The following is a 288,358-nucleotide window of genomic DNA, read 5'->3' as shown; positions in this document are numbered from 1 at the left end:
ATGTATCAGACTTGCTCTGTCCCTACGCTCCGATCAAAATCTTTTAAAGATTTTTAGGACCAAATATAAAACCAGAGGTGAGCGGTCGTCCCAGACTCTGGAATGCCCTCCCTCTGTCCCTTCGTGTGTCCGACACCATCGATTTTTTTAAAAGTCAACTGAAGACACTTTTATTCATAAATACTTTTAGCTGACTGGTTTCATTATTTTTATTCTACGTTTATTCTTCTTTAATTTAGTTTTGCTCTACATCATATTTAATTGATTGTTTTTCTGCTTTTACTGTATTGCATGTTTTTTATAAACTATTATAAACTACTAAAATATTTATTATATTTAATTTATGTATTGTATGTTTTTTTTATGGGCGGCCGTGGAGCAGCGGTAGGGCGGTCGACCCATGATCGTAAGATTGCAGGTTCGATTCCCACCTTGCATGCCCATGTGTCGAAGTGTCCTTGGGCAAGACACTGAGCCCCACCTTGCCTCTGGTGGGAGGCTGGCGCCAGTGTTTGACAGCGGAGCCGCCATCAGTGTGTGACTGTGTGTGTGCATGGGTGAATGGGACTGACTGTAAAGCGCTTTGGGCCTTCAATTAAGGTATCTTAAGGTACCATCTACCATTTACGCCATTTTATTGTTCAGGGCTTTGTGATTTTATGTGAAAGGCGCTATATACGGTAAATGAAACTTATTTAATAAAGTCATGTGACCATCCAGTGTCTAGAATGTTCTAAGAATGTTCCCTTTGGATTCTTTGGATGTGGAAAAACAACAGTGGTGAACTTTAGGAAACTAACATGTGAATGGATTTGACATTCATTCTAGTTTACTTGTTGGTTTGGACACAGATTTCATTTAACTTGATGATCTGGAAGAAATCCAAGAATCTGGAAAACTGTTCAGTAGCAGGAATTTCTGTCTGGAAGTTTGGATGAAGAGGATCTGGATCCACTTTAGGGCAGAGGATCTGGATCCACTTCAGGGCAGAGGATCTGGATCCACTTCAGGGCAGAGGATCTGGATCCACTTTAGGGCAGAGGATCTGGATCCACTTCAGGGCAGAGGATCTGGATCCACTTCAGGGCAGAGGATCTGGATCCAATCGGATCGTTCAAATGAAGTTACAGCCATAAAATCAGGGAACACTGGTTCTGCGTTCACCACTGGGACGGTTCCGTGTGACGTCCAGCTTTCTATCCTGTCAGAGCTTTGATTCTGCTTTGAAATATTTAGATTTAGAATTCTGCAGAGTAAAACCTGTTGCTGAGATCCAACAGTCCAATCCCATCTTTTCCCTAAAATGACATTTGTCTGAACCTACATGTCAGTGTTTAGTTCACAGCTATGAGAAAGCCAAACACATTTGAGCTGCTTTACAGAAGAACACGGTTGATGAAGACCGGGCTGGGAGAAAGGGCAGGTCATCTGGAAGAAGCCGTGCGCATCCGTGTGCCGTGCGCATCCGTGTGCCGTGCGCATCCGTGTGCCGTGCGCATCCGTGTGCCGTGCACATCCGTGTGCCGTGCACATCCGTGTGCCGTGCACATCCGGTTGGAGCCAGAATGACGTTTTTCTTTGACCCAAAATCTTAGAAATCAAAGGTTTTCAGAGCAAAAAGGTAAGAAAAGACAAAAGCGGTGAACAGTACAGCAGTTTACTTCATTCTGAGATTGAAATCAAATGGACGATGAACACTCTGGTCAGTCTGGCCTTCTGTTCCAGTGACATGTTCTATATACTGTATATATTCTGCATATGTACATAGGTACACTCATAAAGTACACACTACTCAGGTTTTAACACACACAAACATGTAATGGCTGGACTTTGTTCAGTTGTGACGGGAGAACAGAGGCTTCAATATTCAAATGCATAGATTGGAACAACATGCCACAAACTGCTACTACACACTACACACACAGCATTTGGAGTTTTGCTGGAGTTTGGTCCTCAGAGAACAAGAACACAACTTTGGACAGCTTTTTAAAGAAGGTAAACCGGACAGGTGTGTGAAGGACAGGCAGATGACCGTTTCTGGACCCCCCCCTCCGGCTGGCTCTGACATCACCACACATAAAAAACACTTTGGGGGCTTTTGCTGTTAGAAGTGTAGCACAAACAAACAGGAACCTTCCCTTTTAGTGTCCCAACACCAAATCTACAGTGAAACCACAGAACCGGGCCGAACGGGTTCTTCATACAAGCTTTAAAGTGTGTGTGTGTGTGTGTGTGTGTGTGTGGGGGGGGGGGGGGGGGGGGGGGGCAGGACCGTTCTCTTGATGTTAGCAGATGAATGGATGTGTGGAGGGAGGAGGGTGGAAGACGGCCTAGCGGACCAGGGGGGACTGCTTCAGGGAGATGAGCACGGAGCGCATGCGGGACACGTCCTTGGCCTGCTTACTGGACTTGGGGTTGAAGTCGCAGAGCCGGGCCACCCGCTCCCACTCGGTGCCGGGGTTGTTCTCGTCCAGGTCTGAAATCATGGCTTCCTCGGCCGCCCTGAAGGTCACACGGGGGAGAAAAGCCGTCAGCGGAGGGACAGATGGAGGACGGACATAGAACGGCCAAAAGAAAACCTCTGCTGAGCACCAACGCAGGTTCTGAACTCAACGGTCCGGTCAGAACCAACACCACGGCTTCTCTTCTGCAAATGAGATGAAATGTTGGTTCAGCGCCAGGACGACGTCAGTCTGGGCTTTGAACTCAGCAGAGACCCCTCAGGCCGGCAAACCCCGTCACCACGGAGACCTCGCTCAACAGCCGCCACGGCCACAGCCTACGACCTGCAGCACCCGACTCCGCCCCCACCCTGACGTACACACACCACTACACAAACAACACTTTGAACATCAATCAAAGGTAAAGCTTTCTTTGCTTGGTAGAAATGGGATTCCGTCTGGCCCTGAGGGTCTGGACCCGACCCGACCCGACCGCTGCTGCCTGGTCTGGATCTCGTCGACAAAGAACCAAGTATTGACATGATGAGCTCATCTCGTTTTTGTGTTTTTAAACCAAATGAGCAGGAAGCATTGCTGGACCTGAGCCATGCATGCTGTGGCAAAAGAGCGCAGCGAGAAAAAAAAAAAAAACAGGTCTCAGCGAGTCACCGATCTACTTCTCTGACAAGGGGATCAAACCAGCGACACCGGGAACCGCAGGTCAGCGCCCACAACAGCCCACCCACAAACCCAAACCTCCGCCTTCCTGCATCTCTATTTTCTTTTTAGAATTTCCCAGCCTGCTTCTGAATAAAACCAACTACAAACTAAGACAGGGCACACACAACAACGAGCCAACCCACAACAAATACACAAGGAACTGAGGGGGGACAACAAACATCTACTGACACAAGATTTACCCCACAGGGAGGCAAACCAGGAGAAACACACCAACACACTCACCAAACTCCATCTATACTGGATAAGAATGACAGAATCAAACCAGAATGGGGAGGTTCTGGGTTTCTTTGGTTACTTAACTGGTCTAGGCGGTAGCAAGGATGGTTTATGTGTGTGCTTAAGGTGCAGAGGGAGAAACAAGGAGAAACAGTTTCACCATCAGAGTTCAGATCAACAGAGAAGATGGGAAAGAAAAGTCAGAAGAGACAAACAAATGTGCCGAAGACGACATGCAAGTGCAGCTGGAGCTCCGCCCCTCTGGAAGAGTGGGCGGCGTGCAGCCTTTGCTTTGGAACGTCATTGAAGCTTGAAGCTTCTGCAGCTTCAGCAGTTAATGCAAAGCTGAGAGAGAAGGGAGGGTTCCACAGACCCACGTGGGGGTCAGAGGTCGCATGGAGAAGAATGGGGGACACTGACCGTCACTCCACCACCAGAACCACATCCCTGCATGTGGTTCTGCATAAAGGTCAGAACGGACCGGATGGAAGTTCACCACAAAGGCTGCACCCTTCCAGCTGACGTCACCTCAGCACGTTAGCATGCCACGCCCCCAAACTGACCAGCTGTCAGCTCAGCACGTTAGCATACCACGCCCCAAACTGACCAGCTGTCAGCTCAGCACGTTAGCATGCCACGCCCCCAAACTGACCAGCTGTCAGCTCAGCACGTTAGCATGCCACGCCCCCAAAATGACCAGCTCCAGGCGTTACGACGCCCACTAAGCTAAGCAGCAGTTTGAAGCAGTTGTGTTTTCACAGCCAGCACACCCCCCCCCCCCCCCCCCCCCCACACACACACTATCCCGCTGTGTTCTGCAGGGATGGCAGCAGACACGCCCACATCTGCGTCTCAAAGCGGCGTCTGAATGTTCGACCAGTTGAACCCAAACAGAAAAACGTCCTACAGATTCAGGAAAACGTTCCTCCTGCAGAAAGGAAGCGGGAATGTTGGACACAACTGCTCCAAAGCCGTGTAAACGTCATGCAGGAGGTTTCAGCCGCTTCAGACTGCCTGACATCTTTAAATGCATTTGGAGGGTTTGGAGCATCAACACCAGAAAACAAGGATGCATGGGGAAGCGTGAGAGTGAAGGACTAGCATGGAAACGAGGGGGAAGTAGACCGACGGGGGACAACAGACCGTCATCTGGCCCAGGATTATAACCCTGATCTCAGATCAGATCTGGTTTTGTTTTGCTTTCTAATAATTTGCTGCAAGATGGATAAATGAGCAACCTGAACACGAAACAGAGAATTTCCCTTTAAATTAGAACTCCAGCGTCTTAATGCTCCTCTTTGCTATTCCTGCTCTTTATTTGCTGTTTTTAAGCGTTTCCACAAATTAGACATAGTCATCGTTTGCATTGGAGCTCGACGAGTGGCTGTGTGATCACTGAGAAAAACAGAAGAATTTACAGAAACGCTCAGCACAAAGGAGAAAATCCTAAATATTTATTCACTGCAGTTTGAAAAAAAAAAAAAAAGAGGCCAATTAGTTTCTGCAGTCAGATTAGCTGCAGAATCCCACCAAAGCCCTGAATTCAGTCTCAACCACAGCAGGCCTGTGCTAGAATATCACTGAAACGCCTCTGCAAGCCTCCAAAAGGATCGGTCTACCTCTGGGGAAGCTGGTCCATGCAGACGCGGGGCTGAAGCTAAGGTCCACACTGTTCACACCGACCAGCACGCACAGGATTCTGACTAATGAAGGACTGATGGCGTGAAGCAAACAGAAGCAGAAAGGATGGGAATGAAGGGAGGATGCTAGTGGAGCCACATACACATAACCAATGAGCTCAGAGAAGGGCTGCTTGTAGAAGTCTTCATCCAGAACCCTGGACAGACATCAGGAAGCAGAGCAGCAGGTAAAGGGAGAAGATTGGAACACAGCATTGTCAGTCAGCACACAGTGAAACATTTGATCATCAAGAAGGACTTTTACACCTGCCACCAGCTCAGAGGAGAGGAAAAAGGCAGAACCAGAGTCTGAGCTGAGAACATGTGTCTTTACACACGGCTAACACTACATGCAGACACGCCTGGAAGAAGACATTTCTGTTCTGGAAAAGCGGCACATTTCAATCACTGTGCAGCCTCACCCCCACGGATCATTATTTAAGCTTAGTTTATGCTGTCCTGCACGTGCGCCCCCCAACCTGTTGTTGGTCTTGGTCTTCTCCAGCTGCTCGTTCTGCCTGGCGTGCCACTCCTCCAGCTCCAGCTTGGCCTTCTCCTTCCACTCAGACTCCTGCTTACGCGAGTTAGCATCTGTGGAGACGCGGCAAAGCCGAGAACGGTGGAAAGGTGAAGACGACGAACGGAAGGAGCAATGCAGACGAGGGTTAGCGGGAGACTTCTCAAAACCTTAAAGCCCCCCCCCATGAAAGCACTGCTTTAACTGCTTCTTGTAGCATTTTTATGAGCCAGAAAATAAAGCTCAAATTTATATTTCAGAGTATTTATTCAAATCGTTGTGAATCAGGAGCAGACGAAAAAACGCCCTTTTAAAAAGATCAAATTAGTGAGGTAGAAAATTCACTGGGCGGGGCCAAAGTCTCCCTGCTCCGCCCCTTTCTGATGCAAACTAACAGATCTATGAACGTCTTTGTTTGGGAGCCGCCCATTTCCTGACGTCATCCTCGGCAGCAGGTCTGCGTTTCTCCCAAAGATGGATGTTTATGGAGAGAAATTAGACTCAGTCGGATTTGTGCGTGCGTAATTCTTGATTTGTGCGTAAATTAGGATTAAATTAGGATAGGAAAATTCTAATGACCGAGCATTCCACTGGTATTTAAACGCAGCACTTACGGACGAATTTGTGAGACGTGAAAACAGTCTCACGGTAGATCCGTGCGTAACTTCGTAAATTGCATTTTGTATTTTTTTCATTTTATATTTTTTTAACTTATACACAAAACGTATTATGTGAGTAACAAATCACGCAAAAATCCAAATTTATGCACAAATCCTAATTTACGCACAAATCAAGAATTACGCACGCACAAATCCGACTGAGTCTAATTTCTCTCCATAGATGTTCATATTGTTCATGACAGCGTTTAGCTCCACGGAGCAACAATGAACAGATGTTTGGGGCGGGGCTTTAACAGTAAAGGGGTTGGATGGGTTAGAGGTGACAGGATAACAGTGGTGGATGACCTGCTCCTAAAATGAGACGTACCTAGTACCTCCAGCCTCTCTCTTTGCTCCTCCCTCCATTTGCGCAGACTCTCAGGCTCAGCCTGCAGCCGGTCTGCAGTAGAAATGGCTGCATACGCATCAGATGGACCGTTGCTTTCCTGCCAAACAAAAACTGTCACATCACAGCCGTTTGCAGCTTTGCTCCAGCAGTTATAGACCAGCCATGACATCCTCTATCCTCAGCTTTTCCACTTTCTGCTGTGAAAACTTGGCTTTTCCGGTTTTCAGAAGACTAGCAGGATATTCACTTCAGAAGTTAAACCTTGTTGTTGTGAGAAGTCCTGACTGTGCAGAGAGAAACTGTTGCAACAGCGGCACAGGAAAAGGAAGCTGAAGTCATCAGCAGCCGGCTGCAAACATGCAGCTCAGCAGAACTCTGGACTTTACCACATAAAAGCCTGGAGAGACACAGCAGCAGCACAACTACACACCTCAGTTTATGACTAGAGGAAAACTGTCCTCATGCAGTTTGAGGAACCCAACAGATCAGCTTCCAGTTCTGTGAGGATTCAGCTGAAGCCCACTCACACCACCAGAAACCTTCTTTAGGGGTTCGTTTGTTTTATGTGAGCAGACAATGATTCTCTAATCCAGGCAGCGGCTCTCATTCTACATGACATATATCTGCACACAGATGCCCTCCTGACTACCAGCAACGGCCTGAATTACCCCACATTTCTCCCAAGCACTGCTTCCTGCTGATAACTGCTTTCGGTGTCTACAGAGGACATTTGGGATTTTCAGTGATGCAAATGTGAAGGGCTGGGGCTCTGGGAAATGTAGTTTCTGGTGGACTGACTGATCCAACAGCAGGAAGTGAGGGGGATGATGGGAAATGAGGCTTTACCCCGTGGATGTCTCCGTTGATAACACCATCTGCGGAGGGACAAAAGAGGACGGTTAAGCGGGAACATCCGACACTAAAGTACAGAAAATTAATGTCCTCTTTGATCAAACTTTCGCGCGATCATCAAAATGCTAGCATTAGCATTAGCCGAGCCTTCCCATCATGAAAGGAGCCGCCAAGGCCAAAGGCTGTGGGTCAGTGTCCTCCAGAACACCACAGAATGAATGACACCGCTCTAGAACGCACCGAACCCGCTAGCAGAGTTAGCATTAGCCACCGGCGGACCGACACGGGTCTCAAATGACCCGGCCGTTGCGCTCACGAGACCGTCACGGAGCTCCGCGCGCCTCTTCGCAGTTGCATCGTCAAATTCCCGCCGACCGAGAGAACATTGCTGTATTTGACCACGGGGGCTCACCGCCGGAGTCTCCCAGGGAGGGGGGCACCTCTCCTCCGTCCAGGATGCTGAAGCCCTCGTCGTTTTCAATCCCCGCGATTTCGCTCTCCTGCTGAGCCAGGAAGGCGGCGGCGGGGTCCTCCTCCGAGCCGACGCCGTTCCCGGCGGCGGGCGCGTTGAGCAAGTCAAAGTCGTCCATTCCGGTTGAGTCTGGGAACGGAGAAACGTCAGAAACGGCGAGCAGGTGTATCCGTACACGAAGACGCAAAGCGGGGCGGACGGCGGGGAGAAGACGTGGGTTTAGCAAAGCGGAAGTCACACTCTGACCAATCACAGAGCAGGAAGGATGACTGACAGTCCTTACAGCCAATAGCGCGACAGATGCCTCAAAATAGGACCAATGGGATTCTCTAGTCTGTCTGCGTGGGTCCCATGACCTGCTACGTAAAATCACAAACTGTTTAAAAACCCTCTGCAGTTCTGATCTACGCTTATCATTCATTTACCGACTATTTTGCTGAGTCCATTAGAAAAGAATCAGAAAAGGTTCCGTAAGAATATTGTCGGTGAATTCTGTCTGTTCAAGGTTCGGGTTTTGTCAATGCAGTTCTGGTGAGGTGTGTCCGGTTCAGGTGAGGCTGGTATTGTGTCCTCATGGTGAATTATTAACACACCAGGCCAGCCTCGGAGGCTCAAATGAAGGAATCAGCAGACGACGAACACAGAGAACAAAGCAACATTCAACCGAACCGTCATCACAGACAGACAGCGTTCCAGACATTAGACAGAGTCCTCAGTTTAAACACGACAGAACTGAAGAAATGAAATAAACAACAGAGCTGGATGAGGTCAACCAATGGAAAACTTTAATGAGGTCAGCTGTTTTACATGCGTAACCATGACATCAGGCAAAACTATCACAAGTTTTCATAACATAATAGCTATAAGGCCAAAATAAAAAGCTGTCGCCTCCACATTTCTTTACTTTAGAAACTAAATTAGCTGCCCCCCCCCCCCCCCCCCCCCCCCCCCCCGTTTTCTCCCTTTTGGGGTCACGGGGCTGCCGGAGCCGATCTCAGGCAGGGCTCACCTGGACAGTTCTCCAGTCTGCCACAGGGTCCATTCTTCAAATTCATATGTAAACCAAAAAACCCCAGGAGAACTCTGTACCTCATAAGACCTCCACATACCAGAATGAATCCTTTATGCCACAAATCATCCTTTACTACACAACACTAACATTGAATGTTTGGTCTCTTTTAAATTGGGATTGTCAAATCCTAGCTTTGGCTGTGAAAAGAAGGAACAGGCCTTCTCTGCATGACAGCAACATCCTCCACTTACAGGTTCACTTGGTGGAAACAGTGGGAAACACAGACTAACACTTGTCAGGCTTGTGGAATGACGGTTTTAAACAGCTGTAAAACACGTATTCTGCATTACATCCAGTCGAGCTGGTCAGGAGGAGGTAGTATGATTGTATGGGATGTTCTGACCAGAAAAACAGGTGATTAAGCATCAGCTCATGTTCAGCTAAACGGAAGAAATTGGCACAAAGCATCATGTGAAGATGACGACATCAGCACCATCAGGCGTCCCACCTTCCCTCAGTTCTGCTGCTAAACGAGGATCTCTGCGGTCGATGACAACGTTGTTTTACAAAGAAGCCCAAATTAAAACAAAAAGGTAAAAAAGGAAAAACATTCCCCACACATTTCTTCATTAAAACATAACAAAAATGTCTTTTCAAACAGCTATGATATCAATAAAACCACTGATTTTGGTCTTCTCCCAGAAACAAACAGACAGGTGTTAATATGTTCTTCTGGTGGCGTAGTCCAACACCATGCTAGCAGCGCCCAGCAGAGCAGGCTCTTCCAAGTGCGACGTGACGACCCTGATGGTCTGAGCAGATGTGAGCGCTCTCTGACTGATGACCTGCTGGACCGGTTCCTGATAGAAGGAACCCAAGACTCCGGACAGAACCACCAGGGAGGGGTTGACGATGTGGAGGATGTTGACGATCCCCACCCCCAGTGCTGTGGATGCTAGGGTGGGAAAAGACACAGACATCAGAGGGTCTTTAATATTTCATGTCTTTTATCTGCAACTTAAAGTCACCTTCTGATCTATTCCAAAGTAATAATAATAATAATTTACTGTATTTATCTCACAATGGGGAAATTCTTCTCTGCATTTTGACCCCTCCCCTGGGGGGGGGGGGGGGGGGGGGGCGGTGAGCTGCAGACTAGCCACGCTCGGGGGGCGACAGCTGGCTGGGGAGAGCGGGGATCGATCCTCCAACCCTTCGGTTGTTGGACGACCTGCTCTACCGCCGAAAAGTGTTCTTTTCACTGTGACGCAGTTTTGAGACAAAATACAAGAACTGACGTCGTTTTCTAGGACATAGTTTCTGCAGAGCGGCAGAGGTTCATCAGAAATTCAGTTCTGGGTTGTGGGCGGGACCGTTGGCACAGATCAACCCCCCAGAAGCAGGGAGATGTGGCCCCACCCAGCGTGATTTCCAAAAGGCATTTTTTCTTCTGCTCCTGATTCACAACGATTTGAATCAAAAATGACTCAGAAATGCAGTTTTCAGTGGAATTTTCTTCATACATGTATTAACATGAGAAAAATGTTACAAAAACATGGTAAAGCACCATTTGCATCAGTGGGTCTCCTAAGTAAACCACTCATCCCTAAATGTTAGAAGAGAAGCCGTCCAGCTGAAAGAGTTTACAATCATTCGTCATGTAATCCTCCACATGCGTCGTCTTCTTCTCTCACCTTTGTGGAGGACGGCTGCAGCTTTGGAGTTTCCCATTCTGGCTGCACTGATCAGATGAGCTGCTGTGATTGGCTCACAGATCTTCATGTCCATCCCCTCCACCTTCAGCAGGTCCTCTGCAAAACAGTTGCACAGGTCAGGGGACTCCCAAAGACACGAAGGATGAACAATCTTCTGATATCATTGCTACTCTATGGACTTTAGCTGAGTTTGGTTTTCACCTCTTTCCCCGCTACAAAGAAAGCGACTCTTGTTTTCTGGACGTTCGCACAAACGTCTTATTTTCTGAGGACAAAGAGCAGGAACCTCTGAAGCAGGTCAGGGCTGCTCACCATCGTGCAGCATCTTGGCCTCTCTCTGCAGAGCCATGCCAGAGGCGTAGGCCTCGATGCAGCCGCGGCTCCCGCAGGAACACTCGGGGCCCTCCAGCGAAACCATGATGTGGCCCAGTTCAGCGGCGCAGAAGGTGCTGCCGTGGATCAGCTCGTGGTGATGGATGATCCCTCCTCCAATCCCTGCAGAGAGACAAGCCTCCCATAAACCATTGCAGCATTGAACTGAGCACAGAACCCCTAAACAGGTGAGGTACAGAAACGGGTTTCATCGCCTGACCCCAACAGAAGGAACAAACGGGGAAACTGGAAAAAGTAAACAGTAAACACTGCTTCCATCTTTATCATCTATGTGAGTAGCTGTACTTAGTTAAAAGACACCAGAAAAAAGGAAAACTTCAGTGTTTACTCACAGCAAAATGTCAAGAATTGTCTAAAATCCGGTTTTTGTTGTTTTTATCATGTTCTTGTAGAATTATTCTGATGATGATCGAAAGAAAATTAAGATTAAACCTGCATTTCGTTTTTCTTTTTCCGATTACTGGGAATCAGAAGCAGACAAAAAATATGGCGTATGAAAAAGATCATTTTTGAGACACAGAAAAGACGCTGGGCGGGGCCACATCCTCCTGACCCCGCCCCTTTCTGATGCAGACCAATAGATCCATGAACGTCTTTGTTTTCCTGCTCTGAGCTGGAATCTGGATCAGAACTGGACAGATGGACGGATCTGACGCTGCTGCCGTTTCTGTTTCACCGCTAACGTTAGGTTGGGGGGGTGAGGGGCGGTAAGCTAGTGGGACGGTGTGTAAATAAAGGAATGATGGGAAATCAAGGCAGGCTCATTATACACCAACAGTCCCGCCCCAAACTCAGAGGCGAACTTCTAACAAACTCCTGCTGCTCTGCAGAAACTATGTCCTAGAAAACGACTCGTTTTTAAATTTTGTGTAAAAACGGTGTCATCATCAAGAAAAGACCACTGGGGAGAGAGACCACTCCCCAAGGTTACAAAACAAGTCCGACCCATTTAGGCAGGAGATGACTCGTCCTGTTGGCTCTGCCATCGTTTGGGTGGAACCCTGAACTCTTACCCGTCCCTGTGATGACGGTGACAAAGTTCTCCACTCCTTTGCCGTGACCAAACTTCTTCTCAGCCAACGCCGCACAGTTTCCATCGTTATCCACCCAAACCGGAAGGTGTAAGGCATCAGAGATGGGCGTCCTCAGGTTGACACAGCTCCACTCCTGGATCAGCTTGGTGGAGTGCAGGACCACGCCTTCCTGTGGGTTTACTCGTCCACCTGTGGAGACTCCTGCAGGTAAATGTAGTAGGAGAGTTTAGAACATATGCTTCTGGATGTGGACCGTCAGTCATGAAGCAACGGTAACTCGGGCTTACCAACACCAAGTATTCTACAGTTGATGGATACGGCATCCTGAACGGCATCCTTACACATCTTTAATATCAGGTCCATCCTGTCCTCAAAGGTTCTCGGATTGTTCTCCGTGTATTTCTTCAGAATCTTTCCCTGGAGACAAAAACGACCCGACGTGTCAGAACGGACCTCCAAAAACAAATCATTGGACCTTTTCCTGTATCAGGCATCTGCGCTCATCCTGAAGACGGAGGGATAACAGTTTTTCCTTGTGTCACATCAATGAGACCTACTCTCATGCAGACGATGGCCACTCTGAGGTTGGTCCCTCCCAGGTCCACGGCCAGAGCACTCTGGGTCTCCAGAATGTGATCGATGTCCTGGGAGATGGACTCCTTCACTGGAGGGAAGCAGAAGGTCTTCTGCAGAGGTTCATCCAGGTCAATACTGCGTAGAAACTTCAGGATCCGAGGAACCGCGCTTCCATCCCCGTAGATCTTAGAGCTGGAAAACGTTTCTCTTTTAAACACACATCCTCATGCAAAGTCATAAATCACATCATTAAACTCAACAATTCTGCAAAATACAACAGAAGCAGAAAAATGCAGTTTAAAGTGTATAAATATTAAAATCTAAAGTCTTTTTTTGTCCTGCGATGATCCAGAGACGTTTTTTAAACCTTTGTCTCTAAAATGTGTGAGTGGTTACCTCACAAAAACACATCACAGAGTTTTAGTCCTTCTAACCCCAAACCCACATTCAAAGCCTGCAAGATCTTAAATGAGAGCCGTGCTGGCAGACGGCGCTTACCAGGGATATCTTTTCCCAAACTGCAGCTCCAGAGCGTGGTAGATCTTATTGTGAGTGTCTGCGTCTCTGACATGCAGAACATTTTCACCTGATGAGGAGAATTATCCCCAACATGAATCACAGCGACAGAAAAAGCCCAGCAATGGAGGAGAATGGCAGGTGTTACCGGTTTCTCTGCCCGTCTGCCTGGTTCCCAGGTTAATGACCGGTGTGCCGAAGGCCCCGGCCTCACGGACCCCACAGCTGCTGTTTCCAATCATGCAGCCAGCGTGGCAGACGAGCTGGATGAACTGCTCAAAAGGAATGTGCTTAACCGCCCGAAAGTTTGGATGCTGCTCGATGCCCTTTTTCCTCATCACGCGCACCATCTCCTTACTTCCTGTTCACAAACCAAAGGCAGAGACACCGTCAGCGCTCATCCAGCATGTCTTCAGGAAATACCATCTCCAGAAACAAACCAGCATCGATGTTAGGAAACAGGATGAGGGTCTTCTTGTTAAAGGAGAGCAGAGCATCGAGCATCAAGCCGTAGATCTTAATGGAATGCTGGATGTCTGTGGTGACGGGGTGCTGCAGAGCCACGATGTAGTCGTGGTCCTGGACCTTATCACCTGCACAGTGAAGAGCAAACGCAGGTTCATCCTGAGCTCAGAGCTGAAGCCTCTCTGTATTCTGGCATCCTTCTAACCCCGTCCCTCCTGAAGCAGTAACGAATACAGGAAACACACCAGAACGCTCTGGCTGAGGACAGACTCCATGTTTGCTGAGAGGAACCCCGACAACCCAAACTGACCGGTGTTGGAGACCGCAGAGGCTAACGAACAAACGAGACTTCTACATAAGTGTGACACTGAGGACAAACCTGTTTGCCTGAAGGAACTACAGCAACGTATGGGAACGTTTCTTTACACTCATTTCAGGTGAACTGTGGAACTTTCTGCAGCACACGCCCTGCCAGGTCTCAGCATTCTTCACATGATGAACATGTCATTATTTCAACGGCCGTGCAATTACTCCTGTCACGCTCAACAAAATCCGGACAGGATGTTCTTGTTTCAACACTCAAAGTTCAAACGGCATTCCTGTGGGTTCATGGGTAATCCTGAAGAACAGCCTCGGGTGTCTGCTGTTCTGACAAAGGAACATACCAAGCCAGCTCTTGATGATGTCCATGTAGTCGTCTTTGTGGTGAGTCAGAAGCAGCTTGTCATATGAAGGACATCCGGCCAGGAGGATGCGAGAGTGGTCCTCACACATGGCGATCAGGTGCTGCTCTGCCATGCGTGTGCAGCACGCGTGATAATGGGCCAGTTTACTTATGGCATGGCGGATTGAATCGTCGATCGTCCCGCTAACCTGGAACAAAAGAACAGTTACAAAATGAATGTGATCACTGATTCAAATTTCACGTTCTGCTCTTCTAAAGTTGGGCGTCTTGTGTCCAAAATCAGGAAGCTGTCCTTTCTTTTGACCAAGAGTTTATCAGTCCACCAAAGTGGATCTGGCAGAAGCTAACCTCTCCCCCCTCCAGGTGAAGGATTCGGATGTTCATCAGGGCTGCGGCGGTTGCCAAAGCAAGGGCGTCAAAACGATCGCCGTGTACAATCAGGATATCTGGGCGCAGTCTCTGCAGGACGTCGGGCAGTTTCACAAGCGCCAAACCAACGCTCTCCACCATGGCCGCCTCGTCTTCTCCTCTGACTATAGTGTGGAGCTTCGAGTCGATGCCAAAGTCATCCTGCTCAATCATCCGGAAGGTGTTCCTGCAGACCATCAAACACCGCGAGAGCGTGGCGTACATATGGCATGTAGGCATTTCTGGCTGCTTTCACTGCAGCCGTAAGGAAAGACGGCTGATCTCACCCGTAGTCATCGATGAGATGAGAACCGAGCACCACCACCTCCAGCTCAAACTCATCAGAGTGGGCTTTGATGCCAAACATGATGGGGGCCAGCTTGGAGTAATCTGCTCGGTTGCATGTTGCCACACAGACCCTCAGCTTCCTCTTGAACTTCAGCAAACACACCAGGACAGGCAGACATGCACAGAAACCACAAGTCCTTGACACAAAGGCACACAAGAAACACAACTCTGCACACAATACTGTTGACTCTTTACTGAATCAATGAGACATTTCCCTGTGAGAGATTATAATCCTCTTCATGTTCACAGCTGAGCCTTCAGTTCCTGCAGATTTCAGCTAAACCGCATGAACTTGACCGACAGACTGTTTCCAGACTGCTGCTGCCACTGTCACTGCAGCAGAGGACGGAGTCCAGACCCGGCTCTGATGGAGTCCAGGCCCGGCTCTGATGAGGTGCATACCTGGCTCAGGTGCAGCTCCGTCTTGTCCCGCTCCATCTTTTCTCTGCTTCGTTGCATCCTCAGAGAGTACAGCTCCTGGAAGCAGCAGAGATCGCTCTCTTTATTGTCGCCAAAGGCTTTGGATGTTTTCAAATCTAAACATACTCACTTGAAGCCTTAAAGTATTCAGAGTCTGAGGCATGAAAACACAACAAAACAACACTAACACTGTTATCAGGTTCACACTGAGAACATGGTACAAACATGTTTGAAGTGGTGGGCATGCAGCAAATAAAGATGCAGGTTCCACATATTTATTAGAGGTCTGATAAAGTCTGTGTTTTGATTCATGTGGCAGATGCTGGCCAAACACGCTCCATCCTGCAGACCAAGCAGCAGCCGCTAACCCCTCCCTCCTAGCAGCCATTAGTGGGATCTGAACCTTCAGGTCTGTTTCTGGCTCGTCAGAATCCAATGACAGAGGAGGAGCCATATCATGTAGAAATGCTGACAAACCCCAAACTTCCAATGACATCAGAGTTGAGACTCGACCCCATCTGTCAAAGTTTAACATTCAAATATGTGAAGCAGCCAAATCCCAAGAGTGTAGCTGAACAAACAGGATGGAGTTCTGTGGGTGGAGCTGTTGCAGCAATCACTGGAGCAGTCTGCAGTTATTGGTGATGGATGGACAGGAAGTGCTCACATAAATCATTTATTCTGGTCACCGCACATTAGTCTGGAAGCAACAGCCTTTCCCAATCTACAGATTAAGATTCTTCCTGCCTTCTCTACCAGCGTGCAACTAAAAAAAAAAAGATTTTTGAAGATCGCTGAAGAAAGAACCTCCGATCTGCCTTTTAGGTAGGGACCATTAAACCCAGAAGCAGAAAAAACTGCACAACTTAAGCAACTCTACAGAAAACCCAGAGTTACAGACTGGTAATACATGTCTGTAGATTATGAATCTGTACTATTGACTGTAAGAGAGAACTGCACCTGGATGCAGGATGCACCTGTAATAAGAACTGGACTGAGTGGCCCCGCCCCCTGTGTTCCAAACAGGAAGTACCTGCTGGTTCCAAGAAGCCAAAATCCCACAGACATCTATAGAGAAATAAACAGCTGTTACTCATTCTATTGGTCAGAAAACCGCTCTGGCTCTGATAATAATTAGGGCTGGCTTCATACTATTGATTAATCAATTTGAATCGATCAAAGCTTAAAAGTCAATAATCCATCTATAAAAGTAGAGATCGATCTTTTATGCCTTTCTTTTCTGGTGACCTAACGCATAACAGCAGTAAAGCCAAAGTCTCCTAGCTTGATGCTAACGTATAATGGAATTTCCCATAGGACGGCTAATGCTAACGCTCGGTCGCGTTTATAGACTCACAGGCAGGAATTTTACAAACTCTGCTGAGGAAACGTGTTTTTAAAGTAACCATTCGTGGTCTAAAGCAGCATTTTGCTCCATTTTCTAGAATAACGTGTAATGTTATAGTGAGAGCTCCACCTAGTGGCCAAACTGAAACGCCTCCAGGAGACGCTGATCATTTATTTTATAATAGTCAGTTTACAGCCTTTACCATGTTTATGATCGGTACATTTTCTCCTTTAGAGAAACCATTCAACACTGTATGGTGTTAACAATCTCACTAGATTGTTATTTCACTGATAATATTTACTGTTTGTGAACTGTGTCAGCTTAACCCTTGGTCTATCCTAGGCACTTTAACATTAGGAGGTGGGTCATCTAGACCCACTAGACAGTGCTCTGAACCTTTTTTCTTCAATGATTTGTGATCTTCACTGGTGTCCATGGATTACATGAAATCTTTCCTCCTTTATCCACCTTTGTCATGGTAGGGAGAACACCTCAATGGAAGGGGGGGGGGGTCATCTGAGATAGCACAAGGGTTAAACTGTTCAAAACATCTATAGATTATTAATGTATTTCTATACAAATATGTCTAAACGTGTACAGCGTTTCCCCGTTTATTGGCGTTTCACTAACAATCCGGTTCATCACAAAAACTCAGCTCAAGACGCTTGTATGAGACTTTTGAGGTGATGCGGGGGAGGAGGGGAGCAGAGATGAAGAGCACGCCGGCCCGTCGGCTTCCTCGCCGGCTGCTAAGGAATATTTCACAGCTGGTTCCACCGGTTCCTGATTGGCTGTAACCAAAGTTTGTGCCCCTGCACAGAGAAACCAGCGGACTCAGAAGAAGCCGGAAAATCTCCTTAAACGCTAAAGAAGATAACGGTGGAGAATAATTATCATCTGGAGCAGGAGTTTAGTATGGAGGAAGAAGATGACCTCTGGCCCTAAACTGATGAGGGAGGAAGAACTCCTGGTTTTAAGGCCCAGAGAGACACAAAGGGCCCTACGGTACAGTCTACTGCTCTGAATAAAAAACTTGATGTTGAGCAATATTCCAAATGCTGAATCCATTCTAACTGTTTCAGAAGGGTTTGTGATGAGTGAGGATCGGTGTCGGACGTTCTTACCCTCACCCCTGTGAACATGGAGGGAATACTGTAAATTCAAAATTTAATTGAATCGAATCAAGTGGATCGAAAGAATTGAAAAAAATTTAGAAATCAAATCGATCCAGGCTCTGCTGAATCAAATCAATTCGAAATGATTGGTGATACTCAGCCATATTGATAATCTTCATTTTTTCATGATATTTTTCTGTAGTTTAAGTTATTGAAATTATAAACTGACCAATCAGATGCCTCAATAAAAGTAGGTGGAGCCTGCTTCAATACTCATAACCTCTGACTAACAGATAGGGGTGTGGCCCTTCAACAAGCGCACTGCTGATTGGTTAGAATGGTTGCTATAGAAACATCAACTCAAACCAACCCGGACCAATCAATTTACTGACAAACCCAGCTCCAACATGGTGGCGTCCGTACGGGAAAAAAATGGCGACTGAATTGACTTCATGTGGTTGGAGCTGGACGTGAATGGTTTTCTGTGGATCCCACTCGGTCCAGCTCTCACATCCAGTCGGTGGTCTAATCTAATCACAGGAGTCTTCCACAACACAGATGATCAATATTTTATGTCTTTTGAAATTTCAGGTGTGTTTGCAGAGAAACATGGACATTGAAAAAAATCCAGTTTTAACGGTTTTCTGCTGTAGAAGCAAAGGAAAGAAACGAGAACGATTCCTCAGCTTCTAAACTCTGGAAATTTGGGGGTTATTTTTGACCTCCAACGCCGACCAATAACGAAAGGTTATTATTACAACTTTAGTATTGACAAAAATTTTGCTAAAAAGAGACGGTCAAAGAAGAAGCAGGTCTCTTCGACACCAACAGAGGGAGGATGAGGGGCAAATGCACATCAATAAATAAGAGCGAGTTCACTTTCACAAGGAAGACAGAAAAGGAAGAACGTGAAGACGAGGCGCCAACGAGAGAGGAGGCCTTTACTTTGTTCAGTTCACGGTGGTCGCTGGACGGAACTCTGCAACGATCCCCCACATCTACCCCTCATCTACCCCTCACATCTACCCCTCACATCTACCCCACTTGTATCTGCAATAACCAGAGAAACTCTGTTACTCCACACAAACCCTCACAGCACCAATGCAACCACACACGTTTATGCAGAAAGATGGGTTTCAAACCCACAACTGTGGCATCCCTACTTCACATGTACACACAACACCCCCACCCCCCTCCACACAAGCATCACAAGACAGCATCAGCAGCCAGCAGTAGGGCATGGGGGGCAGGAGGCAGACAGATGACACAGCAGCCGTGGAAGACGGGGAGAAACAGAACCTCCAAACGGAGGAGAAAGAAGCGAGGAATGGGACTCACGTGAGGATTTCTGAATAGAAAGGCAGATTCCATGGTTCACGTGTGGACTAAAGGCTCTGAGCGGAGAACCTCCAGTCCTTTCATTCCACACACTGGAGGCAGCGCAGAGAGAAAGGCGGGGACACAGACTGGGGAGGAGCTCTGCGTGACCAGAGCTGAAACCATTTAGGAAACAGCTCCTGATTGGCTGAACCGCCAGCAGAAAAACCCGATGACAGAAAGAAAGATGGGTCCCAAAAAACGGATTCTATGGTTGACTTTTGTGCTATGAGGAATTCCTGCTTCACATTCTTTCAATCAAAATGCTCAAGTGACTACTTTGTAAAAAATAAAATATGTCTGGAAAAATGAAATGATGATCAAATCCAGCCTGAAAACAGCCTTTAGACTGTCTTTGTTTGACATGAGGGCATGGCAGCAACTCTGCATATTGACTAAGAAAAGCAAAGCACACTGGGTAAACAGCTCTCACCTGCTCAGACACCTGTGACATCCTGTTGAGGAGAGAATGCAGACCGGCCACCATCGAGCCCAACCAGCGTCATTTAAATGTTAATCTGATCCGATAACAACAAGTGCAAACAAGAATCGGACTATGAACTCTGTAAACAGTCTATCCTGGTTCCACCCAGATGCCTTTAAATGGACAGAAAAGAGGACAAAGACTGCAACTTGAACAATAGTTTGATATCATCATTGTGTGGGGTTTGTGGGCATTTGGCTAATACTGCGGCTGCGACTGTGTCACTAAAGACAAAACAAATAATTTCAGAAAACTTTAGCCAGTCTAAGCCTTAAATCCTAAAATACATCTGTAAGAGCAACACTAAACGGCAAATTCATAAAAGCAAAGAATTCTTTTGGAACGGGTGAAGGAGTTTTCTCCTCTAGACTGTCATTCTGAAAGCGGTTCCTCCTCTGACTCATGTCAAAACCTTGAAGCACAGATGCAAATGGCCCACAAACGGCGTCATAACAAAGCACACGGTGTTCATGCCGACACGCTCTACAAGGTCCCAACAGGACCGGTACTGTCTATGTCCAAAAAATCCCTCATTTAGAGACCACAACAAGGAGCTACAGTCACACCTGGAGATAAACCAACCACCAAGCATGAAAAAGTTACACATGTGAACACGTCAGCTAAATGTGGCATTTCCAGTCTTTATGATAGATGTATCGTCACACACAGAGCAAAATAAAAAGCAAAAGTGCCTCCTTCTAAAAACATGGTAAAAATACAAGTCATGAACATTAGCATACCTGCAGACCATCACACAGACAGACACTCATCCACACCATTCTCTGTCAGGAATCAGCAGAAAGGGCATTTCATAGCAGCTTATGGGGATTGCAGTTGGAGAAACACTGTTTGAGTCTGTGGCGTCCGCCTGAAGGTAACAGCTCACACGCCATCTTCTGCATGAAGCACTCGATGCTACACTTACTACAGATCACATCTGTCGACCAGAAAGGGTCAGATGCAGATGTGCAGCGTTTGTCCAGCAGTGCTAGAAACACTGGTTCCCACAGCCTCAATGAGCCGTGGACCTCCAGGATGTCAGCTCTGAGTCCATCAAATCAAATCAAACTTTATTTATAAAGCACTTATCATATAAAAATATAACACAAAGTGCTTTACATTAAAACACAACAAAATATAAAAACAAGCATTGACGAATTAAAAATAAAAATAAATAAATAAATAGGGCCCCCCTCCCCGTACCCAGCCCCCCACTCCTTTCACACCTCCCACCCCATAAGTGATGGCAAGGACAATGAGAATTAAGACCCGTACACACCGGGACGAATATTCGCCAGGCGTTATTCACCAGCGTTTTTCGCCACGTTTTTTGTGTTCACACCCAGGCGATTTTCGCTGCCGATGAGGCGAGCGAACATGCAATTTCCTTCCCTGACATTAGATGGCGCTTAATGTAAACAGAAATACTCCTGTACACAAGGTGGCGCTGCGCAACTTTACGATTCTTAAAGTCGCTTTTCACTCAGAAGAAGAGAGTAAGTATTTACACGCTTGTCAGAATCATACAAAGAAAACATGAATATTTCAAGCACCAGTAGCTCCAACTGGTACTTGGTTCGGGGATATTTTAGAATGTCCGTCATTATTTCTTCGCGGCAGTGTAGACGCTACTTGGCGTCTAACTTCTTCGCTGGTATGTGTGCTCAGCAAGGCAGTTTTGTGTTTGAGCGCCCCCAAGTTGTATTTTACTGTAACTTCAGAAGCTCCAGACACGTGTGCAAAAGCGCCATTCTCATTGGTCGAATAGATTTCGACGCGACGCGTCGGAAAAAAAAAACGAACCCGAGGCGTTTTTTTTTTTTGACGCTTTGGCGCTTGGCGTTTTTTCGCCTCGGTGTGCACACTCACATTGGTGCCCTTTGTTTAGTCACGAGGCGTTAAACGTCGGCGAAATTCGTCGGCGAAATTCGTCCCGGTGTGAACAGGCCTTCAGGCTGAGCACAAAAACAGGATGCAGGAAACGCTAATAATTGGAACCTCCCCCTCCGTGAACAGCCGCATAGACAGCCAAATGCAGCATCACAAGCGGGGACCGCTCCACCACAGCTAAGCGGTGATGCAGGTCCCCATCTAGAGCCGCTGTGGCTGAACAGCAGCCGACCCAGAGGTCGGCTCCAGCTGAGGAAGCACCCATTCATCCGACCAGGACCCGGCTTCACACAGAACAGTCTGGAATATGACAGATAGTTCTGTTTTGGGAAAAAGTCCAACCCTTAAACCGTCTCTGCCAATCATTCTTGGACGCGTAATCATAAAAGTCACTGATCTAACCAATCAGATGTGGTTAACATCCTCACTTCCTGCTGAAATGGCTAAAAGTTTCAAACACACAAAAAAAACAGCTAAAGATCATGTTTGGCAGTGTAGCTTCCCACAGGATCCGTGTTAGACTGTGTAAACAGTGAATAAAATAAACTTAAAGACGCTAAACGGTCTGTCTCCCATGATTCATTGGGTTAACGTGACAGCATCCCTTACGGCACGTGTCAAACTCAAGGCCCGCGGGCCAAATGTGGCCCGCCATGTCACTTTGTGTGGCCCGCAAGAGCATAAAAATTTTAAATTTCTTAAAATAACTTTTTTTTAGTTGATCACGTATTATTTATGTGTAGCTGCTGTTGTAATTATTCAATGTTTGCAGGCTTTACGTGAGCATGCAGGGAAATTATTGTCATCAAACCATCAGTTGGATAACAAGCAAACATATGTTTTCTATGCAACTGGAATTGTCACTTTAAAAGTCCATAAATAATGAGTAATTTAACATTAAGGAGTAGTTACATTTATTTTTCATTACAAGTTACATCTGGCCCTTTGAGGACAGCCACTATACTGATGTGGCCCTCAGTGAAATGAGTTGGACCCCCCTACCTTACGGCATTGCTGTTAACTGTCAAGAAGAGACTCAAACATCCTTTGTCGGTTCTACAGGTTCTTCCTGATGAAATCTGGTAAACACTTCATTTCTCCTTTAGGGTTGGGGTTGGACAAAGGAATCATGAACAGCCAGAGACTCCAGTTTTTCTGACTCAAACATCTGCTTACAGTCTTTCTAGTACAAACAGAACAAAAAATATTTAAAAATAAATTTGTTTTATAAAAAAGAATACCATTAAGCTTTGTTTTTGTGTGACTGTTATCACAACTTTTAAGAAAACCAGCTGCACCTTCAAGCTTTTTGGGCTCCAACTACAACAAAAAGAACCATGAGATGGTGGAGAGGCTGGGTCATCACTATTCAACGTTTCTCTTGTTTCACTTGCTAGTCTGATTGTGATTTTTGTCAAGGAAAACATGGACTTTAGCTCAAAAAAGGTTCAAAAACACAGTAAATTGGATATTAAAAACCACTGATTCTACAGGAAATAGTCGGACATTTATGTTCAGTGAAAATATAAATATATTTGTTCCAAATAAAGAAACCTGAAGCGTTACAGTAAGGTTCTTTGTGGTTCCTCTCAGAGCACCAAACAAATGAAGATCAGGCTGAAATGAAGATCATGGAGGGTAGCGGCTGTGCCTACAACAGTAATGATCAAGTTACCCCCCCAGCCCTTTTAGGGGCATCTCTGGAAACACTTTGCCCCACAGGAGCTGTCACTACAGTGTCTGTGTTTAGAGGTTTATAAAGTCCAAATCCCATAAGCGTTGGAGAAGTTTGTTCTCCGTGAGCTGCAGCCGCGCTCCACGACCATTTGGTACCTCAACCCCTCCAGTCCAACCCCTTAATACTGAGGCTCTGAGTCTGGAGCAAGGATTAGAACCCACAACCTTCCAGTATCAGGGAGGACACTCCACCCATAGCAGGGCTCCAGACTGCGACCAATTGCTCGCATTTTGCGACCAAAATTTGAGAGTGTGCGACTGAATTTTACATCCAGTCGCACATGTGCGACCAGTAAATTTGCCTCCCCCACCCTTCGTATTTTTTATACATCAAACGTGGAAGGGGCACGTCAATGATCAATGAAATAATCTGAGACGCGAGCGCACACACACGCAGGCAGACACACACTCGCGCACATACTCATGAAACGCGAGCACACACTCTCGCGTGATGCCTGTCTGTGAGGCGGCCACTGCGTGTGAGAAGAGTAAGTCACTGTAAGTGGCTAAAATATGTGGAGGGGCGGGGCCTAGAGATATTCGCGCGCGCGTAAACATCTGTGGGAAGGAAACGGAGACAAATATAGTCACAACCTGATATGTGCGTCTGAGCTATGAGCAAGCGAACCATTGATTCATTCTTCCGACCTGCGGCTAATGTAAAGCAGGGGTCTCAAATTCGTGGCCCGCGGGCTATTTGCGGCCCCCAAGATGATATTTTGCGGCCCCCGACTTAATATGAAAATTTAATGTAACTGCAGCCCGCCAGTTTTAATGAATGACACTTTTTCATTGTCGTGCACGGAGATGACCAACCAATCACAGTGGTGTAAATTACTCTTGGGGGCGGGACAATGACAGGACTTGAAAGCAGGACACCTGACAGCCCCCTCCCTCCCCGGACCACACTAAGGAGTTCCTTACTTTCCTTTCTAGAACGTATTTATTCGCTCGTAATTTTCTAAATACATGCAGTCCGTGCTGAACTTTTCTCTGGGTCTCACAGACCCGGAGGAAGGTTTAGGTTCTGATTACGGTTACGGCGGCGCATCAAACAGTTATGCACGGCCGTTACGGCAGCACACCGCTCCCGCGGGAGTCGGGTCAGCTGAGGAGAATAAATGTCCCTCACGTACATGCGTGACAGCTAACGGGGCTTGAACTTTAAACACGTGCGAGCAACAACAAGATTAGCCTTAGACACACTGAAAATACGTGGGGAAAATGCAACGATAGACGTGTTTGAGATGAACCGGCACCTCGCCTGGATTGTTGGGGAGACCAACGATGATTGACAGTTGATGTTGGAGCAAAAACAAAAATATATGTCTCACACCAGGTGATCTGCGCAGCGTTGAGTTCACCTGGGTGATCTCAAACACGCTTATTGTGCATCAAGGCTGCACCTATTTGGTGTCACAAAGATAAATTTCCATCCGTTTTCTTTACTCATTTGTACTGTCGTGACAGCGATAGTGCTGTCATTTTACCTGTTGTTGCATTTTCAAAAGTGGAGATTAAAATGTGACACTGAATTAGAAACAGCATATTGTAATTTCTGCATCTATTATTAAAGTATTTATTAGTAATACAGTGGAAATTAGTAGATTTGGTTAGATTGTTGATTTACGGTATGCGCCCCTAAATTTTCTGGTTGCGCCCCTAAAATTTTCAGTTAGGGGCCACTGTGCTCCTAGTGAAAAAAGCTAGTCTGGAGCCCTGCATAGGCCACTGATTTGGTGATGAAATCCCAGATGTCCTCATATTGACACACAAAGAGGAGCCAATCAAACACAAAAGAAAACCAGATAACTACACTGTGGTGTAGTGGCTAGCACTCTCACCCCACAGTACGCAGGACCCAGTTCAAATCCCAGCTGGGTTCCTTCTGTGTGGAGTTTGCATGTTCTCTTCATGCATGTGTGGGTTTCTTTCTGGTTTCCTGTTTCTCTGGTTTCAGTCCAAAAAAGCAGGACTCACAGGTTCATTGGTGTCTCTAAATGACCCCTAGGAGTGCATGTGAGTGTGCCAGCTTCCCTGCCACAGACAGGCGACTCGTTTGGGGTCAGGCGACCCGTTTGGCGTCAGGCGACCCGTTTGGGGTCAGGCGACTTGTTTGGGGTCATGCGACCCGTTTGGGGTCAGGCGACTTGTCTGAGGTCAGGCGAACCGTTTGGGGTCAGGCGACTCGTTTGAGGTCAGGAGACCCGTTTGTGGTCAGGCGACTTGTCTGGGGTCAGGCGACTTGTTTGGGGTCAGGCGACTTGTCTGAGGTCAGGCGACCCGTTTGGGGCCAGGAGACCCGTTTGGGGTCAGGAGACCCGTTTGAGGTCAGGCGACCCGCTTGGGGTCAGGCGACCCGTTTGGGGTCAGGAGACCCGTTTGGGGTCAAGCGACTTGTCTGAGGTCAGGCGAACCGTTTGGGGTCAGGCGACTCGTTTGGGGTCAGGAGACCCGTTTGTGGTCAGGCGACTTGTCTGGGGTCAGGCGACTTGTTTGGGGTCAGGCGAACCGTTTGGGGTCAGGCGACTCGTTTGGGGTCAGGAGACCCGTTTGGGGTCAGGAGACCCGTTTGGGGTCAGCAGACCCGTTTGAGGTCAGGAGACCCGCTTGGGGTCATTCGACCCGTTACGGGTCAGGCGACCCGCTTGGGGTCAGGCGACCCGTTTGGGGTCAGGCGACTTGTTTGGGGTCAGGCGACCCGTTTGGGGTCAGGCGACCCGTTTGGGGTCAGGCGACTTGTCTGGGGTCAGGCGACTTGTCTGAGGTCAGGCGAACCTTTTGGGGTCAGGCGACTCGTTTGGGGTCAGGAGACCCGTTTGTGGTCAGGCGACCTGTCTGGGGTCAGGCGACTTGTTTGGGGTCAGGCGACTTGTCTGAGGTCAGGCGACCCGTTTGGGGCCAGGAGACCCGTTTGGGGTCAGGAGACCCGTTTGAGGTCAGGCGACCCGCTTGGGGTCAGGCGACCCGCTTGGGGTCAGGCGACTCGTTTGGGGTCAGGAGACCCGTTTGGGGTCAGGCGACCCGTTTGGGGTCAGGCGACCCGTTTGGGGTCAGCAGACCCGTTTGAGGTCAGGAGACCCGCTTGGGGTCAGGCGACCCGTTACGGGTCAGGCGACCCGCTTGGGGTCAGGTGACCCGTTTGGGGTCAGGAGACCCGTTTGGGGTCAGGAGACCCGTTTGGGGTCAGCAGACCCGTTTGAGGTCAGGAGACCCGCTTGGGGTCAGGCGACCCGTTACGGGTCAGGCGACCCGCTTGGGGTCAGGTGACCCATTTGGGGACAGGCGACCCGTTTGGGGTCAGGCGACCCGTTTGGGGTCAGGCGACCCGCTTGGGGTCAGGCGACCCGTTTGGGGTCAGGAGACCCGTTTGGGGTCAGGCGACTTGTTTGGGGTCAGGCGACCCGTTTGGGGTCAGGCGACTTGTCTGGGGTCAGGCGACTTGTCTGAGGTCAGGCGAACCGTTTGGGGTCAGGCGACTCGTTTGGGGTCAGGAGACCCGTTTGTGGTCAGGCGACTTGTCTGGGGTCAGGCGACTTGTTTGGGGTCAGGCGACTTGTCTGAGGTCAGGCGACCCGTTTGGGGCCAGGAGACCCGTTTGGGGTCAGGAGACCCGTTTGGGGTCAGGAGACCCGTTTGAGGTCAGGCGACCCGCTTGGGGTCAGGCGACTCGTTTGGGGTCAGGAGACCCGTTTGGGGTCAGGAGACCCGTTTGGGGTCAGGCGACTCGTTTGGGGTCAGGAGACCCGTTTGTGGTCAGGCGACTTGTCTGGGGTCAGGCGACTTGTTTGGGGTCAGGCGACTTGTCTGAGGTCAGGCGACCCGTTTGGGGCCAGGAGACCCGTTTGGGGTCAGGAGACCCGTTTTAGGTCAGGCGACCCGCTTGGGGTCAGGCGACCCGTTTGGGGTCAGGCGACCCGCTTGGGGTCAGGAGACCCGCTTGGGGTCAGGAGACCCGTTTGGGGTCAGGTGACTTGTCTGAGGCCAGGCGACCCGTTTGGGGTCAGGCGACTTGTCTGAGGTCAGGCCACCCGTTTGGGGTCAGGCGACCCGTTTGAGGTCAGGAGACCCGCTTGGGGTCAGGCCACCCGTTTGAGGTCAGGCGACCCGCTTGGGGTCAGGCGACCCGTTTGGGGTCAGGCGACCCGTTACGGGTCAGGCGACCCGCTTGGGGTCAGGCGACCCGTTTGGGGTCAGGAGACCCGCTTGGGGTCAGGAGACCCGCTTGGGGTCAGGAGACCCGTTTGGGGTCAGGCGACTTGTCTGAGGCCAGGCGACCCGTTTGGGGTCAGGCGACTTGTCTGAGGTCAGGCCACCCGTTTGGGGTCAGGCGACCCGTTTGAGGTCAGGAGACCCGCTTGGGGTCAGGCCACCCGTTTGAGGTCAGGCGACCCGCTTGGGGTCAGGCGACCCGTTTGGGGTCAGGCGACTTGTCTGAGGTCAGGCAAACCATTTGGGGTCAGGCGACCCGTTTGGGGTCAGGAGACCCGTTACGGGTCAGGCGACCCGCTTGGGGTCAGGTGACCCATTTGGGGTCAGGCCACCCGTTTGGGGTCAGCAGACCCGTTTGAGGTCAGCAGACCCGTTTGAGGTCAGGCGACCCGTTTGGGGTCAGGCGACCCGTTTGGGGTCAGGCGACCCGTTTGGGGTCAGGAGACCCGTTTGGGGTCAGCAGACCCGTTTGGGGTCAGCAGACCCGTTTGAGGTCAGGAGACCCGCTTGGGGTCAGGCGACCCGTTACGGGTCAGGCGACCCGCTTGGGGTCAGGCGACCCGCTTGGGGTCAGGTGACCCATTTGGGGTCAGGAGACCCGTTTGGGGTCAGGCGACCCGCTTGGGGTCAGGCGACCCGTTTGGGGTCAGGAGACCCGTTTGGGGTCAGGCGACCCGTTACGGGTCAGGCGACCCGCTTGGGGTCAGGCGACCCGTTTGGGGTCAGGAGACCCGTTTGGGGTCAGGCGACCCGCTTGGGGTCAGGCGACCCGTTTGGGCTCAGGCCGGCCTTCAGCCAACAGCAGTTGGTAGAAGCTCCAGCAACCCTAAGGGTTCTGAGGGAGGGAGGTGATCTTTAACTTCATGCTTGCTGGATTCATTTACTCTGAGTTGGTAGCAGAAGGAACCAAACCAGATGTTCTGACAATAATGAAACTTGGGCTGGTTCTCCTGAAGTGAACGACCTTTCTAAACGAAGCAGTCTGGTTCCAAACAGGAGCTGGAACCAGACTGAAAACTTAAGGTTAGGGTTAACCCATTTTGTTAAAATGACAGATGAGTTTTTATTTTTCAGGTCAGATCAAAATAGAAAGTTGCTTTGAATGGATCGATCAAAGTCCAGGTCTTCCCACTGGGACCCCCCCACGGTGACGGACTGAGCCGCAGAAGAAGCTGTCTGTCTGCGGATCGAGTGACGTTAGCTTCCAGGTGCAGCTTGCGCCATTTCGCGGTGACGCAGCCGCGACTGTTCTCTTTTCACTCTTTGGTTTTCTTCACGGCGCCGTTTTCGTGGATAAAGTTTCGCTTAAGCCTCGGAATCAGCATAGCGGTAACTGCTAGCATTAGCTGTGATGCTAGCTTTTAGCATCACCGGCGCTAGCATCACCGACCTGCCGTCTTTAACGTTCAGGTCTCCGTGACAAACACAGACTAGTCTCCGGCCTGCTCGCGCGTGCCAGCGGTGGCCTGAAGCCGCCCGCCCCCTGTGCATTGTGTACACGTGTTGTTGTTCGTTAGTGTGGTCCTTTACCGTGCGTGTTCGTGGGTTGTCTTCATCTCAGCCTGAACGGTCTTTGACTGTCGGTTAACAGACAGCAGGAACCGCTGCGGGGCACAGGACTGTCGGAAGGGGAGGCGCACCGCAAACATTCCTCTTGCGGGTCTTCAAAGCGCTTCTCCTTCGTTAACTTTCCCGGGGAAGCACGCGGGAGAAGTAAAGGGAAAACCTTCTGATTAGGACTTTATTTCCAGCTTTGAACTACAACTGATCAAAACGTACCGTGCTGTTTAGTAACTGAGCAGCATAATAATCGCGTTTGAAAACTGTGACACAGGATTTAAACTTAATCACATTGGTAAAAACAATGATAAACCGTTTATTTATCCTCTTGTCACATCCCCTCCGACGCTTTGGTTCGATTAAAAAGATGCTGTTTTCTTTAGGAGTAAAAAACCGCGTCACAATGATTCATTTCCGACAGAAAACAGGGTTACGTGACTTTAATAAAGATGTAAAATGAAACTCGAGCTGTCTTCTTTTGAGAAGTTTTACCACAGTTGGTGTAAAACAGCGACACTAGCGCCCCCTTGTGGTTGTGTCACAGCACTGACTTCTCATCCTGATGTCACACCCTGTTTAGGTGATTTCTTTCTTTCTTCTATCTCAGGTTTAAGTCGAGTTAATATTCTCCTTTTTCCAACTGTTTCTGTCTTGGCAATGACATTTTCTTATTCTCCTTTTGCTCACAGCCTGGCAGAGCCTTAACCTGAGTCTCTAATGTCAGGATGTTCATGCTGACAGATTATCCACAGTACTCAAAGGATACATGCTGGCTTTGGCTTCCCATTGGCTGCTCATCCTAACATGACTTTGTGTGTTTACCCAGACCTAACTGTGATAACACGTCCATACAGGTAAGTATCTCTGTATGGCCTGTCTTCTCTTTTCGTGTGTCTCACATATTTAAGTGATTATCATTACACTTGTTTTACTTTTTTAGCCAACCTTCTCAAAGTTTCCCCTTCTGTGTGTTTTTCGTTGCCTTTCTTTGTTTGTCCTCTAAGTGAGGATTCTTCTGGATTTTTCTCTTCCTTGTCAGGCATTTCCATGCTAAATTCCACCTTCCTCTGCACTGCCTTGCTTACCTGTCATCAATGCTTGGTCCTTATTTCTGCTTCTAAATGCACACTGTCCATCAGCTTCAAAGAACTTTAGTCCCAGAAAAACTCCTTTCTGTTGTAATTTTCACTACAGTCATTATAATAAAAGTGTTATGCAACAAAACCACATTACAGCTGCTTCAAACCAGCCAACGGAGAGCTTCTGAAATGTAGTACATAGACGGATCACTGTGCCCCAATGCAGGGTCATTTCCACGAAACTGAAATCAGATTCTTGGTTTGAAGGGTTGAGAAGAAAGCAGAGGGTGAGGATTCTGACTGTTGGCCTCAGATATCCCAGACTTCCTTCTGTGAGAGTTTATTTATGTGCATCAGCTGCAGGGAACCCAGGACAATACTCTACATTCCATGTTAGGCATGAACCCCAGAATGATGTGTGTTCCATGTCAGGAGGCGTGTCGTGGCTTTGGAGCCAACATTGTGTTGAGATTCTTTGCTACAGTCTACAGTTGGTTTGGTTCCTTTTCCCTGAACTCACAGCAGCTGCTGAGAAGCTGAAATGAGCTGAAAGGTTTTCATGCATGAAATTAGAAGTGGATCAACAAAAACAGCAGAATGCTGCAGACCCAACGCAGCTTTGTGGAAAACCAAGGATAAACCCTTCTGAGGATTCGTTCAGGCCTGATGCCAAGCTTTACCCAGGATATTTATGAAATGTAACTTCATGTATTTAATGCAAAGTACTTTAGTCAATCCTAACTGACATATTTGAATGTCTCTGCAGAGCCTTTGAGTATTAAAAGTAGGTGCTGTAAGAACAGAACATGGCTTTCTGTGGCACATGACGCACAGAACCTCTGATGCGTGTCCTGCTCCTCATGGTGTTGTTCTGAGATGATCCACTCTTCTACAAGTGCTACATGCTGTTCTACCAGGTGACTTGGGTGGGGTACTATCATCCAGTCTCTGCTTCAGCAGGTCCCCCTGCACTTTGGGTTCAGGTCAGGGCTCATTGCTGGTCATACCACATGAGGCCACTCCCACTTCCTGAAGTCCAGCTGTGACAGTTCTGGCACCATGTGGTGGGGTATCATCATCCATGAACAGGAAGTGGAACTGGAGATGATGGCTCTATAACAGCTCTGAGGTCAGAACATGCAGTGACTGGACCGTCTACAATAAACAAATTGGTTTAGTGCTGACTGTTGATGTCTGTTCAGACTGTTGCTCCTCCTCCACCAAAGCTGACCCTGGAGAGCATGTTGACCTCAGCGTATCGCTCACCTCGCCATCTCCAGCAACGCTGATGACCTTCATTTTTGTGTGAGGCGACCTGACACTCATCAGCGAACAGGAAGGTGGACCACTGCTGCATCGTCCAGGTCACATGGTCTTCACTGCAAACTATCATGGCGGTGTCTTGGTGCCGGTGGAGTCACCTGCACCATCTGACTGTCCAACACCAACCTAAAGGCGCTGGGGTCAGGTGGAGCTGCTAGTCCGTTCAACGGCGTGTTCATGACTGCTTGAATGATGAACTTGGAATGACATACTGACTAAATCTGCTTTTTATCCCCACAGAATGTTGACATTGATGAAACATTGAAAAAGTTATGTGTTTATTGAACCACATTGAAAAAATCATGAAAAACATGAAATAATAACATGTGAAGTGATGTGTATCTAAACAGTAATTCTGAAAGAACAGTGGTGCAGTGGTTAGCACTCTTGCCTCACAGCAAGAAGTTCCCCAGTTAAAGTCCCGGTTGGGGGACCTGAACCAGAACATCAATGGGGCCCTTTCTGTGTGGAGTTTGCATGTTCTCACCGTGGATGCGTGGGTTCTCCCCGGGGTCTCCGTCTTCCTCCCACCGTCCAAAAACATGCTTCATAGGTTAATTGGCAACTCTAAATTGTCCCTAAGTGTGAATGTGAGAGTGAATTCATGATTGTGAAGTGCAACAGACTGGCGACCTGTTCAGGATGTCCCATGCCTTCACCCATAAGTGCCTGGGATAGGCTCCAGCAGCCCAGTGACCCCAAAAGGGAACAAACTGAAGAAGATGAATGAATAACAATCCTTAAAAGAAACAAGCTAAAGAAAATTAAACATGGATCCAAAGAGCAGACAGAGATCTGAATTTTAATAGTCTTTTCCTGCACACCAACACTTCTTGCTATCCTAGGCACTTTAACATTGGGAGTGGGGTCATCTAGACCCACTAGACAGTGCTCTGAACCTTTTTTCTTCAATGATTTGTGATCTTCACTGGTGTCCATGGATTACATGAAATCTTTCCACCTTTATCCACCTTTGTCATGGTGGGGAGAACACCTCAATGGAAGGGGGGGGGGGGGTGTCATAGGATAGCACAAGGGTTGAGGGTACAAATTGTTATTATTGTCCACGAGGGGGCAGCAGTGTAACTAGAGAGCCAGCAGCTTCAGTGCAATGCCAGCTGAGGTTCCTTTCAAGGGCACTCATCACATCTGCAAAGTCGAGGAGAAGCTTTGAGGGCGTTTTCATCTGGAGCGTCACAGAGGAGCTCAGAGCCGGAGCTTTGCCTCCACGGCTGCTAGAAATTTAACCTTCACACGTGAGAAAGCTTTGAGGAGGAAGAGGAGAAATCAGGAGCTGATGAAGAAGAAGAAACATGCTTTTCACTGAGCCATGAGGTGACGTCTGGATTCATAAAAAACTGGCTTTAATAAAAGAAACGACAATTACCGGCATCCAGCTGTACCTTTTAGTCATTAAGTATTCATATTCCCTCTGAATGTGCATACGATGAATACACAGACACACAGAGAAAGAGCTGCATCAGCAGTTTGTGTGTGTTTACTGAACAGACACAATCAATACACAATCATGGACGGAGATTTCCAGAAAGAAAAAAAAGGATCCAAGGAGAAGGCAGCTTCTCTGATCTGTTCAATCATGAAGTCAGATTATATACACTGTAAGATTCAAACTAACATCACAAATCAAATATCTGGAAATTTTATCATAAATGATTTAACCTGACGTCCATTTCTCAGGATGGACAGAGACAAATCTTTATTCTTGTTCAGTTTTACTTTACAGTTAACCCTTGTTCTATCCTAGGCACTTTAATGTTGGTAGTGGGGTCATCTAGACCCACTAGACAGTGCTCTGAACCTTTTTTCTTCAATGATTTGTGATCTTCACTGGTGTCCATGGATTACATGAAATCTTTCCACCTTTATCCACCTTTGTCATGGTGGGGAGAACACCTCAATGGAAGGGGGGGGGGGGGGTGTCATAGGATAGCACAAGGGTTGAGGGTACAAATTGTTATTATTGTCCACGAGGGGGCAGCAGTGTAACTAGAGAGCCAGCAGCTTCAGTGCAATGCCAGCTGAGGTTCCTTTCAAGGGCACTCATCACATCTGCAAAGTCGAGGAGAAGCTTTGAGGGCGTTTTCATCTGGAGCGTCACAGAGGAGCTCAGAGCCGGAGCTTTGCCTCCACGGCTGCTAGAAATTTAACCTTCACACGTGAGAAAGCTTTGAGGAGGAAGAGGAGAAATCAGGAGCTGATGAAGAAGAAGAAACATGCTTTTCACTGAGCCATGAGGTGACGTCTGGATTCATAAAAAACTGGCTTTAATAAAAGAAACGACAATTACCGGCATCCAGCTGTACCTTTTAGTCATTAAGTATTCATATTCCCTCTGAATGTGCATACGATGAATACACAGACACACAGAGAAAGAGCTGCATCAGCAGTTTGTGTGTGTTTACTGAACAGACACAATCAATACACAATCATGGACGGAGATTTCCAGAAAGAAAAAAAAGGATCCAAGGAGAAGGCAGCTTCTCTGATCTGTTCAATCATGAAGTCAGATTATATACACTGTAAGATTCAAACTAACATCACAAATCAAATATCTGGAAATTTTATCATAAATGATTTAACCTGACGTCCATTTCTCAGGATGGACAGAGACAAATCTTTATTCTTGTTCAGTTTTACTTTACAGTTAACCCTTGTGCTATCCTAGGCACTTTAATGTTGGTAGTGGGGTCATCTAGACCAGTGTTTTTCAACCAGTGTGCCGCGGCACACTAGTGTGCCGTGGGAGATGGTCAAGTGTGCCGTGGGAAATTGTCCTCATTAACTGATTTAAAAACATTTCCCATCTCCAGGATTTCAGCTCTGTGTTCATCCAAACAGGCCCTGATAAAACACTGAGGAGTTAGGAATATAAAAGATGTAAAATACATTTTCTTTGCGTTTATTTTATTTTATTAAAGACATTTTGATAAGAATGACGTACCGCGATTCAGCTGCACCTTCGGCTGTATTTTGGAAAAGTCCCGTCCCTTTAACTGTCTCCACCAATCATTCTTGGGGAGCTTAATCACATGTCATCAGTCTGACCAATCAGAAGTGGTTAAAGTCTTCACTTCCTTGTCCCAATTTAGCTCGTAAAGTCGCTCAGTTCTAACAAAAATACCAGCTAAAGCTCGTCTTTAGCAGTGTAGCTTTGCACAGAATCCGGTATCAGACCGTGGAACAAGAGAACAAAACAATGAAGCTCCGAAAACCGATCTCCAGCCGTTTTATGCACTACATCTCCCATGATGCATTGGGTCATGAGATTGACAGCGCACAAGGAGATCTGTTGTTAAACGTCTTGAAACAACGAACACACATCAAACTGTTTTTAAATCTTCTAACTTAACTTTTATTGCATTTTTTAGAAAAAAAAACAGCTGCAGTTTCCAGCTTTTTCTGTAACAATTATCTCAAAAATGCATGTGAGATTGTGGAGGGACTGTAGATCAATACAGACTATGAGTTTATCCTTGTTTTTTTTTTTTTTGGATGCTGGTGTGCCGCGGGATTTTTTTTAAGGTTAAAGTGTGCCGTGGCTCAGAAAAGGTTGAAAAACACTGATCTAGACCCACTAGACAGTCCTCTGAACCTTTTTTCTTCAATGATTTGTGATCTTCACTGGTGTCCATGGATTACATGAAATCTTTCCACCTTTATCCACCTTTGTCATGGTAGGGAGAACACGTCAATGGAAGGGGGGGGGGTCATCTAAGATAGCACAAGGGTTAAACTGAGAATTGTGCACATCCTGCTTTAGCTAAATCACTTCAATCCTCAAAGCAAAGACATAGTTTTTTTTCTGTAAATGACACTTTTTAATTTTTTCCATTTTCTTCCAAATCACTTCATGGATTTCTGATTTTCCTACATTTCTGAGATAACTGCAGAACGACAAACTTCCTTCAGTGGAACCACAATTTCAAAGACATCCGACGGATCTGAAGTAGGGAACAGCTTCTGATGGATGTAAACTATAAAAACTCATTTACATAATCAATTGGGGGGGGGGGGGGGGTTCTCTCTTTAACTTAATGGCCTAAAGCAAACTAGAGACCCCCCACCCACACACAATAATGCACAGATGCACACAAAAAGCCACACCCCCTGTGGACACTCACTCCCTGGATGTGAGTTATGGGGGGGGTTCCCCCAAAACTGCTTTGTCGGCACAATCTCCATCACCACTTTGGCTGGACAGAAAACCAGTAACAGAGGACTGGAAACAAACAAAGAACAGGGAAGAGACAAAAGACGACAGGAAACGTGGAACACAGAACAAGAAAGAGAACTGAGAACACAGAACAGGATCTGAGTGACAGGAAACAACAGCAGAGAGAGAAACTACAAAGACCAGAATAGTACTGGGGGGTTTTCCAGAAAGCAGGTTATGCTAGCTCCCACGGTAAGTTTGAGGCTAAGGAAGTTGATAACCTCAGCTTTCAGTTCCAGAAATGGAGGTATGTTTCAGGGTAGGTCAAGTTGCCATAGCAACTCCTGCTCTGAACATAACCTGGTCTGGAGCAGGTTTAGTTGAAGGTTAGTTTGTTTTCAGAGAGGTGAAGCAGCATGGCGTGTCCATTTGAAGATGATTTAGTGGATGAAGAAGCTCAGATAATACTTTTTCCACCATGAGAGGGTGATAAGACCACATATGGATGTTGGAAAAATGTTTTTTTTACTTTGATTTAACTTAATTATTTGTTTCAGTTAAAATAAATCTTTTTTTTTGTAAGTCGGTTTAAAAATTACACGTAGTTTTCAGACATTTATTTTCCTTTCATTCAAATTAAATCAATTAAGTAGGTGTAACTTTGGTGCTGCTGTTAGATCGGCACCGCAAGGGATTGTGGGATGTCTGGACAGATTTGGGTTTAAGTGTGGGTTTTTGACCAAATGTGTTTAGTTGTTTAGCTGTTTTACTGTGTTTTGCCGTGTTTCGCCGAGTTATTTTGCCCAACTGAGCTTACGTCTCTGCACCATGAGTGAGAGTGAAGGAGAGGATGATTAGTTTATATAGCACCCCTGCGGTTTTGAGCTTTAAGGACAATGACTAATGAAGTTTTACACTCCGTGCATTCCCCCCGTCTTTTTTATTGTTATAAAAATGAGTATATCTGCCGGCTCAAAATTAGACATTTGAGAGGTCAAGAAATATAATTAAGATGGAAAAAAGATTAATTGAATTGGAGTAATATGACATTTAGTTAGATAAATACGTGAATTTGAGTTGTATAAACAATTATTGAGTTTTATAGATGTAAAAAATTATGTTGAATAAATTTAACTAAATTTTTTGTTACCAATAGAAGTAATTAATTTAAGTTGGCAAAATTGGATACGTTATATATATATATATATATATATATATATATATGTCACAATGAAAATAGAAATAAGATCAGAAACTCGTGCGTTTACTTTGTCTGTTCTTTTTTTTCAAGCAGAAACTCTTTCTTTTGATGACTATGCAGCAGTATTACTTTTTTGATGGACGTATAATTTTCATACGCCGTCATTAAAATCTCAGACTCCGTCTCACTGAAGTACAGCGTTTTCTTTTTTTTTTACCACGCATTTCCATGGTGACTCCAGAAATCGGCGATCTGTTGAGAATGTCTTTATGTACCTGCTGTGCACGTGCATTAACCCAGGGTTACCAAGTCGAGTGTAATTACGCCAACTCATATCCGGTCTTTTGGAACCGATATACCCCGAGTAAGCAAGTTCAGGCGGATTTCAGCCAGAGTTCAGGCTTAATGTCAGGCTAGTTTAAACATGCTTCCTGGAATACCCCCCTGATCGAAGCAGGAAGGAGGATTTTAACCAGCACTTCTGTCACGTAAACACACAACCACACAACCGGGGGCCTGTTTCAGAAAGGAGGTTAAGTGTAAACTCTGAGTGTGTTAACCCTGAAATCAGGGAAACCCTGGGTTTTCCGTTTCAGAATGGGAGGTTTGTTAAACCAGAGAAAGCAGAGTAAGTCAAACCCGTTTCTGAAAGAGAGGTAACTTCTACTCGGAGTCAGTGTCCATGGTTACTTATGCTGTGAACCTAACCTGGTCGGGAGCAGGTTTTATTCTCCAAACTCAAAGTTTCTGCCGGTCCCCTCCCCTTTTTAAAGACGAAGCGGTATTTTTTGCTTTAACTTTCATTGCCCACATTTCCGTCACACAGAGACAAGTGACAAGAATGGCTTGTCCTTTTTTGGAGGACCCAATAGACGAGGAGGCTGCATTAATTCCTAGAGAATTACATTTACGTCGTACGAGGATTTTGAGACCTAGACTCGATTTTTTGTCATTTCCCCATATGTTTTTGTTTGAGCGTTACCGTTTTTCGTTGCAGTCAATTACATATATACAATGAAAACAACATTAGATATGTATTGCTATGTAGATGTTTCATATGTCAAATATTCTCAACAAAGCCTACATCCATGACATGCTCCCATTTGACCTGATTGAATTATGTTTTTATACTTCATTTTTAGCTGCTGCCATGTTCTTTTAATTCATGCAGGATTGCATCTACATGAAAATGAAATCAGGGACATTGAATTAGATTAATGTAACAATTACTTTTTGGAAACACAATTTGCTAGCACTGCTTACTTTCTTAATCCCATATAAACCTATACCACTTGATCAATACAAGGGTAGACAAAAGTTCACTTTTAAAAACACAATTGCATGTATTAATATTAAACTGACCAAGAGGGGAAGGTTAACAAAAAAGTCCTCTAAACATTACCGACGTTAAATGCATTTCCCCCCAGATTGGTTCTGTACACTATGCAGCATTTCATGCAATTACACCAGGAATGACACTTCAAAAGTACACCTAAATATCGCCATTTTTTATTTCACACCTTACGCTATTTAAAAAGTTATTACAGCCAATATTTCATAACAATGATTTAAATGCAAACTTAGGCATTAACTTGAGCAGCTATGTTTTCCACGCTAACTGTCTCTGTTTTGCAGATGCAGCAGTGTTGCTTTTCTTCTGGAATATGTTCTCATATTCACTGTAACTCTGCAGCAGCACGTCAAGTTCAGCTGGAGAAAAATATGCAGACCTCTGTTTTTCACGGTTACCATGGTGACTCGTAATATCTGCGCTCCATTAAAAATGGCTTCTTATAGTCGCGGTGCGCACGCTTACCTCCGAATCAGTCCACTCAGAATTGATGGACCTAACTCCGATCAGCTGCTCTGAAACAGAAAACTCAGAGTTGTTAAGCTCTCGATTGACCAACTCAGAGTTCAAGTTTAACCTCAGAGTTGGTTGAACCTCCTTTCTGAAACAGGCCCCGGTTCTGATACGTACAGCACCATACTCATGTTTACATGTACTCATGTTTACATGTACTCATATTTACATGTACTCATGTTTACATGTACTCATGTTTACATGTACTCATATTTACATGTACTCATATTTACATGTACGTGTATTTACATGTGCGCATGTTTACATGTACTCATGTTTACATGTACGCATGTTTAAATGTACACGTATTTACATGTTCGCGTTTTTACATGTACACATGTTTATATGTACTCGCGTTTACATGTACTCGTGTTTACATGTACTCGTGTTTACATGTACTACTGCTTACATGTACTCGTGCTTACATGTACGCATGTTTACATGTACTCGTGTTTACATGTACTCGTGCTTACATGTACGCATGTTTACATGTACGCATGTTTACATGTATGCATGTTTACATGTACTCATATTTACATGTACGCGTTTTTACATTTACTCGTGTTTACATGTACACATGTTTATATGTTCTCGCGTTTACATGTACGCATGTTTACATGTACTCGTGTTTACATGTACTCGTGCTTACATGTACGCATGTTTACATGTACACATGTTTACATGTACGCATATTTACATGTACACATATTTACATGTACGCATGTTTACATGTACGCATGTTTACATGTACGCATGTTTACATGTACGCATGTTTACATGTACTCATATTTACATGTACGCGTGTTTACATGTACTCATATTTACATGTACGCATGTTTACATGTATGCATGTTTACATGTACGCATGTTTACATGTACTCATGTTTACATGTACTCATATTTACATGTACGCCTCTTTACATGTATGCATGTTTACATGTACTCATGTTTACATGTACACATGTTTACATGTACGCATGTTTACATGTATGCATGTTTACATGTACTCATATTTACATGTACGCGTGTTTACATGTACTCGTGTTTACATGTACACATGTTTATATGTTCTCGCGTTTACATGTACGCATGTTTACATGTACTCGTGTTTACATGTACGCATATTTACATGTACTCATATTTACATGTACGCGTGTTTACATGTACTCATATTTACATGTACGCCTCTTTACATGTATGCATGTTTACATGTACTCATGTTTACATGTACGCATGTTTACATGTACGCATGTTTACATGTATGCATGTTTACATGTACTCATATTTACATGTACTCGTGTTTACATGTACTCGTGTTTACATGTACACATGTTTATATGTTCTCGCGTTTACATGTACGCATCTTTACATGTACTCGTGTTTACATGTACTCGTGCTTACATGTACGCATGTTTACATGTACGCATGTTTAAATGTACTCGTATTTACATGTTCGCGCTTTTACATGTACTCATATTTACATGTACGTGTGTTAACATGAACGCATGTTTACATGTACGCATGTTTACATGTACGCATGTTTACATGTACTCATATTTACATGTACACATGTTTACATGTACTCATGTTTACATGTACGCATATTTACATTTACTCATATTTACATGTATGCATGTTTACATGTACCTGTTGTTGCTGCTGCTGCTGCTGTTGTTGCTGCTGTTTCTGCTGTTGTTGCTGCATTTTCTGCTGCTGTTTCTGCTGCTGCTGCTGCTTATCTGCTGTTGTTGCTGCTGTTTCTGCTGCTGTTGTTGCTGCTGTTTCTGCTGCTGTTGTTGCTGCTGCTGCTGTTCACTGGTTCACTGTTTTCTTTGCTTTGATCGGCTGTTTTCACATTTTTGTGAGACTTTTCTGTCCTTTTACCTGTAACTGTTTGAATCTCAGATTTGTTTTTTTGAGCTTTTAATGTACGGCGCCCTGTCTGACTGCGGTCATATTAAGGCGCCATAAATAACATCTAAGTTAAAGGAAACTGCCCCCAGTAGGGGCAGGAGTGGTGAGCATTCACCGTCTTTGGGGTGGAAAGCTAACACCCGTGCTTAGGGCAGCCAATGACCAAGCTGAACGCTGGGACGTGAGGACCGGTCCGGTTTCTGGGGGTTTGATGCCACTAAGCAGAGCAAACCCACAGCAACACTCTGCAGTGAGACGTGACTCCACCGAGTGGAGATCCCCAAAGCAACATCAGCTGTGAACGCGCTGAGGAGGACGTGTTTAGCAAAGCTTTCAGCAGTTGCATAAACCTTCCTTCAGTGGGGTTTGGACAAATAACCAGCTGAAAGAGGGGAGCACCTCCGGCCTGCTCCTCCTCTAACTTTCCCGTTCAGACCTCCTCAGTCGGTCCAGGAGTGGATACACCTCCTCCCATCCCTGCAGCCCCCTCTGCCTGCATTGCTCCGTGACCGTTCTACTGCACCGGCTTTCTAGGGCATGATGCACTCCACTCTGGATGCTTTCCAAATGCTTTTGAAGAGGAGAGTCGGGGGGGCAGCCTCCCGCAGTGTCTCAGAGCTTTAGCAGACAGGTGCAGTTAAAGATACTGAAGGGGAGGACGGATACAGAAGGAGGAGCTCTGTTTCTTTCAGTCTGGACCCAAGAAGTGTGAGTAATGCTGGCATTCCGGTGAATGCATAAACTGGATGCAAATCTATGTTATGGCACAACAAGGTCCCCGCTGAGGGAGGGGCTTCTTTTCCTTTGTGATGCTCGGGTGGCGGCTGAACAGCCTGCTTCCTGTTTCAGGTGTGACTCTGGAGAGTTTCCAGGTGTCACGGCGAGTTGCTTCCTTTGTCCTGCTGCTGGGCCTCAGGGAGGGAGTGACCTTTTGACTCCGCAATATGCCGGTGATGATGTCATGTTTGGGTGGAAACCCGTCTCTTCTGTTGGAAACAACAACTTGGAAAGTAAACCATGAAAGGAAAATGGAAAAATAAAGACAGCAATAAAACATTTTTATTTCCCTCCTTTCTGAGACCTTTTTAAAGAATAGTTTAATAAAGATAGAACAAGCTTCAGGTTAACGTGTTTTAGTTCAGCTGTCATGTCATGCTCCTTTTAGGTCTACCCCCCCCCCCCCCCCCCCCCGTTTTTATGTTGTGTACAAAAACAATAAAACATTCATCTACCCGGTCATGATGGCGGATGAAACTCCGCTGTTCAGCACTTCAGTCACTGTGAAGCCTTTACGCATTGCAGCAGTACACACTACTGTGTGTGATGGACACACACTTACACACACACACACACACACACACGGTTACATGTGACTCCTCCTCGCCTTCCCCTTCTTTGCGTGTCTTCGCCTCCTCCTTTCTTTCCCTCCATGTCTCTGGGGCCCTCTGACTGCAGCAACAATGATGGACAGTGAACTAATGTCCACAAAGGAGCCCCCCCAGACGCTGAACCACAGCCTCCGAGGCCAACGTGTCCTTGAAAAAGAGGCACATGACCCACCTCCGTGCACAAGGACATGCTGGCTGCATGGATGCTAGAGCACAGAGAGCCAGGATTTATCTTTGATCTATTTTTGAAATGGAAAGAGATTATTTCTGGATAGTTTTGATTTTATTTTCAGCAAAGGTTCACTGTTTATGATTGGATGTTTGTCGTGAAAAGGTTCAATTTTACAGGAAAAAACACTGAACTTGTTTATTATAATAAAAATCCATGTTTGCTGTTTTTCAGAAGCTTGGCGGGTCAAGTGATGAGGGTTCCCTCGAACGATTCACTAAAAAACAACCCCTCCATTTATCTGCCTTCAAAATCTGTCACGGTTAGGCAAACAGCAGGAAACCAAGGTAGAACACATTTGTAGCAAAAGTCCCAAAATTTACAGTATTTAAACAGACCATAACTGATAACATGGAGTCAGGGGACAGAAAAATACACAAAACAAGCTGACACTGGGGGCTCGGAGAGGCTGGGACTGCTCCAGAGGATCACCAGGGGAATGGGTGGAGTCAAGGTCAAGGAGGTGTGCTGAAAGCAGCTCTCCATTCACCACCCTCCCTCCAACGGGAGGTGCTACAGAGGTCCAGCATTGGGACGGTCTATGCACCTTCAACAAGATCAGAAGCAGTTTGTGACAGAGGGAGGGCGTTGGTGTCACGAATGGTAAAGTTGATCAAACCTCTAACCCCATCACGTTTCCCAACAAGGAAAAACCCACAGAAGAAGAGGGGCAAATGATGGCAATGGACCAATCTCTGCAGACTCCTGCAGGGATTGGTGTCCCAACTGAGGAAGCACTGGAAATAAAAATTAGAATTAAAAAGAAAACCTATCAATAAAAACAATAAAACACAGAAATAAGGTAAATTAAAATAACATTAACAATCTATTGTAAGTTCATAAAACAAGATAAAATGGATAAAATAGATAACTAAAAATAGATAACTAACTAACTAAATAAATAAAGATAGATAAATAAATATAGGTAGTAAAAAATTAGCTGTTAAAAAGATTAGTTTTGAGCCTATTCTTAAAAGCATTAATGCTCTCTGCGGCTCTCAGGTCCTCCAGACTGTTCCATAAATGGGGGCAATAGTGCTGAAATGCAGCCTCTCCATAGGTTTTGTTTTTTGCAATCGGAATGGTTAACAGACCAGAGCCAGAGGATCTCAGGGTCCGCGAAGGTTCATACTATACTAGAAGATTGAATAACTAAGAAGGCGCAAGACCGTTTAGACATTTAAAAACTGTTAAAAGTATCTTCAAATCAATCCTGAAGCATATGGGGAGCCAATGCAGGGATTTTAAAATTGGGGTGATGTGAGCTCGCCGCCTGGTCTTTGTGAGAGCTCTTGCAGCGGAATTTTGGAGAAGCTGAAGGTTCCTAATGTTGGTTTTTGGAAGACCAGCAAGCAGGGCGTTAAAATAATCAACTTTACTCATGATAAAAGCATGCATTAGCATCTCTATATTAGCAAGAGAGAGTAGTGGGCGGACTCTAGCCAGATTTCTAAGATGATAAAAAACAGTTTTTACCACCTGTTTTATATGTGGGATAAAAGTTAGCTTAGAGTAAATAATAACGCCCAGATTTCTGACTGTTTCTGAATCGCTTAATGAAAGTTCTTTTATCTCCAGAAACTGTTTCTCTCTCTTGGCTTCAGGACCGATAACTAAAATTTCATTTTTTTCCTGGTTGAGCTGCAGAAAATTATTTGCCATCCATAATTTCACATCTAAAATACAGTTAAAAAGTGCTTCTATTGGTCTTGTGTCATCAGGAGACATAGCTATGTACAGCTGGGTATCATCAGCATAGCTATGAAAACTGATGTTGTGGCTCCTGATGACATTCCCCAGAGGAAGCATGTAAATGTTAAAAAGCAAGGGGCCAAGGATGGAACCTTGAGGCACACCACAATTAATTTCATGGACCCCAGAAAAGTGTGTCCACGCTTACCATAAAGTTTCTCTCCATGAGGTACGATTCGAACCAGTTGAGAACAGTCCCTGAAAGGCCAAGACTTTTAAGTCTGTTTACAAGGATCAGATGATCAACAGTATCAAAAGCTGCACTTAGATCTAGTAAAACTAGTATTGAGATCTGACCTGAATCCAAGGCACACCTAACATCATTAATGATTTTTAACAATGCTGTCTCTGTGGTTCGTTCATAAAGCCAGACTGGTTCATCTCAAAAATGCTGTTTTGTAAGAGAAACTCATTTAGCTGAATAAAAACAAGTTTTTTTCTGAAACCTTGCTTAAAAATGGCAAGTTGGACACAAGTCTGTAGTTATTATAAAACGGAAGAGTGGGACTTTGATGTTTTTGTGGATCTTTGTGTGTCTGTCTCTGATTGTTTTTAGGTGTGGTGCTGGTGGGCGTGGCTCCCATTGGACCCAAGCTGATGCAGCAGCCTTTAAAAGAACCGTGTGGACCTCCAGCCTGAGAGAGGGGAGCTTTGCTACAACCCGTCCCACTGCAGCTTGGCGCTCTTCTCACCTGGGCTGTAGTTTGTGTTGTACTTCGTAGTCCTTTGTGGTTTTGTGTTCAGGCCCACTCTGTTTAGTCTTTTGTTTGGTTTGGTCAAGTGAAGCTGTGGGGGGAATATATATATATATATATACTATTAGTAAGTAGTGTTTTACTATTTAATAACATTTACTATTAGTGAGTTACATGTTTATTTGTACATTGTTGTTTATGTACTGATGATTAAAAACTACACAGTAAGATTACACAGAGATACTTTAGTATTAACAGATGAGGCGTTTTATTACAGACAGAAAGCAGCGACTATCGTATGTCATGCTCTGTTGTAAACCGTGCAACAGGGGGGTCATCATGGCATTTCAAAGGCGCTGATGGCTGCGTAAGAAGCTTAATGAACTCGTGTTTATCGGGCGAGAACTGCAGAGCTGATAGCAGGAGGACACACAGGTGGCTTCAACAATCACTCCGGTTGTCCAGAGTGGTCTTCTGCCGGGGACTAGACGTGCCACGGGACAGAAAGCGACTTTCAGATGACAGACAGAACTTGCGCTTAGTGAATTTAAACACGCGTGTGCAGTGATGTATTGGGCGTTCTGCAGGTCTATCATGTCCCGTACTTCTCAGTGAGGATTTTGATTGGCCGGTGGATTTTTTAGAGGTACTTTTTTTTGCTTATTTATTTTTGCTGATCTGCGATCTACCCTGATGTTCTGGAAGATCGACCGGTGGATCGCAATCAATGTAATGAGCACCCCTGGTCTAGGGGGGTTTTGTCATTGATTCTGTCACAATAACAGGCAGACGGCTGGATCCAGATGCAGCAGGTTTATGAGCTCAGCTGAACGTCCACTAAGCTAAATCAGGGTCAAGCAGGCAGGAGTCCATAACAGCCCAAGTTCATCAGAGGAGAAAGTCCGGGCGAGGTTCGGGGCAGGCGGCAGGCAAAGGGAGTGAGGAGACAAAAGATCAGGTCCAAAAAAACACTGATGAAGGCAGAATGGCTGCAGAAACGTCCACAAACTAAAACCCACAACAGTCAGTAAAGCTCCACTCTGGTCATCTTCTGATCTGTTTTGAGATCTTCCCAGATCGTCTTTTCATTCTGATGATGTTGTTTTTAGCCAAAATCTAAAAAGCTGTGTCATTTTCTCTGGACTTTTCTGCAGAGCAGCAGTTCTCAAAAAAAAAATCACCTCTGACTTGTGGGCGGGGCTTATGGCGTGGAAGTGATTCTCCACTGATTTCCCATGATCCTCTTGTTAACACTCTCTCCCACTAGCTTACAGCCCCTCACACCTCCAAACTAACATCAGCGGTGCAACAAAAATGGCAGCAACATCAGATCCATCCATCCGTCTAGTTCTGATCCAGATTCCAGCTCAGACCAGGAAAACAAAGACGTTCATGGATCTGTCTGTCTGCATCACAAGGGGCGGAGCAGGAAGCTTTTGGCCCCGCCCATTTCCATTGCTGTCACAAGTTAAATGGGCGTTACAAAAGAGATCTTTTTAAATATAAAGAAATCCTCAGAAATGCAGTTTTATTCTTAATTTTCTTTATAAATCAGAGAAATGCCACAAGAACTTTAAAAACCATTTTCTTTGAAGTGGGTCTTCAAATACCAGGACCCTAATGATTCGTTTTAACGATGTCGTAGTATTTGTGGATGACGATCCGATCTGACCTAAAATGGACCCAGGACATCTTTAGCCCAAACTTCAGTCAGTGTGACTCAGAGAAATGTCTCGTGCTCTCCCCTCTGCGCGCGTGCTCTGCCCTCCTCTGCGCGCGTGCTCTTCCCTCGTCCTGTAGGAACACTCTCTTCCTCCCCTTCCTCCTCCCTCTCCCTCGTACTGCAGCCTGACTTTGACACAGCCGGCATGTCTGCACACAGAGCCGCGCAGTGACGCACAGAAGACGACACGACCCGCTCCTGCACGCGCACAACTCTTGTTTTGCTTCTGTGCGCAGAGACGAGGACACGAGTGGAAAAGCTGCGAGTGGAGGCGTCTGTTCCAGGAAAACTACCAGCAGGTAAAGCAGTTCAGGCAGAATGTGCGGGACAGCTGCGCTTCCGCACACTTAAACCGCATCCATACACTGATGTTTGTGTGAGCTCGTAGGCGTTGAGGGCTGAAGTCCGCACAGGACACACACTGCAGCACAGCCAGAACACTGAAGGACTACCGGAGGGGGTCTGTACCGGGAGACAGTCAGGATGCTGCTGCAGGAGCTCCGCTGCAGCAAAGACAAACGACACAGGACGAAGCACAGGCAGGACTCCTGCTGGACCCCTTCAGCCCTGCAGGAGCCTCTTACATGCAGGGCTCGTAAGAGGCTCCTGCAGGAGTCCAGCAGGAGTCCAGCAGGAGTCCTGCAGGACTCCTGCTGGACTCCTGCTGGACTCCTGCAGGAGTCCAGCAGGAGTCCTGCAGGAGTCTTGACTCCATCTCCATCTCTGAGGACTGATATCCTGGTGACTAAAGAAACTGTCTCAAAATTGAAGTCAGATAAATGTTTACAATTATATAAAGTCAGTCTCTCAAATTAGAACTAAAGCCCAGCGGATGGGGGAGGGGGGGGGGATGCTCCCAAAGGCCCCTGTCCTACAGGAGCTCTGGAGTACCCCCCCCCCATGCTTTTCCTTCGTTTTGCTTTCTTTTCTTTTTCTAAACTCATCTCCACAAGAATGAGAGCATCTGATGATGAGGGTGCAGTCATGGATCAGGATGAAGGTGGCTGTGGATGAAGGGCGCAGCTGCATCAGTGCAACAGCCGTTACTTCAACCCAATTCCAAGTTCCTTCTTACCAAAACAGACAAACTGCAGGAATCTTAGCGGCGTTACTATGTTACTTGTGTTTCTTCATCACACAGAGGCTTTAGGTCTTCATCACCATCCCATCAGACTTACAAAGCCTGTATTGTGTGCATTTACAGCACATGTATTCTGTCCTCTGGCTGCAGGTCTGTCCACAGAAACAGGAGACCCCAGAAGTGCTTCATCATGAATTTTATAATGAAAGCTGCGATGGGAGGTGAGTAGTGTGCCTGGCATGAGGTTGATTTAACAGCACTGCAGTGAAATGGATTCAGAGGGATGTGAGCAGCTGCAGCGCCGCTCTAGTACCTGCTGGGTAGTTCTGGGTGAAGCTGAGCAGAGGTAATCCATCCAGAGCCTCAGCACTGACCTCAGCTGCAGAATACACCATAAATTAGCTGAAGAAAGACAACAATGGATGATTGGAAGGTGGAGTGAAGGTCTTTTTGCTCTGCGTCTGTTTCACGTAGCGTTTCATGTCTTCAGCAGCAGCTCCACACATTTCTGAGGTCTGCTCATGAACTTCTGCCCAACCTTCAAACCGTCCTGTGGGGGCACAGCTTCACCTTAGGAGACCTTCACATTTGGCTTTAATAATCAGGCTGATAGGACTTTATATCAGCGCCGTCTCAGGCAGGAGAGATAAGAGACGATGAGCATTTTTATGATACTTTTGTCCTTTAAAGCCTTTAAGTATTATCCTCATGAATATTATCTCAGCTTTAATAGTCCCTAATTAGTCATGATAATAGGGCTTCATTTCAACATTTATTCCAATAACTGCAGAGGATGCTGGTGGTTACACCCCAGGAATGATCCAGGTTCCGTGGTGGTGGGCCGTTGCTGTTCAGTTGGGCTGGAGGAGTTTAGACCTGACTCCTCATTGGGATGCAGCGGAGGCAAGCACTGCTTTTTACTGCATAGCTGTGACCGCGCCATGAATTCTGCTCCCCATCAGTCAGGCTGTTCACCTGTGTGTGTGCGTGTCTGTGTGTGTGTGTGTACCTGTCTGGGTGCACAAGTCTTGTGAGATAAATGCCATCATTAATGTATGAATGTACTTCAAAGCTGGAAAGAGCTGTGTGCAGACTGTTGGTGCGTGTTGATGTGTGTATGTGAGAACTACTTCATGCAATGTACTTATGACAGTGGTATGTTAGGAGTTTGTAGCATCGACTGCCCCCCCCCCCCATTACCCCCAATCCCCTGTCTAACATCCCACTCTCTCCCTCTCTTTTCCATCCGGTCCAAGTAATGCATAGAAAAATTATTATTATAAATATAGCTTAGCCTCAACTACAAAAGGGGTTTATACAAATATACTCTGTCTGAAAATCATAAACCCCTATCGTTACAGTAAAATCTGTCCAACACTAGAGGCCTTCAGCTCGGATCTCCCTGCTTAGCTGTTGGACAGACAAGTTAAAAAAACAGACCTCACACACCAAACAGAAATGAACTTGATGCTAAAAAATGATGCCAGGAGTCCAGATCTGATAAAATGACACAAAAGCAAAGAAAACAATTATTTGATTTTTTTAGCTGAAAAGCACAAATGTTATTTTCATTTCCAGGCTTTGTTAGTTTTGTTCTGCAGCATCTTCATACTTGTATAATTCTGACAGGATATAGCAAAATACGGAAAGTTAGTTAAGATTTAAGTTGATTTATTCTGGAATAACATTCTTGTCTGTTTTTTATTCATATTTATGTTTTAAAAAGTTAAATTTTAAAGTTTTAAAGTTAAACCTGTTTGGCCGACGACCTTAGGTGTGTTTTGGATTATGGCCCCCTGTGCGATTGAGTTGGACCCCCCTGATCTAAGGTCTTTGAAAAACTGGTAAACAAACAAGTAATTCATCCTCTTGAAACTCCCAATACGCGGACCCCCATACAGCAACTGCCATTTGCTGTTTAAAGTGGACACAGTTGTGATCTCAGTAACTTTGAAAGTGGTGAATGACATCAGGTGTGTCATTGATAAGGAGTATTGTGTGGCTGTGTTTGTCGACTTTGCTAAAGCCTTTGGTTCTGTCTCAGTAGTCCTTAAACATCTCCATCATATAGGTCTCTCAGTGAATTGCGTTGCTTGGTTCAGAAGTTACATCACAGATTGTGTAAAATTTGTGCGTACAGCTGGCCACCAATCTTCTCCACCCCTAGTAACCATGGGGGTCCCTCAGGGGTCCATCTTGGGACCAATTTGGTTTATAATCTATATAAACGAAATTGCTCATGCTGCTGGTAATTCCTTCATTAATTTTTATGCTGATGACACTATTTTGTACACATCCAGCCCTTCCATAGAGACTGCCATATCATCTCTTCAAAATAGTTTCAACGGTTTGCAACAGGCCTTCTCCAGTTTACGAATCCGGATCAATACTAGCAAACTAAATTTATCATTTTCAATAGTCATGCAGTTCTGACGCCTTGTGAGGGCAGTATTTCAACCTTCGGCGATGTAACACTGCAATGTGTCAGCTCATGTAAATACTTTGGTATTTAAAATAAATACTTATGTGGCTGGACAGTTCACTTACCTTTGACTCTCATATGAACACAGTAGTAGCTAGGATTAAACCGAGAATTTCTGTACTGAATAAACCATCTTTCACTCAATCTGCAAAGCATAATCTGGTAAAAATGACAGTCTGTCTTGGACAATGGTGACATTATCTACAGATCAGCTACAAAAACTCTCCTTCATAAATTGGATGTCCTTCATCACACTTGTTTTGTCAAAATGGCTCCCTTGAATACCCAATACAGTGATCCCTTGATTATCGCGGGGGTTACGTTCCAAATAGAACCCGTGATAAGCAAAACCCGTGAAGTAGAAACCTTTATTTTTTTACAATTATTATACAATGAAATACACTATTATACATTGAAAAGAAAGAACAAACCATTTAACAGGATAAATCAATTGTTTTTAACAAATAAAAGTACTTTAGAAAAGTTTTTTCAACAAATAACTTCTGTAGTGTGCTGTCAAATAATAATTTCAATCATCGATAAGAACAGAAGGCTTTAAATTGCGGAGATTAGCCCCGCCCACCGCGACCCGAGTGGATTAAACGGAGGAAAATTTAAAATGATTATGAAAAAAATAAAAAAGTACAGTGGGACAGATAGTGACTCCGGTCTTCTTTTTCACTGCTCTTCATACTGAGCCGCTGCATCCTCTGCAGCGTTTTTTCCTTTTGAAGCCCGCGGTGCAGCTGCAGGTGTGTTTGTTCGGGAGAGGAACATAGTGATAGGCAGTTGTTGTCGCTCTTTTTTCTTCTTTGCTAAAGATCCTTATACACCGACATGCCACCATCGATTATGTTGGAGAACTGTAATGAACGGCTCATCAAAGGGTCCCATTCTTGAGCTACTCGCTGAGTGACTTTTTAGCCAATCAGAATGCAGAACACAATGCACAATCCAAATCCGTGAAGTAGCGAAACCGTGAAAAGTAAACCGTGATATAGCAAGGGATCACTGTACTGCGATTTATGGAATCTTGTCAAATGTCCTTCACTCCACTCTCGAAGGCGGTTGCATTGGTATCAATTACAAGACTCTGATTGGGGAAACTCCATATTACCGTCGTTCCCTCCTTAACATCTCTACCAGTACTAGTAGTTTGCGTTCTAGTGATTTTCTCACTATGGTTGTACCCAGGGTTCATAGCACCGTGGGCCACTCGCATTGTTTTTTTCTGCCCCCCATGACTGGAATTAGTATGAGAGAACATTGAAGTTGTGTACCGTCGTCTCGTTAGCTGCCTTTAAGACATCTTTAATAGATGTGGTTTGTGATTAATAGCCATGTTTTGAAATGAAATTGCAAACATACCTGTTGGCTTCAAAAACCTCCACACGCAAACATTTCAACACATACACAATACAACTACAGCTGGCACACATACTTATGCACACAAACACACACATGTAAAGCACATTCCTCTGTCACTATTAGTGCAAGGTGAGCTGGCACCTGTGCTCAGGTGAGTGTCTGTGTTTTACAGTGATGGTGATAGACTGTAAAAAGAAGGGGGGTGCCCGTTCACCCCCACGCCGAGACCCCCATTGAAAGGGAGGCAGCAGTGGATATGGTTAGAAAAGAATCTTTCTGCAGAGTTTGACTACACATCCCAGTAGTTTGACAACTGGCTTCGCTGGTGTTTAGAAGTCATGTCTCCTCTGTGGTTTTTCCATCAGGATTTTCGTCTGTGTGTTAAATCTTGCTGTTTTTGATGATGAATGTGTGAGCACGAGTCTTTGCAATGTTGAGGATGCTGACGGTTCATTAGGTAATCCTCTGAGGTGCCTCTGGTTACAGAGACATGAAAGAAAAGAAAGTGATGCTGGACTGACTCAGCAAGGCTGCAGTCTAAAATGTGTCCAAAGCTGCTTTTTAATCAGGATTTACTGACATGAATTGGACCAAGCTTTAACAGATCTTCCCCATTTCCCAACTGTAACAAAGAAGTTTGGTTCTTTTCTTTTCCTAAAAGTATTTAAGTTCACAGAGAGCTAACAGCAACATCCATCAGGAAGTGTGTGACTTTTGTCTGGTAGATTTTAATTTGCAATTTTTCTTAATACTTGTAACACTCAAAAAAACCATTTACAAGGTCTTCTGATGGTTACATTACCAAGGGGTTCCTCACCATGTAATGCAAGCCAACACACCCAGATACACACAAACAAAATAAACCAGCCACTACATCTGCTAGTCACAAAACGACGTTTTTATAATGACAGAAAACTGAAATTGTCTTTGACAATCCTTTGACCAAAAAAACCCAGAAGAAACACAAAATACTCCCACAGGAAAACCCCTAATAAATAAACATCCTTTTTCCCGCAACAAACGAACCCGTTGAAACAAGAAGAAAGAAAAAAAAACAGAAAGAGAGATCCACAGTCAATAGTTCTCCGTCCGCTCCTGGAATGATGCAAAACAAAAAAATATTGAATAATCCGGTGGAAAAAAAAAGTTCCTCCAAAACGGAAAAATGAAGTCTCAATCTTCACATGGTACCATGACTAAAAAAAAAAAGTACATCCCAAAAAATGAATATAGGGTCGATCTCACCGCTTCCTAGAGGGAATCCAGAACTGCTCCTTCGGGTGCGCTCCTCCCGTCCAGAACGCCGCTTCCGGGACCCGGTCCTCCCGCAAGTGCTCCGCCAAGATGAGGGTTATATTTAATTACTCTCCCGCTATTCTTCCACTACTGTTGGATGAAAACGAAGGGATGACAAGCTGCGGCTGCAGACTTTCCGCGTCTGGCACCGCCACACCCCCCTCCTTCAGCGTCTGACGTCCCTCTTCCGCGTCTCCCGCTCCTCTTTTTTAAATCACCTCTGGTTTCCGCCTCTTATGAAGGTTCACCCAGTCAAAAGCCCCATAGTCAATGACGCCGATTTTCATATTCATAGACAGTGTACACAGGATTTTTTTTTGTTATAATTCCCACATTTTCTTTTCATATGCATTTTCCCTTTCGTTTCTCCTTATATTTTTCATTTTCATTCATCATACTTTTCATTACTTTTTTCAATGTGACGGTGTCACATATCCCCCCCCCCCAGCCTTGGGTGAGAGAGGCTGCACACCATAATAAGGTTTCAAATTTACCACATTGACAGTATCCACTTTTTTATTTTGGTCTTTCCACTGCACCACATATGTAATGGGTCCTACTTGTCTCAACACCATAGCTGGTCCTGACCATTTAGGCGCAAGCTTAGCTGAGAAATTTTCTGATGCTTTAGACAGGGGATGAGACCGTACCCAGACCAAGTTCCCCGGTAGAAGCTGTACACCTCTCCTACGAGCATTATAATACTTGGCTTGTCTGGCCTGTCTCACTCCTACTCTCCTTCGCACTTGTGCGATCATTTCTGTCTGTCTTTCCATGAGTTTGTAATGAGGTTGGTGAGGGGAAGGGGAAACGCCGATAAGACGTTCAAGGGGCCCTTTCAACCCTCTACCCAACATAAGTTCGGCTGGTGACCGGCCCGTGGTTTCGTGTTGGGCCGCGTTAATGGCGAATCGAAATTCTCTAATCCACAAATCCCAGTTTTTATGTTCAGAACCAACGTAAGACGCTATCATCGTCTTTATAGTCCGGTTGGACCTTTCCGTAAGATTAGCTTGTGGATGGTAACTGGTAGTAAAGCGCTGGATCACTCCCCATGTTTTACAAAGGTTCAGCATCTCGTGGCTAGTGAACTGTGGACCTCTGTCAGATACAAGCTCTCTAGGAACCCCATACCTCGTAAAGATGTCATCTCTCAGGAAAGTTACGATGCGGTGCGCTTTACTGTCTTTAAGTGGAAATACCTCCACCCATTTCGTGAAGTAATCCACCAAGACCACCAAGTAAACATTCCCCTTCTTACTCCTGGGGAGAGGCCCTAGTAAATCAATCCCTAACTTCTCCCATGCAGCCTCGGCCACAGTTGACTGCATAAAACCTGCAGGCTTCTGGTTCTCGGCCTTGTGAGTTTGACACATATGGCAGACTTTGACGTGGTTCCAGACATCTTTCCTCACTGACGGCCACCAGGCTACTTCCAGCACTCGTAAGAGGGTCTTGAGACTTCCTAGATGCCCACCCAGAGGATGATCATGGAAGTATTTCAGGAAAACAGGGATTAGGCTAGATGGTACAACCAACTGAAATTTATCACCACCATCTTTTACTGGAGACCGACGGTAGAGCAGACCCTGCAGTACCACCAAACCTATTCGGTCTGATCTTATGTCACTGGGATTGGTGGTGACCCCCTGAATTATACTAGAGAGGGATGAGTCTCTTTGTTGTGCCTCTTTGATTTCCACCAAAGAGCATGGTAGATCTGCAGAACATGGATGGACCTTGTAAGTTGCACAAGTGGCTATGTCTGAAGGTGAAACCATAGCTCTTGAGAGGGCATCAGGCACCACATTATGCAAGCCCTTTCGATACTGCACTTTGAATTGAAATCGTTGTAACCGTAGGGTCCAACGAGTCAGTCGAGACGAGGTCTTGGGGCAATTAAAAGCCCACGTAAGAGCAGCATGATCTGTGAACACAGTGAATTCTGCTCCTTCCAAATAATGCTGCCACTTTTCAACAGCCCATACCACCGCCAGACATTCCTTCTCAGATGTTGAGTAATTACGTTCTGCCCCCTTGAGCCCTCTAGAGGCATAGGCTATTACCCTTTCTCCTTCGCTGGTCATCTGTGCCAACACTGCGCCCAACCCCAGGTCACTGGCGTCAGTGTGCACCTCGAAAGGCAAAGAAAGGTCAGGCTGTACTAATATGGGAGCTTTAGCGAGAGCCTGTTTCAGCTGATTAAAGCTCCTCTGGCATTCTTCCGTCCATCTCCATTCTACACCCTTCTTCCTTAAATGGTTCAGGGGAGCGGCAAGGTCGGAGAACTGGGGAATAAACTTGTGGTACCAGCCCACCAAACCCAGGAACCGCTGGAGAGATGGTACATTCGTCGGCTCTGGATAGGTCATAACAGCCCGAGACTTATCAGGATCAACCTGCACCCCGGCTCCAGAGACAATATGACCGAGAAACCTTAACTGCCTCTGGAAAAACGTACATTTTTTCAGGTTGAGCACCAGGTTGGCTGAGTGCAGTTTTCCAAAAACAGCCTGTAAATCCTTCAGATGTTGTTCAGCTGATGGAGAGAAAATGATGACATCGTCGATGTAAACACAACACAGTCTCCCCCTTAGCTCTCCCAGTACCTTTTCCATTAACCGCTGGAAAGTGGCTCCCGCATTCTTTAATCCAAACGGCATGGATTTAAATTGATATAGGCCAACGGGGGTGATTACAGCAGTTTTAGCCTTGCTGTCTTCCGCCATCGCCACTTGCCAATACCCAGATTTTAGATCTAGGGTGCTGAAAAATTCAGCTCCGTGCATTGACTCCAGCAAATCATGGATCAGTGGCATGGGATAAGCGTCAGCCGTTGTTTTGGCATTCAACCGACGATAGTCCACGCAGAATCTCATGGACCCGTCTGGTTTAGGGACCAACACTACGGGTGCCCCCCATGCCGACTGAGAGGGTTCAATGATGCCATCCTTAAGCATTTGATCAATGTGTTCTGTTATAATCTTACGCTTGAATGGCGAAACCCGATAGGCTTTACACCTAACTGGTACCTCATCAGTGGTGAAAATGTGATGCTCTTCAGCTGAGGTTATCCCCAGTTTACCCGAGCATACTTTAGGCCAGGCTCGCAAGAGTTCGCGAACTTCCACTGGTTGGTCCATAAATGCAGGGGGTGCTACCTGCCAACCCGGATTTGTAACCGTTGGTGGAAGAGCCATATAAAGATGAACAGAACTGCTACTCTCCCCCTGTCCATGGTGGTTGTCTATGAAATGGTGGAAGGCATAACCAGAAAGGTTTTTGACACCATAGGTTTGATTACCCAAATTCAAAATGGTAGATGTTTTCCTCAAAAAATCCAAACCCAATATGATGGGGAATGCCAAATGAGCATCTGCCATGATGTAAGTGTCCAGGGACCACAACATGCCATGCCAGTTGTACAGTAATTGTACTTTCCCCAAAGCCCCATGGGTTTTCCCATCAGCCAGAGCAAATGTCTGGCTGTCACAGGTTTTCAACTGTTCCCCCTCGTGAGCGATTTCAGACCACTGGCTCTGTCTCATTAGGGAATATGTACACCCGGTATCAAACACTGCATGGCATATTTTTCCTCTTACTTCAATTGGTACATGAAGTAGGGTTGCTGGAAAAACCCTCTGTCCACCCTGGATGATGTTAACCACATCCATGTTCTTCCGCGGACCCTTATCATAAACTCGTCTTTGACCCTTCTCCTTGGCTTTCTGCTGGTCTACCTTACCCCAGTATTCTCTGGAGGAAGTGTAGTCCTTTTCTACAAGGGTGCCAATCCTCACCAACTGATCCACTGTGGTAACGGTACCTCTCAAGCAACCTGCTATCTTGGGATTACAGTTGTTTAGGATTTTCCGGACTAGCTCTGACTCGGTTATGTCAGGTTTCCACCTCAAACATAGGGCTCTATAGTCATAGGCAAAATCCCGGAGACACTGGTCAGGTAACTGAACCATATCCCTAAGCTTCTCCTCTACCTCCGTAAGATAATCCGGAGGGAGAAATGCAGTGTGGAAAGCCTCTTTGAATTCCTCCCAATTCCGAATATTGTTTTTTTCCACACACCACCAGCTGTGAGCTGGCCCTTTTAGAACCCCAGAGATAGCGCCAAGAAGCTCAGTGTCCGTCAACGGACGCACGGCCAGAAAAGTTTCACACTGATCCACAAAATTTAGGATATCTGAAACTTCTCTAGACCCACTAAACGATGGAAATTCCATTTGGACGGCTGGTTTAGAATATACTACTGATGGTCTTGCAGCAGGAGCACATGACATCTCAACCGGTGTTAAAAGGTTGGGAGTATTTGAGAAGACATGAGGTACAGACTGAGCCTGAGACAGGGGTTCAGGAGGAGGAAATCTATAACTCTGTGATTTAGCCATGACACCAGATTGTTCTATCACACGCTCTTCTGGGGAAAGACGAGAGCTTTGCGCTAAACCATCCCCTCCGGTGAATAAGTTCGATGAAGGCGTGGGAAGAGTTAGAGAATGTTGTAAATCATAGTCAACGGATGGAGCTGACCTTTGCATGGAAGTGCCAGGGAGGTCCTGGATTGACGTCTTGGGGTTTCTGAAACCCTGAATTGATCTGTCACCACCCTTAGCAACAGTTTCTGAGGCGAAGTGGACGCTTGACGGGCGACTCATGGTCTTAGTTCTGAAAGAATCTGGAATAGCAGAAAGGTTGGCACGCTTCAACCTTTGAATTTCTGTTCTCCATTTTTCATCCCGTCTGTATAAACATCCAACTATCTGTTCTTCAAAATGCTTTAAACTGGACATCATGATATTCTCCATGGTTTTCATATTATTATCAATATAATTTCTGATCCCTTCTTCCCTATTCAGAGCACTGGTAATTGAGTCTCTAAAATCTGACTCAAGTGAATTTATTTTGTCCCTCAAATGCCCCAATTCGGTGTTGAGTGAGGCAAGAGCTGGCAGGGTTAAATAGGAAGTAGTCTCGTCTTCAGCCTCTGAATTCTCTTCCTCTGGGTCTGATATATAAAGTGAGCTAATTAAAGATGCGACTTCACCAATAGGATTTCTTCTGGTAACCCATGCATCTCCCCTTTCAGATCCCTGCTCACCACTCAGAGGTGTGGAGGAAGGAGATAAACCTCCGGTGGCTGGTTCTGAAACCCCTTCATCTTGCTCAAACCCATCTTCCAAACTCGGGATAATGCTCTCTGATGCCATGATTTATGGTTGATTGACTGATGAAATTCTGATTTGTTACCAACAAAGATTAAGCCAGGGGAACTTGTCATGAACAAAACACAGAAAAGAACCCTGATATATTTAAGAGGCTGACCACCGAGAAAAAACAAAAATGTCCAAATATATACAGAAAAACAAGAAGTTATATGTTACTCTCAAGAAAAGAAAACAGGTGTGTTCACTCCTAGATGATCCCCATACTGGCCACCAAAATGTAACACTCAAAAAAACCATTTACAAGGTTTTCTGATGGTTACATTACCAAGGGGTTCCTCACCATGTAATGCAAGCCAACACACCCAGATACACACAAACAAAATAAACCAGCCACTACATCTGCTAGTCACAAAACGACGTTTTTATAATGACAGAAAACTGAAATTGTCTTTGACAATCCTTTGACCAAAAAAACCCAGAAGAAACACAAAATACTCCCACAGGAAAACCCCTAATAAATAAACATCCTTTTTCCCGCAACAAACGAACCCGTTGAAACAAGAAGAAAGAAAAAAAAACAGAAAGAGAGATCCACAGTCAATAGTTCTCCGTCCGCTCCTGGAATGATGCAAAACAAAAAAATATTGAATAATCCGGTGGAAAAAAAAAGTTCCTCCAAAACGGAAAAATGAAGTCTCAATCTTCACATGGTACCATGACTAAAAAAAAAAAGTACATCCCAAAAAATGAATATAGGGTCGATCTCACCGCTTCCTAGAGGGAATCCAGAACTGCTCCTTCGGGTGCGCTCCTCCCGTCCAGAACGCCGCTTCCGGGACCCGGTCCTCCCGCAAGTGCTCCGCCAAGATGAGGGTTATATTTAATTACTCTCCCGCTATTCTTCCACTACTGTTGGATGAAAACGAAGGGATGACAAGCTGCGGCTGCAGACTTTCCGCGTCTGGCACCGCCACACCCCCCTCCTTCAGCGTCTGACGTCCCTCTTCCGCGTCTCCCGCTCCTCTTTTTTAAATCACCTCTGGTTTCCGCCTCTTATGAAGGTTCACCCAGTCAAAAGCCCCATAGTCAATGACGCCGATTTTCATATTCATAGACAGTGTACACAGGATTTTTTTTTGTTATAATTCCCACATTTTCTTTTCATATGCATTTTCCCTTTCGTTTCTCCTTATATTTTTCATTTTCATTCATCATACTTTTCATTACTTTTTTCAATGTGACGGTGTCACATACTTATGTGATCACTGCAAAACTGTAACATGAAAAACCTGCACACTTTAAACCTTCTTTGTTCCCTGGACTGCTGTAGCCTCAAAGTGACCATTTTCAATACAAAGCTAATTAAACTGTGCTCTACAATTCAGCCAACTTTAACAAAAGGGCCCTGATGTTGTTTGGGATCAACAGAATGGGCTCACAACGATCCGAGGGCTGACGCTGCACTTTGTTCAAACTTTCAGAAGAACGTTTGATCCTCCTCTAAAAAAGTTTGTAAGTCTCTGCTCTGAAAACACTGTACGAGTAACCCGATCTGTCACCAGGGGTGAGCGTAGCGTTCTCAAACATAAAGCTCCATTTGGTAGTTCTTCCTTCTTTTGTGTGGCCATGAGTCCGTGGAACGTTCTTCCTGCAGAATTGATCCTGTGGTCAAACTTCCATACATTCTCATGCTTATCAAAGGGCTGGTTATTTGTAGCAGTTGCACATAATATAAATAGAATTGTTGTTTCACTGGGGGGTAATAGACAGTAATTGCTTTCCAAATTAGCCTTAAATTATTATTAATGGTCCAGTATTTCATTTTTGGTGACATGTGAACACCTTTTAATATTTTTCTTTATATGTATATGTGTGCAAGCTAACTATGTCTATGTTGTTAAAAATGTGCAGATATAACAAGAATCCCGGACTACAGCTATGGCGATCAGGGGACGTCCTGTCGATGACTGCCGTTCTCTTAAGAGTGTGATTCATGACGGCTGAGAATTGCCCAAACAAATGATCGCAGGGGAGAAGAGTAAAGGAGACAAAAACTGACAAAAAAGAGGGAGATTTTTCAAACTACGCCATCACTTCTTGGAATACATCACTGCCTCAAAGGATTAAGAAAACAACAGATTTTCACATGGATATATCGTTTTAACTTTCAGCTACCCATAACTGTAACTGATACAACCGAACTGGTAAGAGGGTTAGGGTTAGGGCTTATTCTTCTGAACTGCAGGCTAGTGATTATTTTGAGACTGAAAAGGATACGACAGATGCCAAAAAAACGCTAAAGAACTGAATAAGAATAATATAAAGACCTGGGTGTATTTGGGTGGTGGTTTAATACAAGGGTTGATGATTATATATATATATATATTTGTGTATATTTCAAATGAAAAAGTAAGTGGGAAACACGCACTGGTTAGTTTTGTATAAATAAATTAAAAAAACACTGTTAAGACAGAAAGAGGATCCCTGTTTTTTTGTAATTACTTCAATATAATGTGGAGTGTTACATATGGTGGCCAGTATGAGGCTCTCTTTGTCATACAATAAATTTGTTGTTTGTTTTCTTGGGACATTTAAGTTTATTTAAAATGGTGACTCTGGGTGACAAAAGTAATAATGAAGTATCACTAACCAGGATTTCACCAAATACCATGTCTGCTTTAGATCCACATTTTACTGCTGGAGCTTTTGTCACTCATGAGTCTCATTCAGCTGGAGAAATATCATCTCTATTAACCCTTGTTCTATCCTAGGCACTTTAACGTTGGGAGTTGGGTCATCTAGACCCACTAGACAGTGCTCTGAACCTTTTTTCTTCAATGATTTGTGATCTTCACTGGTGTCCATGGATTACATGAAATCTTTCCACCTTTATCCACCTTTGTCATGGTAGGGAGAACACCTCAATGGAAGGGGGGGTCATAGGATAGCACAAGGGTTAAGTTCTTTGTATTTACAGCATGATGATGAGTAAAATTATGAGGAAAGAGTTGTTAATGAAGAGGCCAACATAAACTTATCAAGTGGGGCAGCAAGAACAAATGGGTGATGTTGATTTAAAGCAGGAGGTGCAATCTATAAGAGATAACACAAAGGAATTGGAATAAAGATTTACAGACTCTTTGACTTGCTCACTTAATAGAGAGAGTCACTTTAGAGATAATGTGGATGCTAATTTTGGCAAACTAGAAAAACCTTTTATGTCCAGTGTAAAGCGGCTAGAAAAGAAGATGTGGTAAATTGTATGCTATGTAGAGAAGAGCAGGGGAAACAGCAAATAAAGTCATTTAGAACTGTTAGCACCCTCTTTAAGAAGGGGGACTGGCGGGTGTCTTCCAACGACAGGGGAATTACACTCCTCAGCCTCCCCGGGAAAGTCAATGCCAGGGAGAGCAGAGTTCGTCCGATAGTCGAACCTCAGTTTCAGGAACAACAGTGCGGTTTCCGTCCTGGCCGTGGAACAGTGGACCAGCTCTAGACCCTCTTTATGGTGCTGGAGGGTTTGTGGAAGTTCGCTCATCCAGTCCAAATGTGTTTTGTGGATTTGGAGAAGGCGTTCGACCGCGTCCCCTGTGGTATCCTGTGGAGGGTGCTCTGGGAGTATGGGGTCCGGTGAGCCTTACTGAGGGCTGTCTGGTCTCTGTATGGCCAGAGTAAGAGTTTGGTTCGCATAGCCGGCAGTAAGTCAGACCTGTTCCTGGTGCGCGTTGGACTCCTGCCCTTTATCACCGGTTCTGTTCATTGTTTTTATGGACAGAATTTCTAGGCGCAGCCAGGGGCCGGAGGAGGTCTGGCTTGGAGGCCACAGGATTTCCTTCTGCTCTTTGCAGATAATGTTGTCCTGTTGGCTTCATCAAGCTAGGACCTCCAGAGGGCATTGGGGCGGTTTGTGGCCGAGTGTGAAGCGGCTGGGATGAGGGTCAGCACTGCTAAATCTGAGGCCATGGTTCTCGACCGGAAAAAGATAGTTTGTCTTGGGGTTAGGGTTAAGGTTCGCCAACGGTTTCAGCTGAACTATGGCTTTATGGAAGTCTGTTCCAGATCTGTGGAGCATAGAAGCTGAAGGCAGCTTCTCAGTGTTTGGTTTGGACTCTATCCTCTGGCAGACAGGCAGGCAGTGGGAATACCTTACTACAGGACTAATATGGTTCTAATTTTTGGTCCTTTTGGAAACCTGAGCAGCAGAGTTCTGAATCAACGGCAGTTTCCTGATTCATGTTTTTGGTTGGCTGTAAAACACTGTGACATGAGTCAAGTCAAACTAGTTTTTCCAGCTTAGACATCAGATCTTTAATCATTGAAATATTTTTGAGATGACAGTAGGCTGATTTTGTGACTGCCTATCAAAATGTAGGTCTGTGTCCATCACTACAGCCGCGTTTCTGGCCTGTTTGGTGTTTTTTAGATGAATAGACTGAAGCTATGTAGTGACCTCCAACCATTTCTCTTTATTCCGCAAACCAATACCCTCAGTTTTAAATTTGTTTAACTGAAGCAAGTTGTGACACATCCAGTCATTGATGTCCTTGATGCTGAGCCTGTACAGGGCCTCGGTTTCCTGGTGTCATAGTAATATATACCGGTGTCTCATCTGCATAGCTATGATAACTAATGTTGTTCTTTATAACCTGGGCCAGTGGGAGAGAAGTTACTCCAGAATGGAGCCTTGGGAACTCCACATGTAATTTCTGTTGGCTCAGATGAGAAGTTACCAATTGACACAATATATTTACTATTTTCCGTTTTGAACCAGTTTAGTACTGGTCCAGGGAAGCCCACCCAGTTTTACAGTCATGTGATTAACATAGCGTGGTCTGCTGTATCAAATGCAGCACTGAGATCCAATAAAACTAACACAGACATGTCTCCACCATCTGTATTCAAACGTATCTCATTAGTTACTTTTGTCAGAGCTGTCTCAGTGCTGTGGGATTGTCTGAAGCCTGACTTGAAGATATCATAGCAGTTGTTTCGTATTAAGAATTCATTCACAAGAATGAAGTTTCTCTTCACAGATGTCATAATTAGTGATATCATTCAATGATTTTTTTGTGTGCGATTAATTAATCATGAATTGTAATTAATCTAAAAAAAATCAATTTTTAATCTAACCTAATGTTTAGCTGTGAAAAGCCTCATTTTGAGTTATTTTCATTTAACAATAGTAAATATTTAATTGTTGTTAAATGACTTTTTAAATGACTTCTAACCTTTACTTTTACACCACCAAGGGGTAGTCTATTTTTTTCAATCTCGAACAATAGAAAAAACAAAACAAAACATCCAGTCAAAAATGCTTTAATTTAACATAAAAAGTAGGAACACTTTTCTGAGCAAACCAAAAATATTGACCACGAACTTCTTTGTCACACCCTATTTCACAGTTTATCTCAACAGCAAGATAGTAGAAAAAACACGAGGGAATTTATGATTTCCTTTAACCTGTTTGGTGAAATTGATCATTTTGATGAAGACCACCGCCACCATGGGCCACTCGATCCACAACATTGACATCAGAAAACCCACATGACGCCACACACTGTCAGCCATCTGCCCTGAACGGTGTAAACCGGGATTCACTCGTGAGGAGAACACCTCTGCAACGTGTCGAACCATTGAATGTGAGAATTTTCCCACTCAAGTCGATAACGACTGGAGTCAGGTCGAGGCCCCGATGAGGATGCAGATCAGGTTTCTTGAATTCAATTCAATTCAATTTTATTTGTATGGCCCAAAATCACAACAACAGTCGTCTCGATGGGCTTCGAAGTAAAACATGAACTCAAAAGGATCATGAATACAAAGACTTCAATAGGAAAATACTAAAATGAACTAACAAACTGACTAAGCTATACTGGCATCCCTGCCCTTAGACCCCCCTTCACGGTAAAGAAAAACTCCCAAAAAAAAACGGATTCCGGAAAAAACGAAGAAACCTCAGGGGTGCCCACATGAAGGAGGGATCCTCCCCCAGGACGGACAGGCGATTTACCAGAACTCTTAGAGAAGAATTAACTTATCTAAATCTACAACTACATATATAAAGTCCAGCAGACGAGCTTCATCCAGCCGTGGTTATCGGGACAGTCAAAGGCACGAGTCGAGCCGGAGACAGGATCCACAGCCAGGTGTAGGAGCGCGAGCAAAGGCGAGGTAAACGGTCAGGAACAGGAGCACGGATGAGCCAACAGGACTCTGGAAGCACTCCCACTCCCCAGGAGGGGAAAGAGGGACAATACATGAATCACTGCACCAAACAGAGGCATGGAGAACTAAATGATAAATTATGATCAAGAATAGAGGAGAGAGGAAGGGTAGAAGTAGAAGAGAAAAGAGGACAGAACCCCAGAGCACCATTGTTACCCCAGCTTCAACTTCTAGCAGCCTTTTAAAACAAATAGTTATTGTTATTAAGTTTAATTTAAACACATTAACATTAAGTTAAATAATCTCTGAATACTAACTAGTCTGACAATAAGCCTGTCCAAAGAGGAATGTTTTCAGTCTAACTTTGAATGTAAAAACTGAGTCGGCCTCTCTTCCATGAGCTGGGAGTTTATTCCATAAAACAGGGGCTTGGTGGCTGGACGCTCTACCTCCAACCGTACTTTTACTAATTCTAGGAACCACAAGCAGTCCTGCATTTAGTGAGTGAAGTGTTCTGATTGGATGGTAAGGGACTATGAGGTCCTTAATATAGGACGGGGCCATTCCATGTAAGGCCTTATAGGTTAACAGGAGGATCTTGAACTTGATTCTAGAATCAACTGGGATCCAGTGAAGTGAAACTAACACAGGAGTGATGTGATCTCTTCTGCTGGTTCCTGCTAACAATCTAGCTGCTGCGTTCTGAACAAGCTGGAGACTTCTTAAGGAACTCTTAGGACACGCTGCTAACAAGGAGTTACAGTAATCCAGCCTCGACGTAACAAATGCATGGATGAGTTTTTCAGCATCACTCTTAGAAAGTATATTTCTGATCTTAGCAATATTCCGCAGGTGAAAAAAGGCAGTTCTACACGCCTGAGATATGTGAGCCTTAAATGATAAATCCTGGTAAAGTAAAACCCCAAGGTTTCTAACTGTGGAATTGGGGGCTATACTTATGCCATCCAGGGAGACTATCTGAGCAGACAGAGTATCTCTGAGGTTTTTAGGACCTAGTATAATGACCTCGGTTTTTTCTGGGTTCAAGAGGAGGTAATTAATTGTCATCCAGGTCTTGATGTCACTGATGCAGGCGTTCAGTTTCTCTATCTGGTCATTCTGGTCAGGCTTCATGGATAAATACAACTGCGTATCGTCGGCATAACAATGAAAATTAATGCTGTGTTTCCTGATTATGTTTCCTAGGGGTAGCATATAAAGCGTAAACAGGATCGGTCCCAAGACTGAGCCCTGTGGGACTCCATAGTTGACTCGAGTGCACTGAGAGGAATGGCCATTTACATTAACGAACTGATACCTATCAGACAGATAGGATTTAAACCACTGGAGAGCAGATCCTCTGATCCCTGTGTCCTGTTCTAATCTATGGAGTAAAATACCGTGGTCGATAGTGTCAAAGGCTGCACTGAGGTCCAACAGGACCAGAATAGAAAGTAGACCCTTTTCTGAGGCCAATAACAAGTCATTGGAGACTCTAACTAGTGCAGTTTCCGTCCTGTGGTGAGGTCTAAACCCCGACTGAAAGTCTTCAAAGTGGCTGTTGTCCTGTAGGTGGCAGTAAAGCTGCTTAACTACAACTCTTTCTAGGATTTTAGAAATAAAGGGCAGGTTTGATATCGGTCTATAGTTGGCCAAGATGCTAGGATCCAAACTGGGCTTTTTTAGAAGAGGTTTAACAACTGCATATTTAAAAGACTGTGGCACGTAACCCGTTTCCAGAGAGTTATTTATCATTGTTAATATGGGATCATTAATTAGGGGAAAAGTTTCTTTAAAAAGTCTAGTGGGAATTGGGTCTAACAGACACGTTGAGGATTTGGAGGACGTAATAATTGATGTTATTTCCGCTTGATCCACAGCAGTGAAGCAGTCTAATGTTACAGAGGTTTCTATGGATGCCTCCATTTCTACCGCTTCAGCCTGTTCTGGGCTGATAGTAGGAATAACTTGATTTAACTTATGTCTAATATTTGAGATTTTACTATCGAAAAATGTAAGAAAATCATCAGAGCCGAGAGAAACAGGAACATGTGGTTCTAATGAGCTCTGACTGCAAGTTAATCTAGCAATAGTACTAAAAAGAAATCTTGGATTGTTTCCATTCTCTGATAGTAAGGTTGAATAGTACTGGCTTCTAGCTCTACGCAGAGCTTTTTTATAATTTAATAGGCTATGTTTCCAGATATCCAGAGACTGCTCTGAACCGGAGCGGCGCCATTCTCTTTCCAACTTACGGGTTTCTTGTTTAAGAGAACGAGTTTCAGCGTTAACCACGGTGCTACTCGGTTTTGTCTGACGAACTTAGGTTTCAAGAGGGCAACAACATGGAGTGTACTCCTGAGGGCTTGTAAGGCATCATTAACAAAGTGGTCATTTATACTAGGACTGATACTATGGGAGCTGGTCTCAGAGTGTTTTCTCAGAATATCACTAAGTACTGGCTGAACTGTGTGTTTAAACTCAGACACAGAACGGTCAGTTAAGGTTCTTCTAAGCTGTTTCTTATTCACTGGGGCAGAAGGATGTTCCAGTGTAAACTGGAAGGTAATCAGAAAGTGATCAGAAATGATGGGGTTAAGAGGAAGGACACTCAGCTGGCTGATCTCTATCCCATGGGTTAGAACAAGGTCCAGGGTGTGCTTATGACAGTGAGTGGGTTCATTCACACTTTGGGTGAAACCAACATCATCTAATAAAGCTGCAAAAGCCTTTCCTAGGCAGTCACTGGGGTCATCAACATGAATATTAAAATCCCCTAATATTATAGTTTGATCAGAATCTAAGACAATAGTCGATAGGAAGTCGGAAAACTCAGTTAAAAATTCTGAATATGGGCCGGGGGGGCGATAAATAAATATGAGTAAAACAGGTTTTTTCTGTCACGAACTGGTGGTGGAGGACCCAAATGCAGGAGACCAAGCTTGGTGACAGGAACTAAAACATTTACTAGGCAAACTGAAACATGACAAAACTATGAGGAGAAACAAAACTGTGACAAAACAGAGCAGATGACCTGACCAGGAAGAACAGAAACCAAGACACTTAAATAGGCTGAGGGCAATTAACTGAACTGAAGACAGCTGTGGATCATGAACCTGAAGGTGTGACTGACAAGGAAACCAAAAACATGAAGAAAACCAAACCCCTGAATCCTTACATACTGGACAAACCATATGTAACGATCATCTATTTATTTATAGTGCTCATTACGTTTTTTAGGGTAATTAGATTCTTTAAATGGATATATTTACACACAACAGTTTTTTCTCTTTGTTATTCAGATTCTTTTATATAACACAAGTAAACCAAACAACAGAAAAACCCAAATAATATAATAATCCTTAGTCTCTCAGAAACGATTTGTTTTCTTTAAATGTGCCGTTAATGTCCGTGCTGTAGCGTCTTCCTTTCAGAGTTCATGGTCACTCCCACTCCCGACACGTAGGCATTCTTCCCAATGAAACGATATCCAAACGAAAAAAAGGAATCCTCTCACCCAAGGGTTGACTGTCCAAGTTTGTCCAAACAGAAATAAATCCCCAAAACGGAATCCGATGCCTCGGGCGTTAGATGCGCTTCTTTTTCCTTTTTCTCCTCAGGTCTCTCGTAGACTCCCTGAAGTCCCCCCCCCCCGTCACGACAGGATGCGCTGCTCCCCCCCCCCCTTACTTTGGTCCCCTTTATCAAATCAGTCTCCGGTACCGTCAGTCACATGACTTACAGCTGACGTGTCCTTAATACAAAAAAACAAAAAAATAACAACACATTTCTGAATGAAGTTTCCTGAGGAAATCGGAAATAGGACTTTACAGTGTTATGGAACAAATGTTTTTGACACAGAATTTAATCATAATGTCAATTCCTTATTTTAAATACTTTTGTGGCTACATATACCCCCCCCCCCTCCCCCTTCAGCCAAATGCTTTTAAGGGAAAACACCATGATAGGTCTTTAGGTTTACCACATTTACAGTATCTTCTTTCTTTTGTGGGTATCCCCAAATAACTCTGTAATTGATTGGCCCTAATTTCTTTATTATTTTTGCTGGTCCTTCCCACTACTGCGCTAACTTTGCTGAAAACTTTTCAGTAGCTTTAGAAAGAGGATGTGACCTGACCCAGACTAAGTCTCCCGGCAGAAAGTGCGCATCTTTTCTACGGGTATTATAATAATTAGCATTTCTAGCCTGGTGCACACCCACTCTCCGTTTAACCAAGGAGTTTTCCTGTTTGGGTGATTTATAGACAATGTGATGCTTTCAAATGAATTATAAGTATTTTTAACTTTAGGGCTGAGAAGTAAGCTAGACTGTGATATTACTGCCAAACCACCTCCTTTCCCGGAAATCCTGGATTTCTGATAGTTAGCATAAGTGGGGGGGGGGGTTGCTTCATTCAATCTAACATAGTCATCCTGTTGGAGCCAAGTTTCTGTTAAGGCTAGAAGACTGAGGTTGTTATCAATGATTAACTCATTGACTAAGAGGGACTTAGAGGAAATGGATGGAATGTGTAATAATAAGGTTCCCCTCGATGTCACCAACTCTGGCCCCCGGATAACACCTGACTGTAGCCGCTGGTTTCTAACTTCAGAAGAGCCGAAAACCAGAGTTGAGGGTTCAGCGGTTGTGTCGCTGAGGGGGGAGAACCTATCTCGGGTGCTCTAAGTCTTTGCGTTTAGCACTATGTTTCCTCCCAACCGGTGCAAACCCCTGACTGTCTCCCGGCTGTTGGGAGGGCGCTGGGGTGCTAGCTAAGTTAGCCCTGGTAGCGCGACCCGCGCTACGAGTAACGACCTGGCTAGCCGGCTTAGCTTCCACTGCGCGGAGCCGCGCCTCTAACTGCTCCAGCCTGGCCTCCAAGTCTAACACAAGACTACACTTAACACACCTACCGCTGTTTTCACTAAAGGAGGCAGGATCATCACTAAACATATGGCACATGGGGCAGGAGAGAGGAGGAGAGGCAGAAGGAGTGGTGGCCATGCTAGGTTCTAAGCTAAGGCTAGCGGTGTTTAGGTAAAGAGAAGTGGTTTATTTAGCAAAAATGAGAAAGTGAACAGCAAGCAGTTTAACAGTGGTGTATTCGCTACTAAAAGGTGCTAGATGTGAATATTAGCCCAGATAACCCTTAGAGTAAGCAATAGTAGTCAGGCTAATGCCAATCAAGAGGACAGCAGTCAAGCACGACTAGTACTGGGGAAAGGTTCACCCAGAAATGACGTCCGTTGAGACGGTTTCTGACAGTTTTTGTGGAAATTGTTTCATCATCTGTCCGAGGGGCTGGTCTCAGACTATCTTGGAGGAGAACTTGCAGGATGGGGATGTCATGGGCTGGTGTGGTTACAGGCGGTCTTCAGTTGTGAGGCTGGTTGGATGTACTGCCGAATTCTCTGAAATACCTTTGGAGACAGCCGATGTTAGAGTAATGAACATTAAATTCACCAGCAACAGCTCTGGTGGACATTCCTGTGTGCCAATTGCACATTTCCTCAAAACATACAATATTTGGGACATTGTGATTTGGGATACAGTGATCCCTTGCTATATTGCTTTAATACTTTTTCCGGTTTCGCTACTTCACGGATTTGCATCCTGCATTGTGTTCTGCATTCTGATTGGCTAAAAAGTCACTCTGCTTTTTCTCTACCTGTGCTTCAATAACGTTGCAGTTTAATATGTAGACGCACGTAAAACAGCTTGCCAACTTTACATTACGTATGTGCAAATTCTCTTGCAATTTCGAGTTTCTCTAAAACCCATAGAAAAAAGAGCAACATCTGCCTATCAAATGTTCTTCTCCCGAAGAAACACAGCTGCACCGTGGATTTCAGAAGAAGAAAACACTGCAGAGTGGAGTCAGGATGCAGCGGCTCAGTCTGAAGAGCAGTGAAATAGAGTTGAGTCGGTATTTGTCCAACTGTACTTAGTATTTTTTTCATAATCATTTTAAAATTTCTCCCGTTTAATCCAATTACTCGGGTCGCGGTGGGCGGGGCTAATCTCCGGGATTTGAAGCCTTCTGTTCACATTGATGATTAAAAATTATTATTTGACAGTACAGTACAGAAGTTATTTGTTGAAAAAAACGTTTCTGAAGTACTTTGATTTGTGAAACAAATGCCTGAGCCTGTTTGTTCTTTCTTTTTAATGTATAATAGAGTATTTATTGTATAATAATAGTTTCTACTTCATGGATTTTGCCTATCACGGGTTCTATTTGGAACGTAACCCCCGCGAAATACAAGGGCTTACTGTACAGCTGATCACATCAGAAAGGCCTTTTATTGTGGTCAGTCTTAGGCACAGCTGTGCAACAGTAATGCTGTTTAATCGGTATGTTGGTATGTGTCATGAGAGAAGAAGTGCTCGCTACGACAGATTTAGACAGATTTGTGAACAATATTTGAGAGATTTGGTAATTTTGTCTTTGTAGAAAATTGTTTCAGATCTTTAAGTCCCTTTAATGACAAACTGAAGCAAAAACAAAAGAGTATGTTTCTCTCTTTTGTAAAAAATAATTTAAGTCATTTTCAAAAGAAGAAGTTTGATTTAATCAAGAATTCCATCTTATCTCCTTTTAGTCCCTTTCAGGTCATTGAGAAAACGTTGACCAATGAAGAAAAAAATGTGCTGATGTTGACTCCATGAGTCACTCTCTTAAAGGAGGCACTTAGAGATAGCTAGCGGTGTCTCAACAAAGCAGCGAGCAGCAGCTGACTCAGTTTGAAAGTGACGGCGATGCGACAGCAGAGAATTTGTGAGGCAGCAGGTCTGTCTGCGGAGGAGCCGTCACATCACAGCTCAGAGCCGGAGTCAGCAAATCTGAAGGAGAGAACAGGATCCCAAACAAAACCAAGAGGAATCCATCAGTGTAGAAGGACTTCCTATCATCGCTAGTAAGAATCTGGTTGATGTTTAGATGTCTTCTGCAGCAGTTTGCGTTCTTCCTCTTACTAAGGAAAGCTAACCACACTGGGCTCCTCTGATCTTAAAAGAGCCAAAGAAAAAACATTACACTAAGATTTTTTTATCCTTTAATTTTAAATTAGTTTATCCATTTACACTGTGTTTATTTCTTCCATTATTAAAAATCTTTTGTTTTATCTTCCTTACGTTAGATTTTCAATAAAATTCATTACTTTTGTTTAAAGAGCAGCAACTGACCTTGATTTGCTGGAAAGGCATTTTTGTCATTTTTGCTATCAAGATGGCGCCACGGACGGACGCCTCTGTGTTTTGGTGCGCTCTACTTTGTTTTGCTTTACGTTTTAATTCGGTCTCCTGCCAGAGTTCTGGAGGCTCTTTCTCCAGGGACGAGCTCATGAACATCAGAACAACAACCCCCGTGGACCAACATTTCTCCCTTCTACCGTGGATTTACTGGCTATTTTGACCCAGCAGCCACGTAAGAAGGTGAAGCGCCGCAGGAGAGGCGCGCACTCAGGCGCGCTGGTGCGTCTCCGCCGGCGCAGATTTCGCACTGCGCTGCCCGGGATATTCCTCTCCAACGTGTGCTCACTTTGCAATAAAACGGACAAACTGAGGGTGCTGCTCAACAAAAACAGAGACTTTTCCACTTCCTGTGGCCCTTTGAGAGCCTCGTCCTCCCCTACCTCAAAGACATTACAGACCCCCTCCTGGACCCCCTGCAATTTGCCTACAGAGCCAACAGATCGGTAGACGATGCTGTAAACATGGCCCTCAACTTCATCCTCCAGCATCTGGACTCTCCAGGATCCTACGCCAGGATCCTGTTTGTAGATTCAGTTCCGCCTTCAACACAATAGTTCCATCACTGCTCCATGACCAACTCTCCCAGTTGAATGTGCCTGACTCCACCTGCAGGTGGATCACAGACTTCCTTACATACAGACAGCAGTATGTGAGGCTGGGGAAACTTGTCTCGGATACCCGGACCACCAGCATCGGATCCCCCCAGGGCTGTGTCCTTTCACCCCTGTTATTCTCCCTGTACACAAACAGCTGCACAGCTGGACACCAGTCTGTCAAACTCCTGAAGTTTGCTGACGACACCACACTCATCCTTAATTGCACTTTATGCATCTTTGTTATTTTTTTGCACTTTTTTCTTATCTGAGATGCACCACCTGCCAACACCAAGGCAAATTCCTCGTCCTGTAAAGTGAGCTCTACAGAACCTGGCAATAAAGCTTTTTCTGATTCTGATTGATGTTTGCATGTCAGTGCAACGTTTTGTGTATCAATGTATCGTTAGAATGTAAACTGTATGAGAGAGAGGCTAGTATATCAGCGACAGCTTCTCTCGAAACTTAGAAACAACACTGTCAGAAAGAATGTGCAAAATTTGTACCTTTAGAGGTACAATGGCTTGTCACTGGGGCAGTACCCTCAAGGGTACAAATGTACCCTTTCATATAGGTGCGTATCTGTACCCTTTCAGTATGTACCTTTCAAAGGCAAATATGTACCTCTGTGGACTAAATTGTACCTTATAGTGCTATGGTACCATAATGTACCTTTAAAAAAGGTACAAATTTGTTCTTTTAAGGGTACTGCCCCAGTGACAAGCCTTTTGTACCCTCTGATGGCAAATTTGTACCAGATACAGCACATTAAAAGACCAGTATACTGTTTATCACATTTATTAAACATTCAAAACAATTACAATTCTGACATTTCACAGTATGTACAGTTTCACAACAGGATGCATATATTTACAATTATTAGCAATTTTACAATAATGAAAAATCTATTTTTCCTTCAGTTCACATTGCATTCATTGTAACTATAACCTTAACATTTGATCAATTGTAAACAGCACATAGCACTTCAGTTACCATTTTTAAACCATGAATTAAAACTTGTGACATTAACAAAAGAAGCACTAGACCTCATTTTAAGTTCATCTTTCTACTGCGTTCTACCTTTTCTAAAAATAGATAATAAAAGTAAACTTATAACCAAGTTTAAATGCATAATTTAAATAATAAAATACATAAATGTGATAAAATATTGATACGAATTCTAAAAAGAAGAACTATAAAACACACTGAAGATTACCAAGGATTACGTTTTATGTCAATACCTAGTAGATCCTCTGCAAGCATCTCTTCTCTTGCTTCTTTGGAGACTTTGGCTAATGGAGCTTTTCTTTGAACAAGCTCAAGCACCTTTGGCACAATACTGGTAAACGCCGTCCTTGAAGCGCTGGCTTAAACTGACAGGTGATGGATGCATTCGGTCAACCTTATCAAACAACTGAAAATTGAAAAAAATTAGAAAATTAATCATTCACTTTAACTAAAACAAACAAAAGACATAAAACATTCTAATATTCTTTTTTGCCTCTTTCATTGCCATTTCCCTTTAGTGATCTCATTGTCTAAATATTACTTGGCTTGAATCAATATATATATATATATATATATGGGTTTAGAAAATTACAATGTTTTTACAATAGAGTTAAAGCTGTTAGTGATCATTTTAGCAGATGTCTCAGCTTATATTGACATTCAAAATGTATTTTAAGCTGAGAACTGATTTAAAATCTCACTGACCCCTGAGGTTGTCTTCAAAGGGCACTTCTTTAGTATATCCTCTCGCACCTTGCTGTACTGGATATGCAGGACATTCACGTGACCTTCAACGGATGAGTGACAGCAACCACCTATTGGATCAAATTTAAAAGTCCATATTAATAATGATAAAAATACAACTGCAAGCACTGATTACTGGGGTTAAAGCACTTTGAGATGATGTTTAAAGAGAGTTTGTGCAGAGTGGTTTGGAGTAGATCAGAAATTAACTTCTGAGTTGTAGGCTATTGACACAGTTGTTACCCTCTGCTGATGTCCGAACATCCCTTTGTTTACGCCTTCTCCCGCTAGCTTACAGTCCTTCCAACCTAAAACTAACATTAGTGGTGAAACCAAAATGGTGAGCAATATTGAAGCTTTCTGGCCATAGTTTAGATCAAGCTCAGACAAGTGTGATGAAGAGTTTACTGGATCTGTTTGTCTGCAAGTGGACGCATCAGAATGGAGCAGAGCAGAGGGACTCTGACCCACTTCATTTCATGTGGTGCGTCACAATAGAGACCTTCCTCAAACTGCATTTATTTTGTCTGTTCCTGATTCATCCCAATTTGAGTGAATACTCAGATGTGCAGTTTCAAACGTGCCCATCATGAGAAAAATACTGGGACATGTTAAAAATGGGGGACCCACTCCAATGAAAGTTATTTTTTAAAATGTAGCATTTTTATGATGACATATTGTTATGAAATTTAAGAATAAAACTGTGTTTCTGAATATTTATTTTCTCAAATTGGGATGAATCAGGAGCAGATGAAAAGATGTCATTTGAGAAAGCTTGTAGTTGTTACGTACAAACTACATTTGGCAGGCCACAAGCTCCCTGCTCCGCTTGTCTTCATTGTCCTCGTCTGAGTTGGCATCTGGCTCACATCTATAAGGCTGGATAGCTCCAATATTGCACGCCAATTCTGTTGCTTGGGGGTTGTGAGGGACTGTAAGGTAACGGGAGCGTAAACAATGGCTTGATGGGAAGTTAAGGCCGGTTAACTCTGTAAAACAGTCCTGTCAAGAACTTGAAGGTGAATTCCAATTGAACTGCAGAAACCATGTCCCAGAAAACATTTTTCCCCCTCAAAAACTGCATAATCAATGTCTGTCTTTGTATAATAATAATAATGGATTGGATTTATCTGCGCTTTTCAAGACACTCAAAGCGCTTACAGTGTGTCCATTATTCATTCATACTTGGTGATGGTAGCTATGGTTGTAGCCACAGCTGCCCTGGGGCAGACTGACAGAGGCGTGGCTGCCAGTTCGCGCCTACGGCCCCTCTGACCATCACCGGGATCATTCATGCACATTCACACACCAGTGGAGCCACACTGGAGGCAGGGAGGGTGGAGTGTCTTGCCCAAGGACATAAAGGCATTTTTTGGCTGGGGGGGAACGGGGATCGAACCGCCAACCCTTCGGTCATTGGAAGACCCGCTCAACCACCTGAGCCACTGCCGCCCGTTTAGTCAATATCTTGTTAATTATGCAGAGCTTTGTTGAAGGAAATACAGAAGAATTATATGTTTGTATGATGAGGACAGCATTCCAGAATGTATTCATTGTGTTGTGACTTAATCGGTGCAATCTGCTGTTTCCCTAGAAAACTTTAAACTAGTTTGGATGATCTGCCTTACTGCACTGTTTGACAGCTAAACTGAATTGGAAAGACAGCATGACTTTGAACGCTTGAAATGACTTTGTGAAAAGATTATTTACTTACTTTGGCAAGAGAGGTGTCTTCAACTCTTCGTCTTGTTGTAGGACTGTGTTGTAATATTATTGTGTCATCTGAGTCCACTTCAGTATCTCCACTTGAACTGGTATTCCAGCTCTTTGCAGGACAACTCGGCTGATCTGTCAAAGTATTAAAGCTTTCAGTTACTGTAATATTTAAATTAGTATGATAGCAAAAACAAAAAAAGTAAAAACAAAGATTTTTAAATACTGACCGACTTAACAGTTTAGCAGATTTATTATCTTGTCTAAGACAGCAATAGGATAAAAAACTCATACTTATTTGCCCGTGTTTTATTCCCCACACTATCCTGTCAAATAAATCATTAACCCTTAGACTCCTATTGATGCAAATATACAATCAAAACTCTTCAGCTCAAAAATGTTCTTAATTTAGCATGTACTTGAAAGGAAAAACACAGGTTTTTTCCCTTGGGAATAAATTCAGGCATCAAAGGGGAATTTACCCAAAACCATTCAAAACAAAAGAGATAAATTACAATTTAAAAGAAAAACTTCACCTTCTGGATTTGTATCTTCGGCCAGACAAATTTCCAACACACCAAGGTTTGGGTTTTTCAACAGGAGATCAAAAACCTGCTCATCAACTTCTGTCTTTGAGTCATCAAACACTTTCAAGTCCAAGGTTGGGATGTTGAACTTTTTGGCAGCTGTGAACACAGCAAAATTATGTTTAGAATACAGCACAGAAATGATCTTTAAATTAAAAAGCAATTTAAAAAATCTGTTTGCATCACAGCTGACAGTTTATCCACAAAGTTGACTGATTCCTGTAAAGAAAAATGCTGGAAATTGTGATGTTTCCACTCACCGCATTCCCTAAAGGATTTGTAGGTCAGCTGAACTTCAAAACATTTTTTTTTTTTTTGGCGTTCGACATGTTCACGCACAGCTTGCATCTTTCCTGGTGGGAAAAAAAATAATATATTACAAAAAAGAAAAAACATTACAACACCAAAAGGTACCAACACAGCATTTATTCAGATCTAAGCCCTGTTCCAAATAAATAATACATTTTAAAATAGTAATGGCAAATATACAGTTCACAATAGCTGCCACAGCAATGTTGCGGAATTTGTAGAACTGCTAAAAAAAAAAACACTGACGACAATGCACTGGCTTCTAAGGACCTACAGATTTATTTCTTGGAAGTTAATTTAAAAACGTTTTTTTTCTGGTTTATAGATGAGTTTTTGGTATGGGAAATCGTAGTATCTGGAATCACGGACCTCCATTTAAAAAAAATAATCTCTGCAGGAGAATGATCAAAATCAACAACACAATGTAAACTTCGCTTGACCAACAATGAGCGATCATGACAACCTAAACAGTCTCTGTCACTGTCTTGCATTCGAGAAATGGTGGCTGCCCGCGCACAGCAGCTACGGCAGGCTGACATATAAATGGGAAGGACCGCCATACTGCCGTGTAAAAAAACGTTTTTGGACTCCTACACATTACAGATTAAAATGATTAACGCATTGAATTCGACGGACCTGATAAATATCAGTAGGAATTCTGAAGCTGGTCGTTTCAAAAGTAGCTGGCTTCCTTACTAAGAAAGACAGAAAAAAAAAGGGGGGGGGGTTGGCAACAACAACCGGTGCATAAACGCCAGCGTACATCGGTAAAACGGCGACAGAATTATCTAGTGAAAAAATGTATATATTTACATGTATTTAACGGAACGCGGTACAACACCAATAAAAACAACAGCTTAATTTATTTAATGGCTGCATTTAGCTGAACTTCAAACGGCTGAGGCTAACCGTTAGCAAACTCCTGCTCGTAGTTTGCAATCTCCTCACAGGCACATACACGTTGGAAAAGCAGCATTCCACTACAAAAAAGTTATTCCTTACAGATAAAATAACCGAACCCGCTTAAAACAAGTTTCCAACTTATTTTTGAGCAATTAGCAGACTTACCTCAGTCACAGCCTCTATCTTCCTCCGGCCGCTGCGGGATAACAAAATGGCTGAAGAAATGAAACTTAAGAAAGTAGAGTGGGCGTGGTCTCGCTGGTTTACTCCAACATATTTCCTCTACGTTTTTAAACCTACTTAAATAAAAATTACTGATGGTAACTCCGAAAAAAGTACTCTCTCATTTTTCCTGTGTAGGTACAAAAGCTAAAAGGTACTAATATGTACACTTAATGTAACGTAGTAACAGAGAAATTTACTTTTTATGAGAATGTATGATTAGAAAAACATAACTTTAATTAACAGCTCAAAGACTAGAAATTTAAATTGAACTTAGGCCAAGTTAAAGTACACAATATAAGGTTAAAAACATCATATATTTTTGTCTACATTGTGCTTTTGCTCTAAATTAAAGGCAAAACTTAAAACAGCTCTTATATAAGTAAAAAAAAACAGGCTCACACTAATACATGTTTAAAAGTTATTATCTTGATGCTCTGCACAATCAATAAAATATAATGTGCTTGTGTACTGTTCAGAACTAGTCATAAAAGATGTGTGGTCTCTTAAATATATTTGGTTATTTTGTGCATCTTTTCCAAATAACCAACAATGTATTAAATGATTTTGGGTGACGTTTCATACACTTTGAATTACTACTTTTGTCACACAAGTGATTGTACCTTTGTTTGTGGAATAAAGGGTCCAAATATAGGCCCTCTGATGGTTGGAAACATATTTGTACCTTTTTTATCCTTAAATGGTACATATGAGTACCCTAAGTTGTAATTATGACTCACTTAGGGTACAAATTCACCATTTGTACCCTAAGTGTTCACAAACGTACCCCAACCGTACCCTTTTTTCTGACAGTGAAGGAATACTACTACGACAATAATCTGCTCAGTTTGCTAGGTGAGCTCGGACTCCTAGAAAGAGCAGGCCAAAAGAGGCCTGCGGGCAACTCCGGAACAACATCCCAGGGGAAGGACCGAAAGCTGTGCGACAGGACGCGAAAACGAGGCAAACATGGAGGAGCTAAAACTAGGCTAGCAGGTAAGCCACACAAGCCAGCGATTCCCACACTCCTGCTAGCAAACGTACGCTTACTCGACAACAAGATGGACTACATCAGACTATGGAGAGCTTCCCAACGCAGCGTGAGGAACTCTTGTGTTTTGGTTTTTACGGAATCCTGGCTGAATGAGAACATTACAGACGCTACGATCCAGCTGGAGGGGCTAACGATGCACAGAGCGGACAGACTAGCTTCGCTAACCGGTAAACAAAGAGGCGGAGGGCTAGTCGTTTACACAAACAACCTATGGTGCCAAGACGCCGTAGTGGTTCCGACCCATTGTTCGCCACATCTGGAGTCCCTGTCTGTGAAATGCCAACCCTTATACATGCTGCGGGAGCTAACAGCTGTAATCATAACAGCTGTTTATGTACCACCAAGCGCTAACGCTAAGGAAGCCATGGCAGAGCTGCACAACAACATCAGCGAACTTCTAAAGGATTATCCCGACGCCTTCTTCATAGCGGCGTCATTGTGTTGTTTTCTGCTGCAAAGGGGTGGGCCCCTGGGCTGGGTGGCCCTGGCCCCTTTGCTGGGGGTGGGCTGGGGGACGGCTGTTTGACCACCGGGGGACAGTCTACCAGCTGTCCCCAACTTACCCCCTTCCTTAAATAACCTCATATTAGGGTGAGGGGGTGGGGGGTCTAGCCTGCGATGCGCCTTGGGGGGGGGCTACTTGGGAGTGGCCCCCCTCCTATGGTTGCCGTATGGAGTGGGCCCCCCCTCTTTCGGTTTTATTTGCACCTTAGACATGTAGGGTCCTTGGTAGGGGGGGTGCTTGGACATCACTGCAAGCAAGCAGCAGATGTCCTCCTGGCACCCTACCCGCCAATTTTAACCGCACCTTAGACATTTAGGGCCCCTTGGTGGGGAGGGTGAGGGGACATCACTGTGAGTAATCAGGAGATGTCCCCTTAGTGCCCTACTCGCCAATTTTAACTGCACCCCCCTTAGTACACACACCCCTCCCCCTTCAATATATACATTCAAACATAAACACACACACACATGCACACAAACACCCTCTCAAACACACATACACGCACACACATTTTACAAGGAAGGTGGGACCTGGGTCCATCTGTCCCCTACCCCTTCCCTGGTGGGGGGTGCGGGCCCCTTGGCGATGGCGGCCATGTCCCTTGGGTGCCGGCTCCCTGGGCCCGGCGGTGCTCTCTCCGCGCGGTGGGGGGGTTCATATTACACCTGAGCCGGGGGGTGTTCGTGTCCCTGGGGGGTGGGTCCTGGTCCTTGCCCCTGGGCGCTGGGCCCAGGGGGGGATGCCCGGAACTCCTGGGTGGTGGTGGGGTGCTCGTCTGGGGCTGTGGGCGTCCCTCTCCGGTGGGGCCCTGCGTTGGGCTCTTCCGGCGCGGCGGGGGGCTGCTTTCCTGGCTGGGCTGGGGCGGCGCTCTCTTTCCCTCTGCGCCTCCCTGCTCTCTGGCTCTGGGGGCCTCGCGGCGGTCCTGCTGGCCCTGGCCTGGGTGGCGGTCTTGGTCGCCCGGGGGGCGGTTGTTCCCTGCCTGTTCCCGTGTGGCGTTGGGGGAATTCCGGCTGCCGCTGCTGCTGCGGCGGGGGTCTGGGTGTGGGGGTGGCTGGGCGCTCCTCCTCCTTCTTTTCACGTTCCACCATCCATTTTAGGAGAACATGAACACTCACCTGAGCACAGGTGTTAGCTCACCTTTGCACTAATAGTTTGCATGATTGAATGAATGAAAGATTTCACACTAGTTGGTTTAAAGGCATAGGTATGCGTTCGTGAACACTATCTGTTTTGTGTACATGTTGACATGTTGACATTTTTACAGCTAGCAGGTGTGTTGATAAGATTTCAGAGTGTGTGTGAACAGGCCCCGCCCTTTTTGTACTACATTTGAACCGTACCGTAACGATAAACAACCAGTAAACCTGTCTGCTCTATGCTGCTTCATGGTCTTACCCCCCTTTCCCTCCTATTATCACCCTCCTACCCCCCCCCTCTCTCTAACGTCCCTCTCTCTTCTTCCCCTCTTTCCTTTTCCGTCCGGTCCAACACCAAAGATTTTCAAACATGATTGAAATTAATAAAGTTTGGCCTCAATTACAAAAGGGGTTTATTCAGACATACCTTTGGTTTGTCTGAAGATGAATAACCCCTCTTGTTAAAATAAAATATGTCCAACACAAGAGGCCCTCAGCTCTCATCTGTTTGCCTAGCTGTTGGACAGGACAAGTTAAAAGAAAAAAAAAAAAAAAAAAAGAACAGTCTTCAAATAACTATGAATCCTTTACAGTTTGCATGCAAAGCAAATCGATCCACGGAGGATGCCATCTCCACCACTCTCTACCTTACATTGTCACATCTGGAGAGGAAAAACACCTACGCTAGTCTCCTCTTCATCCTCTTCATGGACTTTTAACACCATAATCCCACAGCAGCTGGTGGAGAAGCTGAGGCTACTAGGCGTGGACACGGCAATCTGCAACTGGACATTCAGCTTCCTGACAGACAGGCTGCAGACAGTCAAGATCGGCAGACACACATCTAGGCCCATCTCAGTGAGCACGGGCACACCACAGGGGTGTGTCCTGAGCCCACTGCTGTTCAGTGTTCAGACTGCGCAGCTCGACACCAACACCAACCACATTGTTAAGTTTGCAGACGAGACAACAGTGATCGGTCTCATAAGCGACAATGACAAGTCTGCTTACAGAATGGAGGTGGAGCAGCTAGAAGTGCGGTGAACATCCCATAACCTTCAGGTCAACGTGGACAACACAAAAGAAATGGTGATGGACTTCAGGACATCTGGCAATCACCACACTCATGTGACCATAAACGGTGCTGCTGTGGGGAAGGTTGACGGCGTCAAGTTCCTGGGGGGGAACCTCACTAACAACCTGTCCTCCTCCACCAGCTCCACACTGGTCATCAAGAAAGCACAGAAGCGTCTCCATCCCCTCCGGAGACTCAGGAAGGCTGGAATTCCACCACCTCACCTCCTCTCCTTCTATAGGGGCACCATAGAGAACATCCTGACTCAGAGCTTCACATCCTGGTTTGGCAGCTGCAGCTTCAGGAGCATCAGCTGCAGATCCAGCAGGATGCTAAAAAGCTTCTTCCCACAGGCTGTGAGGCTGCTGAACGGACTGTCCTCATGCATTCTTGCTCTCACAAACTCCAGTCTGCAATAAGACCAAAAGGATTACCCCCCAACCCACCACACAACCCGAAGACACAATACATGGATACAGACTCTACCCCCCCCCCCCCCCCCCATAAACTACACACATAGCCACTTTAATCACACTGAATGCTGGTCTCTATTTTATTTTATTCTACTTTTTATTTATTTATCTGATTTTATTGCTATTTTTATTGTTTGATTGTTATTGTATTGCTCTTTTCACTGTCATGCTATAGTGAGAAACATCTCGTCTCACCGATGTATTTCTCTGCAAATACTACGTATGGAAAGATATTAAACAAATCTTGAATCTTGAACCGTTAGGTTTATAATTTAAGATAGCAGAGGTTTTATTTTTTTGTTCTGATCCATTAAGTTGTTTGTATTCACACAGAAGATGTGGTCATAGAATGGTTGGAGAATTTACTCCCAACTATTGGGAGTTGATCATTAAGGTTGATCATATCTGACCTAAGTTTCATTTTTCCAGCTCACAAGCTGAAACCTCTGATCTTGATCCTCATATCCTCAGGAGCTCCACTCCTCCGCAGCCTGTCGCAGGGCCACACATAGATGGATAGATGAACTTTATTAGTCCTGAAGGAAATTTCAAGTGGTCAGCTGCCCAGGCCTAAAAAATACAATTATTTCTAAAACAAATCAAAACACAATAGATAAAAGATAAAAAGCAAATAAGAACAATGACCTAAAATCAAGTTTATCAGAACATTTCAGTCTGATCAAATAAAAAAATATCGTAAAAGCTCTCTGGTGCTAAGACAGTGTGTTGTGTTATCTCTTCTTTTCCATAACTCTGTTACATTTCTGTAAATGCTGACAATCTTTTTTCTAGAAAAACAGCTTTCAAGTAGCTTCAGAGATGAGCGCTGAAGCTGAAGTTAGACGCCTGTTGGTGCGTTCATCACTGGACGTCATGTCAATATGATACTGATAGAAGTTCTGCATTCTCACCACACAGAACACAAACACGTCTGATCTTTTGAACTAGTGAGCAGATTTTCAACAACACTGACTTTTGCATGCCAGACAATAATGGCAGCCAGTAATTATTAATTTCCACAGCTGCACTTACCTGCACAGGTGAACTCTCCTCAGTGCTGATCCAGCAAAACTCCAGTCTTGTTCTTTCCCCTCATTATTATTCATCATTATTATTTTTTAGTACTTCCCAGGAAAATCTACATACTCTTCCACTAATCAGATTATGTCTGTCGAGTTTTATGGAATAAACTCCCAGCTCATGGAAGAGAGGCCGATCCAGTTTCTACATTCAAAGTTAGACTGAAAACATTCCTCTGTGGACAGGATTATTGTCAGACTACTTAGTATTCAGAGATTATTTAACTTAACGTTAATGTGTTTAAATTAAACTTAATAACAATAACTATTTGTTTTAAAGGCTGCTAGAAGTTGAAGCTGGGGTAACTATGGTGCTCTGGGGTTCTGTCCTCTTTTCTCTTCTACTTCTACTCTTCCTCTCTCCTCTATTCTTGATCATTATTCATCATTTAGTTCTCCATGCCTCTGTTTGGTGCAGTGATTCATGTATTGTCCCTCTTGAGTGGGAGTGCTTCCAGACTCCTGTTGGCTCATCCGTGCTCCTGTACCTGACCGAGTACCTCGTCTCTGCTCCTGCTCCTACACCTGACTGTGGTTTCTGTCTCAGGCTCGACTCGCGCCCCCGACTGTCCCCCCAACCACGGCTGGATGAAGCTCGTCTGCTAGACTTAATATATGTAGTTGTAGATTTAGATAAGTTAATTCTTCTCTAAGAGTTCTGGTAAATCGCCTGTCCGTCCTGGGGGAGGATCCCTCCTTCATGTGGACACCCCTGAGGTTTCTTCGTTTTTTCCGGAATCCGGTTTTTTAGGAGTTTTTCCTTACAGAGAAGGGGGGTCTAAGGGCAGGGATGCCAGTATAGCTTAGTCAGTTTGTTAGTTCATTTTAGTATTTTCCTATTGAACTCTTTGTATTCATGATCCTTTTGAGTTCATGTTTTACTTCGAAGCCCATCGAGACGACTGTTGTTGTGATTTTGGGCCATACAAATAAAATTGAATTGAAATTGAGTTTGTGTCATTTTGGACATTGTGGGTTAAATGACATCTATAGTCTAGTTTTGTAGTCACTGCAAACTGGATGTTTGTGGTTTAGTTTGTTTGTAAGTTGTTTCTGGTCTTATTCTGAGTTTCCCTTTGTCTGTAAGTTTCAGATTGTTCATCCACAGCTGTCCTTCTTTAGTTAATGACCCTCAGTATCAGCTCATCTGTTCTGCTTTGTCTGTCTTTTGTTGCTGTATTGTCATGTTTCAGTCTATTCATTAAATGTTTCAGTTTCTGCCACCAAGCCTGATCTGCACAATTCCTGACAGTTTTACGTTTTTTTTTGTTTATTACTTCATTTTTGTTAGTTTTTGTTACAGATAAAACAAATTACAAACCACAACAACAATCAAAAACAAGGGTCAATTTCTAGGTGCTTCTTGTGTCTATTTGTTGTAAAGTGTTTCGGTGTAATTGTGCCTCTTGCAGTCTTAGCCTGTATGTTATTGTTTCCATTGAATGGATGTGGTTCATTCTTTATGTCCATTGCTCCTTTGATGGGATCGACGTAGGGCCCCAGTTCCTGGTCAATGTTTTTTTCACCAGCTAGTGACATAACTTTAAATAAGTATTTGTCAATTTGGTGGACAGAGTTTCCTGAGAACATGTCCAAATAAAACAGTTCTGGTGAGGAATTTTACATCCCAGCACTTTGCATGTTAGATCAGCACCCTCTTCCAAAACCCAGTTACATTTGAACACTTCCAAAATACATGAGAATTGTCTACATTTACTTCTCCACATCCACACCAACAGCTCTGATTTGTTTTTAACTGTTTGTTCTTTATTTTCGGTGTTATGAAAAATCTTATAAGGTTCTTCCAGGCAAACTCTCTTCATGTTCGTGATCCCGTGGTGGTATGGTGGTGTCTCCACATATCCAACCAATCCTGCTCAGTTATCTTTATGTTTAATTCTTTTTCCCAGTTACATTTTCCTTTCAAAGTTGTGTTTTTGTCGTACTCCATTAAAGATTTCTATAGTGTACTGATTACTTTAGTATTGCTGTCATTATATGCCTTTATTATTGTTTGAATGATCTCATCCTCATCCCCAGTAGAGCTGCTTTGTATTTTAGTCTTATAATAGTTTCTCATTTGTAAGTGTCTAAAGAAATCCAGATTTTCAAGGTGAAATTGCTTAGCCAAGTTCTCAAAACTCTCTAGCTGTCCGTCCTTCTTTTCTAATAAGCACCATGCTGTTATTCCTTTTGTAGTCCAATATTTAAAAGTTGGGTCGTATTCTGCTAGTTTCAATTGCCTATCATATGCTACCCATTTTAATTTTTTTGCATTATTTAGGATTTGTATTTTTGCAGTAATTTGAACCATACAGTTGGTGTATGATTTGTTTTGGGATCTAGATGCATTTGCTTTGTTTCATATAGTTCTTTATCTCCAATAATGGTTTGAATGGGTTCTTGTAAAGTTTCATATTTTATATTTTTTCATTTTCCAGTATAATGGGGATTACACCAGCAGTATAAGTATCATAGTTGTGAGGCGATACTGTATTCTCTCAGCTTTGGAAGTGCCATACCTCCTTTATTCTTTGGAAGCTAGTGGGTGCCGTATTTTATTCTGGATCTTTCATTGTCCCATGTTTTATGGGTTACGGGTTATTTTTTTGTCCCACGTTGTAAATTGCGTGTTACAGACCTGTGTTGGTAGAGCTTGAAGGAGAAATAGAAACCGGGGCAAAATGTTCATTTTTAATATTTCAAATGTAGAGCTGAAATCTAGTGGGAGTGTTGACCATTTTTCAATGTCTTTTTGGATCTTTTCTTGTTCTACTGAATAATTTTTACTGTTTATATTTTGAAATCTAATGTTATTTCCACACCTAAATATTTAATATTTTAAAGTTGTTTCTAATATGTTTGGAGGGAACGTAATCGAATTTTAAAATTTGAGTTTTGAGAATATTTATTTTATATCCTGATAAATGTTCAAATGTTTCCAATATTTTCATTAAATGAGGAATTGATGTTTCTGGTTGTTCATGGTACGCTATTAAATCATCAACAAACAATCCTATTTTATGTTCAACTCCATTCAGTGAAACTCCTTTAATTACACGTTTTTCCTGAATTGCCTGTGCCAGAGGCTCAATAAAAAGAGCAAACAGAGTCGGGGAGAGTCCACGACCCTGCCACTTGTTCTTTCCAATTCAAATGTTCCTGTTAAATTCCCGTTTATTTTAATTCTATCCGTTGGTTATGAATATACTGTTTTTATTATTTCTACCGATTTGTTGTTAAATCGCATTTTTTCTAAGACTAAAAATTAAAATTCCAATTAACGCAGTCAAAAGCTTTTTCTGCGTCAATACTTAAGAGAACTGTACTTCTATGTTCCCTTTGGGCTCTTTGAGTTATATGCAGGTGTATGAATCCTGTCTGGTCTTCATCAATAAGGTCAAGAAGAAATGTATTTATCCTATTACAAATTATAGATGTATAGGTTTTGTAATCTATGTTTAGTACTGATATAGGTCTGTAATTAGCACATGACTGTTTTTCCCTGGTTTTAATATAACTTAAATTATTGCTTCTTACCAAGAAATAGGGATTTTATTCTTTTGAAGGGTCCAGTTCAGAGATCTATGCAAAATTGGGGTAAGTTAGTTTTTAAATGTTTTATACCATTCAGCTGGGAAGCTGTCGCTGCCTGGTTATTTATTGTTTTACAGAGTATTTGTGTTTTTTAACATTTCCTCTTTTGTAATTTCAGCTGTGAGTATTTTATTTTGATTCAGTCCAATAAATGGCAGATCTATATTTTTCAAAAAGTTAATTTTTTCTCGGTTACAAGGTTAAAGAGGCTGGGAATATTTGTATATATATATATTAGGGTTGTGCCGATGGACGATATCATCGTCCATCGTGATGGGTGACTGACATCCCGATGGAGAGACCACCATCGTGATGCCACGCCCCCGCCACGTTGCGCGTCTACACCATAAGCCGCGGTTACATGTACAAAATATCTTGATGGGATCAATGGTCAGATTAGAATCCAACCGTGTACATGGGCCCAGAAAAATGTTTTCAGAATATAAAAACGTTCACTAAGGTCACACTTTCCGTCGGAATAAATCATTCGCACATGCGCAGTAGGGTTTGAAAAACGGAAGGATATAAACTCCGCCGAGCGGCTTTTTTTTTTCAAACTTTATTGTATGTAACAATTCAATACAAAACATTGTTAAACAGCGCCGAGCGGCTATATATATTGACATGTCAGCTCGGTAAAATACGAGATGATCTTCTAAACGTGCTTTTAATAATGTTACGATTATTATGAAACACCTGTTCGCTCATCATTTAAATTTTAATCCGTGTGGTCAGTGCTTTTTCTGAACGAAGCCAGGATTAGCAGTATGCTAACACGGGCTAACAACATTAGCTTTGGGTGGCGCTGCACGTAAACGTGTAAGAATAACCTCAGCCTTTATTTAGTCGGGACACGACTGGAAACACAAATCCGCGTGATTGTTTGAATGTTTTCTAAGGACTGAGCGACATTTCTGCTTTGAAGCTCAAACTGCTGTGTGTGCTGACGATACGAGCTGTGCTCAGACACACGTTTAGACCCGGTTCTGAGTTCGGTAGGTAGTACCCCTAGAGCTGCGGGACGGATCGCAGTCTTAAATCTCCCACACATACGGCTCATGTAACAAAGCACCCCCCCCCCCCTTCCCCTCAAACACAAAGCTGTAAGTCCGCGCTCCGCCGGTCCACTTCACTAGTGAAGTGCGGGAGCGGACTACTTCTTTTCTATTTTGTTTGTTACTTTTTTTGTTAAAGTCACTTCCCTCAGTTTATACTGGATCATCGTGGATTAGTCATTAGTTGGGAAATAAAATGAAAAAAGCAAAAAAACGAATAGCAGTTATATAAGAACGAAAAATGTAAAAATAACCCCCCCCCCCCCCCCCCGACGATGTCATCGTCCATCCCGATGGTTGACAGCAAACATCGTCAACGGCCAATTTAAGGGACATCGCCCAACCCTAATATATATCCTGATCCACACCACCAGGATCTACAGTACTGACATTGGGATGTCATTCGGGCTCAAGAAATGCAGCCGGATGGTGACAAAGAGAGGCAAGGTAGTCCACACAGGAGGGGTCTCACTCCCAGAAGGAACAATAGCAGACATCGAGGACAGTTACAAGTACCTTGGAATTCCACAGGCAAATGGCAACCTGGAGCAGGCAACAAGGAAAGCTGCAACTCCTGAGAAGTCAGCTCAATGGCAAAAATAAGACCCGGTCAATAAACAGCTACACACTGCCCGTTATCAGATACCCTGCAGGAATAATAAGATGGCCAAAGGAAGAGATACAGACCACGGATGTTAAAACATGAAAGCTCCTCACCATGCATGGAGGGTTCCATCCCAAATCCAGCACCCTGAGACTGAATGCTAGCCGCGAGGAAGGAGGCCGAGGACTAGTGAGCGTAGAAGCCACTATCCAGGATGAAACATCCATGAATGAAGATCCATGAATACATCAAGCTCAAGGCCCCAACTGACAGTGTGCTCAGTGAATGTCTCAGGCAATGGAGAGCAGAGGATACAGTGCTGGAGGATAGACCCTCATGGGACGACAAACCCCTGCATGGGATGTACCACCGGTCCATGACTGAGGGGGCTGATATCAAGAAGTTCTACCAATGGCTAGAAAGGGCTGGCCTACAGGACAGCACTGAAGCGCTCATCCTGACAACTCAGGAACAAGCCCTGAGCACCAGAGCCATAGAGGCTCAGATCTACCACACCAGACAAGACCCAAGTTGTAGATCTACCACACCAGACAAGACCCAAGTTGTAGATCTACCACACCAGACAAGACCCAAGGTGTAGATCTACCACACCAGACAAGACCCAAGGTGTAGATCTACCACACCAGACAAGACCCAAGGTGTAGATCTACCACACCAGACAAGACCCAAGGTGTAGATCTACCACACCAGACAAGACCCAAGGTGTAGATCTACCACACCAGACAAGACCCAAGGTGCAGATCTACCACACCAGACAAGACCCAAGGTGTAGATCTACCACACCAGACAAGACCCAAGGTGTAGATCTACCACACCAGACAAGACCCAAGGTGTAGATCTACCACACCAGACAAGACCCAAGGTGTAGATCTACCACACCAGACAAGACCCAAGGTGTAGATCTACCACACCAGACAAGACCTAAGGTGTAGATCTACCACACCAGACAAGACCCAAGGTGTAGATCTACCACACCAGACAAGACCCAAGGTATAGATCTAGCACACCAGACAAGACCCAAGGTATAGATCTACCACACCAGAAAAGACCCAAGGTGTAGGCTGTGCAAAGAAGCGCCTGAAACAATCCAGCACATAACTGCAGGGTGTAAGATGCTGGCAGGGAAAGCATACATGGAGCGCCACAATCAAGTGGCTGGAATAATATACAGGAACATGTGTGCAGAATATGGACTGGAAACCCCAAGGTCAAAATGTGAAACACCTCCGAAGGTGGTAGAGAATGAGAGGGCAAAGATCCTGTGGGACTTCCAGATCCAGACTGATAGGATGGTAATGGCGAACCAACCAGACATTGTAGTGGTGGATAAAGAACAGAGGAAAGCCGTTGTGGTGGATGTGGCAGTGCCAAGCGATGGGAACATCAGGAAGAAGGAACATGAGAAACTGGAGAAATACCAGGGACTCTGAGAAGAACTGGAGAAAGCCTGGAAAGTGAAGGTGACAGTGGTGCCTGTGGTAATTGGAGCACTCGGGGCAGTAACCCCCAAGCTGGAGGAGTGGCTACAAGAGATACCTGGAAACACCTCAGACCTCTCAGTCCAGAAAAGCGCAGTGCTAGGAACAGCTAAGATACTGCAGGACCCTCAAGCTCCCAGGCCTCTGGTAGAGGACCCCAGCTTGGAGGAGAAACCGCCCGCGGAGGGTGAGAGGGGCGTTTTTATATATATATATATATATATATATATATAAAACCCTAACCCTTATTAGCCAAAAGAATGAATTATTTTGGCTAATAATTTTGTTGATTTAGGCCCTACTTCCTGATAACTTTGTTTAAAATAAATCATTTTTTTTTCCATTTCTTCCTTTAACATGTGATGGATTTGTTTTTTAATGTTTTGTATTTGTTGATATATTTCTGTTGTATTTCTTTTTATGAACTATTGTTCGAGTTCTTTCAAGTTTGTAGAATATTCTTTTTTTTTTTTTTTTTTTTTTTTTTTAACTTGTCCTGTCCAACAGCTGGGCAGGCAGATGAGAGCTGAGGGCCTCTTGTGTTGGACATATTTTACTTTAACAAGGGGGGTTATTAATCTTCAGACAAACCAAAGGTATGTCTGAATAAACCCCTTTTGTAATTGAGGCCAAACTTTATTCATTTCAACCATGATTGAAAATCTTTGGTGTTGGACCGGACGGAAAAGGAAAGAAGGGAAGAAGAGGGAGGGATGTCGGGGGGGGGGGGGGGGGGGGGTGATAGTGAAAGGGGGGGGTGTAATGTCCGTAATGCTTCAAAGAAAAAGAACCGGACAACGGACTGCAACCAAGTATCGGCTTTATTTCCGAACACGCCTCATTACATCCCTCTAGAACCGTCTCCCGGTGTTTTGCACCTGTTTGAGTATATATCTCTTTTTGCCACTAGATGGGGTAGTTTCACACCAAACATGTCACACAAATGTGAACACCACATTGCTCTTTTTTTTTTTTTTTTTTTTAACATGTGTGACCTTAAACATGTGTGCATTCTAGTCAACAAACAATTTTGAACCGACAAATGAAAGAAATTATGTTCCTAAATATATAACCATGCAGCCAGTGATTAAAATAAAAAGAAACTGAATTAAGTCAGGAATGAACAACATTCTGATTTCTGTTCGTCTTCATTCGATGTTACTACACCACACAAATGTATTTGTGTGCTAAGTATAGTCCTGTAAGTAAGTAGGAGGATGTCTGTTGCTCCTTTTAGGGTAGCGTGGTGATGAGGTGATGGAAGGGTTCTCACCGGGCTCTGGGGCATCATCATCAGGATGAAGTGGCATCTCCAGAAGCCGTGGGGTAATCCGTTTGAAGAACGAAGAGTTCCTTGTCACAGAGTGTCCATTTCTGGTGGCTGTGATCATGGATCCTTTGATGTCCTTCACTTTGTATGGTCTGGTATTATATGGTGTAGTAAGCTTGCAATACTTGGTTTGCTTGTGCAGCACAACGTCACCAGGAGCAAGAGCATGTGGTGTAGCATGACGCCGCACATCTGCATAAGATTTCATCTTAGCTTTAGCCGCACTATCTCTTGCTCTCACTCTACAGTCCGAATTATTTCCTGTGGAAGAAGGAAGTGAAGGTATCTTCGTGCGCATCTGGCGTTGAAACAATAGCTCGGCAGGAGAGCTCTGAGTTGTGCTGTGAGGTGTAGCTCTATATTCTCGTAGAAAGATGTTTAGCTGTTGTTTCCAGGGAATTCCTTGTGAGTTTGCCACTCTTATGGCTTTTCCTAGCGTGCGCATGAATCTTTCAGCTGCAGCATTGGCTTGGGGCCAAAGTGGCGTTGTACGATGATGATGAAACCCGAGATAGGTTGCAAACTGGGAGAACTGATCACCATTAAATGGTGGGCCGTTATCAGTTTTCACAACTGCAGGAATCCCGAACAACGAGAACACTTTGTCCATGACAGGAATGACTGTGTTAGCTGAGGTTGACCTCACAATTTCAACGACTGGGTAACGTGTATACTCATCTATAATAACAAGTAAATATTCCCCAGTGGGAAATGGTCCACAAAAATCTGCACTCACGCGGTGCCACGGAGTTTCAGGAAGAGGCGACATTCTTAACGGTTCATTATTGGTAACTGGTGTAGCAGCTTGACATGCAATGCAATCACGTACGGCAGTCTCTGCCTTCTGATCTATATTTGGAAACCAGACTTTGGATCTGAGCAGTGCTTTGGTCTTAACTACTCCTTGATGTCCCTCATGAGCGAGCTGAATCACTCTATCTTCTAGAGCAGCCGGAATCACTAATCTGGTACCACGTAGAATGATGTCCGATGAGGGCGATGTTGTCAGTTCTTCACTCACTCGTTTGAAGCGGTCCAGCATATCTGCATGCAGGGACTTGTGGCTTTGATGCCAATTGTTGTCTCTGATGAACGTGGAAACCTCTTGAAGCACCGGATCCTTCAGTGTTTCGGCCTTTATCTCTGTGAGTGTCATAGCTTTAGGTGTTGAATGAGTTGCGGCAAAATTCACATACTCCTCAGCCACCTTAGTAGCACGTGTGCTCTCACATGATGGAGAAAGCATGGGGTGTCGAGACATGTAGTCAGCCGGATTTTCAACTCCCTTTCTGTACTCCACCCTGAAGTTATAGGGCTGAAGCCTCAGGCCCCATCTTTCAATTCTGGCAGGTGGTTTTGACTTGGGATTGTTCCATATGGCTTCCAAAGCTTTATGATCAGTGACAAGTGTGAATGGATGACCATAGAGGTAAAGGTGAAAATGCTCACAGCTCCAAACAATAGCCAGTGCTTCTTTCTCTGTCTGAGAATATCTGGTCTCAACGTCACGGAGAGCTCTACTTGCATAGGCTATGACATGTCTTTCTGCTGTTTCATCTCGCTGGCAGAGGATGGCACCCAGGCCAACCGGGCTAGCATCCACCAGTAATTCTGTCTCTCTGCCTGGATAGAAGTAGGACAAAACCGTGTCACTAGTAAGACCGTCTTTCAGTTTTTGCAGTGCAATCTGCTGGTCCGGGCCCCACGCCCAAGTTGCATCTTTTCTTGTGAGTTTGCGTAGTGGCTCAGTGATGGACGAGAAGTCCTTGATGAACCTGGAACAGTAATTGGCCATGCCAAGGAGACTTTTGATGTCACTGGGAGTCTTGGGGTCAGAGGCCTGGTGAACAACAGCGACTTTTTTTGGGTCTGTGGACACACCATCAGCAGAGAAAATGAAACCAAAGAACTCCAGTTTGGATTTGTTAAATTCACATTTTTCTTTGTTAAGAGTGAGGCCACTTTCCTTTAGCCTATGGAACAGAGCTCTAAGGTTGTCATCATGTTCAGCCTGTGAGGCACCAAAAACTATGATGTCATCACTGAAATTCTTCACACCAGACAGACCTTGGAGAGTCTGACAGATGGCGTTTTGAAATACCTCAGCAGCAGATGATATTCCAAAACTGAGTCGTTTGTAGCGCTTGAGTCCTCGGTGGGTGGTGAATGTGGTGATGTATCGACTGTCAGGGTGTAGCTCCAACTGATGATATCCAGCTCTCAGATCTAGTTTCGAAAAAACTGTAGCTCCATTTAACTCATGAACTATGTCATCCATGGTAGGGGTGATGTGGCGTTCTCTCTCAATAGCCACGTTTGCTTGACGCATGTCGACACAGATCCTAACTTTATTGGGGTCCTTGGGCTTTGGTGGTGTGACAATAGGTGAGACCCATGGTGTTGGTCCAGTAACATCCTCAATGATGTCATCTGCCTCAAGTTTGTAAAGCTCTTCGTCCACTTTCTTTCGAATATGAAAGGGTACACGTCGATGTGGTTGTATTGTGGGTCTGATGTCAGGATTTATGTGAAGCTTCACCTGAAAGTTTTTCAGTTTCCCGATGCCTTTGAACAGTTCTGGGTGACTAGCCACAAGTGCATCTGCAACCGAACCACCTGGTCCTGAAGTTGAAACTGCAGTGACCACACTGATTAGTCCAAGCGCTGTGGATGTCTTGTAACTGAGAATATTACATCCTTCACCTTTAATCACAAAGAACGTGCACATAATCTTTTTGCTTCGCTTTGCCACACAGCACTTAAATACACCACTGACAGGTAAGGAAACAGTGGAACGGAAAGGATAGATTTTTGTTTCAGTGGGGCAAAGTTGTGGGCGTGGTTTCAGTTGCTCAAAACATGTTTGACTGAGACAGTTTGCTGAGGCTCCTGAATCTATCAGAACGGATATAGTAAATCCATTCAGTTTGATCTGAGTTTGTGGCAAGTCTGAAAGTTTCTCAGCATCAACTGCAAAAACGTATGCATCATCACTGCTGGAAGAATTATCCGGGTCTTTACTTGTTGCAGCCGCTTGTGTGAAGTGAATGTTCCTGGAGTTTTGACCATTTCTTCCTCGTGGTGCTTTTGAGGTGGTATATGTCTGCTTAGAGCGGCACTGTCTTGCAAAATGGTTTAATTTGCCACAGGCTCTGCATTGTTTGCTCTTGGCGGGACACTCTCCTGTGTGAGGATAATTACCTCCACAATTCCTGCAGCGGTTGTTGGACTGTTGTTTTGCTGACCACTTGCTTTTACTAGCATTCGTGGCTGATGTTTTAGAAGACACCTTGTTGACTACTGCTTCTGTTTTTGTTTCCATGCCTGTAGCTTGCATTTCAGACAGTTCGAGTGCTCTTCCATAATCAAGGAGGTCATTTAAGCTTATTTCAGGCTCCCTTAGGGCTTTCCTGCGCAACCTCGATGATGTGCAGCTTTGTATAATTTGTGTTTTAATCTCTGCTGTTAAGTCCGTAAATTCACAATTTTTTGCCAGTATTCTCAGTCTTGTATGATAACTGTCCAGACTTTCTCCTGGTTCTTGTGTGGCTTTTCGGAACATGAACACTTGATATTGAATATTTTTCTTTGGAGAAAAATAAGTTGTCAACTTTTGTTTTGTGTCTGCATATTTATCATCTTCTGCTGCGACTGTGTCGTAAATATCATGGACTCTTTCTCCTGCCACATGCAACAATAATGCTTTCAGCCTGGCATCTCCTGTTATGTTCATAGCAGTAGTATAGTTTTCAAACCTTTGCACCCACTTGGTCCAACGAGGTCCAACAGTGCCTGGATCCGTTTCTGTGTCAAAAGGAAGGAGAGTCGCCCTGTTTCCTGCCATCGTCGATGCACCTTTTTTGTCTTTCTTCTGCTTTTTTTTTTTAATGCTGCAGTTCTTGCTCTCTTGAGAGAAAAAAAAAAGTATCTAGAGTTCACTCCTCGTCGCCAATGTAATGTCCGTAATGCTTCAAAGAAAAAGAACCGGACAACGGACTGCAACCAAGTATCGCTTTATTTCCGAACACGCCTCATTACATCCCTCTAGAACCGTCTCCCGGTGTTTTACACCTGTTTGAGTATATATCTCTTTTTGCCACTAGATGGGGTAGTTTCACACCAAACATGTCACACAAATGTGAACACCACAGGGGGTAAGACCATGAAGCAGCATGGAGCAGACAGGTTTACTGGTTGTTTATCGTTACGGTACAGTTCAAATGTAGTACAAAAAGGGCGGGGCCTGTTCACACACACTCAAATTTTATCAACACACCTGCTAGCTGCAAAAAATGTTCACATGTCAACATGTACACAAAACAGATAGTGTTCACGAACGCATACCTATGCCTTTAAACCAACTAGTGTGAAATCTTTCATTCATTCAATCATGCAAACTATTAGTGCAAAGGTGAGCTAACACCTGTGCTCAGGTGAGTGTTTATGTTCTTCTAAAATGGATGGTGGAATGTGAAAAGAAGGAGGAGGAGCGCCCAGCCACCCCCACACCCAGACCCCCGCCGCAGCAGCAGCGGCAGCCGGAATTCCCCCAACGCCACACGGGAACAGGCAGGGAACAACCGCCCCCCGGGCGACCAAGACCGCCACCCAGGCCAGGGCCAGCAGGACCGCCGCGAGGCCCCCAGAGCCAGAGAGCAGGGAGGCGCGGAGGGAAAGAGAGCGCCGCCCCAGCCCAGCCAGGAAAGCAGCCCCCCCGCCGCGCCGGAAGAGCCCAACGCAGGGCCCCACCGGAGAAGGACGCCCACAGCCCCAGACGAGCACCCCACCACCACCCAGGAGTTCCGGGCATCCCCCCGCCCCAACCCTAGGTACGAGCCAGGACCCCCCAAGGGAGACCCGCTCCGCACTCCAGGCAGCCACCCACCCGGCCCACGGTTGGTCCAGGGTGGAGCAAGGCAGGGGCCCGCCTCCCCCGCCCAGGAGGGGGGAACCCCGGGGGAAAAAAGGGTGGCCCACAAGGGGTTTTATAAATATGGCCCGACCAGGCTCGGCCATGTTGGAAGTTTGGCGGGGCCCAGCGCTCAGGGGCAAGGACCAGGACCCACCCCCCAGGGACACGAACACCCCCGGCTAAGGTGTAATATGAACCCCCCCACCGTGCGGAGAGAGCACCGCCGGGCCCAGGGAGCCGGCACCCAAGGGACACGGCCGCCATCGCCAAGGGGCCCGCACCCCCCACCAGGGAAGGGGTAGGGGACAGATGGACCAAGGTCCCACCTTCCTTGCAAAATGTGTGTGCGTGTATGTGTGTTTGAGAGGGTGTGTGTGTGCATGTGTGTGTGTTTATGTTGGAATGTATATATTGAAGGGGGAGGGGTGTGTGTACTAAAGGGGGTGCAGTTAAAATTGGCGAGTAGGGCACTAAGGGGAGATCTCCTGATTACTCACAGTGATGTCCCCTCACCCTCCCCACCAAGGGGCCCTAAATGTCTAAGGTGCGGTTAAAATTGGCGGGTAGGGTGCCAGGAGGACATCTGCTGCTTGCTTGCAGTGATGTCCAAGCACCCCCCCTACCAAGGACCCTACATGTCTAAGGTGCAAATAAAACTGAAGGAGGGGGGGCCCACTCCATACGGCAACCATAGGAGGGGGGCCACTGCCAAGTAGCCCCCCCCCCGCAGGCTAGACCCCCCACCCCCTCACCCTAATATGAGGTTATATGAGGAAGGGGGTAAGTTGGGGACAGCTGGTAGACTGTCCCCCGGTGGCCAAACAGCCGTCCCCCAGCCCCTCCCCCAGCAAAGGGGCCAGGGCCACCCAGCCCAGGGGCCCCACCCCTGGAGGCGCCGACACCCCAGGCCCGGCACCACCCACCCCACACAGAGAGAGAGGAGCCAGAAAGCGTCGCCCCCCCCCCCCGGAGCAAGCCCAGGCTCCCACCTGGAGGAGGAGCTCTGGTCAGGCCTTGACGGGACCGAGGAGGCCAACCGGCCGAGGCAACCACCGATTGCCTCAGCGGAGACCCCGACCCGTTAGCCCCCCCGACCCGTACCAATAATGGGCCCCCCCCTCCCCCCCAGAACGCCCCCCCACAGGACAGGGCCTACAAGCCCCCCACCCCACCCCACCCCAGACCCCGCAGCCGAAGCGGTTGACACCCAGAGCGACCGGGGGCCCCGAGAGGGTTGTCCCGTCCCGTCCCAGAGCCAGGGAAGGGCCGATCCCAGCCCCAGGTGCAGATGGGCAGCCCATCCGGCGCCGCTGGGCCCTTCCCCCGAGCAGGGCCCCCCGCCAACCCCCCCCAGCGCAGGCAAAGGGACCACCCCCCCAAGCCAGACCACCACCCCACCCCCCCACCACGCACCCCCACACCCAAGCCCAGAGGACCACGCAGGGCCCCAGCCCGCCCCACCCAGGCACCGGACCCGACCAACCGACCAACGGAGCCCCCACCGCCCCCGCCAGGCACCAGAGGCGTGTAGAATATTCTTTATACTTTTCATTTTTATTTTTCCTTAACCATGTTGTTTTTGCTATTAGTTTTCCCCTCATTACTGCTTTAAGAGTATCCCATAATACTGTGGGGTCTACGGCTCTGTCATCATTTTCATCCAAATATTGTTTTGTATCGGTTTTTATGTCTTTTATATTTGCTTTAGTATTCAAAATACCAACATTCAATCTCGACGCTGTTTGTTTTTTCCTGTTTGAAATATTTATTTTCATGTGTAGAATATTATGGTCAGACACGTCTGCACCCTCAATTTTACATTCTTCAACTCTGCTAATATCAGATCTAGAAATGAAAAAATAATCTATTCGTGAATGTTCTTTGTGACTTGTGGAGTAATGTATGTAATCTTTCTTATGGGGATTTAAAATCCTCCATACATCAATCAGTCCTAATTCGTCTATGGATATTTTGACAAATTTGGTGACAGTCTTTTTATGTTTGTGTATACTAGTTGTGTCTAACCTGAAGTTTAAGGCTACATTGAAATCTCCTCCGTAGATTAGCTTCCACATCAATTACATTAAACAAAGATTTAAAAAATTGTTTATCACTTTCAGGTGGGGCGTATACATTTACTATTGTTAAGACCGAATCTCCCATTCGTCCTTTTACTATAATGTTCTGCCTGTCGTTCCCCTTTATCACTTTGTCAATCTCAAAGTTGGTTTTGTTAGAAATCAAAATAGCAACTCCTCGTTTACGACCTTGTTTATAGGAACTGTAATATGTATGTCTGAATCCTAGTTTTTTAAGTTTCTCATGTTCTTGATCGTTCAAATGGGTCTCTTGCAACAGAGTTAGTTGTATATTTTCCTTTCTTAATTTTTATAGAATTATCCCCCTCTTGTTTGGCATGGTTAGCCCATTCACATTCAGTGAGGCAATAGTCAAACTGCACATTTATTAAAGCCATCATATCCATGCACCTAGATAGTGACCAACTCAAAAACAATCTAAAAAACAAATTAAAAAACTGTACAACCTGAACGTAAAAAAGAACTGTGACTTCCACATGGAGATGATCTCCGTCTCTCCTCTCTTGTCCCTGTTGGTGGGTGGGCAGGGTGACCTCATTCCAGATAGGGGTCTGCCCCTAGACATTAATCTAGAATTGTCCAACATTTCATCGTTCTTCAGTCTGTGAGCTCCGCCTCGGCATTTTGGTTTAATAAATCGGCTCCATTTACAGGTTCCATGTGTTTATTTCCTTTGGTATTCTTGAAGCCTCTCTTGTGCACGCCGCGCTGTCCCTCCGACCTGCTACCATCCCTCCGCTGCTTGTGTCCGGTCCGGTCCCCTGGTGCTTTCGCTGCTTGGTGGATTGACATCAATCCCTCTCTTCTTTAAGTCCTGTGAGCTTCCATCGCGCTGTTGTAACTTTGGACGCCGCCTTTCCAGTGAATCCTCAGCCTGGTATATGGGGTTCGAAAACGGATTCCCCCCTCCTTCAAAACTTTTTTAACGTCTGAATATGATCCCCTTTTTAAACAAATCTGCTGGGTTATCATGGTCAAACTGGATTAGTTGGTCGTTCACTTTTATTTTCTTTTGCCAGGCTTTCTTCAGAATCGTGTCTTTCGTTTCAAAACTCAGAAAGTTGACCACAACATGCCTCGGGCGCTCGTCTGCTTTGGGTTTCATGGGGGGGTTCGGTGCGCACGTTGTTTCTGCAGATCCAAGTCTGCAGGCATTAGCAGGTCTTTTCTAAAGAACTCGTTCAGATATGTTGCAGCCGAACCCCCTTCAACCTCTTCTGGTAACCCGAAGATTTTGATGTTTCTCAGAGCCCTCGCTTCAGAAACTGTGATTCTGTCTTGCATGCTTTGGATCTGTTTCTTTAGTGTTGATAGCTCACCATTAGCCTCCGTGTTGCATTCCTCCAGGCTGGCGATGCGTGACTGTCCTCCGCCAAATCCGCTTCATGGTTTTCCAACATATTGTGATGTTCCTTGAATTGTCGATCCATATCTTGTCTGAGGGAAGATATTTCTTGTTTCAATTCGTCCTTTACCCCTCGCAGTTGCGTGTTTAGATCGAGGATCTGACTGCTAATTTTTGCTAGCCCGTCTAGTATTAGCTTTGTGTCGCTGTAGCCACGTTGGGTTTCGCTGGCCATGTTAGCTTTGTTAGCTTCACTTGCCGCTTCCTCTGTCTCCTACTCGCTGTTTTCTGGTTCGGTCAGTTCGGACTTTTCTTTTTTTGCTCTTCGGGTTTTCCGCAGCGTGTCTCCTCCACTTATATCTTCTCTTGTATTTGTTTTTGTTTGTGTTCGAGTTGTATTTGTGGAGTTTTGTCAAACCGAGTATGGGAGCTCCAGACTCAGCGTGTCTCCTCTATGCCACTAAACGTATCAAGAACAAGGTGTGCAAGTTCTTGCCATCTTACGATGGTCCCTATTTTATTGTTGACCACCTGGATGATCTGGTGTACCGTATTAAAAAGGGACCAAAGTCGAAGGCTAAAATAGTGCGCCATGACAAGCTCAAGCTATATCACTCCAGAGCTCCGCTGGACGGCAGGTGGGTCTCACGGACACGGAAGAACTGCGCTCTGAGGGAACAACAGCACCATTCTTTGGGCGGAGACTTCAGGGTGCTGACCCTGTAGAATGAATCGTCTGACACTGAAGAATACACGGAAGGAACTTCAACAGCTTCAGAAGATGCTCAGGACTCCTGTGACCGTGTGGTGGCCTCAGCTGGAAGACCACAGTGGGCACGGAGAGCGCCAGACATGTTTGGAGAATGGATTCTTTCCTAAAGGAAGATCTGCTACAGGCTGTAGGCAGATTGCCGCCCCTCAAAAAAAAAAGTTATTTTTACTTTTTGACACTGTCGGGAGAATGCCAATGGATCTGTAAATGGACATGGAATGAAGGTCTGCACTCTTAAAAATGGGAGAGACAATGGCTGGTTTCCAAGTCCTGGGGAACGTTTTTTGTGAGAGGGATAGATTGATGATTTTGGTCCTTGAGCATCACTGTGTCCAAACCAAAAATGTCTTTGCATCTGGATGGTTTGAGTAAATTGATGGTCTGTGATACATCGGATTCTGTGATGATTGTGAAACTAAATGTTGGTTGGCTTGCGTCTATTAAAAGTTTGTAGTTTTCCACAGGTGTGAAACAGCTCGCTATGTTGGCCACAGAATCAATGAAATAATGGTTAAATGCCTCTGCTATGACTTGAACATTGTTTGTTAGTTGTCTGTTTATTTAAATTTCTAGAATGTCTTGTTCTTTGGGGCGATCACCTGTCATTTTTCTTATCTGGTTCCATATTATTTTAGAGTTTCCATGTAATTTTTCAATTATTGTAAGGAAGAAATCTGCTTTTGCTTTCCTTAATGATCTTACCACCTTATTTCTCAGAATAGCAAAAAGACCTCTGTCATGGGTTAATTTAGTTTTATTTGCTTTTTTTAAGGCTTGGTCTCGTTCTTTCATGAGTTTTATGATGTCAGAGTTTATCCATGGGGCAGTGTTTTTGTATGGTTTTCTGCTTGATCTTTTGTGTGAATTCAGTTATTTGTTTTCTCAAGTGTTTTAAGGAATATTTTGCCATCATTTTCAGTGTCAACTGATTGTAAAATGTTGTTTTTTAGCGTTCGGCCGAGACCTACAATAGGAAAAGACTCGGTGACCAAAGTAAAAGCGGTGCAAATCCTGCAAATCTTGCTTCAGATGTTTTGTTTTTACAGCTCTGTTCCAATAAATGTCCTTCTTGGAGTCATATTAATCTGACCGTACACAAACCGCAATTATTAATGTCTCCTTCTTGATCATGTTTACAACAGCTGGCACTTCCGTGTTTTAAAGCTGACGTCGTCTACACGTCGCTACCGCACCGGAGTGTCTGTGAGTGTCAGTGCTGCGTGGCTGTGATACAGCGTGAAGAGGTTCAACCGGTTGAACTGTCAGCATGCGATCAATGAATGCCCCATTTCTACTTGGAGCCCGTGTCCAGACTTAAACATGTGCGTAGCCACGCGTGATCACAGGCGTACCGGGCGCCATTGACTGTGAATGGGAGGAGCCAGTGCCCACCAGAGCATCCTTAACGTGATTCTGAAAGGAATGAGACCTCTGTCAATGGTTAAAGAGGATTTAAAGACATGATTGGGGGGCTGCACCCTGGCTAAAGTCACTTTTGAAAACTAATGGTGGAAAATTTATTGTAGAATATTTGACTGTTCACTAATTGCAATAAAGTAAAACAAAAATAATAAAAATATTTTTTTTAGTCCAGGGATCAGGAACCCTATGGCTTGTGAGACAATTATGGCTTTTTATGCTAACATTCAACTTATATGGGACCTTAAACTTTCTTTCTTTTATAAGGTGAAATTGAAATTCACGAACTATGCATGTAAAATTTCAATTTCTGTGAAGTTTAAGTCATTAACTACCGTTCATGACTTAAACTTCCACGGACCGAGTACTAGCACTATCACCTTTAGTAAAAAGATTTACCCACCACTTTATGAACAAAAATCATTGACTAATCGACTACTGAAAAAATCGTTAGTGACACCCCTAATCCTTACACCCCTAATCTGCATTTACTGCTATTAAAAATTGATGTTGATGAAACTTGTTATGGCACCGCCAAAACAGAAATCTACTTTCATCCCCGGACTTCACCCATAGAAAATGCCCTACCTCCAGCTCCAGCCAAAGGAAGCCAATTCAGTCGCCATTTTTCCACGATATGGAGATCATCATGTTGGAGACGAGTGATACAGTCAATCGTTCCTCTCCATCTTTTTACCCTACTAGTTTGTGTAAACCAGTCAGGTGTCGTGTAATTCCTAAAACTATAAATGTTCAGAAGGTTGAATGGAACTTCTCATCTCAGACTTTTTTCAGTTCTTTTAATTTGCCTAACTTACCTTTTTGTAGATAAATGCTCTGAGTTCAATATTTCAGCTCTTTTTTTGTCTAAAACACAATTGGTATATTTTATTTGACATGTGTCATATTTAAAAATTGTTCACCAAAAATTCTCCAAAAGAACCCAGCTCAACGCTTTCGAGAAGACCACAGATCAATGTGACTTTAATCCATTATCCATCAATATGAATGACAGCTTGCATTCAAACCAGCTACAATTTCTGCATCTGGTCATTTGACTTCTTCTCTCAGTGGCTCAATCACACATTTGGACATTTTCCTTCCAAATTCAAACAGAAAAAAAAAGGATGGATGATGAGATGGTATTTGGTGTTTTCTATTTGTCAAATTTACATAATTTTACATTTGAACTATATTTATGTTCTTTATACGTTTTGGATCAAATTCTTATGTTTTCAGTGTTGAATTTCTTTTCTGTCATTTATTTTTTGGACTAAACGGTTTAAACTGAGCCTCCCTTCAGTTTGAAGATCGTCTCTGACTGTTCTGGCTTTCCTTTGTTCCTCTGGTCCTCAGGAGGCCCCCCGGATGTGGGCAAGATGCTTGGGGGGGAAGAAAAAGAGGAAGATCCTGATGCAGCAAAGAAAGAGGAAGAGCGACAGGAGGCACTGAGGCAGCAGGAGGAGGAGAGGAAGGCCAAGTATGCCAAAATGGAGGCTGAGAGGGAAGTGATGAGGCAAGGCATCAGAGATAAGGTAACATCATCTGGACTTTTAGAAGACGAGGATCAACTAACATCTATAAACATGTTCACACTTTGAATCTCCACATGCTTCTTCTCTTTGAAGAGCCAAGAAGAAAACAGAATCCACACAGAACCCATTTAACGGCTGCTTGTGTTCTCTGAAACGTCCTGGTCGGCCGTCACACTGAATTTTTGTCTGTCCAAAATTCTTTGAATAAGCTGTTTGTTGCTTTTCCAGCTTTTATTTTTAGCCCACTGTTTAAAATAGATCAGCAGTGTCAAAAACATCAAAGAAACAGCAAATTTATGAAAATAATGACAACGTCTAGACATAAAGTCAAAAATCAAACACAGAAGAAAATCAGATGCTGAACTGCAGAAACCTTTATTGATTTTCATGTTATGGAGCCGGGTTATAACAGTAAAGGTTTTCTGCACAAATGAGTGTGATTGTGTGTGTCATTGTGTGTGTGTCATTGGGGTTGCTGCAGTCAGACCACTTCACTGCAGGGACAGTGAGAACAGAGAAAGGTCTGAAGGGAAAACTGGAAGCTGGTCAGTTAACGAGGACATTCTTCTTCTTCACTTGTTAACTTAAGGTCGTTTTCTGTTGGACACACTGAAAAGTACCTGAAAGTACCTGTTATCGAAGTAATATTGTGTTTGTGTGTGTGGATAATAAAATAGTCCATTGTGGGTCGATGCAGATTCCTGTCTGCATCGATCGTCAGGGTTCCAGGCCTGGAATTTGAGGGCCTCTTGTGTTGGACATATTTTACTTTAACAAGAGGGGTTATGAATCTTCAGACAAACCAAAGGTATGACTGAATAAACCCCTTTTGTAATTGAGGCCAAACTTTATTAATTTCAACCATGTTTGAAAATCTTTGGTGTTGGACCGGACGGAAAAGGAAAGAAGGGAAGAAGAGAGAGGGACGTTAGAGAGAGAGAGGGGGGGGTGATAGTGAGAGGGGGGGGTAAGACCATGAAGCAGCATTGAGCAGACATGTTTACTGGTTGTTTATCATTACGGTACGGTTCAAATGTAGTACAAAAAGGGCGGGGCCTGTCCACACACACTCAAATGTTATCAACACACCTGCTAGCTGCAAAAATGTCCACATGTCAACATGTACACAAAACAGATAGTGTTCACACGCATACTTATGCCTTTAAACCAACTAGTGTGAAATCTTTCATTCATTCAATCATGCAAACTATAAGTGCAAAGGTGAGCTAACACCTGTGTTCAGGTGAGTGTTTATGTTCTTCTAAAATGGATGGTGGAATGTGAAAAGAAGGAGGAGGAGCGCCCAGCCACCCCCACACCCAGACCCCCGCCGCAACAGCAGCGGCAGCCGGAATCCCCCCAACGCCACACGGGAACAGGCAGGGAACAACCGCCCCCCGGGCGACCAAGACCGCCACCCAGGCCAGGGCCAGCAGGACCGCTGCGAGGCCCCCAGAGCCAGAGAGCAGGGAGGCGCGGAGGGAAAGAGAGCACCGCCCCAGCCCAACCAGGAAAGCAGCCCCCCCGCCGCGCCGGGAGAGCCCAACGCAGGGCCCCACCGGAGAAGGACGCCCACAGCCCCAGACGAGCACCCCACCACCACCCAGGAGTTCCGGGCATCCCCCCGCCCCAACCCCAGGTACGAGCCAGGACCCCCCAAGGGAGACCCGCTCCGCACTCCAGGCAGCCACCCACCCGGCCCACGGTTGGTCCAGGGAGGAGCAAGGCAGGGGCCCGCCACCCCCGCCCAGGAGGGGGGAACCCCGGGGAAAAAAGGGGGCCCACAAGGGGTGTTGTAAATATGGCCCGACCAGGCTCGGCCACTGTTGGAAGTTTGGCGGGGCCCAGCGCTCAGGGGCAAGGACCAGGACCCACCCCCCAGGGACACGAACACCCCCGGCTCAGGTGTAATGTGAACCCCCCCACCGTGCGGAGAGAGCACCGCCGGGCCCAGGAAGCCGGCACTCAGGGGACACGCCGCCGTCGCCAAGGGGCCCGCACCCCCCACCAGGGAAGGGGTAGGGGACAGATGGACCCAGGTCCCACCTTCCTTGCAAAATGTGTGTGCGTGTATGTGTGTTTGACAGGGTGTGTGTGTGCATGTGTGTGTGTTTATGTTGGAATGTATATATTGAAGGGGGAGGGGTGTATGTACTAAGGGGGGTGCAGTTAAAATTGGCGAGTAGGGCACTAAGGGGAGATCTCCTGATTACTCACAGTGATGTCCCCTCACCCTCCCCACCAAGGGGCCCTAAATGTCTAAGGTGCGGTTAAAATTGGCGGGTAAGGTGCTAGGAGGACATCCGCTGCTTGCTTGCAGTGATGTCCAAGCACCCCCCCTACCATGGACCTTACATGTCTAAGGTGCAAATAAAACCGAAAGAGGGGGGGCCCACTCCATACGGCAACCACAGGAGGGGGGCCACTGCCAAGTAGCCCCCCCCCAAGGCGCATCGCAGGCTAGACCCCCACCCCCTCACCCTAATATGAGGTTATATGAGGAAGGGGGTAAGTTGGGGACAGCTGGTAGACTGTCCCCAGGTGGTCAAACAGCTGTCCCCCAGCCCCCCCCCCCCCAGCAAACGGGCCAGCCCCACCCAGCCCAGGGGCCCCACCCCCAGAGGCGCCGACACCCCAGGCACCACCCACCCCACACAGAGAGAGAGGAGCTAGAAAGCGTCGCTCCCCCCGGAGCAAGCCCAGGCCCCCACCCCCAAACGCCGGCCCTAGAAGAGCGCTGGTCAGGCCTTGACGGGACCGAGGGAGCCAACCGGCCGAGGCAACCACCGATTGCCTCAGTGGAGACCCCGACCCGTCAGCCCCCCCGCCCCGTACCCATAATGGCCCCCCCCTCCCCCCCAGAACGCCCCCCCACAGGACAGGGCCGACAAGCCCACCCCGCCCCACCCCAGACCCCGCAGCCGAAGCGGATGACACCCAGAGCGACCGGGGGCCCCGAGAGGGTTGTCCCGTCCCGTCCCAGAGCCAGGGAATGGCCGATCCCAGCCCCAGGTGCAGTTGGGCAGCCCGTCCAGCGCCGCTGCCCCCCCCCCCCCCCCCCCCGAGCAGGGCCCCCCGCCAACCCCCCCCAGCACAGGCAAAGGGACCACCCCCCCAAGCCAAGCCAGACCACCACCCCACACCCCCACCACGCACCCCCACACCCAAGCCCAGAGGACCAGCCAGGCCTGGAATTTACCGGAACAAGTTAAAGACAAATTCTTTTCTGTTTGTCATTTTTTTTGTTGTGGACACAATGATGATCGTACTGTTTGATGAATCGCATTATAGTCTCGCAGGCCAACAAATCAGTCATTCATTCAAGTTTACCAAAGCGATCATGAAACAATTGATGAGGAGCAGGAAAAGGACAGACACAATAATGAAATGGTCCATTTACTTTTGGGTTTTTCCAGTTTTCTTTCAAAAGTTAAACACAAAAAGGAAAACGATCTGTTTGTTTTTCTATTTTAAAACAGAAAAAAACGTTATTTTATCTGTTCCATTTTGATTTGAAGAAAAAAAAAAAAGTTTGTTTACAGGGAAAAAAAGCAGAAAAAAAGCAATTGAGCTACATTTACCTGAACCAACAGTTTTTCCTCACAACCATGGTGACCAGCCTGAGCTTGGTATTGTGGTTCAAAGTCGTATTTGGTGTCACTGTTTGGATCATACAATAGACCACTTCACAGATATGGCAAAACGCATTAAATTGTGGGAGAGGTCAAAGGTCTCATAAACTTGTGGAAGTCAACAATGGCAGAAGCCACTGCCTGGTTTTGGGTCTTTGCTGTGTTTTTTTATATAACTTGTCCTGTCCAACAGCTGGGCAGGCAGATGAGAGCTGTAGGCCTCTTGTGTTGGACATATTTTACTTTAACAACAGGGGTTATTAATCTTCAGACAAACCAAAGGTATGACTGAATAAACCCCTTTTGTAATTGAGGCCAAACTTTATTAATTTCAACCATGTTTGAAAATCTTTGGTGTTGGACCGGACGGAAAAGGAAAGAGGGGAAGAAGAGAGAGGGACGTTAGAGAGAGGGGGGGGGTAGGAGGGTGATAATAGGAGGGAAAGGGGGGTAAGACCATGAAGCAGCATAGAGCAGACAGGTTTACTGGTTGTTTATCGTTACGGTACGGTTCAAATGTAGTACAAAAAGGGCGGGGCCTGTTCACACACACTCTGAAATCTTATCAACACACCTGCTAGCTGTAAAAATGTCAACATGTCAACATGTACACAAAACAGATAGTGTTCACACGCATACTTATGCCTTTAAACCAACTAGTGTGAAATATTTCATTCATTCAATCATACAAACTATTAGTGCAAAGGTGAGCTAACAACTGTGCTCAGGTAAGTGTTTAAATTCCTCTAAAATGGATGGTGGAAAGTGAAAAGAAGGAGGGGGAGTGAATTTTTAAGTTTTAAATGCTACGATGGGCGCTGACTTGTTGATGAATGGATGGAGAAGGACTGCTCTTTGCTAATATTTGCAATAGGATAGCACCAAAATAGTGATTATGCTATTACTGCATGTATACCCAGATCTCTCTTTGTCGTTGTTGGTCAGGTTGAAAGGTCACGTGTTCCATAACCCTTGTGCTATCCTAGGCACTTTAACATTGGGAGTAGGGTCATCTGGACCCCATAGGATAGCACAAGGGTTAAACACACACCCTGGTTTTCTTTGGTGACCCACCAACAGTAAAAGCGCATTTCCCCAGGTGGTCCTATCATCACACGGCAGCAACACATTACATGTATGTAGACATGGTCCAAACTGTCTACTGAGGCTCAAACCAGCATCAGAACAGAGAAGAAAGGGGATTGAAGTGAATGGTCCAGAAAAGAGAAAATATCCAGTGAGCAGTTCTGTGAATGGAAACGCCTTGTTGATGCCAGAGGTCAGAGGTCACGGCCAGACTGGTTCCAGCTGATAGAAAGACAACAGGAACTCAAAGAACTGGAGATCAGCATCATGGAAGTTCAGCTGACAATTCTGCAACAACTGTGATGCTGTCAACATGGACCAAAGTCTCAGAGGAATGTTTCCAGAACCTTGTTGAATCTGTGCAACCAAGGATTGAGGTGGTTCTGAGGGTTAAAGGGGTTCAACCCGCTACTAGCAAGGTGGACCTAATAAAGTGGCAGATGAATGTATCTCTTAAACCTTGTGTTATCTTAGATGTCCCCCCCCCTTCCATTGAGGTGTTCCCCCTACCATGACAAAGGTGGATAAAGGTGGAAAGATTTCATGTAATCCATGGACACCAGTGAAGATCACAAATCATTGAAGAAAAAAGGTTCAGAGCACTGTTTAGTGGGTCTAGATGACCCACCTCCCAATGTTAAAGTGCCAAGGATAGAACAAGGGTTAATGAGGGGGGCGCTGTTTTATGATTGACAGCTGATGATGGCAGTGGATTCTGGGAAGAGAACTCCGGTGTTTTACTCGTTTCATCCATGTAAGCGTTAGCATCTACGCTATATTTTGGTTTGTGTTCTGCTGTTGGGCTGTGAACTGTTCTAACACGATCCCTGGGAGTCCTCTGTTATCTTTTTTACCGGTAAGTATTACAAATTTACTTTTACTTTTATGTAAATAAACCAAAGAAATATATATTATAATCAATTTTGTTATTTCCAGTAATTCAATGAAAGTATTTCCAAAATGTCATTGTAGGAGCCAAACTGTGCACTTATATTGCTTGTCCTGTGGGTGTTGCTATTGTGGGTTTTGACATGTTGAGTACAGACAATCTGTAATCAAATCAGTTGGTTAGTCTGAAGGGCTAAATGGTTTTGTGTCGTTGCTATGCAGTCACACAGGTGATCCAGATTTTTAAAGTAAAACTATGAAGACATACAGAAAACTTTCAGCGTTTGAGACTTTTTATAATCTCCTCACTATAAAAAACAGCTACTTTGACTCTGCTGCTGCATAGTTAAGAAACCCAAAACTTGAGGATTTACAGTATAATAAAGTCTCTGACATCATTGTTAGTTTTTATTTGCATAACATTAACACATTTGTTATGAGCTGTGGGATTTAAATAATACGTTTAAATTCAATCATTTTGAGGAATGTTTTCCATTTTTATTTTAGCATGTTTACTGACAGCTTCATTTTTGTTCAAGGAATTATTAAAATTCCCTGGGTGACATTTAATTTTTAACAAACATGTTCGATTTTTTGCTTATTTATTTTAGTTTGCTTGTGCTTGTCTCTGTGTTCCTCTCTAGGTCTGTGGACTTATAAACCAAGACAATCAACCTTTTGAATTTTAACCCTTGTGCTATCCTAGCCTCTTTAACATTGGGAGTTGGGTCATCTAGACCCACTAGACAGTGCTCTGAACCTGTTGGTGTCCATGGAATACATGAAATCTTTCCACCTTTGTCATGGTAGGGAGAACATGTCAATGTAAGGGGGGGGTGGGGTCATCTAAGATAGGACAAAGGTTAAGGCAGAAAAATGTTGAATTGTGAAATTTGTAGATGACTCCCGCTGAAGTTTGTGATTCAATAAAGAAGAAAGTTTAATGTTTGAGTGAGCAGTCTCTTTTGTTTATTCACATATATGTTTTAATATGCAAAAAAAAGAAAAGGAAATATGGTTCAAGTCAGATCTGTACAATATGTACACTATATTACCAAAAGTATTGGCTCTCCTGTCTCGACTCGTATATGAACAGAACCTATAGTTCGGTATAATGCGGGTCCACCTTTAGCAGCTGTTCCAGCTTCAACTCTTCAGGAAAGGGTGTCAACAAGGTTGAGGAGTGTTTCCAGGAATTGTTGACCATTCTTCCAAAAGGTCATTGGTGAGGTCACACACTGATGTTGGTGGAGAGGCCTGGCTCTCAGTCTCTGCTCTAATTCATCCCAAAGGTGTTCTATGGGGTTCAGGTCAGGACTCTGTCCAGTTCCTCCAGACCTGACTCTGTCCTCCATGTCTTCATGGACCTTGCTTTGGTCACTGGTGCACAGTCATGGTGGAAGAGGAAGGGCCAAACTGTTCCCTGAAGGTTGGGAGCATGGAATTTTCCAAAATGCTTTGGTATCCTGAAGCATTCAGAGTTCCTTTCACTGGAACTAAGGGGCCAGGCCCAAGTCTAACCATAACACTAAATTATTTATTATTTACATTAATGATATTGCCAGCACATCCAAATTATTCAAATTTGTCCATTGTATATTATTTGCAGATGATACAACCTTTTTTGCGAAGGAACAAATTTAGAGCAAGCAATTAAAGTGATACAGAGTTAGTAAAGATAAAAGAATGGTTTGATATGAATAAATGTGAAAAATCATATTTTATGCAATCCGCTAACTGAAATAAAACGGTAATATTTCTGAAAACATAGGTGGTACGACCAATAAAAGGGTAGATGAAATCGAGTTTCTGGATGTAATAATTGCTTAAAATCTTTCTTGGAAAACTAACATTAGTATTAAAACAGAAATAGCCAAAGGAATTCTTATTTTACACAAGTTGAAGTGCTCCCCAAACCATAATGCGTTACATTTATTGTATAACTCTGATTGCTCCACATCTCCAATACTGTATAGAAATTTAAGATGAGTGCATGACCTTTGACCCCCGATTACTGTTGGTATGTTGCTGAAATAAAAAATTGTACATGTTATCTTTTCTGTAACCCTTGTTCTATCCTAGGCACTTTACCATTGGGAGTTGGGTCATGTAGACCCACTAGACAGTGCTCTGAACCTTTTTTCTTCAATGATTTGTGATCTTCACTGGTGTCCATGGATTACATGAAATCTTTCCACCTTTCTCCACCTTTGTCATGGTAGGGAGAACACCTCAATGGAAGCACAAGGGTTACAGAAAAAAAAACCTTGAGCTTTTTTTTTTTTGACAGACTGATGTAAAATACGATTTTTTTACCTTGATTTTTGCACGTTTTGCTCTTTTTCTGTCAAAACACTTTTTTGTTATTTACCAAAATCTGTTTTTTGTGTGTTTGACCCTCAGTATGGAATAAAAAAGCGCGAGGAGGCCGAGGCTGAGGCGGCCGCCGCCGCAGAGGAAACTGCAGCCGGAAGCTTAACTCGACCCAAGAAAGCAGTGCCAGCCGGCTGTGGAGATGAAGAGGAGGAAGAGGAGAGCATCATGGACACAGTGATGAAATACCTGCCAGGCCCACTACAAGACATGCTGAAGAAATAGGTTAGAAAGCCAATGCTAACATTCTAGCTCAGTTCAAGGGTCATATTTACAAAGTTGGATTCCCCTGGGTTTTTTTTTCACAAAATGATTTTTTTGGAAAATTTGGAGTCATTTAAAATTGACAATAATGTAGGAGAAAAAAAATAATTTGAGCCAACATCGTGAAGTATATCATTTAAAGCATGCTAGGCTGAAAGCAGTGTTAGCTTGATTGATGCTAGTGTTAGCCGTTTATACTTTAAAGCTAACAACAAGCAGAGGGCTAAAGTCAAGTGAAAAACAGTTTTGTGCTTCTTGTCTTGGAAGTTTGACATGATTTTTCTGTCCACTACAAATGGTGCACGGCTGTCTTGCAGCACCAAAATAAGAATTCCACATTCTAATAATTTGTAGATAAATAAGTAAATTAGCAAGCCTCCCAGGGGGAAGCGATCTAAAATATTACAAATAAAGAATATTCTTTGTCTCTGTTGCTTAAACAATAAAAAGTGGTAACTTGATAAGCCATATTTAAAAAAAGTACATTTAAACTGCTGTTATTTGTTCCACCATGTCTGAAATGTACACGTCTTTGCACACACTGTTCCACATTCTGGAGATGCTGGTCTCTCAGTCACACTTGTTCTACATTCATGTGATAAATGTCCAAATAGAAAAGTGTTTAAAAAGGTTTGTATTTCCCTTCTCTGTACCACTTTTTTATGTCTTGCATGCCATTAGTCCAGACAGTTTGTTGTGTGAAGATGTATTCCAGTTTATGTACTTTATCGAGCAAAAAAATTGAAGGCAATAACTCCTAAGTTTGTGTTTCCACTGTCCTGTTGGTAGAGTCTAACTGTTGATAACATAACTACTAGACAATATATGTGTATGTATTCAGGAACAAAGATGGTCATTTTGCAGGGTTTTCATTGTTTCGATGGAAAATAACTGCACAGCAGCTAAAATGTTAAGCTTTTAGCCATAAAACCTGACCGTGCAGTATGTATAATATTGGTGTGTGGAACTATGAGAACGGGCCGAACTCCAGAAAAAGTAGGGTTGGAATTCACTTCATAGAAAGATACTAGTAGTAGTAGAAACTACTTTTCCTTTAACATGCTTACAAACTGTAAAGTTATAAGTTCAGGTTGTCTACTGGTTTGTTTCAAGCAATAGTAAAAAAAATATCACATTTTTGGCCTAAATGAAGGTGATGCAGAACAGCAACAACAATAAAGGATGAATACATCTGTCTGTCCTTGAGAGTCAACTAAAATTAAACTTTGTTCACTAATCGAAGCTTTGTCGTTCCTTTATTTTTGGTCCAAGCATTTTGGATTTGGTAGTAAGATTTAAAACAACCATCTTTATTCCCTAAGACTTGTCATTAACCCTTGTGCTATGTTAGATGACCCCCCCCTTCCATTGAGGTGTTCTCCCTACCATGACAAAGGTGGATAAAGGTGGAAAGATTTCATGTAATCCATGGACACCAGTGAAGATCACAAATCATTGAAGAAAAAAGGTTCAAAACACTATCTAGTGGGTCTAGATGTCTTTTCTTACAGTCCTATTAATCATGAATGCATTTTTCTAATCATTATTTAACTTTAAAAAAATAATAAAAATGTGAAGAAAACCTTCAAAACACACTGCAGTACTTATTTTTGCCACAGTGTGTCACTGTGCTGCCACGTGAGACCATGATGTTCTCAAGTGTCTAAATCAAGTTTGGAATGAAGAACAAAAGGAAGCAATTATCAAGCTTTATTCACAAACAAATATGTAAACTAAAATGTTTTCTACTCAACAAAACCCAATAAATCCTTATGTCCAAAACTTCCACAACACAGGAGGAAAGGAGGCAAACATGAGTAAAGATGCACGGGACTGTCATGTCTGCCAGAAAATAGTAAAAACATCCCCCTGAAACATGCTTTCAGACTCACTTTTGTCAACAGAGAAATAAGTTTGGATCCTAACGCGGTTCAGTCAGAACCATCCTGTCTTTATTTGTCAATAAGAAACAGATTTTTCCTGCAGATTTGTTAACATGCAAAGAAAAATACAAAGTTGTTTAGTGGCTGTGCTGATGAAATGCTGATAATTCTGCATCATTTATGCAGCCAAAGGTGGAGAATATTTAACTACAGGAATGATTTGGGGTCAGTGGGTGAACCCGGTTGATATAGTGAGTCTCTGAGCTCCACGGTTCTGGAACTTTCTGCATCAACATTTCTCTATTTAAATGATTGGACTCTGCTGCAGAAAGACTTTTCCTCTTTAACCCTTGTGCTATCTTAGATGACCCCCCCCCACCCTTCCATTGAGGTGTTCTCCCTACCATGACAAAGGTGGATAAAGGTGGAAAGATTTCATGTAATTCATGGACACCAGTGAAGATCACAAATAATTGAAGGAAAAAGGTTCAGAGCACTGTCTAGTGGGTCTAGATGACCCAACTCCCAATGGTAAAGTGCCTAGGATAGCACAAGGGTTATGGCACTGAGTGGAGGATATTCTTCAAAAGAAACAGCCTGCAGAAGCTGTTCTACATTAAACTTTCAGATCTATTAAATAGAAATGCAAACAAACACAAATGAAGCCAAAATTCATTCAAAAATCTGTAAATTGTGACAAATAAATTGGATTTAGTGATTTCATCATTTCAATGCATAATCCAAGGGAATGTGTCTCTTTCCAGGTCTGTCTCAAAAAAATATGTTTTAGTAACCCTTGTTGAGTTGGGTCATCTAGACCCACTAGACAGTGCTCTGAACCTTTTTTCTTCAATGATTTGTGATCTTCACTGGTGTCCATGGATTACATGAAATCTTTCCACCTTTATCCACCTTTGTCATGGTAGGGGGAACACCTCAATGGAAGGGGGGTTCATCTAAGATAGCACAAAGGTTACAGAGAGAATCAGCAGCTGGTTTCAGCTGGCAGTGGTTTTCAGTCTCTAAAAATGCATTCAAACAGTTTTCAATGAATCTGCAAACCAGAGTTGTTATTAAAGAAAGATGCTGCTAAAAACAAAATGGTTATAGTTTGGATTTACAGCGTTTTTTGTTTCAGTCTTAACTTGATGAATAAAACATCAAAACATTGGAGCACAAAATAAAAGAGTCATGCATGCACTGATAGGATCAATCAGCTGATCAATCCATCCTACATCTAGCAAAACACAGAGAACAGGTCTGGAAGTAAAGAGAATGAAGCCGTCCCAGTGGGTTGACGGTGCAAAGCTGGGGTCAAACTTCAGGGGCGTCCTGCTTTTTATACATTCGTCCGGCACTTTGGGAAGATGGGTCCTCCTTCAAGCCGTCTCTGTCTTACTGCAGACGGAAAGAAGAAATCAAAATAACTGCAACGAGAACAGGAGATTACAAAAGAAAAAAAAAGCAGAAACTAGAGCAGCGTTTTGGAAAAGTAAAAGAAAAAGTCAAAAGAATTTTAAACATTCATAAACTTTGAAGGAAGACAGTTCAATCCAGAAAAGACAGAAAATGCCGGAAGAGCGGAGCTGGATCAAATGAATGTAAGCATCCTGGCAGGAAGTGACTTTTGTCTTTTACAAATCAACCAAATATGCAAACAAAAAGTGTTTTAAAAGGTTCATCCAGAACCTTTGAACTTTGTGATCTGCTCAGAACATAGGTCCAGCCTTAAGATTAGCAAGTCCAGAGGAAAGACGATAGAGGAGAAGAAAGATCCAGCAGACATCCGAAAAGAACAATGACACCTTCACAAACATCATGGGCTGCAGGCGGAGCAGGAAGCTGAAGCAAAAATTGAATTTTAGGTCATATTCAGTAAAGGTTGCTCAGAATACTGAGCTTAAATGCAGAAATAGAGAATTTTCAGATTTCAAAGTTCTGCTGTTTCATATTTCAGCTGTACTGAGTTCAATTCTGGAAGATCTTCCTTTATTGTCTATTATTTATCATCCAGAGAACTTTCCATTTCATAGTCAAATATCTTTCTTACAGACAGAACTTCCATTGAATAAACAGATGAAATGAAATCCAGAGGATCTGAAGAGCGCCCTCTTTCAGACAGATGAGACCAGAACACAAAGACAGAATCTGACAGGAGGAGATGTGGAAAGAAGCTTCTGTGTCTGACAAGAGGTGACAGCAGATGGAGGAAGAGCCGGAGAAGCAAAGCGGCGCGCTCACACGGTGCTGCTTTGGGCTTTACTTAGTCCTGGACTTGAACTTCTTCCCGAAGGCTCTCTCAAGTTCAGGGACGGATAAAGTGAGCGTGAAGGAGCCGTCTGACTCTGACCTGACGACCCGGGCTTCAAGATGAATAAGAGGAGAGGATAGAATTTAACACAAAAACACATTAGGAGCTGAAACCTGATCACTGCACAGATGATAGATTAAGACAAAGAATGATAAACATTCACAGTAAACTCAGACAGAGCTTAAATGGATCAGATTTACTTTTTAAACAGATCCCAATTCTTGAACAGTACATAGCTCAGAATTAGCTCCCAGGTTTGTGCTGGTGCACAAGAGCAGTCATCCTGTTTTTTCTCAGTGCTCTTTCCGTAGCACTGATGTCATCGCTATGGAAGGGGCTGTTTTCATTGGCTGAGTAACAAACGGATGACATCACAAGTTAAACTCACAATCACGATAAGAAGACCTCATCTAGTCCTCCTGACAGAATCAAATATTCCCACAAGCTCAGGTGGCAGACAGAAGGAACCACAGCTGAGAGTTGCTCTGGGTCAGCTGCACCTGAATGTCAGAACCTTCATCCAGAACCACATTAGTTCAGTTCAGACCAGTTCAACAGTTCAACGTCTGCAGATGGAGCCTGAACTGGGATTTATACACCTGAGTACGTCTGCTGAGGTGCCAGGTTAACATGTAAAGGTCATTATGTAAAGGTTAAGGGTTAGTTTCAGTTTCAGTTTAGTTTATTTCAAACACAAATGAAAAATCAACACAACACGGTGGTTTAAAAGAGACCTAAAACAATACAGTGTGCTTGAAAAGGAGTAGGTTGAAGAGAAATCTTGTCTGCTCCCAGCCCTTTTTACAAAGCCTGATGATGTGTGTATTTAATATATTGCTATTTACAGATAGGTACAAAACACTCACTGTACAATTCTGCATGCATTGTTTTGTTAACCCTTGTGCTATCCTAGGCACTTTAACATTGGGAGTTGGGTCATCTAGACCCACTAGACAGAGCTCTGAACCTATTTTCTTCAATGATTTGTGATCTTCACTGGTGTCCATGGATTACATGAACTCTTTCCACCTTTATCCACCTTTGTCATGGTAGGGAGAACACCTCAATGGAAGGGGGGGGGTCCACTAAGATAGCACAAGGGTTGATCATTTCTGGCCTCATAAAGTTCTATTAGTGACTTCTTGTAGTTTGTTTTGAATACATGTAGACTTTTGGTTTGTTTTAAACCTTTATCCAATCCATTCCATAAATCCACACTACAATTAGATAAACACATTTTCTTTTTTGTTGTTTGAATGCTCTGCTTTTTGAAGTTCAGTTGTTTTCTAAGATTGTAACTCCCGTCTCTGTCTTTGAACATTTGCTCTAAGTTTATTGGAAGTAAGTTGTATCTGGCTTTATACATGATGAGAGCTGTCTTCAGTTTTACTACATCCGATATTTTCAGTAAACCCGACTTTAAAAATAGAGTGTTTGTATGTGACCCATAGTCCACTCCATGAACGATTCCAACAGCTTTTTTTTTGTAAGACACATAAACACTGTAGGTTTGTTTTATAAGTATTTCCCCAAACTTCTGCACTGTACTGTAAATATGGTAGTATTATTTTGATTTGATTTGATTTGAAATGGTTTATTTCAAGCAATTAAGTACAAATAATACACAACAGCAATATAATCATCAGTTATACATTATTACAGTAACTAATCAAACTTAGGATAATTATACATATTAATAAATATTGCTTGAAAGGGAGTGGAAGGAAGCGAACTTATATAATCCCACCCTGTTATACTATAACCATTTTATTACATGATTTATCAATATCCGGTTCCCAGTTTTTATCAGACAGAATTAAAAATCATAAGATATCGATAAAGCACATGACAAAGATGAATTACTAAAGTATTACGTCAAAAATAACTATTTTAGAAATCAACATGGCAAATGCAGATCAGTCATCTGAAATAGTTCTCTTCGATGTTATGACTGCAGACATTAGATTCAGGTCCATATCTTTCTTCAGCTGATATCAGCGACGGTGAAAGTTGAGGTCAAGTTGTCTGCAGGTCAGAACTCTGCTGTTATTCAGGTTACCTCAGACATACAGAGAAAGTGAGGAATCCACGTGTCATATTTCTTGAAATTATTTGGCTCTTTGGTCTATTACTCCATGTTGTTTCAGACGACCGTGATTAAACACTTTTCAAAGTCTTTCATGGTGTTCACAACCAGAACCTTGGACCGGTCCTCTGGACCGAGCGGTTTGACGTAAATCCTGCAGCCTTTAACCCAAGTGTTCTCAATCTGCTTAGAAGCCGTGAGATGCTGAGATTTCAGCATTCCTTCTGGTCAGATGGTCGTTCAGATAAGCAGCCGAACCTTTCAGGTGTTTCCTTTGGTTCATCAAAGCTAGCTTGTGTTTGTGATTCACAAACCTGATGAGGATTGCTGGTTTATCCGTCTCCTTTCTCCTGGGGAGCAGGTGGCAGGTCTCGATGGTATTGAGATCCAGGGAAATCCCTTTAGATGTGAGAAATGAATGTATTTGGTGCTCCAAAGACTCTGCACCGATCTCCGTATTAGCACTGCTAGCTACGCTAACGCTAGCATTAGCAGTGCCTGCTCCTGCATTCAGTTTCGCTTGAGGCTTGATGATCGGTACTCCAGTGAGAATGACATTATTCATCCTTACTTGCTGATCCACATCGTCCAGTCTTTTCTCCAGAATCTCGACCCGGTTTTCTCGCTGCTCGTTTTGAGCCCGAAATCTTCGGAACTCTTCCATCATTTACCAAAGTGGCGTTAGCTTAGCCGACACTTGTTCCATAAAACTTTTCAGCGTTTCTTGAATAATGTCAAGAGTCTTTTTGAGGTCTTCGTATTCCTGGGGTTTCTTCGGGGGCATGGTCAGCTCTCTTTTTTGGGGAAAATCAACCTTTTAAGTAATTCGAAGATAGTTGTATTCGCAGAGAGGCACGCCACGCTCCCTGCCCGTTACCCGGAACCGGAAAACCAATTATGGATGAATATATCAGTAAACATGCTTTGTGAGTGAGAGTATGGCGCGTTTTTCCCAACACTGCTATGCTTTTAGCAATTTTAGCTCTGACCTGCTTTATCTGTGGTTTCCAGTTTATTTTGTCGTCCAGAATTACTCCAAGGAACTTGATTTCAGACACTCTTTCCAGAACGTGATTATCAATGGCAATTTTTATTTTTAAATCTGCAGGAATGTGGCGATTTCCGAAAATCATGGATTTAGTTTTGTTAACACAGAGTGACAGTTTATTTTTGTCAAACCATTGTTTTAGTTTCCCTAATTCTGTATTTACTACTTTTACATTTTCCCTGAGGTTCTCCCCTGTACAGACTATACTTGTGTCGTCTGCATATAAAAAGTATTTGAGTGTATTTGATACCAAGTTTATGTCATTAATGTATAGGATGAACAGTATGGGACCTAATATTGATTGACCCTTGTGGAACTCCACAGCTTAAATTTAGCAGGGATGATTTACAGTCATCCAGTTAGACAAACTTCTGCCTGTTATTAATGTAACTGTTTAACCATTTAATGCTGGTCCGCGTATTTCAGATCTTTCAAGTTTGTTTACTAAAATTTTATGTTTCAGATCGATGAACACTCCTACTGTGAACTCTTTATTGTCTCTGCTATTTATCATTTCTTCTGTTAATTGCGGAATCGCCATGGATGTTGATCTGTTTTTTCTGAAACCATATTGGTCGTCGGATATTAGTTTGTGTTTTTCTACACAATTTTCCAGCCTTGTGATCAACACTTTTTTGAGTATTTTTGAGAATTTGCAGAGTAAAGATACTGGTCTGTTATTTTTTAGTTGGTGTTTGTCCCCTGATTTGTGTTGTGGGATCACTTTGGCTATTTTTATTTTTTGTGGAAATGTTCCTGTTTGAAAGAATACATTGATAACTATAGGTTAGCGGGTCAACAATGGAATCTATGACCGTTTTTTATCACCATCATATTAATTCCGTTACAGTCTGTAGATGTTTTGTTTTTGAATTCGTTGACGCTTTTAAGAACTTCTTTTGCTTCCACAGGTCTTAAATAGATCGAGTTAAGATTTATTTTTTTGCAGTGATTGAGTGTTTCTTTTTCTGATATTTTTGAAAAGTTTATTTCGTCGGCTAGCTTTGGCCCCTTTTGTTTGTTTTTTTTTTACAAAATATTCATTAAACTCCTTTGTCATGTCCTGAATATCATTGCACATCTCATTTTTACCAACTAGAGAATCTGGGTAATTTGTTTTCTCTTTGTGTTTTGTTCTTTCCACATTTCTTTAGTGTTTGATTTATTTTTTGTAATATTTCTGTGTAATAGTCTTTTTTGCATGTTCTCATGATACTGGTTAGTTTGTTTTTATATTTTTTGTATCGCTGTTCCGCTTCAATAGTTCTGTTTTTTAAGAATTGTTTGTATAAACTGTTCATTTTTCTGCATGCGTTACTCAGACCGGTTGTCATCCATGGGTTTTTATTATGTTGTTTTCTATTACAGGATTTTGTAATTGGGCAGTTTTTGTCGTATATGGATGTAAACTCCTGTATAAATATGTCATAAGCTGCGTTGACATCATTGCTTTCAGACAGAGTTTTCCAGGTTTGTGCTTGTAGTTCTGATTTAAATGCATTTATTGATTCCTCTGTTAGTTTTCTTCGAGAAACTATTTGCTGTTTCTCTTTTATTTCTCTGCAGTGCATTCATAGTTAGCAAATACAGGGAGGTGGTCACTGATGTCTGTCATTAGTAGTCCGCTCTTTATTCTGTTTTCTATGCAGTTTGTGAAAATATTTTCTATCAAGGTTCCGCTTTTTCTTGTTATTCTGCTGGGTTTGTTGATTAGTGGTAAAGGCTTAAACTGTACATTGTATGCGTGACATCTTCTGTCTTGGTGTGATTGTTTGGGATCAACAAATCTATGTTAAAATCGCCATAAAGAAACATGACCCTTTTGGAAATATTAGCAAACATGTTTTCAATAGCACTAGTGAAGGTTTCCATGTCAGATGCAGGGGCTCGATACACGCAGCTGACTATGATGTTACTCTGTCTCTCCATCCTAATCTCTACTGATATATATTCCATGACATCATCAATACAGCCCGACATTGTCTCCACAACTTTGTGTTTAAGTCTGTTGTGTATGTAAAGAGACTGTTATTATGTAAAGGTTACCATGTTCTTCTTTCTCTTTCGGCTTTTCCCATCAGGGGTCGCCACAGCGAATCATCCTTTTCCACCTCACTCTATCATGGACATCTTCTTTTTTTTTTTTTTGAACACTTTATTTAAAGATTTTCAATTTTTTATAGAAACACACATACATATAAAAAACAGCTTTAAAACTGTACAGTCGTAGAAGATTAAATAAGTAAGAACTAAGTATATACATATATACGTACATATACAGGCCTATAAAATTGAGAGTAACATAAAACCTGCCAACCAGTGGCATGTGAAACACAGCTTACTTATAGATTCCCTTAGTCAAATTTTTATAAAACAGACAACACCGACAGAAACCCAAATAGGAGACAACTAAAATAGACCAAACATACTCTTATAGGGTAATAAACAACAACAAAACAGAACAAAAAACAAAAAAAAAAAAAAAAACACATTTATATACACATACACTGCAGCTCCCTCTTAAAACCGCTGATATATTCTTTAAAACCCCTTACCTCATGTAAATGGCAGACCCTCAACATATGTTATGAAAGGTGCCCACATTTTATAATATTTGCCTGTTGAGCCCTGTATGTTATACCTGAGGTATTCCATTTGTAAACACATCATGGCTTCTCTCACCCATTGGACAAAGGAAGGGGGCCGTTCATCCTTCCACTTCACTAGAATTAGTCTACGTGCCAGGAGAGATAGAAAAGCTATTGCGTTCGTTTGATATGAGTTTAGTCCCTCTGTGTTCGGGAGAGCACCAAACACTGTTGTGAATGGATTGGGATCAATTTTCCTCCCACACAAATGTGAAAATGTTTTAAAAACAGAGTCCCATAGCCTATCTAAGGCAGTGCATGACCAGAACATGTGACTCAACGTAGCCGGTGAATGGTTACATCTTGGGCATCGATCGTCACTGCTGTTGTATATCCTTGCCAGCTTAGCCTTCGTTAAGTATGAGCGATGAAAAACTTTGAATTGTGTCAAACTGTGTCTAATGCAGATAGATGTTGAATGTATGAGGGTAATACTTATGTTCCAGATTTCCTCTGGAATCTCAGAATTCAGGTCTAGCTCCCAGGAGTGTTTCAACTGACTTAGTGATGTGGGGTCAATGTGATGTAGTTGATTATATATTTGCGAGATCTGACCTCTGGTGGTGGGTTGAGACTGCAAGCAATTTTCGAGAGTACCGGGGAGTGGTTGTATTGGATAAGTGGTGAAGTGTTTCCCTGCAAAACTACGGACCTGTAGCTATCTAAAAAAATGAGACTTGGGGATATCAAAATTTTTACAGATGCTTTCAAAAGACATAAATGAACCATCAACAAATAAATCAGTAAAAAAAACTATTCCTTTTCTCTGCCATGTTTTAAAACCAAAATCATTTAGGGCAGGTGGGAAAAATGGATTGGAGGAGATTGGTGAGTAAATGAGAGTCCGCTGAAACCCAAAGTGGCGACAACATTGGAACCAGATCTTAAGGGTGTTTATAATCACTGGGTTTCTGAAGCTCATTTTTTTAGTGATTGGCAACGAGGCACACATAAATGACACTGGTGACGCAGGGAGATCAGAGGTGAGTTCCATAGTGGACCAGAGGGGTCCTCTGTTTTCTTTAAAAGTGCGGAGCCAAATTGAAAGTTTTACAATATTTGCTGACCAGTAATAATATTTAAAATTTGGCAAGCCAAAACCACCTTCAGATTTAGAACGTTGCAATTTGGACCTACGTATTCTTGGGCATTTTTTATTCCATATACATGAAGATATGAGTCCATCTAACTTTGTAAAGAATACCTTAGGTAGAAAAAGGGGAATCATCTGGAAAAAATACATAAATTTAGGCAGAACTGCCATTTTGATCGTGTTAATTCGCCCCGCTAAAGAAACTGGTAAAGCTGACCATCTGGCCAGATCTGCCTTTGTTTTCTCCAAAAGTGAGGAAAAGTTGTATCTAAAAAGAGTATTATAATTATTTGTAATTTTAATTCCAAGATAAGCAAATGATTTTTTTTCTACTGTAAGTGGAAATTTTGAATAATCCCAGTCTCTTGCCAGTTGGTTAATGGGAAAAAGGATACTTTTTCCTAAATTCAGTTTGTACCCTGATAAAGATCCAAAGGAGCTAAGTAGTTCTAACATCCTCGGAATAGACTCCTCTGGGTTTGCGATGTATAAAAGTAAGTCGTCAGCATACAATGAAGTTTTATGTACCTCCCCACCCCGACTGATCCCAGTAATTCCCTTGTCTGTTCGTAGGGCTATTGCCAGCGGCTCTATTGCAAAATCAAAAAGTAGTGGGCTCAACGGGCATCCCTGACGGGTGCCTCTATGCAAGGCAAAATATTCGGAGACGGTACTATTGGTGCGAACAGATGAGAGGGGCATTGAATACAACGTTTTAATCCAGGATATGAACCCTGAGCCAAAGCCAAACTTGCGCAGTACAGCCAGCAGATATCTCCACTCCACGCAGTCGAAGGCCTTCTCAGCATCGAGTGAGACAATTAGTTCTGGAACATCAACAGAGTGGTCGGAATATAAAATATTAAACAAACGCCTGGTGTTAAAATATGACTGGCGGCCAGCCATAAAACCTGTCTGGTCTTCGTGAATAACACTGGGGGCTATTTTCTCCAGGCGAAGCGCTAGGACTTTAGTTAAAATCTTGTAGTCCACATTAAGTAGACTAATTGGTCGATATGATTCGCACTTCTGGGGGTCCCTGCCTTTTTTTAAGATTACTGAAATCGTGGCTTGGGATAATGTTTGAGGCAGTTTAGAAGTTGCATGGATTTCTGCAAACACCATGCAGAGTAGAGGGGCAAGTTTGTTAGCAAAGACCTTGTAAAAGTCTGATGGAAATCCATCAGGACCTGGAGCTTTGCCATTCTGTAATGAACCAATTGCCATCAATATTTCAGCCACAGAAATATGTCTCTCAAGTGTCTGTTGTTGATCTGATTCCATCGAAGGAATATTTAGTTTTTCCAAAGAAGCTTCAATTTCATCGGAATTACATGTACTTTGACTGGCATAGAGATTTTGATAATAGTTCTTGAAAGCTGTATTAATTTGTTTGGGATCTGTCACTACTTGAGTTGAGTCTGTTTTGATCTCTGTTATTGAATGATTAGAAATTGATTGTCGCAGCTGGTGTGAGAGCAATCTGCTTGCTTTTTCCCCATGCTCATATACCTTTTGCCTTGTTCTGAGCAGTAACTTCTCTGTTGCTTTAATTGATAATGTTTCAAATTCAGATTGCAGCAAAAGCTTTTGTTTGTATAAATCAGGTGTTGGGTTGCTGGCATACTGCACGTCTAGATTTGCTATGAGTTCGGTTAATTCCCTAAATCTCTCACCACACTTTTTGTTCTTCTGAGCTGTAAAAGAGATTATTTGCCCGCGTAAATATGCTTTAAGAGACTCCCATATTAGAGTTTTAGAAACATCAGGTGTGTCGTTTATTTCCAAAAAAAGATCAATGTGTGAGGAAATATATTTACAAAATTCTTCATCTGATAACAAGGTTGAGTCAAGTCTCCACACCCGTTGTTGCGGGGCATGAGCCGTGGGAAATGAAAGGTCCAATTGCACAGGAGCATGGTCCGAAATAACAATAGCATGGTATTTACAATTAATGATCCGAGAAGTAAAACTATTATCTACCAAAAAGTAATCGATCCTTGAGTATGAATGATGTACCGGAGAAAAGAAAGAGTAATGTTTTGCTGATGGCTCAGTAATACGCAGCGGGTCAGAGACACCATAATTTTGAATGAATGTGTTGAGAACAGAAACTGATTTAGGTGTCGCTGCTGACTGACGTGTGCTTGATCTGTCAAGAATCGGATCAAGAACTAAGTTTAGATCCCCACCCATGATGAGGTGATGAGTGTCTAGACCCGTTAACTTTGCAATCAAGCTTGTGAAAAATTGTGGGTTATCCCAATTAGGGGCATAGACATTAACCAAAAGAACTGGGGTGTTATACAATTTACAAGCAACAAGAACAAAACGACCATTAGCATCCTGAATCACATTTGTACAGACAAAGGAAAGGTTTTTTTTAATAAGTATGGCAACCCCTCTTGCCTTTGTGTCAAAAGCAGAGTGGTATGTCTGTGAAAAAGAGCTATGAGATAGCTTATGAGCATCAGCGGCACGCAGATGTGTTTCCTGGAGAAAGACTATATCTGTTTGGAAATTCAGCAAATGTGTAAAGACTCTCCTCCGTTTGACCAGATTATTAAGACCCTTAACGTTCCATGTAAGAAATGTCACTGAGTTGGGCCCCACTGTTTGTCTTAGATTAATACGGGCAGCCATGTCTACTTAGGTTTCATCTTCTCATAAGGGTGCACACCCACACAAGGATGAGGTATATATATTTGGAGCTGCAACAAGAAAACAAAAACAAAAAAACAAACAAAGAAAAAAAAAACAATAACAACCTACAAACCAAAAAAAATAACACAGAGACTAAACACATTAAACCCGAATCTCCCCCCTCCCCCCCAATGAGCTGGTGTACCATGTAAACCTGTCCAACCACTATACTCACCAACCACAATGCTCATAACAGAAAATACCTAGGATACAAAATATTCCCATCTAACAGAATCTAAACTAAAATGTAACAAACCTCCCTCTCCAGAACACTCTCCTTCATTTGTCTCAGTCTTCCTGCTAGTTGTTGTGCACCAGATATTTCTGGGTGTAGTCTTTGGCTGCAGCAGGGTCCAGGAATATTTTCTCACCCAAGCTTGAAGAAATTCTCAGCCTCGCAGGGTACAGCATCCCATATTTCACGCCCTGGCATCCTCGCAGCAGCTCTTTAACCTCTTTAAAGGCTCCTCTTCTCTTTGCCACTGTGGCTGGGAGATCGGGAAAAATAAGGATCTTGTTGCCATCATACTCCAAAGACTCTTTCCTAGCTGCTCTGCGAAGCACATCCAGCTTTTCTTGATAATAGTGAAACTTCACTATAAGTGGCCGGGGTTGCTTTCCTTTGGCCGGGGTGGACTGCAGTCCGCGGTGCGCTCTATCCAGCGTGGGGGCCGAATCCATGCCCAAAACATCCTGAAGTAGCTTAGCCACCGAGTCAACAGGCCGCGTGCCAACTTCAAACTGCTCCTTTACCCCGAGAATGCGAATATTGCAGCGGCGTTGCCTTCCCTCCAGGTCCTCTGTCTTCTCCGTCAGGGTTGTCACAGTAGCTTTTAAGCGGCACATTTCTTCTTCCATGTTCACCACTCTGTCGGAGTAGTTGTTTGTAGCATTCTCCAAGCTAGCTATCTGGGCCCGATTGTCAGCAATGCTAGCCTCCAGTGGACTTAGCTTAGCACTGAATTCGCTTCTCAGACCTTCAAGTTGATCTTTGAAATCCCGTCGGAGCGACTCCATATTTTCGTTCAGCATTTGGCATTTAGATTCAATTTTCGTGTCCAGCGAAGCAATCTTAGCCAGTACTGTTTTCTCCGAGTTCGTGATAGCATCCATTAGCTTAGCCATATCCATTGACCCGGGGCTGCTCTCGGTAGCTTTGGCAGTCTCTGACTTTTTGGTATTTCTTGATCCAGACATCACAAATGAACGTCTTCAGTTCGGTCTAAGAGAGCGTTTCTGGAGATGGTGGATCGGTTCAGGACGTTAGATGTTTATTATTTAACCGAAAAATCGGGTATTTCTGCGGAGCCACAAGGCTAAACGTCTTCACATGTCGTTGCTCAAACCACCTCCATCATGGACATCTTCTACCCTAACATTAGCCAACCTCATGTCCTCTGTTAAGACATCCATATATCTCCTCTTTGGCCGTCCTCTTGCCCTCCTGCCAGGCAGCTCCATCTCCAACATCCTTCTACCAATATATCCACTATCCCTCCTCTGAACATGTCCAAACCATCTCAGTCTGGCTTCTCTGACTTTGTCGCTAACACAGGCAACATGAGCCGTCCCTCTGATGTACTCGTTCCTTATCCTGTCTAACCTGGTCACTCCTAAGGAGAACCTCAACATCTTCATCTCTGCTACCTCCATCTCAGCCTCTTGTCTCTGTCTCACTGCTACCGTCTCTAACCCATAGAGCAGAGCTGGTCTCACCACTGTCTTGTACACCTTTCCTTTGAGTCTTGCTGACACTCTTCTGTCACACAACACTCCTGACACTTTCCTCCACCCGCTCCAACCTGCCTGCACTCGCCTCTTCACCTCTTTTCCACACTCCCCATCACACTGAACTGTTGACCCCAAGTACTTAAACTCCTGCACCTTCTTCACCTCAGTCCCCTGTAACCTAACGCTTCTACCTTGATCCCTCTCGTTCAGACACATGTATTCTGTCTTACTACGACTGACCTTCATACCTCTTCTTTCCAGAGCAAACCTCCACCTCTCTAGCTGTTCCTCCACCTGCTCTCTACTCTCACTGCAAATTACAATGTCATCCGCAAACATCATTGTCCAGGGAGATTCCTGTCTTACCTCGTCTGTCAGCCTGTCCATCAGCATAGCAAACAAAAAAGGACTCAAAGCTGATCCTTGGTGTAGTCCCACCTCCACCTTGAACTCCTCTGTCTGACCTACAGCACATCTCACCACCGTCATACTTCTCTCATACATGTCCTAAACTACTCTGACATACTTCTCTGCCACTCCAGACGACCTCATACAGTACCACAGCTCCTCCCTCGGCACCCTGTCATACGCCTTCTCTAAATCTACGAACACACAATGCAGCTCCTTCTGACCTTCTCTGTACTTTTCCATCAACATTCTCAAAGCAAAAATGGCATCAGTGGTGCTCTTACGGGGCATGAAACCATACTGCTGCTCACAAATCTCCACCTTCTTCCTAAGCCTGGCTTCCACTACTCTTTCCCACAGCTTCATTGTGTGGCTCATCAACTTTATTCCTCTATAGTTGCTGCAGTTCTGCATGTCACCCTTGTTTTTAAAGATCGGGACCAGAACGCTTCTCCTCCATTCCTCAGGCATCTTCTCACTCTCTAGAATCCTATTGAACAACCTCGTTAGAAATTCCACTGCTGTCTCTCCTAGGCACTTCCATACCTCCACAGGTACGTCATCAGGACCAACGGCCTTTCCGCTCTTCATCCTTTTCAGAGCCTTCCTCACCTCATCCTTTCCAATCTCTGCTACTTCCTGCTCCACAACAACCACATCTTCCTCCCTTCTTTCCCTGTCATTTTCCTCGTTCATCAGCTCCTCAAAATACTCCTTCCATCTTTTCTGTACACTCTCTTGGGTTGTTAGCACCTTTCCATCTCTGTCCTTAATCACCCTTATCTGTTGCACGTCCTTCCCATCTCTGTCTCTCTGTCTGGCTAGCCTGTACAAGTCCTTCTCTCCTTCCTTTGTGCCTAACCTGTCATAAAGCTCATCGTAAGCTTTCTGTTTGGCCTTTGCCACCTCTCTCTTCACTCTACGCTGCGCTTCCTTGTACTCCTGTCTACCTTCCTCAGTCCTTTCTACATCCCACTTCCTTTTAGCCAACCTCTTCCTCTGGACGCATTCCTGTACTTCCTCATTCCACCACCAAGTCTCTTTACCGTCTTTCCTCTTTCCAGATGACACACCTAGCACCTTCCTACCTGTTTCCCTGATAATCTCTGCTGTAGTTTCCCAGTCCTCTGGAAGCTCATCCTGACCACCCAGGACCTGCCTCAACTTCTGCCTAAATTCCTCACAAGTTTCTTCATTCTGTAGCTTCCACCACTTGGTCTTCTTTTCTGTTTTCCCTATCTTCTTCTTCCTGACCTCCAGAGTCATCTTACACACCACCATGCGGTGCTGTCTGGCTACACTCTCTCTTACCACCACTTTGCAGTCATTAACCTCTCTCAAATGACCTCGTCTACATAGGATGTAGTCCACCTGAGTACTCCTACCTCCACTTCTGTATGTCACTCTATGTTCCTCTCTCTTCTGGAAGTAAGTGTTGACTACAGCCATTTCCATCCTCTTCGCAAAGTCCACCACCATCTGTCCCTCCAGATTCCTTTCCTTCACACCAAACCTGCCCATCACCTCCTCATCACCTCTATTGCCCTCACCAACATGCCCATTAAAGTCTGCTCCAATAACAACTCTCTCTCCTCTGGGAAAACTTTCTATGACCTCATCCAACTCACTCCAGAATCTCTCCTTCACTTCTAACTCACAGCCAACCTGTGGCGCATACCCACTGACTACATTCACCATCACCCCTTCAATTTCTAACTTTAGGCTCATCATCCTGTCTGAGACTCTTTTCACCTCTAGAACACTGTTTACAAACTCCCCCTTCAGAATCACTCCTACCCCGTTTCTCTTCCTATCAGCACCATGATAGAACAGTTTGTATCCTCCTCCAATACTACGTGCCTTGCTGCCCTTCCACCTTGTCTCCTGCACACACAGTACATCTACCTTCCTTCTCTCCATCATGTCTGCCAGCTCTCTGCCTTTCCCTGTCATTGTGCCAACGTTAAGAGTCCCTATTCTCAAACCTATGTTCCTGCCTTTTCCCTTCTCTCTCTGGCAACGGACCCTTCTGCCTCCCCTCTTTCTTCCACCAACAGTAGTCAAATTTCCACCGACACCCTGTAGGTTAACAGCATCGGTGGCGGTCGTTGTTAACCCGGGCCTCGACCGATCCGGTATGTCTAAAGTGTTGTGGATGATTCGCATGGTTATTTTGGCAATTTTTACGCCGGATGCCCTTCCTGACGCAACCCTCTCTATTTATCCGGGCTTGGGACCGGCACAGAAGTTACTGGCTTGCAACCCCTGTGGCTAGATTATGTAAAGGTTACCATGTAAAGGTGATCATGTACAGATTAACATGTAAAGGTTAACATGTTCAGGTTAACAGGTAAAGGTTGACATGTAAAGGTTATTATGTAAAGGTTATTATGTCAAGGTTAACAGGTAATGGTTAACATGTTCCGGTTTAACATGTAAAGGTTAACATTTAAAGGTTATTATGTCAAGGTTAACAGGTAATGGTTAACATGTTTCATTTCTATTGCATGACTGAAAGCAGAGTCCAACCCGTCCACATCGACCCATCCCCCTTCCAGCAAACCAAAACAGAAACTGCATCACAAACATAGGAGAGCTTTGACATGTGCGTAGAGACCCACCCAGGTCGTTGTTGTTCATCATGGCGTTAGAGCCGCGCAGTCGTGGGCCCTGTTGCGTGAAGTGGTATCCAAACTTCAACAGTGTGGTGTTCTTCTCCAGCATGCTAGCTATCTCCATCTCCACCTTGTTTCCCAGAGGCTGGCTCTAGAGTTCAGCAAACATTTCCATGTGATGGAGATGGAGAAAGAGTGTTGTGAAAGAGTTAAAGAAGAAAAGAATAACCCAACTTTAACCATAGTTTAGTCCAGACTGAAGCAGCAGCTGCTGTGTCCACAGATACCTGATTGTCGATTTTCAGCTCCTGCAGGGTGGTGTTCTTCTGAAGAGACTCAATCAGAGACAGCACTCCTGCTCCTGTTATGAAGTTGGACTCAACATTCAGACTCTTCAGGGTCGTGTTCACCTTCAGCATCTCTGCTAGGGCCTAAGGTAACACGCCACACATGGTTTTAAAAAAATCATCTGTCAGTGACCTTTAAAGATGAATTCAAACCAAACACTCACAAATGCTACTGGGTCGTTACTCCTGGTACCGACGATGCTCAACCTCTCAACCACAGAGTTCTTCATCAGAGCTTCAGCATAAGCCTTCAGAGTTGGAACAGGAATATTCTGAAGGAAAATTCACAGAACAAAAACAGGAACCTTTGAATTTCTAAAAAAGGTCTCTAATCGATGTTTCAGTTTGGCTTCAGGAGCTTCACACAGAAAATGGCTTTATTTTCCACAAAACCTTTTGTTCTGTGACCGAAAATGTTGTTAAGTCAAATGAAACAAACAACAATTCTAAAACTTTCAAACTGTGGTGCAATAAATACAATATTTTGTTTTCATGACTTTGGTGATTTTTCGCTAGTTATTTTTGACAATCTAAGGTCAAATTCTGACCTCCATCCATGTGGAAGTTTTTCCATTCCATCAGAATCAGAATTTTTAAACATTTGAACTTTATTTCTGAATTCTTTTTCAACCCTTGATTTTCAAATAGCAACATTTTATCCCCGAAAATATTATTTAATATCATAAATATTTTTATTTTTAAGACTCAACATTTCGATGGCCCAGAAATTCAATGTAAAAACACTAGATGGAGAAAACATTGCTTCTACTGTCTCACTAGAATAACTAATCAATCTTAGAACACATCAATATCCAGCCAATCAAATCATGACATGTTCATTCATTTTTCAACTTAAAATACAAAACAAATCATTTTTGGATTTTCCCATTTAAACCAATTGAAACTCAAGCAAACGGATAATGGTTAGGGTTAGGGTTAGCGTAACCATCAGGAAGTAGTTTGTTGCAGCTGCAGGTGAAGAGTAAAAGAAAAGAACAAAGCAGCTGAAGGCCTCTTGTGTTGGACAAATTTTACTGTCACAACAGGAGTTATGAATCTTCTGACAAACCAGGTCTTTTTTTAATAAGCCCCTTTTATAATTTAGACTAAACTTTATTTATACAAACAGCAAAATGTTATGACTGTAGGACAGGTGACTCCTGGTGCCACAGGGTGGCAGCACTGGCGATATGAACCCTTGTGCTCCTATGAATGGGCCAGACGGGACACCGTAGGTCGGTGGGGGTTTTGCTGCGTTAGCGCCATTTTGTCTTCAGTTTCCCTTTGCATGTTCTGAAGGTAAGATGGGCTGTATGGCTCCACAAACTGGTAATTTGTAATCTTGTTTCATGACTGTTCATTAAACTGTTTTAAACTTTTATGTTGAAAAAATAAGTATGAGGCACTTGCACTTAGTTTGGTTTAAATAAAGTTTTGATACGAAGCAGCTGTTAGCTAGTTGTCAGGGGGAGGAGTCCGTGAGCAGGCTGCACGTGACGGCGATGCAGGCAGACATGATTTAATTCCATGGGATGTAGACGCTAAAATATATATTTTTGTATGATGTCGCTGTAATTATCATTTTGTATTAATCTTTAGTAATTTTATTAATTTATGGTTTTATTCTGATTTATGTTTCTTTTGTTTTAAATTGACAATTTGCTTTGTTTGCGTTTACCTGACATGGAGTTTCCCTTTGCATGTTCTGAAGCTGCCTGACTGCTGAGTGAATGTCGCTTTATAATTAAAAAGAAGGAGTTTGTGGTTTAGTCACAATCCTGAATCCAGCATCCAGTGTCCTGTGGTTCTCTGTTCGTCACTCCACCACCATACATCAATAAAACCCAACGCAGAGGGATGACGTCGGGGGGCCTGAAGCAGACCTGCTGATCCAGAGGGTTACATCTTTGGTGCCGTGACCCGGATTGTGACAGTCTCTTGGACCCTGCAGACTCTGGTTTTAGACAGGCATCCACCTATAAACGGGTATCCTTTATTCTCAAGAAGTGGAGTGTAAAGTGATTGAGTTTTCCTGTTTTTGGAAAAAAAAAAATGGGGGTGTGAAATATCAGTGTTGACATTATTTTTATTCTAAGCTAAATGAAACCTGATTTATTTTTTTTTTCTTTTCTTTAAAAGTGTGCTACCTATTAGTTTTCAAGATCATGCCTTATGCAGCTACTTGGTTTAACTTGGAGACATTTTGAACAAGTGGGTTATTGCCGGACTGTTGTATGGTTTTGATTTGAATAGTGACTGAATTTAATTTTTTTTCTGTTTTAATTTAACTTTATTTTTACATTGCCTATTCCTCATACCTTGGGCTATAAAGTATAACTTGTCCCACGCCCAATTCCAAATACACTCCTAGCATTCAGAACGGACAATCTTTTTGCATGTGTGCATAATACCGGCAAGCAGAATAAGATGTTAAGCGAGTACGTAGACCCTCCACTAAACCTGGGGACGTCCCCCGGTGCACCTGTACACAGCTGTCCTCAGGGTCCAGCACTAAGCCACTCTCATGAACTTGAGATCAAAGTTATTCCCTGCAGTGATGGGGGAATGACAGAACACAACACAGCAAGCCAACAGCCAGTAGTGAGACCAAAGCAGCTCTATGACACCACCCGTTATACCAGCCCCCACTCGCAGCTCTTGGGTTTTGAGTCCCAGCCTCATAGACACCCCCTGGGGCAAGACCCAGAGTCATGGCTAAGCTTGCAGCCCCCTGTGCTCTCACCATATTACACTACACCAGCCCCTCCGGCCCAAGTCAGCATTCGTAGGCCTCCTTTCAACCCTGGACCTCAGCCAATGGCTCCGCCTAGAGACATTCGGCACCCCATGCCACAACAAGTGCCAACTGTGCCAGAGCTCCCCATACATCCCCAAGCTGTCTCCCACCTCAGCCCTCCGCTCACTCCAAGGCAACAGGGGTACATGGGGTACTCCCAATTCTGCACCGTGCCCTATGCTCCTGCACTGAACCACCATCACCCACCAGCTGATGTCACCGCAAATGGCACTCCACCTACAGGATGTGTCTCCCAGATGCCCACACTGCGGTCACCTTTTTTTTACTCTCAAGGCCCTTCAACTGCTGCCTTACCTCCAACCATGGGTGCATTGGAATCCAGCCTGACTCTGTCCACCCCTATAAACCTGAAGACCACATCCCATGATAGATATAGATAGTTAGATATTCCTTTATTAGTCCCACGATGGGGAAATTTCCTTATTGCGGCAGCAGTACAGAAACAGAGAGCAGTATATAAAAGAAAAAGACTATGGAATAAGTATAAACACCTATATACACAATATACACACATACATTCCAAAATATTGCACAGGATGATCATATGATCGGTTATTGCACAGGGTAAGATAGGACCGAGTCGATGATGTTGTTTGACGTTGTTCACTGGTAGCAGCTAAGGTTGTAAAGTCTGATGGCAGAAGGTAGAAACGACCTGCGGTGTCGCTCCTTCAGACACTTAGGATGTCTCAGTCTGACGCTGAAGGAGCTGCGCAGTGAGGACACGGACTCATACATGGGGTGGGCGTCGTTCTCCATCATGGATGATAGCTTAGCTACCATCCTCCTCTCTCCCACCTCCTGTATTGAGTCCAAAGGCAGCCCCAGAACGGAGCTGGCCTTCTTCACCAGCTTCTCCAGTCCTGTCCGCTGCCGAGATGCCGCTGCACCAGCAGACCGCTCCATAAAAGATGGCTGATGCCACCACAGAGTCGTAAAAGGTCTTTAGGAGTGGTCCCTGCACTCCAAAAGACCTCAGTCTCCTCAGCAGATAAAGCCTGCTCTGTCCTTTTTTGTACAGTGCTTCTGTATTGTGTGACCAGTCCAGTTTATTGTTGAGGTGAACACCCAAGTACTTGTATGAGTCCACTCTCTCAATGTCCCTTCCTTGGATGTTCACTGGTGCTAATGTAGAGTGTGCCTGCGAAAGTCCACCACCAGCTCCTTGGTTTTCCCTGCATTAATCTGGAGGTAGTTCTGCTGGCACCAGTCCACAAAGTTCTGAATCAGTTCTCTATACTCTCTGTCATTGTCATCCATGATTAGTCCGACAACGGCAGAGTCATCCGAGAACTTCTGCAGGTGACAAGATGCTGAGCTGGACATGAAGTCTGCGGTGTAGACAGTGAACAGGAACGGAGCCAGATCTGTTCCCTGCGGTGCTCCTGTGTTACAAACGATCATATCTGACTCACAGTGGTGAGACCTCACATACTGCAGTCGGTTTGAGAGATAGTCCAGCATCCATGCAGACAGATGCTGGTCCACGCCCATGTGCACCAACTTGTCCCTCAGCAGCAGCGGTTGAATGGTATGGAAAGCGCTGGAGAAGTCGAAAAACATGACCCGCACAGAGCTCCCAGTCTGGTCCAGGTGTGACAGAGCTCTGTCCAGGAGGAAGATGACAGCATCCTCAACTCCGATACCGGGCTGGTAGGCGAACTGCAGCGGGTCCATCGACTGGCTGACCATGGGACGAAGATGTGTGAGCACCAGCCTCTCCATCGTCTTCATCAGATGAGAGGTCAGCGCCACCGGTCTGTAGTCCTTGAAGTCAGTCGGCCGGGATGTCTTCGGAACCGGGACCACGCAGGATGTCTTCCACAGCTGTGGCACCTTCCCCAGCTTCAGGCTCAGACTAAACATGTGCAGCATAACGCTGCATAGTTCATCTGCACATGTCCTGAGGAGCCTGGGGCCGATGCCATCTGGGCCAGACGCCTTCCTTGCCTTTGTTTTTCTGAGCTGCCATCTCACCTGGGCTTTAGTGAGTGGCAGTGTGGGGGTTGGTGCGGGGAGGGGGCTGCGGGCTGAGTCGTCAGGGGTGTCGGAATGAAGCACAATGGGTGTAGGGGTCGTTGAATGCAGCAGTGTAGGAGATGACAGGGTGGGGGTGGGCAACTGGTCGAATCTATTGAAAAACAGATTCAGGTCGTTAACCCACGTCTGGTCCCCCTCAGCCTGAGTGCCGGGCTCATTGTATCCAGTGATGGTCCTCAGCCCTCGCCACACCCCGCTGACGTTGTTCTGCTGCAGCTTCTCCTCCAACTTCCTTTTGTAGCTCATCTTTCCCTGTCTGATGTTGCGCCTCAGCTCCTTCTGTACAGCCCTCAGCTCCTCTTTGTTGCCTGATTTAAAGGCCCTCTTCTTCCCCTTCAGGAGAGCCTTTATCTCAGGAGTAATCCATGGTTTACTGTTGAGAAGCAACGTACTTTCCTGGTGGGTACGGTGTTCTCCACACAGAAGTTGATATAGTCCGTCATGCATTCTGTTAGACAGTCAATTTCCTCCCCATGTGGACTACACAGTTCCTCCCACACTGTAGTGTCAAAACAGTCCTTCAGAGCCTCCTCGGTCTCATCAGTCCATGTCCTCACTGTGCGGTAGACAGCTGGTTGCCTGCATACACAGGGTTTGTACACCGGAAGGAGATGAACCAGGTTGTGGTCAGATCTTCCCAGGGGGTGCAGAGCAGTTGAAGTGTATGCCTCCTTGGAGTTGGCATACAGTAAGTCCAATGTTCTGTTGTCTCTGGTGGGACATGAGACATATTGGGTGAGTGTTGGTAGTGTGGATGATGGAGGGGCATGGTTGAAATCTCCAGAGATGAGGAGAAGGGCATTGGGACTCTGGGTTAGAAGTCTATTCACCACAGAGTGCAGGACATCACACGCATCATCGCCATTAGCAGAGGGGGGGATGTACGTAGCGATCACAATGACATGTGAAAACTCCCTCGGCAGGTAGAATGTCCTCATGCTAACGGCTAGCAGTTCAATGTCCTTGCTACAGATCTGCTCCTTAACAGTGATGTGAGTGGATTTACACCATCTGTTGTTCACAAATACCGCCAGTCCTCCTCCCTTTCTCTTACCACTCTCCTTTGTCCTGTCCGCTCGCATCAGCTGAAATCCGTCAACAGTCACCACCGAGTCCGGTGTTAGCGCTGTTAGCCAAGTCTCCGTAAACACCATGATGCTAGCTTGCCGGAATTCCCTCTGATGCCGGGTGAGAGCAGTTAGCTCATCCATCTTGTTAGGGAGCGATCTTACATTCCCCATGACGATGGACGGCACGGTGGGTCGGTAACGTCTCCTTTTAGCCCGACACAGGGCTCCAGCTCGGGATCCCCGTCTTCTCCTTCTTAACTCTTGAGGAACCTCAGGCCTTTCTCGATGTAGCATAGGCGCGTCGCAGAATGCCCACAGCTGATCTCTGGTGTAAACAATGGGACCGTCACCGTGGATACGTGCGGAGTTCCCAAACGTGACATCGAAACGTGACATCGCCTGTCCACCCAGGATGTTTCGAATGTTCTGCAGATGTGCCCACAGCGGGTGCAAACAAGTGTGTTGGCAGAACTTCCTCCTGTTGTTTTAGATGAGCCTGAGACCAGTGAACCTCCTATGTCAGAGCCTTACGGGGATGTGGGGACTGAGTCACTCCCTGCCATGACAACACAAGTGATACGGGCTGCTCAGAGGGGGGACCCCGTTATCAGTCCAGTCCTTCACTTTAAGAGCCGGAGCCAAAAACCCTGTCGCAGGGTGAGAGTCAGTGGTGACACGCAAGGAAGACTCCTCTTAAAGGAGTGGCGAAGGTTGGTAATAAAAGATGGGATTCTGTACCGGAACATAGAGGACACTCACAGAGATGCAGTCCTGCAGCTCGTTTTGCCTAAGCAACTTCGAAATTCAGTCAAAACTGCTCTTCATAATGACTCGGGGTATCTGGGATTTGAGAGAACGCTGCAGATGATCAGAGAGTGGTTTTACTGGCCAAGAATGTTCCAGGATGTAAAAACATGGTGCGAGCAATGCGAAAGATGCTGCCTCAGGAAAACGCCAACCGCAGGTCTCAGAGCTCCTCTGGTCAGTATCCACAGTAGTGCACCCATGGAGCTTGTGTGTGTGGACTTTTTGACCCTGGAAAAGTCCAAAGGTGGAATAGAGAATGTACTAATTGTAACAGACCACTTTTCCCGATATGCACAGCCCTACCCCACTAAAGACCAAAAAACTCGCACAGTGGCTAAAGTGCTCTGGAAAAACTTATTTTGCAGATTTGGTTTCCCATCAAAATTGCATGCAGACCAAGGTCGCAATTTTGAGAGTGCTATTGTGAGAGAGCTCTGCAAATGTGTCGGCATCACCAAAACACACACCACGCCTTACCTTCCCTAGGGGAATGAAGTGACCGAGAGGTTCAACAGAACTCTGCTCAATATGCTTGGGACACTTGAGCCGCACCTGAAACCCCACTGGCATGAACATTTAGATGCCATGACACATGCTTATAACTGCACACGGCATGATTCCACAGGCTATACACCTTACTTCCTGATGTTTGGGAGACACCCCAGGCTTCCAGTGGACCTTGTTTTTGGACTCTCTATCAGGGCTGAGGAATGTGGGTACAGTGACTATGTGCAGACCCTCTCTGACTGTCTTTCACAGGCTCATGCCCAGGCTAGCAAAACATCTCAACATGCCAAAGGACAGCAGAAGAAGTACTATGACCGAACTGCAAAAAGCCACGCCTTCAGCCCAGGGGATCGGGTGCTGGTCAAGGTCTGTCATATAGAGGGGCGACAAAAGCTTGGGGACAAATGGGAGTGTCACCCATACATTGTAGTGAAAAAACAGAAAGGCATCCCGGTCTATGTGGTGCGTCCAGAGAATGGAGGAGCAGAACGAGTTGTTCATAGAAACCTCCTCACTCAGTGCATGTTCCTCCCAGTGGAGCAGAACTAAGATTCTGTGGAGGAGCTGCTAGAGACTGACGTAACAACTGGAGACATAGGCACGAGCCCGGTGTGATGGAGGACAGAGTGCTGGGGGATGAAGAGGACAATGTGTAAAGGGATGTGCAAGACTTGACAGATGGTGAGCATGAACACGACAACATGGTGGACTTCAGCGCAGAACTGATGAATGAGGCAGGAGAGACTACAGCAGCTACAAGTGGGGGTCACACTTCTCAAAATCCTGACTTTCCAAAAAGAAACCCACCTAGGAATAGGCGCCCCCAAAGAAACTGTGCCCACTACACCAGGCCGCAAGCCATTTGAAAGATCAAGAAAAGATAAACCGAGGCTGGGAGTTGTGGCAGAGAGTGAAAGCTAGGAGAGAAGCTCGGTCATAATGATCCATTAGAAATAGTTGATTCATTTGGGTTCAAACTAAACAAAATTTTAATGGGACACAATATTGTTTGTTCGGTGGGTGGTCTTTGAAGGGCTAGGGCAGGGGCATTTGTCTGATGGCTGGGACGCCATCAACAGGGTGAACAGGGCCACAGGGTGGCAGCACTGGCGATATGAACCCTTGTGCTCCTATGAGTGGGCCAGACAGGACACCGTAGGTCGGTGGGGGTTTTGCTGCGTTAGCGCCATTTTGCCTTCAGTTTCCCTTTGCATGTTCTGAAGTTAAGATGGGCTGTATGGCTCCACAGGTTGTTACAGTTACACATGTTCCAAACTGGTAATTTGTAATCTTGTTTCATCACTGTTCATTAAACTGTTTTAAACTTTTATGTTGAAAAAAGAAGTATGAGGCACTTGCACTTAGTTTGGTTTAAATAAAGTTTTGATACGAAGCAGCTGTCAGCTACTTGTCAGGGGGAGGGGTCCGTGAGGAGGCTGCACGTGACGGCGATGCAAGCAGACATGATTTAATTCCATGGGATGTAGACGCTAAAATATATATTTTTGTATGATGTCGCTGTAATTATCATTTTGTATTAATCTTTAGTAACTTTATTAATTCTCGGTTTTATTCTGATTTATGTTTCTTTTGTTTTAAATTGACAATTTGCTTTGTCTGCGTTTACCTGACATGGAGTTTCCCTTTGCATGTTCTGAAGCTGCCTGACTGCTGAGTGAATGTCGCTTTATAATTAAAAAAAAAAGGAGTTTGTGGTTCAGTCACAATCCTGAATCCTGAATCCAGCATCCAGTGTCCTGTGGTTCTCTGTTCGTCACTCCACCACCATACATCAATAAAACACAACGCAGAGGGATGACATCGGGGGGCCTGAAGCAGACCTGCTGATGCTGAGGGTTACATAACATTTGGGGCCATGTTATAAAATGGCCCAACCAGGCTCACCCAAAGTTTAAATTTTGGCGGTTCCCAGCGCTCAAGGGTAAGTACCAGAACCCAGACTACAGGGACACGGACACCCCCCAGGCTCAAATGTGATGTGAACACCGGCTCTTGGTCTTGCCAGAGAGGGATCCCTCTCCCTGTGTGGAGAGACGGCTGCCGGGCCCAGGAAGCCAGCTCCCAGGGAACACGGGCGCCGCTGCCAAGGGCCTAGTGCCCCCTACCAGGGATGAGGTAGAGGACTGAAGATCAGAGGGCCCCCCTTCCTTGTGCAATGTGTGTGTGTGTTTTTGTGAGCGTGTGTGTGCATGTATGTGTGCGTGTGTTGGTGTCTATATTTTGAGGGGTTACGAGTGTGTGTACTAAGGGGTGCAGTTAAATTGGTGGGAAGCCCATAACACTTAACACACAACACGAAGCCCAACATTTAACCCTTGTACTATCTTGGATGACCCCACCCTTACATTGAGGTGTTCTCCCTACCATGACAAAGGTGGATAAAGGTGGAAAGATTTCATGTAATCCATGGACACCAGTGAAGATCACAAATCATTGAAGAAAAACGCTTCAGAGCACTGTCTAGTGCAGGGGTCGGGAACCTTTTTGGCCAAGAGAGCCATAAATGCCACATATTTTGAAATGTAATTTCGAAAGAGCCATACAATAATGTAGTGTCCCTTCCCCACACTGAGGCACGGAGACTTAACCTCTTTTAAAGTTCTTTATTCCGATTACTGCAGACCGCAACAAACGCCGTTCAATTAATTCAGCAACTCCTGAATCTCTCCCGCCGACACGAGAGCGCTTCTCCCAACTTTATATTCCCCTGCTCCCGCTGCAGCCCTCCCATTACCCTTATTCGGCCCATAGCTGAACCCCATTGGTCCAAACTACCTAACAACAGGCTGAGCGACAGAACTGAGGGCCAATCAGAGCTCTGCTTGACGCGTTCAATGAACTCCAGAACTTTTAACGCGGCCCAACAGCCACCCAACTCAGTCCGCGACAATATGTTTAAAACTAAATATACAAGTGAATGTGTGCATTTGATTTAATTTCAACATTTTTAAAGTACAATAAGTCTGTGGATTCTTTTTAATATTGTTATTCTGTTGCTAATAAATGATGAGTATTTCTCATGGTAGTTTTGCTGATTGTCTAGTCTGGTTGATACGTGGTGAGTTTCTGCTTCATGCAGGCGTTGAGACTTGAGACGTGATCTTAGGTCTGAATGTTCTGTAGATGTGAGACAGACATGGAGCCAAACACACACTCACACGCTGCAGTGAGTGACGGGAAGCGGGTTTTACGTTTTTACAATCCCTGCGCGATTCACCTGCTGCCTGTCCCCACAACCCCCCCCCCCCCCCCTGCTTTCCTCACACATCCCGTCTCCGCATCTGCGCGCTCTTTCTCAGAGACGGGAGCGCGTAGTTTTATGCACGTCAATTCACTGGTTTCCAGCTGGTACAAACTCTGTGAAATAATAGATAATAGTAACTTATAGTGCTGGCGCAGATTTTTCTCTCTAAGCACTGCTACTACTGCGCGCCTCTGGCATCGCATCGCGCCCGAGAATGACTGGTCTAATGAAAAAAAAAAACTATAATTAAAGATTTGTCTGCGAGCCACATGTGACCATCAAAAGAGCCATATATGGCTCGCGAGCCATAGGTTCCCGACCCCTGGTCTAGTGGGTCTACATGACCCAACTCCCAATGGTAAAGTGCCTAGGACAGCACAAGGGTTACTCAAGCTTATGGAGCAGAGAAGCAAAGGCTGAAAAGGGCTGTTAGCACAACAGAAAATATCATTGGCTGTTCTCTGCCTGAAATTTACCAAGGATTGAAAAACAAATCTGAAATAAAATTCAAAGGTTTAAATATTCTGAATCTGATGGAACAGAAAAACTTCCATACATCCAACCATTTTCTTTTTTTTTTACTTGTCCTGTCCAACAGCTGGACAAACAGATGAGAGCTGAAGGCCTCTTGTGTTGGACATATTTTACTTTAACAAGAGGGGTTATTAATCTTCAGACAAACCAAAGGTATGTCTGGATAAACCCCTTTTGTAATTGAGGCCAAACTTTATTAATTTCAATCATGTTTGAAAATCTTTGGTGTTGGACCGGATGGAAAAGGAAACAAGGGAAGAAGAGAGAGGGACGTTAGAGAGAGGGGGGTGGGTAGAAGGGTGATTATAGAAGGAGGGGGTTGTAGAATCATAATCATTACGGTCAGGTTTAGATGTAATACCAATCTAAAAGGGGCGGGCTGTCCACACACACTCAAATGAATGTTATAAACATACCTGTTGGCTGCAAAAATGTCGACATGTCAACATGTTCACAATACAGATAGTGTTTTTTTTATTTGATTTTGATTTGAAATGGTTTATTTCAAGCAATTAAGTAGAAATAATACACCAAAGCAATATAATCATCAGTTATACATTCATACAGTAACTAATCAAACTTAGGATAATTAGACATATTAATAAATATTGCTTGAAAGGGAGTGGAAGGAAGCGAACTTTTATAATCCCACCCTGTTATACTATAACCATTTTATTACATGTTTTATCAATATCCGGTTCCCAGTTTTTATTAGAATTAAAAATCACCGCCAATTTTAACCGCACCCCCCTTAGTACACACACCCCTCCCCCCTCAATATATACATCCCAGCATAAACACACACACATGCACACACGCACTCTCTCAAACACACATACACGCACACACATTTTGCAAGGAAGGTGGGACCTAGGACCATCTGTCCCCTGCCTCTTCCCTGGTGGGGGGTACGGGCCCCTTTGCAACGGCGGCTGTGTCCCCGGGGTGCCGGCTCCCTGGGCCCGGCGGTGCTCTCTCCGCGCGGTGGGGGGGTTCACATTACATCTGAGCCGGGGGTGTTCGTGTCCCTGGGGGGTGGGTTCTGGTCCTTGCTCCTGAGTGCTGGGCCCCGCCAAATTTCCAACTGTGGCCGAGCCTGGTCGGGCCATATTTACAACACCCCTTGTGGGCCCTCTTTTTTCCCCGGGGTTCCCCCCTCCTGGGCGGGGGCGGCGGGCCCCTGCCTCGCTCCTCCCTGGACCAACCGTGGGCCGGGCGGATGGCTGCCTGGAGTGCGGAGTGGGTCTCCCTTGGGGGGTCCTGGCTCGTACCTGGGGTTGGGGCGGGGGGATGCCCGGAACTCCTGGGTGGTGGTGGGGTGCTCGTCTGGGGCTGTGGGCGTCCTTCTCCGGTGGGGCCCTGCGTTGGGTTCTCCCGGCGCGGCGGGGGGGCTGCTCTCCTGGTTGGGCTGGGGCGGCGCCCTCTTTCCCTCCGTGCCTCCCTGCTCTCTGGCTCTGGGGGCCTTGCGGCGGCCCTGCTGGCCCTGGCCTGGGTGGCGGGCTTGGTCGCCCGGGCGGCGGTTGTTCCCTGCCTGTTCCCGTGTGGCGTTGGGAGGATTCCGGCTGCCGCTGCTAGTGCGGTGGGGGTCTTGGGGTGGGGATGGCTGGGCACTCTCCCTCCTTCTTTTCACGTTCCACCATCCATTTTAGAAGAACATAAACACTCACCTGAGCACAGGTGTTAGCTCAACAGACTGAATGACTGAAATATTTCACACTAGTTGGTTCTAAAGCATAAGTATGCATGTGAACACTATCTGTTTTGTGTACATGTCGACAGGTGGACATTTTTGCAACTAACAGGTGTGTTTATAACATTTGAGTGTGTGTGTGGACAGGCTCCGCCCTTTTTTTGTTTTTTTTTTACATTTAAACCTTACCATAATGATTAACAACCAGTAAACTTGTTGCTTTATGCTGCTTCATGGTCTTATCCCCCTTCCCCTCCTATTATCACCCCCTACCCCCCCTCTCTCTAACGTCCCTCTCTCTTCTTCCCCTCTTTCCTTTTCCGTCCGGTCCAACACCAAAGATTTTCAGACATGTTTGAAATTAATAAAGTTTGGCCTCAATTACAAAAGGGGTTTATTCAGACATAACTTTGGTTTGTCTGAAGATTAATACCCCTCTTGTTAAAGTAAAATATGTCCAACCCAAGAGGCCCTCAGCTCTCATCTGACTGCCCAGCTGTTGGACAGGACAAGTTAAAAAAAAAAAAAAAAGAATTAAAAATCATAAGACATCGATAAAGCACATGACAAAGATGAATTACTTAAGTATTACGTCAAAAATAACTTTTAGAAATCAACATGTCAAATGCAGATCAGTCATCTGAAATATATGCAGAAAAAAAAAAAAATGAAATATATGCAGATTATGTTACTTATAAAAGCCATTCATATGAATAAAACATAATACTATATCAGTAAAGTAGACACAACACTGTTTCAGGAATTTTCATAGCAAAATTTCATCAAGTATCAAAAGTTAAAAACGTGCAAAATTAGGCTACATTAGGAATGATTTTTGAATCAATTTATCAATTTTTGGAGAAAGTGAAGTAATATCATTAAAAGTCAATCAATTTAACAATTTTCAATAAGTGATTAATCATTTGTTTTACTTTTTTTAATATTTTTTTTGTATTTTTATTTTTTTTATAATAAAGTAATGCAGTAGGGGAAAAGTAAAAAGGGTCCATAACTGTCGATTGTCCAAGGTTGGTATTTCTTCTTTTACTGATAACAGCCGTTCTTCTGGGTTCAAAACAGAGTTAATAGTTCTCTTCGATGTTATGACTGCAGACATTAGATTCAGGTCCATATCCTTCTTCAGCTGATATCAGCGACGGTGAAAGTTGAGGTCAAGTTGTCTGCAGGTCAGAACTCTGTTATTCAGGTCACATCAGACATACAGAGAAAGTGATGAATCCACGTGTCATATTTCTTGAAATTATTTGTCTCTTTGGTTTATTACTCCATGTTGTTTCAGACGACCGTGATCAAACACTTTTCAAAGTCTTTCATGGTGTTCACAACCAGAACCTTGGACCGGTCCTCTGGACCGAGCGGTTTGACGTAAATCCTGCAGCCTTTAACCCAAGTGTTCTCAATCTGCTTACGCTTCCTGAGAAGCCGTGCATGTTTTGAGATTTCAGCATTCCTTCTGGTCAGATGGTCGTTCAGATAAGCAGCCGAACCTTTCAGTTGTTTCCTTTGGGTCATCAAAGCTAGCTTGTGTTTGTGATTCACAAACCTGATGAGGATTGCTGGTTTATCCGTCTCCTTTCTCCTGGGGAGCAGGTGGCAGGTCTCGATGGTATTGAGATCCAGGGAAATCCCTTTAGATGTGAGAAATGAATGTATTTGCTGCTCCAAAGACACTGCACCGATCTCCGTATTAGCACTGCTAGCTAAGCTAACGCTAGCATTAGCAGTGCTTGCTCCTGCTGTCAGTTTCGTTCGAGGCTTGATCGGTACTCCAGTGAGAATGACATTATTCATCCTTACTTGCTGTTCCACATCGTCCAGTCTTTTCTCAAGAATCTCGACCCGGTTTTCTCGCTGCTCGTTTTGAGCCCGAAATCTTCGGAACTCTTCCATCATTTCCCAAAGTGGCGTTAGCTTAGCCGACACTTGTTCCATAAAACTTTTCAGCGTTTCTTGAATAAGTCAAGAGTCTTTTTGAGGTCTTCGTATTCCTGGGGTTTCTTCGGGGGCATGGTCAGCTCTCTTTTTTGGGGAAAATCAACCTTTTAAGTAATTTGAAGATAGTTGTATTCGCAGAGAGGCACGCCACGCATCCTGCTGTGTAACCCGGAACCGGAAGTGTTCCCACACGCATACTTATGCATTCAAACCAACTAGTGTGAGACATTTCATTCAATCACGCAAACTACCGTAATTTCCGGACTATAAGCCGCTACTTTTTTCCTGCACTTACAGCCCTGCGGCTTATTCAGTGACGTGGCTAATTTCTAGATTTAATTGGCGGCCGCCATGTATGTACTTTCGGACTCAGTGAATGGTATGACTTTTCTATTCAACTCCAAGCAACAAGTCATTTATTTTTCAACACACCTCTAAGCAGCCAAACAGCATGGACTTGAGTTCAGGTCTTAGACACTTCAGTCATGGTTCAACAAAAAGAAACACGCATGTCCGGCCGCATCCCAGAATACTTTGGTGCCATTAGACCCAACGTGCACATGATCGCCACTACATTATGATGCAGCTTTCAAGTTAAAAGCAATCGTTAAAGGCAGCATAAAAAAATCCACCATCACCAACGAGTTTGGAAAAGCCGGTCAGCTGCTGACGGAAAAGCTGCAATCTGCAGCTGGGCTGCACGTAAATATGTGGGAATAACATCAGCCTTTATTTTGTCGGGACACGACTGGAAACACAAATTGACGTGGTCATTTTAACTGTTTCTAAGGACTGAGCTGAATTTTGCTTTGAAAAGCTCACAGCCTCTGTGTGAGCTGGAGACATGTTCTCCTGCTACTCGTTCACATAGAGCTGCGGGGCCGATGGCAGTCTGATGGCTCCCACACGTAACAACGCATCCGCCCCTCATACACAAAACGTACAGTATTAAGTCCGATTGCTCTGCACAGACACGATTTGCTCCGTCCACCGGCGCAATGGGGACGAAGCGCTACTCCCTGGAGCCGCCCTGGCCAGGGGTTTCGGAGAAGATAGGAAGGGGAGACAAGGAGCGCGTGGGGCGAGCGCGGAGCGCAGAGGCGTCGAGCCATTCTGCAGGCTGCAGCCAGGGCTTCCTCGAGGCGTCCACGGAGCAACAGTGTTTATTGTGGAAGGAAACTTCTGACGCACGCGCCGCGCAGAGGTGCGCGTATCGCGCTGAGGCGCGCGCTTTTCAGTCGCCGCTGCTTCATTTTATCGGTGTTTTTTTTAACCAGCCCCGTTACCACCATAATGCTGCCGCGACACAAGCGGAAGGAGAGCTGTTCTTCCGTTCGCCCCTCCATCCACTGCTGCTCCTTGCTCATTCTTAAACACGTACAACAGTATGGCGGGCCGGGTTAGACCCGCCTTTAGCCCCTAAGACTCATAACTGAGGGATGTAATGTTGATTATATGGTTACTTTTTGTAATTTTATGTATGATATCTAGATTGTCAATAAGTAAAAAAAAACAAAATAAAAAAAAACATAAGTGAGGAACTTGTGAACAGAATAGAGGTCCATGCTGTTTGTCAGATGTGGGTGTATTCAAAAACATGAGCCTCAGGCAAGGCTGTCTCCTCCCACAGTGTGCTAATGAAATGCACTCAGTTTGGGAGTCGGAACGTGAATTATCAGGCTGACCATGTTGCGTAATGCATGCGGCTTGTACACTGACGCGGCTTGTGTATGTACAAAAGAAGTTAAATACGTGAAAATGGACAGGTGCGGCTTATAATCGGGTGCGCTCTATAGTCCGTTAATTACGGTATTTGTGCAAAGGTGAGATAGCACCTGTGCTCGAGTGAGTGTTTCTCTTCCTGTAAAGTGGATGATGGATTTTTTGTGAAGTCCCATTTTCACAGGACTTCACAAAATTCTATGAAGTCCGTAGAGGTGGAGCTCTTGTAGGCATCTGATGTTCTGAGGTCCAGCTGCTTCTAGGATGCCGTTGTGCTCAGTAGCAGCCATCCTCTGAGGATCTCTCAGTGGAACCTGAAGTTCAGCTAAAGATCAAGCAAATTCATGGGAAATGTGCTCTGCTGAGGAAATAAAAAAACAACTTGTAGTCTTCCCTTTTCCTTCAAACTACACCATTCTCTGACCTTGATGTTGTTGAGGTTGACCTCCACCAGGTCAGGATCATTCCTCTTGATTTTCATCAGTGTTTCCTCCACGTCAGTGGAGTTTGGCTCCTCATCAGGGACCGGCTTATACTGTGTGCACTGGATCACACCTGGAGAGGAAGACAGGACAAAGAAGACTGTATGTTCAGCGATGCTCTGCAGCAGGAACCTGCACTGTTCCACCATTCAAAATGTAATGCTGCAGTCATTTTCATTGACCTGGCTCCCAATAAGTGATGGATATCATGTAAACTAAGTGGATGTCGTCTCCACAGTGTCTGTTTCACTTCACAGAGGATGGGAGGTAATTGTACTGTGGTGACAGACAGCTCATTTTATGTTTTCCACATGATGGTCTTACTACGTTCAGCGTGTCTGACTTATTGGAGCCAAATTGGAGCCTTTAAAATGTTTCATCAGTGTCAACATTCTGTGGGGATAAAAAGCTCATTTTGTAAGTAAGTCCATCAATCAAACAGCCATGAACACACAGCTAAACGGACGAGCAGGTCCACCTGACCACAGCGCCTTCAGGTTGGTAGTAGACAGTCAGGTGTTGCAGGTGAACTTGGTGAGTCTCAAAGTGTCATCATCAGACTTGGATCAAGACCCAGAGCTACTGCAGAGTTTGTGACAGACCCAGGAGTGGAGCCCAGTAAGTGACAGAACACAACCATGACCAGAACCTCTGACCTCTGACCACAGACATTTATATTACTGGACAATCATCTCTGACGTCACCCATTGACTTCTGCAGTCCTCCTACTTGAAGAATAACTTGTCAGCTCACAGGGCCGCCATGTTGGCTGGATTTAGTTCCGCCTAACTTAGACGTTGTCTAAATATGATGAAAAGAGGCAGGGCCAAATGAAGCCATTTCCCCCCCTTTGTTTTTGTCCACGCCCACAGTCTATGCGGGTCCACCGGCCAGTTCCACCATGCGAACGCTAACTGCTTTAGCTAAAGCTCATGACTTCCTAATATTTAAACCCCGGTCACAAGTTAGGTAGGAGTCATGTAGGTAGGTATGTAGGTATACGTCATAGATAGATAGATAGATAGATAGATAGATAGATAGATAGATAGATAGATAGATAGATAGATAGATAGATAGATAGATAGATAGATAGATAGATAGATAGATAGATAGATAGATAGATAGATAGATAGATAGATAGATAGATAGATGACTTTATTAATCCCACAATGGGGAAATTTCATTTCTGTGGCAGCAACACGACATTCAGAAATAATCTATATAATATAACATCAATAAAGGACATCACAAATGACATTTATATTAGATCATTAAAAATATTACTAAAATTATTATGAAAAATTATTATCAAAAATGAGATTCTTAATAAATAAAGAAATAAATATTAAATAAATACAGCTGCAAAAGTGTAAAAAACATGCGGTCTGCAAAACATGTAAACTGTAAAAAAACATTACAAATTTTTTCAAAATACAGAAATAACTAATGAAGTTCACACCAAAAACAAAAACAAACAACTGTTCAGGAACAAAAAACAATTTAAAATTGAAAAACAACAACTACAACAAAAGTAAATGAATCAATGACTAAACAGAAAAACACCCCTGGGACCGTGGAGTGTCACTTTGACACGGTGTTGTACAGTCTGATGGCTGTGGGGAGGAATGACCTGCGGTAGCGCTCCTTCTTACACTGAGGGTGCAACAGTCTTGTGCTGAAGGAGCTGGTCAGCGCCTCTACAGTTTGGTGTAGGGGGTGGGAGGGGTTATCCATGATGGATGTCAGCTTAGCTAACATCCTCCTGTCCGCCACCTCCTCGATGGATTCTAGTGTGCAGCCCAGGACAGAGCCGGCCCTCCTAACCAGTTTGTTAAGCCTCTTCAAGTCTCTGCCTGCACTGCCCCCCGCTCAGCACACAACTCCATAAAGGACCACTGAGGCCACCACAGTGTCATAAAAGGTCCTCAGCAGCTGTCTGCACACGCCAAAGGACCTCAGGCTCCTCAGCAGGTGAAGGCGACTCTGGCCCCTCCTGTACAGAGCATCCGTGTTGTTGGACCAGTCCAGTCTGTTGTTCAGGTGAACACCCAGATATTTAAATGTGTCCACGACCTCAATGTCTGAACCCTGGATGTTCACCGGTGACTGTGGTGGTGAGGACCTCTTGAAGTCCAGTATCAGCTCCTTCGTCTTGCTGGTGTTAAGCAGCAGGTGGTTAACTTCACACCAGCCAACAAAGTCAGTGATGACCCCCCTGTACTCCTGCTCATCCCCCCCTGATACACAGCCCACAATGGCACTGTCGTCTGAGAACTTCTGCAGATGACAGTGGTGGGAGTCGTAGGTGAAGTCTGATGTGTACAGGGTAAACAGGAATGGGGAGAACACAGTCCCTTGAGGTGCCCCCGTGCTGCAGACCACCACATCAGTCACGCAGCCTCACAAACTGTGGCCTGTCTGTGAGGTAGTTGATGGTCCAAGCAACCAGATGTTGGTCCACACCTGCAACCTCCAGCTTCCTCCTCAGCAGTGATGGCTGAATTGTGTTGAAAGCACTGGAGAAATCAAAAAACTCTCACAGTAATCTCCCAGGGGCCTCCAGGTGAGACAGGGCCCAGCTGCAGGTAGATGATGGCGTCATCCACCCCGATGCCTGGTCGATATGCAAACTGCAGCGGGTCCAGTGCTGAGCTCACCTGAGTGCGGAGATGGCTGAGGATGATCCTCTCCATAGCCTTCATCAGGTGGGAAGTCAAGGCGACAGGTCTGAAGTGGTTCGGTTCCGTAGGACGAGGTACCTTTGGAACCGGAACCAGGCAGGAAGTCCTCCAGAGGACTGGTACCTTCTCCAGTCTGAGGCTCATATTAAATATGAACAGCCCCCCCACACAGAGCTGGTCTGCACACTCCCTGAGGAGCCTGGAGGTGATGCTGTCAGGGCCTGTTGCCTTCCTGGCCTTTGTTCTCCTTAACTCCATCCTAACCTGATTCAGGGTGAGGCAAAGGGGGGTTGGAGGATGGGTGGGAGGTGGCTGGTCTGGTGCTGTGAGTCGTTGGGGGGGGGTCCCTTTGCTTCTGTTGGAAGAAGGGGAGAGTGGACTGTTTGGTGCTGAGGTGGTAACAGCTGCAGCTGGGAGGAGACGCCTGAGCTGGAAAGGTGTGAAGGGGGGGGCCGTGTGGGTGGAGACTGGGGGCTGGGCAGAATCAAATCTGTTAAAGAACAGGTTCAGTTCATTTATCCAGGCTTGGTCACCTGTGACCTGGCGACATTTCCAGCCTCAGCATGTCCTGAGATGTGTTTTAGACCCCTCCACACATCACGGATGTTGTTCTGTTCCAGGCGCTGCTCCAGCTTCTTCCTGTAGCAGTCCTTGCACTTCCTGATCTTATATTTCAGGTCCCTCTGTACTCTGCGTAGCTCCTCCTTGTCCCCAGAGAGAAAAGCCCTCTTCTTTTTATTTAGAATAGAAATAGAAATAGAAATATCTTTATTTGTCATTGTACATGTACAACGAAATTACAGTGCAATTTTTTCCGGTGGAATAAAAAGTCAAGTAAGAATAGAAAACTAAAAACTGCGAAATAAGACAATATCAGAAAGATATGTTAAAAAATATACAACAAAATATAAAAAGGAGGTTACACCTTCTCCGGTTATTGCACACTTCCCTAATAAATAAACTTTATTTAGCAGCGTTTAAGGCCACGGTGGCTCTCGGATAGAAGCTGTTTTTTAATCTGTTTGTCCTTGTTTTAATTGTTCTGTATCTCCTGCCTGAAGGCAGCAGTTCAAACTGGGAATGACCGGGGTGTGATGGATCCAGCAGAATGTTTTGAGCCTTTTTTAGGCAGCGAGAACTGTACAGTTCTTCCAGGGATGGGAGAGGGCAGCCGATGATCTTCTGGGCTCTTGTGGCGACTCTCTGGAGAGCTGTCCTAGCCGCAGCTGTGCAACTGGCAAACCAGGCACAGACACAGTACGTTAAAATGCTCTCTATTGAGCAGCGGTAGAAGGACACCAGCAGTTTCTCACTCAGTTTGTTTTTCTTTAAAAGCCTGAGAAAATACAGTCTCTGCTGGGCCTTCTTCACCAGAGCAGTGGTGTTGGCGCTCCAGGTCAGGTCCTGCTCAATGGTGACGCCCAGGAGCTTGAAAGCAGCCACCCTCTCCACACAATCCCCACCAATAGACAGTGGCTGAATGACATTTTTTTTCTCCTGTAGTCCACCACCATTTCCTTGGTTTTTGTTGTGTTGAGGATTAGATTGTTTTTTTCACACCAGACACAGAGCCGCTCCACCTCGTCCCGGTAAGCGGACTCATCATTCCCAGAGATGAGCCCCACTACTGTGGTGTCGTCTGCAAACTTAATGATGGTATTGCTGGGGTGGGTGGAGGTGCAGTCTTGTGTGTAGAGGGTGTAGAGCAGGGGGCTCAGCACACAGCCCTGTGGGGAGCCGGTACTGAGGGTGAGAGCTGTCGACGTGTGGGACCCTACTCTAACCCTCTGGGGGCGGTCTGTCAAGAAGTCCAAAATCCAGAGGCATGTGGAGGTGGGGAGTCCGAGGGCCTCCAGTTTGGAAACAAGTCTGTGAGGGAGGATGGTGTTAAAGGCGGAACTGAAATCCACAAACAGCAGCCTCACGTAGTTCCCCGGTTGCTCCAGATGGGACAAAGCAGTGTGGAGAGTGGTGGTGATGGCATCTTCTGTGGACCTGTTCGCCCTGTATGCAAACTGGTAGCTGTCAAGTGTTGATGGAAGGCATGAGGTAATGTGGTTGCGTACCAGTTTCTCAAGGCATTTTGTGATGATCGGGGTCAAGGCGACGGGTCTATAGTCCTTGAGGCCTGTGATTGTGGATGTTTTGGGCAGAGGGACAATAGTTGAGGATTTGAGGCAGGGTGGGACGATGGACTGATGTAAGGAACGATTGAAGATCTTAGTAAAGACCCCCGCCAGCTGGTCTGCACAGTCCTTCAGCACCTGTCCAGTGATGCCATCAGGTCCGACAGCCTTCCTCGGGTTCACAGACCTCAGCGTGCGCCTCACCTCATGTTCCTCTACCCTTAGGGAGGGGCCGTTGTTCGCTGATGCCTGTAATGCAGCTGTCTCTGGTGGCTCCACCTCGAAGCGGGCAAAGAAGAGGTTAAGCTCCTCTGCCAGTGAAGGGTTCCCATCAACAGCAGCGAGGTTTGGTCTGTAGTTGGTTAGATGTTGGATCCCTTGCCAAACCTGCCGTGTGTTGTTTGTTTTGAGGTTGTCTTCCATTTTTTGCTTGTAGTCTATTTTGGCCTGTCGGATGCCTCTCTTCAGGTTTGCTCTGGCAGAGCTGTACAGGTTCCTGTCACCGGACCTGAAGGCTGTGTTCCTCCCAATTTGTTCTTTCAAAGCAGTCCTGCAGCTGGTGGGAGGCACCTTCGGGCCAAGTTTTAATAGTCTTTCTTTTGGTGGGAGCCCGTTTCCTGAGGGGGGTATATGCAGGGGCTAGGAGCAGGGAAATGTGGTCTGACTGGCCCAGGTGGAGGGTCTTCAGCTCAGGAGTAACCCAGGGCTTGTTGTTGGAAAAACACTGCACTGATTTTGTGTGCACTGTGTTTTCCACACAAAAATTGACATAGTCCGTGATGCAGTTAGTGAGACTGTCAATGTCCTCCCCGTGTGGACTGCAGAGAACGTCTCAGTCTGTGGTGCTAAAACAGTCCCTTAGTCGCTCTGTTACCTCCTCAGTCCAGATCTTCACCGTTTTAATCTGTGGTTTCTGCTGTTTCACCACTGGAGTGTACGCAGAGGAGAGATGGACCAGGTTGTGATCAGAGCGTCTTAAAGGGGGGAGGGGGGCAGAAGTATATGCATTCTTGATGTTAGCATAGAAAAGGTCCAGAGTTTTTCTGTCCCTCGTATGACAGTTCACATACTGGGTGAAGTTGGACAGGGTGGCGGAGAGGGGGGTGCATGCATGGTTAAAGTCCCCAGAAATCAGGATCAGGGCCTGCGGGTGTTGTGTCTGCAGCTGGGACACGGTGCTGTGCACGCGCTCACAAGCGACAGCAGCGTCAGCCGACGGGGGGATGTAAACAGTCACCACCAGCACATGGGAAAACTCCCGTGGAAGGTAGTACGGCCGAACGCTGACTGCCACCAGTTCAATGTCCTTGCTGCAGTGCTGTTCTTTCACAGTCATGTGGTTCCGGTTACACCACCTGTCATTCACGAACACCGCCAGACCACCGCCTTTCTTCTTTCCGCTCTGCGCCGCGCTCCGGTCCGCCCGCACCAGCGTGAATCCAGTAACTGAGACCACGGAGTTTGTCATGTCCTGGTTGAGCCACGTCTCGGTGAAACACAGCAGGCTGCTCTCACGGTACACCCGCTGCAGACGCATGAGCGCTGTTAGCTCGTCCAGCTTGTTAGAGAGCGCGCGGACGTTTCCCATAGTAACGGATGGTAAACATGGCTTGTACCTCCGTCTTCTCTTCCGGCGTTTAACTCCAGCTCTGCAGCCTCGTCGTTTCCTCCGTATTTCAGCTGGAACATCTGGCTTTCCAGCGAGGAGAATCTCAACTCGTCCAAGAGCTAACAGCTGATCTCGAGTGTAAACAATGGAGCTGCATCCTAACGGATTCCCCGAGGCCGGTTCAAAAGGTTGAGAAAAAATAAAAAAACAAAAAGCAAAAGTAATAATGTTCCTGTCGTTTGTCGTTGAACTTCGTAATAGTTGTTGAAAAATACAAAAAACACAAATAAGTTGGAAGAAAATATTAAAAAACGCAAAGTAAGGAACACAAAAAGGTAGAGCTGCCCAGATAAGCTGCCACACACGCGGCGCCATGGTAACCGATCAAACATGTAGTTATGTGTCATGTAGGTATGTGTCATGAAGGTATGTGTCATATAGGTGTGTGTCATATAGGTGTGTGTCATGTAGGTGTGTGTCATGCAGGTGTGTGTCATATAGGTGTGTGTCATGTAGGTGTGTGTCATGTAGGTGTGTGTCATGAAGGTATGTGTCATGAAGGTATGTGTCATGCAGGTGTGTGTCATGAAGGTATGTGTCATGTAGGTATGTGTCATGAAGGTATGTGTCATGAAGGTATGTGTCATGAAGGTATGTGTCATGAAGTTATGTGTCATATAGGTGTGTGTCATATAGGTGTGTGTCATGTAGGTATGTGTCATATAGGTGTGTGTCATATAGGTGTGTGTCATGTAGGTATGTGTCATATAGGTGTGTGTCATGCAGGTGTGTGTCATATAGGTATGTGTTATAGAGGTATGTGTCATGAAGGTGTGTGTCATATAGGTGTGTGTCATATAGGTGTGTGTCATATAGGTATGTGTCATGTAGGTATGTGTCATGAAGGTGTGTGTCATATAGGTGTGTGTCATATAGGTGTGTGTCATGCAGGTGTGTGTCATATAGGTATGTGTTATATAGGTATGTGTCATGAAGGTATGTGTCATGGTGGAGGGTGGCTCGAGAGCCGGTTGGACCCAGACGCAGAGGCGGAGGCATGAGGATCAGGGCTAGTGGGTTTTAATACACAAAAAGAACAAACAAAAAGCGCTGCGGAGCAGGATGACAAAAACCAAACGAAAACTCACTGTGGCGTGGCGAGGAACAAGGGACTTGACAGCAAGACATGAACACCAAGACCGAGTTAATGGACCAGCACAGGAGGAAGGCAGAGACGAGACTTAAATACAGACAGGGCAGACAAGACACAAGTGGACACGATCAGGGCTGATGGGGACCAAAGGAAGTAAAACTCAAGAAACAAGACAAGACAGGACCTTACAAAATAAAACAGGAAACAGAAAACAAGACGAAAAACAAGACAGCAAACTCAAACCATGACAGTATGCGTCATATAGGTGTGTGTCATGTAGGTGTGTGTCATGCAGGTGTGTGTCATATAGGTGTGTGTCATGTAGGTGTGTGTCATGTAGGTATGTGTCATGAAGGTATGTGTCATGAAGGTATGTGTCATATAGGTATGTGTCATGAAGGTATGTGTCATATAGGTGTGTGTCATGTAAGTGTATGTCATATAGGTGTGTGTCATGTAGGTGTGTGTCATGAAGGTATGTGTCATATAGGTGTGTGTCATGTAAGTGTATGTCATATAGGTGTGTGTCATGTAGGTGTGTGTCATGAAGGTATGTGTCATATAGGTGTGTGTCATGTAGGTGTGTGTCATGTAGGTATGTGTCATGAAGGTATGTGTCATGAAGGTATGTGTCATATAGGTATGTGTCATGAAGGTATATGTCATATAGGTGTGTGTCATGTAGGTGTGTGTCATGCAGGTGTGTGTCATATAGGTGTGTGTCATGTAGGTGTGTGTCATGTAGGTGTGTGTCATGAAGGTATGTGTCATATAGGTGTGTGTCATGTAGGTGTGTGTCATGCAGGTGTGTGTCATATAGGTGTGTGTCATGTAGGTGTGTGTCATGTAGGTGTGTGTCATGAAGGTATGTGTCATGAAGGTATGTGTCATGCAGGTGTGTGTCATGAAGGTATGTGTCATGTAGGTATGTGTCATGAAGGTATGTGTCATGAAGGTATGTGTCATGAAAGTATGTGTCATATAGGTATGTGTCATATAGGTATGTGTCATATAGGTATGTGTCATGAAGGTATGTGTCATGAAGGTGTGTGTCATGAAGGTATGTGTCATGTAGGTATGTGTCATGAAGGTATGTGTCATGAAGGTATGTGTCATGAAGGTATGTGTCATGAAGGTATGTGTCATGAAGGTATGTGTCATATAGGTATGTGTCATATAGGTATGTGTCATGAAGGTATGTGTCATGAAGGTGTGTGTCATGAAGGTATGTGTCATGTAGGTATGTGTCATGAAGGTATGTGTCATGAAGGTATGTGTCATGAAGGTATGTGTCATGAAGGTATGTGTCATATAGGTGTGTGTCATGAAGGTATGTGTCATGAAGGTATGTGTCATATAGGTATGTGTCATGAAGGTATGTGTCATGAAGGTATGTGTCATATAGGTATGTGTCATGAAGGTATGTGTCATGAAGGTATGTGTCATATAGGTGTGTGTCATGAAGGTATGTGTCATGAAGGTATGTGTCATATAGGTATGTGTCATATAGGTATGTGTCATGAAGGTATGTGTCATGAAGGTGTGTGTCATGAAGGTATGTGTCATGTAGGTATGTGTCATGAAGGTATGTGTCATGAAGGTATGTGTCATGAAGGTCTGTGTCATGAAGGTATGTGTCATATAGGTGTGTGTCATGAAGGTATGTGTCATGAAGGTATGTGTCATGAAGGTATGTGTCATGAAGGTATGTGTCATATAGGTGTGTGTCATGAAGGTATGTGTCATGAAGGTATGTGTCATATAGGTATGTGTCATGAAGGTATGTGTCATATAGGTATGTGTCATGAAGGTATGTGTCATGCAGGTGTGTGTCATGAAGGTATGTGTCATGTAGGTATGTGTCATGAAGGTATGTGTCATGAAGGTATGTGTCATGAAGGTATGTGTCATGTAGGTATGTGTCATGAAGGTATGTGTCATGAAGGTATGTGTCATGAAGGTATGTGTCATGAAGGTATGTGTCATATAGGTGTGTGTCATGAAGGTATGTGTCATGAAGGTATGTGTCATATAGGTATGTGTCATGAAGGTATGTGTCATATAGGTATGTGTCATGAAGGTATGTGTCATGCAGGTGTGTGTCATGCAGGTGTGTGTCATGTAGGTATGTGTCATGTAGGTATGTGTCATGAAGGTATGTGTCATGAAGGTATGTGTCATGAAGGTATGTGTCATGTAGGTATGTGTCATGAAGGTATGTGTCATGAAGGTATGTGTCATATAGGTATGTGTCATGAAGGTATGTGTCATATAGGTATGTGTCATGAAGGTATGTGTCATGCAGGTGTGTGTCATGCAGGTGTGTGTCATGTAGGTATGTGTCATGTAGGTATGTGTCATGAAGGTATGTGTCATGAAGGTGTGTGTCATGAAGGTATGTGTCATGTAGGTATGTGTCATGAAGGTATGTGTCATGAAGGTCTGTGTCATGAAGGTATGTGTCATATAGGTGTGTGTCATGAAGGTATGTGTCATGAAGGTATGTGTCATGAAGGTATGTGTCATGAAGGTATGTGTCATATAGGTGTGTGTCATGAAGGTATGTGTCATGAAGGTATGTGTCATATAGGTATGTGTCATGAAGGTATGTGTCATATAGGTATGTGTCATGAAGGTATGTGTCATGCAGGTGTGTGTCATGCAGGTGTGTGTCATGTAGGTATGTGTCATGTAGGTATGTGTCATGAAGGTATGTGTCATGAAGGTGTGTGTCATGAAGGTATGTGTCATGTAGGTATGTGTCATGAAGGTATGTGTCATGAAGGTATGTGTCATGAAGGTCTGTGTCATGAAGGTATGTGTCATATAGGTGTGTGTCATGAAGGTATGTGTCATGAAGGTATGTGTCATGAAGGTATGTGTCATGAAGGTATGTGTCATATAGGTGTGTGTCATGTAGGTATGTGTCATGTAGGTATGTGTCATGAAGGTATGTGTCATGAAGGTATGTGTCATGAAGGTATGTGTCATATAGGTATGTGTCATATAGGTATGTGTCATGAAGGTATGTGTCATATAGGTATGTGTCATGAAGGTATGTGTCATGAAGGTATGTGTCATATAGGTGTGTGTCATGAAGGTATGTGTCATGCAGGTGTGTGTCATATAGGTGTGTGTCATGTAGGTGTGTGTCATGAAGGTAGGTATGTAGGTTAACCTTGCTTTCTGGAATACCCCTGTGGTTTAATCTCACAGTCAGCCAGTTTCTAAATCTACTACAGTGAACACCAAAGTGGATCTGAAGCTGGATCCAGCTGTCAACCTAAAGCGACCCAGATAATACCGTAAACACAAATATCTAGGTAGTTCATTGCTGGGATTCTTCTACACTTCTGCCTGCATGAATGTTATTGGCAAACAAAGCGGAGGGCTATTTTATCACATAGAAGTCTTGTTCTTTGCACTCAGAGACTATAATAAATAAAGTATTTTATTGTACAGCAAAACCACGTCTCATGTTTTCTTCTCATGCTAACCAGACCTGCAAAAAAAAATTCCTTCATATAACAGTAGAAAATGAAAAAGTGAGACAAAAGTTCAGAAGAGTAAATGAAATAAACATTTTAACCCTTGTGTTATCCTAGGCACTTTAACGTTGGGAGTGGGGTCATCTAGACCCACTAGACAGAGCTCTGAACCTTTCTTCTTCAATGATTTGTGATCTTCACTGGTGTCCATGGATTACATGAAATCTTTCCACCTTTATCCACCTTTGTCATGGTAGGGAGAACACCTCAATGTTGACGTGATCTCCCTACCATCTTACCTGGCCCCACACATGGTAATGGCTAGAATAGTGTTAGTCTCAGACACGTCATTCTTACTAACAGCTCTTGAAATGAGCATGGTAAAGCTCTGAAGGACATGCATGTAGGAGCCCAGCACAAAATTCACGTTACTACAGGTTGACTTTGGACATTATGCAATTTGTTTATTGTATTCCGTTTTTCAGCATTGATTCACCCGCCGTGCTTTTTTTATCTTTAGAAAAATGCCTCTCAGAAGACATTTGTTGTTTTGAGAAAAAAATCTCATCATGCACATCAAGATTATAGCTGAAAAGTATTCTAATGAGTCTGATTGTCATTGGAATATCAATCAGATACTTTTGTTGATGAGTATAGATAGATGTTTTTTTAGTAATGGAATGCGAATGTCTCTTTTTTATATATTGAAACAATGAATTGAAGTAAGGTCCTGTTTACACATGCCAGGTTTATTTCCCAGGGGATTGTGCGTACCCCCACACATGGATGCTGAGCTACAAGGAGCCCATAGCTTGAAGAAAACATTACAGCCAAACCTGCTGTTGGTGCAGTAGGACTAACCCCACCAAACATCCCAGACAAACCCTGAGGTCATACAGACCCCTTACCCTTCTGTGGATGAACTCACAATAAAAAATAAAAAGAACAAAAGAGTGTTACCTGAAAAGGTATATTAATGTCTCTGTACAAGTCATCTCATGTGTCTCTACTGTAAATATATTTTCACTACAAATGCATTTTTACAAAAGTGCTGCACTATTTTTTGTCTTTGCCTTAACTTTGTCACCGTGTTTTTATTCACTGAATAATAATGACAAACTTTGTCTGCATGTGTTTGTGTGTGTGCTTTGGTGTGTGTGTAAGTGTGTTTGTGTCTTAATGTGTGTATGCGTTGGTGTGTGTCTTTGTGTATTTGTGTGCTTGTTTGTCTGTATGTGTGTGTCTGTGTCTTTATGTGTGTTTGTGTATACGTGTGTGTCTTTTTGTGTGCTAGTATGTGTTTGTGTGTATGCGTTGGTGTGTGTGTCTTTGTGTGTCTGTTTGTGTGTGTCGATATGTGTGTTTTTGTATACGCGTGTGTCTTTGTGTGTGTGTTGCACGTACTGTTGAGGCCCTGCTTGTTGACGATGGTGCTGCTTGCCAGAGCTTCGTAGTACTGCTGGTTGCTCATCAGAGTGTGCATGCCCAGAATGGCTGTCGGACAACAAAATACAAACATTTAATCGTTTTTTTTGCCTAAAAATGGATGCAAAAAGACAAAAGTGTGTTTGCTTCGATGGCCATGCTCACTGACACAGCAAAGAAGCAGGTGCAGCAGATAAAGCAGCAGACTCGGTCCAACATGAACTTTAGACGTGATCTCGTCATGGATACCTCACATGCACTCACACCTGAATCTTTCAACACGAACCTCAAAAAAAAACCACACAGGTGACACAACAGCAGCAACAGGTTTCCTGCAGGTCAAGGGAACCCGTGCAAAAATGCAAACACAATTGACTCATCTTCTTAATTTTAAACATATTATCACTCATGTTCCTTAAGTTCAGGTCATTTCTGATCAGACAGGGAAAGGCTTCAAATCTTCTGAGCCATGCCAGTAGGGGGTGGGGCTTGGTAACCGTTAAAGCAGAAAAATGTTTCATCTTCAGGACAGGAGGAGAAAATCAGGCGCTCGTCACCAACACCAACAAAAAACAAGGACTTCGGGAAAGGGTTCAATTTGATGATGAGAACGTTTTCAGAAAACCTGCTGCATGTGGGCTCAGAGGAGATCTGATCCGTTTGAAAGTTAAAAAAAATAAGAATAAACAGTTCAAACAATTCAAGATGTTTTAACCTTTCAAAATAAAAATGTCTCAAAAATAACTGTAAAAATTTTAGGAAAGTTTCCCTTCATGGGATCAATAACACAAATCAATTCTATTCAGGCATGTTCTATTCTAAAGGTTGCATCCTGAAATGAGGCATCCGTGTTTCTGTTCTGTGCTTTAAACATCTAAAGGGACTTTTTCAGGCAGAGTTCTTATGATTTCAGGTTTGTCACAAAAAACAAAGGTTCAGAAAGAGAGGCAGCTTTTCTTTACACGTTACACGTTAATACCGTGAAGCAGAGTCTCCATCATTTCAGGATGTAGTCTTTTTATAAATGAATGTCTGAAACAGTTTGGAGTCCTCAGATCTACATCAATGTTTTTCAGCAGAATTTGGATGTCAGATGAGAACATTTTAACCTTGATGGTGATCATCATTTACTGAATGTGATCAGAAGCGTGGAAACATTGATTAGGATGGATTTTCCTATTAATTGTTTCAGAAGCTGAATGAAAATCTGCCTTTTTCTCAAACCCGTCCACACATTCATTTGTAACAGCCGTTGTCTTGATTTTATCAGCAGTGACAACGTCTGCGTCACACTATAGCAGGGTCATAGCAGAGCATGCTTCCACACATGCGGGCTGAAGGGTCACCAGATACCCAGATGGTGATCGGGTAAGTCCAGCAGTGAAGGGAAAGGAGGGAAAACAGGGAGAAACTGATGGAAAATGAAGAATGAAGAGAATATAGAAACTGAATGAAACAGAGAAGAGTTAGAATGAAGGGAATCAAACCAACGTGATGATGCTGACATTTTCAAAAATTATGAGCTCAGATGGAAGACGGAGAAGACAACCAGAATTTGACACAAAGTAATGTCACAAATCCTCTGAATGAGTAAAGTGAGATCAGGTTTAGTGTTTCTGAACTTAGAAATTCCAAATTTAGCTAAAACAGTTTCAGTTTTAAACTAAAAATACCTGCAATATCACAGAGCTCTGCATCTGTGGCACTGGACAGAGCTTCCTCCAGCTCCGGCTCCAGAGTCACACTCTCCATGATGGGGTCCACTCTCTTCTTAGGCACAAAGGCCTTCCCTGCAGCATCAGAACATCAGAACAGAGCAGATGATCACCAACAGCACAAGTCATGTCCTGAACCTGCATGACCTTTCTCTGTAGTCTTCTGAAGGCTTTTCATACAACCAGGTTGGCCTAAAGATTGGCTGAATGCAGGTGTTGCAACAATTATGATTGGATTACTTTCAAAAAAGTGATAGTACCTGTAAAACAAAAACCATAGTATTCCGTCAGAACACATTCTAACTGCAAACCCTTTTAAATGTGTGTTATGTGGGATTTCTTCCATCAGCTTCTGCAGACCTTCAACATATTTGACGAGTTTCAATGTTTGATTTTGTAGCACCACTACTGTTAGGTTGAGGGTGTAAGGAGCTGTAAGCTAGTAGCAGAGCATGTTAACAATGTGATCATGGGAAATGAGAGTGGGCTTACTCCACACCAACAATCCCGCCCACAACTCGTGAAATCCTAATAAACTCCTGCTGCTCTGCAGAAACTATGTCCTAGAAAATCACAAATGTTTTTTTGGATTGTGGCTAAAAATGTTACAATCAGAATGCAAAGATTACTGGGAAGACTTTAAAAATAGATCAGAAGATGATCGCAGGGGGACTTCTATGTGAGGCTGATATCAAGCTTTTTATGGAACAACAAACCTGCAAGAATTAGTCTAAAAACTTTAAAATCTGCAAAAAGCTGTGGAGGCTTGGAATTACCAAACTTCCACAAGTACTTTCTTGCAAAGAGATTACAATACATCTTAAAATGGTTAAAAAATAATCCAGAAACCAACTCATGGTTAGACTTGGAACAGGCGTTATGTGGAAAGATCAACCTGTCACAGCTACCATTTATTAGCCAAACAGTTAAAAAACAGGATTGTTTCCAAAGTATTAATATAAACGACGCTTTAACAGCATGGTGGGAATTCCTCAAAATATCTAACTCGCCAATTCAACCGTGCAAAATGACACCCATCTGAACAATCCAGATATCCTCATAAACAAAAAAATGATTCACTCCCAGCTTGGCAAGAAGGGGTCGTAAAACTACTAGAGCACCTAATTATTGATAAAATATTCATAACTCCCTAGGAACTTCAAGACAAACATTGAATAAATAACTTCTTGGAATATCAGCAACTTAAATTATTAATAAAAAGTTTAAATATAAAGACAACGATTTAAAGCTACCAGAAGTAGTTACCTCTCTGATTAATTTTTCAATGAATAAAACTCTGTCTAAAAATATACAAACTCTTATGCAATTTAGATAACAAAATGGGATGCAGATTTGAGCATCAGCACAGATGAAACACGTTTAAACTGACACAAAGTCCAAATCTGCAGCTAATCCATCTCAAAACTCTTCACAGAATTTACTACACTGGACAGAGGATGTTCAAGATGGGTCTCAGTAACTCAGACATTTGGGAGCACTGTGACAGTAATCTACCAGACAGTTACATGCACGCACTGTGGTTCTGTCTGCACTCCTGTCCAGGCTCTCTGGCAGCAGGTATGTGCCGATTTATCAGTCTGGCTTAAGGTTTCAATCACAGCTTCACCGTCACTTTGTGTGCTTGGTGACATGAGTGCCATCGATATAGAAGGAGGATTAGCATCTATCATTTTCATAACTCTTTGTATTGCTAAAAAAACTATTTTAATAAATTGGAAAAACAAGAAAAATATAAATATAAGTCAACACAGAAATCTGCTGTTTGATCATATCAGCTTGGAAAAAATGTCAGCCCAAAGTTCAAGCAACTTTTAAAGAATTCAGTCTCTCTGGTCTCCCATAGCTAACTCCGTGACTTAGGGGGTGGGGGGACTGGTCGTCACTGCTCCTTGCCCTTCTGCCGGGGGTGGGTGTGGGGGTCGGGGCCTCCGATGCCCGGCGGGGGGCGGTGGGGACTCCGTTGGTCGGGGGGCCGGGTCCGGTGCTTGGGTGGGGCGGGTTGGGGCGCTGCGTGGTCTTCTGGGCACGGGTGTGGGGGGGGTCGAGTGGTGGTTCGGCTTGGCTTGGGGGGGTGGTCTCTTTGCCCGTGCTGGGGGGGGGTGGGGGGTGGCAGGGGTCCTGCTTGGAGGGAAAGGTCCAGCGGCGCTGGGCGGGCTGCCCATCTACACCTGGGGCTGGGATCCACCCTTCCTTGGCTCCGGGACGGGGCGGGGCAACCCTCTTGGGGCCCCCGGTCACTCTGGGTGTCATCCGCTGGGGCTGCGGGGTCTGGGGGTGTGTGGGGGGGGGGCTTGTCGGCCCCGTCCTGTGGAGGGGGCTTTCTGGGAGGGGGGGTCCCACTATCGGTACGGGACCTTGGGGGTTCGACGGGTCGGGGTCTCTGAGGCAATCAGCGCTGAGGCAATCAGCGGTTGCCCTGGCCGATTGGCAGCCTCTGTCCCATCAAGGCCTGACCAGAGCTCTCCCAGGGCCGGTGCTTGGGGGTGGGGGCCTGGACTTGCTCTGGGGGGGGGGGGGGGGGGGGGCTTTCTGGCTCCACTCTCTCTGTGTGGGGTGGGTGGTGCTGGGCCTGGGGCGTCGGCGCCTCGGGGGATGGGACCCCGGAGCTGGGGGCGTTGCTGGGGGGGGGGGGGGGGTGTTTGACCACCGGGGGACAGTCTACCAGCTGTCCCCAATTTACCCCCTTCCTCATATAATCTCATATTAGGGTGAGGGGGTGGGGGGTTTAGCCTGCATTGCGCCTTGGGGGGGGGGGGCTACTTGGCAGTGGTCCCCCTCCCATTGTTGGCTTATGGAATGGGCCTCCCTTCTCTCTCGGATTTATTTGCACCTTAGACATGTAGGGCCCCTTGGTGGGGAGGGTGAGGGGACATCACTGTGAGTAATCAGGAGATGTCCCCTCAGTGCCCTACCTGCCAATTTTAACTGCACCCCCTTTGTACACACACCCTTCCCCCTTCAAAATATACATTCCAACATGAATACACACACATGCACACACACACCCTCACTAACACACACGCACACACTTATTTCGCAAGGAAGGTGGGACCTTGGACCATCTGTCCCCTACCCCATCCCTGGTGGGGCGTGCGGGGCTCTTGGCAACGGCGGCCGTGTTCCCTGGGTGCCGGTTTCCTGGGCCCGGCGGTCCTTTCTCCACGCAGGGAGAGGGATCCCTGAGCTCTCTTACAAGGCCAGAAGCCGGGGATCATATCACACCTGAGCCGGGGGTGTCTGTCTCCCTGTGGGGTGGGTTCTGGTCTTTGCCGCCGGGTGCTGGGCCTCGCCAGACTTCCATCTGTTGCCCAGCCTGGTCGGGCCATGTCTACAACAACCCTTGTGGGCCCCCTTCTCCCTGGGGTGCCCTCCTCCTGGGCGGGGGCAGCTGGCCCCTATCTTGCACCTTTCTGGACCAACCGTGGGCCTGGTGGATGGCTGCCTGGAGCGCGGAGCGGGTCTCCCTTGGGGGGTCCTGCCTCGTACCTGGGGTTGGGGGATACCCAGAACCCCTGGGTGGTGATGGGGTGCTCGTCTGGGGCTGTGGGCACCCCTCACGGGTGGTGCCCGGCATTGGGCCCTCCTGGCGCTGCGGGGGGGCTGCTCTCCTGGTTGGGCTGGGGCGGCACTCTCTTTCCCCCATGCCTCCCTGCTCTCTGGCTCTGGGGGCCTCGCGGCGGTCCTGCTGGCCCTGGCCTGGGTGGCGAACGTGGTCACCCGGGGGGCGGTTGTTCCCTGTCTGTTGTCGCGTGGCGTAGGGGGCTTCTGGCTGCCGCGGCTGCTGCGGCGGGGGTCTTGGTGTGGGGATGGCTGGTCACTCCCCCTCCTTCTTTTCACATTCCATCGTCCATTTTAGAAAAACATAAACACTCAACTGAGCACAGGTGTTAGCTCACCTTTGCACTAATAGTTTGCATGATTGAATGAAATATCTCACACTAGTTGGCTTAAAGGCATAAGTATGCGTGTGTGAACACTATCTGTATTGTGTACATGTTGACATGTGGAAATTTTTGCAGCTAGCAGGTGTGTCTGTAACATTTGAGTGTGTGTGAGGACAGGCCCCGCCCCTTTAAGATTTGTATTATATCTGAATTAAAGGCTGCTTCTATTCCTTCTATCCCTCATGTTTTTCTCTTATCTGCTGCAGTTTTATCATCATGTTTTTTACATTTATATTTATTCATTATTACATATATATATAGACTACATGGATGACATCAGCTATATGCTAAGAGTGTGCATGACATTGACTCCCTGATCCACACCACCAGGATCTACAGTACTGACATTGGGATGTCATTCGGGCTCCAGAAATGCAGCCGGATGGTGACAAAGAGAGGCAAGGTAGTCCACAGAGTAGGGGTCTCACTCCCAGAAGGAACAATGGCAGACATTGAGGACGGTTACAAGTACCTTGGAGTTCAAGGCAGGCAATTGGCAACCTGGAGCAGGCAACAAGGAAAGCTGCAACAGCTAAATACTTCCAACGAGTAAGGCAAGTCCTGATAATCCAGCTCAATGGCAAAAATAAGACCCGGGCAATAAACAGCTACGCACTGCCAGTTATCAGATACCCTGCAGGAATGATAAGATGGCCAAAGGAAGAGATACAGACCACGGATGTTAAAACACGAAAGCTCCTCACCATGCATGGAGGGTTTCATCCCAAATCCAGCACCCTGAGACTGTATGCTAGCCACAAGGAAGGAGGCAGAGGACTAGTGAGCGTAGAAGCCACTATCCAGGATGAAACATCCAAGATCCATGAATACATCAAGCTCAAGGCCCCAACTGACAGTGTGCTCAGTGAATGTCTCAGGCAATGGAGAGCAGAGGATACAGTGCTGGAGGACAGACCCTCATGGGAGGACAAACCCCTGACTGGGATGTACCACCGGACCATAACTGAAGTGGCTGATATCAAGAAGTCCTATCAATGGCTAGAAAGGGCTGGTGGTGCCTGTGGTAATTGGAGCACTCGGGGCAGTAACCCCCAAGCTGGAGGAGTGGCTACAACAGATACCTGGAAAGACCTCAGACCTCTCAGTCCAGAAAAGAACAGGAACAGCTAAGATACTGCAGGACCCTCAAGCTCCCAGGCCTCTGGTGGAGGACCCCAGATTGGAGGAGAAACCACCCGTGGACGGTGAGAAGGGAATTTATATACATTAATAGTCATTTTTATCAGAAGCTTTTGTCAAAAGCAACTAAAGAATGCAGTAAATAATAAAGAACAACTGATTCGGGTCTCTGCGACGCTTGGCGCTCATGTCATCCAAACACTAAGGGGTTCACCTTTTTTTCTCCAGTTCATCATTCACACTCTCGTTTAGATTATTTATTAGTCAGTAACTCCCTTTTGAAAGAAATTAAAAGTTCCAACATTCATCCAATTATTATCAGTGACCATGCACCAGTTTCTATTACTATTTCAAGGGAAGTACCCACACCCTCGTGTTCAACCTGGAGGTTTAATACGTCTCTGTTAAAAGACCAGGAATTTCTTGAATTCTTTAAAAAAAGAGTGGGAAACCTTCTTAGAATTCAACAATACTTCTGAAATATCACCAAGTATTCTGTGGGAAACAGCAAAAGCAGTCATGAGAGGGAAAATCATCTCTTATTCAACGCATAAAAAACGCAAAGAGAAAGCAGATTTATTAGAATTAGAAAATAAAATCAAAACTCTGGAGACTGCTTATGCTGCTTCTGCACAGGGACACATTCTGGGCGACCTGGAAAATTTAAAGCTGCAGTTAAATGACATCATCAATAAACAAACACAATTCCAGATACAAAGGCTTCGACTGGAAAGATATGAAAACTCAAATAAATCTGGCAAATTTCTAGCTAATCAGCTTAAAATTAATAAAGAAAAATCAACAATAACTTCTATTATGGACCAAACAGGGAATGTCACCCATGACCCGGTAAAAATTAATAATGCGTTTAAAGACTTTTATCAAAACTTATACACTCTACAGATCAATCCATCAGAGCAAAGCATCAACTCATTTCTTAACAATATAAACCTGCCCAAGTTAAACGAAGATCAAATCACAAATTTAGACTCTCCGCTCTCGTTGTCTGAGCTTCATGAAGCTCTGTTACTTATGCCTAACAGCAAAGCACCAGGACCCGACGGCTTTCCTGCAGAGTTTTATAAGGAATTCTGGGAACAACTGGCACCAACGTTTTATAAAACGGTAAAATTTATCAATGAAAGCCAATCTCTACCACCTAACATGAACTCTGCCAACATTATCCTTCTTCTAAAACCAGACAAAGACCCCACGAGTCCTTCAAGCTATCGCCCCATTTCTTTAATTAATGCAGATGTAAAAATTATCTGCAAAGCACTAGCACAGAGAATAGAAAAAGTCACTCCTCACATAATTCACTTTGATCAAACTGGATTCATCAAAGGCAGACACTCGGATGACAATGTCCGCAGACTCGTTAACATAATAGACTTTGCCACCATCAAAAATCAGGAAATGACTATACTATCACTGGATGCTGAAAAAGCCTTTGACAGAGTTAATTGGAAGTTCCTTATTGCTGTCCTCCATAAGTTTGGGTTTGGAGAATCATTCATCAATTGGATCAAAATATTATATCACAACCCCAATGCATCAGTTAGAACTAATAAACAGACTTCCAACAGGTTTTTTCTTGGAAGAGGAACCAGACAGGGCTGCCCACTCTCTCCTTCTCTTTTTGCTATATTCATTGGGCCTTTAGCTGCAGCAATAAGACAGAATGAGAGTATTAAAGGAATTAAAACCAAACACAGCCATCATAAAATTAGTCTCTATGCAGATGACATATTACTGTTTTTAAGTAATATACATTCTGTAAATGAAACGGCAACAATCATTAATGAATTCTCTTCTATATCAGACTATTCCATTAATTGGAATAAATCTGTTTTATTACCACTGAACAGTAATGCGGAGCAAGGACTCACAATACCAGTTAAATCAGGCAATATAAAATATCTAGGTATTTATTTTCCCCCCAAAATATCAGAACTGGTGCAGCTAAACTACACCCCATTACTGAAAAACATACAGGACGATCTAACACGCTGGACCAACCTGCCTCTGTCCCTTATGGGCAAGGTAGCCACGGTAAAAATGAAAATCTTACCCAAAGTTAATTATCTCTTCTCAATGATTCCCACACAACCGCCATTAAAATGGTTCAAAACATTAGACTCATCCATATCACGCTTTCTATGGAACAATAAACCTGCAAGAATTAGTCTAAAAACTTTAAAATCTGCAAAAAGCTGTGGAGGATTAGAATTACCAAACTTCCACAATTACTTTCTTGCAAATAGATTACAATACATCTTAAAATGGTTAAAAAATAATCCAGAAACCAACTCATGGTTAGACTTGGAACAGGCGTTATGTGGAAAGATCAACCTGTCAGATCTTCCATTTATTAGCCAAACAGTTAAAAAACAGGATTGTTTCAAAAGTATTAATATAAACGCCACTTTAACAGCCTGGTGGGAATTTCTCAAAATATCAAAATCATCAATTCAACCGTGCAAAATGACACCCATCTGGAACAACCCAGACATCCTCATAAACAAAAAAATTATCCACTTCCCAGCTTGGCAAGCAGGGGGCATAAAACAACTAGAGCACATAATTATTGATAGAAGATTCATAACTCCCCAGGAACTTCAAGACAAACATGGAATAAATAACTTCTTGGAATATCAGCAACTTAAATCAATTATTACTAAAAAGTTTAAATACAGAGACAACGATTTAAAGCTACCAGATGTAGTTACCACTCTGATCAATTTCTCAATGAATAAAACTCTCTCCAAAATATACAAACTTTTATGTAATTTAGATAATAATATTTCACTTCCGACAACAAAATGGGATGCGGATTTGAGCATCAGCACAGATGAAAGCTTTTGGTCAGAACTTTGTCTGAACACCTTTAAACTGACAAAAAGTCCAAATCTGCAGCTAATCCAATTCAAAACTCTTCACAGAATTTACTACACTGGACAGAGGATGTTCAAGATGGGTCTCAGTAACTCAGACATTTGTCAGCACTGTGACAGTAATCTACCCAACAATTACATGCATGCACTATGGTTCTGCACGCCTGTCCATGCTCTCTGGCAGCAGGTATGTGCCGATCTATCAGTCTGGCTTAAGGTTTCAATCACAGCTTCACCGTCACTTTGTGTGCTTGGTGACATGAGTGCCATCGATGTAGAAGGAGGACTAGGCTCTATCATTTTCATAACTCTTTGCATTGCTAAAAAAACTATTTTAATAAATTGGAAAAGCAAGAAAAAAATAAATATAAGTCAACACAGAAATCTGCTGCTTGATCAGATCAGCTTGGAAAAAATGTCAGCCCAAAGTTCAAGTAACTTTGAAAGAATTCAGTCTCTCTGGTCTCCCATAGCTAACTCCATGACTTAGGGGGTGGGGGGGCCTGGTCGTCGCTGCTCCTTGCCCTTCTGCCGTGGGCTGGGGTGGGGGTCGGGGCCTCCGGTGCCTGGCGGGGGGTGGTGGGGGCTCCGTTGGTCGGGGGGTCGGGTCCGGCGCCTGGGTGGGGCGGGCTGGGGCGCTGCGTGGTCCTCTGGGCTTGGGTGTGGGGGTGCGTGGTGGGGGGGTGGGGTGGTGGTCTGGCTTGGCTTGGGGGGGTGGTCCCTTTGCCTGTGCTGGGGGGGGTTGGCGGGGGGCGCTGCTCGGGGGGGGGCCCAGCTGCGCTGGATGGGCTTCCCACCTACACCTGGGGCTGGGATCGGCCCTTCCCTGGCTCTGGGGCGGGACGGGACAACCCTCTTGGGGCCCCCGGTCGCTCTGGGTGTCATCCGCTTTGGCTGCGGGGTCTGGGGGTGGGGTGGGGTGGGGGGTCTTGTCGGCCCTGCCTTGTGGGGGGGCATTCTGGGGGAGGGGGGGGGCACTATTGGTACGGGGCAGGGGGGGTTGACGGGTCGGGGTCTCCGCTGAGGCCATCGGCGGTTTCCCCGGCCGGTCGGCTGCCTCTGTCCCGTCGAGGCCTAACCAGAGCTCTTCTAGGGCCGGCGTTTGGGGGTGGGGGCCTGGGCTTGCTCCGGGGGGGCGGCCAACGCTTTCTGGCTCCTCTCTCTCTGTGTGGGGGGGGTGGTGCTGGGCCTGGGGTGTCGGCGCCTCCGGGGGTGGAGCCCCTGGGCTGGGTGGGCCTGGCCCCCTTGCTGGGGGGGGGGGGGGGGGGGACAGCTGTTTGACCATCAGGGGACAGTCAGCCCCAACTTACCCCCTTCCTCATATAACCTCATAATAGGGTGAGGGGGTGGGGGGCTTAGCCTGCGATGAGCCTGGGGGGGGGGGGTTACTAGGCAGTGGCCCCCCTCCTATGGTTGCCGTATGGAGTGGGCCCCCCCTCTTTCGGATTTATTTGCACCTTAGACATGTAGGGCCCTTGGTAGGGGGGGTGCTTGGACATCACTGCCAGCAAGCAGCGGATGTCCTCCTAGCACCCTACCCGCCAATTTTAACCACACCTTAGACATTTAGGGCCCCTTGGTGGGGAGGGTGAGGGGACATCACTGTGAGTAATCAGGAGATGTCCCCTCAGTGCCCTACCCGCCAATTTTAACTGCACCCCCCTTAGCACACACACCCCCTCCCCCCCTCAATATATACATTCCGACATAAACACACACACATGCACACACACACACTCTCAAACACACATACACGCACACACATTTTGCAAGGAAGGTGGGACCTAGGACCATCTGTCCCCTGCCTCTTCCCTGGTGGGGGGTACGGGCCCCTTTGCAACGGCGGCCGTGTCCCCGGGGTGCCGGCTTCCTGGGCCCGGCGGTGCTCTCTCCGCGCGGCGGGGGGGTTCACATTACATCTGAGCCGGGAGTGTTCGTGTCCCTGGGGGGTGGGTTCTGGTCCTTGCTCCTGAGTGCTGGGCCCCGCCAATTTTCCAACTGTGGCCGAGCCTGGTCGGGCCATATTTACAACACCCCTTGTGGGCCCTCTTTTTTCCCCGGGGTTCCCCCCTCCTGGGCGGGGGCGGCGGGCCCCTGCCTCGCTCCTCCCTGGACCAACCGTCGGCCGGGCGGATGGCTGCCTGGAGTGCGGAGTGGGTCTCCCTTGGGGGGTCCTGGCTCGTACCTGGGGTTGGGGCGGGGGGATGCCCGGAACTCCTGGGTGGTGGTGGGGTGCTCGTCTGGGGCTGTGGGCGTCCTTCTCCGGTGGGGCCCTGCGTTGGGTTCTCCCGGCGCGGCGGGGGGGCTGCTCTCCTGGTTGGGCTGGGGCGGCGCTCTCTCTCCCTCCGTGCCTCCCTGAACTCTGGCTCTGGGGGCCTTGCGGCGGCCCTGCTGGCCCCGGCCTGGGTGGCGGGCTTGGTCGCCCGGGCGGCGGTTGTTCCCTGCCGGTTCCCGTGTTGCGTTGGGGGGATTCCGGCTGCCGCTGCTGCTGCGGTGGGGGTCTTGGGGTGGGGATGGCTGGGCACTCTCCCTCCTTCTTTTCACGTTCCACCATCCATTTTAGAAGAACATAAACACTCACCTGAGCACAGGTGTTAGCTCACCTTTGCACTAACAGTTTGCATGATAGAATGACTGAAATATTTCACACTAGTTGGTTTTAAGGCATAAGTATGCGTGTGAACACTATCTGTTTTGTGTACATGTCGACAGGTGGACATTTTTGCAGCTAGCAGGTGTGTTGATAACATTTGAGTGTGTGTGGACAGGCTCCGCCCTTTTTGTACTACATTTGAACTGTACCATAATGATTAACAACCAGTAAACTTGTTGCTTTATGCTGCTTCATGGTCTTATCCCCCTTCCCCTCTTATTATCACCCTCCTACCCCCCCCCCTCTCTTTATCGTCCCTCTCTCTTCTTCCCCTCTTTCCTTTTCCGTCCGGTCCAACACCAAAGATTTTCAGACATGATTGAAATTAATAAAGTTTGGCCTCAATTACAAAAGGGGTCTATCCAGACATACCTGTGGTTTGTTTGTTTGATTAAAAACCCCTCTTGTTAAAGTAAAATATGTCCAACACAAGAGGCCCTCAGCTCTCATCTGTCTGCCCAGCTGTTGGACAGGACAAGTTAAAAAAAAAAAATAAAAAATAAAGAACAACTGATTCAGAGTCAAAAGAATGAAACGAAGGAATGCCAGAAAACCTTCCAGGTTGAAAAAAACAACAAAGACTTTAAATGTTTTTTACATTTTTGATGACATATAGAGAAACTTACAGAGGTCAGTGTTTATTTCATGTTGTGAATTAATATAGTAATGTATGTAGAATTTCAGGGAGATGGTTCCTACCTCTCTTCTCACCAGTAAAGGGAACCAGGTCTTCTTTATCTGGATGCTCTTTGGCCTGTTTTTCTAGATGAGCCAGGAGGTTGTCTCTCTGAAAGGATCCTGTTGGTGCTTTCTTGGTCTGGTCCTTCTGTCGAAGTCCAGCAGGTAACAGGGCGTTCTAAAAGAAATAGATGAAAATTACTGAATGTTCCATGAAACTGGAGAAACAGAACATTTCTGAGTGGGTGTTTGTAGTTTACTGGGTCTGATAGAAAAGCATTGCAGGAAATATAATTAATTCCACCTTAAAAAGTGACTCTTTGGAGAGAGAAAACAAATGCTGTTTATATATTTATGTTCTGTGCGTGCTCCCACACAGCTAAAAACACGACTTTCAGTCAAAAAAATGTCTTTTGGTTTATTTATTTAAACACTTGTGAAGGAATTTGTTTTATTATTATCATTGCTTAAATGTATTTGGTTAAATGTATGTTTAAATGTTAACTCAGATTGACCTTTTTACCTCTTCTGAAAACAGTTGTGTGTTTGTTCATCTGCTTCTCATCCCCCACCCAGGATGAGGGGTTTACGACACACTGTCCTCAGCTGATAAGGGATACTGTTTGAACTTAGAATCCAACCAAAAGGGTCATTTGACGACACCCCCTAATGAACTTTTTGTCTTTGTCTTGAATTGTTACCTCCCACTTGTGTTCTTAATAAAAGCAGCACAGGGAGAGGCAGACCTTTGAGAAGAGAAACGTGGTGGACCTTTTCCAACACATTTGCTCCTCTCCCTCGTGCATGAGAAACTTGATTCTTGTTGTGGTTTGTTGTTTATAATTGTGTTTTTCTTTAATGTCTAGATGCATTTATCTGACATTCTTTGGTCCATTCGAGCCGGATGACAATATATCTGCGTCCTTGGGGGAGGATCATGCCGATTGAAGTCTGTGCACAGCCCGTGAGACCAGGTCTCCGGAGGAAAGTCCGTCGTAGTGAATTCTACGCCGGCCAATCGACTGGTCTGATCCCTGGGTCCGGATTGACGTTATTCGTTAACCAGTCAGACCACAACGACAAGGCAAGTACAGCGCTTTTTCAGGGGTTCAAGTCCCCGAAGTGGCCCAGAATTCTGAGGGACAGGTTCAAGTCCTGTTGCCTAACACACGTGTGGGTTTGGAGTCCCGGAAAAGTCCAGAATTCTGAATAAAGGTGTAGGTTCAAGTCCTGCAGCCTAAAACGCGTAAGAGGGTTCAAGTCCCTAAAAGGCCTAGAAAAACAACAAAAATAAAATAAAAAAGTTTTTTTTTGGTGTAAATGGAGTGAACTTGTTCGAAGCAGTGAGCAGCTGGAAACCTTGCGGTGTTAACACAAGGCTGCTTGTTCATGTAGAACAAGATTTCATCTCATTAGGCTTTAGGTGAAAAGAACCCAGAGTCTAAAACGGGTTTTGCTCCTGGGAGGACCCTAAACTTGTGACCGGATCAGACAATAGGTCTGACCTAGAAGCTTGTTGCACGGGGAGTGAAATTCGGTCCTGAGAGAAATTCTCTGTTGGTTCTGATCACACTCTGTGACTAACGTAAATAAAAGAAAATTAAAACATGGGGAATTCAAATAAAAAAGTTGAATTAACATGCGATTAAAAATATGTGTAAAGAGTTAATCCAGATTCAGCTACATTTTTGAGATAATGGGATAAAAATTACAATTTTAAGGGGAATCTTGGAGTACAGGAATAAACTGAATTAGTTCAACGGTTACCAATTAAAAACTAGAATAAAAACTAAAAAAGAAACAAAAAAATTGTGAAGAATTAATTTGTGCAAAACTGTGCTTAAATGAAGCAACGAAAAATAAAGAATGGCATTCAGAAAAGTAAATCTAGAGAAGCATGTCTGATTCCTAAAAAAGAAGAGGATGAATCAGTTGTGAGACTCAGACCCCTGCAACAGCAGGCTGCAGCGGGCTGCAGACCGAGCAGAAGCAGGATGAAAAGGGGGCAGAAACCAGCTGATTTCTCACCTCCTCCCTACCAGGGGACAAATGCTCCTCTGTTGACGGGTTTTTACCCACCAGTGACTGATTTAAATAAACCAGAAAAAGGAAAAATGATGTTAAGAGGAAAACGGAAAAACTTGAATGGAGTACAACTATGGGGGTTGGTTTGGAAGAAGCTGGAGAGTCATCTAAAGTTGCAGAGACATTTCCAATCATTGAAGTGTCCAATCCCAGAGCTGGAGAAGATGGCCAGAGGCCTACACTTCTTTTGTTTAGCACCTGGACATTGGAGGATATTAGGAAGGCAGTGAGGGGAGTTATCTCTCATGGGCAAATGATGGAAGTTCAGAGAGCTTGTCATTTGAATGGCCTTAAATGTCAGAAACCATGTATGACTGCTATGAAAGCAGACTGGGCAAAAGTAAAGGAATCCTATGAATGATGACGATCCACCCAGACCTCTTCCGCATAACAGTTAAGAGTTCATTCAAAGTCTTACACTTTTAGGACAAAGAATTAGAGAAGCCTTTCCAATGAGACCTGATTATGGAAAGATTGGTCAAACTAAGCAAAAAGATGGAGAGTTAGTGTCTGATTTTAGAGTCAGATTTGAAGAAGTTTTAAAGCTAATTGTGGACTCAGAGATAATGATAATGATAAAAGTCCCTATAGACAGCAGCTGAAACAAGCTTTACTGCAAGCTATGAGACCAGAGATTGCAAACTAGATAAGGACACTTTACATAGATCTGCCTACAGGAGCACTACAACAGTTTGTGAATTTTGCTGTTCATGCAGAAAAAGTGATGGTGAATAGAAAGAAATTTAGGAATCAAAGTGAACATACATTTTGGCAGGAGGAAAGTAGTGATGTGTTTTTTGGAAGGAATGTGAAGAGAGGAAGAAATCGTGGTCATGGAAAAGGAAGTTTTAGAAGAAGGTTTAGAGGAAGTAGCAACAGAGGGTCAGATCAAGTTGGTGATGGATGTTGGATTTGTGGACAGAGAGATCATTGGGAGAGAGAGATTGTCCTGAAAGGAAGAAATCAGATTGATTAGATGGTAAAAGAAATGACAAGATAAAAGATGAATCAGAACTAGAAATTCAACCAATTAGTGATGAATTTTTAGATCTCACTGAAAGAGAAATAGTTTTTGTTGATGGGTCAGCAAAGAAAGATGAAACAGGCAGAAACAAAGTGGGTTTTGCTGTTGTAACTCAAGATAAGGTTTTGAAGGCAGGACCCCTGCCTGGAAATTACTCAGCACAATCAGCAGAGTTGACAGCTTTAACTGAAGCATGCAAACTTTTTAAAGATAAGCCAGTTAGGATCTATACTGATAGCCAATATGCGTTTGCTACAGTGCATTTTGTTTTGTCAACAGTGGAAGAACTGAGGGTTAAAACGTCGACAGGAAAACCAGTAACGCATGTAGACTTACTGAAAGAATTATTAACTGCTTTAATGTTACCATCTAAAGTAGCAATATCTAAATGTGAGGGACACACACGAAGAACAGATCATAATTCTTAAGGAAATGCCTTTGCAGATGCAACAGAAAAGCAAGCTGCAACAAAAGATGTAGGAATGTGCACTAATGAGGATTTGACTGCAGATGCAACCGATGATGTTTTAAAAGAAATGCCACCCAGTGCACCAAAACAATAAAAAAATTTTGGTTGAAAAAGGAGCAAAGTTAGAACAAAGTCTTTATGTCAGCACAGAAGGAAAACCTATTTTACCAAAATCCATGTACAAATGGGCAGCAATTTTGAGTCATGGGCTTTGCCATGATTCAACAGGGGGGATGGTGAACTTATTAGAGAAATATTAAACAACTTATGGATTTATGCTCTATAAACTCTATAAATTTTTTTTTGTAAACAATGTGTTACATATATGCATCATAATCCCCAAGGCAATGTTAGACCTAAGAGAGGAAAATTTCCTGAACGAACTTTTCCTTTCCATACAATCCATATGGATTTTATTTAATTGAATAAAAGCAAAGGATTGAAATATTGTTTAGTGATTATTAATGCATTTTCCAAATGGGTTGAAATTTTTCCATGTGCAACACAAGACGCTATTACAGTAGCTAAAGCTATTTGTAAAAGAATGATCCCAACTTTTGGCTTTTGTGATAATGGTACACATTTTGTAAATCAAGTGATAGACAAAATGGCTCAACATCTTTGTTTTGATCTAAAGAGACATTGTAGTTATCACCCACAGAGTGCAGGATTAGTTGAGAGAACTAATGGCACTATCAAATCAAAATTAAAGAAATGCATGGAAGAGACAAACAGACAGTAGCCTGACTGCATAGACTTAGTTCAGCTAAGTATGCGTATCACACGCACAGCAGGTCAACCTTTAACGCCTTTTGAAATGTTGTATGGACATTCTTACAGGTTACCAGACATTGATCCTACACAGCAACATTCTCCAGATGATGATGCAAATTTAGTGGATTATTTGAGAAAAATGTTTACCACTAAAGATGTGCAAAGGACAAATCAAGTGCCAGATTCCTTCTTATCTCCACAGGACACTTCACCAGTGCAGGTTGTTGACTGGGTGTTTGTGGAGGCCATAAAAAGGAAGTGTTGGTCCAGCCCACGGGGGGAAGGGCCATTTCAAGTCCTGCTGACTACACCAACAGCTGTAAAGATTGCTGAAAGGACGTTTTGGATCCATCTATCACACTGCAAGAAAAAGCATCTGGGTGAGGCTAATTCCAACTGCTAGGTGGGGAAGTCTGACTACAAAGGGAGGCAGCTGTATAGAAGCTGCTTGTCTCAAAGTCAGCGAAGCAGGGGAATCCACCTAGTCTTAGGGAAGAAAGCACACCAGAACTCTTTTGCACTACACGGATCCTACACTGTTAGAGGACTTGAGGAGGTGATGTGCTAGTAACCTCTCCCTTCCGAAGATAGGTACATATCCACCATGGCGTGTCCAACTGGGCTAAGAGACAGTTTATTTTGTTTACTGTTCCTGCTATTCCTGACAGGAGCAACCACATGGATTTGATTCTTTTGGAATCGTTATCCACCTACAAGAAGAACCACCAACGAGGACAGACTAAACATTTCTCGACGATGGCTGATCCAGATAATCAATGACAGAGTTTCCCATGGTTATGCTGTTCCCTGCCCCAGAGGAGGTTGTGTTGGATCTAATCCAGATTTAATGCCAGGTAACAATGGTACTTATGTGGTTGATCAAATGTTTTGGTTATGTGGGCAGGCCCTCTACCTCAGTCTGCCTAGAGACTGGAGTGGGATTTGTGCTTCTGTAAAGGTCACAGGTCACACTTTCATAGTTTCTGCAGTCCATGAGCCTCACCTGAACCATAGACATAACCTTATTGATGTCAAGCCACATGATTCCATTTGGGGATCAGATGTTCCTGAAGACCATAAACACTGGAATACTGGGGAAAAGGTAACTATGGCATTGTTTCCCTAGGTTGGAAATGCTAAAAACACTTTCAGAATTGAGACCATTGATTATCGATTAGGTTTATTTTTGAACGCTACAATTAAAGCATTTAAAGCCTATAATGAAGAAATGTCAAGCATGAGACTTATGGTTCTACAGAACAGATTGGTTTTGGACTTATTGGTTGCTCAGGAGGGAGGTGTTTGTAAAATGTTAAATGATACTTGTTGTACATTTATTCCTGACAACACCGATGAAGGTCACAGCGTCACTGAAGCATTACATCAACTTGAAAATGTTCAGCAGGCAATGCAGGATGACAGGAAACCCCAATCTTGGGATTTCTTCTCCTGGCTTGCTTTTGGTTCCTGGTGGCAACTTTTGTTAAAAATAGTGACACCTATTCTTATGGTACTGATCATATGTTGTGTGTTCACTATGTGCATTTTTCCTTGTATTCAATCTATGATTTCCAGAGCAGTGAATGGTGGAGTACAGAGTGTTCTTCTGAGTCAAGAATACAACTTGTTATTAAAGGGAGAACAAGATGACTGTAATGATTTTGAAACTGAAATGACTTGAGAGAAAAAAAAAAGAACTTCTCATCTGAGTGTAAATTGAAAGTGTTATGAAAATGAAGATGTCTCAGAAAACTGAAAAGAGATGTGATGTTGGATGTGAGATTTTGACATTTATCAATGATAAAAAGGAGGGAGTATGTGAAGGAATTTGTTTTATTATTATCATTGCTTAAATGTATTTGGTTAAATGTATGTTTAAATGTTAACTCAGATTGACCTTTTTACCTCTTCTGAAAACAGTTGTGTGTTTGTTCATCTGCTTCTCATCCCCCACCCAGGATGAGGGGTTTACGACACACTGTCCTCAGCTGATAAGGGATACTGTTTGAACTTAGAATCCAACCAAAAGGGTCATTTGACGACACCCCCTAATGAACTTTTTGTCTTTGTCTTGAATTGTTACCTCCCACTTGTGTTCTTAATAAAAGCAGCACAGGGAGAGGCAGACCTTTGAGAAGAGAAACGTGGTGGACCTTTTCCAACACATTTGCTCCTCTCCCTCGTGCATGAGAAACTTGATTCTTGTTGTGGTTTGTTGTTTATAATTGTGTTTTTCTTTAATGTCTAGATGCATTTATCTGACAACACTTAAAGTAAATAATTGTATATTATGGATGGAAACATCACTTTAAACTTAATACTACTAAAATTAACAAGGATAAAAACAGTTTTTATCAGCACACAAATTTGCTGCTGTTGTTTGTTTTCTGTAATAACAGATGCATAAAAAAACAATACTATTCCATTCATAAAGCTGTCGATTATTTTGTGGTTCTTTGATGGGAAAACATTTTTTGAATCAAAGTCCCAGCAAATATTTGGAAAACAAGAAATATTTGTCATTTTTATTAACACGATCAGAGATGAGAGGAGATGAATTTAAATGAACCAAAATGTGTGTCAAAGCACCTATAAAACACGCTGGAGGAGGGTTAATGGCTGAGGATCTTTCTGTGCTGAAGCACACCAACATTTTCTGAAATGAAATGTTAGGGCAACCTTTTTTGATGATGGAAAATACTCTTAAAGCACAACTGAAGCTAAAATGAAACAGAAGAAGAGCACTACAGCAGTCTGGCTGCAGGAGTCTGGCTGCAGGAGTCTGACTGCAGGAGTCTGACTGCAGGAGTCTGACTGCAGGAGTCTGGCTGCAGGAGTCTGGCTGCAGGAGTCTGGCTGGAGGAGTCTGGCTTTAGGAGTCTGGTTGCAGCAGTCTGGTTGCAGGAGTCTGGCTGCAGGAGTCTGACTGCAGGAGTCTGACTGCAGGAGTCTGACTGCAGGAGTCTGACTGCAGGAGTCTGGCTGCAGGAGTCTGGCTGCAGGAGTTTGACTGCAGGAGTCTGACTGCAGGAGTCTGACTGCAGGAGTCTGGCTGCAGGAGTCTGGCTGCAGGAGTTTGACTGCAGGAGTCTGACTGCAGGAGTCTGACTGCAGGAGTCTGGCTGCAGGAGTCTGGCTGCAGGAGTTTGACTGCAGGAGTCTGACTGCAGGAGTCTGGCTGCAGGAGTATGGCTGCAGGAGTCTGGCTGCAGGAGTCTGGCTGCAGGAGTCTGGCTGCAGGAGTCTGGCAGCAGGAGTCTGGCAGCAGGAGTCTGGCTGGAGGAGTCTGGCTGCAGGAGTCTGGTTGCAGCAGTCTGGTTGCAGGAGTCTGGCTGCAGGAGTCTGGTTGCAGCAGTCTGGTTGCAGTGTCTGGCTGCAGGAATCTGGTTGCAGCAGTCTGGCTGCAGGAGTCTGGCTGCAGGAGCCTCCTGCAGGAGTCTGACTGCAGGAGTCTGACTGCAGGAGTCTGACTGCAGGAGTCTGGTTGCAGCAGTCTGGTTGCAGCAGTCTGGTTGCAGCAGTCTGGCTGCAGGAGTCTGGCTGCAGGAGTTTGACTGCAGGAGTCTGACTACAGGAGTCTGACTGCAGCAGTCTGGCTGCAGGAGTCTGGTTGCAGCAGTCTGGTTGCAGGCGTCTGGCTGCAGGAGTCTGGTTGCAGCAGTCTGGCTGCAGGAGTCTGGCTGCAGGAGTCTGACTGCAGGAGTCTGACTGCAGCAGTCTGGCTGCAGCAGTCTGACTGCAGGAGTCTGACTGCAGGAGTCTGGCTTTAGGATTCTGACTGCAGGAAACTGGCTGCAGGGGTCTGGCTGCAGGGGTCTGGCTGCAGGAGTCTGACTGCAGAAGTCTAGCTGCAGGAGTCTGACTGCAGGAGTCTGGCTGCAGGAGTCTGGCTGCAGGAGTCTGACTGCAGGAGTCTGGTTGCAGCAGTCTGGTTGCAGGAGTCTGGCTGCAGGAGTCTGGTTGCAGCAGTCTGGCTGAAGGAGTCTGGTTGCAGCAGTCTGGCTGCAGGAGTCTGGTTGCAGCAGTCTGGCTGCAGGAGTCTGGCTGCAGGAGTTTGACTGCAGGAGTCTGACTACAGGAGTCTGACTGCAGCAGTCTGGCTGCAGGAGTCTGACTGCAGGAGTCTGACTGCAGGAGTCTGGCTGCAGGAGTCTGGTTGCAGCAGTCTGGTTGCAGGAGTCTGGCTGCAGGAGTCTGGTTGCAGCAGTCTGGCTGCAGGAGTCTGGCTGCAGGAGTCTGACTGCAGGAGTCTGACTGCAGGAGTCTGGCTTTAGGAGTCTGGTTGCAGCAGTCTGGCTGCATGAGTCTGGCTGCAGGAGTCTGGTTGCAGCAGTCTGGCTGCAGGAGTCTGGCTGCAGGAGTCTGGCTGTAGGAGTCTGGCTGCAGGAGCCTCCTGCAGGAGTCTGACTGCAGGAGTCTGACTGCAGGAGTCTGACTGCAGGAGTCTGGCTGCAGGAGTCTGGCTGCAGGAGTCTGACTGCAGGAGTCTGACTGCAGGAGTCTGGCTGCAGGAGTCTGGCTGCAGGAGTCTGACTGCAGGAGTCTGGTTGCAGCAGTCTGGTTGCAGCAGTCTGGTTGCAGGAGTCTGACTGCAGGAGTCTGGCTGCAGGAGTCTGGCTGTAGGAGTCTGGCTTTAGGAGTCTGGTTGCAGCAGTCTGGTTGCAGGAGTCTGGCTGCAGGAGTCTGGTTGCAGCAGTCTGGCTGCAGGAGTCTGATTGCGGCAGTCTGGTCGCAGGCGTCTGGCTGCAGGAGTCTGACTTCAGGAGTCTGACTGCAGGAGTCTGACTGCAGCAGTCTGGCTGCAGGAGTCTGACTGCAGGAGTCTGATTGCAGGAGTATGGCTGCAGGAGTCTGGTTGCAGCAGTCTGGTTGCAGCAGTCTGGTTGCAGGCGTCTGGCTGCAGGAGTCTGGTTGCAGCAGTCTGGCTGCAGGAGACTGGCTGCAGGAGTCTGACTGCAGCAATCTGGCTGCAGGAGTCTGGTTGCAGCAGTCTGGTTGCAGGCGTCTGGCTGCAGGAGTCTGGTTGCAGCAGTCTGGCTGCAGGAGTCTGGCTGCAGGAGTCTGGTTGCAGCAGTCTGGCTGCAGGAGTCTGGCTGCAGGAGTCTGACTGCAGGAGTCTGACTGCAGCAGTCTGGCTGCAGCAGTCTGACTGCAGGAGTCTGACTGCAGGAGTCTGGCTGCAGGATTCTGACAGCAGGAGTCTGGCTGCAGGGGTCTGGCTGCAGGGGTCTGGCTGCAGGAGACTGGCTGCAGGAGTCTGGTTGCAGCAGTCTGGTTGCAGGCGTCTGGCTGCAGGAGTCTGGTTGCAGCAGTCTGGCTGCAGGAGTCTGGCTGCAGGAGTCTGACTGCAGGAGTCTGACTGCAGCAGTCTGGCTGCAGGAGTCTGACTGCAGGAGTCTGACTGCAGGAGTCTGGCTGCAGGATTCTGGCTGCAGGAGTTTGACTGCAGGAGTCTGACTACAGGAGTCTGACTGCAGCAGTCTGGCTGCAGGAGTCTGACTGCAGGAGTCTGACTGCAGGAGTCTGGCTTTAGGAGTCTGGTTGCAGCAGTCTGGTTGCAGGAGTCTGGCTGCAGGAGTCTGGTTGCAGCAGTCTGACTGCAGGAGTCTGGCTGCAGGATTCTGACTGCAGGAGTCTGGCTGCAGGGGTCTGGCTGCAGGGGTCTGGCTGCAGGAGTCTGGCTGCAGCAGTTTGGCTGCAGGAGTCTGGCTGCAGGAGTCTGACTGCAGGAGTCTGACTGCAGCAGTCTGGCTGCAGCAGTCTGACTGCAGGAGTCTGACTGCAGGAGTCTGGCTGCAGGATTCTGGCTGCAGGGGTCTGGCTGCAGGGGTCTGGCTGCAGGAGTCTGACTGCAGAAGTCTGGCTGCAGGAGTCTGACTGCAGGAGTCTGGCTGCAGGAGTCTGACTGCAGGAGTCTGACTGCAGGAGTCTGACTGCAGGAGTCTGACTGCAGGAGTCTGGCTGGAGGAGTCTGGCTTTAGGAGTCTGGTTGCAGCAGTCTGGTTGCAGTAGTCTGGCTGCAGGAGTCTGGTTGCAGCAGTCTGGCTGCAGGAGTCTGGTTGCAGCAGTCTGGCTGCAGGAGTCTGGTTGCAGCAGTATGGCTGCAGGAGTCTGGCTGCAGGAGTTTGACTGCAGGAGTCTGACTACAGGAGTCTGGCTGCAGGATTCTGGCTGCAGTAGTTGACTGCAGGAGTCTAAATACAGGAGTCTGACTGCAGCAGTCTGGCTGCAGGAGTCTGACTGCAGGAGTCTGACTGCAGGAGTCTGGCTTTAGGAGTCTGGTTGCAGCAGTCTGGTTGCAGGAGTCTGGCTGCAGGAGTCTGGTTGCAGCAGTCTGACTGCAGGAGTCTGGCTGCAGGATTCTGACTGCAGGAGTCTGGCTGCAGGGGTCTGGCTGCAGGGGTCTGGCTGCAGGAGTCTGGCTGCAGCAGTTTGGCTGCAGGAGTCTGGCTGCAGGAGTCTGACTGCAGGAGTCTGACTGCAGCAGTCTGGCTGCAGGAGTCTGACTGCAGAAGTCTGGCTGCAGGAGTCTGACTGCAGGAGTCTGGCTGCAGGAGTCTGACTGCAGGAGTCTGACTGCAGGAGTCTGACTGCAGGAGTCTGACTGCAGGAGTCTGGCTGGAGGAGTCTGGCTTTAGGAGTCTGGTTGCAGCAGTCTGGTTGCAGTAGTCTGGCTGCAGGAGTCTGGTTGCAGCAGTCTGGCTGCAGGAGTCTGGTTGCAGCAGTCTGGCTGCAGGAGTCTGGTTGCAGCAGTATGGCTGCAGGAGTCTGGCTGCAGGAGTTTGACTGCAGGAGTCTGACTACAGGAGTCTGGCTGCAGGATTCTGGCTGCAGGAGTTTGACTGCAGGAGTCTAAATACAGGAGTCTGACTGCAGCAGTCTGGCTGCAGGAGTCTGACTGCAGGAGTCTGACTGCAGGAGTCTGGCTGCAGGAGTCTGGTTGCAGCAGTCTGGTTGCAGGAGTCTGGCTGCAGGAGTCTGGTTGCAGCAGTCTGACTGCAGGAGTCTGGCTGCAGGATTCTGACTGCAGGAGTCTGGCTGCAGGGGTCTGGCTGCAGGGGTCTGGCTGCAGGAGTCTGGCTGCAGCAGTTTGGCTGCAGGAGTCTGGCTGCAGGAGTCTGACTGCAGGAGTCTGACTGCAGCAGTCTGGCTGCAGCAGTCTGACTGCAGGAGTCTGACTGCAGGAGTCTGGCTGCAGGATTCTGGCTGCAGGGGTCTGGCTGCAGGGGTCTGGCTGCAGGAGTCTGACTGCAGAAGTCTGGCTGCAGGAGTCTGACTGCAGGAGTCTGGCTGCAGGAGTCTGACTGCAGGAGTCTGACTGCAGGAGTCTGACTGCAGGAGTCTGACTGCAGGAGTCTGGCTGGAGGAGTCTGGCTTTAGGAGTCTGGTTGCAGCAGTCTGGTTGCAGTAGTCTGGCTGCAGGAGTCTGGTTGCAGCAGTCTGGCTGCAGGAGTCTGGTTGCAGCAGTCTGGCTGCAGGAGTCTGGTTGCAGCAGTATGGCTGCAGGAGTCTGGCTGCAGGAGTTTGACTGCAGGAGTCTGACTACAGGAGTCTGACTGCAGCAGTCTGGCTGCAGGAGTCTGACTGCAGGAGTATGACTGCAGGAGTCTGGCTTTAGGAGTCTGGTTGCAGCAGTCTGGTTGCAGGAGTCTGGCTGCATGAGTCTGGCTGCAGGAGTCTGGTTGCAGGGGTCTGGCTGCAGGAGTCTGGCTGCAGGAGCCTCCTGCAGGAGTCTGACTGCAGGAGTCTGACTGCAGGAGTCTGACTGCAGGAGTCTGACTGCAGGAGTCTGACTGCAGGAGTCTGGCTGCAGGAGTCTGGCTGCAGGAGTCTGACTGCAGGAGTCTGACTGCAGGAGTCTGGCTGCAGGAGTCTGGCTGCAGGAGTCTGGCTGCAGGGGGTCTGGCTGCAGGAGTCTGGTTGCAGCAGTCTGGTTGCAGGAGTCTGACTGCAGGAGTCTGGCTGCAGGATTCTGGCTGTAGGAGTCTGGCTTTAGGAGTCTGGCTTTAGGAGTCTGGTTGCAGCAGTCTGGTTGCAGGAGTCTGGCTGCAGGAGTCTGGCTGCAGGAGTCTGATTGCAGCAGTCTGGCCGCAGGAGTCTGGCTGCAGGAGTCTGGCTGCAGGAGTCTGACTGCAGGAGTCTGACTGCAGGAGTCTAGCTGCAGGAGTCTAGCTGCAGGAGTCTGGTTGCAGCAGTCTGGTTGCAGGAGTCTGGTTGCAGCAGTCTGGTTGCAGGCGTCTGGCTGCAGGAGTCTGGTTGCAGCAGTATGGCTGCAGGAGTCTGGCTGCAGGAGTTTGACTGCAGGAGTCTGACTACTAGAGTCTGACTGCAGCAGTCTGGCTGCAGGAGTCTGACTGCAGGAGTCTGACTGCAGGAGTCTGGCTTTAGGAGTCTGGTTGCAGCAGTCTGGTTGCAGGAGTCTGGCTGCATGAGTCTGGCTGCAGGAGTCTGGTTGCAGGGGTCTGGCTGCAGGAGTCTGGCTGCAGGAGCCTCCTGCAGGAGTCTGACTGCAGGAGTCTGACTGCAGGAGTCTGACTGCAGGAGTCTGACTGCAGGAGTCTGACTGCAGGAGTCTGGCTGCAGGAGTCTGGCTGCAGGAGTCTGACTGCAGGAGTCTGACTGCAGGAGTCTGGCTGCAGGAGTCTGGCTGCAGGAGTCTGGCTGCAGGGGGTCTGGCTGCAGGAGTCTGGTTGCAGCAGTCTGGTTGCAGGAGTCTGACTGCAGGAGTCTGGCTGCAGGATTCTGGCTGTAGGAGTCTGGCTTTAGGAGTCTGGCTTTAGGAGTCTGGTTGCAGCAGTCTGGTTGCAGGAGTCTGGCTGCAGGAGTCTGGCTGCAGGAGTCTGATTGCAGCAGTCTGGCCGCAGGAGTCTGGCTGCAGGAGTCTGGCTGCAGGAGTCTGACTGCAGGAGTCTGACTGCAGCAGTCTGGCTGCAGGAGTCTGACTGCAGGAGTCTAGCTGCAGGAGTCTAGCTGCAGGAGTCTGGTTGCAGCAGTCTGGTTGCAGGAGTCTGGCTGCAGGAGTCTGGCTGCAGGCGTCTGGCTGCAGGAGTCTGGTTGCAGCAGTCTGGCTGCAGGAGTCTGGCTGCAGGAGTCTGACTGCAGCAGTCTGGCTGCAGGAGTCTGGTTGCAGCAGTCTGGTTGCAGGCGTCTGGCTGCAGGAGTCTGGTTGCAGCAGTCTGGTTGCAGGTGTCTGGCTGCAGGAGTCTGGTTGCAGCAGTCTAGCTGCAGGAGTCTGGCTGCAGGAGTCTGACTGCAGGAGTCTGACTGTAGCAGTCTGGCTGCAGCAGTCTGACTGCAGGAGTCTGACTGCAGGAGTCTGGCTGCAGGATTCTGACTGCAGGAGTCTGGCTGCAGGGGTCTGGCTGCAAGGGTCTGGCTGCAGGAGTCTGGCTGCAGGAGTCTGGTTGCAGCAGTCTGGTTGCAGGCGTCTGGTTGCAGCAGTCTGGTTGCAGGCGTCTGGCTGCAGGAGTCTGGTTGCAGCAGTCTGGTTGCAGGTGTCTGGCTGCAGGAGTCTGGTTGCAGCAGTCTAGCTGCAGGAGTCTGGCTGCAGGAGTCTGGTTGCAGGTGTCTGGCTGCAGGAGTCTGGTTGCAGCAGTCTAGCTGCAGGAGTCTGACTGCAGGAGTCTGACTGCAGCAGTCTGGCTGCAGCAGTCTGACTGCAGGAGTCTGACTGCAGGAGTCTGGCTGCAGGATTCTGACTGCAGTAGTCTGGCTGCAGGGGTCTGGCTGCAGGAGTCTGGCTGCAGGAGTCTGGTTGCAGCAGTCTGACTGCAGGAGTCTGGCTGCAGGAGTCTGGTTGCAGGAGTCTGGTTGCATCAGTCTGGTTGCAGGAGTCTGGTTGCAGGAGTCTGACTGCAGGAGTCTGGCTGCAGGAGTCTGGCTGCAGGAGTCTGACTGCAGCAGTCTGGTTGCAGGAGTCTGGTTGCAGCAGTCTGGTTGCAGGCGTCTGGCTGCAGGAGTCTGGTTGCAGCAGTCTGGTTGCAGGTGTCTGGCTGCAGGAGTCTGGTTGCAGCAGTCTAGCTGCAGGAGTCTGACTGCAGGAGTCTGACTGCAGCAGTCTGGCTGCAGCAGTCTGACTGCAGGAGTCTGACTGCAGGAGTCTGGCTGCAGGATTCTGACTGCAGTAGTCTGGCTGCAGGGGTCTGGCTGCAAGGGTCTGGCTGCAGGAGTCTGGCTGCAGGAGTCTGGTTGCAGCAGTCTGGTTGCAGGCGTCTGGCTGCAGGAGTCTGGTTGCAGCAGTCTGGCTGCAGGAGTCTGGTTGCAGGAGTCTGACTGCAGGAGTCTGACTGCAGGAGACTGGCTGCAGCAGTCTGACTGCAGGAGTCTGGCTGCAGGAGTCTGACTGCAGGAGTCTGGCTGCAGGAGTCTGGCTGCAGGAGTCTAACTAAAGGAGTCTGGCTGCAGGAGTCTGGTTGCAGCAGTCTGACTGCAGGAGTCTGGCTGCAGGAGTCTGGTTGCAGGAGTCTGGTTGCATCAGTCTGGTTGGAGGCGTCTGGCTGCAGGAGTCTGGTTGCAGCAGTCTGGCTGCAGGAGTCTGGTTGCAGCAGTCTGGCTGCAGGAGTCTGGCTGCAGGAGTCTGACTGCAGGAGTCTGACTGCAGGAGTCTGACTGCAGCAGTCTGGCTGCAGGAGTCTGACTGCAGGAGTCTAGCTGCAGGAGTCTGGTTGCAGCAGTCTGGTTGCAGGAGTCTGGTTACATCAGTCTGGTTGCAGGCGTCTGGCTGCAGGAGTCTGGTTGCAGCAGTCTGGCTGCAGGAGTCTGACTGCAGCAGTCTGGCTGCAGGAGTCTGGTTGCAGCAGTCTGGTTGCAGGCGTCTGGCTGCAGGAGTCTGGTTGCAGCAGTCTAGCTGCAGGAGTCTGGCTGCAGGAGTCTGACTGCAGGAGTCTGACTGCAGCAGTCTGGCTGCAGCAGTCTGACTGCAGGAGTCTGGCTGCAGGATTCTGACTGCAGGAGTCTGGCTGCAGGGGTCTGGCTGCAGGGGTCTGGCTGCAGGAGTCTGGCTGCAGCAGTTTGGCTGCAGGAGTCTGGCTGCAGGAGTCTGACTGCAGCAGTCTGGCTGCAGGAGTCTGGTTGCAGCAGTCTGGTTGCAGGCGTCTGGCTGCAGGAGTCTGGCTGCAGCAGTCTGGTTGCAGGTGTCTGGCTGCAGGAGTCTGGTTGCAGCAGTCTAGCTGCAGGAGTCTGGCTGCAGGAGTCTGACTGCAGGAGTCTGACTGTATTAGTCTGGCTGCAGCAGTCTGACTGCAGGAGTCTGACTGCAGGAGTCTGGCTGCAGGATTCTGACTGCAGGAGTCTGGCTGCAGGGGTCTGGCTGCAAGGGTCTGGCTGCAGGAGTCTGGCTGCAGGAGTCTGGTTGCAGCAGTCTGGTTGCAGGCGTCTGGTTGCAGCAGTCTGGTTGTAGGCGTCTGGCTGCAGGAGTCTGGTTGCAGCAGTCTGGTTGCAGGTGTCTGGCTGCAGGAGTCTGGTTGCAGCAGTCTAGCTGCAGGAGTCTGGCTGCAGGAGTCTGACTGCAGGAGTCTGACTGCAGCAGTCTGGCTGCAGCAGTCTGACTGCAGGAGTCTGACTGCAGGAGTCTGGCTGCAGGATTCTGACTGCAGGAGTCTGGCTGCAAGGGTCTGGCTGCAGGAGTCTGGCTGCAGGAGTCTGGTTGCAGCAGTCTGGTTGCAGGCGTCTGGCTGCAGGAGTCTGGTTGCAGCAGTCTGGCTGCAGAAGTCTGGCTGCAGGAGTCTGACTACAGGAGTCTGACTGCAGCAGTCTGGCTGCAGCAGTCTGACTGCAGGAGTCTGGCTGCAGGAGTCTGACTGCAGGACTCTGGCTGCAGGAGTCTGGCTGCAGGAATCTGGCTGCAGGAGTCTGGCTGCAGGAGTCTGGTTGCAGCAGTCTGACTGCAGGAGTCTGGCTGCAGGAGTCTGGTTGCAGGAGTCTGGTTGCATCAGTCTGGTTGCAGGCGTCTGGCTGCAGGAGTCTGGTTGCAGCAGTCTGGTTGCAGGTGTCTGGCTGCAGGAGTCTGGTTGCAGCAGTCTGGTTGCAGGAGTCTGACTGCAGGAGTCTGGCTGCAGGAGTCTGGCTGCAGGAGTCTGACTGCAGCAGTCTGGTTGCAGGAGTCTGGTTGCAGCAGTCTGGTTGCAGGCGTCTGGCTGCAGGAGTCTGGTTGCAGCAGTCTGGTTGCAGGTGTCTGGCTGCAGGAGTCTGGTTGCAGCAGTCTAGCTGCAGGAGTCTGACTGCAGGAGTCTGACTGCAGCAGTCTGGCTGCAGCAGTCTGACTGCAGGAGTCTGACTGCAGGAGTCTGGCTGCAGGATTCTGACTGCAGTAGTCTGGCTGCAGGGGTCTGGCTGCAAGGGTCTGGCTGCAGGAGTCTGGCTGCAGGAGTCTGGTTGCAGCAGTCTGGTTGCAGGCGTCTGGCTGCAGGAGTCTGGTTGCAGCAGTCTGGCTGCAGGAGTCTGGTTGCAGGAGTCTGACTGCAGGAGTCTGACTGCAGGAGACTGGCTGCAGCAGTCTGACTGCAGGAGTCTGGCTGCAGGAGTCTGACTGCAGGAGTCTGGCTGCAGGAGTCTGGCTGCAGGAGTCTAACTGCAGGAGTCTGGTTGCAGGAGTCTGGTTGCAGCAGTCTGACTGCAGGAGTCTGGCTGCAGGAGTCTGGTTGCATCAGTCTGGTTGCAGGCGTCTGGCTGCAGGAGTCTGGTTGCAGCAGTCTGGCTGCAGGAGTCTGGTTGCAGCAGTCTGGCTGCAGGAGTCTGGCTGCAGGAGTCTGGCTGCAGGAGCCTCCTGCAGGAGTCTGGCTGCAGGATTCTGACTGCAGGAGTCTGGCTGCAGGGGTCTGGCTGCAGGGGTCTGGCTGCAGGAGTCTGGCTGCAGCAGTTTGGCTGCAGGAGTCTGGCTGCAGGAGTCTGACTGCAGGAGTCTGACTACAGGAGTCTGACTGCAGCAGTCTGGCTGCAGCAGTCTGACTGCAGGAGTCTGGCTGCAGGAGTCTGACTGCAGGAGTCTGGCTGCAGGAGTCTGGCTGCAGGAGTCTGACTGCAGGAGTCTGGCTGCAGGAGTCTGGTTGAAGCAGTCTGACTGCAGGAGTCTGGCTGCAGGAGTCTGGTTGCAGGAGTCTGGTTTCATCAGTCTGGTTGCAGGCGTCTGGCTGCAGGAGTCTGGTTGCAGCAGTCTGGCTGCAGGAGTCTGGTTGCAGCAGTCTGGCTGCAGGAGTCTGGCTGCAGGAGTCTGGCTGCAGGAGCCTCCTGCAGGAGTCTGGCTGCAGGAGTCTGACTGCAGGAGTCTGGCTGCAGGGGTCTGGCTGCAGGAGTCTGGCTGCAGGAGTCTGACTGCAGGAGTCTGACTGCAGGAGTCTGACTGCAGCAGTCTGGCTGCAGGAGTCTGACTGCAGGAGTCTAGCTGCAGGAGTCTGGTTGCAGCAGTCTGGTTGCAGGAGTCTGGTTACATCAGTCTGGTTGCAGGCGTCTGGCTGCAGGAGTCTGGTTGAAGCAGTCTGACTGCAGGAGTCTGGCTGCAGGAGTCTGGTTGCAGGAGTCTGGTTTCATCAGTCTGGTTGCAGGCGTCTGGCTGCAGGAGTCTGGTTGCAGCAGTCTGGCTGCAGGAGTCTGGTTGCAGCAGTCTGGCTGCAGGAGTCTGGCTGCAGGAGTCTGGCTGCAGGAGCCTCCTGCAGGAGTCTGGCTGCAGGAGTCTGACTGCAGGAGTCTGGCTGCAGGGGTCTGGCTGCAGGAGTCTGGCTGCAGGAGTCTGACTGCAGGAGTCTGACTGCAGGAGTCTGACTGCAGCAGTCTGGTTGCAGCAGTCTGGCTGCAGGAGTCTGGTTGCAGCAGTCTGGTTGCAGGCGTCTGGCTGCAGGAGTCTGGTTGCAGCAGTCTAGCTGCAGGAGTCTGGCTGCAGGAGTCTGACTGCAGGAGTCTGACTGCAGCAGTCTGGCTGCAGCAGTCTGACTGCAGGAGTCTGGCTGCAGGATTCTGACTGCAGGAGTCTGGCTGCAGGGGTCTGGCTGCAGGGGTCTGGCTGCAGGAGTCTGGCTGCAGCAGTTTGGCTGCAGGAGTCTGGCTGCAGGAGTCTGACTGCAGCAGTCTGGCTGCAGGAGTCTGGTTGCAGCAGTCTGGTTGCAGGCGTCTGGCTGCAGGAGTCTGGCTGCAGCAGTCTGGTTGCAGGTGTCTGGCTGCAGGAGTCTGGTTGCAGCAGTCTAGCTGCAGGAGTCTGGCTGCAGGAGTCTGACTGCAGGAGTCTGACTGTAGCAGTCTGGCTGCAGCAGTCTGACTGCAGGAGTCTGACTGCAGGAGTCTGGCTGCAGGATTCTGACTGCAGGAGTCTGGCTGCAGGGGTCTGGCTGCAAGGGTCTGGCTGCAGGAGTCTGGCTGCAGGAGTCTGGTTGCAGCAGTCTGGTTGCAGGCGTCTGGTTGCAGCAGTCTGGTTGTAGGCGTCTGGCTGCAGGAGTCTGGTTGCAGCAGTCTGGTTGCAGGTGTCTGGCTGCAGGAGTCTGGTTGCAGCAGTCTAGCTGCAGGAGTCTGGCTGCAGGAGTCTGACTGCAGGAGTCTGACTGCAGCAGTCTGGCTGCAGCAGTCTGACTGCAGGAGTCTGACTGCAGGAGTCTGGCTGCAGGATTCTGACTGCAGGAGTCTGGCTGCAAGGGTCTGGCTGCAGGAGTCTGGCTGCAGGAGTCTGGTTGCAGCAGTCTGGTTGCAGGCGTCTGGCTGCAGGAGTCTGGTTGCAGCAGTCTGGCTGCAGAAGTCTGGCTGCAGGAGTCTGACTACAGGAGTCTGACTGCAGCAGTCTGGCTGCAGCAGTCTGACTGCAGGAGTCTGGCTGCAGGAGTCTGACTGCAGGACTCTGGCTGCAGGAGTCTGGCTGCAGGAATCTGGCTGCAGGAGTCTGGCTGCAGGAGTCTGGTTGCAGCAGTCTGACTGCAGGAGTCTGGCTGCAGGAGTCTGGTTGCAGGAGTCTGGTTGCATCAGTCTGGTTGCAGGCGTCTGGCTGCAGGAGTCTGGTTGCAGCAGTCTGGTTGCAGGTGTCTGGCTGCAGGAGTCTGGTTGCAGCAGTCTGGTTGCAGGAGTCTGACTGCAGGAGTCTGGCTGCAGGAGTCTGGCTGCAGGAGTCTGACTGCAGCAGTCTGGTTGCAGGAGTCTGGTTGCAGCAGTCTGGTTGCAGGCGTCTGGCTGCAGGAGTCTGGTTGCAGCAGTCTGGTTGCAGGTGTCTGGCTGCAGGAGTCTGGTTGCAGCAGTCTAGCTGCAGGAGTCTGACTGCAGGAGTCTGACTGCAGCAGTCTGGCTGCAGCAGTCTGACTGCAGGAGTCTGACTGCAGGAGTCTGGCTGCAGGATTCTGACTGCAGTAGTCTGGCTGCAGGGGTCTGGCTGCAAGGGTCTGGCTGCAGGAGTCTGGCTGCAGGAGTCTGGTTGCAGCAGTCTGGTTGCAGGCGTCTGGCTGCAGGAGTCTGGTTGCAGCAGTCTGGCTGCAGGAGTCTGGTTGCAGCAGTCTGACTGCAGGAGTCTGACTGCAGGAGACTGGCTGCAGCAGTCTGACTGCAGGAGTCTGGCTGCAGGAGTCTGACTGCAGGAGTCTGGCTGCAGGAGTCTGGCTGCAGGAGTCTAACTGCAGGAGTCTGGTTGCAGGAGTCTGGTTGCAGCAGTCTGAGTGCAGGAGTCTGGCTGCAGGAGTCTGGTTGCATCAGTCTGGTTGCAGGCGTCTGGCTGCAGGAGTCTGGTTGCAGCAGTCTGGCTGCAGGAGTCTGGTTGCAGCAGTCTGGCTGCAGGAGTCTGGCTGCAGGAGTCTGGCTGCAGGAGCCTCCTGCAGGAGTCTGGCTGCAGGATTCTGACTGCAGGAGTCTGGCTGCAGGGGTCTGGCTGCAGGGGTCTGGCTGCAGGAGTCTGGCTGCAGCAGTTTGGCTGCAGGAGTCTGGCTGCAGGAGTCTGACTGCAGGAGTCTGACTACAGGAGTCTGACTGCAGCAGTCTGGCTGCAGCAGTCTGACTGCAGGAGTCTGGCTGCAGGAGTCTGACTGCAGGAGTCTGGCTGCAGGAGTCTGGCTGCAGGAGTCTGACTGCAGGAGTCTGGCTGCAGGAGTCTGGTTGAAGCAGTCTGACTGCAGGAGTCTGGCTGCAGGAGTCTGGTTGCAGGAGTCTGGTTTCATCAGTCTGGTTGCAGGCGTCTGGCTGCAGGAGTCTGGTTGCAGCAGTCTGGCTGCAGGAGTCTGGTTGCAGCAGTCTGGCTGCAGGAGTCTGGCTGCAGGAGTCTGGCTGCAGGAGCCTCCTGCAGGAGTCTGGCTGCAGGAGTCTGACTGCAGGAGTCTGGCTGCAGGGGTCTGGCTGCAGGAGTCTGGCTGCAGGAGTCTGACTGCAGGAGTCTGACTGCAGGAGTCTGACTGCAGCAGTCTGGCTGCAGGAGTCTGACTGCAGGAGTCTAGCTGCAGGAGTCTGGTTGCAGCAGTCTGGTTGCAGGAGTCTGGTTACATCAGTCTGGTTGCAGGCGTCTGGCTGCAGGAGTCTGGTTGCAGCAGTCTGGCTGCAGGAGTCTGACTGCAGCAGTCTGGCTGCAGGAGTCTGGTTGCAGCAGTCTGGTTGCAGGCGTCTGGCTGCAGGAGTCTGGTTGCAGCAGTCTAGCTGCAGGAGTCTGGCTGCAGGAGTCTGACTGCAGGAGTCTGACTGCAGCAGTCTGGCTGCAGCAGTCTGACTGCAGGAGTCTAGCTGCAGGAGTCTGGCTGCAGGAGTCTGACTGCAGGAGTCTGACTGCAGCAGTCTGGCTGCAGCAGTCTGACTGCAGGAGTCTGGCTGCAGGATTCTGACTGCAGGAGTCTGGCTGCAGGGGTCTGGCTGCAGGGGTCTGGCTGCAGGAGTCTGGCTGCAGCAGTTTGGCTGCAGGAGTCTGGCTGCAGGAGTCTGACTGCAGGAGTCTGACTGCAGCAGTCTGGCTGCAGCAGTCTGACTGCAGGAGTCTGACTGCAGGAGTCTGGCTGCAGGATTCTGGCTGCAGGGGTCTGGCTGCAGGGGTCTGGCTGCAGGAGTCTGACTGCAGAAGTCTGGCTGCAGGAGTCTGACTGCAGGAGTCTGGCTGCAGGAGTCTGACTGCAGGAGTCTGACTGCAGGAGTCTGACTGCAGGAGTCTGACTGCAGGAGTCTGGCTGGAGGAGTCTGGCTTTAGGAGTCTGGTTGCAGCAGTCTGGTTGCAGTAGTCTGGCTGCAGGAGTCTGGTTGCAGCACTCTGGCTGCAGGAGTCTGGTTGCAGCAGTCTGGCTGCAGGAGTCTGGTTGCAGCAGTATGGCTGCAGGAGTCTGGCTGCAGGAGTTTGACTGCAGGAGTCTGACTACAGGAGTCTGACTGCAGCAGTCTGGCTGCAGGAGTCTGACTGCAGGAGTCTGACTGCAGGAGTCTGGCTTTAGGAGTCTGGTTGCAGCAGTCTGGTTGCAGGAGTCTGGCTGCATGAGTCTGGCTGCAGGAGTCTGGTTGCAGCAGTCTGGCTGCAGGAGTCTGGCTGCAGGAGCCTCCTGCAGGAGTCTGACTGCAGGAGTCTGACTGCAGGAGTCTGGCTGCAGGAGTCTGGCTGCAGGAGTCTGACTGCAGGAGTCTGACTGCAGGAGTCTGGCTGCAGGAGTCTGGCTGCAGGGGGTCTGGCTGCAGGAGTATGACTGCAGGAGTCTGGTTGCAGCAGTCTGGTTGCAGGAGTCTGACTGCAGGAGTCTGGCTGCAGGATTCTGGCTGTAGGAGTCTGGCTTTAGGAGTCTGGTTGCAGCAGTCTGGTTGCAGGAGTCTGGCTGCAGGAGTCTGGTTGCAGCAGTCTGGCTGCAGGAGTCTGGCTGCAGGAGTCTGGTTGCAGCAGTCTGGTTGCAGGAGTCTGGCTGCAGGAGTCTGGTTGCAGCAGTCTGGCTGCAGGAGTCTGATTGCAGCAGTCTGGCCGCAGGAGTCTGGCTGCAGGAGTCTGGCTGCAGGAGTCTGGCTGCAGGAGTCTGACTGCAGGAGTCTGGTTGCAGCAGTCTGACTGCAGGAGTCTGGCTGCAGGAGTCTGACTGCAGGAGTCTGACTGCAGGAGTCTGGCTTTAGGAGTCTGGTTGCAGCAGTCTGGCTGCATGAGTCTGGCTGCAGGAGTGTGGTTGCAGCAGTCTGGCTGCAGGAGTCTGGTTGCAGCAGTCTGGTTGCAGGTGTCTGGCTGCAGGAGTCTGGTTGCAGCAGTCTAGCTGCAGGAGTCTGGCTGCAGGAGTCTGACTGCAGGAGTCTGACTGCAGCAGTCTGGCTGCAGCAGTCTGACTGCAGGAGTCTGACTGCAGGAGTCTGGCTGCAGGAGCCTCCTGCAGGAGTCTGACTGCAGGAGTCTGACTGCAGGAGTCTGGCTGCAGGAGTCTGGCTGCAGGAGTCTGACTGCAGGAGTCTGACTGCAGGAGTCTGGCTGCAGGAGTCTGGCTGCAGGGGGTCTGGCTGCAGGAGTATGACTGCAGGAGTCTGGTTGCAGCAGTCTGGTTGCAGGAGTCTGACTGCAGGAGTCTGGCTGCAGGATTCTGGCTGTAGGAGTCTGGCTTTAGGAGTCTGGTTGCAGCAGTCTGGTTGCAGGAGTCTGGCTGCAGGAGTCTGGTTGCAGCAGTCTGGCTGCAGGAGTCTGGCTGCAGGAGTCTGGTTGCAGCAGTCTGGTTGCAGGAGTCTGGCTGCAGGAGTCTGGTTGCAGCAGTCTGGCTGCAGGAGTCTGATTGCAGCAGTCTGGCCGCAGGAGTCTGGCTGCAGGAGTCTGGCTGCAGGAGTCTGGCTGCAGGAGTCTGACTGCAGGAGTCTGGTTGCAGCAGTCTGACTGCAGGAGTCTGGCTGCAGGAGTCTGACTGCAGGAGTCTGACTGCAGGAGTCTGGCTTTAGGAGTCTGGTTGCAGCAGTCTGGCTGCATGAGTCTGGCTGCAGGAGTGTGGTTGCAGCAGTCTGGCTGCAGGAGTCTGGTTGCAGCAGTCTGGTTGCAGGTGTCTGGCTGCAGGAGTCTGGTTGCAGCAGTCTAGCTGCAGGAGTCTGGCTGCAGGAGTCTGACTGCAGGAGTCTGACTGCAGCAGTCTGGCTGCAGCAGTCTGACTGCAGGAGTCTGACTGCAGGAGTCTGGCTGCAGGAGCCTCCTGCAGGAGTCTGGCTGCAGGAGTCTGACTGCAGGAGTCTGGCTGCAGGGGTCTGGCTGCAGGAGTCTGGCTGCAGGAGTCTGACTGCAGGAGTCTGGCTGCAGGAGTCTGACTGCAGGAGTCTGGCTGCAGGAGTCTGACTGCAGGAGTCTGGCTGCAGGGGTCTGGCTGCAGGAGTCTGGCTGCAGGAGTCTGAATGCAGCAGTCTGGCTGCAGGGGTTAGGAGCTGGTGGTTTACGATCCAAAATGCAGGAGACCAGATCCAGATCCGGTCTTTTGGAACCGACATACCCAGAGTAAGCAAATTCAGGCGGATTTCAGCCAGAGTTCAGGGTTAAAGTCATGGGAGTTTAAACGGGCCTTCTGGAATACCCCCCAGGAGACACTGATAGAGAAACAACACAACACATGACCCTAACCAAGAACACAACTGAAAAACTAAAATCACTGAATCCTTACAGCAAGAGCCTAACCAATCTCTAACTAATCATCTACTAAACTCGAAGCACCTCCCCAGATGTCATTAAGTTGTCTCAGTCGGGTTCAACATGGGGAAGACTTCAGACTTCTATTCAGAAGGCTATCACTGACCATGATCTGGGTAAACCACTAAAGTTACTCGCTAAGGAGTCTGGCTGTGTTTGAGCAGAAAAGGGTTTGGAAGGGAGACTGGTGAGGAGCAGAACCCGAGCTGCTGGAGGTCCAGAATGAAATCTCAGTCAGGCAAGATTTGGGCTCCAGCACTGGTGTTGGTAAACTAAAATCCAAAGTCACTGCAATGATCCAGTAGAATGTTCTAGACTTCAGGATTCCCTGAAGAGGATCTGGATGAAGATGCAGGTTTCAGCTTTTTAGCAGGACCTGAACCCTGTCCAGCCTGTTGGAGACGGGAATTTATTTTGAAAATACTTTATTTTGATTGACACGATGTGATCATATTCTCTATCTTTATCTTTTTGCATAAACTGAGAAGTAAACTGGGAATTCTCCACAGAATTCTAATTTACTAAAATTCTGTTCTTGTGGGTTTTATGAGCTGGAACCCCAATTAATGTCAAAAGAAACCACAGTAGGTCTTGAATCTATATTCTATGAAAGTTCAATTTTTGAATGGAATTAAAGAAATTAGTATATTTTTCTATTATTTTCTAATTTTTGGGAAAGACTGTTGTATTGCGTCAGTGTCTTTGTGCTCATGATTGTAAGGCTTCCCTGTTGCAGCTTAAGGGCAGTTTCCAGACCCGCCCACAGCAGAAGTTTGACCTAAAGCAACAGCAGAAACATCAAGGCTCCACTTCTGCTGGGAGAATTTCGGCCTCTGTGTTTTCTATCAAATGATTTGTAAATGTGCTCAACTGTTTGCTTGAGCAGCCAGTCTTTGAATCTTTGAATCAGTAAAAGGGTTAAGCAAATAGAGACAGGAGGTTCCCCCAACAACTGACATGAAGCAATACCCCTGCTGTCCAGCATGGGGGGGGGGGGGGGGGGTGTTACTGGACTGAAGCCGAAGTGCCGCCAGACGCTCTGCCGGGAAAACCAGGTGCCGTCAAAACAAATGTTAAGGAACAGGTGACCGACACCACGTCACGGAGCGCCTGCAGCCACTCACACACAAGCACACAGACTGACACACTCACACACCTACACACACACAGACTGACACACCGACACACACACAGGCACCACAGACTGACAAACTAACACACCCACAAACACACACACAAGCACACAGTCAAACACACACAGGTGCACAGACCGGCACACTCACACTCACACACGCACACACTCACAGACACTCACTCACACACAGAGACATTAGAGATATCACAGCTGCTGTTTAGTCTCTTATCTAAGTCCAATTACTGACGTTTCCGTCATCCAAACCAGTTCAACACAAACTAAATCACTTTTAATCTTTTTTCCCTCCATGTTTCACCATCTGTAGCATCTCTTTAAATTCTTATAATTTACATGAACTAATTAATGTAACACAGCTCAGCAATTTATAGAAATGATTTACATTCTAATAAAGCAATAAAAAGACTTTTTTTCCCCTCAAATTATTGTCAAAATTGTTTTTTTTTACCCCAAAATGCCACTGGTGTTTGTACCAAATGAAAAGAAAACCCAGCAATAACATTCAGGCAGCTGAACCGTCTCGCCGCTCTTCATAGGAACAGACGGAAACTTTAACAATCTGAACTTACATCAGGATCCAGCTCCTGGAGTTCATCCTCCAAGCGCAGCAGCTCGTCCTCCGACAGCTTCTTCAGCAGCTCATCTTCATCCACATCTCTGTACTTCTCCATCTCCTTCCTCAACAGCGACATTCTGGAATTCACACCTGAAAGAGCTACAGAAAAAGCTTCCACGGTTACATTAAGAGATGTGTGATGTTTGATTTGTTGAGATTTAGGCCATAAAAGTGACTTACCACTGTGAAACCTCCAAAAGAAATAGACGATGAGAAGAAGTCTGAATGAAAAGAAACAGAATAGATGTTTGGAGTGTGTTTGAGGAGTCCATTATCACAAATGAATGCTGTGGATTTATGTGTACCTTTAGATATGTCTGTGCGTATTACTTGATTTGTAATCAGTGTGTATTCACATCTATACTGAAATATCAAAAATGTACAGGTACAAAATACATTCAAGCAAAAACAACTTGAACTTAGACCAGCTTAAAACTGATAACAAATTCTAAACGGCTTCCTATGGAGCCGTATTACAGGAAAAAAAAACAGGATGATCTTCGTTCTAATTTTTTCATGTTTCAAAAAAGCCACAATGTGTCCGTGCCATAGACATTTAGTTTATGTGCTGTGAACCATCTGTTTTTGTATTTTTTTGATAAATCGGACTGTTCAGTGCTTTGAAAATCTGTCAAACGTTCAAGGTTGGTCTATTTATAACGTAAATAAAGAAAAGACATCATTTAAAAAAAAGAGGATTATCAAGATGTTAAAAATAAGGTATCAGATCAAGATTGCTTAGACCAATCGATTGAATGAGTAACAGCTGTTTATTTCTCTTTAGAAGTCCATTTTGGCATCTTGGAGCCACTTCCTGTTTGGAACACGGGGGGGGGGGGGGGGGGGGTCACTCAGTTCAGTTCTCTTATACAGTCAATAGGTCTGCATTTATGGCGCTATAATGATGCCAGCTTTGAAAACATAAATAATGACAAGACTATTATTTTAAACCACAAATTAGGCCTACATTCAATAAAATTTATATGTTTCAAGTCAAACTTATTTTGCATTATAGTTGATTACGTTTTTCTTTTCTTTTCTTTTTTACATTTTTTGTGCTCATCACATTATAGCCAGTCTGTTTGTTAGGATCCTGGTCTCCTCTCACACAGAACCGGTGATAGAGGGCAGCCCTGCCGGAGTCCAACGCGCACCGGGAACAAGTCTGACTTACTGTCGGCTCTGCAAACCAAGCTCTTGCTCTGGTCATACAGAGACCGGACAGCCCTCAGTAAGACTCCCCGGACTCCATACTCCCAGAGCACCCCCCACAGGATACCACGGGGGACGTGGTCGAACGCCTTCTCCAAATCCATTAAACACACATGGACTGGATGAGCAAACTCCCACAAACCCTCCAGCACCCTAAAGATTGTGTAAAGCTGGTCCACTTCCACGGCCATGACGGAAACCACACTGCTGTGTGTGGACGCAAGACTACTGTTAACAATAGTTAAGACTGCTGGTCCTAAGACTGCAAAAACGTTCTGAAAAACCCGGCCGGCAGAACATCACCAGCTGGCTTTAACCTTGATACCACTCTGACACCAGAGACACCAATGAAAAAGATTTTCACTCAATCAATGTCTGTGGAGTCGGTGGAGAATAAGTGGAACATTGTGTAAGAGAGGACCAAAAACCAGGTACACTGAAAAAAATTTGGAGTGACATTTACTTAAAAAAATATAGGAACATTTTTCCACTCGGAAAATGCTTGTAAATTGTACTTAGGAAATTTTTAAGTAAAATTTACTTACTAGAACCACTTATTCCACCACACTCTGCTGGGGGGACCCATTCACCCCAACCCCCACCCAACATAACAGGGCTCCTTTCACATCACCCCTCCAACTTCTCCATAACCACGAACCAGGTGAGGAGGGAGCTGAGGAGGATCAAACCAAGGAAGGCTACTGGCCCAGATGGCATCAGCTCCAGACTCCTCAAGGACTGTGCAGATCAACTCTGTGGGGTTTTCCTGCACATCTTCAACATGAGCATCAGTCTGGAGAGAGCTCCGACCCTGTGGAAAACATCCTGCGTGGTCCCAGTTCCAAAGACTGCACGTCCCAGTGAGCCGAACCACTTCAGGCCAGTAGTCCTAACTTCTCATCTGATGAAGACCATGGAGAGGATCATCCTGGACCACCTCCGTCATCTGGTGAACGACAACATGGACCCGCTGCAGTTCGCCTATCGTCCAGGAATAGGTGTGGAAGACGCTGTCATCTACCTGCTGCACAGATGCTTTTCCCATCTAGACGACACTGGTAGCACTGTGAGAGTCATGTTCTTTGACTTCTCCAGTGCTTTCAACACTATCAAACCATCACTGCTCAGGGGGAAGCTGGAGGGAGCTGGAGTCAACAGTAGCCTGGCTGCATGGACCATCGACTACCTCTCCAACAGGCTGCAGTATGTGAAGCTTCATGACTGTGTGTCTGATGTGGTAGTCTGCAGCACTGGGGTACCACAGGGTACTGTGCTCTCTCCTTTCCTCTTCACCCTGTATACATCGGACTTCACACACAACACTGACAGCTGCCACCTCCAAAAGTTCTCTGATGATACAGCCATTGTCGGGCGGGTATCTCAGGGAAACGATCTGGAGTACCTGGAGGTCATCACCAACTTTGTGGACTGGTGTGCCCTGAACCACCTGCACATCAACGCCAGCAAGACAAAGGAGGTGGTGATCGACTTCAGCAGGAAACCACATCTGACTGCACCGGTGAACATCCAGGGCTTGGACATTGAGGTCGTGGAGGACTATAAATACCTGGGTGTTCACCTAAACAATAAACTGGACTGGACACACAACACAAATGCCCTGTACAAGAAGGGCCAAAGTCGTCTCCACCTGCTCAGACGACTGAGGTCCTTTGGGGTGTGCAGGACACTGCTAAGAACTTTTTATGACTCTGTGGTGGCTTCAGCCATCCTTTATGCAGTGGTCTGCTGGAGCAGCGGAAGCTCGGAGAGAGACAGGAAGAGACTGAACAAGCTGGTCAGACGGGCCGGCTCTGTCCTGGACTGCTCCCTGGACTCCATCGAGGAGGTGGGTGAGAGGAGGATGTTAGCCAAGCTGACATCAATCATGGACAACCCCTCTCACCCACTGTACCAGACTGTTTCAGACCTCAGCAGCTCCTTCAGTGGCAGACTGCTGCACCCACCATGCAAGAAGGAACGCTATCGTAGGTCCTTCATCCCAGCTGCTATCAGGCTGTTCAACACCAGCCTAAGTAAATAGTTTTCATAGTTTTTGTTTTTTATTCACCGTACAAAACTGTATATACAGATGACCTATATATACCTGCACATCTCTTTCCCTGTTTATTTATCAGAACACTCTTACTTTTGTATATATTCTTTCAAATGTGTGTCTGTCTAACTTGTCATTACTGTCTGTACATACTTGTGCCAAACTCCATGCTACTGTGACAAGGAAATTTTCCATTCGTGGGATTAATAAACAAATCTAATCTAATCTAATCTAATCTTATTGTTTATGAAAATATACCCCTTGTGCTATCTTAGATGACCCCCCCCCCCTTCCATTGACATGTTCTCCCTACCATGACAAAGGTGGACAAAGGTGGAAAGATTTCATGTAATCCATGGACACCAGTGAAGATCACAAATCATTGAAGAAAAATGGTTCAGAGCACTGTCTAGTGCAGGGGTCGGGAACCTTTTTGGCCAAGAGAGCCATAAACGCCACATATTTTTAAATGTAATTTCGAAAGAGCCATACAATAATGTAGTGTCCCTTTCCCACACTGAGGCACGGAGACTTAACCTCTTTTAAGGTTCTTTATTCTGGTTACTGCAGACCGCAACGAACGCCGTACAATTAATTCAGCAACTCCTAAATCTCTCCCGCCGAGACGAGACGAGAGCGCTCCTCCCAAGTTTATATTCGCTCCTGCCGCGTCAGCCCTCCCCTTTCCCTTATTCGGCCAATAGCTGAACCCCATTGGTCCAAACTACCTAACAACCACCTGAGCGACAGAACTGAGAGCCAATCAGATCTCTGCTTGATCGATGCGTTCAATGAACTCCAGAACTTTTAACGCGGCCCAACAGCCAAGTTAAACTCAGTCCGCAACAATATGTTTAAAACTAAATATACAAATGAATGTGTGCATTTGATGTAATTTCAACATTTTTAAAGTACAATAAGTCTGTGGATTCTTTTTAATAACATCGTTATGCTGTTGCTGATAAATGATGAGTATTTCTCATGGTAGTTTTGCTGATTGTCTAGTCTGGTTGATACGTGGTGAGTTTCTGCTTCATGCAGGCGTTGAGACTTTAACGTGATCGTAGGTCTGAATGTTCTGTAGATGTGAGACAGACTGCTCACATGCAGACGGGGAGCCAAACACACACTCACACGCTGCAGTGAGTGACGGGCAGCGGGTTTTACGTTATTACAATCCCTGCGCGATTCACCTTACTGGCCGTGCCCCCCCCCCTGCTTTCTTCCTCTAACATCCCGTCCCCGCAACTGCACGCTCTTTCTCAGAGACGGGAGCGCGCAGTTTTCGGCACGGCAATTCACAGGTTTCCGGCTGGTACAAACTCTGTGAAATAATAGATAATAGTTAAGTGATAGTGCTGGCACAGATTTTTCTCTCCAAGCACCACTACTACTGCGCGCTTCTGGCATCGCATCGCGCCAGACAAGGACTGGTCTAATGAAAAAAAAAAAAGTATAATTAAAGATTTGTCTGCGAGCCACATGTGACCATCAAAAGAGCCATATATGGCTCGCGAGCCATAGGTTCCCGACCCCTGGTCTAGTGGGTCTAGATGACCCAACTCCCAATGATAAAGTGCCTAGGATAGACCTAGGGTTACACAAGTAAATTTCACTCAGATTATTGTATCTAATTACAAAACCTAGATACATGTTGCTGATGTTTCTTTGTGGATCAGACTCATTTTTACTTTGTTATATTCTATGTAATTATTAAGTAATATTTATAAATGATATATTAGTCAATCTTCTTTCTCTTTCGGCTTTTCCCATCAGGGGTGGCCACAGCGAATCATCCTTTTCCACCTCACTCTATCATGGACATCTTCAACCCTAACATTAGCCAACTTCATGTCCCCTGTTAAGACATCCATATATCTCCTCTTTGGCCGTCCTCTTGCCCTCCTGCCAGGCAGCTCCATCTCCAACATCTTTCTACCAATATATCCACTATCCCTCCTCTGAACATGTCCAAACCATCTCAGTCTGGCTTCTCTGACTTTGTCGCTAACACAGGCAACATGAGCCGTCCCTCTGATGTAGTCGTTCCTTATCCTGTCTAACCTGGTCACTCCTAAGGAGAACCTCAACATCTTCATCTCCGCTACCTCCATCTCAGCCTCTTGTCTCTGTCTCACTGCTACCGTCTCTAACCCATAGAGCAGAGCTGGTCTCACCACTGTCTTGTACACCTTACCTTTGAGTCTTGCTGACACTCTTCTGTCACACAACACTCCTGACACTTTCCTCCACCCGCTCCAACCTGCCTGCACTCGCCTCTTCACCTCTTTTCCACACTCCCCATCACACTGAACTGTTGACCCCAAGTACTTAAACTCCTGCACCTTCTTCACCTCAGCCCCCTGTAACCTAACGCTTCTACCTTGATCCCTCTCGTTCAGACACATGTATTCTGTCTTACTACGACTGACCTTCATGTCTCTTCTTTCCAGAGCAAACCTCCACCTCTCTAGCTGTTCCTCCACCTGCTCTCTGCTCTCACTGCAAATTACGATGTCATCCGCAAACATCATTGTCCAGGGAGATTCCTGTCTTACCTCGTCTGTCAGCCTGTCCATCAGCATAGCAAACAAAAAAGGACTCAAAGCTGATCCTTGGTGTAGTCCCACCTCCACCTTGAACTCCTCTGTCTGACCTACAGCACATCTCACCACCGTCATACTTCTCTCATACATGTCCTGAACTACTCTGACATACTTCTCTGCCACTCCAGACGACCTCATACAGTACCACAGCTCCTCCCTCGGCACCCTGTCATACGCCTTCTCTAAATCTACGAACACAAAATGGAGCTCCTTCTGACCATCTCTGTACTTTTCCATCAACATTCTCAAAGCAAAAATGGCATCAGTGGTGCTCTTACGGGGCATGAAACCATACTGCTGCTCACAAATCTCCACCTTCTTCCTAAGCCTGGCTTCTACTACTCTTTCCCACAGCTTCATTGTGTGGCTCATCAACTTTATTCCTCTATAGTTGCTGCAGTTCTGCGTGTCACCCTTGTTCTTAAAGATCGGGACCAGAACGCTTCTCCTCCATTCCTCAGGCATCTTCTCACTCTCTAAAATCCTATTGAACAACCTCGTTAGAAATTCCACTGCTGTCTCTCCTAAGCACTTCCATACCTCCACAGGTACGTCATCGGGACCAACGGCCTTTCCGCTCTTCATCCTTTTCAGAGCCTTCCTAACCTCATCCTTTCCAATCTCTGCTACTTCCTGCTCCACAACAACCACATCTTCCTCCCTTCTTTCCCTGTCATTTTCCTCGTTCATCAGCTCCTCAAAATACTCCTTCCATCTTTTCTGTACACTCTCTTGGGTTGTTAGCACCTTTCCATCTCTGTCCTTAATCACCCTTATCTGTTGCACGTCCTTCCCATCTCTGTCTCTCTGTCTGGCTAGCCTGTACAAGTCCTTCTCTCCTTCCTTTGTGTCTAGCCTGTCATATAGCTCATCGTAAGCTTTCTGTTTGGCCTTTGCCACCTCTCTCTTCACTCTACGCTGCGCTTCCTTGTACTCATGTCTACCTTCCTCAGTCCTTTCTACATCCCACTTCCTTTTAGCCAACCTCTTCCTCTGGACGCATTCCTGTACTTCCTCATTCCACCACCAAGTCTCTTTACCGTCTTTCCTCTTTCCAGATGACACACCTAGCACCTTCCTACCTGTTTCCCTGATAGGTAGGAAGGTGCTAGGTGTGTCATCTGGAAAGAGGAAAGACGGTAAAGTATATATTAGTCAATAATAATTGAATTAAGTACATATTGTTATCATTGTATTAAATATAACTCTACATTTTCCCAAAAGACATACTTGCGGCTTAAGGAATATTTAAAAGACATTTTAATTTAACATTAGAAGTTGCATAGATAAAACATCAACATAACATTGCACATACCCACGGCCATAGAATCTCTTGTTAGCAAATTTCAAAACAGTGCAAATATACATAAGTCTAGAAGATGCAAGAAGGAAGTACAGAGATCAATATCAACCACAAAAGTATAGCGGTGCAGAATTTAAAAATAATCTTTAATAATCAATTCAAATGCATATTTCAATTTCATCAGGTAGCTTAAGTTGACAGCATACGTGTAGATGACAGCCATGAGTAGAAGACAAGCTTTTGTCCCACTTCGGCAGTCCTCCAGAACTTCTGTCCCCTCAATGACGACTGACCCATACATAGGGTCTTAGTTGTCCTGTGTTTCATTGGGATGGACCACGACAATCTCATGTTGTGGCACCTGAAACATACAAATTAAAATTTTAAAATGAAACCAAACTACCACCCAACGAAATTTTGTGACAAATTAAACCTAATCATTTGGTCTTACCTTGTGTCAGCCGTGGGGGTGTCCAGATTAGCAGTCAGAATGTGCCATGCTCTTGAAAAAACAAAAAAGGTTATCTGTGTGTTTTATTTAACTTTACCTTATTAACTCAAGGAAGTAGATTGCTATCTCTTTATTTTTTATGCACATAAATTATAAATGATGTGAACAGCTTTTTGTAATATTACCTGTATGACCGGGTGTCCTGTAATAGTTTAGTAGTTGTCCAAAGTAGTTGCTTATGTGCATTCAAAGTCTGATGCTCCTTTGGTTCTGACTTCCTGTTCAAGCCTAAAAGGAAAACAGAAATATGACAAGCAGCAAAGACTCTCTTAACATACATATAACTATGGCGCCATGGTCAAAAAGCCAAAAGTTACTTGAGCGAAGCTGACCCGCCCGCACAGTCCGCAGACGTTTGGGGTTTCACCGTGTCAGCTCGGTGTCGCATTTGAAACAGGTCGACGTGGAAACTTAAGTGAAACTGAGTGCTGTAGACAGAAACCGCCACGGATTTTTTACTAAATACATTTAATGGGAGCAGTGCAAAAACGGAATCATTTCAAATTATACTTCGGTCATTTTATTGGGTCAGTATCAAGCTAAAACGGGGGGGGGAGGGGAGACAACATGACGGGCAGCACGACTATAAATATATATATATATATATATATAAAAATTAAAAAAATATATTTTTTAAAACGTGTATCATGAAGTTATCTCCCTCCAGCATCAACTTCACCACAGGTTGCTTTGGTAAAAACATGCCTTCAAGTATAATGGGGCATTTCCAGGCAAAACGGACATACAGGGATATAGCAAAGTTAGCTAGGCCGTTAACTTAGCTAGCTAGCAAAAAAATACACCATTTGCTAGCGGAGCTGCTTTAAGTGAGGACTAACTTAATTAGGTGAGCCAACAGGAATGTAGAAAGTTAGTTTCACTAAAAAACGTACCTTTGTGATCCACGTCGCAGTCAACAAAGTCCGCCAACTTTTGAAATGTGGAGCATGCGCACCTGTCTGTCTGGCGAAAGACCGCTTAAATGAGGGTTTGTGGTTTCTTTTTATTGGTTTTTGCTTTCCGTTTTGGTTTCTGTCATGTTTGAGTTCTGTTTCCAGTTTTATTTTGAAAGGTTTCCTGTTTTTTCATGCTTTTGAGTTTTACTTCCTGGGTCCCAATCTCTCCTGATCTTGTTCACCTGTGTCTCGTCTGTCCTATCTTTATTTAAGTCTTGTCTCTGCCTTCCTGTTGTACTGGTCCATTAAGGTCTCTTCCCTGGCTGTCATCTCCATGTCTGTCTTCTGCATGTCTGTTTTCTGCCATGTTTTCAAGTTTTGCCCACGGTGAGTTTTAATTTGTTACCCTGCTCTGCAGAACCTTTTGTTAAATAAACCCCTTGCCCTGGAACCGTGTGCTTCCGTCTCTGCATTTCGGGTCCTTCATGCTCACCAGCCGTCCCTACCTGACAGGACGGGGCTTTGACGTTGTGCTCCCAGTACAGAGAGGTGTGTTAGAATCACTGATGTTACTCATTTACATTTACTTGGAAATAACAACTAATTAAGCCAACGAACTGGTTTAGTAAATATTACTTGAATTGAAGGATGAAATTTACAAAAAATTACCAAGTACCGTAAATTCCGGACTAAAAAGCGCACCCGATTACAAGCCGCACCCACCCATTTTCACGTGTTTAATTAGTTTTATGCATACACAAGCCGCGTCAGAGTACAAGCCGCGCAAATGTTAGGCAATATTGTCATCCTGACCGATCACGGACAGCATCCCAGAGTGAGTGCAATTCATTAGCACATTGTGGGTGGTGCCAGCTTTGCCTCTGGCTCATGTATTTGAGTGTATCGACATCTGCCAAACAGCATGGACCTCTATTCTGTTCACAAGTTCCTCAGTTATGGTGTTTTTATTTCATTTTTTTTTTACTTATTGACAATCTAGGTATCATACATAAAATTACAAACAGTAACCATATAATCAACATTACATCCCTCAGTTATGATGAGGAAATTTACATCCGCGATTCCACATTTCCCATGAGTCTTAGGGGCTAAAGGCGGGGCCAATGCCCGGCTCGCCATTCTGTTGTACGTGTTTAAGAATGAGCAAGTATCAGCAGTGCATGGAGGGGTGAACGGGTAAAGCTCTCCTTCCGCTTGTGTCGCGGCAGCGTTATGGGAGTAACAGGGCTGGTTAAAAAACGGTTTCCTTAGAAACCGTAAATGGAGTGTAAATTACCTTTAAGGGCAATAATGAATGGCTGAACAAAGTCGAATGTAACTGCTGAAGTGTCAGAAGAAGCAGTCTTCACAGTCTCGAGAGGAAACCCAAAAGACAGAGCTAAGTCCAGAATATGTCCGTGAGAAGACCAAAACAATCCAACACTTTAAGCCCACATAAGTGTTAAAATCCCCTAAAATTAACACATGCTCATATTTAGGCATAAAAGTGTAAAGCAATTCAGAAAAATCTGTGAAAAACTTTGCCTTAAACTTAGGAGTCCGTTTAATCAAAAGTCCTAAGAAAGAAGAGGACAGGCCCAGATCAAAAAGACAAAACTCAAAGAGTCAAAAGTAGAGCTGTGACGGTGTCGGATTTTTGATCATCTGCATGTGAGGCTTCACCTGTGCTCTGTGGTACAGACATCTTCTCAGAATATTATCTATTGCCCAGTAATAAACGAGACTGCAGACACTTTGTCACCTTTCCGGTAGCCATGAAGCCTGACACCCATGAAGAACGCAGGGCAGGAGGCTCCGCCTTTGTTTATACAGACACATAACTTTGCTGCTGCACAAAATAGTTCCCAAACAAAAAAATGTAGTGATATTCATGGAAATCTAACAGCGCACGTTCATGTTTGGTGTTGCAGAGTGACTGAGAAAAGTAATACCCCCCCCCCCCCCCCCCCCCCCCCCCCCCACACACACACACAAAATACTCCGGCGGGCGGCGTGTCGCACACTCAAGAACGCACGCAGCTTGTAATGGAAATGAAAAATTAGAACGCAGTAAATTTGTCGTATTTCCTCGAAAGACAAAAACGTCTTTTGTAGAATGAGGATGTGTGTGTTTTTCTGTAACAGCGCACGTGTGTGTGTAAGTAGAGTGTGCACGTGCCGCGTGCTTTCTGTAAGAGACAGTCACAGCAGTGCGGCAGGCGGGTGCAACGAGGAGAGAAGAAGAGTGATAAAAGGTTTCCCATAGAAACCCTTGAAGTCTGAACACAGGACTAGCAAAGAAAGTAAATTATCAGCAAAGATGACTGTGTTTAATGTGTTTATTGTAGTTCCAATCACGCACCATATGCAAAACTTTAAAAAAAAAAACTTTCAAAAAAAAAGTGCGGTGATGCGGTGACGACCTCATCACCGCGGTGATGCGGTTATCGTCACAGCCCTAGTCAAAAGGTAAAGGTGATTACAGATAATTAAAATGTGACCTCAAAACCCAGAGCAGCACGTCCTCTACACACAGATCGTGGTACATTAGAACAAGAACAGTTATCAGGTAAAAGCTCCAGCAGAACACCTGACGGAGCAGAAGGGATCCAGGTTGCTACAATGCCCATAAAATCCAGCTTTTGGGAATTTATTTCAAGATAAATGTTTTTGTTCATGACAGGTCTAGCATTGATTAATCCAAACCTCCTTGATGTCGAAGTCGGGTCCGCAGTCTCTGGTGATGACTCAGCAGCAGAGCACTTCACCCATGGAACTTCAAGCAAATTTAATGAGATGCTTTTCCTCCAACACACTCCAGACCATGCTGGCCTGACCAAGGAGTGAGAATCCAGGGTAACTTCGACCACAGAAACCAGGCACGGCTTCGGGCACAAAAGGAGTTTCCAGGGGGCAAACAGAGAACTTCCTGGTGCACTGGCGTGGGACATGTCATCCCTAGAACTGGGACAGCTGGCGCGAAGGCGAACAATTCTCCCGCTTCACCTTTTCTGGCGCTGCTGACACCTACTGCTGCGAAGAAAAACAGCTGTTCAACAACTAAACGCTGGCACTCCCAAACAAACCAAGTCCTTTGGCTCCAACCGAACAACCAGAGAGCGTGGGTGGATAGAAACATTTAGATCCAACAGAGTGTTCATTCATTTTCTGTACCGCTTTGTCCCTTTCGGGGTCACGGGGCTGCCGGAGCCTATCCCGGCTACTTGGGCGTAGGCAGGGGATGCCCTGGACAGGTCGCCAGTCTGTCGCAGGGTAGAATGTCCACAATCACACACCCATGCACTCTCACACCTATGGACAATTTAGAGTTGCCAATTAACCTATGAAGCATGTTTTTGAACAGTGGGAGGAAGCCGGAGATCCCGGAGAGAACCCACGCATACATGGGGAGAACATGCAAACTCCACACAGAAAGGTCCCCAATTGATGTATTTTTCATGTCCCCCAGCCAGGACTTGAACCAGGGGCCTTCTTGCTGTGAGGCAAGAGCGCTAACCACTGCGCCACCGTGCAGCCACCCAACAGAGTGTCTCTGTCATAAGTGAGGACGGCGCCAGTATTTTGCACTAGCCATAGTGAAAACGAGAAATCACTAAAAAATTGAGCAATAGACAGACGCGTGCCATGAACATCGGCGCCATCTTACACAGCTCACTGAAGCTTGTTTCCATAATGCAGGAGGTAAAAGGTACTAGCAGGGCTGGCCAACCCCTGGTCATCAAGAGCCACAATCCTACCTGGTTTCCAGCTCTCCTTGACCATCTTTTTGCTGATTGGCTGACTCAAGTGATATTAGGCTGAAGGCTCAAAGTTCTTTTCAGTCACAAACCCATTCACACATTCACACACACACTGATGGAGGCTCCGCTGACGAAATCTGGCGCCAAACTTCCACCAGAGGTAAGGTGGGGTTCAGTGTCTTGCCCACGGACACTTCGACACCTGGGCGGGCAAGGCGGGAATTGAAACTGCAATATACCGATTGAAGGTTGACCGCCCTACCACTGCACCACAGTGCTGGTTTAGCTAGACAGCATCAAGCACCCTAACCCTAACCCTAGAAAGCAGGCAGAGTTGAGGCTCTTGAGGACCAGGGTTGGCCAGCCCTGGACTCGGTACACATAATCAGTTCACATCAGGATGGGTTAGTGAAGTTCCCACATCGTTCCTCAAACCAGACATCGCAGTAATCACTGTCGGTGTAGGTTGCCTTCATATATTTGTATACAGAAAGGGATACAAAAAAGCATGTAATGCTGCTCAGCATCAGCACGCATTAGCTCACAACCCAACACACTCCAGTAAACAGTGTGTGTACACAAATGCATGGGTCATGCTAACATGAGTAAGGCCTGGAATAGAAACTTCTAAGCAAACTATACTTGGCATTAATGACATTAACAACCAAACAAGTGAAAATAAAATTAATTGGACTTCCGGGTCGAGTGAACGCTTGTGTGCTTTTGGCTGCCGCTGCTCCCCTGGACCGAATATTCAGCATTTCTAAGCCTTCTGGACTCTAGTTTTTACTCCCAAATTGTGGATATTTGCTAATTACACTTTTCGTCCAATACCTGTGGACTGTCTCCGGGATCTGTTCACCTCTGGTTCAGATCAACATTTGGCCGTTTGTGTGAACTAGCCTGCCTGCTGGTTTCTCATCACGTCAGTTACAATGTGGATTAACTCTGGACCATCCTGTCCCTGGTCAAGCATCCACTGACAGCTCTCCTTCAGTACTCTGCCCTCGACTTTGCTAAACTCCGCTTGACTCACCTTGATGCACCTCCTCCAACGCTACTCCAGCACCCGGAATCTTCTATCAGCCCCGTCGGAGATACATTCACCAGGGCTCACAGAGTATCCTCCAGGATGGTACATCCCGCTACATCAGATATTTCTGGTCTTCTACCTGAAAACCAACTTCGGTCTCCTAAACATCTGCTCGCTCACGAGCAAGGGGCATCTCGTCCAAGATCTCCTCGACAACCGAAAGTTAGACTTGTGTCTAACAGAGACTTGACAGCAGCCAAACAACCTCTCTGAACGATGCGACACCTCCGGGGTTTGTTTACATCGCTCACCCTCACATCTCGGGGTGCGGAGGGAGGGGGGGGGACTTGCTATGATCCATTGTGAGAACTGGAGGTTTGCGCCCGTGAATGTACCTACCATCAATCATTTGAGGTTACAGCTTGCCAGATATCTGGACCAACGCCAACTATTGTTGCAACTATTTACCAAATCCACATAAGGATTTTATCACAGTTTTTTCGGATTTTTTGACTCATCTCTCCACACTTACATCTAACCTATTAATTTTAGGTGATTTCAATATTCACATGGACAATGTCAGCAACACCCTCACTAAAATTTTACATCCTTTCTGGACAGCTTTGATCTCAACCAGCACATCAACTTCCCCACCCGTAGGAATGGACATGTTCTTGACCTTGTTTGCTATCCAGGTGTTCACCCTCTAGACTTTAAACCGGATATTTTTCCTTTTTCAGACCACATGCTCTTATCTTTTAAAGTCAACCTCTCTTTCTCCAAAACCCACCTGCCCCGTAGTATAATCTTCCGTATGATTAAGGACATCAACATGGACAATTTTTCCTCAGTCATCAACAGCCTCCCCCCAACAACAGTCTTTCCACTCTGGACGAACTACTTTCACATTACAATGACAACCTCCAAAATTTCCTGGACAATCTTGCTCCACTTAAATGTAGGTCCATCCCTTTCACCACTTCTGCACCCTGCTTCACGGCCACTCTCAGACAACTGATAGCCAAAGGACGACAACTGGAAAGATTATACAGAAAAACTGGTCTTACTGTCCATAAACAAATGTACACTACTCATATTTCTCATTACAATGATTGTATTTCTGTATTTCTATTTCCCCCACTTGTACTCCTCAGATTTTTGTAACTCCTTGGCATCATTTTTCACAACTAAAATTGAGCAGATCCATCAGCAACTCAAGTCATCTTTGAGTCTAAATTTAATCCCCGCTGCTCTAATTCCCCCACTTTATTTGTTTTCTACAAATTAGTGAACTCATCCAAAAATCCAACACCTCTGCCTGACAGTTTGACCCAATACCCACTGCTTTGGTCAAGGCTACTCTCCCTTCTCTGTCCCCACTGATCACCAGCATCATTCACGCCTTCCTCAAGACTGGAACAGTTCCCACTGCTCTCAAGTCAGCAGTAGTCACCCTTATACTAAAAAAGCCTGGTTCAAACGCCTCCGACCTCAACAATTTCTGCCCAATTTCAAGCGTCCCATTCATTTAAAAAATTCTTTAAAAACTGTAGCTGCTCCACAGCCCTGTGTCTATATCACTGTCCCTAAATCTACCTAAACAAAAATATTCCTGGCGCTTCAACCCCACCCTTCTTAGCGATGAACATTTTAGTAAACATATTGCTTTTAAACTTAAAGAATTTATTGGAATTAATGATAATGGGGAGGTGTCTGACTCAACACTGTGGGAAACACTGAAAGTTGTTATACGTGGTGACATTATTTCTTATACCTCAGCTCTCAAAAAGGAAAAAAATAAAAGGCTTTCTGAAATTAAAATTGCCCTTTGTATTCTAGAAAGAACATATCAAACTTCTAAATCCCCCTCTGACTACAGAGAAATGCTGAAACTTAAATATGAATACAATGTAATCATGAGCGGTCAAATCAATAATATTTTATTGAGACTGAGGCAAAAACATTTTGAGATTGGAGATAAGCCCAATAAGCTCCTAGCACAACAACTTAAAGGAATGCAGGCATCGAGAGCTATTCATAAAATAAAAAATAAAAATGGCACTCTTCTAACAAACCCGGTAGAAATTAATAATCGTTTCAAAGAGTTTTATCAGGAACTTTACTCTTCTAATCAGAACTTATCACAGCGTGACATAGATGATTTCTTTGGCTCTCTTCATTTGCCCAGGTTAACTGATGCTGCAAGGCGTCATCTTGACTCCGACTTCACACTGCATGAAGTGATTGCAGCCATCAAGTCATTTCCATCAGGCAAGGCTTTAGCTTTTAGCAACCAGATTAAACACGTATTTGACTTCTATTATCCACCCTGACCAGACAGGATTCATCCCTGGCAGACTTTCCTTTTCCAATGTTAGGCGTATTCTGAACACCATCTATGCCGACCACAATGGCTCTGATGAAGCTGCGGTTTTGAGTCTTGATGCGCATAAAGCCTTCGACCAGGTTGAATGGCTTTACCTGTTTGAATCACTGCGAAGGTTTGGGTTTGGTGAAACGTTTATATCTTGGGTGAAACTAATATATGCAGGTCCGTTGTGCTCAATCCTGACTAATGGGGAGAGATCAACGCCATTTCCGTTACAGCGCTCAGTCCAGCAGGGCTGCCCTCTTTCTCCTGCCCTGTTCGCCTTAGCTTTGGAACCTCTTGCTGTTAAAATAAGAGCACATCCACATATCCAAGGCCTTCTGGTTGGAGGAGCAGAAACTATTATTAGCTTGTATGCAGACGATGTATTGTTATACTTGCGCAATGCTGAGGAGTCTGTGCCCCTTCTTATTGATTTGATAACAACCTTCGGAAAAATTTCAGGGTACACAATAAATTGGACTAAAAGTGAATTAATGCCTTTATCTAAAACGTATCCGCCAAATTCTATTCAAAACGCTACTTTTAAAATAACCTATGACCATTTCACTTACCTGGGCCTGACTATTCCTAAAGACCCAAAATTAATCTTTACCTTGAATTTCACAAAATTTTTATCAAAATTAAAGCAAAATATTGAGTCTCGGAAGACCCTTGCCTTATCCATGATTGGCCGAATAAACTCCATAAAAATGGTTTCTCTGCCTAGATTTTGTATTTGTGTCAGAATCTCCCTATTTACCTTACAGCCTCTTTCTTCAAGGAGTTAGACTCAATAATCACTTCTTATATCTGGAATAATAAAAATGCTCGAATCTCAAAGTCGCATTTGCAAAAATCCAAGTTGGAAGGAGGTCTTGGCCTGCCGGAATTCAAACACTATTACTGGGCTGCTAATATCAGAGCATTGATGTTCTGGCAGCAGGGATCGCTGGACAACTTTGGTCCCACCACTCCGCTGTGGGTTAAGATGGAGGCCGGGGGAGTGAGAGATTTCTCATGTTTACAGGCTCTGCTCTTCTCCAAACTGGAGAGGGCGGAGTCTCTCCGGAAACTGGGTTTTGTCCTAAAGCAATCAGTGCGCATTTTAAATCAAATTAGAAGCTTTCTTTCTTTGCCGGATATTTCTGTTCAGTCACCAATATGCCATAATCACTCTTTCTTGCCTCCTTGGGATGATAAATTGTATCAGGAATGGAATGAGAGGGGTTTGTCCAAACTTGAAGATTTATACATAGATAAAAAATTTGCATCATTTAATCAACTTAAACAAAACTTTAACATTACCAATTTACACTTTTATAGGTACTTACAAATTAGACATTACTTGCAGTCCAAAATTAAATTATTCCAAGATCTTCCAGCTGAACATGATCTTTATGACATTTTCAAAAGTCCCCCTGGCTCCAGGCATTTGGTTTCTAGAATAGTGCATTTATTCGATGGCAGCACCAGGGTGACATCAACAAAAATGAAAGATGCTTGGAGTGAGGAGTTGGGCATAGAGATATCAGAATCTATGTGGGAAAAGTGTTTATCCAAGATTCACTCGTGCTCAGTTAACAGCAGACACCAACTCATACAATTTAAAATCATCCATCGGCTCCACTACTCCAAAGTACGGTTGCACAAAATATATCCTTCAATTACTCCCATTTGTGATAAATGTAAAATATCTGAAGGCACATTGGCTCATGCTTTTTGGTCTTGTCCCTCATTGGCTGGCTTCTGGAACAGAATATTTGACTGGTATGCCAAAGCCTATGGTTGCTTTATTACACCAGATGCAGAGCTTGCCATTTTTGGCTGCATACGTACTAGAGCTATCCCAACTGTAATGTAACAACCACTAGAACTTGGGTTAATGACTGCAAAAAGACAAATTTTGCGAGAGTGGAAATCTATGGCTTCTCCATACTTTCCAGTGTGGCTCACTGACATGCTATCTCTCATCCACATGGAAAAAATTCGCCATGTCAGGACTGCCTCAATTAATGTTCACAATAAACTCTGGACACCATTTCTAAATCACTTGCAGAAAGTTAAAGTTATTTAGCTCTGTATTGAGACTGCATTTTTCTTTCTTCTATTTATGTCCTGTTTGGACGGCCTGTGAATAAATATTGAATAGAATGCAACTGGCAATTGTTTATTTACTTGTATTTTCTCATTGTGTTTTGTAATGGTCTAAAGAGCACCTGAACTGTTTGTTTTGCCTGTTTGATTCGGTAACCTTGAAAATGAAAATAAAATATTGCAAAAACTGTAGCTGCTCAAGTCCATGCTCATCTCTCTGGCAACAATTTATACGAACAGCTCCAGTCTGGTTTCCGTCCTCTCCACAGCACAGAAACAGCCATTCTCAAGATCACAAACGACCTCTTCCTTGCGGCAGATGCTGGTTCCGTTTCCATCCTCCTCCTGCTAGATCTGAGTTCGGCGTTTGACACAATCGTTTGAACCCCATCCTACTGGACAGACTTTCCAATATTGGCATCACCAACCTACCCCTTAGCTGGTTCCATTCCTATCTCTCAGTTCACACCTAGTTCATCCAGTTAAAATCATTCACCTCTCCTGTGACACCAATCACCACAGGTGTCCCCCAGGGCTCTGTCCAGGGGCCCCTTCTCTTCATCATCTACTCCTTCCCCCTCTGTCACATTTTTCGGAAATACAACATTCAATTTCACTGCTATGCGGACGACACCCAGCTCTCCATCTCCTCCAAACCTGGCTCTACTTTTCCACCTTCTTCCCTCTCCAATTGTCTTTTTGAAGTCAAATCCTGGTACATCACGCAAATTTCCTTAAATTAAATTGCAATAAGACTGAACTTCTCGTTTTTGGCACTAAATCCACTCTTAGCAAAGTTGGTAATTTCTCTCTCTCCTTTGACAATTCCTCCATATTTTCCTCCCCTCAGGTTAAGAGTCTGGGTGTCATCCTTGACAGCACTCTCTCCTTCACTGCCCACATCAACATCATCACCCGCTCCGCTTAATTCCATCAGTGTAACATTCGTCATCGCCCTCCCTCTCTCACTCCTCACCCCACAGCTGTCCTAGTCCCCAGTCATCACCTCCCGTATCGATTACTGTAACTCCCTTATTACTGGACTATTTCAAAAAAACCATCTGTAAGCTTCCACTGGTTCAAAACTCAGCTGCTCGAATAATAACCCAAACACCCTCCATTCACCACATTACACCTGTCTTCCAGCAGCTTCATTGGTTACCAGTACCCCACCGGATCACTTACAAAATTCTCATTGTAACCTTTAAAGCCCTCCACAACCTCGCCCCTCCGTATCTTACAGAGCTCCTGACTGTTGCTCCTCCCACTCGCTACCTCAGATCCTCTTCCTCCCTTCGACTGGCTGTTCCATGACCACGTCTCATTAACATGGGGGGTAGAGTATTCAGCAGCTCTGGAACTCCCTCCCCTCTGATCTAAAAAATATGGACTCACTCTCACAGTTTTCCAAACATCTCAAAACTCACCTTTTTCGTCATACATTCAGCACATAATATTTAAACTGCTGTTTTGACTGTTAACTTATTTGTGTTTTGTGGAGTTTTATTGTTGTATTTTTATGCTTTTACATATTTTTGAACTGTGAGGCGACCTTGAGTGTCCAGAAAGGCGCCAAATAAATCAAATTATTATTATTTTTTTTAAAACTGTTCCCATTAAGATCATGCTAAAGTTATAGGCTGTCCTGTTGGCTGGAAACCCAACATACTGTAAATGTTAGTTTGTTAAATCAGCTGCTAAATTTGGATTTGAGTTGCACTGTTTGCCCGAGTGACTTCCTTGTATTGTTTAACCCTTGTGCTATCCTAGGCACTTTAACGTTGGGAGGTGGGTCATCCAGACCCTCTAGACAATGCTCTGAACGTTTTTTCTTCAATGATTTGTGATCTTCACTGGTGTCCATGGATTACATGAAATCTTTCCACCTTTATCATGGTGAGAACACGTAAAAGTAAGGGTGGGGTCATCTAAGATAGCACAAAGGTTGAGGTTCTCCATCCAGTGGGGCGGCAGTGGCTCAGGCGGTTGAGCAGGTCGTCCAAAGATCGAAGGGTCGGCAGTTCAATCCCCGCTCCCCCCAGCCAACTGTCGTTGTGTCCTTGGGCAAGACACTCCACCCTCCCTGCCTCCAGTGTGGCTCCACTGGTGTGTGAATGTGTATGAATGTCCCGGTGATGGTCAGAGGGGCCGTAGGCGCCAACTGGCAGCCACGCCTCTGTCAGTCTGCCCCAGGGCAGCTGTGGCTACAACAGTAGCTACCATCACCAAGTATGAATGAGGAGTGAATGAATAATGGACACAATGTAAGCGCTTTGAGCATCTGGAAAAGCGCAGATAAATCTAATCCATTATTATTATTATTATCACACAGCAACCGAACGCTGGGTAATGGCTGAACAGACAAGGAACATTATGGCCGCCTTTACACTGCATGGTTCAAGTGACCCAATTCCGATTTTTTCCTCTGATGTGGCACAGATCAGATATGACCGGTGAACGTGTAAGCAGGACAAAAGCACATGGATTCCGTTTTTCTCAGATCGGATACAGGCTTCTCTCATATGTGGAAATAAATCGGAAACGAATCGGATACGTGCATTTGCGTGTGCCATGTAAGCAGACAAATCGGATATTCCCCAGTAAATGATTGTGAGTCGTACGTCAGTGACGTCAACTCAGGACACCACCAACTGAGATCACATGACTTATTAAGGTGCTTTTTGTGCTGATGTTACTGTTGGAGGACAGCTGGAGCCCCATCAGCTGTTACCTTTCAGCCTCAGGCTTCAGACCGTAGTCGGAAACTGCTGTTATGTCCGGTACGGACGCAAACGGTAACTAATGAAGCGGGACACAGTTGCTCTGGAACAGGCTAGAACAGGGGTCGGGAACCTATGGCTCGCGAGCCATATATGGCTCTTTTGTTGGTCACATGTGGCTCGCAGACAAATCTTTGATTCTAATTTTTTTTTTTCCATTAGACCAGTCCTTCTCGTGCGCGATGCGATGCCAGAGGCGCGCAGTAGTAGCAGTGCTTAGAGAGACAAATCTGCGCCAGCACTAGTATAAGTTTAAAATTGTCTATTAATTCACAGAGTTTGTACCAGCCAGAAACCTGTGAATTGCCGTGCCTAAAACTGTGCGCTCCCGTCTCTGAGAAAGAGCGCGCAGATGCGGAGACGGGATGTGTGAGGGAGAAAGCAGAGGGTGGGGGTGAGGGGTTGTGGGGACAGGCTGCAGGTGAATCGCGCAGGGATTGTAAAAACGTAAAGCCCGCTGCCCGTCACTCACTGCAGCGTGTGAGTGTGTGTTTGACTCCCCGTCTGCATGTGAGCAGTCTGTCTCACATCTACAAAACATTCAGACCTACGACCACGTCTCAAGTCTCAACGCCTGCATGAAGCAGAAACTCACCACGTATCAACCAGACTAGACCATCAGCAGAACTACCACGAGAAATACTCATCATTTATTAGCAACAGAATAACAATATTAAAAAGAATCCACAGACTTATTGTACTTTAAAAATGTTGAAATTACATCAAATGCACCCATTCACTTGTAATTTAGTTTTAAACATATTGTCGCGGACTGAGTTGGACGACTGTCGGGCCACGTTAAAAGTTCTGGAGTTCATGGAACGCATCGATCAAGCAGAGATCTGATTGGCTCTCAGTTCTGTCGCTCAGCCTGTTGTTAGGTAGTTTGGACCAATGGGGTTCAGCTATGGGCCGAATAAGGGAAAGGGGAGGGCTGCAGCGGGAGCAGGGGAATATAAAGTTGGGAGAAGCGCTCTCGTGTCGGCGGGAGAGATTCAGGAGTTGCTGAATTAATTGTACGGCGTTTGTTGCGGTCTACAGTAACCAGAATAAAGAACCTTAAAAGAGGTTAAGTCTCCGTGCCTCAGTTGGGAAAGGGATGCTACATTATTGTATGGCTCTTTCGAAATTACATTTAAAAATATGTGGCGTTTATGGCTCTCTCGGCCAAAAAGGTTCCCGACCCCTGGGCTAGAAGCTGTTTATTTCTTTGGGGGGCGTGTATGATGGGGACCGTGTGTGTGAGCGCGCGCGTGCTTGCGTGTGTGTGTAAGGAGAGAAAGTGGGTGTGAGTGCGGAGCGGGGGAGTGTCGGCGAACCGTAAATTAAAAATAAGGTGTCTCGCCCAAAAGTTTTGGAGTCTTTCTTAACCCACTCTGGAGGCTGAGGGTTCAGAACGGAAAAGAGAACCCCGAGGAAATCTCCCGTGTGTTTCTGACTACGGTCAGAAAAGAGAAGTCATCGCGCAGGAAAGGTTCAACACTTGGATCGAACTGTTAGTACAGCACGTCTGCAAACACTTCCTCATTCAAAACTCAGAGAGAGCACATAAGACGGCCGAGCAGCCCCCCTTTTTACTCCCCCGTGCATCCCCTCTGGAGCGCCCAAGGCAACGCCTCCTTCCGTCGCCGCCTTGCCTCCATGACAACCGCAATTATAAAAGTCCGAAAGAGGTCCGCGGAGTGCGGAAATACTGCTACATAGTCCTCAGAACGTCTATGTTTGATAGTTTCAGCATTGTATAGTGTAAATGCAAAAATCAGATACGGGTCACTTTCAAAAGATGATGTAAGCGGGTCGTCAAAAAAATCGGATATAGTCAGAAAATCGGATATGAGCATCAAGACCTGCAGTGTAAATGCGGCCTTTGTGACTGCAGAGCTGGTTTGTGGAACTTGTTCCCTCTTCTCAGGGGGGTATTCCAGGAAGCATGTTTAAACTAGCCTGACTTTAACCCTGAACTCTGGCTGAAATCCGCCTGAACTTGCTTACTCTGGGTGTCAGTTCCAAAAGAGTTAGCGTAATTACACTCAACTTGATAACCCTGGGTTAATGCACGTGCACAGCAGGTACATAAAGACATTCTATGGAATTACAGATCTGTCAAAAATTGAAAGGGCAAAAAGACAACTAAGTGGGCGTATTTAGGAACTGAGTGAGTGAACCTTACAACCGCGCTGGCGCAATCCTAACTGAGCAATGATCTTGCACGGTCAATTCCTTTTTGCGCGCTCATGTGGATTTACGCTCAGTGTTAAGGGGGCGTTTTTTGTCACTTGTGGGGCAGGAACCTTTCTGGTTGATCTGATTGGCCGAAATTTGCATGTCTTATCGGCGAGGCAGAGGGGCGGGACTGTCATTTCTCAGAGCAGGGGGGCTAACAGGCGGTTTTTGAGCTGCATGCAGCTCTCTGCCTTTTATCATATTTTCTATGTACAGTACTTTCACAACCATAAGGTGAAAGTCTTACTTTTTTCTCCAAAATGTACAGAGCGGCCCTTATGTGTTGTTGTGTGACTTCGGTAAAGAGGATCTAGGAGAGGACAGCATGATGACGGTACGGAGAGAGGAGAGGACATGAAAGAAGACCCCCCCCCCAATAGTACAAAGGTGCAGTTATGAGCATAATGCAGAACAACCTTGTTTTGGACCCTGGAAATGCAAAAAGACACGATTATGAGGCACAGTTTAAACTGCAAGCTATCAGCTACGCGGAGGAACACGGGAATAGAGCAGCTGCAGTTCGGTTAAATTAGATCTTCACAGATTCGGACTTCCTGCTTCAATAACTCTTCTGATAAACGTTAAAATGTGTCAGGAAGTATCTCAATCATTTTGTATTAACACAAAGATTGAACTACAAAAGCATTTTTTAAGAAAAAAGACAGTTTTTATTGCCTTTTAATCAGAATTGTTCGTTTTAAGCTGTGAATGCAAACGGAGCAGCGAGCCGGCTGCCAAGGGACCGTCAATAAAGTGCGTACCCTGTGAAACATCATTCTGTAAAAATCAGTAAACTTTTAAAAAGTGAATGCATGTCTATATTTATATAAACTGGTAATGAAAACTCGTCAGCATAGTCATGCTACATTATTATTATTATTATACTAAATTTTGTTAGAAAGTCAATCTCTATTTTATTATTTATAGTTAAAATGTAACAGAGATATGAGTCATAACATAAATGCACAATAGCTCTGAATATCCTAAAGCTTCTGTCACCAAACCTCCTGTACTGACTAATCATGACCTTATTGTCCTACTGCAATAAAGATTATGTCATAATTCACGTTGTTTATTGTTAGGAATTTTTCATATTAAAATATTGATCAGATTTGGTCAGAAATGCTCAATAGCTTTGAAGATGCTGTAGTTACTGTCACAAAACCTACTGAACTGACTAATCATGACCTTATTTTCCTACTACAATAAAGATTATGTAAAAAAAATCTAGCATCTTCAGAGCTATTGAGGATTTTTGACCAAATCGGATCCATTTGTAAATATGAAAAATTTCTATAAATAAACAAAGTGAACTATTGACATATTCTTTATTTTAGTATGACAATAAGGTCATGTCAAGTTACTGATAACTTTAGTCATGATTCATATGTATTAAAATTTGACAAAGTATATGCAACAAGATAAAATAAAGATGGACTTTCTTACAAAATATGTATTGTAACAAGACTATGCTTTATAATAATTTTATGAATTTTTTGTGAGGTTATTGATTTTTACACAGTGGTGTTTCACAGTTCACAGAGGTTGCACTTTGTTGACGGTCCCTTGACAGCCGCCTGCTGCATGTCTGCATTAACAGCTTGAAGCGAACAATTCTGATTAAAAGGCAAGAAAATGATCTTTTTTCTTTAGAAATGCATTTGCAGTTCACTCTCCGTGTTAATACAAAAGGATTGAGAGACTTGCTGACACATTTGAACGTTGATCAGAAGACTTATTGAAGCAGGAAGTCTGAATCTGTGAGGATCTTTCTAACTTTACCGAACCTCAGCCAGATAATTTAAAATAATGAATCCGTGGTTCGCAAGTGAAGACGCTGGCAAACCAACTCGGACAAGACAAGAAGACGCAGCAGCAGCTGAGTTTCCGCGGAAAAGGAGGTTGCCTGTATTGGAAGATCGACTGGAGGCTGAGCGCTGCAACTTCCAGCAGATGACAGTGGAAAGCTGATCATCCTCCCCCCCTTACCGGGACGCAGCGTCGGCGAGTTACGCCACACTTTGGGACTGCAGGACTTAAACTTGGCCTGAGGCGTCTGCTTTCACTGTTGTTTGGAGCCGCACGGCAAAGAGACGGACTCTGATGATGAGGAAAGGGGAGCCGGCGTGTTTGATAGAAATGTAGTCCAGCTGTTCCAGATACAGAAGATGAGGACTTCTGATTGATCACTGACAAAATAAATCACAACCAACTCAGTTTTGCGCTCGCTGCCTTTTTTAAACAAATACCAGCATAAACGTTTCACCGGTATGTGTTAACGTTAAATACAGAAAAAAACACTCAAAACTGAAACTGCGCCGTTTAATCCAGCGCTGTTGTATTGAAAGGAAAGGAGGGGGTTATGGGAAATAACATGGCTTTAATTGTGTGTTTGTGTGTGTGTCTGGCAGGTCAGTGTGTGGTGTGGCTCTTTGACTATCACAGTTAGAAATGTCGGCTCTTTGTGTCAAACTTTGTGTCAAAGCGCCCCCCCTGTTAGAGGCATTCATAAAAAAAACGGTGGATGCAACGTGGATTAGAACATTAACCAACGACCCAAAACCAAGGTAAGAAAGTGCAGCGGGTTTTTTTGTGCTGTAAGTTTTTCTCATGTGAAATTCACTGCATTTGTTACCATTTTAATGCTTTTAATCCACGTTACAGCCGCCATTCATTTTCTATTAAAGCCTCAAAATGAAAGTCCTACCCCCCTGCTCGACAGATCAACCAGAAAGGTTCCTGCCCCTAAGTGACAAACACATCCCTGAATACTGCCCCCAAGTGACAAAAACGCCCCCTTAACACTGAGCGTAAGTCCAGGTGAGGGCGCAAAAGAGAATTGACCGCACAAGATCACTGCTCAGTTAGGATTTCAGCCGTTCAGTTGTAAAATACGGGGTTGCTTGGTTAGAATTGCGCCATCAGAGTTTTAAGGTTCACTCACTCAGTTTCTAAATACGCCCGCTTAGTTGTCTTTACGCCCTTTCAATTTTTGGCAGAATCCAATACATTCTCAATGGAGCGCCGATTTCTGGAGTCACCATGGAAACGCGTGGAGAAAAAAAGAGAGCGCTATACTTCAGTGAGACGGAGTCTGAGATTTTAATGACGGCGTACGAAGATTATACATCCATCAAAAAAGTAATATGGCTGCAATTTCTTATGTCTATAAAACTTAATTAGTTTTTATACAACTCAAATTTACATTTACATTTTTATCTAACTAAATGTCATTTTACTCCAATTCAATTAATCTTTTTTCCATCTTAATTTATTATAATTCTTGACCTCTCATATGTCTAAGTTTGAGCCGGCAGATATGCTCATTTTTATAACAATAAAAAGAAGGAAACAATATACACAGAATGCATACTTTCATTGACCAATTTTCTGACATTACAGCATTTCATAGTAGGGGTACTATATAAACTCATTATCCTCTCCCTCCCTCTCATTCATGGTGCAGACTTAAGCATAGTAGGACAAAATAATTCGGCAAAACACAGTAAAACAGCTAAACAACAAAACACATTTAGACAAAAACCTACACTTGTACCAAAGTCCATCCAGACAGGCAAAGGGAATGGTATCCCACAATCCCTTGCGGTGCCGATCTAACAGCAGAACCAAAGTTGAAAGTAAATGAAAGTAAAATAACTGTCTGATAACTACGTGTTATTTTTAAGCTAACTAAACTGAACTAAAAAAAAAAAGATTTATCTTAACTGAAGCAAATAATGAAGTTAGATCAAAGTATAAAGTTTATCTTTCCAACATCCATATGTGGTCTTATCACCCTCTCACGGTGGAAAAAGTATTATCTGAGCTTCTTCATCCACTAAATCATCTTCAAATGGACACGCCATGCTGCTTCACCTCTCTGAAAACAAACTAACCTTCAACTAAACCTGCTCCAGACCAGGTTATGTTCAGAGCATTAGTTGCTAGGCAAGTAAGCGTACCCTGAAACATACCTTCATTTCTGGAACTGAAAACAGTGGTTGTACACTTCTTTAGCCTCAAACCTACCGTGGGAGCTAGCATAACCTGCTCTCTGGAATACCCCCCTGATCTTGTGATGTAATGAGCACCCCTGTTTGACACAATCAGGTCCTTGTTTTCTAAGAAAATGGATTTATTTGTCTATCAAGGTCTGAACTAAGAGGGTTTAAACAAGAGAGAAAAGCTTGTAAATGTTCATGTCTGTCTGAGATAAAAAGGATTATATGATAATATAATATAGAGCTGTTTTGGAGCTAAAATCCCCATCACCTCTTAGAGAATCATGTCCTGGTAGCAAATGAACTCAAAGCCCCTCCCTCATATAAAATTAGGTTCAGCGGTAAAAACTTGAAAAGTCTGAATTGAAACTGAAAACTGAGACTGAAAGCATAAGAAATTGAAAAAACGAGATATCTAAATTTGAAAAAAAGATTTTCATGTTTTCAATATTTCTTTCAAGTTTACTAAACACCAGTTTAAAACTATTTTCATTCACTTTAAGCTGATCCTAAACTTTCCCCACACACCAATGTATTGTATGAGTTAGAAATCAAAAGCTACATACAAACAAATCCAAAGTTACACAGAAAGTCATTCATATCTGATAATGGACATGTTGAACGGCATTTTCCCACCTATGCCACTGTCACCTACGAAGTTGATTACTAGTACTTTAATTGTGTGATTTTTTATGTTTAAATCGTTTTTCAGAAAAAGCAGACTATTTGATATGCTGCGTTGTCACGGTAACGGCTCCAGAAGCAGCCTCTGGCTCTGCTGCTGGATGAGGACTAACCAGCAGAGGAAAGCGGTTTATCTGCTAAACGTCACCTTCAGGGACCCAAAGCTTCATTTCAGAGGAAAGTTCTCCTCTTCCCGCTTGTTTTTGTCCAGATGATGAAGATTAAGTTGGTTTCAAAGAAACACAGTGCATCAGTCGTTTCCTAGATCGCTTTGATGGAAGAAATGAACTCTGATCCATAAATGTGATCAACAAACAAACTATTTCTGTCAAAATTTCAGAATAAAGGGATCTATAAACACGTATTTTCTCTGCATCAATCAATGAGGTTAATTGACACCAATAAGGTTATTGCAGCCAATCAGAGTCCAGCATTCACCTGGCCCAGGATGGTTACAGTAGTCTGCATTTGTCAATAGTAACACCAGCAAAATTGATTCCCTCCTTGTGCTTCTTTAGCCCTTGTGCTATCTTAGATGACCCCCCCCCCCTTCCATTGAGGTGTTCTCCCCACCATGACAAAGGTGGATAAAGGTGGAAAGATTTCATGTAATCCATGGACACCAGTGAAGATCACAAATCACTAATGAAAAAAGGTTCAGCGCACTGTCTAGTGGGTCTAGATGACCCACCTCCCAACGTTAAAGTGCCTAGGATAGCACAAGGGTTAACAACAATGGAAGAAGTTTGTTTTAGATCTGTCTGCTGGGATTTACTATGAAACCTCCAAGGGACATCAAGCTTCTGCTGTTTTTCTAAAACCAAAGAGCAGAGGTTCCACTCCGTCAAAGATTCTCACTGCAGCAAATGTGGAACAGAACCCATAAAGTTCTGGAACACACAATCTTTTACCATGTTTGTACTTTGATCACTTCTAAAGATAAAAACACAGGTTCTTGTAATCCAGCAGCAGGTTCTAACTGGGATTAGAGAGTAGAACCCTTATTGGGTCATTTGAGGAGCAAGAAAGCATCAGTTTAGAACTTCATGCACCTCAATGAACTTCAGGATGTGTTGAAGAAGCTAAAGCCTTGTTCGGTTCTGGTTCTACCTTCCTCCAGAAGAAAGTCCAAAGGTTTCTCTGAGACAATCTCTCAGCAGAGCTGAACTTTGGGTGGAGGCTGAAAGCTGCACATCAGCTGTTTCTGATGACAATGAAGCATCAGATGCTGGACTCCACGGTGACCATTGTGTGTGTGTGTGTGTGGGGGGGGGGGGGGGTCTGGCTATGATGAGAGTTTGGGGTGTCATTTACCTCTGAGCCCTTTAGCACATAGAAAACCATTCTATCAGTTCAGTTCCCTGGTTTGTTTTCTGATGAGGCTGCATTCATCATGTCTGTCAGTCCATGCTGAAGTTTTTTTAAATTTAAATTCTATTTTTAGTTTTGTTTGTCCTTTGGTTACATGTCACGGTAACGGAACCGTGGACCTTCTAAACACCAGACGGGAGCCTCTTTGACGCTCCTTTCCTCCCGGGACATGATCTTTATGAGAAGTTCTCTCTGTTAGACGTGACCCCCCCCCCCCCCCCCCCCCCCGTACGTACCTCCGGTGCTATTTTTAGGCGGTCGGCGCGCGGGGTGACAGCAGCGAATACTTTGACCACATATGGTTTCCGTCGGAGCCGCAGAGGTCCGTCCCGCAAAAGGTCCGAAAGTTCGGGTTCCTGCAGAAGTCCGCAGCAGGAACCACTGACCGGAGGTTCGGTCCGACTCCGTTCAGCGCTCGCGCTCAACCCCGTGTCCTCCCAGGGCTCGCGAGCTGAATCTCATCTCCCTCAAAAGGCAAAGTAAACGGAGGAGACCCTGCCCCCCCCGCGCGGCTGCCCTGACACTTATGACGCCATAAACGGTGTCACGCCCATTATCGGACAGGGGATTAGAACGCAACGAAAGAGAAATTAACTTTAACATGTGAGGCTGTTCCTGAGCAGGAACCGGATGGAACCAGAACCTCACTGATGTTCATGTTGCTCTGCAGAGATTCACAGTTCAGCTGAAAGAGAAAGTTTAAATGTTCTATTTCCCGTGAAGAACAAGTATCTAGAACAGTCTTAGGTTGGAACCAATGTGCGACATTAAACAAGAATAAATACAAGCGTTTATGAATAGAAATTATATGAAAATGATAACCACATGTTATAATTATTATTATAATTTTTGTATATTGATGAACACAATCATGAATGTTAAATTACTTTTACTATAGACAGTGGCGGTTCTACACTGACTTACTCCTTGGGCGAGTAACCCCACCAGCCCCCCCCCCCCCCCCCCCCCCCCAGCACACATACAAAATTTGACAACAACATCCTGTTGTGTTCCTTATCTTCTATTTAGCCATTTTACAAAAAAAATGCATGACTTTTCTAGACTCGTATTACAGGGGGGTCAAACTCAGTCACACAGGGGGCCTAAGTTAAAAACACGCTTAAGGTTTTGGGCCGAAGAAGATAAACATTTACTGAACACACTAAAGCTAAACTTTTAAACCTTTTAAACTGAACTTTTTGAACATAAATATGAATAAAAACAGGAACATTAATCCAGAATAACTCAAGTTAAACCTTAAATAACTTGTAATATTTTGCTCTCCATAGAAATATATTCTGTCAAAATTATACAAATATGAACATGCTTCTGAACAAAACAAAGAAAGCCTGGAAATATTAATAAGAAATTACAAATCAAATAATTCCGTTTTTTTTGCTCTTTTATCATTTTTTAGAGCACTTTTTTTAGAGCTGGACTCCTGCTTCATTTTTAGCAATAATTTCTTAATGTGTGACGTCCTGTGTGTGTCTTTGTGAAACATATCAGAGGGATTAGATCTAAAAAAAAAACTTATTGTGATTAATATGTTTAGGTCTTATAAAACATTAAAGACTAAATCATAGAACTCATCAGTGGGATTATTCAAAAAATATTTGGCATTTCCCTAAATTTGTGCAACACCAACAGTAGAAATCCTCCAAAAAACCTCAATCCATAAAAAATGGTCTGCGCTCATCCCCCCTCCCCCTCCCCTTCCCTCTGACACACGCGGCTCCGTCTCTATGACGGGAGGCGCAGCTGCGGCCCAGAGTTGATTGTCAGATAGAAAAAGACTCCCCTCACACCTGTTAGTGTGATTCAGCCAGCCACCGGTGAGTTGCGCCCCCCTCTCGAGTTTTTTGACTTATGTTCCAAAGACTGCCGCAAAGAGGTGTGGCCGCAAATGTCTTGCAGCAGAAGGCGGTGGTCACGTGCGTGTCGTGTCTGCCGTGTCAGAGCAAGGAATTGTGGGAAATAATCCCCATTGCCTGCTTTTGTCGAAATTTGGTTGAGCACGAATGTTTGTTCTGCCCAATTCCTTTTCATGTGCCTGTTTTACGTTGTTTCACTCTGAGTTATTTCATCTTTTTTTTTTTTTTTTTTTTTCTTTTTTTTTTTTGCACCATAAGTGTGAATAGCAAATAGGATGAAGACATTCTTAACAGTCTGATGTATCAAAAAAAAAGGGTTGAGTGTCGGCAGCTGAAGCAATTTCAAATTAAAAGCTGCAAGTTTCCTCTTTGAATATCGTTGACATCTATCGTAGCACAACACTATATGTGCGTAATGCACATATCGCATCGGGCACGCATCGGGCACGCATCGGGCACGCATCGGGCACGCATCGGGCACGCATCGGGCACGCCAAATGCCGCCCCCCACGAAGTGCCGCCCTGGGCGACCGCCCACATCGCCCATATCAAAAACCGCCACTGACTATAGACGGTTTACTGAGCCCGTGTCCTGACATTAAAAAAATAAAATATTTCTTGTTCACACAAATTAATATGTTTTTCGCACATCATGAGTCATTCATAAACACGGATATGCTCTCCATCCGGCCGCAAAAGGCGCTTTCAGCGGTAACTTCCGTGTCTCTGTGACCCATATTCGTTCAAGAAAGGAAAAAAGAAAAACAAGAATGATCAATTTATTATTGTCTCAATGAATATAAGAAAAATATCATAAGATTTAGGATGCCCAAGCGTGCTGTTTCACCGCAGCGATTCTCCGGACACAGCTCCTAGCTCCGCCACAGAGCTCTTTAGCTTGTCTTCGGGCACCTGGCTGCATCACGTTTTCCACATAATGCATATCGACCAATCACTGTGTTCCTATAACTGTTGTGTAACAACGAGACAAATGATTGGCTGGTCGTGATACATGATGCATGATGGGATACGTAGCATGTAGCCTACTAGCCTTCGGATGTTAAGTGACTGCTACGGAGTGTCATGCTTTTGTAGAGCTTTTTAAAATAAATTAATCTGATCTCTAAACATCCTCCGTGTTTTCAATGTAATGTAATGAGACACACAGACATAAATGTGAAGGTCTGCTCTAAATCCAACTATTGTTCACATCCGTATTTATTAAGCTAGGAGGTATGTCCGGTAGGCGAAGCAGCAATCCGTGTTTATGAATGACTTGTGACGTAAATAATTACTTCGTTCGCACAACTTAATTATTTCTAGGGAACGGAATATTATTTCATGTAAACACGATATTAATTTGTGGGAACAAGATATTAATCTGTGGGAACGAGATATATTTTAGTTTTTTAATGTCAGGACACGGGCTCCATAACGGTTTGATAGAATGGTTGAGTTTTTCTTATGAGGCAGCCTTCAATAAGGCAAGCTTCAGCCTGCTGCCTTTCAAACAAGGGGGTATTCCAGAAGGCCCTTTTAAACTACCCTGACTTTAACCCTGAACTCTGGCTGAAATCCGCCTGAACTTGCTTACTCTGGGTATGTCGGTTTCAAAAGACAGGATACGAGTTAGCGTAATGACGCTCCACTTGGTAACCCTGGGTTAATGCACGTGCACAGCAGGTACATAAAGACATTCTCAATGGATCGCCGATATCCCGAGTCACCATGGAAACGCGTGGAGAACAAAAGAGAGCGCTATACTTTAAATTTCAATGACAGCGTATGAAGATTATATGCCCATCAAAAAAGTAATACGTCTGCATCATCAGCAAAATATTCTGCTTGGAGAAAAATAAAGTAAAAGCTCGTGTTTCTGATCTTCTTTCCAATTACATTGTGATGTGTATATGTACAACTTATAAAACTTAAATGAATTGATTCAATTGGTAACAAGTAATTGAGTTAAATGTATTCAAACTAATTTCTTATCTCTATCTAACGCAGTAGTTGTTTATACAACTCAAATCTACATATTTATCTAACTAAATGTCATATTACTCCAATTCAATTAAATGTTTTTCCATATTAATTTATTAAACTTCTGGAACTCTCGTCTGTCTAAGTTGGAGGCTGCAGATTTTTTCATTTTTATAAAATAAATTATACAGTGTGCATTTACATTATATACAATGCATTTAATAATCATGATTCTGACTATAACTTCCGTTCTCATTCCATATTGATGCACTAGTGGTGCTAAATATCCTCATCCTCCTCTTCCTCCCTCTCACTCATGGTGCAGAAAGAATAAAACATAACAGGGTAAAATAACTCGGCAAAACACAGTAAAACAGCTAAACAACTAAACACATTTAGACAATAACCTACACTTGTACCCAAATCCATCCCGACAGCCAAAGGGAATGGTATCCCACAATCCCTTGCGGTGCCGATCTAACAGCAGAACTGTCATGGTACCATGGAATATTCAGACCGACCCAAACGCTGGAAAACAGAGGAACACTTGGAGACGTGAGGTAAGTTTAGATGGTTTAATTCACAGGAGGTGTGTATTGGAATGGATTCTTGATGCGGCGTGACGGCTGACTGGAGGTTTGTGGCAGGATGAACCAGAGTGTGCGGCTTCGGCCGAATCCGAGGGGAAGGATGAGGAGCGAGAGCAGAGGACGGCGACCCGAGGTTCCCTCGTGATGATGATGGTTCCGTGGTAGGAACAACGAACTGGCGTCGAAAAAAGGTCCTGGATCTCCTTAAGAAGGCAGGGAAGATGACGAGGTAAGTGGAACCAGCTTGTCGCTTCCACGGCAGAGCAGGAAGGGGGAGGAGGCAGGTATCTGACAGAGGCACCATGTCAAGAACCAAAGTTACACCTACTTAATGGAAATTAATGTAAATGAAAGTAAAATAACTATCTGACAACTACGTGTTATTTTTAAGCTGACTGAACTAAAAAAATGATTTATCTTAACTGAAGCAAAGAATTAAGTTAGATCAAAGTAAAACGTTTATCTTTCCAACATCCATATGTGGTCTTATCACCCTCTCACGGTGGAAAAAATATTATCTGAGCTTCTTCATCCACTAAATCATCTTCAAATGGACACGCCACGCTGCTTCACTTCTCTGAAAACAAACTAACCTTCAACTAAACCTGCTCCAGACCAGGTTATGTTCAGAGCATGAGTTGCTATGGCAACCATGCATACCCTGAAACAAACCTCTGTTTTTGGTACCGAAAGCTGAGGTTATCCACTTCCTTAGCCTCAAACTTACCATGGTAACTAGCATAACCTGCTTTCTGGAATACCCCCCTGCAGTTCAAAGAACAGAAAACTGCTCCAAATGGATGCAGCCAATAAGAACTTGATTTACAGTCACTGAGCCAGAAGAACATTTTAGTTTGACCTAGGCGGCAAAACGTCAGAATAATGTCTTGTGCTCATACACCAGGCTTAGGAAAATCTGCCTGACGATTATACCAGAACATTTGTTTGAAAACAGAAAATATGCAGGGTTGTCTCAGGAAGGGCATCTGGCGGCGGACCTCTGCCAAACCACCTGTGTGAAGCTGTGAAAGCTGATTTGCTGAAAGGTGAACAACAACATATGGAAAATAAACAGAAAAACATTAGAACTTGAATACATTTAAAAAATGACAGAATCCTCCAGTTATGGTTGGTTTAAAATTTTTATTTTCAACCTGTAACATCAAAAAATGATGCACAGAGAGGAAAGGTCACTCAATGTCAGCCATGATGCTGTGGATCAACATGTCCTCGTCCTCTAAGGTGTTATCCACCAGGTACACCGTTAGCTTGCGGCTCCACTGGTCACCTTTGACCTCCAGCACATCCTACACACAATCCACCTGTGCCACTAGGGCGTGCCGCTCCATGTGGTTCATCAACACGGACGCCTCCTCTGACAACAGATGCTGTGGCACAGCTGTGCGGGAAAAACCACCTGAGAGGGTAAAGGGGTCTTTTCTGCAATGGTTTCATTTGCAGGTGGAAGCGTCTGTATTGTTTACAGATCAGGGACGAGACTTACCTCTTCGTCAAAAACATATTCACTTATCTTGACTTTTAAAAAGTTGAAAGTACAAAAGCTCCTCTGTCAACCAGTAGAAATTGAATCAATGGAGAACAAAACAAACGTACCGTATGTGTTGTAACTTTTAGAAAATGCATGAATGATCATCACAACCAAGATGATATTTGGAAGACTCACTTTTCCCCTCCACTTGAGTAATATTATTGAAGTACTATCATTGGAATATAGTTCTTTAATACTGGAACCAACTTCTGTGTAAATATAAAACCGAAAGCATCAAGGATGGACCCGAGTTTGTTAAAAAAATGTGAGAGGAAGAAGAGCACTAATAACGTCTGACCTGCCAGTTGTGCAGGAACAGCCTGAAAGAGCAGCTTCCTGAACTGCTCCATAAGAGGCTGGGTGAGGGTCTTCTGGACCAACTCCTGTTGAGTCCAGTCTAAGTGGTAGACAGAAACAAAAGCGTGGGTCAGAACCCTTTTTAACAGAACACAGTGCCATCTCGGCATAAGTAGACCCCACCAACACCAGTCACTAACAAACAGAAATTTTCGCACACGATTTCAATGAAAACATCAACCAAAGCAAGTTCACGGAGCTCTCTTTTTTTTCTTTGTTCTCTCACATTTTTTTCAGAATATAAAGGTACCTTTTATTTTGAAATTTTAGAACAAGAGTTCTTAAACATTGGAGACACAATGAACTTTATTGAATTAATTTTAGAACATGTTGACTACTCACGCTTTCTTATTTTGGATGCACACATCGATCTGGACCTGCATGACTGGACTGGACGCCTCCCTCTGATCATAGAAGAGAAACATTGTCCTTATCAGACTCTTCAGCTTGTCCAGATCCTGCTGCAGCAGCACCACAAGGTGGCACGCCTCTGCTCTGGTCACACTTTCCTTTAAACAAACCCAGACAGAACTTCCCAGTGAAAGGTTTGGAAACCAGAGGTTCTGTTGTCATCTGAAAAATAGAAAGTTGGATGTGTATTAAAAATATATATATATATATATATATATATATATATATATATATATATATATATATATATATATATATATATATATAGTAAAAAAAACTCTGGAGGGTGAGAAGATGAACTCATTCATTACTGCACACGCTTCAAGTCTTCCACCTAAAAAAACGGAGATGCATTCAAAGGACCGTTCTGTTTCTGCATCAAGGCTACAGCACCAAAGGATTTCTGGACCTGACTGCCTGATGGTGTTTGTGCTTCATTTGTTCATGACAAAAAGCATGAGCTGCTGATTTCACAAGTGTAAACTATGAAGATGGATTTACTGGCCTTAAAGGTTCTGATGCAAACCCAGCAGTGTAAAGTAACCTTATAAGGTGGAAATGTAGGTCTGCCTTCAAACATCAGATCGTTCAGACATTTCATACACGTGCCAATTTCTCGGAAGAAATTCAGACTTTTTCTCTTGAATTCATCTCAAACTAGGTCCAGCAGTTTGCCTGAACACCAATACTTCTATGCTGAAAAAAATTTCTATTTTCACAGCAGTAATCAAAGGTTTAGTCCTGTGAGAGTCACTGGGATTATGTCTGTGGTGTCAATGCAGCTGCTTCTGCCAGAAGTTTTCCTCTGCAGTCATAGATGGAATCAATGGAAATGACTATGCAAACCTGGATGTGTTATGTGCAAACCACTGACGAATTGCAAAGGAATTCTTGGTTCATGGCATTTAGAGAAACAATTGTTTTGATAATACAGCGGGTTGGCAAGGTAACATGTCTCAGTGGCTTCAACTGAACAGGTACAGTATTATGGACTTGGATCAAACTTGTCAGCGCTCTACTGTTTTTCTAAGGTGCAGCAGCAAGTTTCAGCTGTATCCCGTCCCACAGTCCAGGTGAATATTGGACTCTGATTGGCTGCAGGGGGTCCAGTAAAAAGTGATCAGGCCCTCCTAAAAAAGTATTTCCGGTCTCATCGCCTGAATGTTCTGTATCATTGCTCTTACCAGATGGTAACCATGGCAACAGAAAGGTGGAACATAGGTGGCCAGACGTCATTCCACTGTTGATCCCAGTAGAAAAGATCTGTGTCCTTCAAATGACTCTATGATGAATGTGAAAGATATTGTTTTATTGTTATCATTGTGTAACCCTTTCTTCTATCCTGGGCACTTTAACGTTGGGAGTTGGGTCATCTAGACCCACTAGACAGTCGATGAACCTTTTTTCTTCAATGATTTGTGATCTTAACTGGTGTCCATGGATTACATGAAATCTTTCCACCTTTATCCACCTTTGTCATGGTAGGAATAACAGGTCAAAGTAAGGGTGGGGTCATCTAAGATAGCGCAAAGGTTAAATGTATATGTTTAGATGTATTTTAAATGTTAACTCAGATTTACTTTTTTACCTTTTTAGAAACAACTTTGTGTGTTTGTTCATCTGCTTCTCATCCCTAATTAGGATGAAGGGGTTTTACGAAACACTGTCCTTAGCTAATAAGGAATACTGTTTGAACTGAAAACCCTCCCAAATGGTTAATTATACGACACCCCCCAATGAACTTTTCAGCTTGTCTTTTTATTTGGAAATTGTAACCTCCTACTTGTGTTCTTAATAAAAGGTGCATGGGAGAAGCAGACCTTTGAGAAGAGAAGCGTGGCGGACATCTTTTCTCCCTTGTGCATAAGAAACTTGATTCTTGTTATGGTTTGTGGTTTCTTATTGTTTTTCTTTATGCATTTATCTGACAATGGACATGACTGGACCTCTGTCCCATTGGACCAAGAACACCAACATAAATACGTGTGTATGGATCACTTTATTCTGAATTCATGACAGAAATAGTTTTTTGATCACATTTATGGATCAGAGTTCATTTCTTCCATCAAAGCAATCTAGGAAACGACTGATGCACTTAGTTTCTTTGAAACCAACTTGATCGTCATCATCTGGACAAAAACAAGCAGGAAGAGGAGAACTTTCCTCTGAAATGAAGCTTTGGATCCCTGAAGGTGATTTTTAGCATATAAACCGCTTTCCTCTGCTTGTTAGACCTCATCCAGCAGCAGAGCCAGAGGCTGCTTCTGGGGCTGTTACCATATAGCCTAGTTCTTTTAAAAAAATATTTAATGTTAAAAAAAAAAAAAGATTATAGAGCTAATAATTGATTAATTTTTATTTCACAGGTGACCATGGTATAAGTGGGATAATGCCCTTCGAGGTGTCCATTGTCAGAAATGAATTGTGTCGGACGGTTCACGGCTCGGCGTCACCCATTCATTTCTGATCAGGGATACCTCATTCATTATCCCTTATGTGTCTTACAGCACAGTTTAACAGTTACTTCGTTTTCCATTTGCTGCTGCAGAGGCCCGCTCTACGTTGAAGTCATGAAATTTTCCCAACTAGTATAATTCCAACATTATATTACACTTAAAAGATCAAAAATTGGATTTTACGTGATATAATAATAATAATAATCAATTTTATTTAAAGCGCCTTTCATAAAACCCAAGGACACTTTACAAAACAGAGGTTAAAAAAGACATTAAAAGCACAATAAATATAAAAGACAAAATCAAAAGTGAATCAGGATGGGATGGCAGAAATAAAAAGATGAGTTTTGAGTTTAGATCTGAAAGTTGGTAGAGAGTCCATTTTATGGAGGTCAGGAGGGAATTCCAGAGTTTGGGAGCAGAGCAGCTGAAAGCTCTGGTTCCCATGGTGACGAGTCGGGCCGGAGGAAGACAGAGCTGAACAGAGGAGGAGGACCGAAGAGAACGAGAGGGGGTTTTGATATGGATGAGGTCGGAGAGATAAGGACGAGGCCAGGTTATGGAGGGCGTTACAGGTGAACAGGAGGAGTTTGATTCTGGAGGTTCTGGGAAGAACCTGCTGGTGGAGAACCGGGGTGATATGACGGAAGGGTGGGGCTCTGGAGATGATACGGGCCGCTGAGTTCTGGACCAGTTGAAGCTTATTGAGTAGACCAAAGAGGAGGGAATTGCAGTAATCTAAACAGGAAGGAACCAGACTGTGAACAAGGATAGAAGCAGAGGGGACGGTGAGGGAGGGGCGTAGACGATTAATGTTACGTAAGTGCTGTAGGGGGCGCTGATGCTGTAGTATCACGAGACCCAACGAGATGAGTGTGGTGAGTCAACTTGGTGGCGCGTAAGCATTTGAACAAACATTTTCGATCTTGTTTCATTATTCCGCCATATTAAAAAAATTCCAGCAAACTAACATAACCTGTTAAGACTATTAAGCTTTTGTCAGCCTGGAGGACCTGGAGAAATTCATTGACGAGTGTTACAATACCTGCGTCATGGGGAAAACCACCACCCCCTCCTCCAAGTGTGGACAACCTGAAGACTCTTCCGGGGCTGCCTCCTCTCCAGGCAGCGGCGTGAGCGACATCCTAGACTCGATTGATTAAAAAGCTCTCCAGCCTTGATTGCCGCCTTAATCTGCTGGAGATCCTCCACAGAGAGTTCCAAAGCCTGCAGGATTCTCTGGAGTTCAGCCAGCAGCAGGTGCGGGAGCTCGCAGCGGAGAACCAGGCCCTCAGAGAGAATGTCAAGGCCCTGAGCAATGACACCGTTCGTCTATCTGAGGAGAACCAATCCATCAAGGAAACCCTCCTGGATCTTCAGTCCTGGAGGGAAAGCACTTCAGCGTGAACGACCAGTTCCCGGCAGACATCCTCCGTAGAAGGAAGATCCTGTTCCCGCTGAGGAGGAAGCATCTTACTGCCGGTTCGAGAGCGGTTGTGGCCGTTGACAAACTTTACATGGACGGCCGGCTGTTCCGGGACCCGGAGATCACCCCCTGGCTGTGCTGAAGGCTTTCAGATCCGCGCTGAGAACATCTGCGCTGCCCAGAAGAAACCCGCTAAACTTACTTCAATGAGTGGAAAACCGGATCATCAATAATCCACACCTCGATCTCAGGAAAACAGTCTTTTTTTCTTCTTCACCTCAGTCCCACTCATGTTTCTATTGTTGTTTTGTTGTTGTTTTCGTTTTCCCTTCTATCTCTTTTTTTCTTTCCTTTACTCTCCCCCCCCCCCCCTCCCCCCTCATCATATGTAAATCACCTGGAAGCAACTCATCCTCGGTAAGTATTTATTTATGCACGGAACGGGCGCGCGCGCACACAAGTGCACACACGGGCGTGCACATGCGATCCCGCACACACACGCCGACATACTGCAATCACCTCACACAGGCTCTCATAGGACGCACGCGACACGCAGCTCACATAGCCAGAAAACGTTCACGCGCATAGCGCTTCTCAATGCGGGCACGCGCACACGGACTGGTACACAAGCACTACTTAGCTTTACACCTTTTCAGTCAGAGCAGTTATGAACAGTCTTAACATCGTTAGCTGGAATGTGCGTGGACTTGGCTCTGAGCCAAAGAGACTGAAAGTGTTAAATCACCTGGATGTTCTAAAAGCAGATATAGCTCTACTGCAGGAGACCCATTTATCAAATTATTTGAACCACCTTATGTGCTGCTTACAATTTCCAGTTATATACTCTGCCAGTTACAACTCCAAACAACGAGGAGTTGCTGTTTTAATTAATAAAAATCTTAATTTTACTCATAAGGATACAGTTACTGACCCAGAAGGCAGATTTGTAATCATTAATATATCCATTCAGAATAAGGACTTTTGTATAGCGAGTGTTTATGGCCCTAATGTTGACGACTCTTCCTTCTTTCACAGATTCTTCACCTCACTCTCAGTTCACTCTGACTCCACAATCATTATAGGAGGAGACGTCAACCTTGTTTTGGACCCTGAACTTGACAGACTCAGCACAGCAGCAAATCAGCGTACATGGCGGTCTGCAAGTATTCTAAAGCAGTACATGAATGATTTGGGTCTCTGCGACGCGTGGCGCTCATGTCATCCAAACACTAAAGGGTTCACCTTTTTCTCTCCAGTTCACCACTCACACTCCCGTTTAGACTATTTATTAATCAGCAACTCTCTTTTAAAAAATATTCAAAGCTCCAATATCCATCCAATTATTATCAGTGATCATGCACCAGTCTCTGTAAACATTTCTAGGGAAAAATTCACACCCTCTGGTACAACCTGGAGGTTTAATACGTCTCTGTTAAAGGACCAGGAATTTCTTGAATTCTTTAAAAAAGAGTGGGCAACCTTCTTAGACTTCAACAATACTCCAGACATCCCACCGTGCATTCTTTGGGAAACAGCAAAGGCAGTCATGAGAGGGAAAATCATTTCTTATTCAACGCACAAAAAACGCAAAGAGAAAGCAGATTTATTAGAAATAGAAAATAAAATCAAAACCCTGGAGACTGCTTATGCTGCTTCTGCACAGGAACACATTCTGGGAGATCTGAAAAATTTAAAGCTGCAGTTAAATGACATCATTAATAAACAAACACAATTTCAAATACAAAGGCTACGACTTAAAGATTTGAAAACTCTAATAAATCTGGCAAATTTCTGGCTAATCAGCTTAAAATGAATAGAGAAAAATCATCAATCACCCCTATTACGGACCAAACAGGAAATGTCACTCATGACCCGGTCAAGATTAATAACGCATTTGAAAACTTTTATAAAAACTTGTACACACCGCAGATCAATCCGTCAAAGCAAAGTATTGACTCATTTCTTAATAATGTAAACCTACCTGTCATGGTGCCTGGCAGACTCCTCCCCCTCCAGCCCTGCCTGCTCTGCTCCCTGATTGCCACCAGCTGACTTCACTCACCTCATCTGCCATGCTGCTTAAAAGGAGACCTCACTCATCAGTTCGACGCCAGTTCGTTGCCCATTATGGTGACTAAGCCTGGTTCACAGTCTAAGCGCTCATGCTCATGCCTTGCTCCCAGCCTTGCACTAACTCTTGCTCCTTTGTCTCAGGATACCCACATCTCACGAGTGACGTCAGCACTGCCTTCCACTCTGTGGCTCTTGGGATCATCTGAAGACCTCCCGGATCACACTCACCGCTTTAAGCCCTCCAGCCACGCCATCAGCCGCCGTCAAGACCGGACCTCATTCATCCACAACTACTACCAGCTTTGGAGAATCAATAAATCCTTTCTCACCAAATACTCACCTGTCTTTCTTCTGGGTTCCAGCATCTGGGTTCTCACGCCTTGAGCGCCATGACAGAACGAACTGGCCAAACTCCGGACCCAGCTGACCCAGAAGAACTTCGCTACGCCATCAATCAGCAGGGTATCGCCCTGGGCTGCCAAACCGACGCCTTGTCGCAAGTTGCTTCTGCCCAGCAGGAACTTTTTCGGCGTTTGGATGGCTTAACGCAATCACTAATGGATCTCTCAGGTCAGATGGCTCCCCCCGCAGCAGCTCCCTCTGCTTCCGGTGTCGTCGCTGATTCCGCCTCCGCTCCCTCGCCTGAAAACTTCCGCCCACAGCCCGAACCATATTACGGTGACGTCGAAGCCTGTGGGGGTTTCCTTCTCCAGTGTCGCCTGCTGTTTCAGCAAGCCCCAAGGTATTATAACTCCGATCTTGGCAAAATCACCTTGATCATTAATGCTCTCCGTAACAAAGCTCTGCAGTGGGCCCAGGCGTTTCTGGCCATACATCCTGTCGCACATCTAACCTATGAACGTTTCCTGGAGGAATTCAAGCTGGTGTTTGACCAACCTCGCAAACAGGAGGAAGCCGCACGTAAGCTCCTCGCCCTCAAACAGCATAACCGATCAGTCAGCGATCATGTCATTGATTTTAGGATACTGGCGGTGGAGGCAGGCTGGACAGACCCAGCATTACGAGGGGTCTTCTACCAATCTTTGAATGAAGCCATAAAAGACCACCTGTGCTCACAACCGGAAACCCATTCATTTGAGGAACTCGTCACTGCTGCCCTTCGCTCAGACACATGTTTACGTGAGCGACAACACGAGAGACCTCCGCCTACTCGCAAGAACTCATCTACTCCTGTTCAAGGTACTACATCACACGTTCCACCAGTGATTCCAGCTGAACCCCCCCACAGCCAATTGGACGAACCAATGCAAATCGGCCATTCTAAGCTCTCTGCAGAGGAAAGACGGCGCCGACGGGCCGAGGGGGCGTGTTTTTACTGTGGACAGTCAGGACACCAGGTACACCAGTGCAGTTTACGTTTAAACTCACAAACCCCCCCGCTAGAAGACAGGCCACGGGCAGGTACCTTCAGGTCATGCCCTAAAGACTTTCTTCAAATCCCTGTCAAGCTATGTCATGCCTCTGAAACTTTGGACCTCCACGCCTTAATTGACTCTGGTGCAGAACAAAACTTTATTGACCATAGTATTGTTTCTCGTCTGTTTTTGCCCACTGAACTTCTTCCTTCGCCGGTTAAAGCGGCTGGGTTGGGAGGTCAGCAGCTTTCTATCATTACGCATAGCACCAAACCTATTCTACTGGTTTCTTCCGGAAATCATAGGGAATTCACCCGGTTCTTCGTTACTCGTACCCCCCAAAATCCTGTGGTGCTGGGGTTTTCCTGGCTCCAACGTCACAACCCACAGTTTGATTGGGTGCGTCGTCGTATCACTGGTTGGAGCGAGTTTTGTCTCGCTAACTGCCTGCAATCTGCTATTCCGCCTGTCAGCTCTTCCCCGTCTAGCTCCCCGGAAGAAATTGATCTCTCTAAAGTACCTAGTTGTTATCACGACCTCCGCGCTGTCTTTAGCAAAACTAAGGCCGGCACCTTACCCCCGCACCGGCCTTACGATTGTTCCATCACGCTACTCGATGGTGCACCTCTCCCTAAAGGCAGACTGTTTAATCTTTCCAGTCCTGAGAAAGTAGCTATGGAGAGTTACATCCAGGAGGCGCTTTCTTCTGGACACATCCGTCCCTCGTCCTCACCAGTCGGGGCGGGGTTTTTCTTCGTCGAGAAGAAGGATAAAACCCTCAGACCCTGCATTGACTATAGAGAACTTAATCAGATCACTGTTAAGGATAAATACTCTCTCCCTCTGATTAGTTCTGTTTTTGATTCCATTCAGGAAGCTCGCATCTTCTCTAAACTTGATCTGCGCAACGCTTACCACCTCGTTCGAGTTAAGGAAGGTGACGAGTGGAAAACTGCCTTCAATACCCCTCTTGGCCACTATGAATATCTGGTTATGCCATTTGGGTTGACCAACGCTCCTGCCGTCTTTCAACGTCTCGTTAATGACGTTCTTCGGGACTTCATCAACCGGTTTGTTTTTGTATACCTCGACGATATCCTTATCTACTCCAAAAACCCTGAGCAACATCCTGAACATGTTCGGCAGGTTCTACAACGTTTATCTGAGAATCATCTCTTCGTCAAAGCAGAGAAATGTCAATTCCATGCCACAGTAATCCCCTTCTTGGGTTATATATTTGAGGCAGGCAGCATCCGTCCTGACCCGGTAAAGATCGAAGCTGTCTCCAAATGGGAACCCCCTAACTCCCGAAAGAAACTCCAACAGTTTTTGGGGTTCGCCAATTTTTACAGGCAGTTCATCCGTAATTACAGTGCCATTGCCGCCCCCCTGACTAAACTCACCTCCATTGCTCGGGCTTATCATTGGGATTCCTCTGCTCAAAAAGCCTTCGACACCCTCAAAAGTCTCTTTGTCTCCGCTCCCATCCTGATTCAGCCCGATCCCACCAGACAATTTGTAGTCGAAGTTGACGCCTCCGACTCTGGCGTAGGGGCCGTCCTGTCCCAACGTGAGGAGACATCTGGCAAGCTCAAGCCCTGCGCCTACTACTCCAAGAAACTTACTCCCGCGGAGCGCAACTACGACGTGGGCAACCGTGAACTCCTGGCTATTAAGTTAGCACTCGAAGAGTGGCGTCATTGGCTGGAGGGTGCGGTCCACCCATTCATTGTCTGGACTGATCACAAGAACCTCTCATACCTCCGTTCCGCCAAGCGTTTAAATTCTCGTCAGGCCCGCTGGTGTCTATTTTTTGACCGGTTCAACTTCACTATAACATACAGACCTGGAAGCCGCAATATCAAGCCGGACGCCCTTTCCCGGAAATACAGCTCTTCTGACGACCAGGATAACACTATGGCCACCATCATACCTCCCACCTGCATCATTGGAAGCCTCACCTGGGATATCGAAAATAAAGTCCTCCAGGCACAAGGTGAGGATCCTGGTCACCCGGTTCCCCCTGACGGCACTCTTTATGTTCCCCGGTCTCTCAGGTCCGACGCTATCACATGGGCCCATGCCTCACGCATTGCCTGCCACGGAGGAGTCACCAGGACCATCAACCTCCTCCGTCGGCGGTTCTTTTGGCCTACTATGAGGAAGGACGTGAAGGAGTACGTTGCCGCCTGCACCACCTGCGCACGCTCAAAGTCCTCGAACTCACCTCCTTCTGGCCTTCTGCATCCTCCGTCCATTCCCTGCCGCCCTTGGTCCCACATTGCTCTGGACTTTGTCACTGGTCTCCCACCTTCACTGGGTAACACTGTCATTCTCACAGTCATCGATCGATTCTCTAAATTTGTCCACTTCATTCCGCTCCCACAGTTACCCTCAGCCACAGAAACCACAGAGATCCTCACCCAGCACGTGTTCCGTCACCACGGGATCCCGGCTGATATCATCTCTGACCGGGGCCCTCAGTTTATCTCCCAGGTGTGGAAGACCTTCTGTGGTGCTCTGGGAGCCACCATAAGCCTCACATCTGGGTACCATCCTCAATCGAATGGCCAAGCAGAGAGGGCAAATCAAGAACTTGAAACCATGCTCCGTTGTGTCGCCGACCAGAACTCATCCGACTGGTCCAGGTACCTCGTTTGGGCAGAATACGCCCACAACACTCACCCATCCTCTGCTACAGGATTGTCCCCGTTCGAGGCTGCTCTAGGCTACGCACCACCTCTGTTCCCTTCACACGAGCTGGATCTCGCTGTTCCCTCGGTGCAAGAACACCTCAGCCGCTGCCAGGACACATGGCATCGTACCAGGGCAGCACTGCAACGTACCAGGGAGAACAACTGTCGTTCAGCTAACCGTCACCGGGTGGAGGGACCCACCTATCATCCTGGGCAAAAGGTCTGGCTCTCCTCTCGCAATATTCCCATTCATGCCACTTCTCGCAAGCTTGCCCCCCGTTTCATAGGTCCATACACCATCGACAAAATCATCAATCCCGCCTGTGTTCGCCTCCGACTCCCAGCTGCCCTCAAAATTCATCCTTCGTTCCATGTCTCGCAAATAAAGCCTGTGATGGACAGCGCTCTGTGCCCGCCGTCCGCTTCCCCTCCACCCGCCCGGCTCATTGACGGCGCCCCGGCTTATACCGTCAGCCGGATTTTGGACATCCGTCGCCGGGGTCGTGGCCATCAATACCTCGTGGACTGGGAGGGTTATGGTCCGGAAGAACGCTCATGGGTCTCCCGTTCTTTGATTCTGGACCCTACCCTCATCTCTGACTTTTTCCGTTCGCACCCGGATCGGCGCCCCGGACCGCCTGGAGGCGGTCGTTGAGGGGGGGGTACTGTCATGGTGCCTGGCAGACTCCTCCCCCTCCAGCCCTGCCTGCTCTGCTCCCTGATTGCCACCAGCTGACTTCACTCACCTCATCTGCCATGCTGCTTAAAAGGAGACCTCACTCATCAGTTCGACGCCAGTTCGTTGCCCATTATGGTGACTAAGCCTGGTTCACAGTCTAAGCGCTCATGCCTTGCTCCCAGCCTTGCACTAACTCTTGCTCCTTTGTCTCAGGATACCCACATCTCACGAGTGACGTCAGCACTGCCTTCCACTCTGTGGCTCTTGGGATCATCTGAAGACCTCCCGGATCACACTCACCGCTTTAAGCCCTCCAGCCACGCCATCAGCCGCCGTCAAGACCGGACCTCATTCATCCACAACTACTACCAGCTTTGGAGAATCAATAAATCCTTTCTCACCAAATACTCACCTGTCTTTCTTCTGGGTTCCAGCATCTGGGTTCTCACGCCTTGAGCGCCATGACACTACCCAGGCTAAATGAGGATCAAATCACAAACTTAGATTCTCCGCTTTCGCTGTCTGAACTTCATGAAGCTCTGTTACTTATGCCCAATGGTAAAGCACCAGGGCCTGACGGCTTTCCTGCTGAGTTTTATAAAGAATTCTGGGAACAACTGGCACCAACATTTTATAAAACGGTCACATCTATTAATGAGAGCCAATCAATGCCACCTAACATGAACTCAGCCAACATAATTCTTCTAAAACCAGACAAAGATCCCACTAGCCCTTCAAGCTATCGCCCTATTTCTCTAATCAATGCAGATGTAAAAATTATCTGCAAAGCACTAGCACAGAGAATAGAAAAAAATCACTCCTCACATAATTCACTTCGACCAAACTGGATTCATCAAAGGCAGACACTCGGATGATAATGTCCGTAGACTAGTTAATATAATAGACTTTGCCACCATTGAAAACCAGGAAATGACGGTACTATCGCTGGATGCTGAAAAAGCCTTTGACAGAGTAAATTGGAAGTTCCTTATTGCCGCCCTCCATAAGTTTGGTTTTGGAGAAGCATTCATCAATTGGATCAAAATATTATCACAACCCCAATGCATCAGTTAGAACTAATAAACAGACTTCAAACAGGTTTTTTCTTGGAAGAGGAACCAGACAGGGCTGCCCACTCTCTCCTTCTCTTTTTGCTATATTCATTGGGCCTTTAGCTGCAGCAATAAGACAGAATGAGAGCATTATAGGAATAAAAACCAAACACAGCCATCATAAAATTAGTCTTTATGCGGATGACATATTACTGTTTTTAAGGAATTTACATTCTGTAAATGAAACAGCAATGATCATAAATGAATTCTCCTCCATATCAGACTATTCCATTAATTGGAAAAAGTCTGTTTTATTACCACTCAACAGGAATATGGAACAAAGACTCACAATTCCAGTTAAAACAGGAAATATCAAATATCTGGGTATCCACTTTTCCCCCAAACTATCAGAACTGGTGCAGCTAAACCACACCCCATTACTGAAAAGCATACAGGACAATCTAACACGCTGGACCAACCTGCCTCTGTCCCTTATGGGCAAGGTAGCCACGGTTAAAATGAAAATCTTACCCAAGGTTAATTATCTCTTCTCAATGATTCCCACACAACCGCCATTAAAATGGTTCAAAACATTAGACTCATCCATATGAAGCTTTCTATGGAACAACAAACCTGCAATAATTAGTCTAAAAACTTTAAAATCTGCAAAAAGCTGTGGAGGATTAGAATTACCTAACTTCCACAAATACTTTCTTGCAAATAGATTGCAATACATCTCAAAATGGTTAAAAAATAATCCAAAAACCAACTCATGGTTAGACTTGGAACAGGCGTTATGTGGAAAGATCAACCTGTCACAGCTACCATTTATTAGCCAAACAGTTAAAAAACAGGATTGTTTCAAAACCATTAATATAAATGCCACTTTAACAGCCTGGTGGGAATTTCTCAAAATATCAAAATCATCAATTCAACCGTGCAAAATGAAACCCATCTGGAACAACCCGGACATCCTTATTAACAAAAAAATGATTCACTTCCCAGCTTGGCAAGCAGGGGGCATAAAACAACTAGAGCACGTAATTATTGATAGAAGATTCATAACTCCCCAGGAACTTCAAGACAAACATGGAATAAATAACTTCTTGGAATATCAGCAACTTAAATCAAGTATTACTAAAAAGTATAAATTTAAAGACGACGATTTAAAGCTACCAGATGTAGTTACCACTCTGATTAATTTTTCAATGAATAGAACTCTCTCCAAAATATACAAACTTTTATGTAATTTAGATAACAATATTGCTCTTCCAACAAAAAAATGGGATGCAGATTTGAGCATCAGCACAGATGAAAGATTCTGGTCAGAACTCTGTCTAAACACCTTTAAACTGACAAAAAGTCCAAATTTGCAGCTAATCCATCTCAAAACCAACTTGCCTGACCAGCGCTTCTCTAGGGCCGGCGTCCGGGGTTGGGGGCCTGGGCTTGCTCCGGGGGGGGGGGGGGGGGGGGGCTCTCTGGCTCGTCTCTCTCTGTGTGGGGTGGGTGGTGCCGGGCCTGGGGTGTCGGCGCCTCCGGGGGTGGGGCCCCTGGGCTGGGTGGCCCTGGCCTCTTTGCTGGGGGGGGGGGGGGGGGCTGGGGGACAGCTGTTTGACCACCGGGGGACAGTCTACCAGCTCTCCCCAACTTACCCCCTTCCTCATATAACCTCATATTAGGGTGAGGGGGTGGGGGGTCTAGCCTGCGATGCGCCTTGGGGGGGGGCTACTTGGCAGTGGCCCCCCTCCTATGGTTGCCGTATGGAGTGGGCCCCCCCTCTTTTGGTTTTATTTGCACCTTAGACATGAAGGGTCCATGGTAGGGGGGGATTTTGGACATCACTGCAACCAAGCAGCAGATGTCCTCCTGGCACCCTACCCGCCAATTTTAACCGCACCTTAGACATTTAGGGCCCCTTGGTGGGGAGGGTGAGGGGACATCACTGTGAGTAATCAGGAGATGTCCCCCTAGTGCCCTACACGCCAATTTTAACTGCACCCTCCTTAGTACACACACCCCTCCCCCTTCAATATATACATTCCAACATAAACACACACACATGCACACACACACCCTTTCATACACACATACACGCACACACATTTTGCAAGGAAGGTGGGACCTGGGTCCATCTGTCCCCTACCCCTTCCCTGGTGGGGGGTGCGGGCCCCTTGGCGATGGTGGCCGTGTCCCCTGGGTGCCGGCTCCCTGGGCCCGGCGGTGCTCTCTCCGCACGGTGGGGGGGTTCATATTACACCTGAGCCGGGGGTGTTCGTGTCCCTGGGGGGTGGGTCCTGGTCCTTGCCCCTGGGCGCTGGGCCCCGCCAAACTTCCAACATGGCCGAGCCTGGTCGGGCCATATTTATAACACCCCTTGTGGGCCACCCTTTTTTCCCCGGGGTTCCCCCCTCCTGGGCGGGGGCGGCGGGCCCCTGCCTTGCTCCTCCCTGGACCAACCGTGGGCCGGGTGGGTGGCTGCCTGGAGTGCGGAGTGGGTCTCCCTTGGGGGGTCCTGGCTCGTACCTGGGGTTGGGGCGGGGGGATGCCCGGAACTCCTGGGTGGTGGTGGGGTGCTCGTCTGGGGCTGTGGGCGTCCTTCTCCGGTGGGGCCCTGCGTTGGGCTCTTCCGGCGCGGCGGGGGGGCTGCTTTCCTGGCTGGGCTGGGGCGGCGCTCTCTTTCCCTCCGCGCCTCCCTGCTCTCTGGCTCTGGGGGCCTCGCGGCGGTCCTGCTGGCCCTGGCCTGGGTGGCGGTCTTGGTCACCCGGGGGGCGGTCGTTCCCTGCCTGTTCCCGTGTGGCGTTGGGGGAATTCCGGCTGCCGCTGCTGCTGTGGCGGGGGTCTGGGTGTGGGGGTGGCTGGGCGCTCCTCCTCCTTCTTTTCACATTCCACCATCCATTTTAGAAGAACATAAACACTCACCTGAGCACAGGTGTTAGCTCACTTTGCACTTATAGTTTGCATGATTGAATGAATGAAAGATTTCACACTAGTTCGTTTAAAGGCATAGGTATGCGTTCGTGAACACTATCTGTTTTGTGTACATGTTGACATGTGAACATTTTTTTGCAGCTAGCAGGTGTGTTGATAATATTTGAGTGTGTGTGAACAGGCCCCGCCCTTTTTGTACTACATTTGAACTGTACCGTAATGATAAACAACCAGTAAACCTGTCTGCTTTATGCTGCTTCGTGGTCTTACCCCCCCCCTCTCACTATCACCCCCCCCCCCCCCTCTGACATCCCTCCCTCTTCTTCCCTTTTTTCCTTTTCCGTCCGGTCCAACACCAAAGATTTTCAATCATGGTTGAAATGAATAAAAGTTTGGCCTCAATTACAAAAGGGGTTTGTTCAGTCATACCTTTGGTTTGTCTGAAGATTAATAACCCCTCTTGTTAAAGTAAAATATGTCCAACACAAGAGGCCCTCAGCTCTCATCTGCCTGCCTAGCTGTTGGACAGGACAAGTTTAAAAAAAAAAAAAAAAAAAAAAATTTCAAGGAGATTTTCACACCGTGTCGTGGGTCCCACCAGGGCATAATTGGGAAGAGGCGCCAAGGTGAAAGTATTCTTGTTTTATTTAAGAATAGAGCACACCACTTGCTCCACAAAGGCTAACCAACGTCTGTTTCTCCACTCAGACTCCCACACTGACAGCTGTAACTGGTTCTCTTTTAAATGGTATGCCCCTCCTCCTGGGTGTTGCTCTCCATCAGTCCCAAGAGAGAGGAAAAGAATTTACAAAGTTCAAAAACATAAATAAACATACAGAAATAAACAGTTTCATTCATAGAAACATTCTGTGTCATGTACAGAGAAATAACAATAATCCTTAATAAAGAAATAAATACAAACAGTGACCGATGCGTCACATGACCCGGGGTGTCCATAACCACTTCCGGGTTACCGGGTTACTTCCGGGTAAACAAACCAACGCTAATGTTGGTGTCGTGTGTGCTTCGTGTGAATGTATGCATGAGGATGATGAGTCTGCAACCTAGTGTGCACCCAGGGCACCTGCAGGGGATAGGGACGGAACGAAAAGGGTAAGTTAATGTAAATGAAGTGTTTTACGGGTCCGTGAGTGCGCGTCAATGCGCACGTGTGTGTGTGCGAGCGTGTGTGCACGTGTGTGCGCCTGCAGCGGCAGCTGACGGTTCTACACCGTCACACACACCCTCAGGTACAAACTGGAGGTTTAATATGTCTCTTTTGAAAGACAGAAAATTTATTGAATTCTTTAAAAAAGAGTGGGCAACCTTCTCAGAATTCAACAATACTCCGGATGTCTCACCATGTCTTCTTTGGGAAACAGCAAAAGCAGTGATGAGAGGGAAAATCATTTCTTACTCAACACATAAAAAACACAAAGAGAAAGCAGATTTATTAGAACTAGTAAATAAAATCAAAACCCTGGAGACTGCTTATGCTGCTTTTGCACGAGAACACATTCTGGGAGATCTGAAAACACTAAAGCTTCAGTTAAATGACATTATCAATAAACAAACACAATTCCAAATACAAAGGCTGCGACTTGAAAGATTTGAAAACTCAAACAAATCTGGCAAATTTCTTGCTAATCAGCTAATTAATAAAGAAAAATCAACAATCACTTCCATCATTGACCAAACAGGAAATGTCACTCATGATCCGATCAAAATCAATATTGCGTTTAAAGACTTTTAAAAAAACTTATACACATCACAGATTAACCCATCAGAGCAAAGCATCCACTCATTTCTTGATAAAATAAACCTACCCAGATTAAATGAAGATCAGATGGCAAACTTAAACTCTCCGCTCTCTTTGTCTGAACTTCAGGAAGCTCTGTTACTTATGCCTAATGGTAAAGCACCAGGACCTGATGGCTTTCCTGCAGAGTTTTATAACGAATTTTGGGAACAGCTGGCCCCAACATTTTTTGAAATGTAACATTTATCAAGCAAAGCCAATCAATGCCACCTAACATTAACTCAGCCAACATAATTCTCCTCCTAAAACCAGACAAAGATCCCACGAGTCCAGTTGCCCACTCTCCCCCTATCTTTTTGCTATATTTATTGAGCCTCTAGCTGCAGCAATAAGACAGAATGAGAGCATTAAAGGAATTAAAACCAAACACAGCCATCATAAAATTAGTCTCTATACAGATGACATGTTACTGTTTTTAAATAATTTACATTATGTAAATGAAACAGCAACAATTATTGATGAATTCTCCTCCATATCAGACTACTCAATTAATTGGAATAAATCTGTTTTATTACCACTGAACAGTAATGTGGAGCAAAGACTCACAATACCAGTCAAATCAGGCAATATCCCAGCCAGCTATGTCAAGTGGGCCCCAACTGGGAAAGAAGTGGGCTATGTGGGTACTGACTGAGCATGGGCTTATTTTGGGTAAACTTTGAAGGCCCCATTAGCTTTTGCTTACATTGGCCCCCCATATGGGTTACCTGTTAGGGCCCTGCAAGGAATCCATGTGGGCTACAACCCATGTAGGTCAGCCAAGTAAGGCCCATATGGGTTGCATCTGGGCCATAAAGACTTGGGCTGTAACTGGGACACTGTATGTAGGACCCATATGGTTTGGCCCACTTGAGTCCCACATGAGGAGCCCTCATGGGCTAAATAGGCCCGCTAAAGGATGTAGGTGGGCAAGGAAGACCTGGTCTGTAACTGGGCCACTGTATGTAGGACCCATGTGGTATAACTTACATTGGTCCCACATGAGGAGCCCTCATGGGCTAACCATATAGGCCCGCTAAAGGATCTAGGTGGTCAAAGAAGACCTGGTGTGTAACTGGGCCACAGTATGTAGGACCCATGTGGGATAACTTACATGGGTCTCACATGAGGAGCCCTCATGGACTAACCATATGGGCCCAATAAAGAGTCTATGTGAGAGAAGAAGACCTGGTCTGTAACTGGGCCACTGTATGTAGGACCCATGTGGTATAAATTATATTGGTCCCACATGAGGAGCCCTCATGGGCTAACCATATAGGCCCGCTAAAGGATCTAGGTGGTCAAAGAAGACCTGGTGGGTAACTGGGCCACTGTATGTAGGACCCATGTGGGATAACTTACATGGGTCCCACATGAGGAGCCCTCATGGACTAACCATATGGGCCCAATAAAGAGTCTATGAGAGAGAAGAAGACCTGGTCTGTAACTGAGCCACTGTATGTGGGACCCAAATGCTATAACCTACATGGGTCCCACATCAGGGGCCCTCATGGGCTAATCATAAAGGCCCAATAAAGAGTCTAGGTGGACGAAGAAGACCTGGTCTGTAACTGGGCCAGTGTATATGGTTTGGCCTACTTGAGTCCCACATGGGGATCCCTCATGGACTAACCATATAGGCAAAATAAATAGTCTACGTGGGCGAAGTGGACCTGGTCTGTAACTTGGCCACTGTATGTAGGACCCATGTGGTATAACTTACATGGGTCCCAGATGAGGAGCCCTCATGGGCTAACCATATAGGCCTGATAAAGAGCCAGGGTGGGCAAAGAAGACCTGGTCTGTCACTGGGACACTGTATGTAGGACCCATATGGTTTGCTATAAATAAGTACCACATCAAGAGTTCTTATGGGTTAACCATATAGGCAGGTGTTTTAAAAGGTTGTTTTGTATTCTGTCACTAGACATATGCTTAAAATCCAAGAATGTGAGTAAAATGACAGAACCCCTGAAGATTTCTAGGCAATACACAGGCAAGATGCCTGTGTATGCCTGCTGACTCTTCTGATTGTCAGCATTTTTTTGTTATATATAAGTTTAGATTTAATTTTCCAATTAAAAATAATAATAATAATAATAATAATGGATTGGATTTATCTGCGCTTTTCAAGACACCCAAAGCGCTTACATTATGTCCATTATTCATTCACTCCTCATTCATACTTGGTGATGGTAAGCTACGGTTGTAGCCACAGCTGCCCTGGGGCAGACTGACAGAGGCGTGGCTGCCATTTCGCGCCTACGGCCCCTCTGACCATCACTGGGATCATTCATACACAATCACACACCAGTGGAGCAACACTGGAGGCAGGGAGGGTGAAGTGTCTTGCCCAAGGACACAACGACATTTTTGGCTGGTGGGAGCGGGGATCGAACCGCCAACCCTTCGATCATTGGACGACCCGCTCAACCACCTGAGCCACTGTCGCCCCTAATAAAAAATATTTACTTTTTTCATTGGTGCTCAGTGGATCCAACAGAGATTCAAGTTTAAAAATGACACAGTTTAAAATGAAGTGGTAACTTTGTTTGAACATAAAACGTTTGTTGTGTTGCTGTCCTATTCAGAACAAGCCTGGAGCTTCAAGGTTCAAGGTTTTTTTTAAAGGCCATGTATGCATGTGCAGTCAATACTTATGGATGCAAAGGTCTCAAGGTAACGTTTTGAAAAAGAAGATCAAAGAAATGTACAATCTGGTAAATGTACATAAGCATAAAAGAGAGCTAGAGAATGCAATAACAAAATAATAGAGGGATATATACACTAATTTGGAGCACATTTTTCTATGACAGCAGTCCAGTGTAGGTACCAAAACTATTCGGCCTGCAATTACCCTTTTGGGTCCTTTCAACTGAGGTTAACGTCACACTACGGTAACCCCACTTGGACAAACTACGTTGCGTCAAGATCTGCTCTAGCTCTATAATATTCATTTTATGTTTCCTTTTGTAACCTAAAGTTCTTTTCCTTCATAAGTTGTGTGTGACATTATTCTTTGTAATGTTTATAGAGAGACTTTGCCACAACCCACTTTGTAAAAAGATCTGTGGCTGTTAGAATGAACCTGCTGCTCCACAGAGAGCACCGTGTCTCTGAGCAGAGCAGCTGGAATCTCATAGCTTTGTGTTTGCAGGCAGGGAAGGTGCAAGTTTAAAAGATAATGTTGCTCTGTCGGATCTCTGTTTGTTCACAGGGGCCCTCATAATATCTTCTTCCATGGTAGTATGGGGCGGCCGTGGTGCAGCGGTGAGGCAGTTGACCTCTGATCGGGAGATTGCAGATTCAATTCTCGCCTTGCCCCGCCCATGTGTTGAAGTGTCCTTGGGCAAGACACTGAACCCCACCTTAACTCTGGTTTTTAAGGTTGACGCCAGTGTTTGGCAGCGGAGCCACCACCAGTCTGTGAATGTGTGTGTGAAAGGGTGAATGGAACTATGACTGTAAAGCACTTTGGGCCTTCAAGGAAGGTAGAAAAGTCATGATTCTCTCCTCTGTGCTGTCTCAAGCTGTGCAGTGTTTCTGTCTTAACAGAGTGAGCTGGGTGAGGTGAATATCTAATATTTCACTTAGTTCATCTAATTTAGTGCATGCAATTTTAATTAATTTATTTTTGTGTTGGAATTATGTTGAAAGTGTTTAAATGTGAAATTGGTTGGAACACAGCAGAATATTCCCCTTAGTAGTAACACCTTTTCACCAATCACAATGTGCATAAAGAGTAATTTGCTATTTTTTTCTTTTACTTGTGTTAGCTTAAAAAAATTAGTTTAACATCTATCATGCATACTGTTGGAAAATAATCTGTCGCTTTGAGATTACTTTCCTTGTTGCATGTTCAAAAAAGTCGAGAAGGAGAAAACCACGGGATTCGACCTGATAAAGTTTAACAAATTTATTTCCCTAACAATATTTCTAAAAACAGAGTAAAACAAAATAAAACAGATCATCTGGGTTCCCAAAGTTTCAGAGCTTACACAGCGCCAAATTACAAACGTCTTAACGTGTCAGCCTGTTGGGAACAGCGAAAGTTCCTCCGTCCAGCTGTTTTAACATCTCGGTTTCAGCCTCCTCCTCCGTAACACAGCATGGCGTCCAGACTCCTCCTCTGGACGCTCGGATTGGCTGGCAGGGAGCCTGCCTACCTCCGTCAGTCCATATTTGGAATTACAGCATTTGGTCCTGGCTTCCAGCTTCAAACGTCCAGGGGGGTTATTTCACAGACGGACCTCTGTCCGACCACCAACTGTGTCCCCATGGGGGTCCAGCACAGTCGCCCGGATCCTTCTCCACAGGCAGTCAGTCCCAACTGTTTGTCCTACTCATGAGAGTTGGCACCTTCAGAGTTTCCCATGATTAGAATTGAATCCTGGAGATAATTTAATTCTGGTCCATGTCAGATCTACAGTTAAGGCTTCCAGATGGTCTTAGAAGATCAAAGACTGTTTTCTCCTGGAGGGGGATGAGTTTGCAGCTGCAGCATCAAAACCTCTTTACATATGCAATTATCAGGAAGTCCCTTTTGATTGAAATGGCTGAAACACACACACACAGTAAACCTGAAAGAAAACCTTCAATGAAATTAAGATAAGATAAAAACCCAGGAGAAATAAGAACCACAAAAAATAAATTCCTTCAGTTTCCCTCTCTTGACCTCACAAAGTGAGGTCACACAAAAAATAAAAACACATCATCACATCATGCAATCAAAACAGCTGTGGTCTCAAGCCCTCATAATCTATAACAGAACCAATGTGCCTTAATGTGCATTTCAAAGTTGTTGATGATCCATTTATGAGTTTAGCAGCGAAAAACCTGTGGAGCTTGCATTAATGATCTTTAAGAAACATTCAGTTGAACAGGAAAAATGCTTGCTAAGGCCCCGAGCCCCTTTCGGCGACCGTCCCTAAGGATACTAATGCTTCATTGGATCTTTAGCACATTGGCGTTTACAAAGAACAAGACATAAAATAGTAAATAAAGAAAATGCACAAATACAAATTCAAATTATTCTAAAAAGTAAAAGATACAAAGACAATAAAATAGCACTTCCTGTAAGGAAAAGGAACACCTGGAATTAAGGGGGGAATTGAGAAATGTCAAAGCAGAACAAAAAGCACACAGAAGATGAAAAGGAAAAAGAAAATTGTCAAACATAACAGCAAGCAATTTTGTAAAATGCAACAAAGTCCAAAAAAGGTCATTCTGGGCCTCGAACACTCGCGTCCTCCTTCTGCATGTCCCACAAGCTCTGGCAAGCTTGGACCTGGCCTCCTATGGACTTCTCAATAAGCCTGTTATTAGAGATGTGACACATGGTGATACAACAGAACGGCTGCAAAAGAACTTGGGGTGTCCATTGCTGTGGTACTGTTCTGCCAAGATGATTCTGCTGTGGGTCTAAGTTTTTGTTAGTGTTAGGGTCAGGAAATTAAAAAATAAAAAAACAATAAAACACAAAAGACAATGAGACAAGAATCAATTTACGCATGCGCGGGTAAGAGCACATATGATGGAAAAGGTCCACCACATTTCTCTTCTCAAAGGTCTGCTTCCCCTCGTGCTGTTTTAAGAAGAACACAAGTGGAGCAGATACAAATTCAAGAAAAAGGAAAAAGTGTATTAAGGGCTGTTGTCTAATGACCCAGTCGTAGAACCTACTCATCCTTGCTGTGGATGAGAGAAAATCAGATGAACAGACACACAAAGCTTTAAAATTTAAAAATGGTCAATCTGCGTTACCATGTAAACATTCTTACCTGACACTAACACTGAAATAAAATTTGTTCATAGCTGGATGGGTTTAGTCTAGTTTTTAAAGAAAATTTTAATGTGTAAATAAAATGACTTTTTGATTGGAGTACAAACCTTCGTTATTACAAAAACATATTTTAACTGTTGAAAATTAAAAAAAAAAAAAAATTAAAAATAGAATGAACGTTTTAATTTTTTCTCAAACAAAGGGCCCGCAGGGGGGTTTAAGAAGTTCAAAATGGTAAGCAGGCGTTACTGATTGGACAGTTGCTGCGTTTTGAATCTCCCGCTCATTTCCTGATACGGATTCAGTCAGTCGTCCTGGTCCATCAACGCAAGGAGATTCTGGACTTCTGTTGCACCGTTCATCCAGGCCATTTATTGATATCAGGGTAAGATACCTTTTTGGTTATGTGTTTTGCTTACAGGGTTATTCTATACATGATATATAGCACTCAGCAGTCAACTTCCTAAACAAATGTGAATCCCACAAAAATCTGTAACTCGTGCAATATTTGAAGCCCATGTGCAATATAGTGCAATATAGAAAAGTTATGTAGCTTGTACATGTATATTTTTCAGTTAAACACAATTTTTTTATCGTTCTTTAGAAGATTACTTATTTATATTGTTGAAGCAGCTGGAGAGCACCGGAAATTTTGTTGTCACAAGTTTCTTGTATAACAATGACAATAAAGGCTTTTTGATTCTGATTCTTAACTGGCAATGATAAATGTGGTTCATAAAAACATGCGCAGCTCGGGAGGGTTGTTCTGCTCTGCAGTTGAATCCATCCACGTTACAGCAGCTTTTCGCATTTTAGAAGCCGGTGTCACAAACGGGCAGACAACTAGTAGTTTCCACGTGCAGCAGGTTTATTTGCAGACATGATGACAAGTAGTGGTGGGTCGTGTCACCGATCATCCAGTCAGTGTGTGTCGGCGTGTCACCGAGGCGTCAAACAAGGAAGCGCATCCTAACAGAGTTGCCAGATTCGGCGGGTTTTCGGACAATTTAGTGGTTTTGATTTGGATCTTGCGGCGATAACCTTTTTTGGTCAGATATAATTTGGACAGATTTTGCATGAATTTTTTTTTAGTTCGTTTTATTATGAGTCTGAATGATCTTATTTTGAAAGCTGACCGGAATTTTTCGGTCACAATGAATGAGTACTAATCAGTCCAGCAGCGAGTTTAGGATCCATAAAATGCTAAATCTTTTTTGTTTTAGCTTTTTAGTGTATTATTGGTACATCGCCGCCTGTACCACCTGCGCCAGGGCCAAGTCCTCCAACTCGCCTCCTGCCGGCCATCTTCAGCCTCTGCCTACGCCTCATCGACCCTGGTCCCACATCGCTATGGACTTCGTCACAGGCCTGCCCCCCTCTCAACGGACTGCGAGCCCTACCTACGTGCCAGGACAGCAAGTGTGGCTGTCTTCCAGGAACATTCCGCTCCAAGCCAAGTCCCGTAAGTTGGCACCGCGCTTCATTGGTCCGTTCCCCATTGAACGCATTATCAATCCCACCTGTGTCTGTCTGAAATTACCCGCCACTCTCAAAATTCATCCATCATCCCATGTATCCGAAATCAAACCCGTCCACCAAAGCCCCCTTTGCCAGCCGTCCGCTTCCCCACCACCCGCCCGGCTCGTCGACGGCGCCCCGGCCTACACCGCCAGCCGGGTCTTGGATGTTCGGCGCCGGGGTCGTGGATACCAGTATCTGGTGGACAGATGGGTTACGGCCCGGAGGAGCGGTCGTGGATCCCTCACTCCTTCATCTTGGACCGCAGCCTCATCGATGACTTTTTCCGGGCCCATCCCGATCGCCGTCCTGTTCCGCCTGAAGGCGGTCGTTGGGGGGGGGGGTACTGTCACGGTACCCCCAGCCGGCTCCTCCTCCTCATCAGTTCCACCTGCTGACACCAGCTGTGCCTCGTCATCCACATCAGCGGCTGGACTCTTAAGGAGAACCAGGACCTGTACTCGACGCTAGTTTGTTGTACTCCACGGTGCTTCTTCTGGCCGACTCATGTATTGTCTCACTCTGGTTTACGCTTCTACGTCAAATACCTTGTTTTGTCTATTGCTCGGATCCCGCTCTCGTCTGGAACACTTGGCCTGAACTCAACTCTCGCTGATTTCTGTCTCGACGTCCCTCTGGCTCCCCTTTGGATCACGGTGTTCGCCCTCAAGAACCTCCAACCATCTTCTACGCATTCTGCCCTGCAAATCCTGTTCTACCACATTAAAACTCCTTATACTTACCAATTGCCTGCCGAGTATCCTTCGGGGTTCCAGCATCTGGGTCTGCCTCAGCCCGCTAGCCATGACAATTATAATGTTGATTCCTCACAAAAAGACACCCAAGCGGGATTTTGACCCATTCAAGCATTTGAGTATTCCTCTGAAATCGAGCGGGTTCTCATGAGGTGACGTCGCGAACACATTGAGAACGGTCCCGTTCATGAAGAGTCTGCGCTGCCGGCACCGCCCACAGACACACACCCACTTTCTCCGCAGAGCAAGAATGTTTGTCAAAAGTGCTTTATTTTTATATGCACAATATGCACATCCATCTTTGCAGAAGTTTGGATGTTTTTTATGTTTTCCTGGGAGAAACACAGACACGCTCCTGAGGCCGGCTTTATCTGCCGAGATTGACGTCACACACACGGAGCGAAAGCCGGTGACTAAGAAAATGAGTCGTCTTATTTCCAGTTTGGAAAGAAACTCAGGAAAATAACCAATATTTAATTAAAAAAATCATTTTGTGTGTGTGCCAAAGGTAATATTATCAAATATATGGATATTGCTTACTATTAAGGGCTTAAAAATAACAGGGTATAGGCCCCTTTATTGAGTTTCTGGAAGTATTTAATAGTTCTAATTATGCTAATATATATAAATATTTAACATTTTTAGAGTAAACGTAATTTTATTTATCATCCTAGAGTTACTTCAACACTTGCTTCAGGGAATGCTTATTTCAGAGTTTAGTTATTTTGTCCCTTGTGTTGGTCAGGTCAGCTGCAGCTTCTCTCAAGTTGTCGTGACAGACTCGCCGATATAGATTTCATGTCAGCAGTTGTGTGGTGGACCGAGCAGTAGAATTCAAGGACAGCAAACAATTTTATCAAAAATATTTAAATTTATTTTTCAAAATGTGTAAATGGGCAAAAATGGGCCTTTAAAAGAGGTCAAAGTAACAAAATTAACTCAAGCTTTTAAATGTAACAAAGGACAACTGAACAGACAAACCAACATAATTAAACTGACCTTCCTAATTGCAAACACAAGGGAACATATATAGTGGCTGATCAAACCAACTAGACACACAAGGGGGAACTTAAAAAGACTAAGACAAAATACAGAGAACAAACTAAACTAATGTCCAACATGTGATAAATTAACATACACAATGAATGAAACTAAGGACCATCAAAATGGAAACTAAAGTAAAGAAACACAAAAAGAGTTCCTTGGCCACTGGGTGATGGTTCAGTCCAATTAGCTGCCTGCTGAATATAAGGCCTCTGCTGACTGGCATGCATTGTTGTGTCAGGCCTGACTTGATTGTTCCAGCAGCAGATGGCAGCAGCAGCAGCAATGGTTCCCTTTAGCACTGCTAACTCAAAGCATAACATCAAATTAATAAAGCAAATTATAATAAAGTAAACTGAAACATGTTGATAAACTTTCTGATCAAATGTGTTATTTTTGAAAAAGAAATCTAAAAGTATATGTAAACAAATAAAGTGAACAGATATATGTAGGGTGTGGTGCAGGAGGTTACTGCCCTGATGGTGTGACAGCGTATGCAGCCATCACAAGTTGTAAATTAATTCTTAGAGTAACATTATATTGTTTATATATGTAATTAAGCTGTTAACGTTTAACTACATCTTTCTATCTTGTGATATTTTCTCTATTTAAAAAGGTTGCTGTGGTTGGAAAAATTGGGGACTCTTCTCTGGACGATGCAACCAGAAGAATGATGGGCTTCCTCATGTCCAATGAGTTGGCTCTGCAATATAACCTGTTTGGATGTCATGGAGAGAATAAATTCTGCTAGCTGCATCTTTTGATGTCTTCTATGGTAATTAGAGTTTATTTTATTAATCTATATTCATCACTGACAAATGATTTAGTAAGTTTAATCCCAGGCTAAAATGAATACTTTATTTTTTGTGATTTCTTTTTAGGGGCAGTGAAGAAAAATGCTATCCCCCAACCAGTCCCACTAAAGGAAGTGGAGAAGGGCCTCTCCAAATGGTTTATTGGAGCTCGTGACAGGGGAGGAAACCGAGCTATAAGGACTCAAAGGGAGCTTGAAAAACAAGCCGATGGAGCTTGTTCTCAGGAACTTTCAAGGATGCCATGAGTATTTTGTCTTACATCTGTCACTGGATTTATTTATTTTTTCGTCACATAATTGGCACACTTTTTTTTTTTTATTATTAACTTGTCCTGTCCAACAGCTGGGCAGACAGATGAGAGCTGAGGGCCTCTTGTGTTGGACATATTTTACTTTAACAAGAGGGGTTATTAATCTTCAGACAAACCAAAGGCATGACTGAATAAACCCCTTTTGTAATTGAGGCCAAACTTTATTAATTTCAATCATGTTTGAGAATCTTTGGCGTTGGACCGGACGGAAAAGGAAAGGCGGGAAGAAGAGAGAGGGATGCTAGAGAGGGGGGGGGGGGGGGGGTGATAGTGGGAGGGGGGGATAAGACCATGAAGCAGCATAGAGCAGACAAGTTTACTGGTTGTTTATCATTACGGTAAGGTTCAAATGTAGTACAAAAAGGGCGGGGCCTGTCCACACACACACACTGAAATGTTATCAACACACCTGCTAGCTGCAAAAATGTCCACATGTCAACATGTACACAAAACAGATAGTATTCACACACGCATACTTATGCCTTTAAACCAACTAGTGTGAAATATTTCAGTCATTCAATCATGCAAACTATTAGTGCAGAGGTGAGCTAACACCTGTGCTCAGGTGAGTGTTTATGTTCTTCTAAAATGGATGGTGGAATGTGAAAAGAAGGAGGACGAGCGCCCAGCTACCCCCACACCCAGACTCCCGCCGCAGCAGCAGCGGCAGCCAGAACCCCCCAACGCCACACGGCAGCAGGCAGGGGACAACCGCCCCCCGGGCGACCAAATCCACCACCCAGGCCAGGACCAGCAGGACCGCCGCGAGGCCCCCAGAGCCAGAGAGCAGGGAAGTACGGGGGAAAGAGAGCGGCGCCCCAGCCCAACCAGGAGAGCACACATTAAGGTTGTTGATATTGTACTGTACCAAGTGAAGTTGTTCTTTATTTTATTAAGTTACTGTAGTATGTTAGATCCTGTGTGTTATCTGTTAAACCTTTGGATGACCTTGCCATGGTCTTGTATCTCGTTTTCATAATGCAGGATCAGGATAATTTATTTTCTTTTATTAAATTGAAGCATTTTAAAAAGCATTTTGTTGACGTGACAGTCGTAGAACCTACTCATTAGTAGGTTCCATTTGGAAAATTATGTTGTGAAACAGTGGGATTTTACAGAATCTTCTCATTTGGGTTTTAGAAAAGCTAGATGGAAAAGAAGACCCTGTAATGGTTCACTGATGAATAGCACTGTAGGAAAACACCGGTGTGACCTCCATGGGAACACTGCACAAACCCACTTATGGCCCACACAGTGCCTTATTTAGGTCCCACATTAACCCAATATGCAATACTAATTGATGCGTAAGTGGGGCCAAAATGGGTCATGGCTAAGTTACCTGATTGGGATCCATCTTTGACCTGTTTCAATCATACTTCCAGCCCACAGAAGAAGATCTACGAGTTATGGTTAACAATGAGTATGGTTCAAATGCTACTTACCCACTTGGGGCCTACAGGAAACCCACTGACCATCCACTTCAAGCCCATGTGGGCATACACAGTTAGGACCACCATGGAAACTGCGGACAAACCCACTTATAGCCCACATTATAGCCTATTTAAGTCCCACATAAAACCCCTAAAAGATACTGATAGACACATTAGTGGGGCCAAAATGGGTCTTGGGTACTTTTCCCAGTTGGGTCCCATATGGGTCCTGTTTTAATCCCACTTCTAACCCACATGGGCAAAAATATGGGCCCTATATGGGTTCTAATATTATTTACCAACTTGGGGCCAATCTGACACCCACTCAGCACCCACTTCAAACCTATGCAGGCATACACAGTTGGGGCCACCACGGAAACTGCGGACAAAACCATTCAGGGCCCACATTTTCTGCCCATATGGGGCCCACTTGGCTTTGCTGGCTGGGATCAAATATCTAGGTATTTATTTTTCCCCCAAATTATCAGAACTGGTGCAGTTAAACCACACCCCATTACTGAAAAGCATACAGGACAATCTAACCCGCTGGACCAACCTGCCTCTGTCCCTTATGGGCAAGGTAGCCACGGTTAAAATGAAAATCTTACCTAAAGTTAATTATCTCTTCTCAATGATTCCCACAAAACCGCCACTAAAATGGTTCAAAACATTAGACTCATCCATATCAAGCTTTTTATGGAACAATAAACCTGCAAGAATAAGTCTAAAAACTTTAAAATCTGCAAAAAGCTGTGGAGGCTTAGAATTACCTAACTTCTACAAGTACTTTCTTGCAAATAGATTACATCTTAAAATGGTTAAAAAACAATCCAGAAACCAACTCATTGTTAGACTTGGAACAGGCGTTACGTGGAAAGATTAACCTGTCAGATCTAACGTTTATTAGCCAAACAGTTAAAAAACAGGACTGTTTCCAAAGTATTAATATAAACGCCATTTTAACAGCCTGGTGGGAATTTCTCAAAATATCAAAATCATCAAGTCAACCGTGCAAAATGATACCCATCTGGAACAACCCGGACATCCTTATAAACAAAAAAATGATTCACTTTTCAGCTTGGTAAGAAGGGGGCGTAAAACTACTAGAGCACCTAATTATTGATAAAATATTCATAACTCCCTAGGAACTTCAAGACAAACATGGAATAAATAACTTTTTGGAATATCAGCAACTTAAATCTATTGTTACTAAAAAGTTTAAATACAGAGACAACGATTTAAAGCTACCAGAGGTAGTTACCTCTCAGATTAATTTTTCAATGAATAAAACTCTCTCCAAAATATGCAAACTCTTATTCAATTTAGATAATAATATTTCTCTTCCATTAACAAAATGGGATGCAGATTTGAGCACAGATGAAAGCTTCTGGTCAGAACTTTGTCTAAACACCTTTAAACGGGGTCTGGGGTGGGGTGGGGTGGGGGGCTTGTCGGCCCTGTCCTGTGGGGGGGCGTTCTGGGGGGGAGGGGGGGGCATTATTAGTACGGGTCGGGGGGGCTAACGGGTCGGGGTCTCCGCTGAGGCAATCAGTGGTTGCCTCGGCCGGTTGGCCTCCTCGGTCCCGTCGAGGCCTGACCAGAGCTCTTCTAGGGCCGGCGTCTGGGGGTGGGGGCCTGGGCTTGCTCCGGGGGGGGGGGGCGACGCTTTCTGGCTCCTCTCTCTCTGTGTGGGGTGGGTGGTGCCGGGCCTAGGGTGTCGGCGCCTCCGGGGGTGGGCCCCTGGGCTGGGTGGCCCTGGCCCCTTTGCTGGGGGTGGGCTGGGGGACGGCTGTTTGACCACCGGGGGACAGTCTACCAGCTGTCCCCAACTTACCCCCTTCTTTATATAACCTCATATTAGGGTGAGGGGGTGGGGGGTCTAGCCTGCGATGCACCTTGGGGGGGGGCTACTTGGGAGTGGCCCCCCTCCTATGGTTGCCGTATGGAGTGGGCCCCCCCTCTTTCGGTTTTATTTGCACCTTAGACATGTAGGGTCCTTGGTAGGGGGGGTGCTTGGACATCCCTGCAAGCAAGCAGCAGATGTCCTCCTGGCACCCTACCCGCCAATTTTAACCGCACCTTAGACATTTAGGGCCCCTTGGTGTGGAGGGTGAGGGGACATCACTGTGAGTAATCAGGAGATGTCCCCTTAGTGCCGTACTCGCCAATTTTAACTGCAACCCCCTCAGTACACACACCCCTCCCCCTTCAATATATACATTCAAACATAAACACACACACATGCACACAAACACCCTCTCAAGCACCCATACACGCACACACATTTTACAAGGAAGGTGAGACCTGGGTCCATCTGTCCCCTACCCCTTCCCTGGTGGGGGGTGTGGGCCCCTTGGCGATGGCCAAGGTGCCGGCTCCCTGGGCCCGGCGGTGCTCTCTCCGCACGGTGGGGGGGTTCATATTACACCTGAGCCGGGGGTGTTCGTGTCCCTGGGGGGTGGGTCCTGGTCCTTGCCCCTGGGCGCTGGGCCCCGCCAAACTTCCAACATGGCCGAGCCTGGTCGGGCCATATTTATAACACCCCTTGTGGGCCGCCCTTTTTTCCCCGGGGTTCCCCCCTCCTGGGCGGGGGCGGCGGGCCCCTGCCTTGCTCCTACCTGGACCAACCGTGGGCCGGGTGGGTGGCTGCCTGGAGTGCGGAGCGGGTCTCCCTTGGGGGGTCCTGGCTCGTACCTGGGGTCGGGGCGGGGGGATGCCCGGAACTCCTGGGTGGTGGTGGGGTGCTCGTCTGGGGCTGTGGGCGTCCCTCTCCGGTGGGGCCCTGCGTTGGGCTCTTCCGGCGCGGCGGGGGGCTGCTTTCCTGGCTGGGCTGGGGCGGCGCTCTCTTTCCCTCTGCGCCTCCCTGCTCTCTGGCTCTGGGGGCCTCGCGGCGGTCCTGCTGGCCCTGGCCTGGGTGGCGGTCTTGGTCGCCCGGGGGGCGGTTGTTCCCTGCCTGTTCCCGTGTGGCGTTGGGGGAATTCCGGCTGCCGCTGCTGCTGCGGCGGGGGTATGGGTGTGGGGGTGGCTGGGCGCTCCTCCTCCTTCTTTTCACGTTCCACCATCCATTTTAGAAGAACATAAACACTCACCTGAGCACAGGTGTTAGCTCACCTTTGCACTAATAGTTTGCATGATTGAATGAATGAAAGATTTCACACTAGTTGGTTTAAAGGCATAGGTATGCGTTCGTGAACACTATCTGTTTTGTGTGCATGTTGACATGTGGACATTTTTGCGGCTAGCAGGTGTGTTGATAATATTTGAGTGTGTGTGAACAGGCCCCGCCCTTTTTGTACTACATTTGAACCATACCGTAACGATAAACAACCAGTAAGCCTGTCTGCTCTATGCTGCTTCATGGTGTTACCCCCTTTCCCCTCCGATTATCACCCTCTTACCCCCCCCTCTCTCCAACGTCCCTCTCTCTTCTTCCCTTCTTTCCTTTTCCGTCCGGTCCAACACCAAAGATTTTCAAACATGATTGAAATTAATAAAGTTTGGCCTCAATTACAAAAGGGGTTTATTCAGACATACCTTTGGTTTGTCTGAAGATGAATAACCCCTCTTGTTAAAATAAAATATGTCCAACACAAGAGGCCCTCAGCTCTCATCTGTTTGGCTAGCTGTTGGACAGGACAAGTTAAAAAAAAATAAAAATAAATAAACACCTTTAAACTGACAAAAAGTCCCAATCTGCAGCTAATCCATTTCAAAACTCTTCACGGGATTTACTACACTGGACAGAGGATGTTCAAGATGGGTCTCAGTAACTCAGACATTTGCGAGCACTGTGACAGCAATCTACCCGACAGCTACATGCATGCACTGTGGTTCTGCACGCCTGTCCATGCTCTCTGGCAGGAGGTATGTGCCGATCTATCAGTCTGGCTTAAGGTTTCAATCACCGTCACTTTGTGTGCTTGGTGACAAGAGTGCCATCGATATGGGAGGATTAGTATCTATCATCTTCACAAGTCTTTGTATTGCTAAAAAAACAATTTTAATAAATTGGAAAAACAATAAAAATATAAATATAAGTCAATACAGAAATCTGCTGTTTGGGGAGGGCACTGAGAGGGTTGGGGAGGGGGGCTCAGATATTATGGCGGGGGGGGGGGTTGTAGTGTGTAGGGTTATAGGGTTATGGGGGGGTGGCTGTGGGTGCGTGGCGATCCCTGGGTTGCTTAGGTCGCGTGCCTGGGCTGGCTTGCGGAGACAGGGCGCCGGTCGGGCGGTGGCCGGCCCATGGGTTCCGGGGGCCCTGGCTTCGTCCCTGCCCTTTGTCTTGGTGTCCGGCGCCCGGTGGCCCCCATGGCAGCCGCCTGGTACGGCTAAGCGCTCCTGTCTTGTGGCCTGGGGTCCGGACACTGGGTTCGCTTGTGCCTCTGGGCATTGGGGGGGCCCCTGTAGGGGGGCCCTCTCTGTGCCTGGCTGGTGGGGTGGGCGGTCCCCTCCTCCTCCCCTCCCGGGCTGCCTGGGTCCGGATGCTGGGGCGGCTTCTGGCCTGGGGGGCTCTCCTCCCCTCTCCTGGTCTGGCTGGTCTGGCTGGGTAGGATCTGGCTCCCCTTATGAACACACGGTTCACGTCGGCAGCATGCATGTATCTCCACCCCCACGTGCACGTGCACACGGCCACACTGCTCCCTGTCTGCTTCATCCCTTCTCCTTACCCACAGTGTATTGATGGACAGATTTTTTTCGCTCATCTTTGTGTCAGATTTTCACCTTTGATGTAACATTCGTCTTTCCAGCAGATCTGGTATAATTGTTACAGCTTAAAATAATAACTTATTCAAATCAGTGCTTGTATCCCCCACCTTTTCACCTTTCTTCCTTTTACTCTCTTCCACCCTCCCCTCACATTCTTCCCCTCTCTTTCCCCACACACACAAAATGTAACAAATAAATAAAAAATAATACGACAAAAAGGGGTTTATACAAATCTACACTCTAGTTTCTTGTAGCTATATAACCTCTTTTTCTGATAGTAAAACCTGTCCAACACAAAAAGCCTTCAGCTCTAATCTGTTTGCTCAGCTGTTGGACAGAACAAGTTAGAAAAAAAAGAAAAAAAAGAAAAGAAATCTGCTGTTTGATCATATCAGCTTGGAAAAAATGTCAGCCCACAGTTCAAGTAACTTTGAAAGAATTCAGTCTCTCTGGTCTCCCTTAGGTAACTCCAAGACTTAAGGGGTCGGGGGCCTGGTCGTCAATGCTCCTTGGCTTTTTGCCGTGGTTCGGTGCCCGGTGCCCGGCAGGGGGTGATGGGGACCCCGTTGGTCGGGGGGTTGGGTTCAGTGCCTGGGTGAGGTGGGCTGGGGCGCTGCATGGTCTCCTGGGCTCGGGTGTGGGGATGTAGCGTGGGGGAGGTTGAGTGGTTGTCTGGCTTGGCTTGGGGGGTGGTCTCCTTGCCTGTGCTGGGGTGGGGCAGCGGGGGGCCCTGCTCGGGGGGGGGGGGGGTTCCGGTGGGGCTGGATGGGCTGCCCATCTACACCTGGGGCTGGGATCACTCCTTCCCTGGCTCTGGGACGGGGCGGGGCAACTTTCTTGGGGCCCGACGTTGCTCTGGGGTTACACCTGCCCGGAGTGCAGGGTCTGGGGGTGGGTGGGGTAGGGGCTTTACTGGCCCTGTCCTGTGGGGGGGGGGGGGGGGTTTCTGGGGGGGGGGGCACTATCGGTACGGGACCTTGGGGTTTAACAGGTCGGGGGCTCCGCTCAGGCAATTGGCAGTTGCCCCGGCCGGTTGGCTGCCTCGGTCCCGTCAAGGCCTGACCAGAGCTCTCCCAGGGCCGGCGCCTGGGGGTCGGGGCCTGGACTTGCTCCGGGGGGGAGGGGGGCAGCGCTTTCTGGCCCCCCTCTCTCTGTGTGAGGTGGGTGGTGCTGGGCCTAGGGTGTCGGCGCCTCGGGGGGTGGGACCCCTGGGCTGGGGGGGACCTGGGCCCTATGCTGGGGTGCTGGCTGTTTGACCACCGGGGGACAGTCTACCAGCTGTCCCCAACTTCCCCCTTCCTCATATAATCTCATAATAGGGTGAGGGGATGGGGGATTTAGCCTGCGATGCACCATGGGGGGGAGCTACTTGGCAGTGGTCCCCCTCCCGTGGTATGGAGTGGACCCCCCCTCTCTCGGTTTTATTTGCACCTTAGACATGTAGGGCCCTTGGTAGGGGGGGTGCTTGTACATAACTGCCAGTAAGCAGCAGATGTCCTCTTAGCGCCTTAACCGCCAATTTTAACCACACCCCAGACATTTAGGGCCCCTTGGTGGGGATGGTGATGTAAGTAATCAGGAGATGTCCCCCCATTGCCTTACCCGCCAATTTTAACTGCACCCCCTTAGTACACACACCCTTCACCCCTTAAAATATACATTCCAACATAAACACACACACCCTCACAAACACCTTGGACCATCTGTCCCCTACCCCATCCCTGGTGGGGGGTACTGGACCCTTGGCAACGGCGGCCGTGTTCTCTGGGTGCCGGTTTGCCCATGGCACCCATAGGTTGGAGGGCACTCTCCCGCCTTCTTTTCACATTCCACCATCCATTTTAGAAGAACATAAACCCTCACCTGAGCACAGGTGTTAGCTCACCTTTGCACTAATAGTTTGCGTGATTGATTGAATGAAATGTTTCACACTAGTTGGTTTTAAGGCATAAGTATGCGTGTGTGAACACTATCTGTATTGTTTACATGTTGACATGTGGACATTTTTGCAGCTAGCAGGTTTGTTGATAACATTTGAGTGTGTGTGTGTACAGGCCCCACCCTTTGAGATTTGTATTCTATCTGAACCTGACCGTAATGATAAACATCCAGTAGCTTGTTGCTTTATGCTGCTTCATGGTTTTATCCCCCCCCCCCCCCCTCCTATGATCACCCTCCTATCCCCCCCTAACATCCCTCTCCCTTCTTTCCTTTTCTGTCCGGTCCAACACAAAAGATTTTCAAATATGATTGAAATAAATAAAGTTTGGCCTCAATTACAAAAGGGGTTTATTCAGACATAACTCTGGTCTGTCAGAAGATTCATAACCCGTTTTATTAAAGTAAAATATGTCCAACACAACAGGCCTTCAGCTCTCATCTGTCCACCCAGCTGTTGGACAGGACAAGTTAGAAGAAAAACAAAAAGAAATACGAAATGAATCCTGAACGTTTCCCGACCACTTCTATTGTTTCCCCTGTATTGGAATCAGCGTCAGTTCATTGCACTTTACCATAGCTCCTTGTAAAAAAGGTACTGTGGCTCAGGATCATTTCAACTTGATTTCTCATAAGAAAACAATGCACTATAAACGTTGTGTAAAAAAAAATAAATATTTAAATGAATTTACAATGGCATAGTGAATCAGTATCAGTAGAGATAGCTCAGTGGAAAATTCAATGGGGTCTGCATCCAGACGTCCTGGGTGCAAGGCCAGCATTTAAAAAAAAAAATTAAATTTGCTTTGCGGTTATTTTTTTCATTTGATGTGTGTTTTGTTGTGTCAAGCACTTCTCACAGAAAACGTCACGTTGTGTTGTTTTACGTTGTTCTTTTTAATCATCATTAACATTGTTTTGTTTTACGTTTTTTATCATCATTTCCACATTGAAGTGTTACAAAGAGCTTAGTTGAAAAATATGTCGATATACATCCAGGCTGCCACCAGATGCTGCTTTTCTGTGGTTTCAAAGCCCTGAATGGTTGGTTCATTTTTCGAGCACAATTACATGGACCCCAAGGGAAGCTTCATGGGGCTTCTATACCCATCCCTAATAGCAACTGGCGTAGTTACTTACTGTTAGGAACTGGTGGTGGAGGACCCAAAATGCAGGAGACGAGGCATGGTTACAGAAAATAAAACATTTACTAAACTGGAAAAGACAAAACCCATGGAGCAACAAAAAGGTGACACAACAGAGCAGGGGGGTATTCCAGGAAGCATGTTTAAACTAGCCTGACTTTAAGCCTGAACTCTGGCTGAAATCTGCCTGAACTTGCTTACTCTGGGTATGTCGGTTCCAAAAGACCGGATATGAGTTCGCGTAATTACGCTCAACTTAGTAACCCTGGGTTAATGCTCATGCACGGAAGGTACATAAAGACATTTTCAATAGATCGCAGATTTCCGGAGTCTCCATGGAAACGCGTGGAGAACCAAAGAGAGCGCAATACTTTAGTGAGACAGAGTCTGAGATTTTAATGACGGCTTATGAAGATTATACGTCCATCAATAAAGTAACACGGCTGCATCATCAAAAGAAAGAGTTTCTGCTTGTAGTAGAAGAACAGACAAAGTAAATGCACAAGTTTCTGATCTTATTTCCATTTTCCTTGTGACGCGCATATATATAACTTCCAATTTTGCCACCTTAAATGAAATACTTCTATTGGTAACAAATAATTGAGTTAAATTTAATCAACCTAATTTCTTACATCTATAAAACTCAATAATTGTTTATACAACTCAAATTTATGTATTTATCTAACTAAATGTCATATTACTCCAATTCAATTAATATTTTTTCCATCTTAATTATATTTCTTGATCTCTCATATGTCTAAGTATGAGCCGGCAGATATGCTCATTTTTATAACAATAAAAAGGACGGGAAAGAAATGCACGTTGCGTACAAATTCATTAAAGAATTATCCGTCATTGTCATTATAGTAGTCAATGGTAGGGGTGCTATATAAACTCATCATCCTCTCCCTCCCTCTCACTCATGGTGCAGAGACATAAGCACAGTAGGACAAAATAACTCAGCAAAACACAGTAAAACAGCTAAACAACTAAACACATTTGGTCAAAAAGCCAGACTTAAACCAAAATCCGTCCAGAGAGGCAAAGGAAATGGTATCCCACAATCCCTTGCGGTGCCGATATAACAGCAGCACCAAAGTTACACCTACTTAATTGAATTAATTTGAATGAAAGTAAAATAACTGTCTGATAACTGCGTGTTATTTTTAAACTGACTTAACAAACAAATGATTTTATCTTAACTGGAGCAAATAAATAAGTAAGTAAATAAGTAAAAAAGTTTAATTTTCCAACATTCATATGTGGTCTTATCACACTCTCATGGTGGAAAAAGTATTATCTGAGCTTCTTCATCCACTAAATCATCTTCAAATGGACACGCCATGCTGCTTCACCTCTCTGTAAACAAACTAACCTTCAACATAACCTGCTCCCGACCAGGTTATGTTCAGAGCATGAGTTGCTATGGCAACTTGACATACCCTGAAACATACCTTCATTTCTGGATCCGAAAACTGAGGTTATCAACTTCCTTAGCCTCAAAATTACCGTGGGAGCTAGCATAACCTGCTGTCTGGAATACCCCCCAGATGACCTGACAAGGCTAAGGGCAATTAACTGAAATGACAACAGCTGTGGATCATAATGGACTGGGAAACCGTGTGACTGAGGGCAATTCAGAACATGACCAAAAAGCAAACAAAACCACAGAACCCTTACGCTTAAAGGTTCAGAGATTGTAGTACTGCTTTGCAACTGGCCTTCAATACACAGTTGTTTAAGTGATCTGCCTTGTTCAGTGGAAAGGGAGTGGCGATTGTTGTGTCCTGTTCATGTTTATGTTCATGTTTACTCCATGCAATGAAAAATGAACAACTGTTGTTGAACGTAAATATAGCTTCTGTTAACCTACAACGTTCGTCTTCTCACGCCTGAACATTAAAGTGATCCCAAGCTTGTCTAAAAAGCATTAAATGTCTGTTGATGCGTGGAAGCATCACATGATGCAGCCAGATCATGTCAAGCTCATTGTCGGGGTTTAAGGCATTATTATGAAACAAATGTTGGAGAGCTTGACAGTAATTTACAGTAACAGCACGTCAAAACATCTCTCCATAAAATCTCAATACGCTGATTGTGGACACTTCGGCCTCTAATGAAAGTTCTTCTCTCTGCATAAAGAATAAAGAAGATTTCAGTGCAAAAATACAGCAATTTTATGTCTAGGCCATTTCCCCTTGCTGTATTTATAAATAAAAATTAGGATGTCTCATGAGTGATTGTTCCATAGGTACATCATATCAATAAATTGTTAAAAAAATACAATTCCAACTCTGAATGACAAACTTTTGAAAAGCACAAAAGTGATCAAATTCATGTTGGCCACATGTGCAGCCAAGATGCACACATTGATCAGAGTGTGAGGTTTCATGCGTCGTAAATTACGATGGATTTTTAGGGCCACCAAAAAAATAAATTAAAAAAGTACAATTACGAGATTTTAAGTCGTAAATGTACGAGAAAAAAACTTGTAATTTTACGAGAGTAAAGTGGAAGTGAGCGTACAGAGCAACAAATGAACGCCGCGCAGCAGCAGAGCAGAGAGACTAAACTCAATAGAACAGGTGAGCTGAACGTTTATTGATAACGTTCCAAATGTTTGGAAGCTCATTTATTTAATTTGCGATTTATCAATGTTTTATTTATTGATGAGGGGCTTGCAGGATCTCTGCAGATGTTGGTGTCCCTGCAGCTGTCCACTTCAATCCTTTCTTCCTCCAAAGACCAGGGGCCTCATTTATAAACGTTGCGTACTCACAAAAGAAGGCGTACGTCACTCTCTATGCAATAGTTGAGATTTATAAAAAGCAAACTTGAGGGGAAAATGTGCGGTCCTTCACGCAAACTCTGACCCAGGCGTACGCACAAAAACGGGTGAAATGAGAAACGGCGACACCGTCGTCATTTTCACTTTCACATGTTTCTTCCATCTGCCAATACTGCCTCTCATAAATAACATGAAGACTTCACAAAGCAAGTCTTACAATCAACAGCCTACGCGAACACCCGTTTGATCGATCAGCAGTGAAACAAAAAAAAAATCAAACGAAAATTGCAACAGAAATTCAAATGAACACTTATTTGCAAAAAGAAAAGTGAAATATGTTCTGCAATATTGGCATGTTGTGCAATTCATCCTCATAAATAATATAGTTAACAGAACGAATTAATGTACAAAACTGATATTCTTGTTAATGTGTCCGTCTGGCGGAGCAGATATAGGTGCAATTAGACAGACAGACAGACAGACAGACGGACATATTAATTGTCCACTGGGGAAAGTTGTTTTCACAGTAAAACATTTCTTCATAAGCTACGGAATTATGGTATTCATGCATATGGCTTTAGTTTGTTTTATTCTTGATAAAACAATGTATGGCATATGTCTCAACCATTCATAAAGCAACAAGAAATTACATTTTCACGTGGATTATTACCGACATCTGTAGCTTGTCAGATGTAATTAAATGGATGGAAATAAAATGCCCCATCACAATGCGTAATGACGCACAATGGCTGATCTTGAGCTCTTAGAAGATGTGGCAAATGGAAGAATTCGGAGTGAACGCATCTTTAGACAGCAAGAAGACTTGCTGGCAAACAAGGACGAGTGGCTTATGAGCCGGTTCCAACTTCCTCGAGTTGTCCTGTTGGACCTCTGCGGGCTTTTGGGCCCGGCGTTACAGAAGAGCACTCGGAGGAACCATACCATGTCCCCTTTCCCCCACCCGTGGCAGACACACCCTGGCGATGGAGCGCTAGACGTTTTTTTGCCTCGACTTTGATGTCCGACCATTTCTCTTTTATTTCGGCCACCGTCCGAGGTTGTGAGGCTAAAGCATTTACGGCGTCTGCCACCGTCTGCCACTCACGTGCCTTTTTGGCATTAGTAATGCTCACACTGTGCCCTCTAAACAACATTTTTCTCCTCTTTTCCACCTCGCCAATGATAACTTCTGCTTCACATTGAGTGAAGTTACGTTTTTTTGATTTCCCCCTCTGTGTTTGCCATGGTTTCGCAATCAATGAATATTAACTTGTGGGCGTTTCACGGACTATCTATGGGCAACTATGGGCTTGTCATGAAGCCGCAAAAGCTGCGCTACATTTAGAATTGATTGTGATTTATTAAGGGAAAGATGCGTAGGATGTGAGTGCGCACAGTTTTATAAATCCGAATATTTCTGTGCGTACGCACGTCCTATGTTTCATCCGTAAGCCACTTCTGACACAAATCTTACGCAAAGTTTTATAAATGAGGCCCCAGATCTCTACGTCTGTGTGACGATTCCATCTGAGGAGGAGCACTTTCTGGCATTTTCAACGTTCTAATGCTAATATAACAGAGTATTTTCATTCCTCTTTATTGTTTTTTTTAGAAACGGGAAGTTTCATCTGGAGGAAGGAGCGTGTGGAACACTGTTTACTTCCAAAGTGTGATTGCCATTCGAGGTAACGTTGACTATATACAGTAGTTACTGTACGTTCTTTTATATATGATACCTCAATTGTTAATAAAGTTTTGGGGAAAAAAAGAAAAAGAGACGAAAAAAAACACTGTTTACTTCCGCATTGGTGCTCGGATGACAGGTTCATTACGTAAGGTGACAAATGAACTTCAGGTTGTGTGAATAAAAAGGAGAATAAAGGCTGCAGCGTAAATTTACGAGATTTTTTATCGTAAATTCACGATTTAAGATCTCGGAATTTAACAGTTATGACTCTCTCGTAAATTTACGACTGAAAAGTCGTAATTAAATTTTTTTTAAACTGGCCCTAAAACTCAGTCGTACAAAATAAAAAAATGAATACATAAATAAATTAATAAATAAAATAAAAAGAGGTAGAGATAGGGTCTAATAGTTGACAAATTTCGGTTTGACAAAGATATTTAGAACTGTTTAATTGGTCAAACCAATGTCACTCACATTTGAAAGCTTCGTCCACTTCTAACCAAGCTATAAATAAAAGTGCGGCAAATACCTTATTTCTCTTTCCGCTTGACGCAAGTCACATCACTTTGGATTGACAAACAGGCATTTTGGAAAACGACAAAGAAACAATCATTGGGATATAACATAAAAACATGGTAAGGGAAAAAATCATTACAAATATTTATCAATTATTATAAAGAAAATGCCAAACTGAAGTAACAGTAAAAATTCCTACTTCATTTTCTAATGCAACTTCATAGTGCCCAAACACAGGAACGAGCTGAAAAAGCTCAGGTTTTGTCGGATGAAAGGTAATAAATTAATATTGATTATTGCACATTTTTTTAAAATTTATTTAGCAATGATATAATATTTTTTTATGGTTTTAATTACAGAACAGACAATGAAGATGAAGACGCAGACCTTGCTGGTGCAATATTTGAGTCACTCCAGGCAGAGGCAGCTGTCCAAATTGAAGAGTATGTTAACGTTCACTGCTTTAAACAGCATTTGTGTGGACATGAAAAACCTGGAAAAGTTTTTAAAATTAAAAATGCAATTTCTAGGTCCTTGAAAAGTTTGCGGAAAATTAAATCTTCAGTAAAGTTTGGATAAAGTAATGAAATGTTACTATTTTTTGGGAGGCTGCCTATTCTTGATGTGGAGCAAGTTGAGAAAGAGTAAGAGACAGTTTAGTGTCATTTTACTTTTACTGCCTTCTTTCATTTAATAATAATAATAGAAACTTTATTTATCCCACAATGGGGAAATTCTTCTCTGCATTTGACCCATCTCCTAGGGGAGCGGTGAGCTGCTGCCAAACTGTGCTCGGGAGGCAGAAGTGTCTTGCCCAAGGACCCCCACTGGATAATGTTAATTGCTTGCCATTGATATGGTAATTGCCCCATTACCAATGTTCATTCCCCTCTGGGAATCAAACCCTGGTTTTCTGCACAGTAGCCTTTCACCTTACCAACCGAGCTACCCAGCCGCCAAGTGTAGTATGAATTTCTTTTTTGCCATGGCCATCAATTTCATTTCAAGTAAGACATTGTCTTTTAAATTGAAAACTGTGGGTCAGTTGGCTGTCTCAGTCAGTTGACATGTGGACATTTTTGCAGCTAGCAGGTGTGTTGATAACATTTGAGTGTGTGTGTGTGTGGACAGGCCCTTTAAGATTACTACATTTGAACCTTACCGTAATGATAAACATCCAGTAAACTTGTTGCTTTATGCTGCTTCATGGTCTTATCCCCCCCTCCAATTATCACCCTCCTATCCCCCCCTCTCTCTAACATCCCTCTCTCTTCTCCCCTCCTTTCCTTCCAACACCAAAGATTTTCAAACATGATTGAAATTAATAAAGTTTGACCTCAATTACAAAAGGGGTTAATTCAGACATACCTCTGGTTTGTGTAAAGATTAATAACCCCTGTTGTTAAAGTAAAATATGTCCAACACAAGAGGCCCTCAGTCCTCATCTGCCTGCCCAGCTGTTGGACAGGACAAGTAAAAAAAAAAAATATATATATATATATATATATATATATATATATATATATATATATATATATATATATATATATATATATATTATATATATCTTTTAAATTGTCAGCCTTTTGATTAGAGTTTTTAATTGCCTGCGATGCAAATACACATTACATTTGTGTTTTTCATTTCAGAGGGAAGCAGGCTGGTGACTCTAGGGCAGATTCTTGTGTTTGCTTCAGGAAAAGACACTATTCCAACACTGGGATTCCCCAGTCACCCAACACTTGGATTCATACATTGGGAAGGGGTTCCAAGTGTAACACCGGTGGAGCCCTCCTGTCAGTTTAGAGTAGAAGGGTGGGTGCTTGGGTTCGAACAATGTCCAGGTGGATACCAGCAAAGCTGCACCTGATAAATCAAAGCGTTTCTTCTAATAAGAAAATAAAGAGACTCCAGAGATATTTCAATATTTAACCAAATTTTGCAAAGGCTTTGTTTAATACATTATAATAATTTGGTAAATAAAATATAAATTGATACCCCAATAAAAATATAAACCACTCCAATTAAGTAAAAAAACGTGTAAAATTAAATTACACCAGTTACCCTAAAACAGACTCAAACATGTGCCCTTTTTGCCTAATCTAAACAAAGGTAAACACTGGTTTTTAACCCAATTTACAAAATAAATGTCACAAAATAAAGATTTCCCAGATATTACTACTCCTAAGTTAACAACGTCACTGTATACAATTAACAACTGTGGAATATTAACAGTTTTACCCGTTTGCAACCGTTTAAAACCTTTTCTCGTGCGCGCGTGCGCTCACACAACACACACACAGTGCAGTTTACTCACGGTACCGGCACCTCAAAAGCAAAAGAAAAAAACGTTGCAGGCCTGTTGCTTCTCTTGGAAAACATTGAAATACTCCAGTTGGATCCAAGGATAACAGAAAACACGACTACTTCGCCTCAATGTGATCCATCGTGATGCACACTATCTTAGCAGCCTCTGCTCCCAACTCCCGCGCCGTCCTCTCCAACCCAGAAAACAGCTCGCTGGCTTCCAGCTCACCCGCCGTTCCTCGACTCAAAAGCCAAGATTTTCTTCTGAACTCTCCGTTCAAAATTCTTCTGTTGTGTCCCGGTTTTTGTCTCTTTGAAACTCAGACTTCTCTCCCGCAGATCTGGAGGGAAAAAACTTCGCCGTCCACCCTTCTCGAACTTTCTCCGCTTCTCCTCCTCCGTTCTTTTTGCACTGACCCTGCCCCCTCACGTATCCACAGTCAATCACAATTGGGTAAAACGAGGGACTTATAAACGAAACAATAATCAAAGTCATACAAGGAAATAAACTAAATGAGATTATCTGTTAGGAATGATTAGAAACAGAATAGTTAGACACTCCCTTTTGCATTTTATTAAACTAACTTTTACCTTTTATTACATTAATGGCTTAACCTCGATTTACAATGTGTTATCATCTCAAAATTATATTACACTCCAGACAGAGCACAACCAAGACTATTGTCTCGCAACATTCCTTTAACATCCTCCCTTTTTCATCTTTGTGTGTCCTGGTGTATGCGTTCTGGCAGATGTCTGCAAGAGATCTGACACTTTAGGTGCTCTGACCTTCGAGCATCTAGCCTGCAACAGTCTGTGGGTGTGTTTTTCACACCATGATCCATCGAATGAGGTTCTGAATATGCAAATGCAAGGTATATATGCCAGGCCTTTTGCTGAACCCCTTTGTTCAGACTTTGAATGTACTTTGTTCATCTGTCTGTAACCCTGCGTACAAATCTGTGCTGTTTTGTGCGGAGTAAATCTACATTGAAGCTAAGTAACCGTCTCTGAGTCATTATTCATTTCTGTGTGCTGGAAACTGAAAAGGGAAACGAACCAACCTAATAATATTTTTATTAATACAGTCCTTTCTAGAAAATCCAGTTTCCTCACATTTGGTCCTTCTGAGCCGGCCGACTGACGCCCTGGACATCGCTGGAACCCCTGGGGGGGGTTGCCTAAAAACCGCATGCGGTCTGAGATCACAGCCTCAGCATTGACACATACGCCTTCAGGATCAGCGGCCCTCGCCCTTGGATCCGGTGGTGCCCTCGACGTCGTCGGACCCTCATCGTATAGCGAGGTTCATTGCTTGAAGTGAGTACGCCACACAGAAAGTCTGTCCTCTCTTTACTTGTTAGGGCCTTATGTTGACTGTGTCTGTGTCTTTGTGTGTGCGTGCATCAATGTTGGGGGAAGAATAGAGAGACGGCTGCAGAACGCTGCGCGAGCACGCTGAGCACCGCTTGCAGGCCCCGCTTGCAGGCAAGGTGCTGCGCGTGCACGAGTCATCTTGCGCAGACGGGACAAGTGTGGTGAGACCGTCATTGTAGCCGCCTTCCTTCCGCGGAGGAATGGCAGAATAGGGATGGAAGTGTAGGCATAAGTGTAGGGAAATAAGTCCTCCAGGGAAGGAGAAGAAGTGTAGGGACGTCAGTGTAGGCCGGAAGTGTAGGCATAAGTGTAGGTGCAGCCGCGGCGAGTGAAGCCGAAGAAATAGATCCTTGGGATGGCTGAGTATGATTTTTGAGACGAAACGGAGCTCCGGGGAAAATGTGTGTGTGTAACGCTTTTATGTCTGTCTGTCTGTGTCTGAGTGTGCCCTTTTTTCGACAGCCCCTGTGGTGTGTGCTCGCTTTGATTAATGCCTCTTTCTAAAACAAAATAGTGACTCAGTTGACAAATAATTAGGTTTCTTTTCTGATTCTCCAAGCTTTTTCTGCTGATTAGATTCAGCGCTGGAGAATCCATAAAACGGGTTACTTGGGTGGGAACTCTGGTTTGTGATTGAAATTGAGAAGCTGGTTCTCAGGACAGCCACATCCGCAAAGGGGCCTAGCCTTTTGTAGAAGCCTGGTGTGGTCGATGAATTCCTGAGAACGTTGCGGCTGATCGTCATTCATAAACCTAGAAAACATGGGTGGGGCTCATTCACAAAACCTCACTAAGAAGGAAAGGCGACATATTACTCATGTCCGCAAAGCTATACATAAAGAACACGGGTCTCGCATTGATCCTTTCACGTATGCGCAAAAATGGGTTAAGGATTTTGGTTTTGACTGCACGTTGGATCCGGGGAAAACGCAGGCCCTCCTGTCTGCTCTCAGACAGCGTCATGGCCGCAAGAAAAATGGGGATGATCATCCAGAGATTCAGTGTGCTTTGATGTGGTGCTCCACAGCTTCTACTATCAGCCGTAAACGGCTGGCAGCTCAAATGAAAAATCAAACTGAAAAACAGCTTCGTGATGACTCAGATGTCGTAGCAAGCATGTCAAGGGCCACTATTACAGGATCAAGGCAGGCATTTTCTGAACGCCTGGATGACCACGCATCCTCAGCATCAGGGAGCAACTCCCTCATGAATAATAATGATCAAACTCAGACAACGGAGGTTGCCCCCTCCATTGTCTCGCCTACGCCTGCTCCTAAACTTCCAAGGCCAAATAATCCTTTCTCATTTGTAACATCAACTCCCAAGTCACACATTTCGGAACCTTCTGTTCTTTATCCAGATTTGACCACCTTATCTTCAGGCTCTTTATCTGTTCACCCCACAGCCCCCCTCCCTTCCTATGAATCTCTGCTGTCTGCAGCTGCTCAGCCGGCTGATAGCGGGAACAATAAGGCCTGTGAAGCGCTCACGCGCCCGTTTCACCCACACACGCAGGATGTCCCCCCCTCTTCTGCTCAGGCTTATCCTTTAATTGAGATGCCTGATCCTCTGGCTGGCTTTCCAGGCCGAGGCCCAGTAATGCATGTGGCCAGACCTTGGTCTCCAGCTGAGGCCCTGTCTGTGGCGGAAGCCATTCCTTCCCCCAAGGATGACCCTTATAAAAGCAAACAGGCCATCCTTAGGATGAGAGCTGAACAACAACCTACCCCTTCTGACCTCTGCACGGTTCTTAGAATTGTCTTAGGTTCAGCCTATGAGGAGCTAAGCAGTGACCTTTCACCCATGAGGGACGGTGTCCTGCTTCAGCGACCAGACCGTTCCTTTGACCATGCTGTGGACTCCTGTCTTGCTAGAATGATTGGCAGATTCAAAAAGAAACCTGACTATAATGCCATTTTGGCTTGTCGGATAAGAGATGATGAAGATATGCAGGAATTTCGGGCTTGTTTTTCTCATATCTTCCAGACAAATACCGGCCTCACTCATCATGATGCACATTACCTTCCCCTCTACAAAGACAGACTTCTTGGTTGTCTGCCACGCTCTGTGCGTGATGAAGTTGAAACTGTGTGTGTCACACTTAACACTTGTGACCTGACAAATTTTCATGCTCACGTAGACCATGCATGGGACAGATACCGTAAAAAATTGTCAGAAGACAAAAACAAACCTCTTACTGTCTATGTTTCCATGTCTGAAGGACAATGGACCCCTGCGCAGGCCCAACCCCCTCCCCCTCAAAATGCTGCTACATCTCAAACTACCTCAGCTGCATGTCAGCCTCCTCCTCCTCCCCCTCCTCCACCTTCATGGCGTCAGTCTCGTCCACGGTTTATCCCTATTTGTTACACTTGTGGTGAGACAGGACATTTTCTGCGTGACTGTCCTCACGCTACTCCTGCCCCTAAGAGCCCAATTACATGCTATAACTGTGGTGATTGGGGCCATATTGCCCGTACATGCACACGACCTCCCCCCTCTGGACCTATGAGAGGTCGAGGGGCTTTCCGTGATTTTGGTCGCGGTCGCAGAGGACATGACTCTCCCAAACGTGACTTTTCCAGACGTGAGGGTTCGTCCTCTAGCACCTGGCAGGAACGACCTCCTGCGAATGACAGAGCGTGACTAACCGCCGAACAAACGCATGTCTTACAACAACAGCAACAGTTGTTGGAAGGACTTTTACATCACAAGCAGAAGACTGACATTCCAACAGACCCAGACATCCACACGATTGCTTATAACAGCTCCCTTTCCACACCGACTGTTACGCTCCTGGTTTCAGGCAGAGAAGTTCTCTTCCTCTGTGACAGTGGTGCAACCAAAACCACACTGAACTTTAAATTAGATGACATGACATTTAGCGGCAAAACAATTACAGTCAGATCAGCTAATGGCGAATTAACCAAAGAAAAAGTCACAGATCCACTTTTGTTTGTTGATCCTGTCAGTAACCTGCAGACGGAACTGTCTGCAATTTACTGCTCATCCTGTCCTGTTAATCTCCTCGGCAGGGATGCTGCCTTTGATCTGCACTTAGCTGTAGGTCGTCAGGGGGATGACTACAGGGTTATACGTCAAACTCCCCCGCAGCAGCTCGTGTGGCATGAGGATGGCGGTGACTGGCAGGGTACTGGCATCTTATATGCCTATAGGCTGCCTGACCACTATGCACATTCTCTTCTTGCCGCCTCCTCTGCTGCTTTAGAGTATGTGGCCCCGGATGTTGCTGATGTTCACCCACCTATAAATCTACATGTTACCATGCGTTATAATCCTTCGATTATGGCTGATCTTGATTATGCTGAAAAGCTTGACTCTTTTCAGACTGAGGTTTTCCAAGTTACAGATCTTTTCTTTAATGCCTCTGGTCTTTCGGCTGCTGCAGTAACACTTCCGCCCCATCTCGAACCCCTCTTCACTGAGGTGGCCCCTCACATCGCCTTATCTGGGTCCTCTGATGTGTTTTGGGAGGACTGTGGCCACCTTGTGTGTGAAGGCTTATCTGCAAACGATTGGTTGCCATGCACAGGTCGTAAAGATATCTTCCACTCCCGCCTAACAGGGCTGTTTAAGTTGCCATTTGCCTTTACGGCTGTGGGTTCTTTCCACGTTGAACGCCAGTGTGGGTCAGAGAGCAGATGCTCCTCTGACTCCCAACCCCTGCGAGTACCCCTTCCGTCATATTGCCTGCAATCTTCTGACTCCGCTGATCAGGCCTCTGATTTTCTGTTTGATAACCAGGACTGACCCCTTTAAAGCATTCCTGAGACTCTCTGGTCTGCAGGACCTTCTGATGTGGGTCTCATAAAAGATGTGGCCCCTGTTGTTATTACACCTAAATCTGGCTTTCGACCCTATGTTAGGCAATATCCTTTAAAACCAGACGCCGTTGCTGGCATTCGTCCCATGATTGAATCCTTTTTGAAGTCAGGTGTCATTATTGAATGCTCAGATTCCCCAGTCAATACACCCATTTTTCCTGTCCCAAAAGCTCCTCCCAGTGTTGGTTGGAGGTTAGTTCAGGACTTACAAGCTGTTAATTCAAATGTGATTTCCAGAGCCCCTCTTGTGCCAGACCCACACACTTTGTTAAACGATTTGCACCCGCAAAATCGATTTTTCACTGTGGTGGATTTGGCTAATGCTTTTTTTTCAATCCCTGTTTCGGCATGATCTCAATTTTGGTTCGCTTTCACGTTTGAGGGCAAAAGACTCACTTTTGCGCGACTGCCTCAGGGGTTCACTGACTCACCTTGCATTTTTTCAATGGCCATGTCTGCAAACCTTTCAAAGTTTCAACCTCCAGGAGGCTCTCAGATTTTGCTTTACATTGATGACATTTTGCTGGCCTCACCTACCGAAGACATTTGTCTTTCTGATTCTATTGCATTGCTCCATTTCCTACACTCTCAGGGCCACAAATGCAGTAAATCTAAAATCCAGCTGGCCAAGACACAGGTTAAATTTTTGGGACATTTAGTTTCTGCCTCTGGCAAAACTATTTCTCCTGATAGGGTTTCCACAGTTTGTAAATTGCCCCTCCCTTCTACTCGTAAACAGTTAATGTCGCTTTTAGGGACCTTTAATTATTGCAGACAATGGATTCCAAACTACTCTCACATGTCGGCGCCCCTTTATTCTTTGTTATCAGGCCCTTCTGATGTCAAAGGCTCTGCCTCTGTGACTCTCACTCCCCAGCACCTGCAGTGCATCGAGCAGCTGAAATCTGCTCTTTCCTCTGTGCTCTCTTTAAAACTGCCTGACTACTCTGAACCTTTTCATTTATTTTGTGACATTAAGGACGGCCACATGACTGCTGTGCTTAGTCAGAAACATGGAGTGGCTTTTCGCCCTTTGTGTTATTATTCCAAAAAACTCGATAATGTTACTCTCGGTCTTCCTCCTTGTGTTCAATCTGTTGTTGCTGCTGCAGAGGCAGTCTTGGCCAGCGCTGAGATTGTTCTGTATCACCCCCTCACGCTGCATGTTCCACACGCAGTTTCTGCATTGTTGAATCAGAATCGCATTGCATTTTTGTCCCCAGCACGACATCTGCACTGTATGACGGTCCTGTTGTCTCAACCGCACATCACTGTGCGCAGATGCACAATTTTTAACCCCGCCACTCTTCTGCCCACTTCTGAAGATGGTGAAGCTCATGACTGTTTAGATTGTTCCCTAAAGGTTTTTTTGCCTAGGATTGATTTAAAAGATAAGCCCATTCCAAACTCATTGTGGCTGTTTACTGATGGTTCGTCTTTAAAAGACGACTTTGGGGTGACACACACGGCTTATGCTGTCACTACTATGTCTGATGTCTTGCTGACGGACACACTACCATCCTCTCACTCTGCTCAGGCTGCTGAGTTGAAAGCCATGATTGCAGCTTTACATTACGCCTCGGGTTTTCCTGTCACAATTTATACTGACAGCAAGTATGTCTTTAATGCTTGCCACACACACACTGCTATGTGGCATTTACGACAGTTTTCAACCTCTTCTGGTGCTCCTGTAAAACATGCAGCTCTGTTGAAAGACCTTTGTCATGCCCTCACCCTCCCATCAGCCCTCACTATCGTTCATTGCCCCGCCCATACAGGCAAAAAGGATTTAGTGTCCCTGGGAAACGCGCTAGCTGACTTATCTGCCCGTTCCCTAGCTCAGAATCTACCTGGCACGCCTGCCATGCTCTTGTTGTCAGACCCTGTTGATCACACGGTGCTATTACATCATCAGTCTCGTATGACTCCCTCTCCTGACATGTATGTTGCTTCTGACACTGACCTCTTGATGCACAGAACCACGAACAAAATTGTTCTCCCCCCTACTTTGTATTCCTGGGCTGCATGTGTTTCGCATGGCTCTTGCCACGTCACTACAAGTAAAATGACGGATGCAGTACAAAAAGTTTTTTACTGCCCTAATTTTCAGAAAACGGCTCAAAAACATGTCCGTGCATGATTCATTTGTTTACGTCATAACGTTCAGGGTGCTGTTAAAACGCGACGCGGCTCTTTTCCTCATCCCACTGAGCCTTTTCAACACATTCACATGGACTACATTGAGCTGAATAAATCCCATAACTTTAAGTATTGTCTGGTTATCGTCTGTGCGTTCAGTAAATGGACAGAAATCCATCCCACTGCCTCAGCAACCGCGGACTTTACGTTTACGGTCCTGCAGTCTGCAATTTTTCCTTGGTTTGGTTTCCCTCAGATCATTTACTCTGATAATGGCACACATTTCACAGCATAGTGTGTCAAAACACTGTTGACTTCTCTTGGCATTAAACATAAGTTGCATGCAGCCTATCACCCTCAGAGTGCGGGCCTTGTTGAAAGACAAAATTCCACAATTAAGCAGTTATTAGCGAAGGTTGTCGCTGACACGGAAAAATCTTGGCCTCTGTGTTTAGATGCGGTTAGATTAACCATAAACACCACCCAAAGCTCTGCGACAGGTCTGTCTCCCTTTGAATGTGTTTTTCACAAACCTTTTATTTTGCCTACCTTTTCTGCTTTTCTGCCTGATTCTCATGAAAACTCTGGTGATTTAAATGATTATTTGAAGAAAGCTGTGAGTGCAAAAGAACAAATTGAGTCTGCCCAAGCCCTTTCCTCTCCACAGACTCTGAAGCCAGATCAGAAGATCTCTGTCGGTGACCTGATTTTTCACAAGGCCGTTCAACGGACTGTTTGGTCACAACCCAGGTGGACAGGACCTTTCAAAGTTCTCCTCGCCACACCAACGGCAGTCCGCATTGCTGAGCGACCCTCCTGGATTCACGTAAGCCACTGTAAATTACTGAGAGCCTACGAGACTGACATTGTGAGACACTCCACTGACTAAACTCCCGCTGAGAGCCCTGACACTGCCCCTGGCTGAAGAGCGCCCTCTGGAGTGTCTCCCCTGACGTTGCTCTCCCCCAGCTACAGTGAGCTTAGAACCAGCTGACATGGGTCCGCCTCCCCCTCGTGTTTTCATCTGCCTGTGGTCTGCCCTGCTGCTCCTGTGCGCTCTCACCCTTTTTCTCTGGTACTATGAGACTGGTCTACAAATCCACTCCCAATCCGAACCGACAGTGATGCCAACGACGCCTGAATGGATTCCCAGATTTTTAGTGGATCCCATTGATCATCAGGACAATTACTGGTTTCAGACGGTTAACCTCACAGTTTCTTCTTACAATGTCACTGATTGCTATGTTTGCTCTTTTGTTCCCCATCATGCACGTCACAATCCCACAATCACGCCCAGGCCTGTTTCTATGTTTAAGACGCTGATGTTTTTTGTTGAATTTACCTCTGCTTACTCTAGTATTGGTATTGAAAGATTTTTTCCTGGTGTTAACATTTCTTTTTCTGCCCAGTCGACATGGAGACGACCTGCCCACTTTTCCAACGCAACTAACAGCACAAATTAAAGGGGTTTGGCTCTCGCCAGGTGGCCTGAAACAGCACCCTTCTGCATTAAGAGTAAATGTGATGCCCTTTCTACCCATTTTCTAGGCCAAACCCACTGTAAGGATGTTGTTGTCGTTCCTGGTTCAAACTTATCTGTTGCTTCTTTAGGTGGCATGCATTGGAGCTACGACGCCTCCATGCTTTCTAACCGCATCCCTCTCCCTGACACTTTGATCTTCAATTACACTGCTATAGGCATTCGCGCGGGTTTACGTACACCAGCTTCTATTCCAGCCGCACTCACTTACGTTCCAGGACCACAGGGTTTTGCCTGTCCTCCTGAGTATGTTTGGACATGCGGCCTTAACACCTATCTGTGGCTTCCTGCAGATTGGTGCGGCACCTGTTACCTGGCTGAAATTATTCCTGCGTCTCTCGTTTTTCAGAAGTCTGACCCAGACACTGCTTCGTCCATTGATCATCTGTCCAGGCGACGTCGTGACTCTACCCATTACGAACGCCCCCCTGCTATTGGCACCGGTAAAACAGTTGCCATGGCGCTTTTCCCTTCCTACGGTGTTGTTGTTTTACGTAACGCAGTAAATGATTTATATTGGTCCCTTGATAATCTCACCGCGTCCCTTTTGCATCTGACAGAATTTCTTCATGAGGACCCCGAACGAAAGGCTATGACAACAATGATCTTACAGAACAGGATGGCGCTTGATTTCATTTTAGCTGAGTGTGGAGGTGTTTGTGCTTTAATCCACGATTACTGTTGTACTTTTATTCCCTCTTCCTCCGCAAATCTCACTCACATCATCAATGAGGTTAAGACCCTCAAATCACACATTTCTTCTCAGATGACTGACACCTACTGGTCCGATTCCCCGCTTACTTGGTTCACTTCTGGTCCCTGGTGGAGTGTGCTGATAAAACTAGTCACTCCGGTTTTCTGTGTCTTGCTTTTATTTTTCCTTCTCGTCACCTGTGTGTTTCCCTGCATCAGATCGATGGTTGACAAAGCCTTGTCAGGCCGTGCGACGTATGTCAACACCCTTTATCAACACTATGCCTATAATTCACCCGGCCCAAATCCACCCATGGTTGACACTGGTTTTTAAGGTGTTATTTTTTACCTTTTCCTTTTCTTGTTGTTTTTCTTTTATTATATTTGCATTTCTTTTGTTTGTTTTTTCTTTATTTCCTACTATAGTATGTAACTTTAATTAATGATTTTGTGCCGAGGTTTGGACTGGTGATGCATGCGTATCCTTATGGATGACTGCTGAGGGGCACAGAGTCGTTGATGAGTTTTGCCCTCCCTGACTGCTCACTGAATGTTTCACACAGATGGTATAAGTTTAGCCCTGGAGGTTTTCGCATCAACACTCATGTATCACCTACCACCTCTGATATACTCATTTATTCACATTGATTTTAATGTTCTTGTGTATTTACCTGTATCTCTACACCTTTGTTTTCGATGCAGAGCCGATATGATGCCTATACTGAAATTCTTCATGAAGTGGTATATGGTTAATGATGAGAAGAGTTCTGCTGACTTTCTGTGCACAATTTTGATAATTTTGATATGATAAACAGGGGGGTATGTTAGGAATGATTAGAAACAGAATAGTTAGACACTCCCTTTTGCATTTTATTAAACTAACTTTTACCTTTTATTACATTAATGGCTTAACCTCGATTTACAATGTATTATCATCTCAAAATTATATTACACTCCAGACAGAGCACAACCAAGACTATTGTCTCGCAACATTCCTTTAACTTCCTCCCTTTTTCATCTTTGTGTGTCCTGGTGTATGCGTTCTGGCAAATGTCTGCAAGAGATCTGACACTTTAGGTGCTCTGACCTTCGAGCATCTAGCCTGCAACAGTCTGTGGGTGTGTTTTTCACACCATGATCCATCGAATGAGGTTCTGAATATGCAAATGCAAGGTATATATGCCAGGCCTTTTGCTGAACCCCTTTGTTCAGACTTTGAATGCACTTTGTTCATCTGTCTGTAACCCTGCGTACAAATCTGTGCTGTTTTGTGCGGAGTAAATCTACATTGAAGCTAAGTAACTGTCTCTGAGTCATTATTCATTTCTGTGTGCTGGAAACTGAAAAGGGAAACGAACCAACCTAATATTATTTTTATTAATACAGTCCTTTCTAGAAAATCCAGTTTCCTCACATTATCCCTTCTTTTTTTTTCTTCTTTTACTTATACCATTAAAAAACAATATAAACCCAAACCCTATTATTTACTCAAAATAATAGTTATATGCCTACCAGAAAAATGATTTTCCACTGTATTTATTTAACTATTTTAAATAAAATTACCACCGGGTTACACAAGAATTTTTCCTGAGTGTGATGTGATGTGACGTGTGATGTTTCCCTACATCTGCCTTTGCACTCCAGCTACTCTGCTTTTGTGGAGCATATGGAGTCTGGGATAATCCAGTCCCCCACTTTTGGCTTTGCCTAGTTGTT

General features: G+C 45.4%; 5 protein-coding genes and 5 long non-coding RNA genes across 21 annotated transcripts; 3 read left to right on the top strand and 7 right to left on the bottom strand.

The window, feature by feature from the left end:
- Nucleotides 1–1,641: 1,641 nt before the first annotated feature.
- Nucleotides 1,642–8,174, bottom strand: clta (clathrin, light chain A). 3 transcript variants are annotated; one of them, XM_078945323.1, is made up of 8 exons: nucleotides 7,867–8,168; nucleotides 7,449–7,477; nucleotides 6,582–6,699; nucleotides 5,557–5,668; nucleotides 5,182–5,235; nucleotides 3,483–3,518; nucleotides 2,258–2,502; nucleotides 1,642–2,227 (listed from the first exon to the last, which is right to left on the bottom strand). In XM_078945323.1, the coding sequence occupies exons 1-7, from the start codon at nucleotides 8,042–8,044 to the stop codon at nucleotides 2,331–2,333; spliced, it is 699 nt and encodes a 232-aa protein (XP_078801449.1). In that variant the 5' UTR covers nucleotides 8,045–8,168; the 3' UTR covers nucleotides 1,642–2,227; nucleotides 2,258–2,330. The 3 variants fall into 3 exon arrangements, with proteins under 3 accessions (XP_078801449.1, XP_078801476.1, XP_078801487.1); XM_078945350.1 differs by lacking the exon at nucleotides 3,483–3,518; XM_078945361.1 differs by lacking the exons at nucleotides 3,483–3,518; nucleotides 5,182–5,235 and having other exon boundaries at nucleotides 7,867–8,174.
- Nucleotides 8,175–8,689: 515 nt separating this feature from the next.
- Nucleotides 8,690–29,339, bottom strand: gne (glucosamine (UDP-N-acetyl)-2-epimerase/N-acetylmannosamine kinase). Of its 6 annotated transcripts, none has more exons than XM_020701353.3 (15): nucleotides 29,192–29,296; nucleotides 15,629–15,652; nucleotides 15,481–15,555; nucleotides 15,018–15,166; nucleotides 14,671–14,917; nucleotides 14,303–14,510; nucleotides 13,613–13,765; nucleotides 13,321–13,533; nucleotides 13,155–13,242; nucleotides 12,638–12,848; nucleotides 12,368–12,497; nucleotides 12,060–12,281; nucleotides 10,966–11,148; nucleotides 10,633–10,749; nucleotides 8,690–9,893 (listed from the first exon to the last, which is right to left on the bottom strand). In XM_020701353.3, exons 3-15 carry the CDS (start codon nucleotides 15,535–15,537, stop codon nucleotides 9,658–9,660), a joined length of 2,214 nt encoding a protein of 737 aa, XP_020557012.1. In that variant the 5' UTR covers nucleotides 15,538–15,555; nucleotides 15,629–15,652; nucleotides 29,192–29,296; the 3' UTR covers nucleotides 8,690–9,657. The 6 variants fall into 6 exon arrangements, with proteins under 6 accessions (XP_020557012.1, XP_011492769.1, XP_078800754.1 ...); XM_011494467.4 differs by lacking the exon at nucleotides 29,192–29,296 and adding an exon at nucleotides 19,300–19,678; XM_078944628.1 differs by lacking the exon at nucleotides 29,192–29,296 and adding an exon at nucleotides 16,476–18,961.
- Nucleotides 29,340–29,765: 426 nt separating this feature from the next.
- LOC105358831 (uncharacterized) lies at nucleotides 29,766–33,936 on the top strand. Its single transcript, XR_912336.4, has 2 exons — nucleotides 29,766–31,429; nucleotides 31,503–33,936. It is a non-coding gene; the product is annotated as an uncharacterized LOC105358831 (long non-coding RNA).
- Nucleotides 33,937–46,631: 12,695 nt separating this feature from the next.
- On the top strand, nucleotides 46,632–112,443 carry cplx2a (complexin 2a). Of its 2 annotated transcripts, XM_078945378.1 has the most exons (5): nucleotides 46,632–46,862; nucleotides 47,795–47,865; nucleotides 78,317–78,465; nucleotides 102,780–102,958; nucleotides 110,968–112,443. In XM_078945378.1, the coding sequence occupies exons 4-5, from the start codon at nucleotides 102,803–102,805 to the stop codon at nucleotides 111,160–111,162; spliced, it is 351 nt and encodes a 116-aa protein (XP_078801504.1). In that variant the 5' UTR covers nucleotides 46,632–46,862; nucleotides 47,795–47,865; nucleotides 78,317–78,465; nucleotides 102,780–102,802; the 3' UTR covers nucleotides 111,163–112,443. The 2 variants fall into 2 exon arrangements, with proteins under 2 accessions (XP_078801504.1, XP_023808680.1); XM_023952912.2 differs by lacking the exon at nucleotides 78,317–78,465.
- Nucleotides 72,766–77,496, bottom strand: LOC111946313 (uncharacterized). Of its 2 annotated transcripts, XR_002872873.2 has the most exons (6): nucleotides 77,413–77,496; nucleotides 76,296–76,388; nucleotides 75,985–76,134; nucleotides 75,450–75,583; nucleotides 73,697–73,806; nucleotides 72,766–73,397 (listed from the first exon to the last, which is right to left on the bottom strand). It is a non-coding gene; the product is annotated as an uncharacterized LOC111946313 (long non-coding RNA). The 2 variants fall into 2 exon arrangements; XR_013655426.1 differs by lacking the exons at nucleotides 72,766–73,397; nucleotides 73,697–73,806 and adding an exon at nucleotides 74,653–74,667 and having other exon boundaries at nucleotides 77,413–77,489.
- Nucleotides 112,444–112,896: 453 nt separating the features above from the next.
- On the bottom strand, nucleotides 112,897–227,567 carry tmod1 (tropomodulin 1). 3 transcript variants are annotated; one of them, XM_023952050.2, is made up of 12 exons: nucleotides 227,292–227,567; nucleotides 198,337–198,377; nucleotides 198,110–198,255; nucleotides 172,514–172,670; nucleotides 161,121–161,237; nucleotides 159,427–159,516; nucleotides 146,908–147,038; nucleotides 130,239–130,346; nucleotides 130,015–130,158; nucleotides 129,734–129,878; nucleotides 115,326–115,447; nucleotides 112,897–114,482 (listed from the first exon to the last, which is right to left on the bottom strand). In XM_023952050.2, the coding sequence occupies exons 3-11, from the start codon at nucleotides 198,230–198,232 to the stop codon at nucleotides 115,344–115,346; spliced, it is 1,119 nt and encodes a 372-aa protein (XP_023807818.1). In that variant the 5' UTR covers nucleotides 198,233–198,255; nucleotides 198,337–198,377; nucleotides 227,292–227,567; the 3' UTR covers nucleotides 112,897–114,482; nucleotides 115,326–115,343. The 3 variants fall into 3 exon arrangements, with proteins under 3 accessions (XP_023807818.1, XP_023807789.1, XP_023807846.1); XM_023952021.2 differs by having other exon boundaries at nucleotides 115,348–115,447; XM_023952078.2 differs by lacking the exon at nucleotides 115,326–115,447.
- LOC144991100 (uncharacterized) lies at nucleotides 116,632–129,390 on the bottom strand. The gene is made up of 2 exons (XM_078944888.1): nucleotides 126,323–129,390; nucleotides 116,632–120,644 (listed from the first exon to the last, which is right to left on the bottom strand). The coding sequence occupies exon 1, from the start codon at nucleotides 129,276–129,278 to the stop codon at nucleotides 127,212–127,214; it is 2,067 nt and encodes a 688-aa protein (XP_078801014.1). The 5' UTR covers nucleotides 129,279–129,390; the 3' UTR covers nucleotides 116,632–120,644; nucleotides 126,323–127,211.
- A 4,349-nt stretch (nucleotides 227,568–231,916) lies between the features above and the next one.
- On the bottom strand, nucleotides 231,917–234,030 carry LOC144992967 (uncharacterized). Its single transcript, XR_013656999.1, has 3 exons — nucleotides 233,748–234,030; nucleotides 233,347–233,445; nucleotides 231,917–233,257 (listed from the first exon to the last, which is right to left on the bottom strand). It is a non-coding gene; the product is annotated as an uncharacterized LOC144992967 (long non-coding RNA).
- Nucleotides 234,031–239,689: 5,659 nt separating this feature from the next.
- On the top strand, nucleotides 239,690–240,104 carry LOC144990986 (uncharacterized). Its single transcript, XR_013654872.1, has 2 exons — nucleotides 239,690–239,828; nucleotides 239,913–240,104. It is a non-coding gene; the product is annotated as an uncharacterized LOC144990986 (long non-coding RNA).
- Nucleotides 240,105–261,410: 21,306 nt separating this feature from the next.
- Nucleotides 261,411–267,054, bottom strand: LOC144993437 (uncharacterized). The gene is made up of 2 exons (XR_013657066.1): nucleotides 265,626–267,054; nucleotides 261,411–263,368 (listed from the first exon to the last, which is right to left on the bottom strand). It is a non-coding gene; the product is annotated as an uncharacterized LOC144993437 (long non-coding RNA).
- Nucleotides 267,055–288,358: the final 21,304 nt, after the last annotated feature.

The sequence above is a fragment of the Oryzias latipes genome, chromosome 1 (genome assembly GCF_053564925.1).
Source record: "Oryzias latipes strain Hd-rR chromosome 1, Olatipes_Hd-rR_3.1".
Lineage (NCBI taxonomy): Eukaryota > Metazoa > Chordata > Actinopteri > Beloniformes > Adrianichthyidae > Oryzias > Oryzias latipes.
Note: the sequence above shows the minus strand (reverse complement) of the source record. Positions and strands in the feature narration are given on the sequence as shown.

Excerpts from the sequence above, each read along its gene's own strand:
- gne (XM_078944628.1), bottom strand. The coding sequence starts at position 16,595 with ATGAGTAACAGCTGTTTATTTCTCTATAGATGTCTGTGGGATTTTGGC. Across the intron at positions 15,653-16,475 it reads CAGTCCAGTTCTTATTACAG|ACTCTGAATACTTTAAGGCT; the intron begins GTGCATCCTGCA and ends TTCATGCCTCAG. Across the intron at positions 11,149-12,059 it reads CACCGTCATCACAGGGACGG|GGATTGGAGGAGGGATCATC; the intron begins GTAAGAGTTCAG and ends GTCTCTCTGCAG.
- tmod1 (XM_023952021.2), bottom strand. The coding sequence starts at position 198,232 with ATGTCGCTGTTGAGGAAGGAGATGGAGAAGTACAGAGATGTGGATGAA. Across the intron at positions 172,671-198,109 it reads TCCAGGAGCTGGATCCTGAT|AACGCCCTGTTACCTGCTGG; the intron begins GTAAGTTCAGAT and ends TATTTCTTTTAG. Across the intron at positions 159,517-161,120 it reads AGAGCTCTGTGATATTGCAG|CCATTCTGGGCATGCACACT; the intron begins GTATTTTTAGTT and ends GTTGTCCGACAG.
- LOC144991100 (XM_078944888.1), bottom strand. The coding sequence starts at position 129,278 with ATGCGAATCATCCACAACACTTTAGACATACCGGATCGGTCGAGGCCC.
- clta (XM_078945323.1), bottom strand. The coding sequence starts at position 8,044 with ATGGACGACTTTGACTTGCTCAACGCGCCCGCCGCCGGGAACGGCGTC. Across the intron at positions 6,700-7,448 it reads TCAACGGAGACATCCACGGG|GAAAGCAACGGTCCATCTGA; the intron begins GTAAAGCCTCAT and ends TTTGTTTGGCAG. Across the intron at positions 3,519-5,181 it reads TCTGAGCTCATTGGTTATGT|CACACACATAAACCATCCTT; the intron begins GTATGTGGCTCC and ends CTGCACCTTAAG.
- cplx2a (XM_023952912.2), top strand. The coding sequence starts at position 47,835 with ATGAATTTTATAATGAAAGCTGCGATGGGAG. Across the intron at positions 47,866-102,779 it reads AATGAAAGCTGCGATGGGAG|GAGGCCCCCCGGATGTGGGC; the intron begins GTGAGTAGTGTG and ends TCTGGTCCTCAG. Across the intron at positions 102,959-110,967 it reads GGCAAGGCATCAGAGATAAG|TATGGAATAAAAAAGCGCGA; the intron begins GTAACATCATCT and ends TTTGACCCTCAG.